The 288358-nt window shown below is 36.9% G+C and overlaps 1 protein-coding gene across 1 annotated transcript; it reads left to right on the plus strand.

The window, feature by feature from the left end:
• The first annotated feature begins 189607 nt into the window (after window positions 1-189607).
• LOC143566163 (putative pectinesterase 68) lies at window positions 189608-196486 on the plus strand. The gene is made up of 5 exons (XM_077052925.1): window positions 189608-190070; window positions 190721-190910; window positions 191295-191501; window positions 194605-194843; window positions 196294-196486. Exons 1-5 carry the CDS (start codon window positions 189844-189846, stop codon window positions 196448-196450), a joined length of 1020 nt encoding a protein of 339 aa, XP_076909040.1. The 5' UTR covers window positions 189608-189843; the 3' UTR covers window positions 196451-196486.
• The last annotated feature ends 91872 nt before the right edge of the window (window positions 196487-288358 follow it).

Genomic DNA, 288358 nt, shown 5'->3' on the forward strand with positions numbered 1-288358 from the left:
TCACATGGTCCACCTTTTAGAGTGTAAATAACGATTCTAGAGAGTCCCCATGGTCTGCAACAGTTTATGCATTTACATCTCTTATAGTCCACCTATTTTAGAGTTAGGAACTGCAATAATCTGAGTAATTATAAAAAATCGTGTAACGTTTCTATAAAAATGGGAAAAGAACTTTTAAAGGCATTCCCAAAGTGTCCTTGCCACTTGCGTTTTCGACCCGCATTTAGCCAGATACGTGATTTCTTATCCGGGTTACAGATTTGACGTTCTTGAGTTTTTGATTTGGTTTTAGGGTTACTATATGTATTTTATCTACCACCATCAATTACTTATCTTATTTATTATTCTTTTTAGTCACATTATACATTTTGTTTTCCAACCAGGCATGATTAGTGTCCTATTAAAAATACATTGTTCACCGTTAAAGAGATTTGGACTTCTTTTAATATACACAATTTATGTACATATATAACGAAACTGTCAACTTCATACTGACTAAATCATACAGAGTTGATGTAGGAGCACAATAATGGATAGAAATAGCGCATTAGGCATACATTTATGCGCCATACAAACTACAATGACTGTTTTTGGATGGATGGCTAAAAAGTTTTAAAACCAGGAATGGGTTGCTTGGTAAAACATAACAAAATTGAATATGATAGGCTGGTATTCCGACATAATGGTTAAGTTTTTATTTAATTGCTACCAAAAGTTGACAATTAGTTAGTTGTTGTAGCAATCACCGCATCTTGTGAATCTAAACCGAATCCTCGTTGCATTACCGCAAACCAAACTCATACTGACCGAATCCCATTATGTCTCCACCGCAACGCGCGGGCTCACCTACTAGTGTGTGTGTATATATATATATATAGGGATGGGTTTAAATAAGAAGTGGAGTGTGTCTAGAAAGTGTAAGAAGTAATCTGGTGCATTAGATATGTTGATCTGATGGTGGATATGGAAAGTGTGTTTATTTTGCGGTGTGTTTTATTAGATATAATGGTGAAAACACACTTTTTACACTTTTTAGGAAAAATTTACTTCTTATTTTAACCTTGCTATATATATATATATGATTATAATTTTTTGTATTCTAAAGAAGTTAATATTTATATACTTAGGATTTGAAGATGAAAATTGTTTCATGTATAAATTAGATGTTATAACCCGGTTTAAAAGTTATATGGGTTTGGTAAAACCCATGACCCGCTTCTTTTTTTAATATAAAATTAATTCTTAATTATAAATCATATCGTTTTTTAAAAAAATATTAATTTTTAGTATATCTCTATTTTATAGAATTTTCATATCAAATATTTGATGAAATTAATTTTTAATTTAATGAGATGTTATAACCCGTTTAAGGACTGTCTGGGTTTGATAAGACTCATACCCGTGAATTCGGGTTAAATGCATGAGAATCCTCCATATAAAAATTAAGCAATCTGGTGGCATCCATAAAAGGGGGATTAGGTTTTTTAAGCTTTCGTTTTTATATATTAAAGATTATAGATTTTTACCCCCCAAAACATATCGGCAACCACATGGTATGCATATTTTCTCCCATATCGGTCTTTAAAACATTTTTTCCGTAATTAATATAAACAAAGTATATAAAGTTAAAGTGAAAATATAAATTACTAGTTTTTATCCCCGTGTTATGGGGGTTGTGTTTTTAAGCTTTCGTTTATATATATTAAAGATTATAGATTTTTAGCCCCCAAAACATATCGCCAACCACATGGTATGCATATTTTCTCCCATATTTGTCTTTAAAACATTTTTTCCGTAATTAATATAAACAAAGTATATAAAGTTAAAGTGAAAATATAAATTACTAGTTTTTATCCCCCGTGTTATGGGGGTTGTGTATTTTTTCGTGTCTAATATTTATATTTTCTTTACTATTATAATTTTATTTATTGTAAGAAAGTTAATAATATACATAAGTTTTGATGATGAAGGAGTTCATAAATAAATGAGATCTTATAACTCGTTTAAAAGCTATGATTTTGATGAGACCATTGACCCGCTTGTATTTTTTTACTATAAAATTGTTTCTTACTATTAATAATAATTTTTTTCTTAAAAAATTGGATATTAATTTTTCGTATATCCCTATTTTATAGGATTTTCATATCAAATATTTGGTGAGATTAATTTTTAATATAATGAGATGTTATAACCCGTTTAAGGTTATCTGGATTTGGTGAGACCTATACCCGTGAATTCGGGTCAAAGGCATGAGAAGTCTTCAAATAAAACAATTTGGTGGCTTGAGAGAATGTAAGAAGCATTTAGTCAGCTTCTAAAGGTTTCGTTTATATATATATTTAAGATTAAGATTCTTAGTTCAATAGTTTTTCTTTTATTTTCCTTTTTTCTCTCTTTTTCATTTTTTTATGCACGCAACATGTATTGTTATTTATTTACATCCTCATATGTTGTTTTAAATTATTCGTTTATAATATTTATATATTTTTATGGAATTTAATTTTATTTATTATAAGTAAGTTAATAATATAGTTAGGGTTTAATGATAACATGGTTTCACAAATAAATGAAATGTTATACCGGTTTAAAAGCTGTGTGGGTTTAGTGAGACTCATGACCCGCTTATTATTATTATTTTATTTTTTACTATAAAAGTGTTTTTAATATAAATAATTTTTTTTTCTCAAAAAAATGGATATTAGTTTATTTACATCCTCATATGTTGTTTTAAATTATTCGTTTATAATATTTATATATTTTTATGGAATTTAATTTTATTTATTATAAGTAAGTTAATAATATAGTTAGGGTTTAATGATAACATGGTTTCACAAATAAATGAAATGTTATACCGGTTTAAAAGCTGTGTGGGTTTAGTGAGACTCATGACCCGCTTATTATTATTATTTTATTTTTTACTATAAAAGTGTTTTTAATATAAATAATTTTTTTTCTCAAAAAAATGGATTTAGTCAGCTTCTAAAGGTTTCGTTTATATATATATTTAAGATTAAGATTCTTAGTTCAATAGTTTTTCTTTTATTTTCCTTTTTTCTCTCTTTTTCATTTTTTTATGCACGCAACATGTATTGTTATTTATTTACATCCTCATATGTTGTTTTAAATTATTCGTTTATAATATTTATATATTTTTATGGAATTTAATTTTATTTATTATAAGTAAGTTAATAATATAGTTAGGGTTTAATGATAACATGGTTTCACAAATAAATGAAATGTTATACCGGTTTAAAAGCTGTGTGGGTTTAGTGAGACTCATGACCCGCTTATTATTATTATTATTATTTTTTACTATAAAAGTGTTTTTAATATAAATAATTTTTTTTTCTCAAAAAAATGGATATTAGTTTTTTATATTCCTATTTTATAGGATTTTCATATTAAAATATTTGATGAGATTAATTTTTAATATAATGAGATGTTATAACCCGTTTAAGGGCTATATGGGTTTTGTGAAACCCATACATGATGCTGTGTGCGTGCTAGTGGTATAAAATATGAAAGGTTGGATAATTTGCCTTAGCACAAGATCGTGTTTTAAATTTATATAAAAGTGATTTCTACAAAGACTAAACACACACAAAATAGGCAAGTGTACCTATCGTATATGTAGAATAGTATTGGTAAGAACCAAGTATCGATCCGTGGACACAAATGTTTCTAATAATGAATCGTTGTTTTACTTTAATCGGAGGTTTTAATCATTTTGGGGTTAATTTTCTTCAAACTTCTTATAAAATATTAATACTTGTATATAATATATAGGTGACCAAGAAAAGAGATTCTAAACGAGTTGTTCAATTATGCGAAGGTTACCATCTAAGATCAAGAATCCACCCCATTTTAGCATTGATAATTAATATTTAAACATGTGGTAAACTTGTCGTAGAAATATATGATAGATAGCTCCTTAAACCTTAAGCGAGCATCTTTGGCACTAAGGAGATAACATGCGCATTTTAAAGTCCACCATTTCCTAATGTCATGCCATCTCAATGATGTCAATTTAAGTTGGCAAGTAGTTTCGTAAAGTAGAAAGATTATGATTGACTTCGATTTCTCAAATACCAATTCTAACAACTTCGGGTGGTTGTAGTTTAGTCACACAACCTCCCCTGGTTGATTTATGTAGGTTATAATTACACATTCCATTAATATATGATTTCTTTAACTAGCATGATATCCTAGGCAATGCCATTTTCGGATTACCAAGACTTAGAGAAATACATCATAACTTATATCTCATCATTTCTAAGTACAATATAAGGATCCGTGTTTCGATAATGTATCAAAGTATTTCTGTCTTTCAAGAACATGAATCGATCATGAACGATTGCCAATATAATTGACAACCACCAACTTTGAATTAGTGATTTAAGATGGTGAAACATTTCTCATCAAAAGATAATTGTAATATAACCATGTACTTTACTAGACTACACCACATATTTTATATAATTATCAAGTAAAACAAAGCTTCTTCATAGATTTTAGATGGTAAAAGGAGTTTAGCTCATAATGAGCATGATGATAAACATTAAGATGAATTATAATAACAAATACATGATTAAACTTGGAACAATCTAACTAAATGTAGATGAATCTTCCTTCTTAATGATGATGATGATGGATGATGATGATGGTTGATGGTGATGACCTCCAAGCCTTCAAACTCTTCACTAAACCTTCTTTGTGAGTGTTAGTGTGTGTTTTTATAAGAGAGAATCGGATAGAAGTCTTTTCAAGGCACACCAAATGAGTGCAACATGAGCCACTATTTATAGGCAATCTAGATAGTGAGGCACGGCCCCGTGCTTGATGAGCACGCCCCCGTGCATTTTTAAGACATGTGCCAGATTTATTTTGTCTTTTCTGTGACGTGGCCACGACCCCGTGGTTGAGAGGCACGGCCCTGTGTTTTTTAGTGACATGTGCTAATTCTTTTTGTCGTTTCTGGAAGGTAAGCACGGCCCCGTGCTTCCTGAGGCACGCCCCCGTGCTTTTTAGTGACATGTGCTAATTTTTTTTGTCGTTTCTGAAAGGTGAGCACGGCCCCGTGCTTCCAAAAGCACGGCCCCGTGTTTCCTGAAAGCGCAGCCCCGTGTTTCCAAAAGCACAACCCCATGTTTTGCTGTTTACTTTGGTTTTTCTTTGGCTTTTCATTCGTTTCTTCGTTTGAGGCTTGGATTCACCTGAAAATACATTTTAACATGATAAGTAGTTATTTTAACTATATTATACAATAGAAGTTGCAGTTTTTAGAGATTATTTGATGCTAAAAAGATGTATATTTTTATATACATCAAACATTCCCACACTTGAACCTTGCTTGTCCTCAAGCAAGCTACTTATAAATATTCTCTAAAAATAGAAAGTTAGGACCACAGCTTAAACATCCACAAAAGAGTTCCAAGATAATGGGAACAAAATAACCGACCTTAAATCATAGGAATATATGTAGTGATATATAAAAAGGTGATTTTGTTTTTATGAGTTTTCGTTTATGCAAAACGTCACGTTCTCACAATGTTCACTCACACTCGGTTTTATATCTGATCATACCTGTGATGTATGTATGTGAACACTCATAGTCAAAATGCAACATGTGAAAAATAAGCTTGTAGCAATTTCAAATCTCCACCTTTGTGAAGGGTTGCATAGATTAGAAGGTAATATGGGTTGGTTTTGAGTAGGGATTTGGTATTTGGTGGTGGTTCAAGGGTTTTAGGTTAATGAGGATGGTAAATACAACTTCTGCTGATTGTCGGGAGTCTTAAGATGTCTTCAACGGTTAGCTCCTTTCTCCCGATTGCTATATATATATATATATATATATATATATTTTAACTAGTGACTCTTTTAAGGTTAGATCGTCAAGACCAGTTTTTTCGAGGATGTGGATCAGTTCTTCCTCAATCCTGCTCTGAACATAACTCCCAACTCTAATGGATCGTTCGGCTTTGAGCCTAATAGCCCCCACCCTCATTAGTTCGGTATATTCATGCTGAGACTGAGTTTGACTTTTTCTACATCTTCCTTTGTGGGACCAGTTGCCGCAACCTAAGCATCGTTCGTATCTTTTCTCTCTCTCTCTCTTCATTGCGTTTTTGGAAATTCCACAAAATGGTGGCCTTTGTTCGTCTTGGCGCCACTTTTTCCTCACCTCATTGCTAAAGAGAAAGATTCTCTCCCTAAGTTATGGAGGCAACCTAGGTTTTGTGAAGTGATGCAGCAAAGGAAATTGAAATCGAAATAATGCATTTCCAGTTCTTTAAGGTCTGCCGGTAAAAGACCAGTGTTGTATTTTACCGGTGAGAGGGATAAAGTGGAAAGGTTTTGGTTTAGGATTTTGGGTTTTGTAATTTGGGGAATGGTTTGAGAGGATTGTGACAATATTACCTTTTTCCTTATACAACGCTTCGTGCGGTCTTGAAATGAATAATTGCGACAAGTTATAAATCACACGAAACATATGACTCACTCAATGCTTCCGAAAAAATATTTATATGGCATGAGGTTTATCTCACAGTAACGGAGGGATTAGGTATAAACGCCATATTTTGCATAAATTTGTTCTCATTATTACAAAACTTCTTTTTACTTTTTCACTTTTTTGGTTATAGTAGATTTGTAGTTAGTTATTTGCAAAATAATTCTCTTGGATTTTCTTTTGGTTTTATCAAAAATAGTCTTTGTTTGTTACAAAAATTTTTGTTATTAGATAACCTTATAATTAGTTGAGCAAGCAATTGGTCAAGTAATTCCCATTCCCACACTTGAATCTCACATTGTACTCAATGTGAAAAGATTCAAAAAAGATTAATAATAAGATTCATATGAAGTATGGAGGGTAAAATGGAAAGGAACTTCCCTACGGGCCAACAAATTTTGACAGAGCGTCCCCTGTTGTTCGTCCGTTTTCCTGTAGTGTACCTATATAAAAACTGCATACGACCAACAAGCATAGTAATACTTAAAATTATTATTATTATTATTATTATTATTATTATTATTACTATTTTATTTATTTATTATATATTTTTAACCTTATTTCAATACCTAGTTTAATCAGGGTCTTGGCCAGACCCTACTTCCAAAATGTTCATTGATCTGGGTGGAGGATTAGTACCTCCGAGACGGTCTCGAATGGTCCATCGATGTATGGTTTTAATCGATGTCCATTAACTTTGAACTTGTCGCCGTCAGAATTTGAAATCTCAACTGCCCCAAAGTCAAAAACCGATTCAACTATGTGTGGACCTGTCCAACGAGATTTCAATTTTCCTGGGAAAAGACGTAAACGTGTGTTATATAACAGTACACGGTCGCCAACTTGAAATTTCTTGTTTCCTTTTAAATGGGCGTCGTGTAAACGTTTAGTCTTTTCTTTGTAAGACCAGGAATTCTCATATGCCAGTGCTCTTAGTTCTTCGAGCTCGTGAATCTGATCTTCTCGGTTTTTACCGGCAAACATTAGATCAAAATTCACTGCTCTCAGAGCCTAATACGCTTTGTGTTCTAGTTCTACGGGTATATGACATGCCTTCCCATAAACAAGTTTTAATGGTGTTGTTCCTATGGGGGTTTTGTAAGCCGTCCTGAGGGCCCACAAAGCGTCATCTAACTTTTCTGCCCAATTTTTGCGATTCATTCATATAGTTCTTTCTAAAATCCTTTTAATTCCTTGATACGAGACCTCTACTTGCCCATTGGTCTGAGGGTGATATGGTGTTGCCAGTCGGTGGTGAACCCCATATCGTGCTAAGACTTTTTCCATCAGAGCGTTACAGAAGTGGGTACCTCTGTCGTTGATTAGGGCTTTCGGAGTACCGAATCGTGAAAATAACTTTTTCAGAAATCGTACAACTACTCGGGTATCGTTAGTGGGAAGAGCTTGTGCTTCTACCCATTTAGACACGTAGTCGACTGCTACGAGGATGTACTTGTTTCCGAATGAGTTAGGAAATGGGCCCATGAAATCTATTCCCTATATATCAAAGACCTCACAAAATTGAATGCCCTTTTGAGCCATCTCATTTTTGGCTGAGATGTTTCCGGCTCTTTGACAAGCATCACATGCTTGGATCAAAGCATGTGTGTCTTTATATATGGTGGGCCAGAAAAATCCTGCATCAATGAAAGGCCCCGAACCTGGTAGCCCTACTTTAGCGTCGGATTTACTCATAAACACAGTTCTTACAAATCAGAGTTCATTAAAACTTTCGCGGAATATAAAAACTTTCATGAAACGTTACAGCAATCCAAAACTTGCCTTAATTAAACATTATTGTCTTTCAAAATAAACGTCAATTACATTAAAACACCTTGAGTCTTCAGATGCCAGTCTCCTATTCGCCCACCATGTGCCCGCTCAAGCTAGTTGTCTCATTCTACTCACCTGCGTGCATACTAAAAGTCAGCTACGCTGAGTGAGTTCTAGTTAATCGGACGCCATACAATACATACACATACATACATATCCGAAGATACATATCCATACCTAACTAGTTACCCTTCTGTTCTACATACATACTTACTACCATACATACATTCATATCTACAATCACTAACCTCAGTCTACCGAGAGTACGTTCATAGTCCGCCGTCTATACCTGTACTCAAGGTCGTGAACACGTAAAAGGTCCGCAGTCCTTACCTATGTTCACCATTCATGGTACGTGCAAGGTCCGCAGTCCTTCCCTATACCATCCTACATCCACAACACGTACAAGGTCCATAGTCCTTCCCTATGTTGCAACCTAATTCATAGCACGTACGAGGTCCGCAGTCCTCCCCTATGCTACCACAATACAAATACATAGCACGTACGAGGTCCGCAGTCCTCCCCTATGCTACCACAATACAAATACATAGCACGTACGAGGTCCGCAGTCCTCCCCTATGCTACCACAATACAAATACAGCACGTATAAGGTCCACAGTCCTTTCCTATGCTGCAACCTAATTCATAGCACGTACGAGGTCCGCAACAGTCCTTTCCTATGCTGCAACCTAATTCATAGCACGTACGAGGTCCGCAGTCCTCCCCTATGCTACCACAATACAAATACATAGCACGTACGAGGTCCGCAGTCCTCCCCTATGCTAATCCCTATCTATAATACGTATAAGGTCCGCAGTCCTTAACTACGCCATCACCAGCCGAGTCTATGTCCGACAGAAGCTAGAGGGATTTGCCATCCTAACTTACTATGTCGAACGTAGAACTCACATACCATTCGTGTACCTGTATACACATACTTCACACATACAATAATTACATTATAGCGTAAGAACACTCTAGGCGTTCTTTACATCATTCATTTAACAACCATACCTCTTGTCGATACGTGCAATATCCGAAGATCGTTCACGCCCCGACAAGCATTCATTTGTAATGTTCATACATCTTTGATATATAATATTCGTACCTTTATTTGCAACCTGATAGTACGCGCAATATCCGAAGATCGTTCGCGTACCGACAAGCAATCATTCATATCCATCACATATATCACATATGGCATACACTTATCACTTAGGATAAATGTATTAACAACACATCGAGTATGCACACAGCCCCGAAAACATAACAAAGAATGGGGCTAGAAACTCACCTGAACTCTGCTTCTTCCTCCGATAGTTGTAAATCCCTTCTTTAACTGAGCTCGGCTGACTGTATAAGTTACACGTATCAATACTCGCCTGATTTAATCTGGTGGCCTAGTATTAGATTACTTTTAGTTATCGTTTTAATTTATTTTCTAATCGAACTTGACTCTAGGCGAAGTTAAACCTTAGGCGAAGTTGTCATCAGGCGAACTTAGCTTTCAGGCGAAGTTGTCATCAGGCGAACTTAGCTTTTAGGCGAAGTTGTCATCAGGCGAACTTAGCTTTGCAGGCGAAGTTCATCAGGCGAACTTAGCTTGCAGGCGAAGTTGTCGGCTGCAGCTACTGTTCGTCCTTAATCATCTTCGTTTCTTAACCAAATAACTCGATTTAGGTATCCAAGGAATCGTCTGACCAGCGCCTACAAACCCCAACCATCAAATCGGCCTAACATAGATGTTTAAGGGGTGCGATTTAGGCATATAGGTTACGGGTTCTTTTATCAATCGATTAACCCATCAAATATTAACCATTTTCAGTAAGTTTAGCTTTGTTGGATTCGTTTTTTTACCATACAAACACCGATCTATCATTTCTATACTAATCCAAACCCTAACGAACATGTCCTCGATATAAACGTACCATAAATGAGTCGAACTACGAACACGAGCTGGTCTTGTTGCTTTGGTTCGTCACGACGATCTAGCACCAACGAGCTCGGGTCCTTGCCTTTGGATCTTGGTTCGGGTTGTGTGTTTTGGGGTGTATAGAGATTAGGATGGATAAATGGATGGAATGGAAAGGATTGGGGTTTAAGGGGGTATTTATACTCCCTTAAGCCCATGGACCGAAGGCCCATATTTCCTTTTGGTCCATATCTAATCCCATCTAATTATCCTACTAAGTCTTCATATTTTGCTATTATTATTATCATTCCACTAACTCGTTTATTTCACCCGACAAAATAATATATTAAATATTACTTTAGAAATTTCGGGATGTTACAATCAAACACTTTTCTGACCGTAGTGGCGGTACCGTGGTGCCCACCATTAGGTCCTTCATGATAGTGTTTGAGAATATCAAAGGCCTCCTTTCCCGCTACACACCTACGAACAACCTGATCGTCCCCTATCCTAAACAAGTATGGATCTTCCCAGAAGTAGAACTTAAGGTTGGAGAAGAATCTCTTGCGTTGTTGATGAGTTAGCCCTTTTCTTAGGATTCTACAAGCCAAATAGTTTGCGAAGTCGGCAAACCAAGGACTTTCATCCTTTTCCTGCATGACTGCTTGGATATGCATGAGAATTTCGTGTGGAAAATTATCATCGATAATTTCTTTGTGAAGTTCCTCTGAATCTGGACATTCTAAGCGTGAGAGATGGTCTGCGGCTACATTCTCTGCTCCTCTCTTGTCCTTGACTTCTATATCGAATTCTTGGAGTAGTAGGATCCATCGGATAAGTCTAGGTTTGGCATCTTGCTTGTTGAAGAGGTAACGTATGGTGGCATGGTCGGTGTAAACTATGGTTTTGGAAAGAACGAGGTATGATCTAAATTTCTCAAAGGCAAAGACTACTGCTAGTAACTCTTTTTCTGTTGTGGTGTAATTTTCTAGTGAATCATTAAGAGTTTTACTAGCATAGTAAATTGGGTGAAAATGTTTTTCTTTGCGTTGCCCGAGTACGGCTCCAACTGCAAAGTCGCTTGCATCGAACATGATTTCGAATGGAATGGTCCAATCGGGTATAGTCATGATTGGTGCATTGACGAGTTTGTCTTTTAATATGTTGAATGATTCAACATATTCTTTGGAGAAGACAAACGGTGCGCCTTTCTCCAGAAGTTTGGTCATAGGTCTAGCAATTTTGGAAAAGTCTTTTATGAAGCGACGGTAAAATCCTGCGTGACCTAGAAAACTTCTAATGGCTCTAACTGAAGTTGGTGGTGGAAGTTTGGATATGGTTTCTATTTTTGCTCTATCAACTTCTAGTCCTGCTTGGGATATCTTATGACCTAGAACGATGCCTTCTTTAACCATAAAGTGGCATTTTTCCCAGTTGAGTACTAAATTCACTTCCTCACACCTAGTCAACATTTTGTCTAGGTTTTTCAGACAATGATCGAAGGAGTCTCCAAAGACTGAGAAGTCGTCCATGAAAACTTCCATAGAGTGCTCGATCATTTCATGAAAGATAGCCACCATGCAACGTTGGAAGGTGGCCGGAGCATTACATAATCCAAATGGCATTCTTCGGTAGGCGAAGGTTCCGTATGGACAAGTGAAAGTGGTTTTCTCCTGATCTTCAGGAGCGGTGGGAATTTGAAAGTATCCTAAGAATCCATCAAGAAAACAGTAGAACATTTTTCCCGATAATCTCTCAAGCATTTGATCGATAAAAGGAAGTGGAAAATGATCTTTTCTTGTGGCATCATTAAGCTTCCGGTAGTCAATGCAAACTCGCCAGCCTGTGATGGTTCTCATCGGTATTAGCTCGTCCTTCTCATTCATTACAACTGTCATTCCTCCCTTCTTGGGTACTACTTGAACAGGACTAACCCAAGGTGAATCCAAGATCGGGTAGATTAATCCAGCATCAAGCAGTTTGATTACTTCCTTCTTCACCACATCTTGCATGTTGGGATTGAGACGTCTTTGATGTTGGACCACGGGTTTGTATTCTTCTTCCATGAGGATTTTGTGATTACAAAAGGAGGGACAGATGCCCTTGATATCCATGATCTTCCATGCGATGGCCTTCTTATGGTTTTTGAGAACCTTAAGAAGTTCGTCTTTTTCTTCTTTGAAAAGGTGAGATGAAATAATTACTGGGAGTTGAGAATCTTTTTCTAGGGAGGCGTATTTGAGATGTTTTGGTAGTTCTTTTAACTCTAAGGCTGGTGGTTCTTCGATTGATGGTTTTGATTTTTCATTGTTCTCGGTGATCTCACATACTATTTCTGATGTTTCTTGATTGTTGTTGATAGCATTGAGATTTTCGTTATCTAAGATAGGTTTGATGATGGTTTCGGTTAAGATTTGTGTTTCCATCCTGCTAGTGATGGAGGAATCTCGCACATAGCAACTCACGATAGAATCGATGATGTCGATACAATATAATGCGTCATCGTGATGTTGCGGATATTGCATAGATTTTCCTCTGTCAAAAGTGATTGCCTCGTCATTGACCCTGAGAGTGAGTTTGCCGGTGCAAACATCAATAATAGCCTTTGCAGTGGCTAAGAAGGGTCTTCCTAAAATCAGAGGTACACTTTTGTCTTCCTCCATGTCTAGAATCACAAAATCTACTGGGAAAACAAACTTGTCAATTTTGACAAGCATGTTTTCAACAATGCCCCGAGGGTATTTAACAGATCGGTCTGCTAACTGAATGCTCATGCGGGTGGGCTTTGGTTCTCCTATCCCTAGTTTTGCAAAAACTGCATAAGGCATTAAGTTAATACTAGCTCCTAGGTCAGCCAAGGTATTGCTAACAGACAAATTTCCTATAAGACAAGGGATAGTAAAGCTCCCTGGATCGGTCATTTTCGGCGGCAGCTTGCTTTGGAGGACAGCTGAGTATTCTTTACTCAAGGTGACGTGCGAGAGCTCCTCCAGCTTCCTTTTGTTGGTCAGCACTTCTTTGAGAAACTTTGCATATGTCGGCATTTGAGCAATGGCTTCGAAGAAAGGGATGTTGATGTGGAGTTGTTTGAAGAGTTCTAAAATACTTCCCGTACTGAGCTTCCAATCTCTCATGTTTCAGCCATCCAGGGTATGGAATAGGTGGAACATAAGTTCGGACTGACTCCTTGGGTTGTACGGTGCCTGTTGGGATCAGTCTTTCCTACGTTTTATCAGGGGATTCCTTTTCCGTAACTGGTTATGAAGTTGGTGAGGCAACAGTGGTTGTGCCACTTCTTAATGTAACAGCGTTGGCTGCTGTATTTGGGTTTGTTATAGTGTTGCTTGGAAGAGCGCCAGGTGGTCTTTCAGACAGTTGTTGGGCAATCTGTCCGATCTGAGTTTCTAAATTCTGCAATGATGCTTGTTGACTTTGCAGGTCAGCTTCATGTTTCAGCAATACTCCGATGATATCAACAGCTCTTGAGTCGGCCTTCTTCTCTGCTTCATTTGTTTTCGTCATGAGTTGGATTAGCATTTCTTCGATTTTCGAGTAGCTTTGGTTTTGATGGCTACTAGAACTTTGATCTTGAAATGGAGTTTAGGCTGGAAGGATTGATTCATCGGTCTTTTTTCAAATCCTGGTAAAGTTTGAGCGTTACCTCCGTCTTTCCAGCTGAAATTCGGGTGGTTTTTCCATCCTGGATTGTAGTTGTTGCTGAAAGCATTGTTCTGACGAGCGATGAAATCGACTTCTTCCATGGCCATAATGACTTGTCTACAGTCACTTGCTTTATGACTTCCTCCACAAGTGTCATAGTTGGGTCTGGTTTTTGTGAGCTCGGCTTGAAGTTGTTCGAATTTTTTAGAAAGGGCTTCAAGCTGTGCTGTGACAAGAGTGTTGGAATCAACGTGGTGTATTCCTTTATGGGTAGGTGTAGATCTTGGTGGGTTGTAAGTGAAACTCTTCTTTTCGGCCTTCTCCAGGACTTCAAATGCTTCGTTAGGTGATTTGGATCTCAGGTCTCCACCAGCGATTTGGTCGATGGCCTGTTTGTTTTGACTGGATTGTGCATCAAAGAAAGTTTGCACTTGTAACCATACGCTCAGTCCATGATGTGGGCATCTTCTCAGAAGACTTTTGTATCTTTCCCATGCTGCATGTAGCGATTCATCATCATCGGTCCGAAATCCGGTAATGTTGGCTCGGTATTTGGCAGTTTTATCGGGCGGAAAATATTTGAGGAGAAACTGTTCAACCATCTGGTCCCAAGTGGTAATGGAACCAGAAGAAATAGATTCTATCCATTCTAGGGCTTGGCCCCTGAGAGAGAAAGGAAAGAGTTTGAGTTTGATTTGATCGTCTGAACAGTTTTTAATTTTAAAAGTTCCGCAGATTCGTAAGAATCGAGATATGTGAGAAAGAGGGTCTTCGTCGAGGAGACCATAAAATTGAACTGAATTTTCTACCATATGAATGGTGCTTGATTTGATTTCGAAATTTTCGGTAATTTCGGGTGGAGCCACTCCATTGCCATAGCCTTCGAGAGATGGCTTGGCATACTGGCTCATGTTCGGCTCATTGTTCTGGGCCGCCATCATTTCTTCGGTTTGATTTTCTCCTGATGAGGTGGCGTCTACTGATTCATCTTTGATTTCTTCTGCGGTTTCTGTAGTCCGTTTACGAGTTCGTCGACAAAAGAGTCATTCCAGTTCAGAAATTGGAGAAACAAGCTCACGCTCAAAAGTAGAGGACATACATGAGGCTAAATCAAAATTACACTAAAGTAAAAGTTAGTTAAAGTTAGTCTAAGTTGAACTATAAGTTAAGCTATTTTAAACTAAACTAATGTCTAGTCAAAATATTTCAAAAGTAAGGTAAATAAAGGTTAAAAATTAGGCTAGCCGTAAAATTATATAGTTTAATATTTAGTAAAAATTAAAGATAAAATAAAATAGAAGTTAAAAATTTGTATAATTATAGACAATGATTAAATTAAAACTTGGATCGTTCTTAGAAACATACCGTGTCCCCGGCAACGGCGCCAAAAACTTTGATTCTGTGTGCGTGCTAGTGGTATAAAATATGAAAGGTTGGATAATTTGCTTTTGCACAAGATCGTGTTTTAAATTTATAAAAGTGATTTCTACAAAGACTAAACACACACAAAATAGGCAAGTGTACCTATCGTATATGTAGATAGTATTGGTAAGAACCAAGTATCGATCCGTGGACACAAATGTTTCTAATAATGAATCGTTGTTTTGCTTTAATCGGAGGTTTTAATCATTTTGGGGTTAATTTTCTTCAAACTTCTTATAAAATATAAATACTTATATATAATATATAGGTGACCAAGAAAAGAGATTCTGAACGAGTTGTTCAATTATGCGAAGGTTACCATATAAGATCAAGAATCCACCCCATTTTAGCATTGATAATTAATATTTAAACATGTGGTAAACTTGTCGTAGCAATATATGATAGATAGCTCCTTAAACCTTAAGCGAGCATCTTTGGCACTAAGGAGATAACATGCGCATTTTAAAGTCCACCATTTCCTAATGTCATGCCATCTCAATGATGTCAATTTAAGTTGGCAAGTAGTTTCGTAAAGTAGAAAGATTAGGATTGACTTCGATTTCTCAAATACCAATTCTAACAACTTCGGGTGGTTGTAGTTTAGTCACACAACCTCCCCTTGTTGATTTATGTAGGTTATAATTACACATTCCATTAACATATGATTTCTTTAACTAGCATGATATCCTAAGCAAAGCCATTTTCGGATTACCAAGACTTAGAGAAATACATCATAACTTATATCTCATCAGTTCTAAGTACAATATAAGGATCCGTGTTTCGATAATGTATCAAAGTATTTCTATCTTTCAAGAACATGAATCGATCATGAACGATTGCCAATATAATTGACAACCACCAACTTTGAATTAGTGATTTAAGATGGTGAAACATTTCTCATCAAAAGATAATTGTAATATAACCATGTACTTTACTAGACTACACCACATATTTTATATAATTATCAAGTAAAACAAAGCTTCTTCATAGATTTTAGATGGTAAAAGGAGTTTAGCTCATAATGAGCATGATAATAAACATTAAGATGAATGATAATAACAAATACATGATTAAACTTGGAACAATCTAACCATATGTAGATGAATCTTCCTTCTTAATGATGATGATGATGGATGATGATGATGGTTGATGGTGATGACCTCCAAGCCTTCAAACTCTTCACTAAACCTTCTATGTGAGTGTTAGTATGTGTTTTTATAAGAGAGAATTGGATAGAAGTCTTTTCAAGGCACACTAAATGAGTGCAACATGAGCCACTATTTATAGGCAATCTGGATAGTGAGGCACGGCCCGTGCTCGATGAGCACGCCCCCTTGCATTTTTTAAGACATGTGCCAGATTTGTTTTGTCTTTTCTGTGACGTGGCCACGGCCCCGTGGTTGAGAGGCACGGCCCCGTGCTTTTTAATGACATGTGCTAATTCTTTTTGTCGTTTCTGAAAGGGTAGCACGGCCCGGTGCTTCCAAAAGCATGGGCCCGTGTTTCCTGAAAGCACAGCCCCGTGTTTCCAAAAGCACAGCTCCATGTTTTGCTGTTTTCTTTGGTTTTTCTTTGGCTTTTCATTCGTTTCTTCGTTTGAGGCTTGGATTCACCTGAAAATACATTTTAACATGATAAGTAGTTATTTTAACTATATTATACGATAGAAGTTGCAGTTTTTAGAGATTATTTGATGCTAAAAAGATGTATATTTTTATATACATCAATACACATGAATTCGGGTCAAATGCATGAGAAGCCTTCATTTAAGAATAAAGCAATCTGGTGGCTTGAGAGAAATTAGAGACGTTTCATTTATATATATTTAAGATAACTAGTAGGTGCCCGCGCGATGCGACGGCGGAGATTTACAACGCAGTTATTCTACCACTTTTTCTATATAAGTACAAGCTGAAAATATGAAAGCACAAGCTTGGCTCAGCTTTGAAACAGAGCTGAAAATTGAGCTTAAGCTCAGGTTCAACTGATACACATTATATAACGAGTTTAACCAAACACAAAATAAGTTTAACGAATACATAACAAGTTCAAATCAAGTTTAAACTAACATATAACATGTAAAACCGAATACATAACAAGTTCAAATCAAGTTTAAACTAACATATAACATGTAAAACCGGTTACAATATAAGTTCGTTGGCATCCAAACTAACTCAACAATGAATGATATCGCCCTGTTAGTGAAAAAAAACACTTGTTAGTACAAGATAGGCATGTATATGAAGTTTAAGATTGCTAGAAGCATGATAAAATCACCAATTCTTGGTTTATTAAGAAGAATGCGAGTTTACTAAACTTGATGTACATAAAAATAAAATATATTGAAGTAATATAATCTGAGCCAACCGGGCCAAGCTCACAAACCAAATCAAACCAGTTTGGCTCGTTAAGAATTGAGCCAAGCCAAGCAAGCATTCTAACCGAGCCGAGCCGACTCAGCTCAGCTTCAAACCGAGCCATATTGTTTAAAATTTATAAATATTCAAAACGAATAACATGTCACCTTGTTTTAGAAGTTCCAACGACCTCCCCGAGTAAGAAAGTCTCTTCCCTTTCCAAACTTTTATCTGCAATGAATATTAAAAAAAAACACTGAAATCAGGTCAACAATTCTGAATCGGGTCAAAGACTGAAATCAGGTCGTAATTTTATATCTGGTAGGTTAAAATTTAGCAGGTCTTAGACATTTTGTATTTAGTATTTTATGAAAAATAAATTAACTCTTTGCTACCTATTATGGGCCAAATTATAGGCCACATAATGTTGTAGTTTACGTGCCTGAATTGTAGGGGATCAGTTGTTGGTTCATTTCAGTACAAGAAAACCTTTAATCAAAGAGCTGAAGATTCGTTTTCTTCTAAGAGGTAGTTTTGGAAACATTTAGTTATAGCGCAAATCAGTTTAAGATTCATTTTTCAAATCATTTATCATACATAATTAAAAACTATTTTATAATTTATATGTATTAAATATTTGGCTATGATTTATATATAAATATAATACAAATTAAGAATTTATGATTTAATTTAAACGAGTCAATGAGCGGCCCAGCTAAATAATCCTAACAAAACAAGACAAATTACCTTTTCTTTAAAACGTGTTGACACAAACCAAACCGATACCTTTTTAAAACGGCTCATTTTGACACGAACCAAACCGGGAAAAAATGAATAATCGAACCAAACCAAGTACTTCCAAGAACATACTAAAACATATACTTACAAACAATGGTTGGAAGTAAAGCCTATTTCATCATCCATCTTCAGATATATATCTATTGTCCTAGAAACCATTTTATCTACCTGCTACATAAACACGAAACAATATTTAGTATATTACAAAATTCCAAAAATATTTAAATATTTAAACATTTAACATTCTTGACACACCAGAGGTTATATCCTAGTGTATTTCTTAATACAACCAAACTTCTCGACTCATTCATTTTACCATCCCTACGACATTTCTTGTGGAATCTAAAAGAAGCCAAAATTTATAACCTTGTTGTATGCACCTTGGTATTCTTCTACCTGCGCACCATAAAAATAAGCATAAAAAAATAAGTTGGTAGAACTCAACTTTATTTAAAGTTAGTAACTGTCATATAGATAAGCCCTGGTATCAATGAAAAAAATAAAATCGATATAGTAGCCATGTTTTGCTAATTACAGGTTGCTCATACAAAACAAGTGTTTAGTTAAACAGCAATGGAAATAATCCCAAGATCTCTATCACATATTCGCCCTGCTTGCGGTGCATGCATACAATGTATATATGGTGAACCCTCGGGTGGGCAAAAGTAAAATTGCACTAATTTTGACGTTATTTTACTAATCTCGTGAAAATAACGTTAAAAGTGGCGGAAGGTTAATCAGGCATCATGTGGTGGCGTTGATAGCCGAAAAATAAGGGTACATGCACCAATCGGCGGTGTCCTGATGATTGAGTGTTATGTGCCTTATGTCCAAGGCTTGATGCAAAACTACTATCGAGCCGGGGGTCTCACCGGAAGCAGCCTCTCTATTCCTAAAGGGTAAAGGTAAGGCTATCTACATCTTACTCTCCTCAGACCCTACCATAGCTTTGCTATTGGTGGGATATACTGAGTATGATGATGATGATGATGATGATGATGATCTCTATCACATATCCTCTTTTAGGTTCACATATGCAAAAACAAACACTATACTTAAAAAAATACAATTTTGACCATTTTCGACGGGTCAAAACTTAATAACGTAAAGAGAGCCGTTGTTGTCAGGCATAATGGCAAATAAGCAAATCGAGTTCTTTTGGTAGGTGGACTATAGTTTTGTCAAGGCATCATGGAACCGAGCTTTTAACACCCTTCCAACCTGATCAAGACGGCCATCGTATGAAATAAGCATATGCTATGTACTAAAGGACTGAAAGACAAAACAAAAATGGAAAGATACTAAGATATGAGTGACCACCACAAACATGACTGACTACAACACTCAATTCGATTCGGTTTTCAATTTCACCCAAATAAAAGTCCAAACCAAATAACCTGAACATAACAAACTACCAACCCGCTAATCTGTGAATTTTCTTTTAATGTGTTGAAAATGCAGGTCATTGACGCTTGTCTATCACTAAGTATTCCCATAACACAACCTCTTGCAGATCCTTCAATGATGGTTCCTACATGTTTCCCTGGTATATTGAACTGGAAAAAAAAGTGGTAAAATAAGTTGAACCAAAATAAAAAAAAAGTAATTATTGAAATCAACTAAAAAGAAACACAACATTGTAAGAAAATATTCTGAAAGTTAGTCTGACCCTTAAAAATTTTGTAAAAACCATGAAGTTAGTATGATGCTTAGATTTTTATCAAATTAAGAAAGTAAACCCAATTCCTCTAATTATTGCTTAAAAACGAATTCTAAAAAAGGTATTAAATGAACTTTCTATAAAAAAGGACTGAAAGGGTATATATGAAATGCCTACCAAATGATCTTCCGACTCAACAAATAAACATATAGCATCATCAGCTGCTCCAGTAGCTATTATTCCTTTCCTGTCACATTCAACGGTGCATGATAATAATATATGCTTGGTATGTTTTCTGTTCTTTTCATGATATACATAATAAAAGAACGTTCTACAATCACAAATGAATGACATGCAAAATTAAAAATGAAAGGTACTTAAAAACTACCTTGTCCAATGAACTGAACTGAACTGAGTAGATGGTCCGATTATGATAACCAGTCATGGTGCAAACAAGAAACCTGTCAAAACAAAGAAACATAACACATCATATAGCATCGAACCGAACATTACCCTGTTATAAATAGATAAAACAAAAGTACTAACCATGATGCATTGATATCACCAGATTTTAACCTTATAATAACTACTCCCCATAAGTTAATCGTCAGATCACTGTAAAATAGTAAAATTAATCCACAATTATTGAGTTGTTAAAATGGTTTACAATAAGAAGCAACTAAACTACCAATGATACATAACATTTAGCTACCATACTTGCAAGTAACCATTTTATCTACAATGGCAATAAAAGATAACGCACCTACAATTGACGCGTGTCCACTGAATTCACAATGATATTATTTATTTGATTCCAACTTGATAAAAACAACTTTAATTATGATATTATTTATTAGATTCCAACTTGATAAAAACAACTTTAAAAGTATTTTTTTTTGTTTTTATAAAATATCACCTTTTAATTTGTTAAAAGTCTGCACACAACACCAATCGACAATATCATCATCATCTGCCCAAATCTTGAAGCACATTATGACAAATATTCTTAAAAAACACTGTTAAATCCAAACCATGACTAAAAAAATTTTATAGAAAGACAAATACTTACAGCTTGTTTTGATTCAAGGAAACCCCGCTAGATATTCATCATCAACACACGTCCTGCACAACTGCATAGAATGCTATATTCACTGAAGATCAAAATCCCTAGAGAATTAAAGAAAAAAAAAAGAAACAACAGAACAACTATATTAGAAGGCCTATGCAATTACAATGCAAATTAAAAAGACAAAGAAACCAAAAATTGGCCTAAAGGGAAAACATCTACATTAAATAGCAAATCCAAAAATTCAATCGTTTTCAACCAGGAAATGACTCACCTTTAGCAGCAAGAGACGGTGGTTCCGACGCGGCAGATGACCTACTTTCTTCAACTACGTGGTGGGCTTCGGTGGTTTCAGGAGAAAACTAAAAGGTGAGAAAGCATCAGGGGTTTTATAGAGAAACCAGAAAAGAGTTCTACTTGAAACAAAGCCCCCCAACGCCGCTGCTGCTTGTGGTGGTCTCGACAAAGTGTTCTGCTTGTCGATCATAGATTGGAAGAGAAAGACAAAGAGATAGAAAGTAAGTGGCGGAGTTCTTAAGAATGAAACGATATTGAATTTTGAATTCCTATCCTTGCGCGGCCACATTTAGGGTTTGTGTATTATGCAATACAGAGTTGTCCCTCAAGCATCACGAGTTGTAAATATCTTAAATTTAAGAGTTTTGTCAAAGTTACATTTCTATCCTTCCTTATCTATTATAAGATAGTATAGATAACAGAAATAAAATGATAAGAATAAAACCTAATAATATGATAATAGCAATCTTGTCTTGAATATATATAAAGGAAACCTCACTACATTCCCTCGAGGCACAAGATTGTTTTATTTGTAAATTGAGACTTCTCATTCATTTGACATGAATGCACATGTATGGGTCTCATCAAACCCAGATAACCTTTAAACGGGTTATAAATTCTTATTATATTAAAGATTAATTTCACAAAATATTTGAATTGAAAATTTTATAAAATAGGGATATACTAAAATATCATATTTTATTATTATTATTATTTAAAAAAGATATTTATATTTAAGAAATAATTCTATAGTAAAAACAAATAAGTGGGTCATGGGTTTCACTAAACTCAAATAGCTTTTGAATCGGGTTATAACATCTCATCATCTGTGAACCTTTTAATCATCAAATCTTAAATATATTATTAACTTACTTACAATACATAAAATTAAAATCCTAAAATATCTATAAAGATTAAAAACGAATAATGTAGAACAACCACGTAATACGTGGGATAAAACGTAATAATAATAATAATAAATAAATAAAACCTGTCATATATGTTTTTATTATTATTATTATTATTATTATTATTATTTTAATAAAATAAGATATATTAGTAATACTTTGAGAAAGTTATATGGGCATGAAACTTCAGTTTACCTATCGATAAATGTTTTCCACGATTCCGACTAGTACAAGCTGTATTTCCGTTGATACCAGTCATTTACGTAGGCTTTTCCTGCCCCACCACATGCTTAACGCCATCAACCCTATTGATTTTGAGAGTTTAAATTAGATTTGTAACCCATGCATAAGATAGTATAATGGTAACGGTTTTGTTTCCCGCGCATTACGGAGTATGGTAATCATGAATGATTACACAATAGTTTTTAATCTATAATATATATAAACGAAAACATAAAAATCTTATGTATCACGATGTGGTCGCTTCCCCTTTTTTTGAAGTCACCAGATTTGCTTAATTTTTAAATGAAGGCTTCTCATATATTTGACCCGAATTCATGGGTATGGGTCTTATCAAACCCAAATATTTCTTAAACTGGTTATAACATCTCATTAAATTAAAAACTAATCTCACCAAATATTTGATATAAAAATCCTATAAAGTAGGGATATACTAAAAATTAATATATGAATTTTTTAAAAAAAGATACATATAATATATAATTAAAAAACCGATTTTATAGTAAAAAAAATAAATGGGTCTTGGGTCTCATCAAACCCATATAGCTTTTAAATCGGGTTATAACATCTCATTTATTTGTGAAACAATTTATCATCAAACCATAAGTATATTATTAACATTCATATAATAAAAAAAATTCAAAAAATAAATAAATATTAAAAACAAATAAAATAAAACAACCCCTGTAATATAGGGGATAAAAACTAGTGTACAATATACATATGTGTTTGAACATAACCGACTCAACCCTTCGTAATAATTTAGACATTTGACCAGTTTTAAGGTAAAGTTTAATTATACATTGTTAGTCTACTCAACACAAATAATGTTGGAAAACCAAATTGGATTTAAAACACTTAATTATGAGTTGTTACTGAAACTTGATCACGGAGTCGGGACCTTCTCGTCATGGGTGGATAGAGTACGGAAAATATATATAGTTGTTGATTGGTAGAATTAGGTTGGGTTTCTTTTGAACTTCAACTCTTTCTTTTCTCTTATTATTATTATGAAAACAAAATCAACAATTTATAACCTAACAATAACAATTTGACTAGAACTAGGAAACTAATAAAGATAAACTTAAACTTTAAATAAGATATTTGAATTTGATCTCCTCCTTATCCTCTCCTTGAGATCCACCTAGTCACCCCTCGGTTTTATATTTTACGAATCGGGATTATAATTATCAAATAAAGAAGCTTTAGTTACAAATTCAAATGTATCGTTAACGGCTTTTGTTATTATATCCGCTAATTGGTCTTCTGATCGGATGAATGGTAGCTGTGTAATCCCTGCTTCAAGTTTTGTTGATACGTCTATTATCATATCATTCGTTGTATTTAGTTTATGATATTTGTAATAGTATAGGGACCATTTTTGTAATGATGTAAAAGATAATTCGCTATGAATGTTAGCGAATGGGAGGATCATGTGTAAGGCCATTCGCTAAGGGAATGTCTAGCGAATGTAATTCATTCTCTATGCATGTATAGCGAATGAGTCGGCCCTATATATAGTTTGTAATTTATTCAAATTATACAATTTGAATATTTTGAGAAGATGGAGGGACGTGACTTTGTCAATTTGTTCTCTCAAAACACACACAAACACACACTAAAACCCTAATCATTCGTTATTGATCATATCGAAGACCAGAGCCAATCGTGCATGAATCATGATGATCACCATGTTTCCTCAAGTGGTATTAGAGCTATCTGGATGTTCTGATTGGTCGATTCATGAACTAGATTAGGTTAATTGATCGTGTTTGAGACAAGATTGATGGTACGAACATTTACAGACTTCATAGGAATCAATTAAAAGAAATTAAAATGAAAATTGATTAAAAGTTGATTCAAGGATTGTTCAGAGTAATCTGAATTAGGTTGTGTTTGAGTGAATTGGACTTAATTAATTATTGTGGATTGATTTGGATTTGAGTGGGAACGTACAGTGGTTTGAACTTTTGTTTTGACCTAATTTGGTCAAAATTGGTATTAGTTTGACTTAATAGTGGTATGGATTTGGTTCTGATTTGTTTCGAAATGTTTGTGATTTGAGTGTAAGTGAATTGGTGTTGATTTGGTATAGATTTGATCTGGTTTGTGAACTGGGTTTGAGTTTGAAGTTTTGAATTCATTCGCTGAATACCGTTCCTCATATTCTCACTCGTTTCATTCACATCCGCTCACTGATCATTCTTTTATTCATTCGTCACTCATTCATTTTTAAATTGTCTCATTTGTTATCCTCATTCGTTACACATTCTCTTTCAAGATTCAAGATTTGTTCATTTTCACCCATATACTTTCACTTTTAATAGATTAAATCCAAAAGTTCAACTAAACGACAAATTACTATGCTCTTTCATCTCAAAATGCGTTAATGCAAACCATGCTCAATTATGACAATGAGATTGGATCATATGAAAAGACTCCTAAGCTGAATAGTCTTGATGATTTCCAAAGATGGAGCCAAAGATTCAGATCTCATTTGGGTGTAATTGATCCAGACTGTATACAAATGTTGGATACCAGGTATGTGAGACCAACTGTAGAAGTTAATGGTGTTGGTGAACTTCCCAAGGCTATTGAAGCAATGTCTGTTATTAAAAAGAAAAAGTATGATCTTGAAGTGAAGATTGTTTCCACTTTGACTATGGCTTTACCCGAAAACATATTTCAATAATTCAACCATATTATAGTCTTCGCATCAATGTATAATGCTTTAAAAGCACTAAGTCTTGGTAATACTCAAGAAAACAAGAAGTCTATGCTGTAATTTCAGTATAAAAACTTCAACATCATGTAAATGAGACTGTAGGAGAAATGTTGACCATATATTGATTGAGCTAAATCAGCTTGAATTGCATAAAGATGAAGCAGATATGATTAATACTGTGAAGGATGCTCTTCCAAATTCTTTCTCAACCTATGTGCTTGTTTTAATAGAAAATGGGCATTTCAAAAATCCATATCTTAAAAGAAAGGACTTTGTTGAGAAATTAGAAAAAGAGGGAGTGTAACTTAAGGTGCCAAAGTTCATCAAAACCTAATAAAGATCCTTCCTTATATGGTGGAGCACCTCCTACTAGTAAGATTACTTCTACTCCAATAACAACTTTCTATACCCGAGCATGTCATGTAACTCTTCCTGTAAGGCCCCGTTACCGGTGCCCTACATTTGGTCGTTGGATTTACTCATTAACATAGTTCTAAATATCAGAGTTAATAAAAACATTCGCGGAATATTAAAAACATTCAAACCATTACATTACATGACCATTAATCCTTATCTTAACGAGTATTCAAATTATTTAAACATAACATTGTCTTATTAAGATAACATAACATTTCTTGAGATGCCAGCTTCTTCAAGATCATGCCATGTGCTTCCCCTCATGCGAGCTGCCTCAGTCTACTCACATGTGTGCATACTAAAAGTCAGTTACGCTGAGTGAGTTCTAGTTAATCATACAATATACAACCTGTTCTCATACTTGCACACGTGCCCGAAGGTGTGTACTTTATTCATACTCTACTTTACATACATATCTATCTATACTATTTAAAGAGCCTTCCGCCCTATAACCTCACATATATTATAAGGGTCTGATCCCCAACATCACAGATATTATTAGGGTATGGTCCCTATCCTCACAGATATTATAAGGGTCTGGTCCCTATCCTCACAAATATTATAAGGGTCTGGTCCCTATCCTCACATATATTATTAGGGTCTGATCCCTTTATTTCATGCAACTGTACCATACATGTCCTTACATACTTTCCTTGACAATACGTGCAATCTCCGAAGAGCGTTCACGTACCATCAACATATCATACACACATTATCAATACATAATATATATATTCATACATAAATCATTCATATATCATACATATCAATCATACCTTTAACTACCACTTGACGGCACATGCAATATCCAAAGATTGTTCACGCACCGTCAAGCAATCATCATACATAAATCATACAAGGCATACACTTACCACCTAAGGTAAGTGTATCAACTATCACATAGAGTATGCACACAACCCCGAAAACATAACAAGGAAGTGGGGCTAGAAACTCACCTCAATGCAGTTGCGTTCATAGTTTACGGTTATTCCCCTCTTTAGCTGTGCACGACTAACTGTATAACAATTACGAGTATTAATTACTATCACTACCCATATCGTATTTCTAGTCCAGTTATAACCCTCAACGAACGGGGGTCCGGGGGAAGCGCCCCTACCAGCGGGGTCTAGGGGCGGCAGCCCCTAGCAGGGTCCAAGGGGCAGATCCCCTGGCTGGGGTCGAATTGGACCTTTTAACGAACCGGTTATTAAACGAATTGGACCTTTTAACGAACCGATCCTTTTGACTAATTAGTCCATATAACGAATCAGTCTGCGTAACGAATTGGATATTCTAATTCGTTATCTCCTTTAACGAACGGTCATGGCGAATCAGAAGCTAGTTCGTTATTTTATCCTCAACGAATCGCTTGACGAAATGCTTCTAATTTGTTAACTCCCCATTAACGGATTACCTCTAATTTGTTAACTTCCCGTTAGCGAATTAGGGTTAGGTCAGGGAATGTCAGAACATTCCCTGACATCTCTTACCTCGTATTACCTTTTCCAACGCCGCCCTTCCGTCGTCGTCGCTGGAAAACCGCGGATTCGCCGGAAGAACGAGTTTTAACTCGTTTTTCACCGTTTTTCATCCTGTTCGATCTAGATCTGAGCTAGGGTGATCCCTAAGCTCATCTTAGGTTCGGTTTATACCTGATTCCATCCGGATCTCGTGACTTAAACGGTTTAACGGTGTCGGCTCGTCGTTTCGTGACCATATCTAACAGGTTTAAGCTCATACAATATCATACTATCATTACCTTGGATCGGGATCGGTTTTTCCTTGGTGATTACGGCTAGAGAGAGAGAGCTTAAGTGTGTGTTTTGGGAGGTGTATGGAATGTGTGTAAAATGAATTAAATGGGTGATTAATGGTTTATATAATTATGGATCATGGGTTTAAGCCCATGGTCTTTTCCTCTTTCCTTCATAACCCAAGTCCATAACCCATATCCATTTAACCCAACACTAGACCGACTCATAATAAATTCTCATTTTATTATCCGAAACTAGAAACGGGACGTTACACTTCCACATGAAGGTTTTGCTGAACTACACGTCATTTCAAGCGAAACTTCTGCAAATTCTAACTCAGTTCCTTCTATCTCACCACCAAATGTCAACATGAAAGAAGCAGAACAACACTTTGCTTTCATGGGATCCTTCATGACCTCTTATGAATAATTGGTGGGCATAAAAGTTGCTACTTGTGACTTGACTGATGAAGATTATGATCAAATTAATCCAGATGATCTAGAACTGATGGATCTAAAATGGAATATAGTTATGATTGTCAGAAGCATTAAGAAATTTATGGAGAGGACTGGTAATGATCTACCAACAATGAGTAAAAGGATTGGGTTTGATAAGCTAAAGGTGAAATGTTATAAGTGTCAAGAGTTTGGACATTTTACTTAAAAATGAAAGAAGCCAAGGCGAGAGTATACTCCTGGTAACAAGGCTCAAGATAGAAATTGATCAAAGGAGTATAACAACAATGAGTCATAGGAGATGCCAAAGAAAGCATTGGAACAACCTAAGCCATGTGAGTCGAAAGCAATGACTGTTCAATATAGGATTGATTACTCAAGAAGGTTGCTGGGAGAATCTTCAATTGAAACAAAACAATTAAATATGGTTGTGATTGTTAATGTTGAGGAAAGTGTGGGTGATGAATTGGATAAGGATGTCATGGGAAGTGATGTTCTAAATCTGGTTAGGAAGTTTCATGTGAAGATCATAAGGAAATAATCGCATGTATGGCCAAGATTGAGGAGGTAAGTTATAAATTTTCTATTTCTTCTTCTTCTTCTGATTCTATTAGTACAAGCTCATCAGAAAGTGATAGTTCAAATGATTCTCATACTATGCGTGTTCTCATTGTGACGAATCAAAATTTTAAACTTTAAAAGATTCTTTACCACATGAAACTTTAGTCATCGATCAAATGAAATTTGTGTGTCTCATTGTGTGTTCTCATAGTTCTAATGAAACTTTAGTCATCGATCTTTCTATAGTTAGAGATAAATATCGGATAATGCTTGAAAGTGAGAATGCTTATAAACAAAAACTTGATGCTTTATCCGAGAGTAATCATGACTTGATAGCTGTGATCTCTAACAAACAAGAAGTGGTTAGACTTTATTTTGAGGAGCTAATGAGAAACAAAACCAAGATTCACGAGCTTGAAAGTGAGATATTGTAGTTGAAACATAAATTGAGTATATTTAAAAACTCATCATTTTTACTTGACCAGAAAATTGAAGTGAATGATAATCATCAAAAGGGGAGTACAATTGGTTTAAAGTTTGTTGAAATTCCTCTTCCATTTTGTCATGATTATACCAAACTATAAAACACTGAGAATTTAAAAGAGGTGGATATTAATAATCCATTGACAGTACATCCTCCTATTTTTGTTTGTAATGTGAAATCAACCAATGAGGAGAAAGTTGAAATAAAGAAAAGTGTTGAGAAAAATAACAAAGTCTTAACTCCAAAATCCCATCTTAAGAGTAATCTTATGTTTACTCAAACTGACGAAGGAGTTATCATTAAAGATGTGTATGAACCATGTGTGATTCACAAAGATAAAAAGATTCCACTTGAAAATCATATTCTTTGTGAACCACAAGTGATTGTAAAATCTAAATCTGGTAATACTACATCTTTTGTTACTTCAATGCTAATCTAAGAAAAAGTGATCTCATACGAAGATTTGAGAAAATTTGTGTATCCAATTAGTAGTGAGAAAGTCTGAAGATGGAGGGTTTAAAACTGAATGGGGTTGATTAGCTTTTTGTTGATAATATAGTCCCTTTGAGTTTGGTGAAACCTAAGTCTGTGGAAAGGAATTTTGATTGGGGGAAACCTTTCTTGAATGAGACTAAGATGTCTTGTGGGGGAAACAGTGAAGCTTAAGACTAAACCTCAAAAGAAATCTCAACCAACTATACTAAAACCTATCTAGTTTGTAAAATTATTTGGATCCGATACGCTCAAAAATTTTTCTGAGTGTTCTAACTTGGACTTTTATAAACAAACATGTGAGGATAAGTTGGTTAGATCGCATGTGAAGGTTGTGGCTTTTCAACTGAAGATTCATATGATAGATTTCATGCACCGCAAATGGTTGTGGAGATAGGAGAACTTGTTTTTCATGTGGTGAACGAGGTCATATAGCAAAGTTCTGTGAATCTAGGTTTAGAAAGATTAAAAAGATTTTAGCCAAGGACAAGGTTCTTGTAGTTAAAAGCATTTTGAAAAGGCAACCTACACACAAGATAAGGTTAACATTAAGAAGAAGAAGGCATATGTCAAACAGGTTAAGCTTGTAGAATCTGTTTGTGTCACACCCCGACTTAGGGCCTAGGTGTAACACTTGCTAGTTGGTATATGATTTCTAAATGTATCAGGTTGCGTGTTTGTTTTAGCGGAAGTCGTTAATATAAAATATTCTTTTATAAAATACCGGGTTAAAAACATGTCTAATGTTTTCAAAGCATGTTTAAGTAAATATGATCTTTTCAACAGAAGTCTTTGAATAAAATATTATTATATTGAAAACTCGGGTTTAAATACCCGTTTGATAATTCAAATACTTGTTTTTAGAAAACATAATTCTTTATAATATTTTGAAATGAAATATCTGAGCCATCAGATAGCATCTAATGACTACATCTCCATTCATCTATTATTTCTTGCTTGTCTGTTCTAACTTTTCTGATTAGCTGTAAAATGTGGGGAAAAATCCGTCAGCACACAGCTGGTGAATGACGCTGACTTTGTTGTAAAATCTTTTCGATAGCTTTGTGAAATTAATAATAATACCTTTGTGACTACTCATTAGGCACCCAACTCAATTAGGATAAAATTACCCTGAATACATGTACAGTTAATCATATACACAATATCATTTCTCTAAACAGTCCCGTAGACTTCCATAGGCATGTTTGATGATATGCATGGCCTCGGGTAACTCCAAGTCACCATGTATGAATGGGTCCATACACATGTATACTTTCAATAAGATTGTCCATTTCTTATTATTGTAACCCAAGGCTTTAAGTATTCGTAGATCCTATGCAAACGTTCTGATTTTTAAAGAGTTTGTAAAAGTTTAGGGCGTATTCACCATTCTGATTATGACCAGTTTATGATACTGATTCCTGTTTCTGATTTCAGCTTCTGATCTGTTACCTTGGACCTATAGTACGAGAATAACCTTTGTATAAATTACTAAATCAATGATCTAGCTTCAGAACTGTAGTCTGTTCTGTATAGCTTTAACCTTACTAAAATCATTTGTTTATATAAAACATTTGGACCTTTAGTCCATTTGTTTATTTACCAATCATATGCTACGTTTCTTCAAAGAAATGTCTATACTGAGTTTCTTTTTCAAGATGAAACATTATTTTAACTATAACCTATTATATGAATATTTATAATTCTTAATCATAAAGAAATACTATTTTGACTATGCCCATTGTATATAAAATCTTACGTTTATTAATCATGAAGAAACATATTTCAACTATAACCTTTTCTTATGAAAAGTTTTATTACTCTTAATTGTAATCAAGGTTCTGGCTATATCCCCGACTATGGTCTAAGCCCTTTATAATAAAATACGGGTATTAGGAGTTAGATATCTAAAACTGATCGAGCAACACTTCTACTCTATATCGTGTATCTGTAAGACCCCGGTCCAGGTGCCCTACTTTGGCGTTGGATTTACTCAAACACAGTTCTATTTATCAGAGTTAATTAAAACTTTCGCGGAATAATAATAAAAGTTAATCATTCATTAAATACATTCATAACTTGTCTTTTAAACGAAACATAAAATATAAAACATCATGACAAATCTTCAGATGCCAGCTTCCTCAGTTCCTGCCACGTGTCTCCCTCAAGCTAGCTGCTTCAATCTATTTACCTGCGTGCATACTAAAAGTCAGCTACGCTGAGTGAGTTCTAGTTAATTAGGCCACATACAATACATTCCCATAATTACTCATTCGTATCCGAAGATACATATTACTTACATGCTTATATTTCTCTCGTACATACATAAGTACATACCTTCTTTATTTTATTCTTTACTTCTCTCATTCTTTTATATTTTAATACTTACTTTACTTACTTACACGTATTAAAGAGCGTTACGCCCTACTTCCTCGAGTATTATTAGGGCCCGGTTCCCTTTTCTGCCGCGGATATTATTAGGGTCTGGTTCCCTTCTTCCTTGAGTATTATTAGGCCCGGTTCCCTTCATCCTCGAGTATTATTAGGTCTCGGTTCCCTTCTTCCTCGAGTATTATTCGGGACCGGTTCCCTTTCTTCCATACAACCATACCATATCTTTCTATATATTCATAATTATAACTTTCATACATCCTCTTGATCTTTTCTATAGCATACATACATCATTCATACATCATATATAACAATCACATCTTCAAACTATCATCTGGTGGTACATGGAATATCCGAAGATCGTTCACGCATCGTCAAACATTCATTCATACATAAATCATATAAGACATACACTTACCACCTAAGGTAAGTGTATCAACTAATCACATCGAGTACGCACACAACCCCGTAAACATAACAAGGAATGGGGCTAGAAACTCACTTGTAAGCGATTCCTTTCTGAATTTACGGTTATGCCCTTCTTGAGCTGTGCACGGCTAACTGTGTATTAATCATAGTATCAATTAACTACTTCTAGCTATGCCATACTTCTAAGTTATTGTAACTCCTAGCTACGGGGGTCCGAGGGCAGCGCCCCTGGCAGCGGGGTTCTAGGGGCAGCAACTCCTAGAGGGGGCCAAGGGACAGAGCCGCTGGCTGGGATTAAACTTAGAAAAATTTTATTTTCATTAATAAGTCTTTACTAAAAACCTCATCAGAAAAATTAAATTTAATTATTTAATCACTTCAAATCTTCGTTTTAAACGTTACCTTTAATTATTAATTAACTACTTATCTTTAGTTTGTAAAATAAGGTGTTTTGGTATGTGAAATGAACATGCTGTCAGTTGCCCTATTTATAGCAACTTTTGAGTTACTTCGCATCGTGCGAAGGAACAAACAGTTGGTCGTTCGCGTCGCGCGAACCGCCTCCAAAACTGATGAGTCATCGCAGGGGTGCCACGTGGCGCTACATGGTCTGGCATGTGATGCCACGTGTCTACACATGTAACAACTCAAGTTTTTTAAGTATATATTAAATACCAATGACCGACTCGTTTTCATTTCCGGGTAATTTTTAACAACAAGACATTTCATTTATCGAGTTAATAGTATTTTATTTCTACTATTTATTAGATTTAATTAATTATCAAATAGAACTTTGAGTTATATTCAATTTATACCCTTAGCATAAGTTTTAACCATTTTTGTATCCACACCAAAAGCACAAGGACTAAATCGCAAAATCTAATTTAAATAATATATTATATTAATCTAAACTCAAACTCACAATCCATACTCGTTTTCGAACCCAATACATAACCCATTAAATTTCTTGCAACTTAATCTTCGTATTGTAATTAACAATTGATTATGGCAAATCATACACATACCATATTCGACCTTCTCCGACACATCAATTAGGTAATAGATCGTGTATTGATGTTATTGCTAAACTTTAAAACCAACCCGGCATAATGAACTGAGATTTGTGAGTTATAGAGATAATCAAAATGCAATTAAACGCTCATGCAGCACCCTCTCAACCCATCGACCATGAACCCTAAGGCAATTACACAATTCATGATGCCTTGTACCTGTTCGTGATTTACGCATGGGTTGCGACTGGGTTTTTCTGGTAATTAAATTGTGTACTTCAATGCACACGTGTTAGCTTCAAATATCAGGTGCATAGGTTAAAACAAAACCGTTAAGCTTTTATAATGGCTTTTCTAATGTCTAACCTCAACCCAGTTTTATGTTTGTAAGACTAATGAAATATATATAGTTATGTATATTCTATCTCTCATCCAATAACGAAACACTGTTAACATATGCTTGCAAGTCACTCGCATTCCGACATACTAATACCCAAATCGTGCCTCAAGTAAGGTGGGTCTTCAAGGTTGTAACAGGGTCTGGTGTAGGGTGCAAATTAGGAAACTTGACTAGCTAAGGTGAGTGAAATCTAGCAGCTTTAAAGCATAAAAACGACCACAAACTATTTATAGAACATTGTGTTCTAATAACTATTTGAACAATTTAACTTATGAAACACATCATTTTTTATTGGGATAAATATGATTTGCCTCCATATGTAATATGGGAAGGCACAGTATGAACCACTAATTATTAAATTGAGCATATTGAACCATTCTAGTTTTCTGACGGGCTCAGATTGCCCCTGCTGTCAGTTGACCTACTGTTGACTTATGACTTACTGAAGTTACCATAACGCCCTTTAATAATAATAATAATAATAATAATAATAATAATAATAATAATAATCATTATCTCCATATATTTATCATCATCCTCATCCATCATCTCTAGATCTTCATCAATAATAATAATAATAATAATAATAATAATAATAATAATAATAATAATAACAACTAGGTAGCAATACCTGCCGCGTTAAGGCGGTGGACACGAATTCGGTTGATATCGTTTAGGTTCGTATTATTACAGACATTAAACCCAAAACACAAATTAGTAACACCCAGAACACCCGTATAGCATATGATATGAAAAAATTAACATATTTAGAACTGTAAGTCCCGAATCTGGATCACTACAGTATGATATCAGCCCAAACACGATGTTAGTGCGGAATCCTAACACCGTGGTGATTCAAGAACGAAAACAGAAGAATAATATGAATATAATAAACACGATAATACTCCAAATGCACACGATTATATTATTAAATCGTCTAGTACATGAGATTACACAAAGCGATATTGCTCTCTTGATGGTGACTATGAAAGTATGAGAGAGATCTAATTCTACTAACCTAATTATCAAATAAAACATGTTTTATATAGCTAGCATTTACCAGAGGCCCAATGACCAAGCCCATCTAAGCCCAAACAGAAATCAACATGATTTCTTTATTGCTAGCCCTTCCCAACCGAAATCCATAGGGATTTCGGTATTGCATTCTCCAAGCCATAAATTCCATCTTGTATAATACTTTGACTCTTCTAGATTATTTCTCTCTTTTCTTGATCATGTCGTGGTCTTTTGATATGCGTCAGTCTAACCAAATTGTGACCCAACAATCTCCCCCCTAAACTGATGCTTTCAAAACTTTCAGAATCTTTACTCAGACATGATCAACAACTTCATGTGTCTGGAACAACCCATTTAATAAACATTTATTTTGTGGTTGTTCCTGCACGCATAGTGATCAGTCGTACATACGAACCCAAGTCATGAATGTCCTAGGATTCCCTTGAGCATCAACACATGTGACCTCTTACCAACTCATGTCTTTACCATTATCTATGAACATATATGGTTTTACAGGTTCAGTTTGTTGAGTCTTAAATTTCCAAATATGTTTTGGTTTAGTAAAACACGAAAGCACAGACTTTGGAGTTGAACTTGTTGAAATAGAACTCTCAACACTCTTAGCACTGTTTGATTTTTCAAAATTGAATTGCCCTTTACCATGTTTAAGATCATTTGAGTGCAAACTTATCGTGTTAACCTTGAAACCTTGAGTGCTCTTCACCTGAACAATCTTCCTTTTCATTGTACGGTATGGACACTCTTTCTCCATATGCCCACCATTCCCACATGCGAAACACACCTTCGTTCTCTGCGCTAAGTTCCAATCACCATCGGAAGTTTTAACTCTGGAATTCCCTTCCGTTGATGTTTTAGGTGAGACCCATTTCATCGGCTTAGACCAAGACCTTCATCTGAACGTAGCCCCTAGATTATTCATATAATAGGGTATGTAAAGCCGATGTACACAATTTCTGGCTATGTGACCCAGAGTGCCACAATGGTAACACGTTTGCCTTTTAACCCCAACAGCACCTGGTGAACTGTCAACCTTTTTAGGTTTCTTAGTCCTTTTTCGACCTTCTTCAACCTTGCAAAACGTTTCACACAGAACATCTTCAAGATCATCATTCTGGCTATCATAGTTCTCAATGTCAACGCATTCAGCACATGAAGTAGAGGCAGCAAGATTGTTAACACATTGAAGACCAGGCTTGATTTCCTCTAGGGATCCTGATCCAACAGTTTCAGATTGAACCTGTTTACCATATCTCATGTTCTCCTCCCTAGCTTATTCCTCTTCAGTTATAGGTGTACTCGTATAGTTATGATTAAACGGAGGAGACACCTTTTCATATCCTAATCCCTCACACTTCTGAGTTTTATACTTTAGTTGACTCTTAATTATGTTCTCAACTACCTCACTTGAAACATCAAACTTCTTGAAGTTGAAATCGGCATTTTCAAATTTAACAGTTAATTCTTCAAGTTCTTTCTTAGATGCATCTAATTCGACAGTTAATTCAACAATACGCTTCTTAGCATCTAAGTGATGACAACTTTCTATAGTAAAATCTGATTGAAGTTTACGTATGTCCTGACGCTGTGCATCTATCTTTTCTTTATACAGTTTCTCGTTTTTCTTAAGAGTGTAGTTTTCACATTTGACCCTTTCCAGCTCCATTAACATATTGGAATATGCTAATGTATTTGAATCTACCTATGTAGGCGAACTCTTCATGATCTGAGATACTACTGGTGAGGCAGCACACTGATTAAGAGTACTTCTCAACATTGAGAAGGTTTGTGGAGAATCCATTGAGTAACTACTCTGATTTTCCCGCCAATTTTTCTTCCAGAAAATATGATCGCCAAAATTCTTAAGAAAGATGTCCCACTCAAAAGAAGTGTCTAGGAAAAATTACGTTCAAGAAATAATTTCTTGATTTTCCCGCCAAAAATATCACCGAAAATCACCAAGAAAATATAATTTTGCAAAAATTTTCAAGAATGAAGTCTCACTTATAAGGAGTATTTAGGAAAAACTTCGTTCAAGAAAAATTTTCCCGCCAAAAAGAATATTTTTTTTTTATCCTAGAACTAAAAAAATGACCGAGAACAATGCTTTGACCGAGAACACTGCAGGCCGACAACTCAGATGACCGAAATCAATTTGTAACCGAAAACAGTTGAATTTTGAGAACTAAGAGTGACCGAAAACTCTTGAAAATGGCCGAAAACCTTCAAATTAACTCGAGAACACTTGTTTATGACCGAAATCTCCTAAATCAAGCCGAGAGCATTCAAGATCACGTTTGACCAGTTAATTTTGGTAACAACTGAATTCCTAAATCAGTGGGATTTTAATTATTTCCAAAGATATGATAATCTTTGACCAAACCAGAATATCTCCTTCTTCTCCGATCAGAACCTCGCCGGAAATACACACAAACACCACAAAAATCTCGAGATCTTGAATCGTTGATATCACAACCGAGCCTAGAATAGGTCAATAGACTCTGATACCAATTGTAAGTCCCGAATCTGGATCACTACAGTAAGATATCAACCCAAACAGAAGAACAATATGAATATAATAAACACGATAATACTCCAAATGCACACAATTATATTATTAAGTCGTCCAGTACATGAGATTACACAAATCGGTATTGCTCTCTTGAAGGTGACTATGAAAGTATGAGAGATATCTAATTCTACCAACCTAATTATCAAATAAAACATGCTTTATATAGTTAGCATTTACAAGAGGTCCAATGACCAAGCCCAACTAAGCCAAAACAGAATTCAACATGATTTCTATATTGCTAGCCCTTCCCAACCGAAATCCTTAGGGATTTCGGTATTGCATGCTCCAAGCCATAAATTCCATCTTGTATAATGCTTCAAATCTTCTAGATTATTTATCTCTTGTCTTGATCATGTCGTGGTCTTTTGATATGCGTTAGTCTAACCAAATCGTGACCCAACAAGAACGTTTATTCATTTGGTAAAACACTATTGTAGTGACGATCCGACACAAATTTTTTCAATAGCGTCTACATTTGTTACGGCTCATAACTAAACCCAAAAAATAGTTTCGTCAAGTTAAGATCATGGGTGTTGCGATGGCGAGTCGACCTTAATACAGTCGGTATCAATTGGGTTCATTACGAGTACAAGGATCAAACCTAAAAAATAATTTCATCAAATTAGCATATCTAACAAAAATAAATATATAAAACATACTTGAAAAAAAAAACTAATAAAAGAACCTAGGACACACTTTGAGGATAAGTGACAAAAATATATATGCTTCCTAAGAGGCTTGAACTTTGGTAGATCATAACACAAGAAGTTAGGTAAGGTACCTTTAGCCATTTAACCAAGTAAGTAGATGATTTAGTCATTGAAAGTAATTGTATAAAAGCCAAAATAATAGCTCTAAAAAAACTTTTGTATCACCAACCATTGCATTTTATCTCTATATATATAATAACAATAATAATAACCAATAATTATAATAACAACAACAATAACAATAAAACGAACAATGGTGTCCAATAGATTATGTAAAGCCCGCGGTAGCAGTGGAACCGGGGAAAGCACACAGAAAAGACAGTTCTTTTATACTATTTATTAATTCATATTAGATTTAGTTAGTGATCCCAGCTTAGTGAGTCCTTTAATCAGTGATGAAGTGTTGTCGGCAGTTCTACCTTTTGTCTCTGTGGACCGAGGAGAAAGGGGGCTTGGCGGGAAGAGGATTGTACCGTGAGAGAAGCAAGGAGGTCAACATCTTTCATATATACAACATGGATTCTGGAAATGCAATGTAGTTGGACTCTCATGTATATTTTTCACCACCACCTACACTTCACTTTTAATCTTCATTACCTACCTCCGTGAGTTTACAACTCCGGCAGCAGGATTTTCATCAAGCTAGCCAACCTCAAACATTCGCCAACCGCCATCAGAAGCAGAATCTTGTACAAATCCGGAAAGAAAATATTTTTTTCGGCAATTTTCAAATAGTCTGCGTTTTGGGTTTGGTTCCACCGGAAAGTACATAAACGTGTTTAGCAAGAGAACGAAGCTGCTCTATGTCACACCCCAACCTATGGCGAAAATGTCGTGGCGTGAGCTGATTGCTCACGGCTCTTAAGGTACTATCATGCAAAATTTAATATTATAATGTCTACTATTCCAATTAAAATTATCCAACAATTTCCAAATTTCAAAGTGCATAATCCATAAATAACATAAATAAAGAAAAAATATAATTCAAGCTCTTGTTATCTTCTCTCTAACATGCAACCCTAAGTTTTCTTCAAATGAACTTGATAATCATATCACATGATGACCTGCATATGCGTTAAAAATACAATAATTTTGTCAACACTAAGTTAAGTGAGCAAAACACCAAATTTTGTCAATATATAATAAAAAAATAAAGAGAAAACTGTTCATGTGAGATAAACAGTTAAGCGATAACACATAACCAAGTCAACCAAACAATAAAGATAGGGCTAAACCAATACCATACAAATGGACATTGGTTACCAAGCTAGGGCTAAACCGTTGTCATAAAAATGGGCATTGGTTACGAAAGATAGTCGTATGATCATACTATAAATGATGGATCTTTCCAAAATGCTTTCAAATAAAGCAAGTAAGCAAATAACAAGTTAGGCACACTGATATACACATAAGGATAAACAGTTGTGGTTGAATACTATATAACATTAAAATATCTTGTTACGCATATGTTCCCAAAAGAAAAAAAAATAAGTAAAAGAGGGGAGTGAGATACTCAACTTAGTAAATAAGCAAGTGGGAATGATTAGATAAGAAAACGGTAAACCACGCTCTTCGAGAACTACCGACAAGAAATCCTAAGTAAAAATAATTGCGGAATAAATGCCAGTGGAATAACGAATCTAAACCTAGATAGAGATTCGAGAATTGATGATCGGGTGTATTATTGCAAAAGTTTAATATTACAAAGATTTATTATTACTTTATTATTTTCAATTAAATAGCATATTTTAAATAATAAAATACTTAAGTAAATATTCTTAAAATTTTGGATAGATTATATAAAGATATTTGGTTTAAATGTTTATTTTAAACTATACATTTAATGTATTTATATATATTTTTAGATTAAAACTATTTTTAAATATTAAAACCTTTATAAATTTTTAATATTAAACATTTTAACAATTTAACACTTAATGTGTGTGTGTATGTATATTTTATGGTTTTAACAAAGGTTTGGAAAAACGACTAGTTAAAATGTCGGTTTTAAACAAAATATAAATTAATTACAAAATTTATAATATATATAATATAATTTACATGACTTAATATATCATTATAACCATTTAAAAGCATTTACCAAATAATAATACCAAAAACATCTCTGGAGGAACCCGCGCCCACCAGCCCAACAAGTCATAACCCACACCAACCAGCCAACTGTACTGAGCGTTCAATTGTTAATAACTCAGAAACGGAAATATATAACCAGACATACGAATGAACCAGTTAAACTAAGAACCCTAACAAGATTAATCGGCCAAATCATTAATCGATAGGCCGATTAACCTTGGGGCTATTGCAGAGGAGATCACAACGATTCTAAACATATAATAAATTATATATTACAATGATAAAACGATGGTTAAATAGAGTGAACTGAATTCGCCCCCAAATCGATCAAGAACAGCTTCGAGTAGTCAAGTTAATCAAATTAGTTATAGGGGTAAGATCAGCGATGGTTATGAGGTTGATTCTGCAAGTTTAATTGCGTTATAAAGCTCGTTAAGATATAGATTCATGAGCAAGAAGTGTCATCTAGTTTAATCTAGAAAACGAATCAATTTTGATTGTTGTAACTTAATTGAGATTGTCAGTAAGCCGAGTTAGGAATGTATAATACGAATTTTGATTCAGTATCCATAATCGTTTCGAGAATTGAGGCCCAAGCCACAAGATTGTGTAAACGGTCAAGGTAATCGGGTATCGGGTTTGGATCAAGGTAACGCGTTTGGTGGGTTATAATATACAATTTGCACTTTAGTCCTTCTAATATGGGAATGGAAACATATTTAGACAAAAGCTTAGTTTTAAGGTTAAACTTGTAATATTTAGAAAGTTATAAATATATTTTATAAAAATAATTAAACAATAATATACTAATAATTAATCTTCTCGATAAATGCGATATTTTTATTTAATAAAATAACTCGAACATCGAAACGGGTCGGGTATTTAATAAAAAATATTAATTCGAAAAACCCGAGTTGTTAAAGTCTCTCCTTGTTTAGGGAATTTCTTCCTGTAATTAAAGAATACTATAACAACACCATTAAATTTTGATAAAAATTTTTAATATGATTTAAAACCTATCATAATACAGAACTTTGACTAGTTGAAGCAACGCTTCAAATGAAAATCTGATAAGGGCACATATATATCGGATGTACCGGCGGCATATCCACCATGTCCTTATCATCTTCACGTTTGTACCATTATCTCAACTACTTACGATTCTATATTATGACACACAATTATTCGAATTATGATTTCCATGCGAGGACTTTGGTAATTACTTGTCGACCCATAATTACTTAGATCGTCGGATGGTCCGCATAACTCATCCCATTTTGTGAATTACAAAACATTTGAAAAAACATGATTTTGGGGAAACTAAAGTTTTTAGGAGTTTTAAATCGTAAAACCAGAAAGTCACCAATGTATAAGACATTTCAAAAGTTGCAGTGGACTTTGATAAAGCAAGGAAATTTCTAAGACATCTTTTAAACGTAAAAGTATAAGTATTTAAAGTTAAAAAGGAGATAACTTATTAGTAGTTGAGGTTATAAAATGAGTTGTGACGAATGATGGTAAGTTAATAGGATATAGGTAGGCTTTAATAAACAATCTATTTAAACAAAAGAAACTTTACTCATAAGGTAAGATATGCAAATGACAAGGTTCAAATTGAAATAATCCAAGGCCATAAAGAGACGTTACACACATAATTAAGAAAAAGACAAGATAAAATTAAGATAGATAAATAAAACGGAAAAGTCTTCGGGGTCCTTGAGTAGCTTAATTGACGTGACTTGAAGAACCATTAGGAGTTGCATTCATAGGAGTTGGAGCAGTCGAGGTAGGTTGACTTAGGATAGCTTGAATGGGTTAAACTTGCATAGAAGGGGCTTGAGTAGAGTATGCTTCGTACACTTGACCTTGCGGATGCGGCTTTTGATAGAGTTGGGTTAAGTAAGATTGACCTTGGTTGATGGGAGAAACTTGAAGGACATGGGGTTGATGGATTTGAACTTGGTGAGCATGTGCTTTGTAACACCACGACTTTAAGTGGATTACGCCCAAGTGCAACGTACAGATCACTCGTAAGCTCGTAACACTATTAAAGTGACAATAATTATATTTATCATGTCTCATAAAATAGCAAGTACACATATATCATATATATAAGAAAAGAATTTCATCGGTATACAAACAAAATTTATTTAATATATCCTAAGGTGGACTAATTTTCTTCATCCTTAACACATCATCGATTCAACCCACACCATGTTTAAAATTATATATTTTTGTCAACACGTATGTTGGTGAGAGTTCATAAAGTTTTGTAAATAATAGGAAAATTAATAAATTCACAAGTCAAGATGTAATGTCTCAGTCATAAAGTAAAAGAAAAGTAAATACATGATATTCCTGTTTGCTTGGCATAAGTCAAATCTACAAAGGAACCCCCATTCGCCGAGCTACTTGGAGTATATAATAATGATAATCATACCTCCACTTATCAAATAAAGTTGAAAATGGGCGATGCGGGCACGTCCCGTCGGACCCTCCCACTTTGCGTTTGTGATTGCGTCTCACAGTCAAGCAGTAAAAAACTAGCATATAATCACATAATTTGCAAGCAATATGATATGAAACAAATACATACAAGACACGGATGTGAATTTTGATTTAAAACATGAAACATGAAATAATAAGGAAAAATTATAATGTGCTACACCCCAAAACGTAAAAATTAAAAAGGGGTTACGAAAACTCACTTGGATAATGAAAGTAAGAATTAAGATTAAGCGAGCGGTTTGGCACAACAAGTTTTCCTAAACAAATATATGTGCACGATTTAATAATAAATCTAAATAAGATGAAATACTTGGCCAATCAGGGTTTGAATAACGAATTGATATCCACAATTCGTAGGATTTTATAAAATAAATTTTTCAAAATGAAAAGAATTAGTTTAAAAACGTTGATTTGTTTAAATAAGTTAAATATTAATAATATGTTAAAGGTAAACATAAGCTCTTTAAAATAGGTTAACGTTTCCGGTTCTTTTGTATAAATAAATTGTTTTAAAATTTATATACATATATATTTAATAGGTATTATATAAAAACACATTGAAAATGAAAGGAAATAATAAAATGGGGTGGCTTCCAACCGGACTAACTTCAGTCATGTTTAAATCTTGGTTCCTACAAATTGATATATATCTGCTCAAATGCAAACCTACCCCAAATCATATAAACCCATGGTTATTCAAATATCTAAACTGAATGATTAAATCCCCGTCAATTAAATTGACGAAGGAATTTTAACTAGAGGATCAAAACGTATAATAGGCATAAATCAATTACCCTTAACGAAGATGATTTGACATTGTTCGGATAGACGGAGTTCCAAATAGTTGGCGGACTTCGATCTTGAGTAGCATAAATGATTGAGAGGAGATTAAGATATTGTGAAAGAGCGAGCGATCATTATAAACGAATGTTGGGTGTGCTTTTATAGCCAATTACAACATGTAGTAGATTTAATTTAATTATAATTGACCATTTATTACGCGTTCTTGATTGGCAATCAGTTATGTTAAATCTAAATCAAATTGACTCGTTATAATAATTAGGGGAGGGTCTTCTCGCGTTATATTAGCAAAATAAGCAAGTCAAAATACCAAATTGATGTTGTAATGAAGTGGTCGGAGCAAGTTGGCGAGATTGACGGGATTGTGACGGAAGAACGAGGTGGGGTGGTGGGTTTGGGATTGAATTTTGTAGAAATTGCATTAGGGGTCTTGTACTTTAAACTATGTTTTAAAAAAAAGAAAAAAAAACTTTATAAACTAAACAAAAGTGGTTTATAGTTTGTTAAATAGACTTTTATTTATCTCATGATAATCTTTAGTAAACTATGACGAACGTAAGCGGGGTTGAGGTACAAGATAACCAAACCAAATAAATAAATGAATAAGTAGATAAAGTTTTAATCGGGTCGGGTTTTCGAAAACGGATTTTAACGAATGTTACAGTATTTACAACTTTTTGAAAAATTCGGCCCGAAATTAGAGTACAAGAAAAGTTATAATAAGAATAAACCAGATACAAAATCCCTTCTGTAATAAAACAAAACACCCCAGATTTTCGAGTGACCTGAAAAACGCTAGAAATAGGTAATATGACAAGTCCATTTATATATAGAAAGTATCAGAGGCGTATCCACCATTGTCTTGTCATATTACATTTCATTTGTACCGTTTTCCTATAGTCCCTTGATTCTGAGTTGTTCGCACACCAACTTACCCACTATGACCTCCATGCAAGGATTTTAGTAATTATGCGTGCACTCATAATTACTTATTTCGTTGCATGGTCTGCATGACTTGTTATGTAGGGTGGGTTTATTATCATACACCACATGTATAAGAAAACATTTTGAAAATCATATTAAAAATTTGAATAAAAATGAAACAAAATTAATGGCCACTGAAACCAAAATAAATAAAACCCTTGAAGTCAAATATCAATATGAATAATGTAGCTTCAAAGTTAACAATCACCTAGGAAACAATTGAATGACGAAATTCTAGAATGAAAGAATATCGAGGAAATAACGTTGAAAGATGAACTGAATTAAAGGAGTATTTATTTTGAAGAAAACCATTGCTATTAAGAATAATATAGTAAATGAAAGTATTCCTCATAATTTAAATACATCAAACATTGGGGTCATGAAAGGATACAATTCATGAAAACCTATGATAACCACAAGAACCTATCAGAGAATCAGGAGAAGTAAGATAATGGTACAAGTATGTTAGCAATAATTCTCGGGGGAGTTGAACCGCCTCGAGGAGGGGTTTAAATTTGAGAAGTTTGCATTGAGATATTGGTAAATTATAAACATAATAAAAATCATTGATATAAAACAAGAACATGAGGCTTCTATTAGATATAAATATGTCTTAGCTAAATACACAGCCCCAGTTTCAAAGTAACTAGTCATAGGCAGCCAAAAGTATGATTATAATTTCTATTAGATAACCATGAACATAACCATGCACGTGGTCTCGGTTTCCACTAACGATTATGTTTGGGGTTAACCGGTCATAGACCGTCAGATTGAATTGATTCAAGAGTAATCAAAATCTTATTCTATAGATAACATATGGAATGCGTGACATGCTTTGTGAGAATTGTAAATTAGATCAATCAAATGCAAACATAAATTCATTAATATAATTGAAAATTTAGAGTACACAGAGACATTATTCAAACAGAAAGTACAAAGGAAAAAAAAAAAAAAAAAAAAAAAATAATAATAATAATAATAATAATAATAAGAAGAAGAAGACTGTTTCCTTCAATATAATTGAAAATTTAGAGTACACAGAGACATTATTCAAACGGAAAGTACAAAGGAAAAGAAAATAATAATAATAATAATAATAATAATAATAATAATAATAATAATAATAATAATAATAATAATAATAATAATAATAATCATAATAAGTGCGAAATGAAAATGTTTCCTGCAACGCTTATCTTCTCGGGGTAGGTTGGTCTTGGGTATAAGGACTAGTGTGAAGTGGTGCCATGATTCCTAAGCTGAAATTCATTGGCGTTGATGTACACGCGTCCTGGCGTACCCTGGTTGGCTTGACTTACCTGAGTTTGATCGACTTGGTTTAGTTGGGTTTGAATAGCTTGTATGGATTGCGCTTGAATTGGTTGAGCTTAGGTGGTTACGATTTGATCGCCTTGAGCTTGAGGCTGGAGGGTTTGGGCTTAATATATTTGGAGTTGGTTGGTTTTGTTTGGGTAGGTATGGATTTGATAAATGAGTTTTGGACATGTGTTGTGAAGATGGTTTGGGCTACCAGAATGATAGCAGGCTCTCATGGTTGAATAGGATTGGGCATGCGGTATGGCATGAGATTGAGTGAAGGCTTGAGAAATGGGTTGTGGGATGAAGGGCTGATGTTTTGTATGTATTGTGTAACATCCCGTTTCCCGCTTCAGTTAATAAAATAATAATATTATTTATTATGAGTTGGGCTTGTGTTGGGTTGAATAAATATGGGTAATGGACTTCGGTTAATAAGGAAGGAAAGAAGGCCATGGGCTTAAGCCCATGACCCATGGTATAAATACAATAATTACCCATTAATTCATTCATTCTCATTCATTCCATACACCACCCAAAACACACACTTAAGCTCTCTCTCATCTTTCTCTCTTTCTCTAGCGATAATAACAAGAAGAAAACCGAACATTAATCCGATGTAATGATAGTACGATATTATATGGAACCTAACCCGCTAGATCTAGTCGCAAAATGACGAGCCGACACCCTTAACCGTTAAATTCACGAGATCCGGATGGAATCGGGTATTAACCATCAAAAGACAAGCTTAGGGGTCACCCTAGCTCGGATCTGGATCGAACGGTACGAAAAACGGTGTAGAATACGGTTTTCCGGCCACCACCCGGGTTTCCAGCACGGTGGCGCAGGAAAGACGGCGCCTGAAAGGCAGCGTACGAGGTTAAGGTAATGTCAGAGAATGTTCTGACATTCGATGACCTAACACTAAGGCGCGTGTAACGAATTTGTTAAGCAATTCGTTACGGAGAATTAACGAATGAGCCCTCATTTGTTAATGCCAATTCGTTAAGAGAGAATAATGAATTAGCCCTCATTCATTATAATCATTCGTTAAGGCCAGTTCGTTATAAAGGTCAGTTCTTTATAAAGGCCAGTTCGTTATAAAGGCCAGTTCGTTATAAAGACCAACTCGTTATGAGGGTCAATTTGTTATAAAGATCCATTTGTTAATAAGTAGCGAATGAACCTCATTCGTTAAAGGGAAGGATAACGAATTAGACTTTGAAAGAATGACAGAAAGGAACCTGGACTTAGAAAATAATGAATTAATTACAAAGAAGCCCTCGAACTTTATGAATTAGCAAAAAAGATAATAAATTAGAATTCTAATGAAAAATGTGTTAAGACAGTTAATGAAAACAAATTTTTCCAAGCTGACCTGGCAGCTCAACCCCAGTCAGGGGCTCTGCCCCTTGGACCCTGCTAGGGGCTGCCACCCCTAGAACCCCGCTGCCAGGGGCGCTCCCCCCGGACCCCCGTTCGTTGAGGGTTACAATTAAACTAGAAACGCGATATGGGTAGTGTTAGTTAATTGGTACGTGTAATTTTTATACAGTTAGTTGTGCACAGCTAAAGAAAGGAATAACCATTAACGGTGAACGTAACAGCACTCATGTGAGTTTCTATCCCCACTTCCTTGTTATGTGTTCGGGGTTGTGTGTATACTCAATGTGAATGTTAACACACTCACTTAAATGGTAAGTGTATGCTATTATGATCTATGTGATATATGTATGAATATATTAATGAAAGCTCGTCGGTGCGTGAATGATCTTTGGATATTGCATGTATCAACGAGGAAAGTAATATTAGTATGCCTTGTATGAAATATGTAAGTATAAAAGTACGTAATGAAATGAGTATGTACGAAAGTATGATTATTTAAAGAAAGGTATGTATAGTTATGGCACGAATAAAAGGTATGGTTTAAGTAGGGAACATACCCTAATAATATATGCGAATGTAGGGAACAAACTCTAGTAATATCTGCGAATGTAGGGGACAGACCCTAATAATATATGCGAATGTAGGTAACGGACCCTAATAATATCCCCAAATGTAGGGAACAAACCCTAATAATATCTGCGAAGGTTGTAGGGCCGAATGCTCTTTAAAACGTATATGTATGAATGAAATTATGTATGTAAGTATGGAAGAAAGAATGAATGTATGAATGTATGTAAGTATGTAAGGAAAGATAAATGTATGTATCTTCGGATACGTATTTACTTAAATATGTGAATGTAATGTATGTTGCCTGATTAACTAGAACTCACTCAGCATAGCTGACTTTTAGTATGCATGCAGGTTAACAGAATGAGACAGCTGGTTTGAGTAGGACACATGGCAGGATTAAAGAGGCTGGCATCTGAAGATATATCATGATGTTTTGAATGCTATAATTTATGTTATATTTTAAAAGACAAGTTATGGATGTTTGTAATGAATGGTTGACTTTTATAATATTCCACGAAAGTTTTAATTCACTATGATATTTAGAACTGTGTTTATAAGTAAATCCAACATTAAAGTAGGGAACCGGGACTGGGGCCTTACATATTGGTGCTAGACATGAGCTGGTGAGGTGACCGAAATGATCACAATTGGACATTTTCGGCACTGAGAGGCAGTGGGGTGGTAGAATTTACATGTGTTACACAAAGGGTGTGTCCCGTGTAGGGATTTTTGATAGGTTGGGTTTGGGTATTTTGGGTTTGTGCTGGTTATGGCATAGTTTTTTTCGTTTATTCCTGTTGTTGTAGGTTGAGTTCGCGGGTTTCGACCTTGACCTCATCAGAAGGTTCGGTCTCGATTTTCTCAACAGTTTTCTTGCTGCCTTTGAGGGTTCCAACCTTGACATGGTAGTCAGACAAGGATGCAGCAAGTACAATGGCTTCACGAAGGGTTTTGGGAGCACTGCTTTGGACTGAGTCTTGAATCTGTCTCGGCAGACCCCGTATTTACTTGCCAATCCCATGAGAAAGAGGAGTGACAAGATGCGGTACCAAGACCCTCACTAAACTCGTTGAAGCGAGCGGTGTAAGAAACATTATCACCATCCTCTTGCTTGAGATTCCAAAATTCCACCTCAAGATTCATGAGTTCATTGGGTGGACAGAACTCGACAATCATGATTTCCTTATGTTCTTCGCACGGCAGGGCCACGGCTTCATCAGCACCACGAGTGGATTTTTCTTACACCCACTGTGACATTTGTCAATTTTTCGTATTTGTAATTGTATTTATTTTTGTTGAACCGACCCGTTTTGTCATTTCAATGTACTCGTTTTTGAAATATACCAATTTATATCATATTCAAGGATTTAAAGTTCGTTTATGTTCACTTTCTATTCGTATTGTTCAATTAACGAATCTTCGAGACTTAAAAGTTATTAAAATAATCAAGCTTCAAACTATTCGAGCATAAAATGTAAACAATCTAAATATATATTAAAGTATATAAAGTTTTATCAAGTTTAGTATACTTTCAAAATTCAAGGTTTATTATGTAAATAAGGTTAAAATCAAATTATTAATATTTATAAAGTTACGGGGCCAAAGTGTAAAGTATTTAAAATAATAATAATAATATAAAATCATCCCAAACCAGCCCAGCCCTGCGTCCCCTTCGGTTTTCCGGTGGGTGTTCCGGCCGCCGGATTCCGGCGCCAGCAAACCCTAATACACTCGTATACACTTCACTTTAATCCGTTAATAATCCCAAACGACGTCTCCACAATTTCTAAACTTGATTAGGTAATTTATTTCGTCATTTATAACTAGATTAACACTAATTAAACTTCACCCGTCGAATTCTAATAGAAATAATAAAAAAATGAATTAAACACGAATTGATCCAATTGAGGCTATAAATAGGACCCAAATCAACATCTAAACTCGCACCAATCTTCAATATCCTCTCTAACACTCTCTATAACTCCGATTTTTTCATCAAAGTTACTTTTCCGGCGAATATTGTTCTCCATCATTTGGGCACCAAATCAAGTAAGTAAGATATCAATTCGTATTAGTTTCAAGCGTATAACAAAACCCCTAACATAGATCGGGAAAACATGGAACGATTTAAGAGAATTGAATCTAGTGTTTGTTAAGGAAGATGATGAACCTGGAGTTAATATACTTATATTTTTTGTTTCTGTTTTATAACACAAATCTTGTCTGGTCTAGTGGGTGTGTATTGTTGCTGTGGTCATGGAGACCCGGGTTCGAACCCGGGTCACTGCACATCCTTTTTATATTTTTAAACTATGTTTATAAATTATAATAAATTATATATATTCATAAATCATTATAAAATAAATAAAATCATTATTAAGTTAAATACAAATTATTTTAGATTATTTTCAATCTTTTACATCCAAAAAAACCAAACTTTTACAAATCCGAACCGCTTGTTAAAACTCGTAATATATATATGTGTGTGTGTGTGTGTGTGTTATCGTCGTGAACTTTATAAATTCTAAAAGACAACAATTATACTAAAACAAAATATACCGGCAACGCTAAGATCCCGTGACATTATTATATACAAATGTAATATAAAACTTATGAATATTATTATAATAATAAATCGTAAAAATCCGTTAAACTTATATATTAATATACTTTAAAAGGGAAAAAGTTTATATGCATTTAATAACGTATGAACTTTAAAACCAACGTTATAGTCCCATAAATTAATTAGTAATTCTCGTATTTCTTGTTTTAGCTCGCGAGATTCAAACGTTCGACTTCATTTAACGCACTTACGGTTTTTCTTTCCATGTCATCTCAAATCTCAAAGGTGAGTTTCTCACACCCCCCTTTTTTACTCTTTTATTGTTTTGGGGGTAGCATATGTATCCTACAAAAAACCCAATTTCTTACGATTTTGCTTACAAACTACAATTCATTACACGGACTTGTGTTCTTACTTGTTACTTGCTCAATATTACTTGCTCATGGATTACTTCAATATAGTATGATCATACGCCCCCCTTTGCACTCAAGACATTGTTGTTATGAGTGGAAAAAGGGTCTCATTAACCGAGTACATTGGTGCACAATACCAATTGGAAAGGACCTTATTTTCTTTCACGAGTTTCATGGAATTGTATGGTTTTTATGTAATATATAAAAATATGTGAACTCACCAACTATTAAGTTAGTTGACATTATTTTATACATATGTAACAGGTATGCTTATTAGAGGATGAAACAACCGAAGACACTAAACATAGGATTATCATTAAATAAAGTGTTTGACTTGTTTATTTCCATGTATTTTTCTTATTTGCAAAAGTACTTTTTATTTGAATCATCAATGAAATAATGATAATATTGTCACTTAATGGTGTCACATGTGTTTTGGGCAATCTGTACGTCACACCCGGGCGTATTCCGCTAAAGCCGGGGTGTTACATATTGGTATCAAAGCCGTGACTATAAGATAGGACATTATACGTAGTATTCTAGTTAGTTATAGTTTATTTGCTTAATTGTTTAGGTTGCATAAATAGAAATTACGTGGGTCTTATGTGATTGTTCAAAGCACTTAGTTGTTACTATTATACTGATGATTCAATTATTTTAATTACATAAGCACATACAAGTCCAAGGCTTATGCCTAAAAACAAATATTTTTCCAACATTTTCAATTATTGATTTTTATTGTGGTGTTCCGATATTTTTCTTCTTAAAGATGGTTCTTTATGGAAGGTATGTAGTAAACTGTAAGGGGGACGTGCCTGTTTTCCGAAACTCTTGACACCAAGGTTATTGAAACCCAAGGATAAGCAATGCGTATAAATCCCAATCAGACGCGGGACCCGGTTGCTTACCTGGAGAGTTAGGAAAGAGCATGAACTCTATTAAGCCAAAGCATACCACTTTCAACGCCATATGAATCACAACTTTAAGTTTTCTAAGGCGACCATGTTCTCTTTGTGAAAGGAATATGGTTGCACTCCTATATGTTTTACAATGTGTTTTAACTGGAAGTCCGTGCATGAGTACCCAGCCTTCGGTTCGATTTGATTTTGAGTTTTTTTTATGTTTGGAAAATAAGAGTCCATGGTGGTTCATGAAAACTCTAAACTTCCACACAATATTTATTAGCATTGTTATGATTTTTATTTATTTATTTATTTATTTATGTTTATTTAATTATTTCTTTCAAAGCGAACTTTAACAAGGATTTTTTTTAACCACACCCCATTCCGAGTCTCACAATTTTCGTCACCATTGTTCGCAGAATGTCTCTCCGTTTCAACAAGAGCCGTTCTTCTAGCCGCAAGTTGACTGCTCAAATTACCAAACAACTAGTCGCGGTCATTCTCGATATGATGACCCAAATCCACCAGAACCTCTCTGCTAGTATCACCTCTGCTTCAAACGAGCTTAAAACATCTCACTGTTCATTTAAGATTTCACCAGTACCAAACCCCCAGAGTTTGATGGGACTAAAGGTGCCACTGCTCTACTACAGTGGTACGAACAGATGGAGAGCAAATTCCTCCACATTAAATGTCCTGATTATAAGCGAACTCATTTTGCTACAAGTGTCTTTGAAAAAGGGGCACTTACCTGGTGGGTAAAGGAAAAGACAACCCGTGGTGCTGAAGCTGCCAAGGCTATGCCATGGAACGAATTGAAAGAACTGATGACCAAGCAGTTTTGCCCTCCAAGTGAGCTTATGAATTTGGAAGCTGAGTTTTGGAATCTCAAACAAGAGAGTGGTGCGCACACAGCTTACACTACTCGTTTCAATCAACTCAGTGTGCTGGTACCTCACCTTGTTACCCTAACTTCGCGTGCCATCGATAAGTACATTCGGGGACTACCAAGACAAATTCAAGATAGTGTCTTGAGTAGTGCTCCCAAGGAACTAGGTGACACGATTAACCTTGCTGCAACCTTAACTGATAATCATGTTAAAGCTGGGACCTTGACATCGAAGTAATCGAAGAAACATGTTGATAAACCCTCTACCAAGTCTAAAGAATCGAAACCCGAATCATCCAAGCCTGCTTTCTCCACACACCACCATGTCAAGAGGCGTAAGAACTATGTGTTAACCCAACAAACCACACCTCAACCCCAACCCAACCTTGCACCACCTCTTAGAAAACCGTACAATGGACCCCATCCATTATGCAACGCCTGCCAACGACACCATCCCGCCTTTTCTGTTTGTCGTCAATGCACTTGTTGCAACCGTTTGGCCACCTTAGTGCCACTTGCAGAGAAACCTCTGTAATTGCTTCTCCAAGATTGGCTCAACCAAACCCCGGTCCTGTATCTTATGGCCAACCATTTAACCAGGTGCGAGCTTGCTACCATCTTGGTGATTCTAACCACTTTCGCAACGCGTGTCCACGACTCGCTTCTGTAAACTCGCTTCAGCTTGCACCAGCTCCGCTATACCAAGTGCAAACTTATCAAACCCAGCAAGCTTATCAACCGCAAGTTCCACTGTTGTTGTCTAACCAAGCTCAAGTACAGCCGCATCAAGCTATTCAAGCTCCTGCACCACAAGGTGGTCAAAACGTTAAAGCTGCTCAAGCTCCTCAAGAAAATCGTGGACGTGCTTTTATGATTAACGCCAATCAAGCTCAGCAAAACAACGATGTGGTGAACGGTACGTTCCTCATAAATAACCACTTTGCAACCATTTTATTTGATACCGGTGCCGATATGAGTTTTGTGTCTTTTGAATTTGAGCCTTTACTTGCTAAACCACGATCTAAGCTTAAGAACTCGTATTCTGTTGAGGTAGCTAATGATAAATCGATAGCAACTGACTCGGTTATTCGAAATTGCAAGTTAAATCTAAATGACCATAAGTTCTCAATCGACCTCATTCCTATGCAATTGGGAAGTTTTGACATCATAGTAGGCATGGACTGGCTATCTGTTCAACGTGCTGAAATTGTTTGCTTTGAGAAGTTCATTCGTATTCCGCTTGCCAATAGTCAAATTCTCCGTGTGTCTGGTGAACAGCCTTCTCCCTTGAGCCTAAATTTTATCACTTGTTTTCAAGCCCAAACGTACTTATACAAGAAGTATGTAGCATTCGTAGCCCATGTGATGGAAAAGAAGGAACGTAAAATTGAGGACATTCTTGTTGTTCGCGAGTATCCTGATGTGTTTCCCGATGATGTTTCTGGTCTTCCTCCTATTCATGATGTTGAATTTCAAATCGATCTTGTGCCTGGTGCAATCCCCGATTGTGAGGGCTCCTTATCGTCTTGCACCCTCCGAGATGCAAGAAATGTCAAACCAGCTCCAAGAACTTTTGGACAAAGGATTCATTCGCCCTAGTTCATCACCATGTGGCGCACCCGTTCTTTTTGTCAAGAAGAAAGATGGATCCTTCCGTATGTGCATTGATTACCGCGAGCTTAACAAGCTCACAATCAAGAATCACTATCCTTTGCCTCGTATTGACGACCTTTTTGATCAACTCCAAGGAGCTTCATGCTTCTCAAAGATTGATCTTCGTTCGGGTTATCATCAACTACGCGTGCATGAAGATGACATAGCAAAACCCGCTTTTCGGACTCGTTATGGGCATTACGAATTTAGGGTTATGCCTTTTGGGCTAACCAATTCACCCGCGGTGTTTATGGACCTCATGAACCGCGTATGCAAACCTTACTTAGCTAAATTCGTAATTGTTTTTATTGACGACATTCTTATTTATTCCAAGTCCAAAGCCGAGCATGAGAAACACCTTCATTCCTTCCTTGATCACCTAAGGAAGGAACAAATTTATGCTAAGTTCTCAAAGTGCGAGTTTTGGTTGAAAGAAATTCCGTTCTTAGGGCATATAGTAAACGAAAAGGGTATCCACGTTGACCCAGCCAAAATCAAAGCCGTTAAGAATTGGAAAACTCCAACCACTCCTACCGAAGTTCGTTCGTTTCTTGGTCTTGCGAGTTATTATCGTCCCTTCATTCTTAATATTTCCAAGATCGCTTTGCCCCTAACCTCTCTAACTCATAAGGATAAACATTATGTATGGGGGGGGGGGGCAAAGCAAGATGAAGCCTTTCATTCTCTTAAGCGCATGCTTTGCGATGCACCGATCCTTGCACTCTCCGAGAGAAATGAGGATTTTGTTGTCTATTGTGATGCTTCCAATCAAGGTCTCGGTTGTGTCCTTATGCAATGAGGTAAAGTTATCGCTTAAGCTTCACGACAACTTAAGGTTAATGAAAAGAATTATACAACGCACGATCTCGAACTCGGTGCCGTTGTATTCGCGTTGAAAATTTGGAGACATTATCTCTATGGCACTAAGTGCATGGTATTCACCGACCATAAGAGGCTTCAACATATTTTCGACCAAAAAGATCTAAACACGCGACAACGACGACGGGCCGAACTACTTAGCCACTATGACTGCGAAATTCGTTATCATTATGGTAAAGCGAATGTTGTAGCTGACGCCCTTAGTCGAAAGACCCATGTGAAATCAATTCTGCTTCATTGTGTGACCATTCAAACCGATCTTCAACTTCTTATCCTTGAAGCCTAACATGTCTCTGTTACAGAGGGTAATATGTACGAAGAAATGTCCTGTGGTACCGAGAATCAACTTGAAACTAAGCGCGAATGTTTGTTGTATTACTTCAATCGTTTATGGGTTCCTAATAGGGACGATCTTCGTACATTCATCATGGACGAACCTCATAAGTCTCGATATTCCATTCATCCCGGTGCGGATAAGATGTATTTTGATCTGCGGACCATGTTTTGGTGGCCCGGTATGAAGAAAGACATCACATTATATGTGGGAAAATGCCTTACTTGCGCTAAAGTTAAGGCTGAGCAATAACAACCATCTGGTTTGCTTGTTCAACCACACATCCCTGTTTGGAAATGGGAAGATACCTCTATGGATTTTGTCTTCAAGCTTCCGACTACTCGAAACCGTCACGATGGTATATGGGCTATAGTTGACCGTTTGACTAAATCTGCTCATTTCATCCGATCAATGAAAAGTATTCGGTTGATCAACTCGCTCATATCTATGTTCAGCGTATCGTTTGTCGTCATGGTCATTTTACTTCTCACTTCTGGTCATCACTCCAAAATGCATTGGGAACTCGATTGGGTCTTAGCACCGCCTATCATCCTCAAACCGATGGAAAATCCGAGCGCATGATTCAAATGCTCGAAAACATGCTTAGGTCATGTTTCATGGATTTCGGTGGAAACTGGGATTCTCATCTTCACTTGATTGAGTTCTTGTATAATAATAGTTTTCATTCGAGAATCGGTATGGCTCCATTCGAAGCTCTCTATGGTCGTAATTGTCTATCACCTATTTGTTGGAGTGAAATTAGTGAAACCCAAATCACCGGTCCGGAACTTGTTCAAGAAACTACTGATCGAATCGCTCAAACCTGACAAAACCTATTAACCGCTCGTAGTTGTCAAAAGAGTTACGCCGATAACCGACGACGACCTCTCGAGTTTGATGTTGGTGACCGTGTCCTTCTCAAGGTATCTCCTTGGAAAGATGTTGTTCATTTTGGCAAGAAAGGCAAACTACCTCCTCGTTTCGTTGGACCTTTCAAAGTTCTTGCTCATGCTGGTAGTGTTGCTTACACACTCGAACTTCCTCAAGAGATTCCTAACGTTCATCCGACGTTTCATGTTTCAAATCTGAAGAAATGTCTTGCTGAGGGAAACCTCCATGTAACACTAGACGAGGTGCGTATCGATGAGACAATGCACTTTGTCGAGAAACCGGTGGAAATCAAGGATCGCAAAGACAAGGAAACTAAATGAAGCCATATACATTTGGTAAAGGTTCGTTGGGAATCCAAGCGTGGTGCTGAATTCACTTGGGAACGAGAAGATCAAATGTGAACAAAGTATCCTCATCTTTTTGTTACGGATTCTTCTACTTAATTTCGGGACGAAGTTTTCAAAAGTAGGGAATGCTGTGACATTTGTCAATTTTCCGTATTTGTATTTATTTTTGTTGAACCGACCAGTTTTGTCATTTCAATGTACTCATTTTTGAAATATACCAATTTATATCATATTCAAGGATTTAAAGTTCGTTTATGTTCACTTTATATTCGTATTGTTCAATTAACGAATCTCCGAGCCTTAAAAGTTATTAAAATAATCAAGCTTCAAACTATTCGAGCATAAAATGTAAACAATCTAAATATATATTAAAGTATATAAAGTTTTATCAAGTTTAGTATACTTTCAAAATTCAAGGTTTATTATGTAAATAAGGGTTAAAATCAAAATCAAATTATTAATATTTATAAAGTTAGGGGGCCAAAGTGTAAAGTATTTAAAATAATAATTGTTAGTGCATGGTTTGTGACTGGTTATTTGCAGTTAAAGTATTCAAGATTAAAGTATTCGATAGCTACGGAAAAGGGGGTGTCTGTTAGTGCACGGTTTTGGTGTCCGTGGCGATCGAATAAGTTATAGATAGTCTAGAATGTATATTTAATGTAAATGGCCCATTCGCTATGGATTATATAGCGAATGAGGCCCATTCGTTAGTTATCTAGACTAGTTCGTTAAGGTATAAGCTCATTTGTTATGTAAGCATAACGAATGAGGGGTAGTTCGTTAAGGTATTACCATTCATTATGGAAGCATAACAAATGGAGTCTAATTCGTTATGAAGGTATAACAAACTAGACGTAACTTAACGAACTAGAGCATACGGCCTATAAATAGGCGTATCCATGCTCATAATTAGGTATGTACATATTTAGAGAAATCTAGATCTAAATTATGCTCACCTTAAGTTATTTCCTTCTACCATAATGCATTCATCACATATATATCAATAAACTATCTATTTAACGTATTTATCGATCTCGTGTTTATTATGTAATTGATGTATCGATGCGGATAGATCCTTGGTAGGTTCACTCAATAATAATAATATAAAATCATCCCAAACCAGCCCAGCCCTGCGTCCCCTTCGGTTTTCCGGTGGGTTTTCCGACCGCCGGATTCCGGCGCCGGCAACCCCTAATACACTCGTATACACTTCATTTTAATCCGTTAATAACCCCAAACGACGTCTCCACAATTTCTAAACTTGATTATGTCATTTATTTCGTCATTTATAACCTGATTATCATTAATTAAACTTCACCCGTCGAACTCTAATCGAAATAATAAAAACCCGAATTAAACACGAATTGATCCAATTGAGGCTATAAACAGTACCCAAATCAACATCTAAACTCGCACCAATCTTCAATATCCTCTCTAACACTCTCTATAACTCCGATTCGTTCATCAAAGTTACTCTTCCGGCTAGTTTTGTTCTCCATCATTCGGGCACCAAATCAAGTAAGTAAGATATCAATTCGTATTAGTTTCAAGCGTATAACAAAACCCCAAACATAGAAAGGGCAAACATGGAACGATTTAAGAGAATTGAATCTAGGGTTTGTTAAGGAAGATGATGAACCTGGAGTTAACATACTTATATTTTTTGTTTCTGTTTTATAACACAAATCTTGTCTGGTCTAGTGGGTGTGTATTGTTGTTGTGGTCATGGAGACCCGGGATCGAACCCGGGTCACTGCACATCCTTTTTATATTTTTCTAAAACTATGTTTATAAATTATAATAAATTATATATATTCATAAATCATTATAAAATAAATAAAATCATCATTAAGTTAAATACAAATTATTTTAGATTATTTTCAATCTTTCACATCCAAAAAAACTATACTTTTACAAACCCGAACAGCTTGTTAAAACTCGTAATATATATATATATATATACATACATAAATACATATATACATATATATATATATATATATGCTATCGTCGTGAACTTTATAAATTCTAAAAGACAACAATTATACTAAAACAAAATATACCGGCAACTCTAGGATCCCGTGACATTATTATATACAAATGTAATACAAAACTTATGAAAATTATTATAATAATAAATCGTAAAAATCTGTTAAACTTAAATATTAATATACTTTAAAAGGGAAAAAGTATATATGCACATAATAATGTATGAACTTTAAAACCAACGTTATAGTCCCATAAATTAGTTAGTAATTCTCGTATTTCTTGTTTTAACTCGTGAGATTCGAACGTTCGACTTCATTTAACGCAATTACGATTTTTCTTTCCAAGTTATCTCAAATCTCAAAGGTGAGTTTCTCACACCCCCCTTTTTACTCTTTTATTGTTTTGGGGGTAGCATATGTTTCCTACAAAAACCCAATTGCTTACAATTTTTCTTACAAACTACAATTCATTACATGGACTTGTGTGTTTACTTGTTACTTGCTAAATATTACTTGCTCATGGATTACTTCAATATAGTATGATCATACGTCCCCTTTGCACTCAAGACCTTGTTGTTATGAGTGGAAAATGGCCTCATTAACCAAGTACATTGGTGCACAATCCCAATTAGAAAGGACCTTATTTGCTTTCACGAGTTTTATGGAATTGTATGGCTTTTATGTATTATATAAAAAATGTGTGAACACACCAACTATTAAGTTAGTTGACATTATTTTATACATATGTTACAAGTATGCTTATTAGAGGATGAAACAAGCGAAGACACTAGACATAGGATTATCAATAAATAAAGTGTTTGACTTGTTTATTTCCTTGTATTTTTCTTATTTTCAAAAGTACTTGTTATTTGAATCATCAATGAAATAATGATAATATTTTCACTTAATGGTGACACATGTGTTTTGGGCAATCTGTACGTCACACCCGGGCGTATTCCGCTAAAGCCGGGGTGTTACACCCACCAAGTTTAGGCTCTTTTGCCAAAGACACTTGAAGCAAAGCGTGTCTTCTTGTCCATGGGGCATTCGATATTGAGAAAAGTGTTCTCCATACTTTGGCACCATGGCAGTAGGGCGGTGGCACCTTCAGAGCCATCGAATCCAGAAGGTTTCGCATCGGTGAAGGTCTTATAGCGACATGATTTGGAGCTCGAACCCGAAGTAGCTGAGCTCGAATTGGAAGCAATGGTTTGGTGCATTCGAGCCACCATTCCCGGGAGCACAGCAACCAGTTGCCTAGTGATCTGGGCTGTCATCTTGCGGTTAGAGTTCCTTGCGGTGCGACGGGGGAAACGAGTAGATATGCTGGAAAGGTATCAGAATAATACGAGTATGAGTGATCGAGTGAAGATTTCTCTAAGTAAAATACTTAAACCATTTGGAGAAAAAAAAGAAAGAAAAAAATATAATATAATATCGTAATACTAAAATCACATGAAAACTATATTAAATTGAAATTATAATATTCATGTATCACCATGATTTTTCTAATATGATTTAATATTCATAAAGAAATCGAATTGAAATATTCAAATGTTCATGCATCACCATGACTTGTTGAAATTTTCAATTAAAACCACTATATAAACAATTGAGACTTAGGATTCATACGTTTCTTGAACCACCATGACTTGTATGCAATTTAAGAGTAGGAGTGCAACCATTCTCTATTTACAAAGGAAAACGGTCACGTTTGACAACTTAAAGTTGTGGTTCGTATGACGTTTAGTGCGGTATGATTTAGCCTAATATGTTTCAGCACCCTTTTCGAACCCTAAGCAACCGGGTCCCGCGTCTGATTCGGATTTATACGCATTGCTTATCCTTATGTTTAAAAACCTTGGTGTCAAGGGTTCGAAAAACAAGTGTGTCACCCTTCCAGTTACAACATACCCGTCACGTAAAACCATTTTAAGGGGGTTGAAAATCGACTTTTTGAAAATCGAAAGAAAAACAAAAATCCAAATAATTATAAAAAAAATGTTTACGCATAAGCCTTGGAGTTTGTCTTTGAATATGTGTACATAAGACGCTAAAAACATAATAAATTCGAGTGTATGAATGAACTTTTAATAAAAGTGTGGGCACGTAGCACATAGGATATACATGCAATTTGGGGCCCTATAATAAACTATAACTATACTAGGCCGATACGTATAACAACATATCTTATAGTTACGTCACTAATACCAATTTGTAACACCCCGACTCTATGCGGAATACGACTGGGTGCAACGTACAAATCAGTCGTAAGCTCGTAATACTACTAAAGTGACAATATATTTATCCCATTTCATAAAATAGCAAGTACACATATTTCATATATATAAGAAAAGAATTTCATCGGAATACAAACAAGATTTATCTAATGTACCCTAAGGTGGACTAATTGTCTTCAATCATAATACATCATCGGTTTAACCCACACCACGTTTAAAATAATATTTTTTTGTCAACACGTATGTTGGTGAGAGTTCATAAAGTTTTGTATATAATAGGAAAAGTAATTAATTCACAAGTCAAGATGTAATGTCTCATTCATAAAGTAAAAGAAAAGTAAATACATGATATTCCCGTTTACTTGACATAAGCCAAATCAACTAAGGAACCCCCGTTCGCCGAGCTACTTGGAGATAGAATAATGATAATGATACCGCCACTTATCAACCAAAGTTGAAAATGGGTGGCGAAGGTACGTCCTGTCGGACCCTCCCACTTTGCATTTGCGATTGTGTCTCACAGTAAAGCAGTAAAAACTAGCATATAATCACATAATTTGCAAGCAATATGATATGGAACAAATACATACAAGACATGAATGTGAATTTTGGTTTACAACATGAAACATGAAATAATAAGGAACATTTATAATGTGCTACACCCCACAAACTTAAAGATTAAAAAGAGGTTATGAAAACCAACTTGGATAATGAAATTAAGAATTAAGATTAGGCTAGCGGTTTGTCACGAGGAGTTTTCCTAAACAAATATATGTGCACGATTTAATAATAAATCTAAATAAGATGAAATACTTGGACAATCAGGGTTTGAATAACGAATTGATAACCACAATTCGTAGGATTTTACAAAATAATTTTTTCAAAATGAAAAGAATTATTTTAAAAACGTTGATTTGTTTAAATAAGTTAAATATTAATAATATGTTAAAAGGTAAACATAAGCTCTTTAAAATAGGTTAACGTTTTCGGTTCGTTTGTATAAATAAATTGTTTTAAAATTTATATACATATATATTTAATAGATATTATATAAACGCACATTGAAATTGAAAGGAAATAATATAATGGGGTGGCTTCCAACCGGACTAACTTCAAGCATATTTAAATATTGGTTCCTACAAATTAATATACATCTGCTCAAATGCAAATCCACCCCAAGTCATATAAACCCATGGTTATTCAAATATCTTAACTGAATGATTAAATACCCGTCAATTAAATTGACGGAGGGATTTTGACTAGAGGATCAAAACGAATAATAGGCATAAATCATTTACCCTTAACGAAGATGATTTGACATTATTCGGATAGACGGAGTTCCAAATAGTTGGCGGACTTCGATCTTGAGTAGCATAAATGATTGAGAGGAGATTAAGATATTGTGAAAGAGTGAGCGATCATTATAAACGAATGTTGGGTGTGCTTTTATAGCCAATTACAACATGTAGTAGATTTAATTTAATTATAATTGACCATCTATTACGCGTTCTTGATTGGCAATCAGTTATGTTAATTCTAAATCAAATTTGACTTGTTATAATAATTAGGGGAGGGTCTTCGCGTTATATTAGCAAAATAAGCAAATCAAAATACCAAATTGATGTTGTAATGAAGTGGTCGGAGAAAGTTGGCAAGATTGATGGGATGGTGACGGAAGAACGAGGTGGGGTGGTGGGTTTGGGATTGAATTTTATAGAAATTTCATTAAGGGTCTTGTAGTTTAAACTATGTTTAAAAAACAGAAAAAAAACTCTATAAACAAAACAAAAGTGGTTTATAGTTTGTTAAATAGACTTTTAATTATATCATGATAATCTTTAGCAAACTCTGACGAACGCAAGCGGGGTTGAGGCACAAGATAACCAAACCAAATAAATAAATGAATAAGTAAATAAAGTTTTAATTGGGTCGGGTTTTCGAAAACGGATTTTGACGAATGTTATATCAAGTAGTAGGGTGCAGTCATAGTTTGGACTTGTTGAGCATGAATAAGTTGAGGACACATATTACGGAGATGATTTAGGTCTCCACACTGATAGCAAGCACGGGTATTAGGAACACCGGGTTGGGCATGTATGGCGGCTTGTGCATTAGGCGTAACACGACAAGTGCTAGCAAAGTGGTTATCGCGATTGCATTGGGTGCATTTTCGGTAAGAGGATTGAGTAGAGTGATGAAGGTTACACTTGACAGATAGGGATACGGTCCAGTATAGGCCTTTTTTCGGAGCATTTTAGCTTTGGTTAGGAGGAGGTTGGTTATTGGGTTGGTTAATGGCATAGTTCTAATGGTTGGCTTTACGTTTGTTGTTGTGGTTGTTGTTACGGTGATTGTTGTTGTTTGAAGCAGGTTAGGGTTCGGCTTTAGCATCAGAGGATGAGTCGGTTTCGGTCTTGTAGGGAATAGGCTTGGAATCCTTGTGGGACAAGGTTCCATCCCTTTCATGACTGTCGGTGAGGGAGGTAGCTAGGTCCATAACCTCACCGATGGTTAAGGGGTCACAACTCGCCACAACATCACGGAAAATGTTTGATATGCCGTTAATGTATTTTTGAATTCCGCGGTTCTCGGGGATTATAAGGTGGGGTACGATTCGGCTAAGGTCACGGAAGCGGTTAGAGTAGGTTGAGTTATACCCACCAACTTGCTTAAGGTCCCAAAACTCGCCTTCAAGCCTTTGCAGCTCATGTTTAGGGCAAAATTCCTTCTTCATTGCCTCTTTGAGGTCTTCCCAAGGCATGGCTACAACCAAATCAAATCCTTGGTCGGCCTTTAAAGCATTCCACCATGTGATAGCTCAGTCCTCGAACATGCTCAAGGAGAACTTAGTCTGTTTGGCATCCGGACATTCACAATGGATGAAAATATTCTCCATTTTTTCAAAAAATTGTAGTAGCTTGGTGGCAATCTCCTCTCCACGAAAGGAAGCAGGTTTTGTAAGCGTGAAGTTACGAAAGTTATAATTGATTAGTGCAGCCGAAGTAGCAGAACCATTGGAGTTGAGGCTTTGGATTTGGGTGATGATTGTGGGCATAACAACAGCAAATTCCTTCGTGATTCTAGCAGCCAAGTGGCGATCATGAGAACTAGAAGAACATTGATGATGACGATGGTTTCTTACTGAAGACATTCTATAAGGACCAAAAATAAAAATTTATAAGGTGAAGGGTAAGTTGAGGAAATCATTTAATAATAGTAGGTTAGTTGTTCTATATAATTTATAGAAACTTCTATGAATGGGGAATATCATGAGAGATAAAAGTAAAAGATTGTAAAGTAAGGGGCACATTGCGCCGATATATATGAGTTGATGTAGTAAAATGATTAATGTGTGATAACTAGATGAGGTCAGTTTAAAAGTTAAGGTTGCTGTTGATTAAGTTAACTTTACAATAAACTAACGAAATATATTTGTGTATGTTGGCCTACCATGAGCTTTTCATGGCAATTTGAATGACCCAACAAAACTAACAAACAAAAGTAACAGAGTTGGACGGCCCATGAGCGTTACATGACATTTTAACTATACCAACTAAATAGCGATTTATAGCAAGTGAGTGGACGACCCATGAGCGTTACATGGAATTTTAAATGTCTCAACTAATTAAAGAATTATCAATACAATGAAGTTGGATGACCCATGAGCGTTCCATGGCATTTTAATTGTACCAACTTAAATAACGAACTGACGAAACAAAATGTGGGTAGTTGGAGCATCCCGTGAACCACCACGGATGATGAACTCCAACAAAAACACAAAACAAATTGAGAAATGGATAGTAGGAGTTCCCATGGGTTCCATGGATTTTTCACCCAACTAACCATTTGAAATAACAAAACACAATAATTGAAAATACCAAATTTAGCCACGAACCACCGTGAATTTGGTTTAAAAACAACGTAAGGTGTCGGTTGGATGAAAGTTGTGTTCTCGCTTTGGCCTATAAGCTCGAGTACTGTGGCCAGGTTATCCTCCAGGTAAGGAATAGTGTCTTACCTTGGATTCTAGGAACCGGTTTGCCAAGGCCCAACTCACGGTACTCTCCCCCTTCCAGTTACTACAGGAACTTGTCATACTACCTAGCCTTGAAGTGAAGAAGTAAAAACAAAAGTAGGAAACTTTTAAGAAAATTCCCAAAAATAAAAGGCAATCTAATTTAAATTATTTAAGAAAAGTTTTCTTTGAAGGTTGAGGCATAGCCTCTGAGTTGTGTGTGTGTGTATGACAATATAATAATAAGCAAAAATAATTTAACTAAGGAAAGCTGTAAACAATTAATTTTAAACACATAAAGGCAAACAGATTAGCACGTTTGGGGCTCCTAAGCATGTTACTATGGAACCACTAAAGACCTATTTTAAATCTGGCTCTGATACCAATCTGTCACACCCCAACCGACAGCGGAAATGTCGTGGCGTGAGCTGATTGCTCACAGCTCTTAAGGTACTATCATGCAAAATTATATATTATAATATCTATTATTTCAATCTAAATAATCCAATAATTTCCAAATTTCAAAGTACATAATCCATAAATAACCTAAATAAAGACAAAATATAATTCAAGCTCTTGTTATCTTCTCTCTAACATGCAACCCTAAGTTTTCTTAAAATGAACTTGATAATCATATCACATGATGACCTGCATATGCGTTAAAAATACAGTAATTTTGTCAGCACTAAGTTGAGTGTGTAAAACACCAGATTTTGTGAATATATAATAATAAATAAAAGAAAAAATTCTTCCTGTGAGATAAATAATTAAGCCATAACACATAACCAAATCAACCAAACAATAAAGATAGGGCTAAACCAATTCCATACAAATGGACATTGGTTACCAAGCTAGGGCTAAACCGTTGCCATAAAAATAGACATTGGTTACCAAAGATAGTCGTATGATCATACTATAAATGATGAACTTTTCCAAAATGCGTTCAAATAAAGCAAGTACGCAAATAGCAAGTTAGGCAAACTGATATACACACAAGGATAAACAGTTACTGTTGAATATAATATAACTGTAAGGCCCTAGTCCCGGTGCCCTACATTGATGCTGGATTTACTCATAAACACATTTCTAGATATCAGAGTTAATTAAAACTTTCGCAGAATATTAAAACTTCAATCATTCATAACAATATATTCATAACATAACTTAAAATATCTTATTAAAACATCATGACAAATCTTCAGATGCCAGCCTATTCAGTTCTTGCCATGTGTCTCCCTCAAGCTAGCTGCTTCAGTCTATTTACATGCGTGCATACTAAATGTCAGCTATGCTGAGTGAGTTCTAGTTACTTAGGCAACATAAAATACATTCACATACTTACATATATACGTATCCGAAGATACATATAACATACTTAGCTTGTTACCTTTCTTACATACTTTCATACTTTCATTCTTTCTCTTATACATACATACATACAAACATACATACATACATACACGCACAATTATATGTTTTAAGAGAATTTCGCCCTATAACCTTCGCAAATATTATTAGATTCTGTTCCCTACATTCGCAGATATTATTATGGTATGTTCCCTTCATTTGCAAATATTGTTAAGGTATGTTCCCTACATTCGCATATATTATTAGGGCATGTTCCCTTCATTCGCAGATATTATTAGAGTCTGTTCCTTACATTCGCATATATTGTTAGGGTATGTTCCATACATTCGCACAACCGTACCTTAATACTATCATTCATACGATCTCATACATACCCTGCTTTATCATTTATACATACTTTATACTCAATTACAAATTGTAACACTTACCTTCCTTGGCAATACGTGCAATATTCGAATATCGTTCACATACCGACAAGCATTCACTCATAACTTCGATAACTATCACACATAAAGTGGTAAGTGTATTAACTATTCATATCGAGTATGCACACATCCCTGAAAACATAACAAGGAAATGGGGCTAGAAACTAACCAGTAAACGATTTCTTTCATAGTTAATGGTAACTCCTTTCCTTAATTGGGCGCGGCTAACTGTATAACAGTTACATGTATCAATTAACTAGCCCTATCCATATCATATTTCTAGGTTATTCCAACCCCTATCTACGGGGGTCCGGGGATAGCGCCCTGGCAGCGGGGTTTTCATTAATAAGTCTTTACTAAAAACCTCATCAGAAAACCGAAGTTCAATTATTTAATCATATTAAATCTTCATTTTAAACGTTACCTTTCATTATTAATTAATTGCTTATATTTAGCTCATATATCGTATAAGTCCATATCTATCGTTTACGTACGTATACGCTGTATATATTTCGTTTATTTAGAAAGTTACTTTAAGTTCTTATAAGTCCACTGGCGTATAAGTTGCTATTGGAGTATAAGTTGTCCAGCGTATAAGTCATCCTTAGGCGTATAAGGTGTTCCAACGTATAAGATGATCTGGCGTATAAGTTGTTCCAACGTATAAGTCATACATATACGGCATATACATACACGACGTATATACATATACGGCATACACGCTTACACGTTACATTCATACTTACACACTGCACACACTCATGCGCTGATTAGACTTATACATTGCATAAACTTATACGTCGTATAAGTCTGTTCAGCTCCATTTTTACACGTTTTTAGGGTTTTCATCAATTCCCGCGCTGTCAGTCGCCGTTTACCACCATGGTTGATCAGGGGTTGATCGTTTATGACCAAGGTAGCTTCAAGGTGTCCAGATCTGAGCTAAGGTGGTCCTTAAGCTTGTTTTTGGTTGATTAAACACCCGAATAAAAGTAGATCTAGATCCAAACGGCTCATACGGCATCACGAGGCTGCGGTGTCGGGTTCTAATATGTTGGGTCAGCTGAGATAAATGATTTCTTACTTTCGGTTAGTCTCGGATCATTGAATATAATAGAGTAGAAAGTATTTGGCTTAAGTGTGTGTTTTTGGTGGTGTAGGCTATGGTGTAGAATTGATGGAAATGGAAAAGATTAGGGTTTAAGGGGTATTTATACTCCTTAAGCCCATGGACCTTAGTCTCATCTTTCCTTTTTAGTCCATAATTAATTAATGCCCATCGTCCCTTTTATCTTATTATTTTATTACTATCTCTACTAACTCAAATTAATTCCTCCAACGAACTTAATATATTAATATTATTCTATGAAATCTCCGGATGTTACAATAATATAAAAATATCTAGTTACGAATATGTCCCCAAAAGATAAAATAAGTAAAATAGGGGAGTGAGATACTCACCTTAGTAAATAGGCAAGCGGGAATGATTAGATAATAAAACGGTAAACCATTCTCTTCGAGAACTACTGAAGAGAAATCTGTTAGTTCACGGTTTTGTCGTCTAGAGTCTTTATAATTATCGTTTGTAATTTATTATTATTTTAATGTTAAAGGGTATTTATGTAATTATAAACCCATTCGTTATGTAAGGCTCATTCGTTAAGGATGTTTAACGAATGAGCCCATTCCCTATTATATACAGTTCATTCGTTAAGGATGTTTAACGAATGAACCATAATCGTTATATGTAATTGTCCTTTCGTTAAAGGTGTTTAACGAATGGACCTCAGTCGTTATGTAATTAATCCATTCGTCATTGAATGTTGACGAATGGGGTATAGCGAATGAGTCATTCGCTATACCATATGTTAACGTATGTAAATGATGACGAATGAAGGCCATTCGTTACGATATGTGTAATGAATGGCATCCCATCGTCTATACAAGTGGTATCCGAGCTCTTGTAGAAACACCGGATCCAATCAATACAGATTCATAGTATATTGATTATACTATAGATCTAGTTATATGATATACTTTAGGTTAGGTAATTAATCAATAATATAATTGAAGTGATTGAGAGAGTAATTGGACAGCGTAACTGTATAATCTTAATCAATACTTAAATTAACAAAGGCTGAACAAGCCTTATATAGACAATGGGATGCCATTCGATACACAACCCGTAACGAATGGCCTCCATTCGTTATCATTTACATACGTTAACATATGGTATAGCGAATGACTCATTATCTATACCCCATTCGTCAACATTCCATGACGAATGGATTAATTACATAACGACTGAGGTCCATTCGTTAAACATCCTTAACAAATGGACAATTACATATAACGATTATGGTTCATTCATTAAACATCCTTAACGAATGAACTGTACATAATAGCGAGTGGGCTCATTCGTTAAACATCCTTAACGAATGAGCCTTACATAACGAATGGGTTTGTTATTACATAAATACCCTTTAACATTAAAATAATAATAAATTACAAATGATAATTACAAAGACTCGAGATGACAAAACCGTGCACTAACAAACTCCCCCTCGTCTTGAGCTCTTTGCCTTTAATTACTTGAATCTCTTCATCATCCAATCACGAAAACTATGAATCCCGAACGCATGACACACACGTACAACACGTTGGAGTTTCATAGCTCGATCATAGTCTTCTTGACATTCAAACAAAATCTTGTTCCCAAATAGCACGTCATTGTTGGTTTTCGAAAATATAACGAGCCATATTGGATCGATAACTCGTATAAAGTTGGTCTTCAATCCCTTTCCCAACACAATGACCTTCTCACCCGTCTAATTATCGTAGTACCATCGATTAAACGATAGGTGAAGACTTTGTGGAAAAGTCTTCACCGGTACACGTTTCATGGTCTTAGGCGGTTTAACTTTAAGTACAAGTTTCATCCAACCCATAAGAGAATCAATTTCATCAATGTACTTACGGGTTAGGACTTGTGGCTTAAAGAACTTAAATCCATGGTTTACCTCGAAGAGCAGATGTTGGTGAAACCATTCTGCTAATCGATATCCACCATGATTTATAAATGGCCGTTTGGTGAGTATACGAACATCCGACCTCGGCAGTGAGAGAACGTCAGTGATGTATTGTAAATACTGAACACCGATCTCCCACTTGATAATACAAACTTTCAAATCAGATTCGTACAACTAAGAGACAATATCACCTTTCACTGTCGGCACGGCTTTAAAAGTAGTCTTCTGATTTTTTTTAGCTCGTGCAACAGCGTTCAGTTGTTGTTATCGATCGACGTACCGGTAAGCTTCGATAATCTTACGGGCACGTTTTCTGCGATGTTCAAACCAGCCCATAATATCAGCCTCAGACGGATCAGAATCTCATTCCGGCATCTTTGCTTTTTTTGTTTGTCATCTTCAATAAATGTGGGAACACCCTGATCAACATTTGAACGTTGATACAGATCAGGGTATTCCTCTACTGTCACATCCTCCATATCTATCTCCTCATCCTCATATATAAACGACGTATTCCCATAGATATCGAATTCTCATACAACAATAGCTATCATTCTAGAATTGATATGGCTCCTTCCCAAGCTCTTTATGGTCGTAAGTGTCGTTCTACGATTTGTTGGAACAAGATTGGTGAAGCCAAAATCACCGGTCCCGAGATGGTTCAAGACACTACCGATCGTATCGATCAAATCCGCAAAAATCTCCTCGCTTCTAGAAGTCGCCAAAAGAGCTATGCCGACAAACGGCGAAAACCTCACGATTTTAATGTTCGCGACTTTGTGATTCTCAAAGTATCCCCTTGGAAGGGGGTAGTCTGTTTTGGAAAGAAAGGAAAACTAGCACCCCGTTTTGTAGGCCCACTCAAAATCCTCGAAAGGATTGGAAAAGTGGCTTATAAGCTCGATTTACCGCAAGTACTTACCGGTGTTCATCCAACCCTTCATGTTTCAAACCTCAAAAAGTGCTTAGCCGAAGGTAATCTCCATATACCTCTCGATAAAGTGCGTATCGATGAAACCTTGCAAATGATCAAAAAACCCGTTGAAATCATGGACCGCAATGAGAAACGAACCAAACGTAGCCGCATCCGTTTAGTTAAAGTCCGTTGGGAATCATGGCGTGGCACTAGATTTACGTTGGAACGAGAAGACGAGATGAAGGAAAAGTACCCGAACTTATTTGTTACGGATTCTTCTTAATTTTGGGACGAAATTTCCTAAAGTAGGGAAGACTGTAACATTCCTCATTTTAGGTTCTTTTTGTATTTGTATTTGTATCAAAACCCGAACCGATTTGTAAAGCGAATCTTTCAATAATATAAAATAAGGGGTTTTTATGTTTCATAATCATCTTTTACTTTTCGGATTTCGAAAACACCTTTTAACGGTCTTTAAAACGCTTAAAACGCCTCGAAAACAACCCGAAACGACTCGCGAAGCAAACCGGACCAGGCCACCCCACCCCTGACCACGCCACGCCGCGTGGCTAAGGGAGGGAGGCCGGTCGCACGGAACCTAGCCCACCAGTTCAGTTATTCCGGATTTTTGTTGTTTGTATTGTTTAACTTGTTTAACCTTTTTAAACACATGCAAGTCTTGATATAAACCATGGAAAATAACTTTGACCACTACCCTATGTATACAAGCTTATCCCTTTCATTTCCTCTTGCTCATTTCATCTTCTTTCTCTCTCAAACAAAGAACACCATTCCTAACCTTCAAGGTTCTTAATAATCAAGCAACAACCTTCTTTAATTTTGTTTTGTTACTTACTAATTGAATCTTGTGGTACAACATATATATAATATGCACCCCTTGTTTGCTTCGGCTTTTATCTTCTCTGGCCATGGTCGGTTGAGGTGATATGCTACAAGGCAAGGCTTCATGTAGGACTAATTATAGTCCTTGATTATACTATTTTCCTTTAATGCTTTACTAGTTTTGTTTATATTGTAAGTAGTTTAATTTCTAATTCATGTTTAAAGAGTTCCATGGTATTGGGTATGAAGTCACTAGCCTCGGTTTTATCCCGAGTTGAGAACCGAACCAAGATCGAACCAAGACCAAACTCTTGTTTACTAGCTTTGTTTTAAATAGTTTTGTTTACTAGTTTTGTTTGAAATAGGTAAATAAACATGTTTATGTAAGATTTGAATATTATAACTTCTAAATCATTTTTATAGTTCTATGGTATTGGGTATGTGGTAACCATCCTCGGTATCATTCCGAGTCAAGGACCTAACCAGGACCGAACTAAAACGAGTTCACTTGCTTAAGACACACAAGTGTGTATTTGGCCACCGAAACTCATCTTTTCTTCAAGAATGTATTTTAAACTAAATTTAAGTTATCTTATCAACATACTTGGTGTGTCGGAATCCAACTTGATCTTATAACAAGTTTGGACCGGTGAAACCAAATACTCGCTTAACGGACGTTAAGGTTCTTCACAATAGAACTATATGCTTGGTTAAGTCTTTTGATTTTTATTGAGTTATCACATAACATTTATAACTTTGGAAAGTTGACTTTGAGTTTAGTTAATTATCTAGACTCAAGTTGACAAATCCGAACACTCGATTAAAACCTTATTTTGGTATTTATATAACCAAGGGTCTTGCAATAGTGCATTATAACCCACATAAGTTACTTAACATAGGTTGAGTAATATTTATGAATGAAATACCAAGACCCAGTTTCGAGTAAACTTACCTTTTAGAACATGTCTTTAATTTCCCAAATATTTACATTTTTAAACCATAAACTTCATTTATTTACTTGTCATATTTTACTTTAAACCCTTCCAATACTACCTACTAACTTAAGACCCGTTTAATATAGGTCTTGCTCATTAACCCGATCTCCGATTATTCATGAATCATTTTTTCAAGTTACTTAGTAAGGTGAGTACATTTCATCCCCCATTTTCACTTTATATTTTAGGGGTAACATGCATACTTATTCAAAACATGAATGATTTATTATACTCATTTATCAAACCACAAACTTTAGGGTGTATGATACTTAGAATACTTGCTCTATTGTGTGTTATACGTCTCATATGCTTTACGTGCATGAGTGTTTCTTTTTATGTTGTTGTTGAGCCTCAATAAGTATGCTCATACGCTCCCCTAACAACTTAGCCTTGTGCTAGTAGAATAGGGTCTCATTATCCAAGTATGTCGGTTGTTACCGATTTGAAAGGATCCTCATTTACATATGCTTTATATGCTACGATTGATGCTTTTATTTATGGTCTCATATACTTTTGTTGATTTCGCTCATATTATATATACTCAAAACTATGAAATTGCTCACCAACATACGTGTTGACAAATATAATTTTTTGCATTGTTACAGGTTTGATTATTACTTGAGTTGGAGTTTGAAGACGTCATTCTATTTTGATACCGCTAGGTTATTAGAAAATGAACAATATTTATTTCTTTTATTTTGGTGTTTATTTGTATGAACAACATACACCTTTGGTGATTGAATGAAATTAATGAGTTGATTAAATATTGTCACTTTAATAGTGTCTTGTGTTCTTGGGCAATCCGTTGTACCCCGACATGTCCCAAAGCCTTTGGTCGGGGTGTGACACTCGCATCCAACAGCACTTCCTCATCATTCACCACCTCTACATCTTTTTCAACCTCCAACGCGTCTAATTCTTCATCGGTCAGCCCTAATAATAATTAAATCTATTTGCCAGTGAGGGCATGACGAATTGTCCTTCTTCGATTTCATCCGCGTTGGCAGTGCTCATCACCACCCCCTTCACAAAATCCATAAATAGGATAGTGTTGGCTTTGATCGACTTGATAGGTTGAACGTTTGTCGAGTCCTGATAGATAACTATCTGCTGATCATTGCCTTCACCTCCACCACCACTAGTACCAGCCTCGAAAGATGTGCCGTGAGCTTGTTTTGGCTCACTTCCTCAAGTACCTGGAGCATCAGGATCATCATCATGATTCTTCAGTTTCTTCAGAGCGTCATCCTTACAAGTCAACTGAAGGATGAGATCTTCCTGCTTCTTAATCATCCCCCTTACAAGTCATTCTTAATCACTTGAAGACTTGAAGGTTTGAAGATGCACTATCATTCGTTATTTCAATCTCATTCATTCGTTACGCGTAGTCTTCATTCATTATCAGTCCTAACTGATTCGTGACACGTGTGAATTTTGTTACAATAGAATAACAAACTCATTCGTCATCCATTCGTTATCAATTCATGTTGATCATTCGTTACTGTAGTTAATTCGTTATTAAGAATTTGTCATTTGTGCTCACTCATTCGCTACTCGTTCGTCAACCATTCGTCCACTGATTCGCTACTCAGTCTTCAACCATTCGTCCACTGATTCGTCACTCATTCGTTAATAATTCACTCACTCATTTGTCACTCATTCATCTAAGACATTTGTTACTTATTTTTTCACTCATTCGTCATCCATACATCACTTCATTCGTTAAGTTACTGTTCTTGATTCGTTATCACACATTTTCACTAATTTGTTATTAAAGTTTCATTTAAACCCTTAAGTTTGAATTTTATTATAGTTTGAACTTGTGTTTACTTAAAATGGCTGGTTATTATGCACCAGCCACCAAGAACGTACTAATGTAGCAAATGTTACATCTTGATGCTGAAATTGGATCCCATTCGAAATGTCCTCGTTTGATGAAATTTATGATTTTGCTAAATGGGAACCACTTTTTCGAGCACGTCTTGGTTCTGTGCATCCTGACTGTTCTCGATGTCTTGATGATGTCTACACAGTTCCAATGATTGGTAGTGAAACTTTGAGTTTTACTCCAAAAGCTTTTTCTTAATACTCACAAAAGGAAAAGAAAGCTTTAGAGATTGAGACTAAAGCATATACTACTTTGACTATGGCATTACCCGATAACATCTTTCATCAAGTAAGGAGTATTAAGATATGTGCATCATTGTTTCAACACATCAAGATGAGAAGTATGGGAAACACATAAGAAAGCAAGAAAATGATGTTGAAGTTTCAATTTCGAAACTTTAATTTATTAAAAGGTGAGACTGTTGAAGAGATGCTCACTCGGTTTAATAATTTGATAGTTGAAATAAACAAGTTGAAGATGGAACCAACTGAATCTGAAAAAATTGATACAATAAAGAATGCTTTACCTGGTTCATATTAAACGTTTCTAATGGTGTTAAAAGAAAACAACTATTTCAAGAATAAAGATCTAACGGCCTCGGAATTTATGCAAAAAGTGGAAGAGCGAGAATATGATCTGAAATGTCAGAAATCTTCAAAAGAAACTCAAGATCCAACTCTCTATGAAGGTTGTATGCCTTTGAGTATCTCTGCAACTGCAATTACTGCATTCCTTACTCAAAGTGCACAAGAGGGATCATCTGCCTATAGTGATCCTAATGTATGCTTTATGGCTTCTGGGTTTAATGACAATTCTAGGGGATCAGCTACTACCAATAGCTTCACTGCACCACCAAATGTTAACATGAAGGAAGCTGAACAGAACTTTTCGTTTCTTTGTGCATTCATGACATCATATGAAAATTTGGTGGGTAGTAAGATTGCTACAAGTGAGTTGAATGATAAAGACTATGACCAAATTGATCCAGATGATTTGGAACTAGTAGATCTCAAATGGAATATGGTTATGGTTGTTCGAAAGGTGAAGGATTTTATGCAACGAACTGGTAAAGACTTACCATCTTTGAACAAACAAGTTGGTTTTGACAAGTTAAATGTCAAATGCTATAATTGTCAAGAATTTGGTCACTTTGACAAAGAATGTGATAAGCCAAAGAAGGAGTATAATGGACCTCGAAACCAAGACATAAATTCTGGAAAGAAAGTTAATAGTTCTCCTGAAAAGTCTTCTGGTGGTAATTTTTCTAAAGCTTCAGGATCACAAGCTCTTCTCTCTGTTGAAGGAGCTGACTGGACTCAAAGACTGCTGTGTAATGATAATCAAGCAAAGGAGGGATAAGCTTATGAAGAAGGAAGCTTATCCCCGCCCCGACTGTCAGCTGCTGGCTCTCTCCATCTCTCCTAAACTTCCCCCGGGTTTCGGCCCGAGCTGTATGAGGCAGAAACTCGTCCCACGTACGGTTCGGGGGCCGAGCCCCCTCCCAGCAGTTCCAATTATGCCTCTGGTTGGATCATTGGCTAAATCGAAATTTTGTAACGCATTGGGGCATCCTATTGGTAAGGCGATTTGGGCCGATTTCTCAGATTCTATTTTTTGCTGGATCAACTGTGCGGGAACTTGAAATGCAATTGACTAGCAAAAAGTGTGGGTTAAGAGCTGCTGTTGAGGCTCTCTGTTGCAAATCCTTTCTATACGTTATTTTTGATCCAATCTCGCACTTGGTCTATTGAAGCGTAACATTTCATTTCCTGTTGCATTTCTTTGGTTTGGAAGTTCCAGAATGTTGTCTGTGGATTTCCAGCCCCCTATATTATATGCCAAAAGATTGATTCAAGTCATTTTCCCAGAATTCATGGCCAGAAAAGTCCTTGGTGGTCTCTATTATGGAACCAGTGGTTTCCTCGGTTGATTCTCTTCTTCTGGAGATTCCTCAGGAATGCTCTTCCTATGGATGACAGAGGCAATGTTCGAGCTGACTGAAAGATTTCAAGATGCTAGTGGGAACGAACTGTCTTCTGACAATGAGACAGAATCAGATTATGATGATTTGTGTCAAATGCAACCAACTTCTTTTGCATGCATGGCTAAGAATGACGAGGTTAGTTCTTCTTCTGTTAAATTATCTGAAAATGTGTCGTGTTCTGTATGTGAAACTGTCAAGCCTAGAGTTGATTCACTAAAAGAGCATAATGACTTACTGGTAAAAGAAATTGCTTTAAAAAAGGATACATGTGGACAATCACTAGAATCACAGGTGAGGAGAAAATAGAAGCTCTGTCTATAAGTAACCATGATTTGAAAGCTGAATTGTCGGTAAAAATGACAATCAATGATCAACAATTTCAAGAGATTCTTAAACATAGAACTAAGATAAATGAACTTGAAAATGAGGTTCTTGATTTGAAAAGAAAATTAGGCAAGTTTCGACATTCTTCGTTTTTGTTAAATGAAATCATGGAGGTGTCTAGTAAACAAAAGGATTCCAAGAAAGGTGTGAGCTTTGTTGAAGTACCACCACCATTTCATAATGATTATACTCCAAATCTGTTTGCGGGAAAGGAGAAAATTATTATTGAACCAGTTATTGTTGAAGAAAAACCGAATTTGGTTAAAAATGACAATGTTGATGTTAAATATTCAACTCAAAAACCTCATATTTAAAGTAATAAGATTTTTGTTGAAAATGTTGATAAGGTAATTATTGAGGATGTATTTGAACTTGAAGTTGTGCACAAAAGCCAGAACATTCCAAGTTCAAATCACATTTTATGTGAACCTCATGAGTTTGAGCAAGCTGTGTATGGTTCAAATCAATGTTGTAAAAGTAGGATTACAAGGCCGAGTACTCTCCGAGTACTTGCTATAAGGTATGTCGCCGAGGCGAGTTTTGTAAATCATCCTAGTTACTAGGAATCGGTCAAAGGTGGTCAACCTCAGCCATAATTACATCTTATATGTGGACTTGGGCCGATTTTGACCAAAAAAATAAAATATAATTCGTATTTCAATAATATTAATGAACAAATATCATTTTTTTAATTAATGATAAGTAATGTCTAGAATATTTTATTATTTAAAAATGTATTTCTTTTATTTACATAGATATTCACATATTTTGTTATAGATATTAGTAAACTTTTGATATTCGACATATATATAATATCCAAAATTAATTTTCTTTATATTTACCACGTCCGAGTACTCTTCGATTACTCTTCGAGTACTCCCCGAGTACTACGAGTACACCCAACTCCTCAGTCGGCCGCCTAGGGTCCGCCTAGCGACTTTTGCAACCTTGGTTCAAATGCATCTAAAGTGAAAAAGGAAAAATCTGTTAAGACTAAGGCTAAGAAATCAGAAAAACCAAAGATTTCTGATGAGGATTTGATTCGTTTCATCAAACTTGTTCCATCTAAGCCAACCACTGGTCGAGTATTTAAATTGAATGGCATCAGCAAAGTGTTCACTGAGAAAGAAATTCCGCTTACTCTTATCAAACCTGAATTGATAGAAAGCGTCTTTCAAAATGAAACTTCCAAGATACGAGATCTTGAACATGAGTTTGTCAATTCCAAAACATTAAATGCAACAGATCCCTTGATAAAAGCCAAACAATTATTAAAATCTGCTAAGAAAGTTCAATTTTTTAAATCAAATGGAACTGACACTTTACAGAGTTTTTTAAATTGTACAAATCTTGATTTCTACATGAAAAAGAAATCTATTACATTTGATGATTTGGACAAAGGTCCTATTCCTGGTGTTTTTCAACCTTACATTGCACAAGTTTCTACCAAACCACAACGTGAGCGTGTTGACATGAGAACATGTTTTGTTTGTGGTGAACAAGGTTATGTTGTCAGAAATTATGGACTGAAGAAATCACAGAATCTTCATCCATTTATCAAGGAACGAACCAAACCCGTTCCTATGATTAAGGAGATTTTGAAAAGACCCATGTTCTATGATGACGAGACCCATATCATGTTTTCAAATGTGAATCCTCGTAAAGTGATTCATGTTAATGAAAATTCGAGTATTTAAAACCCAAATATGTTCCTATGGAACCAATTTACAAGAATGTGAATACGAATGTAGTTCAAGCTGCATATTTGAGACGAAAGTCGAAAAGACCTGTGACTTATCCACTAGCAGCTAAACCGCATTTTGATTCACTTAAGATTAAAAATTCAAGTGAAACTAAAGAGGTGCCCAAGACTGAGGCATGAGTTGCCTTTTTGAATTAATCATTTTCTATCTGTGTGCAGAGTTCATCCAAGACTATATCTGGTGAAAACTAGATTATGGATAGTGGATGCTCTCATCATATTACGGGCAACATTAATCTCTTATCAAATGTCAAGAATATTCAAGGAGGGTATGTAGCTTTTGCGGGTAATTCGGGTGGAATGATTACTAAAGAAGGAGATGTTTCAAATGGGTGTATCACCTTTGAGAAGGTTAATAACTGTGACAAAGTGGATCACAATTTGTTGAGCGTGTCACAAATTTGTGATAAGAAATATACCACCGTATTTAATGATAAGTAGTGTATAATACTTAAACCGGGATATATCTTTCCTGAAGATATGGTTGTTATGCTATCTCCTCGATCAAACGATATTTATGTTCTAAATATGACTTCTAAAGTAACCACTTCTGTTGAAACATGTTTTGTCTCTAAGGCAACTGAGAAAGACTCGATTCTATGGCACAGACGTATGGGTCACATTCATATCAAAAAGATGAACAATCTTATGACGAATAATTTAGTTAATGAGGTTTCTTTGAAGCACTTCAAACTGACCGATCACTGTGTTGCATGAAAAAAGGGCAAACAGAAAAAGAAGTCACACCCTTCTAAGTTAATTAATACCATTGATACTCCGTTGGAACGACTTCATATGGACTTGTTTGGTCCTGTGAATCGTGCGAGTATTTCTGGTGATTGGTATTATCTAGTTGTCACTAATGACTATTCAAGATACTTTGGGTGTTATTTATGAGTCCGAAAGATCAAACACCTATTCTTGTTCCAAATCTAATCACTAAGATCGAATCATTGTATAAACTAAAAGTGAGACGTGTTCGAAGTGATAACGGTACGGAGTTTAAAAACACTGTATTGGATTTCTTTTGCATTCAGAAAGGAATTCATCGAGAATACAGTGCTCCACATGTACCTCAACAGAATGGTGTTGTAGAAAGAAAGAACCGAACAATGATTGAAGCTGCACGTACAATGCTAGAGGATTCTAAGCATCCTGTTTAATTCTGGAACGAGGCTATGAATACTGCTTGTTATACACTTAATCGTGTTCTGACTGTGAAGAAGCTACAAAAGACAAGTCATGAGCTTCTGAACAAAAGAAAGCCAAAGTATATGGAGCCATTTGGGTGCCCTTGTACTATGTTGAAGAAAGATGTTGGAATATTCGAAGAAAAAATAATTGAAGGTTATTTTTTGGGGTATGCATCACCTAAGAAACGAGTATTTAATTTTATTTCGGGTTGTGTTGAGGAGTGGTACCATATCTATTGTTAATGATACACCATACCTCCCGCTGGCAAAGGGCCTGATTAGATGTTTGACTATGAGAGTCTATTTAACTCATTTACTCCAATAGTTGATCAACCTGATGAAGATTTGGTGTGTGCTTACTTAGAAGATCAATTTCTACCTCCAAGGTCTTCTGGTACTAATTTTGATGATGTTCCACAAGATGATCTTTCTGTTACATCTGATGTGATCTTTATCTCGTCAGATGATGATCATTTTTTTGATTCTTCTTCACCTCCATTTCCTAAAAGTCATGATATTGGTGAATCGTCTCATGATGTTGAAGAGAATCTAACTAATTTAGCTGATAATGTTGTTGTGCCTGAGAATCCGACCTTTCGGATTCATACTTATCATCCTCAGGACAACATCATTGGTGATCTTGATGTGGGTGTCAAACACGTCATCAGATTGCTACTTCAAGTGATAGTAATATATTGTGTGTGTATGCCAATATGCACTCATCGGAATCATGAATCTTGCAAAATACAATTGCTTTTTTATCTCAAATGGAACCAACGAGTGTTCGTATGGCGCTTGAAGATCCATCATGTGTAGAAGCAATGCAAGAAGAGTTGCAACAGTTTCATCGACTGGGTGTTTGGGATCTCATTGACAAACTCGTTAGAGTTAAGAAACTAATTCCAACAAAATGGGTATTTAAGTGCAAGAAAGATGATTGTGGGGTTATTGTAAGAAGCAAAGCACGATTGGTTGTTCAATGTTTTCATCAGCAAGAGAGCATAGATTACACGGAAGTATATGCTCCAATTGCTCGATTGGAAGCTATAAGAATATTTTTGGCCTATGCAGCTTTCAAGAATATTAAGGTTTATCAAATGGATGTCCAGAGTGTGTTTCTCAATGGGGAACTACATGAAGAGGTGTTTGTGTTAGAGCCTCCTAGTTTTGAAGATCCATATTATTTGGACCATGTTTACCGATTAAAGAAGGCTCTTTATGGTCTACACCAAGCCCCGAGAGCTTGGTACGGCACACTTGCTGACTATCTTGCCGATAATGGCTTCAAACGAGGAACTGTGGACTGTACTCTCTTTTACAAGAATGATGGTGATGATTTGCTCCTTGTCCAAATATATGTCAATGACATCATATTTGGTTCAAAAAACGGCAAGTTGTGTAAAGAATTTGAGAAGTTGATGCAGGCGATATTTGAAATAAGCTCGATGGGGGAGATGATTTATTCTTAGGGTTGCAGGTTCATCAGTCTGACACGGGATTTTTTATTCATCAGACAAAATATGTGAATGATGTCTTGAGCCGATTCAAGATAACTGCCCAAAAAATCCCTTCAACGCCTGTTCCCGTGGGTCACAATTTGTCACCGGACGAATTGGAGGATACCGTAGATCCAACCCTTTACCGAGCTATGATTGGTTCATTAATGTATTTAACTGCTTCTCGTCCTGATATAACGTTTGCTGTTTGTTTGTGTGATAGGTATCAATCGAGTCACCGAGTGACTCATCTGGCGGTGGTTAAACGTATACTTCACTATCTGAGGGGTAATCCTGACACCGGGTTATGGTATCCCATGGATGATAGCTTTGAACTCACTACGTTTTCCAATTCTGATTATGGAGGAAGCAAGATCAATTTGAAATATACTACAGCAGGTTGTCAATTTCAAGGAAGCCGGCTTGTTTCCTGGTAGTGTAAGAAGCAGACAATGGTCTTCACTTCAACTGCGGAAGCAGAGTATGTGGAAGCCTCGAGTTTCTGTTAACAGGTTCTTTGGATCCAGCAACACTTGCAGGATTACGGTTTGAAGTTTCTTACTACTCCCATTTTTATTGATGACTCTGCTGCTATTAGTATCACCAAAAACCCCATGCACCACTCTAAGACAAAGCACATAGAAATTCGATATTATTTTATCCGTGATTTCACTGAAAAGAAATTGATTGATATTGAGAATGTGCACATGGATTTTCAGAAAGCCGATATGTTCCAAAGCTTTTGACAAAACGCATTTTAATTTTTTGCTTAGTTTAAACGGATTGAAAACTCTTGTTGATATCCTTAGGCAAGGATAATTATCTTTACTTTTTATTTTGTTTATTTTTATTTGCTTATTTTTTGTTTTGGGTTTTGGGGGTGAAATTGAAAAATACAAAAATATTGTGATCTTTGTTTGTATAGAGAAAATTCAAAAACATTAAAATTTTGAAAAGCCAAAAATATTATGATTTTTGTTTGTATAGAAAAATCCAAAAACAATAAAAATTTGAAAAACCAAAAATATTGTGATTTTAATATGTCAAGAGAAAAACCAAAAACATGCAAATAATTTAAAATTGTCAAAAATATTTTTACACTTTTTCGCTTAAAATCATGCCAGCTACTCAGATTTGAAGTACATATGCGTATATTTGTTTGGTCATGATATTTACTTGTAAATATTTGGGATAGCCATATACCTGATAATGGAAAGTACTTGGGGCGATTGTTGTGTGTTTAATTTATTTATATCTCTGAAAATTATGTCGGTTATTTATGTTTGTGGTACATGTTTGCATGTTTGGTCATGTTATCTACTTGTAGATTTATAGGATAGCCATTAATCTATAAACTGAAAGTGACTGAGGAGATTGAATTTATATGTTCTTCAAAAAAGAGCTTTGAAGCAAAAAGAGGAAAATGATAGTACATTGGTCATCTGGTCCATATCCAGAAAGAAATAAGTTTAAAAGCCTGAGTGCTTAATTGCATTGGTGCATTGATAAGTCTTAAACAAGCTGTTAAGATAAATGTAACGATTCGACGAAACCCGGTATACCCTAACCGGTAGACCATCGTTACGTTAAATTTAATGTCGGGTACAAGAATTACCATAGTAATTATACGAGAATACATGACTCACTGTATTGATTGTACGTGAATATATAATTCATCGTATTGAATATGCGATTAATCGATCGATAGTTATTGAAACCCGAACGAATCGAGGGTTCAATTATAGACGATATCTATGATATTTAGTGATGTTTACGAAGCATTAATGCTTCGGGATAAGTAAAGTACGGCACAGAAAAAGAATTTCGATTTAATGGTACGTCGGTACGTTAAACGAAACCTTTAATACCAAACCGAGCAAGAGACAATCGATCAAGCCGAAAAAGATGCGCAATTATTAATAATATGATGTTTTAAGTTAATAAATGTCATGGTTTAAGTTTTTAAAGTTTTTAAATCGGTTTTATATAAATTTCATTTTTAAGCCGAAAAACAACCGTTTTAGCCTCGTTTTAAGCCGAGTTAAACATTTAACCGAAAAACGAACTGAACCAGATTATCCAAAACATTATCCAGATTGCCGAAATCCGAATATGTGGCTAAAAATAGAAGAGGTGGGTCCCACCCCACCCCTCATACTTCCGATCGGACTCCACCATGTCCCCCATTGCTTCATTTCTTTTTTCTAAACACACATTCAACAATCCATCAATTCTCTCAACAATTTCATCCAAAAATCGAGAGTTCTAGCAAGAAAAACAAGGTAATGATCGAGTTATGCACGTGTTCATCTTCGTTTCTTGAGTTGGTTTGCAAGAAAATGAGGTTTCAATGATGAAAACCGATTCTTGCATGATCAAGTGATGTATACGGGTTATACAAAGGATCTTGGTCCAAGAAAGGAGTTAAACGAATCAAAAACGAATTTTTACGGTTAAATCTTTGTTTTTGAATCATAACCGAAACCATGAAAGAAATGGCTTGATCGTGAGTGTAACTTGCTTGGTATTATGGTATGTTGGTTGTAGGTTCTGTATTTAGTGGTATATAAGGCGGAAAGACGAGTTTGTAGCTTGTAGTGGCGGAAAACGAAAGGTATATTCGGTTTATGTTCGGTTTTGGAGATTTGGACAGATTGTTGATGCTTTAGAGTTAGGTCATGAAATTTTACAGAGGTGTTAAACACATGAAAATATGAGTTCTGGGAATTTTTGGTAATTTTTGGATAAAGGATGAATATTTGGTGAATTTAATGCTTGGTTTTGGCTAAAAATGGTGAAAAATAGTTAAATATCATGAAAAATTCTGGAAAATTTCAGATAATCTTTTTATAACATGAATAAGTCACACACAAAATTTTAGGTCCGTTGGAGAAGTCTAAGTAGGCTTTTCGGTTAAACGAGTTCTAGGGTTTTCTAGCTCGGTTTTAGTGAAAATGGCATGTAAAAGAAGATTTTGGTTCTGGAAAAATTACAGGGGACTATGTGGATGGCAGGGGACATCCACGAAAAATTTGGTATTTTTCTAAGGTCGTTTGGTATTTACGACATATTTAGTGTTTAAATGGTGTTTAAAAATAGATAAATAAATTTTAAATATAAAAATTAATTCTGAAAATATTTTTATAAAATTCCCCACTGTCAAAAAGTCTTTTGTGCAAAATTTCAAGATCCGAGATTAAACGGATAATTATTTGTGCAAAAACAAACTTTTAAAGCTTAAAACGAGTGAACCGTTAAAGCTCGCTTAAACGAGCTGACTGGTGTATAAAAACCCTAAAATTGGACTATTTTCATATAAATGAGTTAAACAAGTAAAAATAAATCATCCGAAAATAATTCGGATGATTTGAGTAATTTTTGTCCGATTTAACAGTTTCCGGTACGCTAAAGACGGAAACGGGTCCCGCGGCCAATCGGGGCATCTAAACCGAGCTCAAATTTCACAACTCTAACTAAATTATCAGTCAACAACTATTTTCGGGTCGTGTGTGACCAAACCCATTTTTGAAACATAAAAACGGATAACCGTGCTAGGCACGCAAAACGAGAAAAACGACTAATAGTAATTGTGACCATGGAACTCTAAACGATATCACAATCTGAGTCCGGAGAAGTATTTCGGGTACAGTACTGGGTTAACAGTGTCCCCAGATGTACCGGTTGATACAGTTAAAGATTATATAAACAATAATGGTATAATAACGATCGTAGGGATCATATTACAGATTGGACGTGTTAACTGATAATGATTGTTGTTACCTGCTTGCATGTGCTAAGGTGAGTTTCACGAGCCCCTTTTTCTGAATTGTTTTTAAATAGTTTCTCGGGGCGGAAGCATGTTATTACTGAAATGTTTAAATACATACTGAACGCATGGACTTGCGTGGATTTATATATATTTTATTGTACGGGAATCGTACGGAAATGTACTAAGATGGTAATTGTCTGAGTTGCTAACATTCTAAGGCCCCGGAACACGAGTGATTAACTGAAAGCCGGTAGAGTGTGGATAGTACTATTGGTCTGACAAACCCAACTGGTCCGGCATGGATTTGCTGATGTTTCCCAGCCAGTTGCACATGTCTATTTTGGGTGTTATATATATTTTGCTATGTAATGTTAGACATAGCGGATTGGGGCAGGTTCGTGGGCGGAGTATGCCACGGGGTTGTGTGTGATAGTCAGAGGTTTCACTTGTGGGCTCAGCATAATTACATCGATAATATTATATTTTGATAATGATTTATCATGGTTTACTCGAATTGTGAAAGTCACCAACTATTCGTAGTTGACCCGTTTTCTCACATGCTTTTCAGGTACAACTAAGATGAAGTGATTGCTTACGTGCTAAGTGCTTGATGTGTGTAACAAATGGATGTTAGGATACATTATAATAAATAGAATTATGTATCGTATTGTATGATGTGTGTATCACCTAGACGGTAATGAAATACGAGATAATGTAATTTTGAAGTATATTAATGCATTCAGTTTTCTTTATAAACAATGTGGTTGATATCAGAGGCGTCTGTTGCATCCCGTTTACGTTTCCGCTCCGGTTACGGGGTGTTACAGAAGTTGGTATCAGAGCCATTGGTTATAAAAGAATTAGGATGTCTTTAAAAGATACCTAAAATATAACCAGTAGCTCAAGTATTATAGGATCTGAATATCAACTAATAATTTATACTGACGAGATCTGGATGAGCTTGGACGGACAAGTGAGTTATTATGGTCCGGAACATAATAACAGACTTGTCCGCACGAGGGAATTCAGGGGAATTCACGGGGTACATTAATAGGTAAAAATGGCAACATATGTGTAAAGTATATAATATTATTTATACGTGCTAATGTGTATATATATATATACGTACGTATCTTGTGGGTATATGTATTGAGAAATAGGACCCGGATAAGGAACCGGGGGGATGAAATAATAAAAGTACCGAGGATGCTGAAATTCCTAGAGCATCGGTTGATAATGAGTCTGACTTATTGGGCCATAGTTATGATAGTACCAAGTTAGATTTCCCGTTTGACATTAACCAGAAATATCTATTAACCGTCACTCCCAACCAAAAGTGATAAATCCCTTACCCTACCAACACCGGTACCGTATATCCTAATAACCCCATATGTTCACCCGAACCGCCGACCCTCACGTACGGATGGACCTGTACCTGAACCCATTCTTATTCCATTAAGATAAATAAATAAATAAATAAAATAATAATAATAATAAATTTAATAATAAATGAGCAGATAAAAATAATATAAAGAAATATATATATGTATTTCTCACTCTCAAATATATGAGTCATACCACCTCCGGATCGAGAATTACTGATTTTAGCAACCTAGAACGCCTGAGGACATTGACTGAGCAAGTGATAGAGTTTCCCATAATAGTAATTAATAATATTTGAAGGCAACCCATGTTGCGCGATCACCTTGAACCTTGCAACTCCCTATGTTATCCTTACATCCGTTAGATGCCCATACCCATGTATACTCGAATAGAATGATTACCCATACACAAAGAGGTGTTGGAATCATTATAGCCTAGTTGGTTGTTCGTTCGTAGGTGGTATACCGTGTATGCCGGATATACGAATAGACACGGATATTATAACTCCGTGGTACGTAATCGTTTGGTGCTCATGGTGAGCATGTATCGGTTATGCTGACATGCAGAAGGATATTGAAATCAAGCGTATTAAACATTGATCTTTGTTGAAAAAAATCTATATGTCAGTTGGTGACAAGGGTTATGAAGCATATTTAAAAGTTAACCGACGTCAGGTTAAGTCCAAATGTTATTATACTTGTGGGACATATATACTAGATACTGGTATGTGTAATATGTATGATAATATTTGGTGTGTATGTGTACATGTTGTTATGATTGTGCTGGTAACGAATTATACGGTGAGATTAGTATTGATTACTGCGTACGGGATGAGTACGGCAGAATGACATGAAAAGAGTAACTCCAATGATGGAGATTGATATGATTCAGTTGATTGCTCAAAGATAGCAGATGATGATACCGAATGTTGTATCACAGATCACTGCTAGTGTTGATGCAAATGTGATCGCAGAATTATAGATCGAGCAATCACATGATTACGAATATTTCAATTCTTAGTGTTATTACTAAGAGTGTTAATGTCCCACCGAATACTATTATGACTACAAGTATTAGTTATAAACTAAACATGAATAGTAGTCGTAATGAATTAGATCCGGTATGAAGGATATGTTTATCGGTTGTGTTAAGGGGATTATTAATAGTTTACTGATGGTAAAGGGAGAAATAGATTAGCGAGTGGATAGAAAAGATCGAAATGGTTAAGGATATTGGTAAGAGTCTAGAACATTGTGTAGTGAAAATATGCTACAGATATGTTGGTAGATTATGCTGTATCGTGATGGAACACGATGGTACAAAATTATAGTTAGAAAATTATTACTCAGATGATATGGTCGGAATTTAAAATTCTTATGCTAGAGCACTTTTATTCGAGTAATTAAGTTCAGAGATTGGAAACTGAGCTATGAAAGATAGAAATGTTGGGTGCTGATCACTTAGAACACGCTAATCGTTTGAAGGAATTGTCATGTCTGGTAACATGGCTAATTACTCCTGAAACTAAGCGAAGTAATCGCTATGTTGGGGACTAACTCCATCGATAAGGAGTATAGTCAATCCCGTAAAATATATAACCTTTGGAAGGGTTGTGTCACAAGCCAGCATTGATATATTTGACTTTATGGGAAGCGGAATGGAAGGACGATAGGTGAGACGTCGAGTGTTAAAGAAGAGAAATGATAAAGGTATAGTGCAAAATAGACTTGTGAATAAGTAGGTATGCCCTACAACCCAGAATTATACTAAGACTAGTTCTGGTGTGAAAACATGAACCGCATAAAGGGTCCTCCCCTAAATGTGGAATATATGGTTATCGGCAGGAAGAAGAATGTCGAGTGATAGTAGGCCACGGGTGTGGTAAAGATGGACGTAATGCCCTAATTGTAGAACCAATTGAAGCCATGTGAACCGGCAACCCCAACCCATTCGTGTACAACCACTCCGAACCCAACAACCTCAATAACAATCCATCCAAAGAAATCAAATTATGCCAAACAGTTGTACTTGCTATGAATGTGGCAGTACAGAACGTTTCAAGAGAAATTGCCCAAAGTTGAACCAAGGTGTCGTTGGAAGACGAACCTCAAGACAAGCATCAACCTCGGATCAAGCAAGGAGCCGTGCTTTTATGAGTAATTCGAATAAAGCACGTCATGATCCAAAGGTGGTATTAAGTACGTTGTAGTTTTAAATCAATGGGTTTCAGCGATATTTTTACGGTCGTCGATAGAAGTTAGTTCCTGTTAACCTCCTATCATTTGGAAAGATACCGATTAGTGAAACTACAGAACTCTATACTGTAGAATCGCTAACGGTAAACCCCTAATGGTTAACTAAATTGTTCGGAATTGTCCTATTATTCTGAACGATTAACCTTTCCTTATTGACCTACGACCAGTAAAGTTAAGAAGTTTTGACGTAACAGCTAACATGGATTGGCTAATTCAACATGAAGCTGAAATCAAATATGAAAAGAAGATGATTAGAAGCTCTCCTTCGGACGATGAAGCGATTAGATACAGAGAAAAGTGTACGGTATTATGTTACCACTCTAATCTCATCTTGAGATGTTATAATATTTACGACAAGAAGACGTGGTGTATTTAACAAACGCGATTGCCAAAGTATTTAAAAGAAAACATATAGAAGATATCCCGATGGTACGCGAATTTCCACAAGTTTTCCCAGAAGAACTTCCTGGATTACCGCCAACCCGACAGGTCGAATTCAGAATCGATTTAATGCCTCAAGCTGGCCCTGTTGCTAAAGCATCTTACCGACTTGCACCAACAGAAGTGCAAGAATTATTGGATAAGGTTTTATACGACCTAGTTAGTCACCATGGGGTGCACTAGTGTTAATTGGGAAATGAAGGACGGAAGTGTCAGGATATGTATTGATTAGGGAGAATTGAATAAAGGGGCGATCAAGAATAGGTATTCACTTCTTCGAAGTAAATGATCTGTTTAACCAACTGCAAAGGGCGATTTATTTTTAGAAAATTGGTCTTAGATATAGTTATCACCAAATGAAAAATCCAAGAGGAGGACGTTGCAACAACAGCGTTTCGGATTCACTACGGCCATTATGAATTCTTAGTTATGCCTTTCGGGCTAACAAATGCGCCGGCAGCATTCATGGAACTCACGAACCAAGTCTGTAAACTTTATTTAGACAAATTTGTCATAACATTCATTGATGATATTTTGATATATTCGCAACGTAAAGAAGAGCACGAACGACGGTTAAGGAAAATTGTGGAAGTGTTAAAGCAAGAGGAGCTATACGCGAAGCTTTCGAAATGTGACTTTGAATACAGAAAGCATAATCCCTTGGTCATGTTGTAAAGCAACAAGGATTTCACATAGACCCAAATAAGATAGAAACCATTAAAATTGTGCCAAGCGCCGATTTTAAGTCTCCCCGATGGAGACGATGGTTTTTTCGCGTATTGTGACGCATCGCGTAGAGGGTTAGGATGCGTGTTGACGCAGTATAATAAGGTTATAGCCTATGCTTCCCGACAGTTAAAAGTACACGAGAAAAATTACACTACTCACGACTTAAAACTGGGAGCGGTTATCTTCGCACTTAAAATCTGGAGACATTATCTCTACGGTACGAAGTGCACCATCTTCACCGATCATAAAAGTTTGCAGCACATATTTGATCAGCAAGAACTGAATATGAGGCAACGAAGATGGGTCGAGTTGTTAAGCGATTATGACTGTGACATCCGTTATCACCCCGGCAAGGCAAACGTCGTAGCCGATGCCTTGAGTAGAAAAGATCAGGTTAAGCCATTGCGAGTGCGAGTGCTGGGGATGATAGTCCAGTCGAACCTTTCGGACCTGATTCGAGTCGCTCAACGTGAGGCGTTGAAAGAGGAATAATTGGAAAAGGAGGAACTTTACGGCGATGAGAAGAATTTCGAACAATGCGTGGACGAAATTCTCTACTTCAAAAAAAAATTGGGTTTGAATCCCGACCCTCCATGACCTTCGTGAATTAATCATGGACGAAGCGCATAGATCGAAATATTCCATACATCCGGGATCGGATTAGACTATTGATGATACGAATATCTGAAAGGATGTTGTTAATGACCGAGTGTGGAGAAAGATATGGTTACGTATGTTGGTGAAAATTAAGTTATGCAAGAGATAAGGCTGCATACCGAAAACCCTTGGGAACGCCACAACGACAGAAAATTCGCCAATGATAGTGTGAATAAATTACAATGGGTTTCGGGACGCAAATTCCCAAGATATATCAAAGGCATGAGGTAAATTGGGTAATCGCTGATCGATTAACCAATCCTCGCATTTCATCCCAATCCATGTCGATTACCACAATGAATTCTCGCCCAAATTCATGATGGTGAAATGGTATCTCGTCGTGGAGTACCATTTTCAATTATCTCAGATCGAAATAGTCATCCTACTTCCAATATTGGAAGGCGGGGAAGGAAGCATCGAGAGCTTGAAGCTTTCTATGGGTGAAGTAATTATTACCAATTTGTTAAATTGAAAATGGGCGTCACTCAAGCCATAAGATTTGAATTGATTCGAGAAACAACCAATAGGATTTATAATAATTAAGATATGTTGAAAGCAGCGCGAGATTGGCAAAGGATTTATGCCAACATTCAAAGGAAACCATTGTCGCTGGAAAGAGGTGACAAGGTATTTTTAAGGCATCACCTTAGAGAGGTGATATGAGGTTTGGCAAAACCGAAAATAGCTCCTTAATATATTGGACCTCATGAGACTATCTCCATGATTGGTCATTTAGTTTATCGATTAAAGTACTCCAGGGGCTAAGTACTATACATAATGTTTTGCCATGTATACGGATTGAAAAGTGCCTAAGCGATGAGGCAACGAAAGTACTAGTAATAGAGGTACTCATAGAAGACATGCTTGATATCATAAATAATTCCGTAGAGTTAGTAGACGGAAAAACTAAACAGTTTGGACATACCAAACTTTATTGATTAAGATTAAGCGGAATTCACAGCGAGGACCAGATTATACCTGGTAACGCGAGGGTGAATTCTGAAGGAAAAATCCCCACCTTTCTCTCGGAAAGGGATAGTGGGCGTGTAAAATTTCGAGGACGAAATTTCTTAACGGGGGGAGAATGTAACGATTCCGACGAAACCGGTATACCCTAACCGGTAGACCATCGTTACGTTAAATTTAATGTCGGGTACAAGAATTACCATAGTAATTATACGAGAATACATGACTCACTGTATTGATTGTACGTGAATATATAATTCATCGTATTGAATATGCGATTAATCGATCGATAGTTATTGAAACCCGAACGAATCGAGGGTTCAATTATAGACGATATCTATGTTATTTAGTGATGTTTACGAAGCATTAATGCTTCGGGATAAGTAAAGTACGGCACAGAAAAAGAATTTCGATTTAATGGTACGTCGGTACGTTAAACGAAACCTTTAATACCAAACCGAGCAAGAGACAATCGATCAAGCCGAAAAAGATGCGCAATTATTAATAATATGATGTTTTAAGTTAATAAATGTCATGGTTTAAGTTTTTAAAGTTTTTAAATCGGTTTTATATAAATTTCATTTTTAAGCCGAAAAACAACCGTTTTAGCCTCGTTTTAAGCCGAGTTAAACATTTAACCGAAAAACGAACTGAACCAGATTATCCAAAACATTATCCAGATTGCCGAAATCCGAATATGTGGCTAAAAATAGAAGAGGTGGGTCCCACCCCACCCCTCATACTTCCGATCGGACTCCACCATGTCCCCCATTGCTTCATTTCTTTTTTCTAAACACACATTCAACAATCCATCAATTCTCTCAACAATTTCATCCAAAAACCGAGAGTTCTAGCAAGAAAAACAAGGTAATGATCGAGTTATGCACGTGTTCATCTTCGTTTCTTGAGTTGGTTTGCAAGAAAATGAGGTTTCAATGATGAAAACCGATTCTTGCATGATCAAGTGATGTATACGGGTTATACAAAGGATCTTGGTCCAAGAAAGGAGTTAAACGAATCAAAAACGAATTTTTACGGTTAAATCTTTGTTTTTGAATCATAACCGAAACCATGAAAGAAATGGCTTGATCGTGAGTGTAACTTGCTTGGTATTGTGGTATGTTGGTTGTAGGTTCTGTATTTAGTGGTAGATAAGGCGGAAAGACGAGTTTGTAGCTTGTAGTGGCGGAAAACGAAAGGTATATTCGGTTTATGTTCGGTTTTGGAGATTTGGACAGATTGTTGATGCTTTAGAGTTAGGTCATGAAATTTTACAGAGGTGTTAAACACATGAAAATATAAGTTCTGTGAAGTTTTGGTAATTTTTGGATAAAGGATGAATATTTGGTGAATTTAATGCTTGGTTTTGGCTAAAAATGGTGAAAAATAGTTAAATATAATGAAAAATTCTGGAAAATTTCAGATAATCTTTTTATAACATGTATAAGTCACACACAAAATTTTAGGTCCATTGGAGAAGTCTATGTAGGCTTTTCGGTTAAACGAGTTCTAGGGTTTTCTAGTTCGGTTTTAGTGAAAATGGCATGTAAAAGAAGATTTTGGTTCTGGAAAAATTACAGGGGACTATGTGGATGGCAGGGGACATCCAGGAAAAATTTGGTATTTTTCTAAGGTCGTTTGGTATTTACGACATATTTAGTGTTTAAATGGTGTTTAAAAATAGATAAATAAATTTTAAATATAAAAATTAATTCTGGAAATATTTTTATAAAATTCCCCACTGTCAAAAAGTCTTTTGTGCAAAATTTCAAGATCCGAGATTAAACGGATAATTATTTGTGCAAAAACAAACTTTTAAAGCTTAAAACGAGTGAACCGGTAAAGCTCGCTTAAACGAGCTGACTGGTGTATAAAAACCCTAAAATTGGACAAAACCCTAAAATTGGACTATTTTCATATAAATGAGTTAAACAAGTAAAAATAAATCATCCGAAAATAATTCGGATGATTTGAGTAATTTTTGTCCGATTTAACAGTTTCCGGTACGCTAAAGACGGAAACGGGTCCCGCGGCCAATCGGGGCATCTAAACCGAGCTCAAATTTCACAACTCTAACTAAATTATCAGTCAACAACTATTTTCGGGTCGTGTGTGACCAAACCCATTTTTGAAACATAAAAACGGATAACCGTGCTAGGCACGCAAAACGAGAAAAACGACTAATAGTAATTGTGACTATGGAACTCTAAACGATATCACAATCTGAGTCCGGAGAAGTATTTCGGGTACAGTACTGGGTTAACAGTGTCCCCAGATGTACCGGTTGATACAGTTAAAGATTATATAAACAATAATGGTATAATAACGATCGTAGGGATCATATTACAGATTGGACGTGTTAACTGATAATGATTGTTGTTACCTGCTTGCATGTGCTAAGGTGAGTTTCACGAGCCCCTTTTTCTGAATTGTTTTTAAATAGTTTCTCGGGGCGGAAGCATGTTATTACTGAAATGTTTAAATACATACTGAACGCATGGACTTGCGTGGATTTATATATATTTTATTGTACGGGAATCGTACGGAAATGTACTAAGATGGTAATTGTCTGAGTTGCTAACATTCTAAGGCCCCGGAACACGAGTGATTAACTGAAAGCCGGTAGAGTGTGGATAGTACTATTGGTCTGACAAACCCAACTGGTCCGGCATGGATTTGCTGATGTTTCCCAGCCAGTTGCACATGTCTATTTTGGGTGTTATATATATTTTGCTATGTAATGTTAGACATAGCGGTTTGGGGCAGGTTCGTGGGCGGAGTATGCCACGGGGTTGTGTGTGATAGTCAGAGGTTTCACTTGTGGGCTCAGCATAATTACATCGATAATATTATATTTTGATAATGATTTATCATGGTTTACTCGAATTGTGAAAGTCACCAACTATTCGTAGTTGACCCGTTTTCTCACATGCTTTTCAGGTACAACTAAGATGAAGTGATTGCTTACGTGCTAAGTGCTTGATGTGTGTAACAAATGGATGTTAGGATACATTATAATAAATAGAATTATGTATCGTATTGTATGATGTGTGTATCACCTAGACGGTAATGAAATACGAGATAATGTAATTTTGAAGTATATTAATGCATTCAGTTTTCTTTATAAACAATGTGGTTGATATCAGAGGCGTCTGTTGCATCCCGTTTACGTTTCCGCTCCGGTTACGGGGTGTTACAATAAAGTATGTGATATAAACATAAAGAAATGTCAAATTAAAAGAGGTGTTAGTCTCTTCCCAAATTGTCAGTAATGATGGCAGAAATGTAATAGCCTATCATACTCAAGCCTTATGTTTGTCTGATCACCAAAAACAAAAATTCAAAATAAAATGCATCCGGTTTCTGGACACTGTGAGTCTTTATGCGGCTTAATCATCTGGGTATTCATAAGCATGAATATTTTAAAAGATTTTAGAGAAAACCCGAAGTCATTAAACTCGATCACTGTTGTACATCATACAAACTTAATTACTGACTTGATCAAAATCCGTTGTTAGTCATACATTGTACCTCCCTTGCGCGCGTCTCAATACAAATAAGAAACGGACCCCAGGGGATACAATGTATGTATGCCTACAGATGAACTCGTGCATATTCATTCACAGTAAAGGAAGCTTAGTGCATCACTAAAAAATATCTATAAAAGTCCTAATTTTTGATCGACAACATAATGGTTTAAGTCAAGTTGGGGTGATACGGTAAAAATCAAATTAAGCTTCAAATGAGATTAGAGGCTGATAGTTTTTGATATTCTGTGCTTTAATTGAAAATTAAATCATATCACAAAAATACTTGAAGTTTTGTTATAAGATTTAAGTGGACAACAATATCAATGACCGACTTAACACCAGTCATGATAGCGCTGAAATATAAAACTGCGATGGAAGGGCAATTTGGTCAATATGATTATCTGCTTAAACTCACAAAAATATGTACTGCTTTCGTAGAATAGTTTTCATATTTTTTTCTTTTATTTTCTTTTTAATTGAAAATATTCAAAAATCCAAAAATATTGTGTTTTCTATTTTTGTTTTCTGCTTTGTTTTTTAATATTTGAGTTTTGAGTTTAAGGGCAAATATTTGAAAAGAAAATACCAAAAAGATTTTTTTTATTTAATTCATTTAAATTATTTGTTTTTAAGTTATGTGTTTTTAAACGTAAAACTCGTTAAGGTATTACGTCTTACGTCGATTGGTAAATTTTTAAGATAAATTTCATTGGGACACGGGTTTTGATGCATTATTTAATTCTTATATTCTAAATGAAAAATGCTCTATTTTATTTTATAATTAATGGCTATTCGCTATGAGAATTCATAATGTATAGTGTTCATTCTCTATCAATTTGGAAAAACGAATGGGGGTCATTTGTGTGTTTATTTGGATAACGAATTAGTTCATTCGTTATTATCATTTGCTTCCGCTACACTGATAATGATAAACCCATTCGTCATCATTTTTGTTAACGAATGAAGAACGAATCTGTATTGATTCGTTATTTATTGTTCATGGCGATAACGAATGTGACAACGAATAAGGTTATTCGTTAAATTTGAATTAACGAATGAGCTCATTCATCGTCTGGGAATGTGTGCTAGGTTTGTCGTATATAATGAACAGGGGTGGAACGAAAGGCCTCATTCGTTCATCTTGATATTCTCATTTCCCTACCAAACCTCTTGCTAATTTTCCTTAGAATTTCGAACATCACTAAATCACGTTTTGAACATCATTGCAGAATTGTAAGGTAATAGTGATTACAACGCAATCAGTTTCGTCATGATCCATGGTTGTTTCATGGGTTAATTAATCAGTTATTGCAACGGTTCTAACTTATGAACAAAAACCCTAGTTTTAGTCAGTATTAACCTAAATGGTTATGATAAATCAGTTATCGAGGTCATTGTGAGACGATTCATGCTTAACTTATGATGATACATCGTCTTACATGGCCTAATTGATTCTGCTATTGCATGTTGACTATCTGAGTTCATACCCAATTTTGACTTTGACTTGTTATAGTCAAAGTTGATAATTATTGGTTGTCTTTCGTTACATCTAACTAATGGACATCCATTCGTGTTCAATATCCATTTAGATCTATTGGTTAAGCTTAACATAACGAATAAATTCATTCGTTCGCATTGATAACGAATGAACTCATATTCGTTATGATTGATCTGTTATCAATAATTTGTTATTATAGACATAACGAATAAACCATTCGTTAAAGCGAATACCCTCATTCGTTATAACGAATGAACTAACACTTGAAACATAACGAATGACATTTATTAACTATTTTCAAAAATTAAACTTTTAATTATTAAATAATTTATTCATTAATGTTCGTTTTTACTAATTCTCGGGTTATGTATTTTCAGATATGGCAGATGAAATTTCACATGAGGCTCCGGTAGCTGATCAACAACAGGTTCAGCAACAACAAGAACCTGAGATCCCGCTTTTTCCGTTTGACAAAAAGCACAATATATGTGCTTTTGTTCAGGACAATTTTGCTGATGAGGACATGTTCAGAGATATTTTAGCTTTCCTGCTACGATCTCAGATAAATTATACCATTTCCGCTAACGTCCTGATACACTTCAACATTATACGTCCATTCTGGAATTCGGCACGTTTCGTAGATTCGGAGAACCATATCTTCGCCGAAGTCAACAACAAGCGGATCGTTATATCACCTGGGGTTATCCGAAGGGCATTGAGATTTGTAGATAACATGGATAAACCATGTGAGTTTGACAAGACGTTGATTCATGGATTGTTTAGACGTTTATATTATTCAAGTGACCTTGAACGTTCCCAATACAACAAGGCTTACTTGCGAGCCCCGTACAAGTATCTATTACATGTTCTTATACATTGCCTTGGGGGGGGGGGGGGCGCAAGGGTGGATACGAAGAATGCCGGATTATGCTACAATCGGCATTCGTAGCTCTTGTTTTGAACAAATCGTTAAACTTTTCTGAGCTTATCTTTTATTACCTCAAGGAAAACTGCTTGGTCAAGAATTGACGCAGTAAATTCTTGATGTATCCACGCTTTGTTTAGCTGATTATTCAGGATTTAATTCCTGATTTGGAGATTGATAGGACTTTGAAAGACGATGTGTTGAAGCTGGAACACATGAATCCGAACACGATGAAGAGAATGAAGTCATACAGGAGTAAGGAACCGCAAGATATCCGAAGGTCCAAATATTTAATTGGTCACTTGGTGAATCCGGCATAAGTTTGTCCTTCTAATGATCATTGGATCCACGACGACTCGGAATCCGAACGAGAAGAAGGACCAGGTTGGAACGATTGTGGAGATGATGGTAATGATGGTGGTGATGGTGGCCATAGAGGTGATCAACGATGTGCTAACGTTGAGGCAGCAAGCTCACAGGCTGCTCAACGAAAGCGTAAGGGCAAGGCATTAGCAAAAGATCAACCGCCTAACGTCATATTACACATGGATCTGGTGTGGAGATTGGTCCACGTGTACCGAGGTCGTCCTTTTCTCAAAGTCCGGTAGTGTCGTTTACTACTAGCACTCCGGCACTCACTTTGACGACCACACTCACTTCTGTTCGAGGCTTGGCATAATTCCACAATCTGTTCTATCTTCAATGCCAAGGCCTGCTATTGCTACAATAGTGGTTCCTACGACACCGACTATTATACCTACACAACCTTTAGACATCTAGTTTATGAGAATCACCGTCCTCAGGGTCCTGTGCAGCCTGTACCTCCTACATTCCACACTTTGACCCCTACGCATTAGATGGATATGCTTTTGAGTCTGATTCACTTATACGAGAATCTAATGGCGGCTAATCGTCAGGTTCAAGAACAAATGGTGCTGAACCAACATCGTCTGATGGGGTACGTTTCCTATTGTCAGAAGGACTCGACAAATCTTCAACCTATTGACTCGATCAAAGCCAAATCTATCCTATTTATGGATTTTGTGAAGGGGGTGGTGATGAGCACTGCCAATGCGGACGAAATCGAAGAAGGGAAATTCATTGATCATTCCCTAACTCACGAATAGATTTCATTATTATTAGGGATGAATAATGAAGAGTTAGACGCGTTGGAAGCTGAAGAGGATGTAGAGGTGGTGAATGATGAGTAAGTGCTGCTGGATACGAGTATTCCACATAGGAATACGTCATTTATCTGTGAGGATGAGGAGATATAGATGGAGGATGTGACAGCAGAGGAATACCTTGATATATATCAACGTTCAAATGTTGATCGGGGTGTTCCCACATTTACTGAGGACTACATTAAAGTTTCTGAAGATCATCTGGAAAAAACGACAAAGAATAAAGCAAAGATGTCGGAACGAGATTCTGATCCATCTGAGGCTGATAATCTGGGCTGGTTTGAGCATCGCAAAAAACGTGCTCATAAAATTATTGAAGCTTACCGGTACGTTGATCGAGAACCACAACTGGGCGCTGCTGCACGAGCTAAAGTGAATCGGAAGACTACTTTTAAAGTCGTGCCGACAGTGAAAGGTGATATTGTCTCTTGGTTGTACGAATCTAATTTGAAAGTTTGTATTATCAAGTGGGAGAACGGTGTTCAGTATTTACAACACATCACTGACGTTCTCTCACTGCCGAGGAGGGATGTTCGTACACTCGCCAACCGGTCGCTTATAAATCGTGGTGGAGCTCGATGAGAATAATGGTTTCACAAACATCTGCTCTTCGAGGTAAACCATGGATTTAAGTTCTTTAAGCCACAAGTCCTAACCCGTAAGTACATTGATGAAATTGATTCTCGTACGAGTTGGATGAAACTTGTACTTAAAGTTAAACCGCCTAAGACCATGAAATGTGTACCGGTGAAAACTTTTCCACAAAGTCTTCACATATCATTTAATCAATGGTACTACGATAATCGGACGGGCGAGGCGGTCATTGCGCTGGGAAAGGGATTGAAGACCAGCTTTATACGAGTTATCGATCCAATGTGGCTCGTTAACTTATCGAAAACCGACAATGCCGTGCTATTTGGGAACAAGATTTTGTTTGAACGTCAAGAAGACTACGATCGAGCTTTGCAATTCCAACTTGTTGTATGTTTGTGTCATTCGTTCGGGATTCATAGTTAACTTATCGAAAACCGACAAAGTGCTCAAGACCAGGGGGTGTTTGTTACTGCATGGTTTTGTCGTCTCGATTCTTTGTAATTATCGTTTGTAATTTATTATTATTTTAATGTTAAAGGGTATTTATGTAATTTTAAACCCATTCGTTATGTAAGACTCATTCGTTAAGGATGTTTAACGAATGAGCCCATTCGCTATTATGTACAATTCATTCGTTAAGGATGTTTAATGAATGAACCATAATCGCTATATGTAATTGTCCATTCGTTAAGGAAGTTTTAACCCATGGACCTCAGTCATTATGTAATTAATCTATTCGTCATGGAATGTTGACGAATGGGGTATAGCTAATGAGTCATTCTCTATACATATGTTAACGTATGTAAATGATGACGAATGGCATCCCTTGTTCAACCTTTGTTAATTTAAGTATTGATTAAGTTTATACTGTTACGCTGTCCAATTACTCACTCAATCACTTCAATTATATTATTGATTAATTACATAACCTAAAGTATATCATATAACTAGATCTATAGCCTAATCAATATACTATGAATTTGTATTGATTGGATCCGTTGTTTCTACAAGAGCTCGGATACCACTTGTATAAACGAGGGTATGCCATTCGTTACACATCCCGTAACGAATGGCCTTCATTCGTCATCATTTACATACGTTAACATATGGTATAGCGAATGACTCATTTGCTATACCCCATTCGTCAACATTCAATGACGAATGGATTAATTACATAACGACTGAGGTCCATTCGTTAAACACCCTTAACGAATGGACAATTACATATAACGATCCGGTGTTTCTACAAAATCCTAAGGAACATTAACTGCGGAATATGGAATAACGAATCTAAACCTAGATAGAGATTCAGGACTTGATGATCGGGTGTATTATTACGAAAATTTAATATTACAAAGATTTATTATTACTTTATTACTTTGAATTAAATGGCATGTTTTAATTAATAAAATACTTAAATAAATAATTATAAAATTTTGGACTGATTATATAAAGAGATTTGGGTTAAATGTTTATTTTAGACTAAAAATACGTTTAGTATATTTATATATATTTTTTATTAACAAAGATTTCTTATTAAGTTAGTATTGTAACTAGAAGATAATAAATAGTAAAATTTATATAAAATATAATCTTTTATAAAATAATTATAATTATATTTTAATATGTTAATTAACAAGATTATATTAAATATATATTTTAGAGTAAAACTCTTTTTATATATAAAAACCTATAAAAATTTAAATATTTATACTTTTTACAATTTAACACTTAATATATATATATATATATATATATATATATATATATATATATATATATATATATATATGTATAACTTATGGTTTTAACAAAGGTTTGGAAAAACGACTAGTTAAAAGTCGGTTTTAACCAAAATATAAATTAATTACTAAATTTATAATATATATAATATAATTTGCATGACTTAATATATCATTATAAGCATTTAAAAGCATTTACCAAAAAATAATACCAAAAATTGGTCTAGAGGGGGCTCGAACCCACGCCCTCCAGCCTGACAAGCCATAACCCACACCAACCAGCAGACTGCACTGAGTGTTCAATTGTTAATAACTCAGAAGCGAAAATATATAACAGACATACGAATGAACCAGTTAAACTAAGAACCCTAACAAGATCAATCGGCCAAATCGTTAATCGATTAGCCGACCTTGGGGCTATTGCAGAGGAGATCACGACGATTCTAAACATCTAATAAATTACGTATTACGATGATAAAACGATGGTTAAATAGAGTGAACTGAAGCCGCACCCAAATCGATCAAGAACAACTTCGAGCAGTTCAGTTAATCCAATTGGTTATAGGGGTAAGATCAGTGATGGTTATGAGGTTGATTCTACAAATTTAATTGCGTTATAAAGCTCGTTAGGATATACATTCATGAACAAGAAGTTTCAGCTAGTTTAAACAAGAAAACGAATCAATTTCGATTGTTATAAAGTAATTGAGATTGTCGATAGGCCAAGTTAGGAATGTAGAATACGAATTTTGATTCAATTTCCATAATCGTTACGAGAATTGAGGCCCAAGCCACAAGATTGTGTAAATGGTTAAGGTAATCGGGTATTGGGTTAATGAGTTTGGATCAGGGTAACGGGTTTGGTGGGTTATAATATACAATTTTGCACTTTAGTCCTAATATGGCAATGGAAACATATTTAGACAAAAGCTTAGTTTTTGGGTTAAAATTGCAATGTTTAGAAAGTTATAAATATATTTTATATAAATAATTAAACAATAATATATTAATATTTAATCTTCTCGATAAACGAAATATTTTTATTTAATAAAATATCCTAAACATCAAAACGGGTCGGGTATTTAATGAAAAATATTAATTCAAAATACCCGAGATGTTACACTCTAGAAACTTGTACAACTCTAACCTTCATATTTTTCATTAGAACCCTAGAAATTTTCTCTTCAGAATTTAATATGGACAGTAACAATTAATGTCGAGATGATAGGGCTTTCGTTTAGAATGCAAAATCAAGCAGATTTGTGTTATACATACCTCGAATTGGTGCTCGATTGTTATTGGCGGAGCTTCGTTGGTTAAGGCGGTGGTTGCTAGTGGTTGTGTGAGGCCCCGTTACCGGTGCCTCATATTTGGACGTTGGATTTACTCATCAACAAAGTTCTAATCATCAGAGTTAATAAAAAAATTTGCGGAATATAAAAACTTTCATAGAACATTTCATAACAATCCAAAACTTGTCTTAAATAAACAACTTGTCTTTCAAAAACCAAGTAATTAAACATAACCGTCTTGAGTCTTCCGATGCCAGCCTCTTATTCAATGCCATGTGTTCCCCTCAAGCGAGGTGCCTCATCTTTCTCACCTGTGTGCACACTAAAAGTCAGCTACGCTAAGTGAGTTCTAGTTAATCATACATACTTACATACTTTCATTCATACTTTCATTCTTTTATCTTATTCTTACTTACCTTCATTTCTTACGTTATAAAGAGCATTACGCCCTACTTTCCTCGAGTATTATTAGGGCTCGGTCCCTCTTTCCTTGAGTATTATTAGGGCTCGGTCCCTCATTCCTTGAGTATTATTAGGGCTCGGTCCCTCCTTTCTCGAGTATTATTAGGGCTCAGTCCCTCCTTCCTCGAGTATTATTAGGGCTCGGGCCCTCCTTCCTCGCGTATTATTAGGGCTCGGTCCCTCTTTCCTCGAATATTAGTAGGGTTCGATTCCCTATTCGTTATCATACAACCATATATCATTTACATTCATTCATATATCATAAATATCATATCATCATTTAACATAGCATTACAACTTGACAATACGTACGATTTCCGAAGATCGTTCACGTACTGACAAGCAATCATTCATACTTTTCACATAATCACGTAAGGCATCCGTTTATCACTTAGGATCAATGTATTAACAAACACATCGAGAATGCACACAGCCCCGAGAAATAAAACAAGGAAGTGGGGCTAGAAACTCACCTGGATCATGTTACACTCTCCGTTTATCGTTATCCCCTTCTTTAACTAAGCCTGGCTAACTGTTAAATATATATACATTTGTTAATTAACCGTATAATTAATTTAGTTGGTAATTTAGTCAACCAACGTATTTTCTATGTTGGGTTTGTTTGTCTAATTCGTACATACGGGTCAATCGGGTAGATCAGGCCCACCGTTCATTGTAGCCTCTGGGCCCAACTGACCAGGCCCAAAGTCAAAGGAGAACTATGTCGACCGAGAACCTGTTCTAGCCGAGAACTCTGGTCTGACCGAGTACTCAGGTTTGACCGAGACCTCAGGTTTAACCGAGAACCTCGTTTTGACCAAGAACCCTTGGTCACTGATAACTCTGGTCACCGAGAACTCTCGTCACCGAGAACTTTCGTTGACTGAAAACTCATGTCGACCGAGTTCTCGCATTGGTCGAGAACCCATATGGAGGCTCAGGTCCGAGAACCCTTGTCTGATGCTTTCAGCCCAGATTTCCTATCTTTAAAATCCATTTTAGGTTATACTAACGGTTAATAAGTTTGAAATCACACCTTTAACTTCCTATTTCTCGGTATCCTTAACCGTTTTACATTCGTTAACATTCCATCATCAAGATCTAGTCCGTTTCTAGCATAAAGCTCGAACCTTTAACCATAAAACGTTCTTTACTACATCTAGGGTTTCCTTTATGAACCGTATCTAACCATGAGTCCATTACGTCCACTTATATATAGCAAGTTTGCTACTTTATGGTTCGTTTATACCCGATCTATTCTACGTTCAAGTTTCAAGGCTAATTGTTCATAAAACGTAAACTTTAAAGATCAAGAACGTACCTGTAAACATTTTTAGGTCACGGTCTAGCTTGGTTATTAACTTGTAGCTTGTATATAGCTTGTATACCAAAGATCTATCAACAAAAGGCTTGATTTGATCTCAGATCTTCTTTCTCCTCTCACGTCCGTAAATGGAATGTTTGTGTGTGTGTTTTTAAGGTGTGTAGAGAATAAGATTGATGGAAATGGAAAGAATTAGGGTTTAAAATAATGTTTATACTCCCTTAAGCCCATGGACCTAAGGCCCATCTTTTCTTTTTAGTCCATGATTAATCCCAACTAATTAGCCTACTGCCTTTCCACCTTTAATACTTTATTATTATTTTTTTTATCGACTCAAGTATCTTGTCTATTATTGGAAATAATATATAAAATCTTATTATTGAAATTTCGGGGTGTTACAATTCATCCCTCCTTAAAGAGGTTTCTTCCCCGAAACCTAACTATCATCTAAACAAAGTGGGGTAAAACTTGCGCATCTCTTCCTCGACTTCCAAAGTGGCATCCGATCCCTTGCGGTGCTTCCATATCACCTTTACTAAGGGTATAACCTTATGATGAAGTTTCTTCTCCTTGTGATCAACTATCTCGATCGGTTGCTCAATATAGTTCAACTATTCATCAACCTCAATGTCCATTAATGGCACGTGAGACGTGTCATCGGCTAGATATTTTCTCAGATGAGAAACATGAAGGGTTGAGTGAATTCCTTCTAACTCATCAGGTAAATCCAGCTTATAGGCTACTTCACCCACACGGTCTAAAATCTTAAACGGTCCAATGTACCTTGGACTCAACTTTCCTCTCTTTCTGAATCGAATGATTCCTTTCCAAGGTGAGACCTTGAGCATCACATTCTCACAAACGTTAAAATCAATCGGTCGTTGCCTCTTATCAGCATACGACTTCTGTCTGTCCTGAGCAACTTTCATTCTAGCTTTAATCTGATCGAACTTTGAAGATTTCTCTTGAACAACCTCCAAACTTCCCATCTCTTTCTGACTAATCTCTCCCCAACATACCGTGGTTCTACATCGTCTACCACAAAGCATCTCAAACAGTGGCATACCAATACTTGAATGGTAACTGTTGTTATAGGAGAACTCTGCCAGATGTAGGTGATCATCTCAACTTTCACCAAAATCTAAAACACAAGCATGTAGCATATCCTCAAGGGTTTGGATCGTCCTTTCAGACTGTCCATCCGTTTGAGGATGATACGCCGTACTGATGTTCAATCTCGTTCCCATGGCTTCATGGAACTTCTTCAAAACCTCGAAGTAAACCGAGTATCCCTATCTGACCCGATCGATAATGGTACACCATGCTTAAATACAACCTCTTTTATGAACAAGCTTGCTAACGTTTCTAACGAGATAGCCTCTCGTATAGGCAGAAAGTGAGCACTCTTGGTCAAACGATCCACAATCACCCAGATGGTATCATGATGCTTATCTGTAGAAGGTAGCTTAGTTATGAAATCCATGGTGATGTGTTCCCATTTCCATTCAGGTATTTCAAGCGCTTGCATTTTTTCATAGGGCTTCTGATGTTCGGCTTTGACTTGTAAACAAGTTAAGCACTTACTAACATAATCCACCACATCGTTTTTCATTCCTGGCCACCAATAATCCCTTTTCAAATCTTGATACATCTTTTTAGCTCCCGGATGAATTGAGTATCTTGAATTATGAGCTTCATCTAAGATTCGACCTCTAAGATCTCCATGACGTGGAATCCACATACGGTAAAACCTTGTCTTAACACCATGAGTGTTTTCCATCAACTCATTTTGCTGGCCGTAAATTCTTTCCTTCTTTACTAACCCTTCATCTATTAACACCTCTGACTGCACTTTGATGATTTCTTCGAAAAGACTTGAATTCATAATCAGCTGGTATGAATTCACGGTTGCAATGACTTCCTCATTCTTATGACTTAGCGCGCCGGCGACCACGTAAGCTTTACCGGGGTAGTACTTAATGTCGCAGTCGTAATCCTTTATCAGCTCCAACCATCTCCTCTGTCTCATATTCCATTCCTTCTGCTCGAAGAAATACTTCAAACTCTTATGATCGGTGTAGATGGTACACTTAGTACCATAAAAGTAGTGTCTCCAAATATTAAGAGCATGTACTACTGCTGCTAGTTCCAAATCATGCGTCGGGTAAGTACTCTCATGAAATTTCAACTGTCTAGACGCGTAAGCTATCACCTTCCCTCGCTACATCAACACACAACCTAACCCACGATACGAAGCATCGGTACAAACAACCAAATCCTCGTCACCATCGGGTAGAGCAAGGATTGGAGCTTGCGTGAGTCTCTTCTTTAGTTCTTCAAAAGATTCCTTTTTGGAACTTTCCCCAGCTGAATACTACCGACTTTCGGGTCATACTGGTCAACGGTGCGCCTTCAATGAATCTCCTATAATAGCCAGCTAACCCTAAGAAGCTCCGTATATCAGTCGGATTCTGCAGAGTCTTCTAGTTGGTTATCGCCTCAATCTTAGCTGGGTCCACGGTAATCCCTTCAGGATTTATTACGTGACCTAGAAATTGCGCTTCTCTTAACCAGAACGCGCATTTAGAAAACTTAGCATACAAATTTTCTTCCTTCAAAGTCTCCAATACCTCTCTCAAATGCTCAACATGATCAGTTTCATTCTTTGAATAAATCAATATGTCATCAATAAAGACGATTACCGATTTATCCAACATTGGCCGACACACCATATTCATCATGTCCATAAATGTTGTTGGAGCATTCGTTAGACCGAATGACATTACGAGGAACTCGTAGTGTCCATACCACATCCGAAACGCGGTTATAGGGATGTCTGCCTCTTTCACCTTTAGCTGGTGATAGCCTGACTTGAGATCTATCCGTGAGAACCAACTTGAACCTTGCAGTTGGCCAAACAGGTCATCAATCCTTGGCAAAGGATATCTATTCTTCGTTGTAAGATTGTTCCACTCGCTATTGTCTATGCACATTCTCATGCTCCCATCTTTCTTTTTCACAAGCAACACCGGTGCGCCCCATGGGGAAACACACTGTCTAATAAAATCTTTGCCGATGAGTTCTTGCTGTTGGGAAATCAATTCTTTCATCTCAGACGACGCTAGACGGTAAGGTGCTTTCGCGACAGGCTGGGCTCCTGGTACTAAGTCTATCTGGAATTCTATCTCTCGTTCCGGTGGCAACCTCGAAAGATCCTCAGGGAATACTTCTTGGTATTCGTGCATGAAGACTCACTCAAAAATAAACCGATTACAACTATTAGATAGCGATAAGCGGGTATCGAACACAGGGAGTTTGTGGAAAGTGCGTTACCAAGTAGCTTTATAATTAAACTAAATTAAGCTAAGTGCAAAAGTAAATTCAAAAAGTTGGTTTTTTTGATTAACGAAAAGAACTAAAACAGACAAACGAGTTTTAACCAACATGAGAAAATATGTCCTCCCTCGGTTTCAGGTTTCCATGAATGTTACAGTTGATGTTTAAACAGAGTTCGTGTTTATGTAAACGATTGCGATAATTGAAGATCAAGTACATGGATTATATAACGCAAGGTAATCACTCAAAAACCAATTAGTTTATCCAACCCTAAATCCCTCCCGATAAATCTCGATTACATACAAAACCAAGAACTGATGGTTTAGAACACAAAATCGATAAACTAACAATCTATCAACCAATACATAAACACCATAATAATGAAATCAATAAGATCAAATATTATCTCAGAAATTGTCTAAACATTAAACCAAACAAACATAGGAAACCTTATAATCCGAAGGAAAACAAAAAGGAATTTAGCCGAGCATGATTCGGTTCATCATTCCTTCGATTATAGTTTGCATATGAATCAACAACGAGTCTCTAATGATTACCACACTCAAAATAATGTTCTTGTACTCCAAAATCGCCCTTGGGTCGTCTCTAGATGAAAAGATGTGATAAAGATCCCAAAATCCATCCAAAAATACATGTTATATGGCAGTTACGATTTGCAGCGATATGTCCACCGTAAGCTATGGTGGCTACCGTAGCTTACGGTGGCTTTAAAATTCCAACGGTGGCCACAAACTGCCTTACGGCAGCTATATTTCTTCAGCGCCCACCGTAGCTTTCGGTGGGTACCGTAAGCTACGGTGGTCTTCACCACCAATTTTATTTTCTTGTTTTTGCCATAACTTCCTCGTTCTAAGTCTGTTTTCTTCACCGTTTTCGCCCACGCTCTCGTAATTCCATCTTCTATGTTCTCATACCTGCCATTATACAAGTAAACTTAGTTATCTAATTCAACAAGATAAACCAATTAAACGCATGAATATTAACGGTCTTAACTCACTAAAGGGTTGTCCCATGGACCACCCGTCACATTCCCACACTTACTCGTTGCTTACCCTCAAGCAACACCTCAAACAACAATTTTATATTACATTTAACTTGTATCCACCAATCTTACCACAATTCCGGTTCGGTTAAGGTCCCAAGTCATACCCTATTCACTTATTTTATCGGGTGCACTAGTTCAATTGATGTTCCATTTAAACCAAAGATTTCTAACCAAACCTAACATGCTTTCGGTTTTTACCTATATATAACACACATTTACACATTAACTTTTCCTTGGTGATTGTTAGTGCACGGTTTTACGTCTTGAGTCTTTGTAATTGTCGTAAACGTATTTGTCGTTTTATTAATGTAATAAACAATTATTATATCTTGTAGTTCGTTAAGGTATTAGGCTAGTTCGCTAAGGATGTTTAGCGAACTAGACCTTAAGTTAAGTCTCCCCTGATTCGTTAGGAGATGTTAACGAATCAGGGGGTGTTTCATCTGATTTATGTATGTAACGAAGTAGCGTCTGGTTCGCTAGGGGATGTTAGCGAACCAGACCTATCTTCTGTATATAGTGAACACTTTTCACGTTTAATTTAAGTTTTGAGAGTTAATTAACGAAACCCTATCAAAATCCTCTCTCGATCTCCATCCTTAATATTATACAATTACTGATATACATATACTGACGATACATAAACATACACAACACTTAATCATACGTAATTATGAGCTAGATCTATAGTTAAAGTATTAATCGTTTATACACAGATCTGAGATCTGTTATTGTTACTGGATTGATACACCGCGGGTTCCAACAAGTGGTATCAGAGCTTTCGGGGCTCAAATAACACTTGATTTGGTGGTTATTAACAGTATTGGTTTCTTAGTGTTCTGTTTTGGTTAATTTGGATCAATTTGAGGTGAATTGATTGAATTATGGTAGGTTTGGATTGGATTTGAGTTGATATGAGTATTGATAAGGTATTGTGAATTGGAATTGAGTTTTGGATTGATTTCGGATTGGTTCGGTATTGATTTGGATTATGGCCGAAACAGAGTTCATGTTTTGGGATAATTGAGTTAGTTATCGGATATAATTGGTTACGACGTTTGGTGTATTGGATTTGCGATCGTATTACGAGTGTTTTGGTTGGTTATTTGTGTGATTTGGTTTAGAATCGAGATAGTATTACAGATTTTAGGCTTCTGGGTTTCTAGGTTTGGTGTTCATCATTTCCAGATTTCTGGAAATTCTTGTTGAAGATTTGAAGATTCAAAGATGAACATGATTCGCTACGTTGATTCGCTATCCTGTTCACTTTGATTTGTTCATTAAGTTTGTCAATTCGTTATTCATTTCAAGTGATTCGCTAGCCAATTCGCTATAATAGTTTATTCGTGTTATCTAATTCGTTATTTGGGTTAACTGATTCGTGTTACACGCGTCCACTTTGGGATTTGTGTCATAACAACCTTTGCCACGTGGCATAAGGTGTCAGAGTTTGTTACAAACGGTTGTAACAACCTGATTCATTATAGTTGATTCGCTAATCAACTATAGCTAGTTCGTTATCTATTTCGCTAAGTCGTTCTTAGCGATTCGTTACTGAAAATTTTTAATTCGTTAAGATTTCTTTTATCCATTCGCTTGCAATTTCGTTAGTCAATTCGTTAGTTTGACTTATTATTAATTCTGATTCGTTGACTTTCTAATTCGTTGGATTGATTCGTTATCTGATCACTCTTAGCTTCGTTAAGATTTGATTCGTTAATCTACTGTTCACAGTTCGCTACAACTATTTACAGTTTTTTACATTTAATCTTATTCGCTGGTTGATTCGTTACACCCTTGAAGTTTTTGAAACTTATCACAAAAATGGCTGGTATGTATGCATTAGCTTCTCAATACATGTTGATGCAACAAATGTTGCAACTTGATACCGAGATAGGTTCACATTCGAAATGTCCAAGATTGATGAAGTTTAGTGATTTTACCAAGTGGGAACCTCGGTTTCGTGCTCATTTGGGGTCTGTTCACCCTGATTGCTCATATTGTCTCGATGAAGTTTATATGGCACCAATGATTGGTGATGATTATATTGGGTATACTGCTAAAGCTGTTTCTCAATACTCACAAGAAGAGAAGAAAGCTTTAGAAATCGAGATAAAAGCCTATTCCACTCTTACTATGGCATTGCCAAAAAATATCTTTCATCAAGTGGGTAGTATTAAGAGATGTGCTTCTTTATTTCAAGATCTGCGTATGAGAAGTATGGGGAACACAGTTGAGAGTAAGAAAGTGATGCTCAAGTTTCAGTTTCTAAATTTTAATCTATTGAAGGGAGAAACAATTGAAGAGATGATTACACGGTTTAATCATTTAATTGCTGAAATGGACAAGATGAAATTGGAAATTTCTGAAATTGATAAAATTGACACTATTAAGAATGTGCTTCCAAGTTCTTACTCAACATTTCTAATGGTTTTAAAAGAGAATGACTATTTCTTGAATGAAGACTTGACTGCACTTGAATTTTTACAAAAGATCGAAGCCAGAGAATATGATCTTAAGTGTCAAAAATCCTCCAAGAAAATTCGAGATCCAGCTTTCTATGGTGGAAGTATGCCTCTTAGTTCAACGATCTCTCCAATAAATGCTTTTCTGACTCAAGCTGCAAGTGAAAAAGAATCAACTATGTTTAATGATCCAAAAGTTTGTTTTTACTCTGCTGGTAATTCGGGTTTGTCTGGTGGTTCTGTAAGTTCAACTACTACTAATCCATTTGCTTCACCACCTAGTGTTAATATGAAGGAAGCTGAGCAAAACTTTGCTTTTTTGACAGCATTCATGTCTTCATATGAAAACTTAGTGAGTAGTAAGATTGCCACAAGTGATTTAACTGATGAGGACTATGATCAGATAGATCTAGATGATTTGGAAATCATGGATTTAAAGTGGAACATGGCTATGATCGTCCGTAAAGTTAAAAGATTCATGCATAGAACTGGAAAAGATCTTCCGGCTTTAAACAAGAAATTGGGTTTTGACAAGTTGAAAGTTAAATGCTATAATTGTCAAGAATTTGGGCATTTCGCAAAGGAATGTGACAAATCAAAGAAAGAATACACTGATTCTCGTGGTCAACATCAAAATTCTTCTACACCACGAGGTAGTGATGCTGAAAAGAAACCATCTTCTTCTACAACACAAGCAATGTTAGCAGATGGAAATGACTGGTCACAACGGTTACTATCTAATGATGCTCATGCAAATTTGGCTATGTTTGCGTTACATAAAGATTGTCAAGATGCAAGTGGGAGTGAGATGTCTTCTGATAATGATTTTGGATCTGATTCTGACGACTCTTGCGACAAGCCTCCAACAGTATTTGCTTGCATGGCCAAGATCAATGAGGTTAGTCATTCTATCTCTGCTACTTCATCTATTAAAGTATCCTGTGTTGATTGTGAATCTAACAAACCTAAGTTAGACGCTTTGAAAAATCAAAATGATAATCTTATAAGAGAAATTGCTTCTATGAAGGATACTTATTGACAATCTCTTGAATCTCAAATGAGATCTCGAGAAAAGATTGAAGCATTGTCGACAAGTAACCACGATCTCAAAGTTGAGTTATCTGTAAAAATGACGATTAATGACCAAAAGTTTCAAGAAATTCTGAAACATCATTCAAAGATAACTGAACTTGAGAATGAGGTTCTTGAGTTGAAAAACGAACTGGGAAAATTTAGAAATTCTTCTTTTCTGTTGAATGAAATTATTGAAGTATCTGGTAAACAAAAGGATTCAAAGAAAGGAATTGGTTTTGTTGAAATTCCGCCACCTTTTCACAATGATTACAAAATTAATCCTTTTTATAGAAAAGAAGAGGATTTGATTGAAAAAGAATCTGTGATTTCTAAAAAATCTAAACCAGTTAAAACAGAAATTGTTAAGACCCAAGTTGCTTCTCAAAAACCTCATGTTCAAAGTAAAAAGGTATTTGTTGAGAATGTTGACAAAGTAATTATCGAGGACGTGTTTGAACCTGAGATAATACACAAAAATAAGAACATCCCAAGTTCTAATCATATTCTGTGCGAACCTCAAGAATTTGAGGAAGCTGTGTATGGTTCATTCAAGTCTCACATGAAAAAGGAAGAACCAGTGAAAACTAAATCAGTAAAGGAAAAGAAGTCAGATAAACCAAAGATTTCTGATGAGGACTTAATGCGGTTTGTTAATCCTCCTAGTTCTAAGCCTTCATCTGTTAGAGTTTTTAAGTTAAAAGGGATGGACACGATGTTCACAGAAAAAGATATTCCAATAAGTATCATTAAACTTGAACTTATTGAGAGTGTTTTTATCAATGAAACATCACGGATTCAAGATCTTGAACGTCGATATGCTCAAGAAAAAACATCAGTTCCATCTGATCCATTGACTAAAGCAAAGCAAGTCTTAAAACAAGCTAATAAAATTCAATTTGTGAAATCAACTGGGACAGATACGTTGAAAAGTTTCTCTAACTATTCTAATTTAGATTTCTACTTGAAAAAGAAGTTTGAATTATCTGATGAGTTTGCTATGAGCATGAACAAAAATGTGAGTCATCATCAAACTTCTGCGTCATTCATTCCAACTACTTCTCAACATAATCGTGTAGACATGCGAAGCTGTTTTCTTTGGTCAACATGGTCATGTAGTGAGGAATTGTAGTCAGAAGAACCATCAGAATCTTCATCTTTTTATCAAGGACCACTCTAAGCCAGTTTCTTTGGTAAAAGAGATTCTGAAACGACCTGCGTCGTATGCTGATGACACTCATATTATGTTCTCGAATGTGAATCCTCGAAAGGTTATTCATGAGACACATGGTCAGGTAAAACCAAAGTTTGTCCCGTATGAACCAATTTGTAGGAACACGAATTCAAACATTGTTCAAGCAGCTTACTTAAGACGAAAGTCTAGGAAGCCAGTAACTTATTCACAAGTGGCTGAACAGCAGTTGAATTCTATTAAAGTTAATGATCAAAGAGAAAACCAAAAGGTGTTCAAGACTGAGGCCTGGGCTACCTTTTTGAACTAATTATCTTTATTTTGTGTGTAGGGTACATCCAAAACTGTATCTGGTGAAAACTGGATAATGGATAGTGGATGTTCTCGTCATATCACTGGGAATCTCGACCTATTAACCAACGTGAGAAATATTCAAGGGGGTTATGTGGCATTTGCTGGGAATTCTGGGGGCATGATCACACAAGATGGTGAAGTTTCGAATGGGCACATTACTTTTGAGAAAGTAAATTATTGTGATAAAGTGGATCATAACTTATTAAGTGTATCGCATATTTGTGATAAAAAGTACACAACGATATTTACTGACAAAGAATGTCTTATCTTGAAACCGGGTTATGTTATTCCCGAGGACATGGTTGTCATGCGATCACCATGATCAAATGATATTTATGTCTTAAACATGAGCTCTAAGATATCCACATCGATCGAAACATGTTTTTTCTCGAAAGCAACCGAGAAAGACTCGATTCTATGGCATCGCAGAATGGGTCACATACATGTTAGAAAGATGAATTATTTGATGGCTAATAATTTAGTGGAAGGTGTCTCGTTCAAGAATTTTAAATTATCCGATCACTGCGTTGCATGCAAAAAGGGCAAGCAGAAGAAGAAGACACATCCTTCTAAATTATTGGATTCCATTAATACTCCTCTTGAACGACTTCATATGGATTTATTTGGTCCTGTGAATCGTGCGAGTATTTCTGGGGATTGGTATTGTCTTGTGGTGACTGATGATTATTAAAGATACTCATGGGTATTATTTATGAGTTCGAAAGATCAAACACCGGTTTTGGTATAAAACCTTATCACTAAGATCGAATCACTTTACAAACAAAAGGTGAGGTGAATCCGAAGTGATAATGGTACTGAATTCAAAAACACTGTATTGGATTTCTTTTATGTTAAAAAAGGAATTCATCGAGAATACAGTGCACCTTATGTACCTCAACAGAATGGTGTTGCTGAACGAAAGAATCAAACCTTGATTGAAGCTGCACGTACAATGCTCGCTGATTCTAAGCTTCCCGTCCAATTCTGGAATGAGGCGGTGAATACAGCTCGCTATACTCTTAATCGGGTTCTAACTGTTAGAAGACTCAAAAAGACAAGTAATTGAATAATCGAAAACCTAACTTAAAGTACCTGGAACCTTTTGGGTGTCCGTGTACAATGTTGAAGAAGGATGTGGGTAAATTTGAAGAAAAAGCTATCGAAGGGTATTTCTTGGGATATGCATCTCCAAAGAAAAGGGTATTCAACTTTACATCCGGTTGTGTTGAAGATTGGTACCATGTGGACTGTCAAAAGTACACAACTCCTCCTCAAGGGAAAGGTCCCGATTGGATGTTTGACTACGATAGTTTATTTAATTCATTTACTCCATCAACTGAACACATAGACGAAGACCTGGTTAGAGCATACTTTGAAGATGATTTGACAATTCCAAGATTTTCAAGTTCTAATGATGTTGAAGCTCAACCTAATGTTCCAACTGAGGAAACTCAAGTTGCTTTTCCAGTTGCTATCGATAATGTTTCCACTTCTTCTGATGATGATCAAGCTGAAGATCAAGTTATTGAACTTGACATTGATAATGTTTCATCTCCTGAACTTGGTGAACATTACACTAACTTATTTGATAATGTTGTTGTTCCTGAGAATCCAACTCTTCGGATTCATGGATATCATCCACAGGAAAACATCATTGGAGAACTTGATGTGGGCGTTCGTACACGTCATCAAGTTGCTTCATCAAGTGATAATAACGTATTGTGTGCATATGCTGATTTACATTCATCGGGTATTGTAAATCTTTCAAAATTCACTTTCTTTCTATCTCAAGTTGAGCCAACAACGGCTCGTAAGGCACTTGAAGATCCTTCTTGGGTAGAAGCTATGCAAGAAGAATTACAGTAATTTGCACATTTGGGTGTTTGGGATTTAATAGACAAGCCTGCTAGAGTCAAGAAAGCGATTCCGACTAAGTGGGTATTTAAGTGTAAGAAAGACGATCGAGGAGTGATTGTCAGAAACAAGGCACGTCTAATGGTGCAAGGTTTTCATCAGCAAGAGGGTATTGATTACACAGAAGTATATGCTCCAGTTGCAAGATTAGAGTCGATTCGAATCTTCCTGGCATATGCGGCTTACAAGAATATCAAGGTCTATCAAATGGATGTTAAAAGTGCTTTTCTCAATGGTGAACTACACGAGGAAGTGTTTGTTTTACAGCCTCCTGGTTTTGAAGATCTTGATTATCCGGACCGGGTTTACCGATTAAACAAGGCCCTGTATGGTCTACATCAAGCCCCGAGAGCTTGGTATGGCACGCTTGCCGACCATCTAACTGATAACGGCGTCAAACGAGGGACTGCCGACTGCACTTTATTTCATAAAAATGTTGGTGACGATCTTCTCCTAGTTCAGATTTATGTCGACGACATTATCTTTGGGTCAACAAATGATACATTGTGTAAGGAGTTCGAGAAGTCCATGCAAAAAAAGTTCGAGATGAGTTCAATGAGAGAGATGAATTTCTTTTATAGGGTTGCAGGTTCACCAGTCTGCTAACGGAATCTTTATTCACCAGACTAAGTATGTGAACGACGTCTTGAGCCGATTCAAGATATCTGCCGGAAAAATCTCTTTTACTCCTCTTCCAGTGGGTCACAATTTATCACCGGATGAATTGGAGGATACCGTTGATCCTACCCTCTATTGTGCCATGATCAGTTCTTTAATGTATCTAACGGCTTCTCGCCCTGATAGTATGTTTGCTGTTTGCCTTTGTGCTAGGTACCTAGCTGCGGTCAAGAGAATTCTTCAGTATTTGAGGGGAAATCTAGACATCGGGTTGTGGTACCCCAAGGATGATGCTTTAGATCTTACTTTTTATTCAGACTCGGACTATGGAGGTTGCAAGATCAATTTCAAATCAACCACGGCAGGATGTCAATTTTTAGGAAACCGACTTGTTTCCTGGCAGTGTAAGAAGCAGACAACGGTCTCTACTTCAACCGCCGAAGCTGAATATGTTGCAGCCTCGAGTTGCTGTTCCCACGTTTTGTGGATTCAACAACATCTTCGAGACTACGGTTTGAAGTTTCTTACTACTCCCATTCTGATTGATAATTCTGCTGCAATTTCTATCACAAAGAATCCTGTACAACATTCGAAAACAAAGCATATCGAAATTCGATATCATTTTATACGGGATTGCTTTGAGAAGAAGTTGATTGACCTTGAGAAAGTACATACTGACTTTCAAAAAGCTGATCTGTTTACCAAAGCTTTTGCAAAATGCGTTTTCAATTTTTGCTTGGTTTAAACGGATTGAAGACCATCGTTGATATCCTTAAACAAGGATGACTATCTTTATTTTCTGTCATTTTTCCTTTAAAATTTATTTTGGTTTTAGGGGGTGAAAAACTAGAAAATACAAAAATATTGTAATTTTCATTTGTATAGATAAAATCCAAAAACATTAAAAAATTCCTAAAAATACAAAAAGATTGTTTTCTTTTCTTTAATGTTTTCCTTTTAAAATATTTTGAAAAACCAAAAACATTTTAAAATTTGAAAATCCAAAAAGAATGTATTTTTCAGTTTGTACAGAAAAATCCGAAAATCCAAAAAGACTGTGAAGTTTTTTTTGTTTTTAAGAAAATTGAAAAAGACAAAAATATTGTGTTTTTAAAGTATGTATAGAGAAAAACCAAAAAGATTTTTGCATGCGTTCGCTGAAAATTATGTCAACTATCTACACTTGAAGAGCATGTACGTGTATATGTTTGGTCCTGACATTTACTTGTAAATGTTCAAGTTAGCCATTTACCTAATAATGGAAAATAGTTGGAGCGTTCGTTATGTGTTTTTAGATTATTTTATCGCTGAAAATTATGTAGGTTATTTAAGTTTGTGAAACATGCTTGCATGTCTTGATCCTATTATTCACTTGTTGAATTGATAGAACAATCATTTATTTATAGACCTAAGTTAACTGGGGCGATTAAATTTATCTTTATTTTGTTTTTATGCTCCTCAAAATTTTGAGTTTATGAAGCAAATAGAGAAAATGATAGTACATTGATTATCTTGACCCCAAGTCCAGCAAAAAGTAAGCTTAAAAGACTGTGTGCTTAATCATTGGTGTATTTGTAGGTCATAAAACAAACAGGTAGAGTAAAGTAAGTGATATAAACCTAAAGAAAAGCCAAACTGAAAGAGGTGTTAGTCTCTAGCAAAAGTCTCGGTGAGGATGGCAGAAATGTAATAACCAGTCATACTCAAGCCTTATAGTTGTTGATCTCCAAAAATATAATAAAGAAAATAACAAGCGTTAGGATTCTGGACACTGTGAGTCTTTATGCGGTTTAATTATCTGGGTATTCATAAACATGAATATTTCATTCGCTTTTAGAGCAAACCCAAAGTCATTAAACTTGACCGCTTATGTACTTTGTACAATCTAAATTACTGACTTGATCAAAATCCGCTGTTAGTCATACATTTGTTCCTCCCTTTCGCGCGTCTTAATACCATTAAGAAACGGACCCCAGGGGATACAATGTATGTAAGCCGACAGATGGACTCGTGCATACTCACTCACAGTAAAGGAAACTTGATGCAATGCTCAAAATTTCACAATTGGTATCAAAAATTTTGATCATGGTTTAAGTCAAGTTGGGGTGATTTGGCAAAAATCAAATTAAGCTTGAACCGAGATTAGAGGCTGATAGTTTCTGATATTCTGTGCACTAATTGAACTATTAATCATATCACAAAAATACTTGAAAGTTTATTATTAGATTTAAGTGGACAACAATACCAATGACTGACTTAACACCAGTCATAATATCGCTGAAACATAAAACTGTGATGGAAGGGCATTTTGGTCAATATGATTCTCTGCTCAAACTCAACAAAAATACAAAAATATTTACTTCTTTTGATAAATCATAAAAAAAATAAAATAAAATAAAATTGTCCATTTTTAAATATTCGGATTCTATTTGTAAATACATTCTTTAATTTTTTACAAAAAGTCAAAAATATTGTATTTTTCGTACTTTACATATTATTTAATATTTGTTAAGTTATGTTTCGAAAAAGAGAAACGATTTTAAAGTATTCGTTTATCAGGATAAAAAAGTCCTCGGTAATTCTTTTAAGTTAAAATTTTAAATTATTTATTGATTTTTATTTAATTAATTAATTCTTTATTTAATCAGTTTAATTATTTAAAGTTAAAATTAAATAAATTTTTAATTCGTTAAAAGTTATTTCGTTAAGTATGGATAACGAACTAGGTGATTTCTTAGCGAACTGCGTTGTAGTTCGCTAATCTTATTCGCTTCCGCACTCTGTAACGAATTACTTCTACTTCATTATACATATTTAACGAATCAAGACACGTTTCATGTCTTGTTCGTTACTCTGAAGTAACGAATTGGAATAGCGAATTGTCTAATTCGTTATTTAAAATTCAAACGAATTGCATGATTCGTACAAAGGGTACCTTGGGAGGCGTGTTAGGCTATATAAGACAGTAATACGAACAGTCCTTCACTGTTCATCTTCTTTCTTCAATACAAAGTCACCCTTTTCAAATTTTTTTCTCTGAATTTCGACCTTCAAATTTTGATCTTTCACGAGTATCATTGTGTTGCTAAGGTATTAACGATCACAGCAATGTGATTTTCGTCAAAAATGACGGTGTTTTAATACTCTAATTATGGACTTTTGTATTCTAAGGGTTTTCCGAGTTCAAAAACCCTGATTTATTTATGATATATTGTGTTTTTGTAGTTGATATATACTCATTTGTGGTCGGAATACGATTCCGAGATCCTTGGTAGACTCTAATCAGAGCATGATCCTTGGTAAACTGAATACATTAATATACTTCAAATTACATTATCTCATGTTTCATTACCGTCTAGGTGATACACACATCATACAATACGGTACATAATTCTATTTAATATAATATATCATAACATCCCGCACACAAATCTTACACACATCAAGCACTTAGAAAGTAAGCAATCACTTCATTTTAATCGTACTTGAAAAGCATGTGAGAAAACGGGTCAACTACGAATAGTTGGTGAGTTTCACAATTTGAGTAAACCATGATAAATCAATATCATAATATAATATTATCGAAGTAATTATGCTGAGCCCACAGGTGAAACCTCTGACTATCCACACACAACCCCGTGGCATACTCCGCCCACGGACCTGCCCCAAACCGCTATGTCTAACATTACATAGCAAAATAAATAACAACAAAATTGACATGTGCAACTGGCTGGGAAACATCAGCAAATCCATGCCGGACCAGTTGGGTTTGTCAGACCAATAGTACTATTCACACTCTACCGTGTTGCGAAGCCTTACAATGTTAGCAACTCAGACAATTGCCATCTTAGTACATTTCCGTACGATTCCCGTACAATAAAATATATATAAATCCGCGCAAATCCATGCGTTCAGTATGTACTTAAACATTTCAATAGTAACATGCTTTCCGCCCCGGGAAAATATTTAAAAACAATTCAGAAAAAGGGGCTCGTGAAACTCACCTTATCACATGCAAGCAGGTAACAACAGTCATTATCAGTTAACACGTCCAATCATGTAATATGATCCCTACGATCGTTACTATACAATCATTATTAATATAACTTTAACCGTGTTAACCGGTACATCTGGGGACACTGTTAACCCAGTACTGTACCCGTTCCGGAGGCAATGTTAACCCAGAACTGTACCCGTTCCGGGGGCAATATTAACCCAGAACACTTCTCCGGACTCAGATTGTGATATCGTTTACTTCATCTTAATCGTACTTGAAAAGCATGTGAGAAAACGGGTCAACTACGAATAGTTGGTGAGTTTCACAATTTGAGTAAACCATGATAAATCAATATCATAATATAATATTATCGATGTAATTATGCTGAGCCCACAGGTGAAACCTCTGACTATCCACACACAACCCCGTGGCATACTCCGCCCACGGACCTGCCCCAAACCGCTATGTCTAACATTACATAGCAAAATAAATAACAACAAAATAGACATGTGCAACTGGCTGGGAAACATCAGCAAATCCATGCCGGACCAGTTGGGTTTGTCAGACCAATAGTACTATTCACACTCTACCGTGTTGCGAAGCCTTACAATGTTAGCAACTCAGACAATTACCATCTTAGTACATTTCCGTACGATTCCCGTACAATAAAATATATATAAATCCGCGCAAATCAATGCGTTCAGTACGTACTTAAACATTTCAATAGTAACATGCTTTCCGCCCCGGGAAAATATTTAAAAACAATTCAGAAAAAGGGGCTCGTGAAACTCACCTTATCACATGCAAGCAGGTAACAACAGTCATTATCAGTTAACACGTCCAATCTGTAATATGATCCCTACGATCGTTACTATACAATCATTATTAATATAACTTTAACCGTGTTAACCGGTACATCTGGGGACACTGTTAACCCAGTACTGTACCCGTTCCGGAGGCAATGTTAACCGAGAACTGTACCCGTTCCGGGGGCAATGTTAACCCAGAACACTTCTCCGGACTCAGATTGTGATATCGTTTAGAGTTCAACAGTCAAAATTACTATTAGTTTGTTTTCCCCGTTTTGCGTGCCTAGCACGGTTATCCGTTTTTTTTACGTTCCAAAATTGAGTTTGGTCACACACGACCCGAAAATAGTGGTTGACTGATAATTTAATTAAAGTTGTGAAATTAGAGCTCGATTTAGACGCCCCGATTGGCCGCGGGACCCGTTTCCGTCTTTAGTGCACCGGAAACTGTTAAATCGGATAAAATTACTCAAATCATCCGAATTATTTTCGGATGATTCATTTTTACTTGTTTAACTCAGTTATATGAAAATAGTTCATTTTTAGGGTTTTTATACACCAATCAGCTCGTTTAGGCGAACTTTACCGGTTTACGCGTTTTAAACTTTAAAAGTGTGTTTTGCACAAATAATTATCCGTTTAATCTCGGATCTTGAAATTTTGAACAAACCACTTTTTGACAGTGGGGAATTTTATAAAAATATTTCCAGAATTAATTTTTATATTTAAAATTTATTTATCTATTTTTAAACACCATTTAAACACTAAATATGTCGTAATTACCAAACGACCTTAGAAAAATCCCAAATTTTTCCTGGATGACCCCTGCCATCTCCATAGTCCCCTGTAATTTTTCCAGAACCAAAATCTCTTATTACATGCCATTTTCACTAAAACCGAGCTAGAAAACCTAGAACTCGTTTAACCGAAAAGCCTACTTAGACTTCTCCAACGGACCTAAAATTTTGTGTGTGACTTTTACATGTTATAAAAAGCTTATCTGGAATTTTCCAGAATTTTTCATGATATTTAACTATTTTTCACCATTTTTAGCCAAAACCGAGCATTAAATTCACCAAATATTCATCCTTTGTCCAAAAATTACCAAAATTTCACAGATTTCATATTTCCATGTGTAGAACATCTTTGTGAAATTTCGTAGCCTAACTCTAAATATACCACAATCTGTCCAAAAACTCATACTTATATAAAAACCGAATATACCTTTCGATCTCCGCCACTAAAAGCTACAAACTCGTTTTTCCGCCTTATCTACCACTAATTACAGAACCTACAACCAACATACCACAATACCAAGCAAGTTACACTCACAATCAAGCCTCTTACACTATAGTTTCGGTTATTGTTTCAAAACTAAAGTTTAAACCGTAAAAATTCGTTTTTGGTTCGTTTAACTCCTTTCTTGGACCAAGATCCCTTGTATAACCCGTATACATCACTTGATCATGCAAGAATCGGTTTTCGTCTTTGAAACCTCATTTTCTTGCAAATAAACTCAAGAAACGAAGATGAACACGTAAATAACACGATTTTTACCTCGGTTTTCTTGCTAAAATTCTGGATTTTTGGATCTTAAAGTTGAGAGGAGATGAAGATCTTGGAATGTTTGTGTAAAAAAAAATAACAAAGGAAGGGTATAAACCCTTATGGTCCGATCGGGATTAAAGGGGAGGTGGGGTGGGACCCACCTTTCCATTTCTAGCCACTCATTTGGATTTCGGAAATCCGGATAATGTTTTGGATAATCTGGTTCAGTTCGTTTTTCGGTTAAAGGTCTAATTCAGCATAAAACGAGGCTAAAACGGTCGTTTTCGGCTTAAAAATGAAATTTATATAAAACCGATTTAAAAACTTTAAAAACTTAAACCATGACATTTATTAACTTAAAACATCATATTATTAATAATTGCGCAAATTTTTTGGCTTGATCGATCGTCTCTTGCTCAGTTTGGTATTTAAGGTTTCGTTTAATGTACCGACGTACCATTAAATCGAAAATTCTTTTTCTGTGCTTTAATTCACTTATCCCGAAGCTTTAATACTTCGTAAACATCACTAAATATTATATATCTCGTCTATAATGTAACCCTCGATTCGATCGGGTTTCAATAACTATCGATCGATTAATCGCATGTTCAATACGATAAGTTATATATTTACGTACAATCAATACAGTGAACCATGTATTCTCGTATAATTATTATGGTAATTCGTGTACCCGACATTAAATATAACGTAACTATTGTCTACCGGTTAGGGTATACCTGGTTTCGTCAGAATCGTTACACTAAAATACCAAGGCCTCCTGATACATCTTCTACTGTTCCCCCTACACCAACCATGAGGCCTACTCTTCCACCTCCTCCACCTCCTCCGCCTAGTGATGTCTCTTTTATGAGAATTACTCGGCCTCAAGGACCGGTCCAACCAGTTCATCCATCCCTATACAACTTGCCACTGGGCTGTCAGACTGAGATGTTTACGAAAACCAAATGGCAGCTGACCGTCAGAATCAGGAATGCCTTATGGAGAATCACAGACGAATGATGGGTTATATTTCTTTTTGCCAAAAAGAGACTAAAGCATTACGTGAGATTGTTGAGTCTCAGGGGGTGAAAATGAAGGAACAAGAGGAGTTAATCTTGCAACTGACTTGCAAAGAAGATGCCCTAAAGAAACTCAAAAATGATGATCAAGACCCTGACGTGTCTGGTGCAGGAGGTGAGCCTAAACAATCGCATGGCTCATCTTCCGGTGCAGGTACAAGTGGCGGTGAGGACTCGGGCAAGCAGATTGTTGTGTATCACGATTCAACAGCTGCTAAACTAGTTGAGATGATTGCAGCCAACACTGCAATATTTATGGATGGATCCGGGGTGGATAGAAGTGTGGTGAACAGGGATGAGATTGAGGTGGGTGAGTTTGTTGATAAGTCTCTGACACGAGAGCAGATTTCCATACTGCTTGGGTTGAATGACGAACAATTGACTGTGTTAGAGACTGAACCTGATGTCGAAGTGGTGAATGAGGAAGGTATATTGGATGATCCGTCTATTCAAATGAATACGGACTTTATTTATGAAGAAGAGGAGGTTGAGATGGAAGATGTTACTGCTGAGGAGTACCCTGATTTGTATCAACACACAAATGTTGATCAAAGTGCTCCAGTGTTGATCAAAGAAGCAGAAGACCATCTTGAAAAGAAGTCCAAAGGAAAGGGTTTTTATTATGGTTCGCCTTTTGATCCATCTGTTGAGGAGATTCTGAGTTAGTTCAGATTTAAAGCTGTGGGTAAGATTATTCAGGCACATCGTTATTTAGATCAGGAACGAAAATACACAGCTGCAGCTTGGGTCAAAGCAAACCAAGTGACCTCTTTCAAGACTGTTTCCAAGGTACATGGTGATATTGTCTCATGGCTTTATGATTCTGAGCTTAAGTATGTATAGCTAAATGGGAAAAGGGAGTTCAATACTACGAGAAGATAATGGGCGTTCTTACATTACCGCGTTGGGATGTTCGTACTCTCGCGAGACGTCCTTTTATCAATCGTGGTGGTGATCGGACAGCTAAATGGTTTCATCAACACTTACTGTTTGAGGTAAATCATGGGTTCAAGTTCTTCAAGCCCCAGGTTCCTAGACGTAAACGTATTGACGAGATCGATCCAAGGACTGGGTGGAAGAAACTTATTCTTAAAGTTAAGCCAACGAAGACGATGAAGCAAGTGCCGGTGAAGACGATGCCACAACAAATGCATCTCTCGTTCAACCTCTGGTACTATGACAATCGTACTGGCGAGGCCGTCATTGTTCTTGGTAGTGGACTGAAGACTGAACTTATCAAGATAATCGACCCGATGTGGTTGGTTAATTTATTTGAAACAGACAATGACGTGCTACACAGGAAGCAGATTCTGTTTGAGCGCCATGAAGACTACGACCTGGCTATGCAATTCCAACGCGTTGTGCGTGTTTGTCATGAAAATGGAATTCATAGTTGCAGAGACTGGCAGTCCAAGCGCTTCAAGTAATTTAAAGACAAAGAGCTCAAGACGAGGGGGTGTCTGTTTTGCGTCTTGAGTCTTTGTAATTGTCGTTAACGTATTTGTCGTTTGATTAATGTAATAAACAATTATTATATCTTGTAGTTCGTTATGGTATTAGGCTAGTTCGCTAAGGATGTTTAGCGAACTATACCTTAAGTTAAGTCTCCCCTGATTCGTTAGGGGATGTTAACGAATCAGGGGGTGTTTCGTCTGATTTATGTATGTAACGAAATAGCGTCTGGTTCGCTAGGGGATGTTAGCGAACCAGACCTATCTTCTATATATAGTGAGCACTGTTCACGTTTAATTTAAGTTTTGAGAGTTAATTAACGAAACCCTGTCAAATCCTCTCTCGATCTTCATCCTTAATATTATACAATTACTGATATACATATACTGATAATACATAAACATACACAACACTTAATCATACGTAATTATGAGCTAGATCTATAGTTAAAGTATTAATCGATTATATACATATCTGAGATCTGTTATTGTTACTGGATCGATACACCGCGGGTTCCAACAGTGATCATCCATACAATTAACATTTAATCAATTCTCCTCGCATACGCTTGTACAATCATCAAATCTCCACCTATGTAAATGCATTTGACATGAATACAAATCAAGATAGTCTTACAACGGGTTGTAATGGGGCCAAGTGTAAGGGTATGTAAGGGAATATTGAAAGTAGCTCAAGCGACCCGATCCGACTTATTACAAACAAACTAAGAAAACAATGAAATAAACAACTATAAACATCACTAACTTCTATTTTCTTTTTCTCTTTTTTTTCTTTTTTCTTCTTTTTTTTTCTTTTTTTCACTCAATAAATAATACTTTGAACTATGCATACATAATCATTGCAACTCTAATACAAGCTTTTTTTTTTATGAACTAATATAATACTTGAACATTACATACCAGCATGATAAACATAATGTTTCACATATCTAACTGATAAATACTAAAACAATTACATAGAAACCTATTAAGTCGGATCATTTTGCAATATAACACCGGGGTTGATCAAATAAAAGAATAGGCCCAATAAGGTTTTCTAAAGGAACCCAACCCCCACCCCTCACATAACCATCCTCATATGTATAATGTATGAGGCCTCAACCCCCCAAAACCCATACTCTCACTCATCCAGACGAGGCTTAACCTAAGTGCCTCTATCACTTTTGCACTCATGCCACGCTAAGATCTCGAAATGCACTAATTGTACAAGTTTCAGAGAATATCAACCATGTCACCAATCCTTGCTTTCTCAATTTTTCAAGTGTAAACGAACGTTTTATGCAAGTTATTACACCGAAAGCATGCTAACCTTGATTAGAAAACTACATAATCTCCTTTTAAAAACAACTAAGCACATGTTATTTAGGGAATTGTGACCATGAAAAGGGACCAAAACTTCACCCCGCCATCTTACACTTTTCGGTTTCATTAAACCTTTTTTTATTTTTTTCTGATTTTTTAATTTTTTTCTGTGATTTTTTTAACAAAATTTTTCAAAACAAACGAAAATTTCCTCATCCCCACACTTGGGATACATTGTCCCCAATGTACGGTTTTGAGAAAAATAAAACAAACTACTAAAAAAAACTCTTTTCAACACAACCCATAATACTTAATCAAAAGTATTTTGTCCACCACCCATCCACCCAAAATAAATAAAAACACAAAAGATAACTTATACAATAATATACAAAATGATGTTCACCTGGTAACACGAGATTCCATCAGAAGTAGGGCGGTCGGGCCGGCCCGAAAATGGACGTCATCACATCGTTGAACTCACCAAATCCAAATGCATCTTGATCAACACCACCTTGCTCACCTCTTTGTTTTCGCGAGGTGCTTTGACTTGAACCTTGATTGGGATCCACCCACATGGAATGATGCAATGTTGGTGTAGGGTATGACACACTACCATCATACGGTGGCAAAGTGGTGTAATCCACATATGGCGGGTCGGCCACAACCGGCGGTCCCGCATGCCACGCATCATGCATCCTTCGCTGACGATCATCACAGTATCGGTTGTTCATGTCATTCTAAAAGGCATATGCATGGGCGCGGTTCCACTACTCTTGTCGATCATAAATCTGCTTTAGTGCCCTTTCCATGCTCGCACCCATGAAGGTTTGTTGATGAAAGATGGTTTGGGAAGATTCGGGACAATTCCCAAACGTAGGCGGTCTTTGTCTTTCTACCACCTCTTGCATCGTTCCTTGATAAGCCCAATTCGATTCATACGGCCTTTGTGCATAGTCAAATCCCACATAACCTGATTTCATACCCGCTTGCCTTCCATCACAACTCGGTCCCGCTTGACCCGTTTCCATGTGAACTACATTTGGATTATCTTGATACGCCTCATCATCACTTATCTCATCTTCACTTTCCGGGTCATCCACTTCACCCGTATTCAATGGTCTTGGATCTTCCTTCAAAACTCTTCATCTTCTCCCATCACTCTTCAATTTATGGTACCGTTCGGATTGGGAATATACCCAACCCGACCCCAAATGTGTGATGTCGAAAGGTTTGAACTTTTTGTAAGACCCCCTATCACCCACTTGAATTAGCACCATATTTCATTAACAATGCTGTTATTAATCGACAATGCGGTATGATCTTCCGGTCCACACTGTTTCGGCTTATCCATACGTTACTCATTACCAAAAATCGGTATGAAATAAGCGGTGAGCCATGTATCAACGTGTATAATATTGGAACTTCGGGATATCGTACCTCGACCCTGTCACCCCGACGCGGGATAACGTTATTGATGCTTATTGTTAACATCAATTTTGCTTCCATCTTCAAATTTTTTCGGTACAATTTCCCGGCGTATGTCTCGGGCAAAAACAGATCATCTAGCATAGTGTTCCACATCGGGTGCTTCTCGGGGAACAAATACAAATCATCCAAATCCGGGCACTTATACTGATTTTGCGGTTTACTATCAAACTTTGCTACCCGTCTCAAACTATCAAACGACATTTCCACTTGAACCCCATTCACAGTACTAATCAACCTGTCCTTTGATGGATGGTTACCTGAAACCCTTCGTAAGTAGGCATCCATTCTTGAATCTCTACATCAAATAAGTTAGTTGACTCGTTGTCCCAACACTTTAAGGCTGCTTCCCATCCCAATGCTCTGAATTTATCGGTAACCCCAAATGGCCCAAAATCCTCTTCTCTAACTTCTTTTTCGCAAATAAACGCATCAGTTCGCTGCCTCAGCGCGTTCATTTGATCATGAAAGAGCTCCGCTTGCCATTCTTGAGGTTGATCTGCTAAAGACCCTGACTTCCAAATTGGCTTTTCTCTTATTTGATCTTCTTCCTTTTCTTCCATCTCTGCTTGAAGTACCAGTCTTCTTCTCTTTGGTTGTTCAGCCGGATTGCTTGACTAGCCAGCCGGTTCTTTCCCTTTTCTACCCATTCTGAATACACAAACAACAAAAGAGCAAGTTATTCACTTTTCAACTTTAAACATCCCCACACTTGCTTAACAATATGATTGAAGATGCTACTTAGACACATATTCACTTTTTCAAACAATTTTTTCAAAAAAAATAGCATTATGTCCCCTATGTAGCTAATAATTTGCCCATAATTATGTTCCAACTCATACTAATCATCTTCAACCATAACCCATTCAAACTTATTATTCACAAATTCAACAATTCAAGCAAGTGTGGTTATAGAAATAATTATGAACAACTTACAATTTCATTGCAATACACCATCAAGAATGACAATAGATTACATACCTTGGTGTTGTAGAAGATAATGATGAACAAAGCTTCAAAATATACCAAAACCCAAAAATTTTTGGATTTGGTTGTCCAAAGTCGACCACCAAAACGAGAGATTTTCACAAATACAATGGTATAATTGAAACCCTTGTGAAATTCTAGCCAATTTAGACCCAAAAATCAATTGATTTGGTTAGGAAATAAGAAAGTTATGAAAGTATGATGTAGGAAGTTAGGGTTTTAAGGTTTGGGGAAGATGAGGAAGATGTTGGTGAATTATGTGGTGAAAGAGATAGAATCTCGTTTATGTGGTGTGGAATAATTGTAAAAATTGTTTTTGTTTTTTTTTATATATAAAACCGGTTTCCATCGCCCAGCTCCAGGGTCCACCGTAAGCTACGGTGTACGGTGGCCTTGGTTCAAAAATACCTACCGTGCGACAGTTTGTAGCTAGCGTAACATTTTTCTCCCCACCGTAGCTTACGGTAGGTACCGTAGGCTACGGTGGCCCCTGTAGGTTTTCAATTTTTTTTAAATTCAAAAGGAACCAAAAAAACCAAAATAATTAAAACTTATTTACCAAATTAAAATAAAAATAAAATTAAAATTACCCTACCCCCCATGAAAAACCCGAGTTGTCCCCAACACGGTAAAGAAAATCATAAAAACTTCCCCACACTTGACTTGGACAACTCCAAAACGAGGAACGTAATTTTTAAAACCAATTTTAAATAAAAACTAAATTAACCTGTACGAAAATATACAACATACCGTGGCCTCTTAATTCGTTTCCTCATCCGGTGAGCGTAACAATTAACTCACTCGGTCCACATCGAGCATATTGATGTCCTTTCCTTCCAAGTAAAGTTTAAGCCTTTGACCGTTCACCACTTGTTTCGTTTGTTCTTGGACATCTTCTATCTCCACATCACCAAATTGACCCACTCTTGTGATGATATATGGACCCATCCACTTACTCTTTAGTTTACCCGGAAACAACTTCAATCTTGAATTATACAACCACACCTTTTGACCCACTTCAAAAGTCCTATTTCTCAACTTTGCATCATGGACTTTCTTTAGTTTGTCTTTGTACGCGGAATCACATTCATACGCTTCATCCCAAATTTCTTTAATCTCATTCAACTTCAACTTTCTCAATTCACCGCTTCCTTATAATCCGCGTTAACATTCTTGATTGCCCAAAACGCCCTATGTGCCAACTCCATTGGTAAATGACACCTTTTACCATAAACTAACCGATAAGGAGTTGTGCAAGTAGGAGTTTTGTAGGCGGTCCGATATGCCCACAACGCATCATTTAACTTAGAAGACCAATCCTTCCTATCGACCCGCACCGTCTTCATCAAGATTTCTTTAATTTGGCGATTGGACACTTCAACTTGTCCACTCGTTTGCAGATGATAAGGAGTAGCAATTCAGTGATTCACATTGTACCTTTTTAAAAGCTTTCCAAAGTTGAAATTCTTGAAATGTGACCCACCATCACTAATAATAACCCACGGGATACCAAACCGAGCAAAGATATTTGATTGAACGAATTTGCAAACTACCGAATGGTCATTGGTTCTTGTTGCTACCGCTTCTACCCACTTGGACAGATAATTGTCACACCCGGCCCTGAACGGCGGAAACAGCCGGGCGCGCGCGAGTGGGGATTGATACTTAAGCACGGGCCATTGCAAACATTCAAGATAAGATTTTCATTGCGCATGAAATGTTTAATACAAATACATTACATTGTTTAAAAATTACATAAAATCATCCAAGTATAAAAACTTTTGAAGATTTCCACGCCATATCCCCTTTGCGCGGCGAGAACAACCACGCGCATCGAAGGGATAGAACTAAAATCTTCCAAAAAGCTAGTTTTAGATGTTCAGCGTGAGGTGCTCTAAGTGTGACTCCATGCGCTACCTAATTATCTCCTGAAAGACACGTAAAAACATTTGAATCAGTATAAACTGAGTGAGTTCACAAGTTTTAGTAACTTGATAAATCGTATTGCATCATAATCTTGATAAAAATCATTCTGAAACATAATTCTGATAGCATCATTATATCACATGCTTGGTAAAACATGGTTCTATCAACATATTCTGATAAAATCGTTCCGCGGGTTACGCGCGAACATTTCTGGGAACTGTGCTCGTCTGTGTAAGTGGCGCTGCCACTACGAGCGAAACAAGTAATACCGTCCCGCGGGTTACGCGCGGACATATCTGAAAAAACCGTGCTCGTCTGTGTAAGTGGCGCTGCCACTACGAGCGAATAATACCGTCCCGCGGGTTACGCGCGGACGTTGTGCCGGAAAACAAGGCGCTCGTCTGCGTAAGAGGAGCGACCTCTACGAGCGGGCTCAAACCCATAGTACTGCCCCATGACCATACTAGGCACTCGTCTGTGTAAGAGGTGCGACCCCTACGAGTGGGCGGATCAAACCAGCAGTCCCTACCCTTAGAGTTCCAATGGTAAAGTGATCACTTACTCGAATCTGGTGCACTAACATCGAAAAACCATAGATAACCGTTCGCATTGCTCATCATGAAACATAACTTAAACACATAATCGCTTGCATAGATTGTAAGTATACCTTGATAAAACATTATTTAAGTACGTGTCCCTCGCCCCGAAAACAGTTTAAAAATAGTGAAAACAGTGAAAATAGGGGCTGTGAGACTCACATGTGGTTCTTATTAAGGGATTAATCGAGATTCGGGTTTTCTTGGTGTTGGCCTCGGAATCGAAGGTCTAGAATACGATTAAATAACAAGTATATATATTAAGATCAAGAAATAGGAGAATATAAGGGTCGGAAAGTGGATCTCAAGGTTATATTCTCGGCTTACCTGGTAACAGGATCGGAAATGAAAACAACGGATGCTTGGGAGAGGATTAGTGCAAGTTTGCAGTTCTTTGAGGTGTGTTTTGGGTGATAATTTAGGTTACATATTTATAGGCAAACTCAAGGGAACACAGTCCCTTGCTTTAGGGGATTGTAATCTTTTCATATCTAGGGTAATGATGATAAAGTATGGAAATTATTATTATTTATTTAAAAGGTGGAGGAGTGGATAAAAGATCTTGATTTGATTTGGACAGGACATGCAGGTCTGGGGTTGGTGAGAATAGGGTGGCTGACAGTTGACTTTTCATGTTACAGTGTGCTTTTTCAGGTACTTTTGTCAGTGTACAGTAAAAAGTGGAAAATCTCTGAAACACGCTACTGTTTCCTTTTGGGCGGGAGTAATCTCCTTACGTCTGGAGAATAGACTAAGTGTTCTGTGCGCATCACTTTGTGCGCATAGCTTTCTGCGTGAAGGACATTTCTTTGCTGCGGGTAGGCACGTAACCTTCTCGCAGTTAGGGACATTGAGTTTCATTTGTAGATTCTCCAGGTGGTCTTGGTATTTCAACATAGTGATCAGTTATGTTGAAGTCAATTCCATCCTGGAGCTTCAGACAAACTAACTCTCAATGTTCCCGCCATGCGGGGAGGTTAGTTCCCTTCCGCACGCGCATAAACGATTTAGGATGCACCCGCCTTAGCATCATGCGGGATGGTCAACCCATTAGACAACATAACGTTAAGGTACATGAAAACATAAAGCCAAAACATTCGCGCATGGCGCATATAACATATGTCCACGCTGGTTCTTAACATGGTGCGCTCGCGCAGGTTGCACATAACAAATGCTCGCGCTGACTAACATGGCGCGCTCGCGCAGGGCGCACATAACAAATGCACGCGCTGATTCTAATATGGCGCGCTCGCGCAAGGCGCATATAACAAATGCACGCGCTGACTAATATGGCGCGCTCGCGCAAGGCGCATATAACAAATGCACGCGCTGACTAATATGGCGCGCTCGCGCAAGGTGCATATAACAAAATTACCTAATATTTAGGTTGCTTACTTGGTTTAAGGGATTGGGAATTTACCGGGTGTCACATTCTCCCCCTGTTAAGCGAATTTCGTCCCGAAATTTAGGAGACGTTGCTGGCAGAAGCCATGTTCTGAAAGAGGTGTGGGTATTTCATACGCATCTGGTCTTCTCTTTCCCAAGTGAATTCAGGCCCACGCCTCGAGTTCCATTGAACCTTTACTAACTTGATTCTGCTTCTGCGCAACTTTTGCTCTTTCCAATCGGTTACTGCTATAGGTTCTTCTACGAAGTGCAGTTGTTTGTCGATGTGAACCTCTTCCAATGGTAAAATCAACGTTTCATCAGATAAACACTTTTTGAGGTTGGACACATGAAATGTATCATGGACTCCACTGAGTTCGGCGGGTAAACGGAGTTTATAAGCAACCGGACCGATCCTTTCCAGGATCTCAAATGGTCCAATGTAGCGCGGATTCAACTTTCCTCGCTTGCCGAAACGGGGGACTCCTTTCCATGGAGAGACTTTCAAAAGTACTTTATCCCCTACTTGAAATTCCAATGATTTCCTTCGCACATCTGCGTAGCTCTTCTGTCTATCGCGCGCTGTCTTAAGGCGATCCCTTATCTGAAAAATCTTGTCTGTTGTTTCTTGGATCAATTCTGGACCAGTCATTTGCTTGTCACCCACTTCAGCCCAGCACAGTGGGGATCTACACTTGCGCCCATACAAAGCTTCAAACGGCGCAGCCTTGAGGCTTGTGTGATAACTGTTGTTGTAAGAAAATTCAACCAATGGGAGATGAGTATCCCAGCGTCCTCCGAAATCGATCGCGCACGCGCGCAGCATATCTTCCAATGTCTGGATTGTTCGCTCGCTTTGCCCATCCGTTTGAGGATGATAAGCTGTACTCATATCAAGGCGAGTACCTAGAGCTCCTTGTAACGATCTCCAAAACCTTGATGTGAACCGACTATCTCTATCAGAAATGATGGACACTGGGACTCCATGTTTTGAAACTACTTCTCGAATATACAATCGGGCTAACTTTTCCATCTTATCGGTTTCCTTGATCGGCAGGAAGTGCGCTGACTTAGTTAGCCGATCCACAATAACCCAGATCGTGTCGTAACCCCCAGGTGTCCTTGGCAGTTTGGTGATGAAGTCCATAGAGATTTGTTCCCACTTCCACATGGGAATTTCTGGCTGTTGAAGCAACCCTGATGGTTTCTGGTATTCAGCCTTCACCTTCGAACACGTCAGGCATTTACTGACATACGTCGCGATGGCGCCTTTAAGATTGGGCCACCAATACAGCGTTTTAACATCTTGGTACATCTTGTCTGCGCCAGGATGTACGGAATACCGCGTCTTGTGAGCTTCGTTTAGTACTTGCTCGCGCAATCCTCCCTTGAGAGGGACCCATATGCGGTTAGCAAAATACCGAGTGTCGTTCTCTTTGAGCTCCAAATCCTTAATCATACCCCCAAGGGATTCGTTTTTAACAAACTCTGGTTTCAAGGCTTCTTGCTGAGCATCTCGGATGCGGGTAGAGAGATCTGTGTGAATGGTCAACCTTAGAGCCTTGACTCGTAGCGTTTTTATTCGCTCCTTCCTACTTAGCGCGTCTGCTACCACATTCGCCTTTCCAGGGTGGTACTTAATTTCACAATCATAATCATTCAACAACTCCACCCATCTTCGTTGCCTCATGTTTAAATCCTTTTGATCAAATATATGTTGAAGGCTCTTGTGATCCGTAAAGATTATACACTTTGTACCATAGAGGTAATGGCGCCAAATCTTTAGCGCGAAGACAACCGCTCCAAGTTCCAGATCATGCGTTGTGTAGTTCTTTTCATTGGTCTTGAGTTGGCGCGAGGCATACGCTATGACTTTGTCTCGCTGCATAAGGACACATCCGAGTCCCTGATGTGAAGCGTCGCAGTAAACGACGATGTCATCCGTCCCCTCGGGCAGAGACAGAATTGGCGCACTACATAACTTATGTTTCAATATTTGAAACGCTGCTTCCTGACTTTCGCCCCAAACAAACTTCTTGTCTTTCTGAGTTAGCGCGGTCAGAGGTAGAGCTATCTTGGAGAAGTTCTCAATGAAGCGTCGATAGTAGCCAGCTAGTCCTAGGAATTGCCTCACCTCAGTTGGGGTTTTTGGCGCTTCCCAGTTTTCGATGGCCTTGACTTTGGAAGGATCAACGTGTATTCCTTTCTCGTTTACAACGTGACCGAGAAAGTGAACTTCTCTAAGCCAAAACTCGCACTTGGAAAACTTCGCATACAACTTTTCTTTCCTCAACAATTCCAAAATCAATCTCAGGTGTTGCTCATGCTCGGCCTTGGTCCGAGAGTAAATCAGAATATCATCTATAAACACAATCACAAACTTGTCCAAGTATGGTTTGCACACGCGGTTCATCAGATCCATGAATACAGCCGGCGCATTAGTTAGCCCGAAAGGCATCACTAAGAACTCATAATGGCCGTATCTAGTTCGGAAGGCTGTTTTCGGCACATCTTCCTCATGGACCCTAAGTTGGTGGTATCCTGACCGTAGATCTATCTTCGAATAATAACTGGATCCCTGCAACTGGTCAAATAAGTCATCAATCCTCGGTAAGGGGTACCGATTCTTGACTGTCAGCTTGTTCAGCTCCCTATAGTCAATACACATTCTGAACGAACCATCCTTCTTCTTAACAAACAGTACTGGAGCTCCCCAAGGTGAAAAGCTTGGGCGTATGAAACCCTTATCCAATAGTTCCTGTAACTGATTGGATAGCTCTTGCATCTCAGATGGAGCTAATCGATAAGGCGCTCGAGCTACTGGCGCAGCTCCTGGGACTAAATCAATACGAAACTCTACTTGTCGCGGCGGCGGTAATCCGGGCAAATCTTCAGGAAAAACTTCTGGAAATTCGCGCACTACTGGTAAGTCTTCAATTCTTCGCTCATCTCCTTTCTTCTCTACTACATGCGCCAGGAAGGCGTAGCACCCTTTCCTTAGGCACTTGCGCGCCTTTAGGCACGAAATCAGTTTTGTCGCAACTCCCCTTCTTTCCCCTTGAATTACCAAGGTTTCTCCGTTCAACAGTGGGATCCGAACCTGCTTCTCATGGCAAATAACTTCCGCGCGGTTCTCGACTAACCAATCCATACCTACCACAATGTCAAAACTTCCCAAGTCTATTGGCAACAAGTTAATATTGAACCCGTGACCTCCCATGACTATTACACATTGTTCAGTTCTTTCGTTCGCGCATAACTGCCTACCATTGGCTAGTTCTATAGTATAAGGCGTGTCTAGCCTACTGGTTGCTAAGCCTAGGGAGTTTTTAAACTCAGCAGATATAAAACTCAGGTCAGCGCCAGTATCAAATAAGACAGATGCAAAATGGCCGTTAAGCAAAAACGTACCGGTTACCACATTCGGCTCTTCTTTAGCTTCACCCGCGCCGATCACAAAAGCTCTCCCGCGAGCTTGGTTTCCCCTTTGCGGGCAATCCCGACTGAAATGCCCTGGCTTTCCGCATGCGTAGCAGTTGTCATTGGCTCCAGCTTCTTTAGCACGGCAATTCACCGTCTTGTGTCCTGGCCTGTTACATTTGGCGCACGTGACGCTCGCGCATTCACCCTCATGGTGAAACTTGCATTTGTTGCACCATGGGTAAGGGCCACTGTATCCTTTCCTTGATGGCTCCGCGGCTTGGATCGCGTAAACCTTTGCGCTTTCCTGCTTCTTGAACGGTGGCTGCTTGGAGTCGGACCCTCGGTGGTGAGAGTTCCATTTCCTCTTGGAGTCAGAGGTTCGCTGCTCGCTTCCGCGCGTAGTCAACATACCCGCACGGACCGTATCCCTTGTAAGGGTGATGGCCCGCGCTACCCGCCTCATCAAAGGTTGGAGGCGCTGCGGCGTTAAGCGGAACCCTAACAACAGGAGGTAACCCAAAAATATACCTCTCGATCTTCTTTTCCTCCGTGTTTGCCATGTCTGGCACCAACTGGCAAAGCTCGTTGAACCGGTTGTTGTAGGCGTCGATATCCGTTCCTACCATGGTGTGGTTCCAGAATTCCTGCTGCAGACTCTGGATTTCTGCGCGAGAGCAGAACTTTCTCATCATCATTTCCTTCAGCTCCTCCCAGGTCTTGTGAAGAGCAACTTCTCGCCCCAAAGTCTTCACTTGAAGCTTCCACCAAGATGAAGCTGCTTCTTGGAACATGCAGGTCGCGTAAAGGACCTTCTGGTTCTCACTACATCCGCTAATGGAGAGAACTGTCTCCATCTTGTCAATCCAGTTGTAGAGCCCAATGGCCCCTTCAGTACCCTTGAATGGCCAAGGCCTACAGGCCATGAATGTCTTGTAGGAGCATCCTTTGTCCAAGGCTCCTGAATCGGGTTCTGGGGTCTCGTTCTGACGACCCTGACTTGATTCGGCCTTGCTGGCCTCATGTGTCGCAATCGCCTGCGCGATTATTTCCGCGAGTTCCTCAGGTGTCATGGTAATTCCCTTGGCTTTAGTTGGAGGCATTCTCACTTTAAAAGAGAATGAAAATATATCAAACTTAGCGCATGTACTCTGAGCACATAATGTTCTTTATCTTTATTCACTAGACACTGTGTGACCCGTGTTCCTAAGTGTGTGTATAGTTTCTTTTGAAAATATTCTTTGAAAAATATTTCATGCGATTCCCCAACGGTTATAGTCTAGGTTAAAACTTCTTTTCCTAGTTCGCTATAACCTGGCTCTGATACCAATCTGTCACACCCGGCCCTGAACGGCGGAAACAGCCGGGCGCGCGCGAGTGGGGATTGATACTTAAGCACGGGCCATTGCAAACATTCAAGATAAGATTTTCATTGCGCATGAAATGTTTAATACAAATACATTACATTGTTTAAAAATTACATAAAATCATCCAAGTATAAAAACTGTTGAAGATTTCCACGCCATATCCCCTTTGCGCGGCGAGAACAACCACGCGCATCGAAGGGATAGAACTAAAATCTTCCAAAAAGCTAGTTTTAGATGTTCAGCGTGAGGTGCTCTAAGTGTGACTCCATGCGCTACCTAATTATCTCCTGAAAGACACGTAAAAACATTTGAATCAGTATAAACTGAGTGAGTTCACAAGTTTTAGTAACTTGATAAATCGTATTGCATCATAATCTTGATAAAAATCATTCTGAAACATAATTCTGATAGCATCATTATATCACATGCTTGGTAAAACATGGTTCTATCAACATATTCTGATAAAATCGTTCCGCGGGTTACGCGCGAACATTTCTGGGAACTGTGCTCGTCTGTGTAAGTGGCGCTGCCACTACGAGCGAAACAAGTAATACCGTCCCGCGGGTTACGCGCGGACATATCTGAAAAAACCGTGCTCGTCTGTGTAAGTGGCGCTGCCACTACGAGCGAATAATACCGTCCCGCGGGTTACGCGCGGACGTTGTGCCGGAAAACAAGGCGCTCGTCTGCGTAAGAGGAGCGACCTCTACGAGCGGGCTCAAACCCATAGTACTGCCCCATGACCATACTAGGCACTCGTCTGTGTAAGAGGTGCGACCCCTACGAGTGGGCGGATCAAACCAGCAGTCCCTACCCTTAGAGTTCCAATGGTAAAGTGATCACTTACTCGAATCTGGTGCACTAACATCGAAAAACCATAGATAACCGTTCGCATTGCTCATCATGAAACATAACTTAAACACATAATCGCTTGCATAGCTTGTAAGTATACCATGATAAAACATTATTTAAGTACGTGTCCCTCGCCCCGAAAACAGTTTAAAAATAGTGAAAACAGTGAAAATAGGGGCTGTGAGACTCACCTGTGGTTCTTGTTAAGGGATTAATCGAGATTCGGGTTTTCTTGGTGTTGGCCTCGGAATCGAAGGTCTAGAATACGATTAAATAACAAGTATATATATTAAGATCAAGAAATAGGAGAATATAAGGGTCGGAAAGTGGATCTCAAGGTTATATTCTCGGCTTACCTGGTAACAGGATCGGAAATGAAAACAACGGATGCTTGGGAGAGGATTAGTGCAAGTTTGCAGTTCTTTGAGGTGTGTTTTGGGTGATAATTTAGGTTACATATTTATAGGCAAACTCAAGGGAACACAATCCCTTGCTTTAGGGGATTGTAATCTTTTCATATCTAGGGGTAATGATGATAAAGTATGGAAATTATTATTATTTATTTAAAAGGTGGAGGAGTGGATAAAAGATCTTGATTTGATTTGGACAGGACATGCAGGTCTGGGGTTGGTGAGAATAGGGTGGCTGACAGTTGACTTTTCATGTTACAGTGTGCTTTTTCAGGTACTTTTGTCAGTGTACAGTAAAAAGTGGAAAATCTCTGAAACACGCTACTGTTTCCTTTTGGGCGGGAGTAATCTCCTTACGTCTGGAGAATAGACTAAGTGTTCTGTGCGCATCACTTTGTGCGCATAGCTTTCTGCGTGAAGGACATTTCTTTGCTGCGGGTAGGCACGTAACCTTCTCGCAGTTAGGGACATTGAGTTTCATTTGTAGATTCTCCAGGTGGTCTTGGTATTTCAACATAGTGATCAGTTATGTTGAAGTCAATTCCATCCTGGAGCTTCAGACAAACTAACTCTCAATGTTCCCGCCATGCGGGGAGGTTAGTTCCCTTTCGCACGCGCATAAACGATTTAGGATGCACCCGCCTTAGCATCATGCGGGATGGTCAACCCATTAGACAACATAACGTTAAGGTACATGAAAACATAAAGCCAAAACATTCGCGCATGGCGCATATAACATATGTCCACGCTGGTTCTTAACATGGTGCGCTCGCGCAGGTTGCACATAACAAATGCTCGCGCTGACTAACATGGCGCGCTCGCGCAGGGCGCACATAACAAATGCACGCGCTGATTCTAATATGGCGCGCTCGCGCAAGGCGCATATAAAAAATGCACGCGCTGACTAATATGGCGCGCTCGCGCAAGGCGCATATAACAAATGCACGCGCTGACTAATATGGCGCGCTCGCGCAAGGTTTATATAACAAAATTACCTAATATTTAGGTTGCTTACTTGGTTTAAGGGATTGGGAATTTACCGGGTGTCACAATAATCGACCGTAACCAAGATATATAAATATCCATTTGAGTTTGGAAACGGGCCCATAAAGTCAATTCCCCATACATCAAAAATCTCTAACACCAAAATTGGTTGCAATGGCATTTCATGCCGTTTTGAGATACTACCCAACTTTTGGCAATTCAAACAATGTTTGGCATACTCACTTGCATCTTTAAAAATTGTGGGCCAATAAAACCCACATTGAAGCACCCGGTAACCCGTCTTATGACCGCTAAAATGACCTCCACACGCCGATGCATGTGCATGAGTAAAAACCTCCCACACCTCGGAATCGGGAATGCATCTCCTTATCACTTGATCCGAACCAATCTTGAGCAAATATGGTTCATCCCAAATATATTGTTTCACTTGGGACATGAACCGTTGTCGTCTTTTCTTCACCCAATGACTTGGAATATACCCCGTTGCTAAATAGTTCTCAGAATGGGCATACCACGGTGTTGTTGACACGGCTAACAATTGTTCATCGGGAATCCGTTCGTTTATTTCCATCGGGTCATCGACACCTTCCAATGGAATTCGGGATTGGTGATCCGCCACGACATTTTCACACCCTTTTTATCCCGAACTTCTAAATCGAACTCCTGCAAAAGCAATACCCATCGAATTAAACGTGCTTTTGCATCCTTCTTCTCCATCAAATATCGAACCACGCTATGGTCCGAATAAAATATCACCTTACTCCCCCAAATATACGAGCGAAACTTATCCAAAGCATACATCACCGCAAGCAATTCTTTTTCGATGGTTGTATAATTAAGTTGCGCTTTGGATAAAGTTTTACTCGCATAATAAATTACCACCGGCTTTTTATCAACTCGTTGATCCAACACCGCTCCGATAGTAGTATCACTAGCATCACACATGACCTCAAACGGCATTGACCAATCCGGTGGTTGTAGAATGGGAGCTTTCACCAACTGTTCCTTCAAAACATCAAATGCTTGCAAACACTCAAGAAAAATCAAATGGAGCATCTTTTAATAATAAATTATATAAAGGCTTTGTGATCACACTAAAGCCTTTAATAAATCTTCTATAAAAACCCGCATGCCCCAAAAATGACCTTACCCCTTTAATGTTTTTAGGTGGAGGTAAAGATGATATTACCCGGACCTTAGCCTTATCCACTTCCATTCCCCTTTCCGAAATCACGTGACCCAACACGATACCCTCTTGCACCATGAAGTGACTTTTCTCCCAACTTAGAATTAAATTTGTCTCAACACATCTTTTTAAAACTTTTTCTAATTCATTGAGACAAGTTTCATAAGTTGGACCAAAAATTGAAAAGTCATCCATAAATACCTCAAGTGACTCCCCGACCATATCAAAAAAAATACTCATCATACAACGTTGGAATGTGGCCGGGCATTACACAATCCGAATGGCATTCGTCGAAAAGCAAAAGTGTCATACGGACAAGTGAAGGTGGTCTTGTGTTGGTCATCCGGGTGGATAGCAATTTGATTATAACCCGAGTACCCATCAAAAAAACAGTAATACTTTTGACCCGATAATTTTTCAATAATTTGGTCAATAAAAGGTAATGGAAAATGATCTTTAGATGTAGCGACATTTAATTTACGATAATCAATGCAAACTAGGTCGGGTGGCTATTTGTTCACCGCTTTCATCTTTAATTACCTGTATACCCGTTTTATTTCGATACCACCTGTGTAGGACTTACCCATGCGCTATCCGAGATGGGATAGATGATTCCCGCATCCAACCACTTTATTACCTCTTTCTTCACAACTTCTCTCAAATTGGGATTCAACCTTCTTTAAGTCTCTCGGGTTGGTTTTGCCTCCTCATTGGTGATGATTTTGTGCATAACTATAGATGGACTAATTCCTTTTAAATCGGCAATTGTCCAACCTATGGCGGCTTTATTCGTCTTCAACACCTTCAACAATTCTTGTTCTTGGGTCTCTTCCAAATTAGATGCAATAATAACCGGTAATGTGTCATTATCCCCCAAAAACGCATACTTCAAGTGACTTGGCAATTCCTTCAATTCCAATTTCGGTGAGCTTTCCAATGATGGTTTTGTACCCGAATCGATCACGACCGATAGACTTTAAATTTTATGAGTCCATGGTGGTCGTCCTTCTTTTACCGCTAACATGTCTTGATTTTTCTCTTCCATCCTCAATGCACAAAGATGTACGTGTTCAGAAAAATCACAAACACATGCTTCCAAAGCATCTTCCTCATAATCATGTGGTTCACACATGTCAACAATATCTGCCATGAAACACTCGTCACCACATAAGGCATTAGATCCGTTAGTGAACACATTTAATCTCATTTTCCTATTTCCAAATGCCATATCAACTGTGCCCGATCGACAGTCAATAATAGCATGAGCGGTGTTTGAAAACGCTTGACCCAATATAACATTTTATTGTTGGGTCGAATCAAATGATGAGTAGTCTAACACCAAAAAGTCCACATGATAGTAAAATCCTCCACTTTCACAATAACATCCCGCACGATTCCACGGGGAAGTTTATGAGACAAATCCACCAATACAACCGTGGTCTCAACACGTTTTAAAGGACCAAAGTCATATTGGTCATATAGACCCCCCGGAGAATGCTTACTCCGGCCCCAAGATCTAGTAACGACCTATACAATTGAAAATACCCTACTTGAATATTAATTAAGGGCGTTCCTGGATCTTGAAGCTTTGGAGGAATATCTCCTTTTAAAGACGCACTTACCCGCTCAGTTAAATCCACTCGTTTAGGCACTTTTTGTTGCCTCTTTTGAGTGCATAGATCTTTTAAAAACATAGCATACGCGGGCACTTGTTTTATTGCGTCAAGTAACGTAAATTTACCTTTACTTACTTAAAAACTTCCCACATCTCTTCTTTTTGAGGACCCCTTCTAGAAATGATGTTTTTCTTACTCGGGTCGAGTAAAGCCGAGGGAAATGGACGTGGGTTATGGATTTGGATTAATAGAGATGGGTCAAATGAGAATGGGCCTTAGGTCCATGGGATTTCAGGGATATAAATATCCCCTAAACCCCAAAATATCTTTCATATTTCACCAAACTCCCTAACACACACATACCCACTAACTTCGCCGGAACCGGCTGAGCCAAGGGAAGAATCGGGCAGGTCCGAGAGAGAGCGATTAGTTGTGTTAACAAGTTAAACAAGATCCAAACAAGCTCAAAAAGGTATGATTCTTGACCTTTAAGGTTTAAATATCCAAGCTTTTTAGTGTATAAGCGACCGAAGATGGTCGGGAAGCGTAGTGGGTGATATTGAACCATAGCAAGGGTGTTAAAAACGCTCAAAATGCTGGAAAGAAACCGAACAGCGGCTGTCTGGGTAACTTCGCCTGCATCTGGGCAACTTCGCCTTCAACGCGATGAACTTCGCCTGCAAGCTAAGTTCGCCTGATGAACTTCGCCTGCAAGCTAAGTTCGCCTAATGGCAACTTCGCTGTAAAGTTAAGTTCGCCTAACTGGTAACTTCGCCTGAGGCCAAGTTCGCCTGATGACAACTTCGCCTGAAGCCAAGTTCGCCTGATGGAAACTTCGCTGTAAAGCTAAGTTCGCCTAGCTGGTAACTTCGCCTACAGCTAAGTTCGCCTAAGGTTAACTTCGCCTAGAGATAAGTTTGATTAGAAAATAAATTAAAAAGCGATAAGTTAAGTAAGCCACTACTAGGCCACCAGATTAGATCAGGCGAGTATTGATACGTGTAACTTGTACAGTCAGCCGAGCTCAGATAGAGAAGGGATTTACAGCTATCAGAAAAAGAAGCAGAATTCAGGTGAGTTTCTAGCCCCATTTATGTGTTACGTTTTCGGGGCTGTGTGCATACTCAATATGTTTGTTAATACACTTATCCTAAGAGATAAGTGTATGTCTTATATGGATAATGTGAAATATATGAATGATTGCTTGATGGTACGTGAACGATCTTCGGATATTGCACGTACTGTCAGGTTGCAGCGCTAAGAATAAGGTAAGTATGTTATGTATGTTTATGTGTATGAACATGATAGAGATAATAGAAGAAAGAAATGATAACGTATGGTTGTATGGTTACGAAGAGGGTACCGAGCCCTAGTAATACTCGAGGAATGTAGGGCGTAATGCTCTTTATAACGTAAGATATGAAAGTAAGATAATACAAAAGAAAGTAAGAAAGTATGAACGAAAGGATATAATTTTATGTGTATGCCGTGTATGGTATATGTGATCGATACGATTGATTGCTTGACGGTACGTGAACGATCTTCGGATATTGCACGTATCGTCAAGGGAAGTGACTAGCTCCTTACATGGATATTAAATAATAAAGTATAGTGTTCCTTTTATAGAAGGTATAGTGTTCCTTTTATGGAAGGTATAGTGTTCCTTTTATGGAAAGTATAGTGTTCCTTTTATGGAAGGTATAGTGTTCCTTTTATGGAAGGTATAGTGTTCCTTTTATGGATAGTAAAGTGTTCCTTCTATGGATAGTATAGTGTTACTCCTATGGAAATTATATATGGTAGGGTAATGGTAATGGTTCTTTTAATAGATATTACGTGACGATCCTCCTATGGATATTTATACAAGGTTAAGGTAGTAATATGTGTCTTCGGATACGGGAAGTAATATATGGGAATAGATTGTATGTTGCCTGATTAACTAGAACTCACTCAGCGTAGCTGACTTTTAGTATGCACGCAGGTGAGCCGATTACAGAGCTAGCAAGAGGATGACGCATGGCATGGATTGAACGGCTGGCATCTGAAGAAAGAAGTAAAGATGTTTTAAATATAAAGTTTTGTGTTATGGTATCAAAGAAAAGATTTAATGTTTTGTAACAAATGATTGATGTTTTATATTCCGCGAAAAGTTTTAATAAACTCTGAATTGAAGGACTGTGTTTATGAGTAAATCCGACGCTAAAGTAGGGCTACCGGGTTCGGGGCCTTACAAGTTGGTATCAGAGCATAAGTTCGAGAGATTTAAGCATCCTACATGCTTAGACTCGAACAGAGAATGGGATTTAAGTAAGAAAAGAAAGAAGATGCCAGTTCAAGAATGCCATGTGTCGCTCAAGCAAAAATCAGTAAAGGTAAGGTGTATGATTAAATGATATATGTTAATGAGAAAGAAAAGATACGTGAACGATAAGGATAGAAGTAATTGATTGTTTGATTTGACTTACTGCTTAAGTAGAACCAGCACAAATAGACTCATAAAGGGAAGCGAATAGGACATGGAAAGCAACGTGATCAGCTAGTCACAGCTGGCCACTGTTATTACCTGTTAGCCTTGCTATCCTTGTACTAAATAGTTCCTTGAGTGATGATGTTTGTGTTGTCCCTTTAAGAATACTGATGGCTGGAGCTGGAGAAGTTGTGGGAACTAGGGGTCGCACTGGACGTCGTGGCAGGCCTCGTCTTGTCCGGCAACCCTCGGTAGAAGAAGCTTCCCACACCGAAGATGAAGGGAGCGCCGTTGGAGGAGACCAGGAACAACAACGAAGAAGTTCAACTTAGCCCTGCAGTTCAAGCAGCCATTGTTCAAGCTGTAGTTGTTGCTGTGAAGAACCTGAATCCCGAAGGATCTGCTGGAAGCCGTGAACGAACCGTTGAAGGGGCAGGTGGTAATAATAGAAAGGATGACGAGAGGGAAAGGGGTGACTCGAGTGAGGTAAAGTCTGTGAAAGATGATGATAGGAAGAGGGGCCGAGGCGGTTGCAACTATAAGTCCTTCAAAGGTTGTGACCCGCCTAAGCTGACTGGTTTAGGAGACGCAATCGCTACTCTTCAGTGGATAACCGCCATGGATAAGGTTATCCGCATTAGCAAGTGCCGTCCTGACCAAGCTGTCGGTTATGCCACTCAATCTTTTGAAGATGAGGCTATGTATTGGTGGGAGAGTGTGGAGCAGAGGAAGACCCGTGAAGAGATCAAGGCGATGAGTTGGAATGACCTAAAGGACATGGTGATGAAGAGGTTCTGCGCTGATACAGAAGTTGAAAGAGTGGAGATGAAGTTTCTGAATTTGAAAGCGGGAGGGATGACACAACGGGAGTATACTACTGAATTCAACCGCATGTCTAGGTTGGTACCTGACATGGTGAACACCGAAGCTAAAAGGATCAAGTGTTACGTAAGGGGACTTCCACGGAATGTTCGCACTTTGGTTAAGTCTAGTAAGCCCACAACATTTGACTCGGCCGTGGAATTGGCCGAGATGATTTATGAGGACCTTGCCAACTGTGAAGGGAGAAGATGGAACCGAAGAAAAAGAACCCAACCCCAGAACCAGAGGAAGCCAATGAGGTGGATCCACGCAAAAAGAAGGCAAGGCAAGAGGGGTTCACTGCTTGTGAAAAATGTGGGAAGAGACACCCCGGAGAGTGCAGAAAGGGATTAGGTGTTTGCTACAGGTGTGGAAGAGCAGGACATTCCTCTTGGGAATGTAATGATTACCATAGGTGTCACAACTGTGGAGGGCGTGGGCACCTAGCAAGGGATTGTAAGAAGCCAAAGGGAGGACATGAAGGAGAGAAAAGTGCTTGAGGTTTAACAGATTCCTCCGTATGCTTAGAGAAGCCATTCAAGAAGGCTAGATGCTAGCCATAAGTATTAAATCTATGTGTAACTTATTGATGACTCGATGCGTGTTGATTTATGTTGAAATTTAGACTGGTGTTTATTAATTATGGTACGAATTGTCTGAATGCATGTTAGTCATGATAAATTGACGTGTTGTGATAGAGTGTCGACTTAGGCTTTAGCATTAATATGATATAAGACAAAGCCTCTTAAAGATCGAAACGAGACTTGGTACATTGAGGGCCTCATGGACAAGCTACCTTAAATAGCTAATACACGTGACCACCATTCGATGACTGCAAAGTCAGAAGTAAGAAGGGTAACTCAGAAAACGAAGGTGATTCAATAAAGCGTGCAAATATAAGAAGTTTTCTTTTTATAGGGAATAAGTTAGGTTTCGGGGACGAAACCTCTTTAAGGAGGGAAGACTTGTAACATCCCGAAATTTCAAGATAATATTAATTATATTACTTAATAATAGAGGGAAAGTTTACTCGGGTTATCTGGAAATAGATAATAGAATAGGAGTTGGTATGGGTCGGGCTAGCGTTGGGTATTGGACGTGGGTTATGGATTTGGATTAATAGAGATGGGTCAAATGAGAATGGGCCTTAGGTCCATGGGATTTCAGGGATATAAATATCCCCTAAACCCCAAAATATCTTTCATATTTCACCAAACTCCCTAACACACACATACCCACTAACTTCACCGGAACCGGCTGAGCCAAGGGAAGAATCGGGCAGGTCCAAGAGAGAGCGATTAGTTGTGTTAACAAGTTAAACAAGATCCAAACAAGCTCAAAAAGGTATGATTCTTGACCTTTAAGGTTTAAAGATCCAAGCTTTTTAGTGTATAAGCGACCGAAGATGGTCGGGAAGCGTAGTGGGTGATATTGAACCATAGAAAGGGTGTTAAAAACGCTCAAAATGCTGGAAAGAAACCGAACAGCGGCTGTCTGGGTAACTTCGCCTGCATCTGGGCAACTTCGCCTTCAACGCGATGAACTTCGCCTGCAAGCTAAGTTCGCCTGATGAACTTCGCCTGCAAGCTAAGTTCGCCTAATGGCAACTTCGCTGTAAAGTTAAGTTCGCCTAACTGGTAACTACGCCTGAGGCCAAGTTCGCCTGATGACAACTTCGCCTGAAGCCAAGTTCGCCTGATGGCAACTTCGCTGTAAAGCTAAGTTCGCCTAGCTGGTAACTTCGCCTACAGCTAAGTTCGCCTAAGGTTAACTTCGCCTAGAGCTAAGTTTGATTAGAAAATAAATTAAAAAGCGATAAGTTAAGTAAGCCACTACTAGGCCACCAGATTAGATCAGGCGAGTATTGATACGTGTAACTTGTACAGTCAGCCGAGCTCAGATAGAGAAGGGATTTACAGCTATCAGAAAAAGAAGCAGAATTCAGGTGAGTTTCTAGCCCCATTTATGTGTTACGTTTTCGGGGCTGTGTGCATACTCAATATGTTTGTTAATACACTTATCCTAAGAGATAAGTGTATGCCTTATATGGATAATGTGAAATATATGAATGATTGCTTGATGGTACGTGAACGATCTTCGGATATTGCACGTACTGTCAGGTTGCAGCGCTAAGAATAAGGTAAGTATGTTATGTATGTTTATGTGTATGAACATGATAGAGATAATAGAAGAAAGAAATGATAACGTATGGTTGTATGGTTACGAAGAGGGTACCGAGCCCTAGTAATACTCGAGGAATGTAGGGCGTAATGCTCTTTATAACCTAAGATATGAAAGTAAGATAATACAAAAGAAAGTAAGAAAGTATGAACGAAAGGATATAATTTTATGTGTATGCCGTGTATGGTATATGTGATCGATACGATTGATTGCATGACGGTACGTGAACGATCTTCGGATATTGCACGTATCGTCAAGGGAAGTGACTAGCTCCTTACATGGATATTAAATAATAAAGTATAGTGTTCCTTTTATGGAAGGTATAGTGTTCCTTTTATGGAAGGTATAGTGTTCCTTTTATGGAAGGTATAGTGTTCCTTTTATGGAAGGTATAGTGTTCCTTTTATGGAAGGTATAATGTTCCTTTTATGGAAGTTAAAGTGTTCCTTCTATGGATAGTATAGTGTTCCTCCTATGGAAATTATATATGGTAGGGTAATGGTAATGGTTCTTTTAATAGATATTACGTGACGATCCTCCTATGGATATTTATACAAGGTTAAGGTAGTAATATGTGTCTTCGGATACGAGAAGTAATATATGGGAATAGATTGTATGTTGCCTGATTAACTAGAACTCACTCAGCGTAGCTGACTTTTAGTATGCACGCAGGTGAGCCGATTACAGAGCTAGCAAGAGGATGACGCATGGCATGGATTGAACGGCTGGCATCTGAAGAAAGAAGTAAAGATGTTTTAAATATAAAGTTTTGTGTTATGGTATCAAAGAAAAGATTTAATGTTTTGTAACAAATGATTGATGTTTTATATTCCGCGAAAAGTTTTAACAAACTCTGAATTGAAGGACTGTGTTTATGAGTAAATCCGACGCTAAAGTAGGGCTACAGGGTTCGGGGCCTTACAGACCTACCCCACATACCTCCAAAGCGTGACCCAACTCGTTACAATTTGTATAAACATTGATTACTTGATTTGTGGCTTGTACATTTCCTTCTTCCACGGCTTGCACTTGCGGTCTACCAACCGCCGGTCTTGCTCTTCGTCCAGTTTGGGCCTTCCTCTTTGATGTGACAGCCATTTGTTCCAAACATGCCCAATCGTCTTGTTCATAGTTTGTACCAAATGACCCATTTGTAATCGACATCAGATTTTGTTCATCTTCTGTACTCAACCCCTCATGAAACGCATTCAATAACTCCCAAAGAGCAATACCATGATGCGGACAATTCTTGATCATCATATTAAACCGCTCAAACGCATCGTGAAACATCTCACCCGATTGTTGTTGGAAAGATCTTAGACTCCTTCTTGCATCGTTAGTTTTTTGAGCCGTGTAAAATTCTTCCAAAAATCATTGTTGCATCTCGGCCCAAGTATAAATGGATGCGGAAGGTAATGTGTAAAACCATCTCTTTGCCTTATCTTCCAACGAAAATTGAAATAGAACCAACTTGACTTCATCTGAGGTAAAACCTTGACCCCCAATTGTGTTGCAAATGGAGTCATATACCTCCAAGTGGAAGTACGGTTCTTCCGATGCTAGACCCTAATACTTCGGAAGACTTTGAAGGGAATTGGTTCTTACTTCAAATGTCCTCCCTTGTTGATTGTGAGGGATAACCACCGGAGATGGATTATTAGTAATTATGGGTCAGAAATGGGTATCAATCCCCCTTACCATGTCTCTTTCATGCCTTCTTGGTACCCCCATTGGTACTCTCGGTTGACCCATTTGCTTATAAACGAGCCTTGGCTGCACAAATTGTTGTTGAAATTGTTGGTCTTGAGGTTGCCCTTGTGGTTGTTGAAAAATCGATGGCGGTTGAACTTATTGATGAACAAAAACCGGTCGTTGTTGTTGAGCTTGTTGTTGAATCGGTGGTGGTTGCACGTTTTGTTGGACAACCGGCGGTTGTTGTTGAACAACCGGTGGTTGTTGTCTATTAAACCCTTGCACCGATTCCGGTTGTTGCCATTGACCATAGGCCAAATTTCCCGGATTTACCCTTTGACTTCCATCACATCCCGTGTAGTAACCTTCCACTTCATACCCATCGAATTCACTGTCAAACCGATATCCGTACCCGTCACCTTGTGATCTTGAATGTTGCATGAAAGGTTGATATTGGTAGCTTGATTGTGATTGTTGAAAGGTTGGTGATTGATTTTGTTTAGATGATGATGCACCAAATGTAGGGAAAAGGTTGGAAATAGATGGCAATGTGGATGATGTTGCGTAGGTGTATTGAGCAGGAATGGGTTCGGTTGTGTGAGGTGGCAATTCACTTGATGTTGTAGGTATATTAGTGGTGATTGGTGGAGGTGGATTTGGTGGAGGTGTAGTCGGGACTGGTTGACCCGAAGTGGGAACTGGTGAATCCATGTTGCTGTTTGATATAGTTGGAGAACCAAGAAGCTTGTTCTCCTTGAGTAAGACTCGGTTTCTTCGAAGCGTTCTGTCAATCTAAGGATCAATAACTAGCGGTGATGACCTGTTAGATCTTCTAGTATGCATACACCTGTAGGTACCTGCACACTAACACAACCAGCGTAAACCCAAAAATAACAGACAAAAACAACTAAAGCTAACACACGTTGCGCACTACTCCCCGGCAACGGCGCCAAAATTTGACGTGAGGTCGAAGACTCACTCAAAAATAAACTGATTACAACTATTAGATAGCGATAAGCGGGTATCGAACGCAGGGAGTTTGTGGAAAGTGCGTTACCAGGTAGCTTTATAATTAAACTAAATTAAGCTAAGTGCAAAATTAAATTCAAAAAGTTGGTTGATTAACAAAAAGAACTGAAATAGACAAACGAGTTTTAAGCAATATGATAAAATATGTCCTCCCTCGGTTTCAGGTATCCATGAATGTTACAGTTGATGTTTAAACTGAGTTCGTGTTTATGTAAACGATTGCGATAATTGAAGATCAAGTACTTGGATTATATAACGCAAGGTAATCACTCAAAAACCAATTAGAATATCCAACCCTAAATCCCTCCCGATAAATCTCGATTACATACAAAACCAAGAACTGACGGTTTAGAACACAAAATCGATAAACTAACAATCTATCAACCAATACATAAACACCATAATAATGAAATCAATAAGATTAAATATTATCTCAGAAATTGTCTAAACATTCAACCAAACAAACATAGGAAACCTTACAATCCGAGGGAAAACACAAAGGAATTTAGCCGAGCATGATTCGGTTCATCATTCCTTCGATTATAGTTTGCATATGAATCAACAACGAGTCTCTAATGATTACCACACTCAAAATAATGTTCTTGTACTCCAAAATCGCCCTTGGGTCGTCTCTAGATGGAAAGATGTGATAAAGATCCCAAAAGTCGTCCAAAAATACATGTTATATGGCAGTTACGATTTGCAGCGATATGTTCACCGTAAGCTACGGTGGCTACCGTAGCTTACGGTGGCTTTAAAAATCCTACGGTGGCCACAAACTGCCTTACGGCAGCAATATTTCTCCAGCCCCCACCGTAGCTTACGGTGGGTACCGTAAGCTACGGTGGTCTTCACCACCAATTTCATTTTCTTGTTTTTGCCATAACTTCCTCGTTCTAAGTCCGTTTTCTTCACCGTTTTCGACCACGCTCTCGTAATTCCATCTTCTATCTTCTCATACCTACCATTATACGAGTAAACCTAGTTATCTAATTCAAAAAGATAAACCAATTAAACGCATGAATATTAACGGTCTTAACTCACTAAAGGGTTGTCCCATGGACCACCCGTCAGCGACCCACTTCTTATCATTCTTCTGTTCCCCCACAACAACATCATCCACAGCCAGGTCCACATAAACCATCTCTGCGAGTTCGACAGCAGAATTAAAAGTAGCAGGTTTATTTGCCCTGACTAGTACGCGAACTCTTTGTGGCAATCCCCTCACATAGCACTTAATTCTCTTAGCTTCAGTGTTGACCATATCGGGTACCAACCTAGACATTCGGTTGAACTCGGTTGTGTACTCACGATGTGTCATCGTCCCAGCTTTCAAGTTCAGGAACTTCATCTCCGCCCTCTCAGCCTCGCCGTCAGCATAGAATTTCTTCATAACCAGTTCTTTCAGATCCTCCCACTTCATAGCCTTGATTTCCTCTTGACTCTTCCTCAGCTCAATCGATTCCCACCAGTACATCGCCTCATCAACAAACGATTGGGTGGCATAACCGACAGCTTGATCGGGATGGCACTCGCTAATGCGGATAACCTTGTCCATAGTGGTTATCCATTGGAGAGTAGCGATAGCGTCTCCCAGACCATTCAGCTTCGGCGGGTCGCATCCCTTGAAGGACTTATAGTTGCACCCACCTCAGCCTCTTTTCCTGTCATCAGCGTTCACAGACTTAACCCCACTCGAGGCTTTCCTCTCTCCTTGTAACGATTCCGACGAAACCAGGTATACCCTAACCGGTAGACTGTAGTTACGTCATATTTAATGTCGGGTACATGAATTACCATAGTAATCATACGAGAATACATGGTTCATTGTATTGATTGTACGTGAATATATAATTCACCGTATTGAATATGCGATCAATCGATCGATAGTTATTGAAACCCGAATGAATCGAGGGTTCAATTATAGACGAGATATATGATATTTAGTGATGTTACGAAGTATTAAAGCTTCGGGATAAGTGGATTAAAGCACAGAAAAAGGATTTCGATTTAATAGTACGTCGGTACGTTAAACGAAACCTTTAATACCAAACCGAGCAAGAGACGATCGATCAAGCCGAAAAAGATGCGTAATAATTAGTAATATGACGTTTTAAGTTAATAAATGTCATGATTTAAGTTTTTAAAGTTTTAAATCGGTTTTATATAAATTTCATTTTTAAGCCGAAAAACGACCGTTTTAACCCCGTTTTAAGCCGAATTAAACGTTTAACCGAAAAACGAACTGAACCAGATTATCCAAAACATTATCCGGATTACGAGAATCCAAATGAGTGGCCAAGAATGAAGAGGTGGGTCCCACCCCACCCCCACATAATTCCGATCGGCCTCAATGGGGCTAACCCCATTTCATTTTTCTTTTTTTCATCCAATAATCCAACAATCCTTCAAACCTCTCAACCTCATGACCAAAAACCCGAGCTTTTGGAGCAAGAAAACAAGGTAAAGAATCGAGTTAATCACGTTTCCATCTTCGTTTCTTGAGTTTAATTGCAAGAAAATGAGGTTTCAAAGATGAAAACCGATTCTTGCATGATCAAGTGATGTATACGGATTATACAAGGGATCTTGGTCCAAGAAAGGAGTTAAACGAATCAAAAACGAATTTTTACGGTTAAATCTTTGTTTTTGGAATCATAACCGAAACCATGAAATAAATGGCTTGATCGTGAGTGTAACTTGCTTGGTATTGTGGTATGTTGTTTGTAGGCTCTGTATTTAGTGGTAGATAAGGCGGAAAGACGAGTTTGTAGCTTGTAGTGGCGGAAAACGAAAGGTATATTCGGTTATGTTCGGTTTTGGGAAATTTGGACAGATTATTGATGCTTTAGAGTTAGGTCATGAAAATTTACAGAGTTGTTAAACACATGAAAATATGAGTTCTGTGAATTTTTGGTAATTTTTGGATAAAGGATGAATATTTGGTGAATTTAATGCTCGGTTTTGGCCAAAAATGGTGAAAAATAGTTAAAAATTATGAAAAATTCTGGAAAATTTCAGATAAGCTTTTTATATCATGTATATGTCACACACAAAATTTGAGGTCAGTTGGAGAAATCTAAGTAGGCTTTTCAGATAAACGAGTTCTAGGGTGTTCTAGCTCGGTTTTAGTAAAATGACATGTAAAAGAAGATTTTGGTTCTGGAAAAATTACAGGGGACTATGTGGATGGGAGGGGACATTCAGGAAAAATTTGGGATTTTTCTAAGATCGTTTGGTATTTACGACATGTTTAGTGTTTAAATGGTGTTTAAAAATAGATAAAAAATTTTAAATATAAGAATTAATTCTGGAAATATTTTTAAAAAATTCCCCACTGTTAAAAAGTGATTTGTGCAAAATTTCAAGATCCGAGAGTAAACGGATAAGTATTTGTGCTAATTATCAAACTTTTAAGGTTAAAACGCGTAAACCGGTGAAGTTCGCTTAAGCGAACTGACTGGTGTATAAAAACCCTAAAAATGAACGATTTTCATATAAATGAGTTAAACAAGTAAAAATAAATCATCCGAAAGTAATTCGGATTATTTGAGTCATTTTAACCTATTTTAACAGTTTCCGGTACGCCAAAGACGGAAACGGGACGTCTAAACCAAGCTATAATTTCACCACTTTAATTAAGTTATCAGTCAACAACTATTTTCGGGTCGTGTGCGACCAAACTCATTTTGAAACATAAAATTGGATAGCCGTGCTGGGCACGCAAAACGGGGAAAACGAATTAATAGAAAATTTGACTGTTGAACTCTAAACGACATCACAATCTGAGTCCGGAGAAGTATAAGTGTATAATAACGATCTTAGGGATCATATTACAGATTGGACGCGTTAATTGATAATGATTGTTGTTACCTGCTTGCATGTGCTAAGGTGAGTTTCACGAGCCCCTTTTTCTGAATTTTTTCAAATATCTTCCCGGGGCGGAAAGCATGTTACTATTGAAATGTTTAAATACATTCTGAACGCATGGATTTGCGTGTATTTATAAATATTTGATTGTACGGGAATCGTACGGAATGGGTACAGGACTGGGTTAACAGTGTCCCCACATGTCTTTAGAAGTGTTTCCGGGTTAACATTGCCCCCGGAGTGAGTACAGTACTGGGTTAACAGTGTCCCCAGGGGTTCCTAGAAGTGTTTCCGAGTTAACATTGCCCCCGGAGTGAGTATAGTACTGGGTTAACAGTGTCCCCAGGGGTTCCTAGAAGTGTTTCTGGGTTAACATTGTCCCCAGAGTGAGTACAGTACTGGGTTAACAGTGTCCCCAGATAATATTATATTATGATATGGATTTATCATGGTTTACTAAAATTGTGAAACTCACCAACTATTCGTAGTTGACCCGTTTTCTCACATGCTTTTCAGGTACCTTTTAAGATGAAGTGATTGCTTACGTGCTAAGTGCTTAATGTGTGTAAGATTTGCGTGCAGGATGTTAGGATACATTATAACAAATAGAATTGTGTACCGTATTGTATGATGCGTGTATCACCTAGACGGTAATGAAATACAAGATAATGTAATTTGAAGTATATTAATGCATTCAGTTTTCTTTATAAACAATGTGGTTGATATCAGAGGTGTCTGTCGCATTCCGTTTACGTTTCCGCTGCGGTTACGGGGTGTTACAGAACTTGGTATCAGAGCCATTGGTTATAAAAGAATTAGGATGTCTTTAAAAGATACCTAAAATATAACCAGTAGCTCAAGTATTATAGGATCTGAATATCAACTAATAATTTATAGTGACGAGAGCTGGATGAACTTGGATGGACAAGTGGGTTATTATGGTCCGGAACATAATAACAGATTTGTCCGCACGAAGGAATTCAGGGGAAGTCACGGGGTACGTTAATAGGTAAAAATGGCAACATATGTGTAAAGTATATAATATTATTTATACGTGCTAATGTGTATATATATATGTACGTATCTTGTGGGTACATGTATTGAGAAAAAGGACCCGGATAAGGAACCGGGGGATGAAATAATAAAAGTACCGAGGATGCTGAAATTTCTAGAGCATCGGTGGATAATGAGTCTGACTTATCGGGCCATAGTTATGATAGTACCAAGTTAGATTTCCCGTTTGACATTAACCAGAAATATCTAGTAACCGTCACTCCCGACCAAAATTGATGAATCCCTTACCATACCAACACCGGTACCGTATATCCTAATAACCCCAGATGTTCACCCAAACCGTCGACCCTCACGTACGGACGGATCCGTACCTGAATCCATTCTTATTCCATTAAGGTAAAAAAATAAATAAAATAATAATAATAATAAATTTGATAATAAATCAGCAGATAAAAATAATATATAGAAATATATATATATGTATTTCTCACTCTCAAACATATGAGTCATACCACCTCCAGATCGAGAATTACCGATTTCAACGAACCTAGAACGCCTGAGGACATTGACTGAGCAAGTGATAGAGTTTCCCATAATAGTAATTAATAATATTTGAAGGCAACCCATGTTGCGCGATTACCTTGAACCTTGCAACTCCCTATGTTATCCTTACATCCGTTAGATGCTTATACCCATGTATACTTTTATAGAATGATTACCTATACACAAAGAGGTGTTGGAATCATTATAGCATTGTTGGATATTCGTTCGTAGGTGGTATTCCGTGTATGCCGGATATACGAATAGACACGGATATTATAACTCCGTGGTACGTAATCGTTTGGTGCTCATGGTGAGCATGTATCGGTTATGCTGACATGCAGAAGGATATTGAAATCCAGTATATTAAACATTAATCTTTGTTGAGAAAGATCTATGTGTCAGTTGATGACAAGGGTTATGAAACATTTTTAAAACGTTAATCGACGTCAGGATAAGTCCATATGTTATTATATTTGTGAGACATATATACTAGATACTGGTATGTGTAATATATATGATAATATTTGGTGTGTATGTGTACCTGCTGTTATGATTGAGCTGGTAACGAGTTATACGGTGAGATTAGTATTGATTACTGCGTACGGGATGAGTACGGCAGAATGACATAAAAAGAGTAACTCCAATGATGGAGATTGATATGATTCAGTTGATTGCTCAAAGATAGCAGATGATGATACCGAATGTTGTATCACAGATCACTGCTAGTGTTGATGCAAATGTGAACGCAGAATTATAGTTCGAGCAATCACATGATTATGAATATTTCAATTCTTAGTGGTATTACTAAGAGTGATAATGTCCCACCGAATACTATTATGACTACAAGTATTAGTTATAAACTAAACATGAATAGTAGTCGTAATGAATTAGATCCGGTATGAAGGATACGTTCTTCAGTTGTGTTAAGGGGATTATCAATAGTTTACTGATGGTAAAGGGAGGAATAGATTAGCGAGTGCATAGAAAAGATTGAAATGGTGAAGGATATTGGTAAGAGTCTAGAACATTGTGTAGTGAAATATGTTACAGATATGTTGGTAGATTATGTTGTATCGTGATGGAACACGATGGTACAAAATTATAGTTAGAAAATTTTTACCCAGAGGACATGGTCGGAATTTAAAATTCTTGTGCTAGAGCACTTTTATTCGAGTAATTAAGTTCAGGGATTGGGAACTGAACTATGAAAGATAGAATTGTTGTGTGCTGATCACTTAGAAAACGCTAATCGTTTGAGGGAATTGTCATGTCTGGTAACATGGCTAATTACTCCTGAAACTAAGCGAAGTGAGCGCTATATTGGGGACTAACTCCACCGATAAGGAGTATAGTCAATCCTGTAAAATATACAACCTTTGGAAGGGTTGTGTCACAAGCTAGCATTGATATATTTGACTCTATGAGAAGCGGACTGGAAGGACGTTAGGTGAGACGACGAGTGTTATGGAAGAGGAATGATAAAGGTATAGTGCAAGATAGGCCGTTGAATAAGTAGGTATGTCCTACAACCCAGAATTATACTGAGACTAGTTCTGGTGTGAAACATGAACCGCATGAAGGGTCCTTCCCTAAATGTGGAAAATATGGTTATCGGCAGGAAGAAGAATGTCGAGTGATAGTAGGCCACAGGTGTGGTAAAGATGGACGTAATGCCCTAATTGTAGAACCAATTAAAGCCAGGTGAACCGACAACCCCAACCCATTCGTGTACAACCACTCCGAACCCAACAACTTCAATAACAATCCATCCAAAGAAATCAAATTATGCCAAACAGTTGTACTTGTTATGAATGTGGCAGTACAGCACATTTCAAGAGGAATTGCCCAAAGTTGAACCGAGTTGTCATTGGAAGACGAACCTCAAGACAAACATCAACCTCGGATCAAGCAAGGAGCCGTGCTTTTGCGAGTAATTCGAATAAAGCACGTCATGATCCAAAGGTGGTATTAAGTACATTGTAGTTTTAAATCAATAGACCTCAGTGATATTTTTACGGTCGTCGATAGAAGTTAGTTCCTGTTAACCTCCTATCATTTGGAAAGATACCGATTAGTGAAACTATAGGACCCTATACTGTAGAATCGCTAACGGTAAACCCCTAATGGTTAACTAAATCATTCGGAATTGTCCTAATATTCTGAACGATTAACCTTTCCTTATTGACCTACGACCAGTAAAGTTAAGAAGTTGTGACGTGATAGTTAACATGGATTGGCTAACTCAACATGAAGCTGAAATCAAATATGAAAAGAAGATGATTAGAAACTCTCCTTCGGACGATGAAGCGATTAGATACAGAGAAAAGTGTATGGTATTATGTTACCACTCTAATCTCATTTTGAGATGTTATAATATTTACGACAAGAAGGCGTGGTGTATTTAACAAACGCGATTGCCAAAGTATTTAAAAGAAAACATATAGAAGTTATCCCGATGGTACGCGAATTTCCACAAGATTTCCCAGAAGAACTTCCTGGGTTACCGCCAACCCGACAGGTCGAATTCAGAATCGATTTAATACCTCAAGTTGGCCTTGTTGCTAAAGCATCTTACCGACTTGCGCCAACTAAAATGCAAGAATTATTGGATAAAGGTTTTATACGACCTAGTTAGTCACCATGGGGTGCACCAGTTTTAATTGGGAAATGAAGGACGGAAGTGTTAGGATATGTACTGATTAGGGAGAATTGAATAAAGTGACGATCAAGAATAGGTATTCACTTCTTCGAAGTAAATGATCTATTTAACCAACTGCAAGGGGCGATTTATTTTCAGAAAATTGATCTTAGATATAGTTATCACCAAATGAAAAATCCAAGACGAGGACGTTGCAATAACAGCGTTTCGGACTCGCTACGGCCATCATGAATTTTTAGTTATGCCTTTCGGGATAACAAATGCGCCGGCAGCATTCATGAAACTCATGAACCGAGTCGGTAAACTTTATTTTGACAAATTTGTCATAGCATTCATTGATAATATTTTGATATATTTGCAACGTAAGGAAGAGCACGAACGACGGTTAAGGAAAATTGTGGAAGTGTTAAAGCAAGATGAGCTATACGCGAAGTTTTCGAAATGTGATTTTGAATAAAGAAGGCATAATCCCTTGGTCATGTTGTAAAGCAACAAGGATTACGCAAAGATCCAAATAAGATAGAAACCAATAAAATTGTGCCAAGCGCCGATTTTAAGTCTCCCCGATGGAGACGATGGTTTTGTCGCGTATTGTGACACATCGCGTAGAGAGTTAGGATGCGTGTTGATGCAGAATAATAAGGTTGTAGCCTATGCTCCCCGACAGTTAAAAGTACACAAGAAAAATTACACTACTCATGACTTAGAACTGGGAGCGGTTATCTTCGCACTTGAAATCTGGAGACATTATCTCTACGGTACGAAGTGCACCATCTTCACCGATCATAAAAGTTTGCAGCAAATATTTGATCAGAAAGAACTGAATATGAGGCAACGAAGATGGGTCAAGTTGTTAAGCGATTATGACTGTGACATCCGTTATCACCCCGGCAAGGCTAACGTGGTAGCCGATGCCTTGAGTAGGAAAGGTCGGGTTAAGCCATTGCGAGTGCGAGCACTGGGGATGATAGTCCAGTCGAACCTTTTGAACCTGATACGAGTCGCTCAACGTGAGGCGTTGAAAGAGGAACAATTGGAAAAGGAGGGACTTTACGGCAACGAGAAGAATTTCGAACAGCGCATGGACGAAATTCTCTATTTCAAAAAAAATGGGTTTGGATCCCGACCCCCCATGACCTTCGTGAGTTAATCATGGACGAAGTGCATAGATCGAAATATTCCATACATCCGGGATCGGAATAGACTATTGATGATACGAATATCTGAAAGGATTTTATTAATGGCCGAGCTTGGATAAAGATATATTTACGTATGTTGGTGAACATTTAAGTTATGCAAGAGATAAGGCTGCATACCGAAAACCCGAGGGGACGCCACAACGACAGAAAATTCGCCAATGATTGTGGGAATAAATTACAATGGATTTCGGGACGCAAATTCCCAAGATATATCAAAGGCATGAAGTAAATTGGGTAATCGCGGATCGATTAACCAATCCTTGCATTTCATCCCAATCTATGATGATAACCACAATGAATTCTCGCCCAGATTCATGATGGTGAAATGGTATCTCATCGTGGAATACCATTTTCAATTATCTCAGATCGAAATGGGCAACCTACTTCCATTATTGGAAGGTGGGGAAGGAAGCATCGAGAGCTTGAAGCTTTCTATGGGTGAAGTAATTATCACCAATTTGTTAAATTGAAAATGGGCGTCAATCAAGCCATAAGATTTGAATTGATTCGGGAAATAACCAATCGGATTTATAATATTTAAGATGAGTTGAAAGCAGCGTGAGATTGGCAAAGGATTTATGCCAACATTCAAAGGAAACCATTGTCACCGGAAAGAGGAGACATGGCACTTTTAAGGCATCACCTTAGAGAAGTGATATGAGGTTTGGCAAAACCGAAAATAGCTCCTTAATATATTGAACCTCATGAGACTATCTCCATGAGTGGTCATTTAGTTTATCGATTAAAGTACTCCAGGGGCTAAGTACTATACATGATGTTTTGCCATGTATACGGATTAAAAAGTACCTAAGCGATGAGACAACGAAAGTACTAGTAATGGAGGTACGCGTAGAAGTCATACTTGATATCATAAACAATTTCGTAGAGATAGTAGACGGGAAAACTAAACAGTTTGGACACACCAAGCTTTATTGATTAAGATTAAGTGGAATTCACAGCGAGGACCAGATTATACCTGGTAACGCGAGGGTGAATTCTGAAGGAAAAACCCCCCACCTTTCTCTCGAAAGGGGATAGTGGGCGTGTAAAATTTCGAGGACGAAATTTCTTAACGAGGGGAGAATGTAACGATTCCGACGAAACCAGGTATACCCTAACCGGTAGACTGTAGTTACGTCATATTTAATGTCGGGTACATGAATTACCATAGTAATCATACGAGAATACATGGTTCATTGTATTGATTGTACGTGAATATATAATTCACCGTATTGAATATGCGATCAATCGATCGATAGTTATTGAAACCCGAATGAATCGATGGTTCAATTAAAGACGAGATATATGATATTTAGTGATGTTACGAAGTATTAAAGCTTCGGGATAAGTGGATTAAAGCACAAAAAAAGGATTTCGATTTAATAGTACGTCGGTACGTTAAACGAAACCTTTAATACCAAACCGAGCAAGAGACGATCGATCAAGCCGAAAAAGATGCGTAATAATTAGTAATATGACGTTTTAAGTTAATAAATGTCATGATTTAAGTTTTTAAATTTTTAAATCGATTTTATATAAATTTCATTTTTAAGCCGAAAAACGACCGTTTTAACCCCGTTTTAAGCCGAATTAAACGTTTAACCGAAAAACGAACTGAACCAGATTATCCAAAACACTATCCGGATTACGAGAATCCAAATGAGTGGCCAAGAATGAAGAGGTGGGTCCCACCCCACCCCCACATAATTCCGATCGGCCTCAATGGGGCTAACCCCATTTCATTTTTCTTTTTTTCATCCAACAATCCAACAATCCTTCAAACCTCTCAACCTCATGATCAAAAACCCGAGCTTTTGGAGCAAGAAAACAAGGTAAAGAATCGAGTTAATCACGTTTCCATTTTGGTTTCTTGAGTTTAATTGCAAGAAAATGAGGTTTCAAAGATGAAAACCGATTCTTGCATGATCAAGTGATGTATACGGGTTATACAAGGGATCTTGGTCCAAGAAAGGAGTTAAACGAATCAAAAACAAATTTTTACGGTTAAATCTTTGTTTTTGAAATCATAACCGAAACCATGAAATAAATGGCTTGATCGTGAGTGTAACTTGCTTGGTATTGTGGTATGTTGTTTGTAGGCTCTGTATTTAGTGGTAGATAAGGCGGAAAGACGAGTTTGTAGCTTGTAGTGGCGGAAAACGAAAGGTATATTCGGTTATGTTCGGTTTTGGGAAATTTGGACAGATTGTTTATGCTTTAGAGTTAGGTCATGAAAATTTACAGAGGTGTTAAACACATGAAAATATGAGTTCTGTGAATTTTTGGTAATTTTTGGATAAAGGATGAATATTTGGTGAATTTAATGCTCGGTTTTAGCCAAAAATGGTGAAAAATAGTTAAATATTATGAAAAATTCTGGAAAATTTCAGATAAGCTTTTTATATCATGTATATGTTACACACAAAATTTGAGGTCAGTTGGAGAAGTCTAAGTAGGCTTTTCGGTTAAACGAGTTCTAGGGTGTTCTAGCTCGGTTTTAGTAAAATGACATGTAAAAGAAGATTTTGGTTCTGGAAAAATTACAGGGGACTATGTGGATGGCAGGGGACATTCAGGAAAAATTTGGGATTTTTCTAAGAACGTTTGGTATTTAAGACATGTTTAGTGTTTAAACGGTGTTTAAAAATAGATAAATAAATTTCAAATATAAGAATTAATTCTGGAAATATTTTTATAAAATTCCCCACTGTTAAAAAGTGATTTGTGCAAAATTTCAAGATCCGAGAGTAAACGGATAAGTATTTGTGCTAATTATCAAACTTTTAAAGTTAAAACGCGTAAACCGGTGAAGTTCGCTTAAGCGAGCTGACTGGTGTATAAAAACCCTAAAAATGAACGATTTTCATATAAATGAGTTAAACAAGTAAAAATAAATCATCCGAAAGTAATTCGGATGATTTGAGTCATTTTAACCTATTTTAACAGTTTCCGGTACGACAAAGACGGAAACGGGTCCCGCGGCCAAACGGGACGTCTAAACCAAGCTATAATTTCACCACTTTAATTAAGTTATCAGTCAACAACTATTTTCGGGTCGTGTGCGACCAAACTCATTTTGAAACATAAAATTGGATAGCCGTGCTGGGCACGCAAAACGGGGAAAACGAATTAATAGAAAATTTGACTGTTGAACTCTAAACGACATCACAATCTGAGTCCGGAGAAGTATAAGTGTATAATAACGATATTAGGGATCATATTACAGATTGGACGCGTTAATTGATAATGATTGTTGTTACCTGCTTGCATGTGCTAAGGTGAGTTTCACGAGCCCCTTTTTCTGAATTTTTTCAAATATCTTCCCGGGGTGGAAAGCATGTTACTATTGAAATGTTTTAATACATACTGAACGCATGGATTTGCGTGTATTATAAATATTTGATTGTACGGGAATCGTACGGAATGGGTACAGGACTGGGTTAACAGTGTCCCCAGATGTCTTTAGAAGTGTTTCCGGGTTAACATTGCCCCCGGAGTGAGTACAGTACTGGGTTAACAGTGTCCCCAGGGGTTCCTAGAAGTGTTTCTGGGTTAACATTGCCCCCGGAGTGAGAACAGTACTGGGTTAACAGTGTCCCCAGGGGTTCCTAGAAGTGTTTCTGGGTTAACATTGTCCCCAGAGTGAGTACAGTACTGGGTTAACAGTGTCCCCAGATAATATTATATTATGATATGGATTTATCATGGTTTACTAAAATTGTGAAACTCACCAACTATTCGTAGTTGACCCGTTTTCTCACATGCTTTTCAGGTACAATTAAGATGAAGTGATTGCTTACGTGCTAAGTGCTTGATGTGTGTAAGATTTGCGTGCAGGATGTTAGGATACATTATAACAAATAGAATTGTGTACCGTATTGTATGATGCGTGTATCACCTATACCGTAATGAAATACAAGATAATGTAATTTGAAGTATATTAATGCATTCAGTTTTCTTTATAAACAATGTGGTTGATATCAGAGGTGTCTGTCGCATTCCGTTTACGTTTTCGCTGCGGTTACGGGGTGTTACACTCCTTCCTCATCTCTCCTACCATCACCACCCGCCCCTTCAGCAATTCTTTTAGGGCTTCCAGCAGACCCTCCAGGAGTCTTCACAGTAGTAGCTACAGCTTGAACAATAGCTGCTTGAATTGTGGGATCCAGTTGAACCCCTCCGTTGTTGTTCGGGTTTCTTCTAGTTGCGCTTCCTTCGTCTCCGGTGTTAGAAGCTGTTTCGACCGAAGGTTGTTGGACACGACGAGGCCTGCCACGACGTCCAGTGAGACCTCCAGCACTCACAATTCCTCCATCTCCCAAATTTCCTCCCGTTCCAGCCATCGTATTCTAAAAGGCAAAACACAAACGTCATCACTCAAGGAACTATTTAGTACAAAGATAGTAAGGCTAACAGTTAATAACAATGGCCAGCTGTGATTTGCTGATCACGTTACTTTCCGTATCCTATACACTTCCCTTAATGATTCAATTTGTTCTGGTTCTACTTTCAAATAGTAATCAAATCAAGTAATCAATTAATCATATCCCTATTATTCACATATCCTTTCTTTAGCAATTAAGCTAACATCAACATTTACTATTCAATCATATACTTTACCTTCACTGAGCTTGCTTGAGTGACACGTGGCATTCTTGAACTAGCATCTTCTTTCTTTTCTTACTTAAAATCTCATTCTCTGTTCGTGTCTAAGCATGTAGGATGTTTAAATCTCTTGAACTTTGCTCTGATACCAACTTGTGAGGCCCCGTTACCGGTGCCTCACATTTGGACGTTGGATTTATTCATCAACATAGTTCTAGTCATCAGAGTTAATAAAAACATTTTCCGAACATAAAAACTGTCATATAACATTTCATAACAATCCAAAATTTGTCTTAAACAAACAACTTGTCTTTCAAAAACCAAGTAATTAAACACAACCGTCTTCAGTCTTTCGATGTCAGCCTCTTATTCAATGCCACGTGTTCCCCTCAAGCGAGCTACCTCATCATACTCACCTGTGCGCATACTCAAAGTCAACTACGCTGAGTGAGTTCTAGTTAATCATACATCATACAATACTTACATAAATTCATTCATACTTTCATTATTTTATTTTATTCTTACTTACCTTCATTTCATGCGTTATAAAGAGCATTACGCCCTACTTACCTCGAGTATTATTAGGGCTCGGTCCCTCGTTCCTCGAGTATTATTAGTGCTCGGTCTCTCGTTCCTCGAGTATTATTAGGGCTCGATCCCTCCTTCCTCGAGTGTTATTAGGGCTCGGTTCCTCCTTCCTCGAGTATTATTAGGGCTCGGTCCCTCTTTCCTCGAATATTAGTAGGGTTCGATTCCCTCTTCATTACCATAGAACCATACATCATTTACATTCATTCTTATATCATACATATTATATCATCATTTAACATAACATTACAACTTGACAATACGTGCAATATCCGAAGATCGTTCACGTACTGACAAGCAATCATTCATACTTTTCACATAATCACGTAAGGCATACGTTTATCACTTATGATAAATGTATTAACAAACACATCGAGTATGCACACAGCCCCGAGAAACATAACAAGGAAGTGGGGCTAGAAACTCACCTGGATCCTGTTACGCTCTCCGTTTATCGTTATCCCCTTCTTTAACTGAGCCCGGCTAACTGTTAAATATATATATATATATATGTATATTTGTTAATTAACTGTATAATTAATTTAATTGGTACATACAAGTCAATTAGGTAGATCAGGCCCACCGTTCATTGTAGCCTCTGGGCCCAACTGACCAGGCTCAAAGTCAACAGAGAACTATGTCGACCGAGAACCTATTCTGGCCGAGAACTCTGGTCTGACCGAGTACTCGGGTTTGACCAAGACCTCAGGTTTGACCGAGAACCTCGTTTTGACCGAGAACCCTTGGTCACCGATAACTCTGGTCACCGAGAACTCTCGTCACCGAGAACTCTCGTTGACTGAAAACTCATGTGGACCGAGTTCTCGCATTGGCCGAAAACCCATATGGAGGCTCAGGTCCGAGAACCCTTGTCTGATGCTTTCAGCCCAGATTTCCTATCTTTAAAATCCATTTTAGGCTATACCAACGGTTAATCAGTTTGAAATTACACCTTTGACTTCCTATTTCTCAGTCTCCTTAACCGTTTTACATTCGTTAACATTCCATCATCAAGATCTAGTCCGTTTCTAGCATAAAGCTCGAATCTTTAACCATAAAATGTTCTTTACTAGATCTAGGGTTTCCTTTACGAACCGTATCTAACCATGAGTCCATTACGTCCACTTTAAGCATCAAGTTTGCTACTTTATGGTTCGTTTATACCCGATCTATTCTACGTTCAAGTTTCAAGGATAATCATTCATAAAACGTAAACTTTAATGATCAAGAACGTACCTTTAAACGTTTTTAGGTCACAGTCTAGCTTGGTTATTAACTTGTAGCTTGTATATATCTTGTCTACAAAAGATCTATCAATAAAAGGCTTGATTTGATCTCGGATCTTCTTTCTCCTATCACGACCAGCTTTAAACGAGTTATCGATCCAATGTGGCTCGTTAACTTATCGAAAACCGACAATGCCGTGCTATTTGGGAACAAGATTTTGTTTGAACGTCAAGAAGACTACGATCGAGCTATGCAATTCCAACTTGTTGTACGTGTGTGTCATTCGTTCGGGATTCATAGTTGTCGTGATTGGAACACGAGGAGATTCAAGTGATTAAAAACAAAGTGCTCAAGACCAGGGGTGTTTGTTACTGCATGGTTTTGTCGTCTCGATTATTTGTAATTATCGTTTGTAATTTATTATTATATTAATGTTAAAGGATATTTATGTAATTATAAACCCATTCGTTATGTAAGACTCATTCCTTAAGGATGTTTAACGAATGAGCCCATTCGCTATTATGTACAGTTCATTCGTTAAGGATGTTTAATGAATGAACCATAATCGTTATATGTAATTGTCCATTCGTTAAGGATGTTTAACAAATGGACCTCAGTCATTATGTAATTAATCTATTCGTCATGGAATGTTGACGAATGGGGTATAGCTAATAAGTCATTCGCTATACCATATGTTAACGTATGTAAATGATGACGAATGGCATCCCTTGTTCAGCCTTTGTTAATTTAAGTATTGATTAAGTTTATACTGTTACGCTGTCCAATTACTCTCCCAATAACTTCAATTATATTATTGATTAATTACATAACCTAAAGTATATCATATAACTAGATCTATAGTCGAATCAATATACTATGAATTTGTATTTATTGGATCCTTTGTTTCTACAAGAGCTCGGATACCACTTGTATAGACGAGGGGGATGCCATTCGTTACACATCCCGTAACGAATGGCCTTCATTCGTCATCATTTACATACGTTAAACATATGGTATAGCGAATGACTCATTCGCTATACCCCATTCATCAACATTCAATTACGAATGGATTAATTACATAACGACTGAGGTCCATTCGTTAAACACCCTTAACGAATGGACAATTACATATAATGATCCGGTGTTTCTACAAAATCCTAAGGAACATAAACTGCGAAATATGGAATAACGAATCTAAACCTAGATAGAGATTCAGGACTTGATGATCGGATGTATTATTACGAAAATTTAATATTACAAAGATTTATTATTACTTTATTACTTTGATTTAAATGGCATGTTTTAATTAATAAAATACTTAAATAAATTTCTATAAAATTTTGGATTGATTATATAAAGAGATTTGGGTTAAATGTTTATTTTAGACTAAAAATACGTTTAGTGTATTTATATATATTTTTTATTAACAAAGATTTCTTATTAAGTTAGTAATGTAACTAGAAGATAATAAATAGTAAAATTTATATAAAATATAATCTTTTATAAAATAATTATAATTATATTTTAATATGTTAATTAACAAGATTATATTAAATATATATTTTAGAGTAAAACTCTTTTTAAATGTAAAAACCTTTATAAATTTTTAATATTTATACTTTTTACAATTTAACACTTAATATATATATATATATATATATAAGTATAACTTATGGTTTTAACAAAGGTTTGGAAAAATGACTAGTTAAAAGGTCGGTTTTAACCAAAATATAAATTAATTACTAAATTTATAATATATATAATATAATTTGCATGACTTAATATATCATTATAAGAATTTAAAAGCATTTACCAAATAATAATACCAAAAACTGGTCTAGAGGGGGCTCGAACCCACGCCCTCCAGCCTGACAAGCCATTACCCACACCAACCAGCCGACTGCACTGAGTGTTCAATTGTTAATAACTCAGAAACGAAAATATATAACAGACATACGAATGAACCAGTTAAACTAAGAACCCTAAAAGGATCAATCGGCCAAATCGTTAATCGATTAGCCGACCTTGGGGCTATTGCAGAGGAGATCACGACGATTCTAAACATCTAATAAATTACGTATTACGATGATAAACCGATGGTTAAATAGAGTGAACTGAAGCCGCCCCTAAATCGATCAAAAACAGCTTCGAGCAGTCAAGTTAATCCAATTGATTATAGGGGTAAGATCAGTGATGGTTATGAGGTTGATTCTGCAAATTTAATTGCGTTATAAAGCTCGTTAGGATATACATTCATGAACAAGAAGTTTCAGCTAGTTTAAATAAGAAAACGAATCAATTTCGATTGTTATAACGTAATTAAGATTGTCGATAGGCCGAGTAAGGAATGTACAATACAAATTTTGATTCAATTTCCATAATCGTTACGAGAATTGAGGCCTAAGCCACAAGATTGTGTAAATGGTTAAGGTAATTGGGTATTGGGTTAACGAGTTTGGATCAGGGTAACGGGTTTGGTGGGTTATAATATACAATTTTGCACTTTAGTCCTAATATGGCAATGAAAACATATTTAGACAAAAGCTTAGTTTTAGGGTTAAAATTGTAATGTTTAGAAAGTTATAAATATATTTTATATAAATAATTAAACAATAATATATTAATAATTAATCTTCTCGATAAACGCAATATTTTTATTTAATAAAATAACCCGAACATCGAAACGGGTCGGGTATTTAATGAAAAATATTAATTCGAAATACCCGAGATGTTACACTCTAGAAACTTGTACAACTCTAACCTTCATCTTTTTCATTAGAACCCTAGAAATTTTCTCTTCAGAATTTAATATGGACAGTAACAATTAATGTCGAGATGATAGGGCTTTCGTTTAGAATGCAAAATCAAGCAGATTTGTGTTATACATACCTCGAATTGGTGCTCGATTGTTACTGGCGGAGCTTCGCTGGTTGAGGCGGTGGTTGCTAGTGGTTGAGTGAGGCCCCGTTACCGGTGCCTCATATTTGGACGTTGGATTTACTCAAAAACATAGTTCTAATCATCAGAGTTAATAAAAACATTTTCGGAATATAAAAACTTTCATAGAACATTTCATAACAATCCAAAACTTGTCTTAAACAAACAACTTGTCTTTCAAAAATCAAGTAATTAAACATAACCGTTTTGAGTCTTCCGATGCCAGCCTCTTATTCAATGCCACGTGTTCCCCTCAAGCGAGGTGCCTCATCCTACTCACATGTGTGCATACTAAAATTAAGCTACGCTAAGTGAGTTCTAGTTAATCATACATACTTACATACTTTCATTCATACTTTCATTATTTTATCTTATTCTTACTTATCTTCATTTTTTACGTTATAAAGAGCATTACGCCCTACTTTCCTCGAGTATTATTAGGGCTCGGTCCCTCCTTCCTCGAGTATTATTAGGGCTCGGTTCCTCCTTTCTCGAGTATTATTAGAGCTCGGTCCCTCTTTCCTCGATTATTAGTAGGGTTCGATTCCCTCTTCGTTACCATACAACCATACATCATTTACATTCATTCATATAACATACATATCATATCATCATTTAACATAACATTACAACTTGACAATACGTGCAATATCCGAAGATCGTTCACGTACTGTCAAGCAATCATTCATACTTTTCACATAATCGTGTAAGGCATACGTTTATCACTTAGGATCAATGTATTAACAAACACATCGAGTATGCACACAGCCCCGAGAAATATAACAAGGAAGTGGGGCTAGAAACTTACCTGGATCATGTTACACTCTCCTTTTATCGTTATCCCCTTCTTTAACTGAGCCCGGCTAACTGTTAAATATATATACATTTGTTAATTAATCGTATATTTAATTTAGTTGGTAATTTAGTCAACCAACGTATTTTCTATGTTGGGTTTGTTTGTCTAATTCGTACATACGGGTCAATCAGGTAGATCAGGCCCACCGTTCATTGTAGCCTCTGGGCCCAACTGACCAGGCCTAAAGTCAAAAGAGAACTATGTCGACCGAGAACCTGTTATGACCGAGAACTTTGGTCTGACCGAGTACTCGGGTTTGACCGAGACCTCAGGTTCGACCGAGAACCTCGTTTTGACCGAGAACCCTTGGTCACCGATAACTCTGGTCACCGAGAACTCTCGTCATCGAGAACTTTCGTTGACTGAAAACTCATGTCGACCGAGTTCTCGCGTTGGCTGAGAACCCATATGGAGGCTCAGGTCCGAGAACCCTTGTCTGATGCTTTCAGCCCAGATTTCCTATCTTTAAAATCCATTTTAGGATATACTAACGGTTAATAAGTTTGAAATCACACCTTTAACTTCCTATTTCTCAGTATCCTTAACCGTTTTACATGCGTTAACATTCCATCATCAAGATCTAGTCCGTTTCTAGCATAAAGCTCGAACCTTTAACCATAAAACGTTCTTTACTAGATCTAGGGTTTCCTTTACGAACCGTATCTAACCATGAGTCCATTACGTCCACTTTAAGCATCAAGTTTGCTACTTTATGGTTCGTTTATACCCGATCTATTCTACGTTCAAGTTTCAAGGCTAATCATTCATAAAACGTAAACTTTAAATATCAAGAACGTACCTTTAAACGTTTTTAGGTCACGGTCTAGCTTGGTTATTAACTTGTAGCTTGTATATATCTTGTATATAAAAGATCTATAAATAAAAGGCTTTATTTGATCTCGGATCTTCTTTCTCCTGTACCGGCCGTAAATGGAATGTTTGTGTGTGTGTTTTTAAGGTGTGTCGAGAATAAGATGTATGGAAATGGAAAGAATTAGGGTTTAAAATAATACTTATACTCCCTTAATCCCATGGACCTAAGGTCCATCTTTTCTTTTTAGTCCATGATTAATCCCATCTAATTAGCCTACTGCCTTTCCACGTTTAATACTTTATTATTATTTTTTTTATCGACTCAAGTATCTTGTCTATTATTGGAAATAATATATAAAATCTTATTATTGAAATTTCGGGGTGTTACAACTGTTCCCTCCTTAAAGAGGTTTCTTCCCCGAAACCTAACTATCATCTAAACAAAGTGGGGTAAAACTTGTGCATCTCTTCCTCGACTTCCAAAGTGGCATCCGATCCCTTGCGGTGCTTCCATATCACCTTTACTAAGGGTATAACCTTATGACGAACTTGCTTCTCCTTGTGATCAACTATCTCGATCGGTTGCTCAATATAGTTCAACTGTTCATCAACCTCAATGTCCATTAATGGCACGTGAGACGTGTCATCGGCTAGATATTTTCTCAGATGAGAAACATGAAGGGTTGAGTGAATTCCTTCTAACTCATCAGGTAAATCCAGCTTATAGGCTACTTCACCCACACGGTCTAAAATCTTAAACGGTCCAATGTACCTTGGACTCAACTTTCCTCTCTTTCTGAATCGAATGATTCTTTTCCAAGGCGAGACCTTGAGCATCACATTCTCACCAACGTTAAAATCAATCAGTCGTCGCCGCTTATCAGCATACGACTTCTGTCTGTCCTGAGCAACTTTCATTCTAACTTTAATCTGATCGAACTTTGAAGATGTCTCTTGAACAACCTCCAAACTTCCCATCTCTTTCTGACCAATCTCTCCCCAACATACCGGGGTTCTACATTGTCTACCACAAAGCATCTCAAACGGTGGCATACCAATACTTGAATGGTAACTGTTGTTATAGGAGAACTCTGCCAGATGCAGGTGATCATCCCAACTTTCACCAAAATCTAAAACACAAGCACGTAGCATATCCTCAAGGGTTTGGATCGTCCTTTCAGACTGTCCATCTGTTTGAGGATGATATGCCGTATTGATGTTCAATCTCGTTCCCATGGCTTCATGGAACTTCTACAAAACCTCGAAGTAAACCGAGTATCCCTATCCAACCCGATCGATAATGGTACACCATGCTTAGATACAACCTCTTTTATGAACAAGCTTGCTAACGTTTCTGACGAGATAGCCTCTCGTATAGGCAGAAAGTGAGCACTCTTGGTCAAACGGTCCACAATCACCCAGATGGTATCATGATGCTTAGCTGTATGAGGTAGCTTAGTTATGAAATCCATGGTGATGTGTTCCCATTTCCATTCAGGTATCTCAAGCGCTTGCATGTTTCCATAGGGCTTTTAATGTTCGGCTTTGACTTGTAAACAAGTTAAGCACTTACTAACATAATCCACCACATCGTTTTTCATTCATGGCCACCAATAATCCCTTTTCAAATCCTGATACATCTTTGTAGCTCCCGGATGAATTGAGTATCTCGAATTATGAGCTTCATCTAAGATTCGACCTCTAAGATCTCCATGACGTGGAATCCACATACGGTCAAACCTTGTCTTAACACCATGAGTGTTTTCCATCAACTCATTTTGCTGGCCGTAAATTCTTTCCTTCTTTACTAACCCTTCATCTACTAACACCTCTGACTGCACTTTGATGATTTCTTTGAAAATTCTTGAATTCATAATCAGCTGGTATGAATTCATGGTTGCAATGACTTCCTCATTTATACGACTTAGCGTGTCGGCGACCACGTTAGATTTACCAGGGTAGTACTTAATGTCGCAGTCATAATCCTTTATCAGCTCCAACCATCTCCTCTGTCTCATATTCAGTTCCTTCTGCTCGAAGAAATTCTTCAAACGCTTATGATCGGTGTAGATGGTACACTTAGTACCATACAAGTAGTGTCTCCAAATCTTAAGAGCATGTACTACTGCTGCTAGCTCCAAATCATGTGTCGGGTAAGTACTCTCATGAACTTTCAACTGTCTAGACGCGTAAGCTATCACCTTCCCTCGCTACATCAACACGCAACCTAACCCACGTACGAAGCATCGGTACAAACAACCAAATCCTCTTCACCATCGGGTAGAGCAAGGATTGGAGCTTGCGTGAATCTCTTCTTTAGTTCATCAAAAGATTCCTTTTGAAACTTTCCCCAGCTGAATACTACCGACTTTCGGGTCATACTGGTCAACGGTGCGCCTTCGATGAATCTCCTATAGTAGCCAGCTAACCCTAAGAAGCTCCGTATATCAGTCGGATTCTGCGGAGTCTTTCAGTTCTTTACTGCCTCAATCTTAGCTGGGTCCACGGTAATCCCTTCAGGATTTATTACGTGACCAAGAAATTGCACTTCTCTTAACCAGAACGTGCATTTCGAAAACTTAGCATACAACTTTTCTTCCTTCAGAGTCTCCAATACCTCTCTCAAATGCACAACATGATCAGTTTCGTTCTTTGAATAAATCAATGTGTCATCAATAAAGAAAGTTACCGATTTATCCAACATTTGCCAACACACCATATTCATCATGTCCATAAATGTTACTGGAGCATTCTTTAGACCGAATGACATTACGAGGAACTCGTAGTGTCCATAACACGTCCGAAACGCCGTTTTAGGGATGTCTGCCTCTTTCACATTTAGCTGGTGATAGCCTGACCTGAGATCTATCCGTGAGAACCAACTTGAACTTTGCAGTTGGTCAAACAGGTCATCAATCCTTGGCAAAGAATATCTATTCTTCGCTGTAAGCTTGTGCCACTCGCGATAGTCTATGCACATTCTTATGCTCCCATCTTTCTTTTTCACAAGCAACACCGGTGCGCCCCATGGGGAAACACTTTGTCTAATAAAACCTTTGTCGATGAGTTCCTGCAGTTGGGACATCAATTCTTTCATCTCAGACGGCGCTAGACGGTAAGGTGCTTTTGCGACGGGCTGGGCTCCTGGTACTAAGTCTATCTGGAAATCTATCTCTCGTTCCGGTGGCAACCCCGGAAGATCCTCAGGGAATACTTCTTGGTAGTCGCGCACAAAGACTCACTCAAAAATAAACCGATTACAACTATTAGATAGCGATAAGCGGGTATCGAACGCAGGGAGTTTGTGGAAAGTGCATTACCAAGTAGCTTTATAATTAAACTAAATTAAGCTAAGTGCAAAAGTAAATTCAAAAAGTTGGTTGATTAACGAAAAGAACTGAAACAGACAAATAAGTTTTAAGCAATATGAGAAAATATGTCCTCCCTCGGTTTCAGGTTTCCATGAATGTTATAGTTGATGTTTAAACTGAGTTGGTGCTTATGTAAACGATTGCGATAATTGAAGATCAAGTACTTGGATTATATAACGCAAGATAATCACTCAAAAACCAATTAGTTTATCCAACCCTAAATCCCTCCCAATAAATCTCGATTACATACAAAACCAAGAACTGGCGGTTTAGAACACAAAATCGATAAACTAACAATCTATCAACCAATACATAAACACCATAATAATGAATCAATAAGATCAAATATATCTCAGAAATTGTCTAAACATTCAACCAAACAAACATAGGAAACCTTACAATCCGAAGGAAAACACAAAGGAATTTAGCGAGCATGATTCGGTTCATCATTCCTTCGATTATAGTTTGCATATGAATCAACAACGAGTCTCTAATGATTACCACACTCAAAATAATGTTCTTGTACTCCAAATCGCCCTTGGGTCTTCTCTAGATGAAAAGATGTGATAAAGATCCCAAAAGTCGTCCAAAAATACATGTTATATGGCAGTTACGATTTGCAGCGATCAGTCCACCGTAAGCTATGGTGGCTACCATAGCTTACGTTGGCTTTAAAAATCCTACAGTGACCACAAACTGCCTTACGGCAGCAATATTTCACCAGCCCCCACCATAGCTTACGGTGGGTATCGTAAGCTACAGTAGTCTTCACCACCAATTTCATATTCTTGTTTTTGCCATAACTTCCTCGTTCTAAGTCCGTTTTCTTCACCGTTTTCGACCACGCTCTCGTAATTCCATCTTCTGTATTCTCATACCTGCCATTTTACGAGTAAACGTAGTTGTCTAATTCAACAAGATAAACCAATTAAACGCATGAATATTAAAGGTCTTAACTCACTAAAGGGTTGTCCCATGGACCACCCGTCACATTCCCACACTTACTCGTTACCTACCCTCAAGCAACACCTCAAACAACAATTTTCTATTACATTCAACTTGTATCCACCAATCTTACCACAATTCCGGTTCGGTTAAGGTCCCAAGTCATAGCCTATTCACTTATTTTATCGGGTGCACTAGTTCACTTGATGTTCCATTTAAACCGAAGATTTTTAACCAAACCTAACATGCTTTCGGTTTTTACCTATATATAACACACATTTACACATTAACTTTTCCTTGTTGATCATCTATACAATTAACATTTAATCAATCCTCCTCGCATACGCTTGTACAATCATCAAATATCCACCTATGTAAATGCATTTGACATGAATACAAATCAAGATAGTCTTACAACGGGTTGTAATGGGGCCAAGTGTAAGGGTATGAAAGGGAATATTGAAAGTAGCTCAAGCGACCAGATCCGACTTATTACAAACAAACTAAGAAAACAATGAAATAAACAACTATAAACATCACTAACTTCTATTTTCTTTTTCTCTTTTTTTTTTCTTTTTTCTTCTTTTTTTTTCTTTTTTTTCACTCAATAAATAATACTTTGAACTATGCATACATAATCGCTGCCTCAGCGCGTTCATTTGATCATGGAAGAGCTCCGCTTGCCATTCTTGAGGTTGATCTGCTAAAGACCCTGACTTCCAAATTGGCTTTTCCCTTATTTGATCTTCTTCCTCTTCTTCTATCTCTGCTTGAAGTACCAGTCTTCTTCTCTTTGGTTGTTCAGCCGGATTGCTTGATGAGCCAACCGGTTCTTTCCCTTTTCTACCCATTCTGAATACACAAACAACAACAAAAGAGCAAATTATTCACTTTTCAACTTTAAACATCCCCACACTTGCTTAACATTATGATTGAAGATGCTACTTAGACACATATTCACTTTTTCAAACAATTTTTTCAAAAAAATAATAATTAGCATTATGTCCCCTATGTAGCTAATAATTTGCCCATAATTATGTTCCAACTCATACTAATCATCTTCAACCATAACCCATTCAAACTCATTATTCACAAATTCAACAATTCAAGCAAGTGTGGTTATAGAAACAATTATGAACAACTTACAATTTCATTGCAATACACCATCAAGAATGACAATAGATTACATACCTTGGTATTGTATAAGATGAAGATGAACAAAGCTTTAAAATATACCAAAACGCAAAAATTTTCGGATTTGATTGTCCAAAATAGACCACCAAAACGAGAGATTTTCACAAATACAATGGTATAATTGAAACCCTTGTGAAATTCTAGCCAATTTACCCAAAAATCAATTGATTTGGTTAGGAAATAAGAAAGTTATGAAAGTATGATGTAGGAAGTTAGGGTTTTAAGGTTTGGGGAAGATGAGGAAGATGTTGGGGAATTATGTGGTGTGGAAATTGTAAAAATTGTTTTTGGTTTTTTTTTATATATAAACACGGTTTCCATCACCCAGCTCCAGGGTCCATCGTAAGCTACGGTGGACACCGTAGCTTACGGTGGCCTTGGTTCAAAAATACCTACCGTACGACAGTTTGTACCCAGCGTAACATTTTTCTCCCCACCGTAGCATACGGTAGGTACCGTAGGATACGGTGGCCCCTGTAGGTTTTCAATTTTTATTTTTTTTTAAATTCAAAAGGAACCAAAAAAACCAAAATAATTAAAACTTATTTACCAAATTAAAATAAAAATTAAAATTACCCTACCCCCCCCCCCCCCATGAAAAACACGAGTTGTCCCAAACACGGTAAAGAAAATCATAAAACTTCCCCACACTTGACTTGGACAACTCCAAAACGAGGAAGGTAATTTTTAAACCCAATTTTAAATAAAAACTAAATTAACCTGTACGAAAATATACAACATACCTTGGCCTCTTAATTCGTTTCCTCATCCGGTGAGCGTAACAAGTAACTCACTCGGTCCACATCGAGCATATTGATGTCCTTTCCTTCCAAGTAAGGTTTAAGCCTTTGACGGTTCACCACTTGTTTCGTTTGTTCTTGGACATCTTCTATCTCCACATCACCAAATTGACCCACTCTTGTGATGATATATGGACCCATCCACTTACTCTTTAGTTTACCCGGAAACAACTTCAACATTGAATTGTACAACCACACCTTTTGACCCACTTCAAAAGTCTTTTTTCTCAACTTTGCATCATGGACTTTCTTTAGTTTGTCTTTGTACGCGGAAGCACATTCATACGCTTCATCCCAAATTTCCTCAATCTCATTCAACTTCAACTTTCTCAATTCACCGCTTCCTTGTAATCCGGGTTAACATTCTTTATTGCCCAAAACGCCCTATGTGCCAACTCGATTGGTAAATGACACCCTTTACCATAAACTAACCGATAAGGAGTTGTGCCAATAGGAGTTTTGCAGGCGGTCCGATATGCCCACAACGCATCATTTAACTTAGAAGACCAATCCTTCCTATCAACCCGCACCGTCTTCATCAAGATTTCTTTAATTTGGCGATTGGACACTTCAACTTGTCCACTCGTTTGCAGATGATAAGGAGTAGCAATTCAGTGATTCACATTGTACCTTTTTAAAAGCTTCCCAAAGTTGAAATTCTTGAAATGTGACCCACCATCACTAATAATAACCCGCGGGATACCAAACCGAGCAAAGATATTTGATTGAACGTATTTGCAAACTACCGAATGGTCATTGGTTCTTGTTGCTACCGCTTCTACCCACTTGGACACATAATCGACCGCAACCAAGATATATAAATATCCATTTGAGTTCGGAAACGGGCCCATAAAGTCAATTCCCCATACATCAAAATCTCTAACACCAAAATTGGTTGCAATGGCATTTCATCCTGTTTTGAGATACTACCCAATTTTGGCAATTCAAACAATGTTTGGCATACTCCCTTGCATCTTTAAAAATTGTGGGCCAATAAAACCCACATTGAAGCACCCGCTAACCCGTCTTTTGACCGCTAAAATGACCTCCACACGCCGATGCATGTGCATGAGTCAAAACCTCCCACACCTCGGAATCGGGAATGCATCTCCTTATCACTTGATCCGAACCAATCTTGAACAAATCTGGTTCATCCCAAATATATTGTTTCACTTGGGCCATGAACCGTTGTCTTCTTTTCTTCACCCAATGACTTGGAATAGACCCCGTTGCTAAATAGTTCACAAAGTGGGCATACCACGGTGTTGTTGACACGGCTAACAATTGTTCGTTCGTTTATTTCCATCGGGTCATCGACACTTTCCAATGGAATTCAGGATAGGTGATCCGCAACGAAATTTTCACACCCCTTTTTATACCAACTGTTCCTTCAAAACATCAAATGCTTTCAAACACTCATTAGTAATATCAAATGGAGCATCTTTTAATAATAAATTACATAAAGGCTTTGTGATCACACTAAAGCCTTTAATAAATCTTCTATAAAAACCCGCATGCCCCAAAAATGACCTTACCCCTTTAATGTTTTTAGGTGGAGGTAAAGATAATATTACTCGGACCTTAGCCTTATCCACTTCCATTCCCCTTTCTGAAATCACATGACCCAACACGATACCCTCTTGCACCATGAAGTGACCTTTATCCCAACTTAGAACAAAATTTGTCTTAACACATCTTTTTAAAACTTTTTCTAATTCATTGAGACAAGTTTCATAAGTTGGACCAAAAATTGAAAAGTCATCCATAAATACCTCAAGTGACTCCCCAACCATATCCGAAAAAATACTCATCATACAACGTTGGAATGTGGCCGGGGCATTACACAATCCGAATGGCATTCGCCGAAAAGCAAAAGTGTCATACGGACAAGTGAAGGTGGTCTTGTGTTGGTCAACCGGGTGGATAGAAATTTGATTATGACCCGAGTACCCATCCAAAAAACAGTAATACTTTTGACCCGATAATTTTTCAATAATTTGGTCAATAAAAGGTAATGGATAATGATCTTTAGATGTAGCGGCATTTAATTTACGATAATCGATGCAAACTCACCACCCGGTGACCGATCGGGTGGCGATTTGTTCACCGCTTTCATCTTTAATTACTTGTATACCTGCTTTTTTTGGTACCACCTGTGTAGGACTTACCCATGCGCTATGCGAGATGGGATAGATGATTCCCGCATCCAACCACTTTATTACCTCTTTCTTCACAACTTCTCTCAAATTGGGATTCAACCTTCTTTGAGTCTCTCGGGTTGGTTTTGCCTACTCATTGGTGATGATTTTGTGCATAACTATAGATGGACTAATGCCTTTTAAATCGGCAATTGTCCAACCTATAGCGGCTTTATTCGTCTTCAACACCTTCAACAATTCTTGTTCTTGGGTCTCTTCCAAATTAGATGCAATAATAACCGGTAATGTGTCATTATCCCCCAAAAACGCATACTTCAAGTGACTTGGCAATTCCTTCAATTCCAATTTCGGTGAGCTTTCCAATGATGGTTTTGTACCCGAATCGATCACGGCCAGTAGACTTTCAATTTGATGAGTCCATGGTGGTCGTCCTTTTACCGCTAACACGTCTTGATTTTTCTCTTCCATCCTCAATGCACAAAGATGTACCTGTTCAGAAAAATCACAAACACATGCTTCCAAAGCATCTTCCTCATAATCATGCGATTCACACATGTCAACAATATCTGCCATGAAACACTCATCACCACATAAAGCATTAGATCCGTTAGTGAACACATTTAATCTCATTTTCCTATTTCCAAAAGCCATATCAACTGTGCCCGATCGACAGTCAATAATAGCATGAGCGGTGTTTAAAAACGGTCGACCCAATATAACATTTTGTTGTTGGGTCGAATCAACCGATGAGTAGTCTAACACCAAAAAGTCCACATGATAGTAAAAATCCTCCACTTTCACAATAACATCCCGCACGATTCCACGGGGAAGTTTATGAGACAAATCCGCCAATACAACCGTGGTCTCAACACGTTTTAAAGGACCAAAGTCATATTGGTCATATAGACCCCCCGGGAGAATGCTTACTCCGGCCCCAAGATCTAGTAACGCCCAAGACATTAGAAAATCGCCTACTTGGATATTAATTAAGGGCATTCCCGGATCTTGAAGCTTAGGAGGAAGATCTCCTTTTAAAACCACGCTTACCCGCTCAGTTAAATCCACTCGTTTAGGCACTTTTTGTTGCCTCATTTGAATGCATAGATCTTTTAAAAACTTAGCATACGCGGGCACTTGTTTCATTGCCTCAAGTAAACGTAAATTTACCTTTACTTGCTTAAAAACTTCCCACATCTCTTCTTTTTGAGGACCCCTTCTAGAAATGATGTTTTTCTTACTCGGGTCGAGTAAAGCCGAGGGAAATGGGACCGCAATTGGTTCCACTTCCTTATTTTTATCATTTAAATTTGAAGTTTGACCCGGATTTTATAACGGTTTTTAAAAAGTGACATGTTTAGTGGGTTTATTTGTTACAATTTCATCATCACTTTCATTACCCGTAATATACTCAACTTCCCCATCAATCACACCCGGTGATAAATCTTTTTTGTATTCTTTACCACTTCTTAAAACACTAACGTGGTTAATAGGAACATTACGAGAAGAGTTATGAGAAGGATTTACCTTTGTGTCGCTTGGCAATTGACCTTTATTCTTCTTCAAGTCCGACACTTCAGTTGCGAGTTGACCCATTTGTGTAGTCAAAGATTGGATGGCCTTGTCTCTAACTTCATCCTTTTGCATTCTAACCTCATCAAGTTGATTTCTTCGTTGCATATCTTGTTGCATCAACTTCAACATGTCCATAACCTCATTTCCACTCGATGAACTTTGACCCGTTGACCCGCTTTGACATTGAACTTGAAACCCTTGATTGTTCCCACCAAGAAAATTACCTTGGTTATTGTATTGTTGGCGAGGAACATAATTGCCTTGATTTCCTAGAAAATTCGGGTTAGATTGAGTGGTCGGGTTTCCATATCGAAAATTCGGGTGATTTCTCAACCTAGGGTGGTAGGTGTTGGAGTTCATGTTATAATTCCTACCACCTCCCACTTGAAGTGCATTCACCTCTTCCACCGGTGCTTGACCTACCCCACATACCTCCGAAGCGTGACCTAACTCGTTACAATTTGTACAAACATTGATTACTTGATTAGTGGCTTGTACATTTCCTTCTTCCACGGCTTGCACTTGCAGTCTACCAACCGCTGGTCTTGCTCTTCGTCCAGTTTGGGCCTTCCTCTTTGATGTGACCACCATTTTTTCCAAATATGCCCAATCATCTTGTTCATAGCCAAACGACCCATTTGTAATCGACATCAGATTTTGTTCATCTTCTGTACTCAACCCCTCATGAAACGCATTCAATAACTCCCAAAGAGCAATACCATGATGCGGACAATTCTTGATCATCATATTAAACCGCTCAAATGCATCGTGAAACATCTCACCCGATTGTTGTTGGAAAGATCTTAGACTCCTTCTTGCATCGTTAGTCTTTTGAGCCGTGTAAAATTCGTCCAAAAATCGTTGTTGCATCTCGGCCCAAGTATAAATGGATGCGGAAGGTAATGTGTAAAACCATATCTTTGCCTTATCTTTCAACAAAAATTTAAATAGAACCAACTTGACTTCATCCGATGTAAAACCTTGACCCCCAATTGTGTTGCAAATGGAGTCATATACCTCCAAGTGGAAGTACGGTTCCTCCGTTGCTAGACCCTTATACTTCGGAAGACTTTGAAGGGAATTGGTTCTTACTTCAAATGTCCTCCCTTGTTGATTGTGAGGGATAACCACCAGAGACGGATTATTAGTAATTATGGTTCGGAAATGGGCTTCAATCCCCCTTACCATCTCTCTTGTATGCCTTCTTGGTACCCCCATTGGTACTCTCGGTTGACCCATTTGCTTATAAACGAGCCTTGGCTACACAAATTATTGTTGAAATTGTTGGTCTTGAGGTTGCCCTTGTGGTTGTTGAAAAATCGGTAGCGGTTGAACTTGTTGATGAAAAACAACCGGTCGTTGTTGTTGAGCTTGTTGTTGAATCTGTGGTGGTTGCACGTTTTCTTGGACAACCGGCGATTGTTGTTGAACAACCGGTGGTTGTTGTCTATTAAACCCTTGAACCGATTCCGATTGTTGCCATTGACCATAGGCCAAATTTCCCGGATTTACCCTTTGACTTCCATCACCTCCCGTGTAGTAACCTTCCACTTCATACCCATCGAATTCACTGTCAAACCCATATCCGTACCCGTCACCTTGTGATCTTGAATGTTGCATGAAAGGTTGATATTGGTAGCTTGATTGTGATTGTTGAAAGGTTGGTGGTTGATTTTGTTGAGATGATGATGCACCAAATGTAAGGAAAAGGTTGGAAATAGATGGCAATGTGGATGATGTTGCGTAGGTGTATTGAGCAGGAATGGGTTCGGTTGTGTGAGGTGGCAATTCACTTGATGTTGTAGGTATATTAGTGGTGATTGGTGGAGGTGGATTTGGTGGAGGTGTAGTCGGGACTGGTTGACCCGAAGTGGGAACTGGTGAATCCATGTTGCTGTTTGATATAGTTGGAGAACCAAGAAGCTTGTTCTCCCTGAGTAAGACTCGGTTTCTTCGAAGCGTTCTGTCAATCTCAGGATCAATAACTAGCGGTGATGACCTGTTAGATCTTCTAATATGCATACACCTGTAGGTACCTGCACACTAACACAACCAACGTAAACCCGAAAATTACAGACAAAAACTACTAAAGCTAACACACCTTACGCACTACTCCCTGGCAACGGCGCCAAAATTTGACGTGAGGTCGAAGACTCACTCAAAAATAAACCGATTACAACTATTAGATAGCGATAAGCGGGTATCGAACACAGGGAGTTTGTGGAAAGTGCGTTACCAAGTAGCTTTATAATTAAACTAAATTAAGCTAAGTGCAAAAGTAAATTCAAAAAGTTGGTTGATTAACGAAAAGAACTGAAACAGACAAACGAGTTTTAAGCAATATGAGAAAATATGTCCTCCCTCGGTTTCAGGTTTCCATTAATGTTACAGTTGATGTTTAAACTAAGTTCGTGTTTATGTAAACGATTGCGATAATTGAAGATCAAGTACTTGGATTATATAACGCAAGGTAATCACTCAAAAACCAATTAGTTTATCCAACCCTAAATCCCTCCCGATAAATCTCGATTACATACAAAACCAAGAACTGACGGTTTAGAACACAAAATAGATAAACTAACAATCTATCAACCAATACATAAACACCATAATAATGAAATCAATAAGATCAAATATTATCTCAGAAATTGTCTAAACATTCAACCAAACAAACATAGGAAACCTTACAATCCGAGGGAAAACAAAAAGGAATTTAGCCGAGCATGATTCGGTTCATCATTCCTTCAATTATAGTTTGCATATGAATCAACAACGAGTCTCTAATGATTACCACACTCAAAATAATGTTCTTGTACTCCAAAATCGCCGTTGGGTCGTCTCTAGATTGAAAAGATGTGATAAATATCCCAAAAGCCGTCCAAAAATACATGTTATATGGCAGTTACGATTTGCAGCGATGTGTCCACCGTAAGCTACGGTGGCTACCGTAGCTTACGGTGGCTTTAAAAATCCTACGGTGGCAACAAACTGCCTTACGGTGGGTACCATAAGCTACGGTGATCTTCACTACCAATTTCATTTTCTTGTTTTTGCCATAACTTCCTCGTTCTAAGTCCGTTTTCTTCACCGTTTTCGCCCACGCTCTCGTAATTCCATCTTCTATCTTCTCATACCTGCCATTATATGAGTAAACGTAGTTATCTAATTCAACAAGATAAACCAATTAAACGCATGAATATTAACGGTCTTAACTCACTAAAGGGTTGTCCCATGGACCACCCGTCAGCGACCCACTTCTTATCCTTCTTCTCTTCCCCCACAACAACATTATACGCAGCAATGTCCACATAAACCATCTCTGCGAGTTCGACAACAGAGTTAAATGTAGCAGGTTTATTTGTCCTGACTAGTACGCGAACTCTTTGTGGAAATCCCCTCACATAGCACTTAATTCTCTTAGCTTCAGTGTTGACCATATCGGGCACCAACCTAGACATTCGGTTGAACTCGGTGGTGTACTCACGATGTGTCATCGTCCCAGCTTTCAAGTTCAGGAACTTCATCTCCGCCCTCTCAGCCTCGCCGTTAGCACAGAATTTCTTCATAACCAGTTCTTTCAGATCCTCCCACTTCATAGCCTTGATTTCCTCTTGACTCTTCCTCAGCTCAATCGATTCCCACCAGTACATCGCCTCATCACCAAACGATTGGGTGGCATAACCGACAGCTTGATCGGGATGGCACTCGCTAATGCGGATAACCTTGTCCATAGTGGTTATCCATTGGAGAGTAGCGATAGCGTCTCCCAGACCATTCAGCTTCGGCGGGTCGCATCCCTGGAAGGACTTATAGTTGCACCCACCTCAGCCTCTTTTCCTGTCATCGGCGTTCACAGACTTAACCCCACTAGGCTTCCCTCTCTCCTTCCTCATCTCTCCTACCATCACCACCCGCCCCTTCAGCAATTCTTTTAGGGCTTCCAGCAGACCCTCCAGGAGTCTTCACAGCAGTAGCTACAGCTTGAACAATAGCTGCTTGAATTGTGGGATCCAGTTGAACCCCTCCGTTGTTGTTCGGGTTTCTTCTAGTTGAGCTTCCTTCATCTCCGGTGTTAGAAGCTGTTTCGACCGAAGGTTGTTGGACACGACGAGGCCTGCCACGACATCCAGTGAGAGCTCCAACACTCACAATTCCTCCAGCTCCCACATTTCCTCCCGTTCCATCCATCGTATTCTAAAAGGGAAAAAACAAACGTCGTCACACAAGGAACTATTTAGTACAAGGATAATAAGGCTAACAGGTAATAACAATGGCCAGCTGTGATTAGCTGATCACGTTACTTTCCGTATCCTATACACTTCCCTTAATGAGTCTTTTTGTTCTGGTTCTACTTTCAAATAGTCAATCAAATCAAGTAATCAATTAATCATATCCCTATTATTCACATATCCTTTCTTTAGCAATTAAGCTAACATCAACATTTACTATTCAATCATATACTTTACCTTCACTGAGCTTGCTTGAGTGACACATGGCATTCTTGAACTAGCATCTTCTTTCTTTTCTTACTTAAATCCCATTCTCTGTTCGAGTCTAAGCATGTAGGATGTTTAAATCTCTCGAACTTTGCTCTGATACCAACTTGTGAGGCCCCGTTACCGGTGCCTCACATTTGGACGTTGGATTTATTCATCAACATAGTTCTAGTCATCAGAGTTAATAAAAACATTTGCGGAACATAAAAACTGTCATAGAATTCATAACAATCCAAAACTTGTCTTAAACAAACAACTTGTCTTTCAAAAACCAAGTAATTAAACACAATCGTTTCAGTCTTCCGATGCCAGCCTCTTATTCAATGCCACGTGTTCCCCTAAAGCAAGCTGCCTCATCCTACTCACCTGTGTGCATACTAAAAGTCAGCTACGCTGAGTGAGTTCTAGTTAATCATACATCATACAATACTTACATACTTTCATTCAGACTTTCATTCTTTTATTTTATTCTTACTTACCTTCATTTCTTACGTTATAAAGAGCATTACGCCCTACTTTCCTCGAGTATTTTTAGAGCTCGGTCCCTCCTTCCTCGAGTATTATTAGGGCTCGGTCCCTCCTTCCTCGAGTATTATTAGGGCTCGGTTCCTCCTTTCTCTAGTATTATTAGGGCTCGGTCCCTCTTTCCTCGATTATTAGTAGGGTTCGATTCCGTCTTCGTTACCATAGAACCATACATCATTTACATTCATTCATATATCATACATATCATATCATCATTTAACATAACATTACAACTTGACAATACGTGCAATATCCGAAGATCGTTCACGTACTGACAAGCAATCATTCATACTTTTCACATAATCACGTAAGGCATACGTTTATCACTTAGGATAAATGTATTAACAAACACATCGAGTATGCACACAGCCCCGAGAAAAATAACAAGGAAGTTAGGCTAGAAACTCACCTGGATCCTGTTACGCTCTCCGTTTATCGTTATCCCCTTCTTTAACTGAGCCCGGCTAACTGTTAAATATATATATATATATATATATATATATATATATATATATATATATATATATATATATATATATATATTTGTTAATTAACCGTATAATTAATTTAGTTGGTAATTTAGTCAACCAACGTATTTTCTATGTTGGGTTTGTTTGTCTAATTCGTACATACGGGTCAATTAGGTAGATCAGGCCCACCGTTAATTGTAGCCTCTGGGCCCAACTGACCAGGCTCAAAGTCAACAGAGAACTATGTCGACCGAGAACCTGTTCTAGCCGAGAACTCTGGTCTGACCGAGTACTCGGGTTTGACCAAGACCTCAGGTTTGACCGAGAACCTCGTTTTGACCGAGAACCCTTGGTCACCGATAACTCTGGTCACCGAGAACTCTCGTCACGGAGAACTCTCGTTGACTGAAAACTCATGTGGACCGAGTTCTCGCGTTGGCCGAAAACCCATATGGAGGCTCAGGTCCGAGAACCCTTGTCTGATGCTTTCAGCCCAGATTTCCTATCTTTAAAATCCATTTTAGGATATACTAACGGTTAATCAGTTTGAAATCACACCTTTAACTTCCTATTTCTCAGTCTCCTTAACCGTTTTACATTCGTTAACATTCCATCATCAAGATCTAGTCCGTTTCTAGCATAAAGCTCGAACCTTTAACCATAAAAAGTTCTTTACTAGATCTAGGGTTTCCTTTATGAAACGTATCTAACCATTAGTCCATTACGTCCACTTTAAGCATCAAGTTTGCTACTTTATGGTTCGTTTATACCCGATCTATTCTACGTTCAAGTTTCAAGGTTAATCGTTCATAAAACGTAAACTTTATGGATCAAGAACGTACCTTTAAACGTTTTTAGGTCACGGTCTAGCTTGGTTATGAACTTGTAGCTTGTATATAGCTTGTATACCAAAGATCTATCAATAAAAGGCTTGATTTGATCTCGGGTCTTCTTTCTCCTCTCACGACCGTAAATGGAATGTTTGTGTCTGTGTTTTTAAGGTGTGTCGAGAATAAGATGGATAAGATGGATGGAAATGGAAAGGATTAGGGTTTAAGGGGGTATTTATACTCCCTTAAGCCCATGAACCTAAGGCTCATCTTTTCTTTTTAGTCCATGATTAATCCCATCTAATTAGCCTACTACCTTTCCACCTTTAATACTTTATTATTTTTTTTTATCGACTTTATGTATCTTTTCTATTATTGGAAATAATATATAAAATCTTATTATTGAAATTTCGGGTTGTTACAGGTTGGTTGAGGTAGTGGTTGTTGTTGGTGACTAGTGGGGCTTTGGTTATAGGGTTTGGGTTTTCTGGGTTTAGTGGTAGTGGAGGGGGTACGGTGGTGGTGGTGATTTGGAGTGGGTTGCCGCCAGTGACTGTTGTTGGTGTTCAACAAATACAATAATAATAATCATCATTATTTGGAGAAGATTTGGAACTCTAAGATTTGGAGAAGATTTGGAACTGTTAGTTTATGATTTGTTATCTGCAGCTGGTCGAATAAGTTGTGGGTATTTTAGTTTTTATTGTTAATGCAATAAATTTGATACAGACAAGAAGAACTATAATAATAATAATGAATTGTTGCTTTTGATTTTGTGGGTTTTGGAAAGGAAGAATAGGCTATTATTATTATTATTATTATTATTATTATTATTATTATTAAAGTATCATTGAAACTAAACGGTCAATCAATGGTCAACTAACGGCAGTGGCTCATATCAGCATTCTGGAAAACACATAGGTTTAATACGCCCAGTTTAAGAATCAGTGGCTTATACTGATACTTATTCATATTAATCTCTTTTTTATTTTACTTTATAATATGTAGTAATAATAGTAACTTTTCTCAGTGAACAGAAAGAGCATAATACAAACTTTTATTTTGCTATACTTCATCATGCGGGTTATATGTCGAGGCTAAATGGCTTGTGGCTTGTAATGTAGGTGTCCAAATGAAATATTATATAGATTAATAACCAATTTATGCGTCACAATTTAACCAATATACACATTAAAAAAAGAAGGGAATTGTTTGGTAAGTTATTAAACTGGCAGCCTAAACCACCAAGCTGGTTAGCCAACCACCCACTCCACGAGCCTACGCCGCGTTAAGTTTGGTAAGGTGACACTGTTTTAAAATTATGGTACCAAATTTAGGTTTTTATGGTCAAAGTAAGTTATTTCTCAACTTATTAAAACAACAATTTTCTTTTGACCATTCCTCGTATGGATTTGAAAAACCAGAATAAATTAGAAGTATTTGTGAATGTTTTTAAAACAATACTTTTAAAGTTTTGTGTTCAAAGATTATTCTAAAAGACACCTAATGCTGATGTATGATCATAACGAGCAAAAGTGAATTTTTTTTTTACAACGTATTTCACCTTCCGAACACTTCTTAATTGTGTGTTTATAATGTACTAAAATTCAGTAGCATATTTCACACTCTAAACCTCTTTAATTGCATATATACTCAATCCAAAAGAAAATTCAATCACACATTTTTTCATCCTTAATTAAAAGATTTGAAAATTTACCCACTTTGTTTAATTTTATTATAAGATAGTTTATACGGTGACTATGTTACTACTACTTTTACTAAAACTAAAAATACTATATATATTACCCATTTAAACTAGTTTTTTCTTTTAACTCGTTTCTTGCGTTATTCTAAGATATATATTTCTTTTTGTTTCACTAATTATGCGTTATTCTAAGATATATATTTCTTTTTTTTTTTTCACTAATTAGTGTATTTACTTTGGTTAACTTACAATTCCAATATCAAATAGTATATATATAACCAAACCGGTGTTTTGCATAAACTATCATGGATCATTATTAACAGTCATATATATAATTTATTTAATAACCTAGTTGGTAAGAACCTATAGATCACAAGTGCTAAATAAAAAGTATAAATAGTTCGTAATAGACGAGAAAAATACATAAGATATAGTTGAGTTTATTGTTGTAATTGTTCTGTCAAGCGTCAAACCTATAAACCATCAAAACCGCATGTGGATCAAATCGTTAATATGCCAAACAAGCTAAACTGACCTATTTGATTTGGTTTGGATGTTGCCGGTCTTAATGAACGCGAGCGTACAAACTACAAAACACCCTCAATATCTGAGAATAGATTTGTCAACTTCAAAACTACAAGGTGGCATAGTCCTAAATTTGATAGTATAAGGGTTTGCATAGGCTTTCTATGTTTTAATCAAATTCCAGCCGAACCGTCAAACTAACCTAAATAGACAACCTTCGCTACTCAATTACTCATTGACTATTATTTGGTATTCTCCCACTCTAAGGTCAACCTAACTTTTTATATATATCGTCACATACTACCACCACTTTGACAAACTCATGATTCTGCTGCTTTCATATGGCATCCTATATTTTGTACTTCTTTATCTTCTTTTTCTGCACTTCAGCGACATCAAACTCCACCTCTAAACATAGGCACAAGTGGGTGGGACCCATCGGACACCGTAATATCACCGTTGACGTCAAAGGTTACGGTGACTACACTACGGTTCAAGCAGCCGTGGACTCGGTTTCAACAAATAACCGGAAGAAGATCCTCCTTCATATCTCCGCGGGTGTTTACGTGTATGTATAAGATAACCAACCAATAAACCCATAAATGATACATACTAATCGAGTTTACCATCTATGATATTCATTATTATTTATTACTATTACTATTTGATTTATCATTTACCTTTTAAATTGTTTGTTAGTTATTACTCTATTTCTTATTTTAAATTTCAACATATTTACGACGGTTTATCATTATTATCGTATCATTTTTTTTGTGTGTGATCTTCTCATAATTTCTGAACTGAAAATTTATTTACTTGTTCACAAGACACAACGACGAACCCCAAGACTTTTATGCTCTAAACAAAAGAATTCCAAGAATGTAATCTTTATATATCTCTTATGTAAAAAAGGTTTTTAGCCCTTATTTAATAAACTAAAAATATTATTTATCAATATAAATTTTAATCCGTTTTACTTCTTTTCTGAAAAGCCAATCAAATGTCTTATTGTCACTGAAATTTGTCTAACCAGATTTTGATTGTAAACCTCTAAAAATTTGAGTTAGCTAGTCTCAGTAAAAAGAATAAATTACTCGAGAACATTTTCATGGAAAAAAGTCTAATAATAACGTCATATATATATATATATATATATATATATATATATATATATATATATGTCTGTATGATGCATGACCGTACGTGGTGGTGGAACAGGGAAAAGGTGGTGGTTCCGGTAAGTAAACCTTATATAACATTTCAAGGAGAGGGAAAGGATACAACGGTGATAGAATGGCATGATCAGGCTAGTGACCGAGGGCCGGACGGGCTGCTGCTTCGTACTTATAGGACGGCTTCAGTCACCGTCTACGCTAGCTATTTCTCTGCCCGGAATATTAGTTTTAAGGTACAACTCGATCGTTTGATAATCAAAATGTCCATGCCACTTTCCTAAAATAATTTCCTTGGAAGCCAAAATATAATCATGTCGGACACCAAAATATAATCTCGTTGGAAGCCAAAGTTTAATTTCGTCAAACGCCGAACTAATCTCGTTAGACGCTAAGATAATATCGTTTAACCAACAATTGACAGTATCTGGTTGGTCAAAGATCCCGTCGAGTTAATAATTAAAAGTCATCGGATCGACATGATTTATATATCCTATACATTTTTGGAAGTGTGTGTTAAATGAAACATTGTCATTATTCTAAGAGATACATGGACATTTCGGTTATTGTTCCATAATTTAAACTTGTTAAGTAATTAAGCTCTTAAAACCGTTGTGCAGAATACAACGCCGGCGCCATTACCCGGAATGCATGGGTGGCAAGCGGTGGCGTTTAGGATATCCGGTGACAAAGCGTATTTCTCCGGGTGTGGATTTTATGGGGCGCAGGATACTCTATGCGACGATGCAGGTCGTCACTATTTCAAGGAATGTTATATTGAGGGTTCGATTGACTTCATTTTTGGCAATGGCCGTTCCATGTACAAAGTAAGCATGTTTCTAAAATCATTCATATTTTTTTCACTTCAAGTTACTATTTTTATTATCTTTTTACTTATTAAAGTTACTTCGTAAGTTAACTATATAGCTATACTTAGTTATATCTATTTATGCTAAAAAGTGATCTAGTGGCAAAGATGTATATCTTATAATCAAATGGTTTTAGATTTAAGTGTCACTTAAAATAATGGGTGAAATAAGTGAAAAAATCTGTTAAAAAAAACAAATATAAAAACTATCAGTTATATTTACTCATACTAAAAATACAAAAAAATTGTACAACTAGCCTTCGGATTCATCGTAACCAATCAGTTTGTCTCTATCCGGTTTACAACTAGCCTCCAAGTCTTTCTCCACAACATGAAAAGAACAATATGATTAATGGTTTTCACTTGGGACAGGCAAATTGTGCATAAAATGGAAGGGATATCAAACCCTAATCCACTAATTAGGTTATCAAACCCTATACATAGGTTAAAAACCAAAAGAAACATATCAAGCATGAAATAGCGGATTCTTTGTTTTTTTTTTTTTTTATCTTTTCTCTAAGTTAAAGTTCATAACGTTTTTCTTCTTTAGAAAGTGTGTGATCATTTTTATTTTATTTATTCTTGCTTAAAAAGATAACAGTTTGAAAAGATAGAGGGGTGTGAATGAATATATGTGAGTTCAAAATGCCGCTCTTATTTTTCTGTTTTTGGAGCATGTCTTGACTATGGTAGTTGTGGGAATGGTTTGGTATTAGAGCACCCCATATGACCTAGTGATCAGAGTGCGGTTTTGCCTACCAGGTCAGTTTTGGGTTGCTGGATTTGTCATGGGTTGGGCTTTTTATCTTATTTTATTCTTGTTTTAATTTTTTTATTAGTTACAAAATATATTATTTCAATAATTTATGACTACTTTTTAAGGAATTAATTTATGAATTTTAAATTATATGAAATAATTCAAATCTTAATATATATATATATATATATATATATATATATATATATATATATATATATATATATACACGAAGACATAAAAATCCTATGTGTCGTGATGTGATCGCTCCCCCTTTTTTTGAAGTCACCAGATTTGTTTGATTTTTAAATGGAGACTTCTCGTGCATTTGACCTGAATTCACTGGTATGGGTTTTACCAAACCCATATATTCCTTAGACGAGTTATAACATCTCATTAAATTAAATATTATTCTCATCAAATTATTGATGTAAAAATCCTACAAAATAGGATATATTAAAAATTATTATATGATTTTTTAAAAGATATTATTTATAATTAATAACCAATTTTATAGTAAAAAAAATAAGCGGGTCTTGGGTCTCACTAAACTCAGATAACTTTTAAACCGGGTTATAACATCTTAGTTATTTGTGAAACCCTTTTATAAAACTCTAAGTATAATATAAATTTTCTTACAATAAATAAAATTAAACTCCAAAAAAATATATAAATATTAAAAACGAGTAATATAAAACAACCCCTGTAATACGGGGGATAAAAACTAGTATATATATATATATGATAAGGATCCTAAGAGAACCCTTTGCAAATTGAGAAAATTGAGAACCATTTTGGACCACTAAAAACATCTATAAAAAAAATATTTAAAAAAATCATAAAACAACAAATGATAAAAATTTTAAAAAAGTAAAAATACCAAAATTCTTATATTTCAATCCGGTTTCATTAAAAAAAATAAATAAAAACAAAAAACGTCGTATTATACACATATGTATAATTTTATTTAATATTTAATTACGTAATATATACATATGTATAGTATCATTTATCTTAAATTATACACATGTGTACCAAAAAAACATGAAAATGTACATATATGTATATATTATACATATGTGTATATATTTTAGCTAAACCGAGTTTTTTTTTATGAAACCGGGATGATAAAATAAGAATTTTGGTTTTTTTACTTTTTTGATTTTTGTGTTTGTTTTTATATGATTTTTTTTGTTTTTGGGTTTTTTTTGGTCCAAAATGGTTTTCATAGTTCTCAATTTCAAAAAGATTCTCTCATGATCATAATCCTATATGTATATATATATAGGATATATCATTACAGAACCTTTAAATTATTTAAAAACTTGAGTTCTTAAATGATACCAACCATATATATATATATATATATATATATATATATATATATATATATATATATATAGAGAGAGAGAGAGAGAGAGAGAGAGAGAAAGGTTCAAATAAAAATAAAGATTTTCTAAGAATGGTAAGAACCAATAGATTTTTGAAATTTGACATTACAACCTATGGTTAAATAATAATTCTATGAAACTATGTTGGTTATAGTGGTGAAAGAGTATTTCTAGGAAACAATCTCGGTTTTTGGTAATTTTAAATCTCAACCATTGATTAACATGATCCATTGCTTATGATTTATAGGGTTGGTATCATTTAAGAACTCTAAAAAAGTTAAGAACGCTTAGGAACTCATAACAACAAAACGTTTTTTAATTTTTTTTTATATATTAACATTATTTAAGAGTAGTTTTATCATCTTTTATATATAAATTTTTGGTTACATATATTAATCACAAGTTTACATATGTGTAAAATTTATGTACTAACATATTTACATATGTGTAAACAAAAACATAGGCATGTATAAAAACTAATTTTCAAGATTCTAATCATAAATATAGATATAAAAAATGATAATACTACGCTCAAATAACACTATCATACAAAAAATGTATATAAAACATTAGTTTTTAAGGGTTCTTTCAAGTTTTTAAATAACTTAAAGGTTCTGTAATGATACTCATCCTATATATATATATATATATATATATATATATATATATATATATATATATATATATATATATAAAATAAATGGTTTTGTTATTAAAAATAAACCAAAAATGTGATAATAATGTATCGTTATAGATTTAGCTTATTTATGTAATTTTTAGAAACACCAAAAGGTAGCTTACAAATAAGAATTTTATATTTGCAATGTTTAAAGGGTAATTGATAATATAACATATTACAGAATTTACATATTTAGTCATTAATCATATGAATTTTCTATCATTCGTGAATACAGGATTGCGAGCTACACTCCATAGCGAAGAGGTTTGGAGCAATAGCGGCACAAGATAGACGAACTCCTGATGATAAGAGTGGGTTCGCTTTCGTGGGATGTAGGGTGACTGGTTCTGGACCATTGTATGTGGGTCGAGCCATGGGTCAGTACTCGCGTATAGTCTACTCAAACACCTATTTTGATAACATTGTTGCCCATGGTGGGTGGGATGACTGGGACCATACAAGCAACAAAAGCAAGTAAGCTTCGATTAGCCTACTAAAACCTAAAATCATTTAAAAAAAATTGAATTAAAGTCAATGTCTTAAGATAATATAAAAACATAATATATACTTGTATTCGAGTTATTATTAATAAAAACTATCATAATACATCTAACCATTAAAAACTTAATATAATCATGCATTTTTCTATGCTTAGCTAAGGATGTAAACTAGCCGAACTCGAGTTCATATCTTTTAATTTATTAGAGCTTAAGCATAAACTCGTCTCGTTTGACCTCCATTTCTAAACCATAAACTTCACTTGTTTATAATTAGTTTATACACTTAGTTTATTAGTATATATATAAATAAAACTTTTATGTATAATATAGTAGAATATAATATATACTATTTAGATATTTTAACTCTAATGTCATTTCCAATGTGGTGTGGTGGTAGAAATCATAAGTTTCTCAATGGAGACTCAAGTTCAAACCCTACTTACAACACTTTAGGGGGACATTGGTAGCTCAATGAAGGAAGACTGGGATCTTTGTGATCTCCAATTCGATCCTGAGGGCGACCGGGTTTTACCACTAGTGGCCTTCAGGCAAGTAGATTTTCCCTGGAACTGGAGATAACTTGGAGGCGCTTAAAGGCTCCGTATGGCTAGGTTGGGCCAGCTGGCAGTGGCATGTTGCCATTGGTCACCCCGTACGAAGTATCTATATATTTTATATTTGTTGGTCGTTAAAAAAAAGATATTTTAACTCTAATTTCATACGGAGTATATAATAAATATTATTAAAAAAGTATATTTAATATATTAAAAAACATAAATAATTGGGATTATCTTGCAACATAGTTACCTAGTCAGAAGCGTCTCAATCAATCACCGGTTACAAATTTGTTTTGATCATAGGTTTTTTACTTAAATAGTAGGTTATTTAGCTATCTTCTTTTTTTCACATACTTAAAAGCTTTTCGTTGACGTTGGAGCAATTAGTGCTTTCTATCATTAAAAAATATTGAATATCACGTAAGTATATTTGCTAATTTTATAATAATTTTGGTAGTTTTTTACAAGTTAGTTTTTTTTTCTTTTATAATAATTCATTTCCATTTTTAATATTTATTTTTTGAAATTTAAAAAAAATGTGCAATTTTTTGGAAATATTTTGCATTGTCAAAAATACTAAAAAAAACTTGAATAAAAGGCCATATAGAATGGATTACTTGTTCATATTAGATATCTAGAATTGACGCATTAAAGAAAACTTCAATGACCTGACGACTGAAGCAAATTTGTTTTGAAAGATGTGATTGAAATAATTCAAAAACTTTGTTACTATTTTACAAAGTTAGCCTTAAATAATTAATAGTTTTATGTGGCTATATGCAACTTAACGTTTACATCTTTAAACCAAACAAAATTACCTTTTTAGCTTAACTCTTTAACACATATCATTTTCTCTTTTATTGACAGGACTGTGTTTTTCGGAGTGTACAGATGTTGGGGTCCGGGGGCAGCAAGACTTCGTGGAGTCTCGTGGGCACGGGAGCTGAATTATGATTCTGCCCATAAATTTCTTGCAAAGAGCTTCGTCAATGGAAGACATTGGATTGCCCCTTTGGATGCTTAATTAGTTTTATTTATAATTTTTTTATGAAATTAGTTATTCTTTTAATTAGTTTTGGAATGTATATAAATTTATTTAATAAAAACAATAATCTAAAAAAACATACTATTTTTTTTTTGCTATTTGTGTATGTAACACTGAAATTTTGTTTAATTTATCAAACATTTTTTAGGTTTGCAGCAATTGTATTTTTATTTGTTATTACATATTCGACTTCAAGAAATAGATAAAATTCTTCACAATTCGAAAAGAGAAGTAAAGAAATAATGTCTTTTATTGTTGCGGTTTAAAGTTTCGTAAGCCATTCCTTGTTTAAACATCGTCTTTCATTTAATGCTATGTCATGCAACGTTCAAGAATTATAAATCATAGATTCGATCCCCCGAATCGGGAAAATTGAATGTTATCATATACATACTGATTTTTAAGTCCCGGGGCTTTGAACAACTCAACCATCTCTCCAAAAGACAATTTTATTTTATTCTTTCAAATAGAACATGATCATATGAGTGGATACTGCCACAATCAAAGATCTCAGGTGTGATGGTCAACATATCTTGCTTCGTGGATGGGATTTCACGTGACTGTCTATGGTTCCATTGTGTGTTCTCGGTATAGAAGTTTTGTATAAATGTATCATCGTACTGTTTCCTTTTCGGCTGGTTATGGGTGAGGAGGGATTCGATCCACCGACACAATAATACTTCTACTATTATAAAAATTACATCAACTATCTACTAGTATTTATATAATGTTTAAGAAAAATCGATGATTGTCATATTAAAATTTGTGTTTAAATATTAATTTTTGAAACACTTATTGAACCATGATTTGGTATACTGAAACATAAATTTAATAATACAATGATGGCATCTTTTATTGATTGAAATATTCAAATTATATAAGTTATAAGAAAAAAACCTACTCCAAGCATTCTCAAGTTGAAGTAAGCATCATGGATTTACATTTGGAACTTTCCAGCAACCCTGCAACATTTATCTTAACATACAAAATAGTAACAAAACTAACTAGCATTTAGACTCCTGCGTTGCGGGGGTGGCGTAAGAATTTCATAATTAAACTGTAAACTCGAGCCTCAACCTTGTCATGGCTGCAAGGTTTAGAAACGACTCCTCCTCTTTATTCCCCACAGTGATTAACGAAAACATATTGCATATAAATAACGGGTCAGCCAGACAAATCCACTTGATCACCTTCCAACAAATTCCAAATTAAGATTGGCAACCAGAAAGCAAAAGTGAAGTCAAAAGCATTTGTGTGAGCTGTTCTGTTTTTAATAAATTGCTATAAAGTTCATATATACAACCATGACTATAATGCTAGCCTAGTTGGCACATAAAATCAAAGCACCATCTGCCTAGAAAAAAGTTGACATATGGAACATTACAAAGATGCTGACACAGAAAACATTGTAAGGTTTTTGTAGTTTCTTTTAAGCTCAATTGAAGGCTTCGATTTCTCATCCGACTGAATTCGTAACACTTGAAGCTCATGTTCCATATCCATAACCTGCATATATAACATTTAACTTAATTATATCAACACACCATATAACTTTTAATCTTTTATTAACATTAAAACTCTCACAAAATGTTATAAGATTGATTCATGACTATACCTTGCTCATTGTTTGCTAGTGGAGTTTCCCCTCAAACCATAAAATTCAACTAAAGAAGCCACGAAAACCAAATCAGTCTCAAAACTACCAACTAACAGGCCTACACAATTGGATACAAATGTAATGAAAATAGAAGGCAATATAACAGCCGCACGATCAGATATACATGTAATCAAAATAAAAGCTTTAACTTTCCTTTACGATCACACCTCTTTCCCCTCTTCTTCCCAGTTTTAGGGTCTATATACCTAAGACTTTTATATGTATAACCTAAAATCAATTTCAATTGCAGTGTGTGTTTAAAAAGGAATATGAGTTCGCTAGCGTTTAATCTCAAGTGGAGAAGAATAAGAGATGGTGCAAGGTATGAATAACATCACTTAATTAGATGTATTTTTTCTTACTTATTTGCTCACTCAGTTCATTCTACTTTACAATATTAGTTGTGTATGTTTTGATGTCTTATGTTCAGGTAACATTAAGCAGAACATGAGTTTCTTTCAGGGTTTAAGGTAACCAACAAACATTTATGTGTGTACAATCGACCATAATCTGACATAATTGTGTTTTTGGATCTTTACAGAGGTATGATCAGCAAAGAATAGTATAGTATATCGGTTTCGTTATGACAGGTACAAAGTAGATATTTGACTAAATAAAGTCAACAATGAACTTCGATTGAAAAAGAGAATACCAACGACCATTGAAAGCTATGTTCCCTCAAGCTGAGCTTTAGAATTACATATGAAAACAAATGTCAAACCAACAATAAAAAAAGAACATTTTAAGGGATGAAGATCATACTGAAACGGCCACTACCGACAACATAAATCACAAAGTTGAAACGGTCACCACCAACAACATAAATCGCAAATTCGAAAACCAGTCATCAACACAAACCGCCATCAGTCTCTCAAAATTGAAACCAAAAAGAAAACACAGCTTAATACCAAAAAAAATCAAAACACATAAACCCAAAAATTCTTCAAAAATACAATAAACGAATTAGGTTGAAGAGACAATCACATGTGCTATGAAAATTACCGCTTGAAAGAGTGAATCCGAGCCTGGTCCAGCTGCATGCAAAAATTACCGTTATTTGTGAATCGGTTATTTTTGTTGAAAGTATTGGCGGTGATCGGCAGCTGCATGCAAAGGTACGCAACATTGCTTCCAAGGTTCGTGATTTGCATGCATTTAGGACCAATTTACAACACTTTGAATTTTATGGTTTTGCCCTTTTGTTTGCATGCATGCATGTAGATTGATGGAAGATTAGGGCTACAACGATGTTGCTTACCGTCGGAGCCGTCAATCACCACCACTGGCCACTTTCATCGGCAACAACCACCCATCAGAGCAACTTCCTCTAATCGTTACTTTGGAGTCGGGGGTTAGGGCTTGGTAGGTAGATGGAAAGCAACAAAGGATGACATAAGGAATAGACCAAAGCAGAACACGTATGTAGTTCTCAAGACACGCGTAAAGCATATGAAGCCCAACAAAATAAGTACGTGGAAATTGGGTTACACCACATCATCGCACAATAAAAAATTATGTGATACCAACAACACAGCTTAGTGTACGATCAGTGAAGCATGAATTGCAAGCAGAGGCGGATCCAGAAATTTTCGCTAGGGTAGGCATAAAAAGGATTAAGAAAAAATAGATCGGGTCAAAAAGAACTTGGACGGCCAACAATTCTAGAGGCCCAGAGCAGAATGAACTTTTGAGTATCAATTTACTGCACCTTCTTAGAACATTCTCAGCTCGTCCATCATCTCTATCTCAATAACTACACTAAAAATCTATATATTTCTTTTTTTTTTGTTCAATTTAATAATATTTTCTTAACCTTTATCATTACAGTTTTCACCCTTCTCTACTCACAACCAATTCAACAAATATTTAAAAATAAATGTGAGCAAACACAGTTTTCCCTAATTTATAAAAAAATCACTAACGTTTCTTTTTCATCTACTCACAACTACTCAAACCCTTATCCTATAATCTATAAAACTCTCTCACAAAATTTTAGAGGATAAGTTGAGGTTGTTTTTATAATTCAAATTGTGTGGAACATATTAGTATTACTTTTAGTGCTATTCACCTATTTCATGAAAATTATATATGATAACATCATAAATAATAAAACAATAAACTTTGATTATATAACCAATAAAAAACCTTATATAAAAACTTAGCAAACAAACCCAACTTAACCGTAAAGATGTGGCTTAATGGTAGAGCACTCACTTTACAAGTGAGAGGTAAGGGGTTCAAATCTCACTATCACCAATTTATATGGGAGATATGAGGGATGACCCTGGCTTGCCAGAGTTCGAGTCCTGATCTCACCCGGTTTTACCGGCTCCTCGCTGTCGTGCCATTTGGCGGGCGTGGGGGTCGAGTTTTATCCGGTGAAACCCTCAATAGGTGGACCTCTAGGGGCTCTGTCCATCCAAACTAGTGGCCGGCTCGGGTTACCTTTAGCCAATTGAGGCCGCGTACGGAGTACCCGACGTTACTTAGTTGGTCATTCAAAAAAAACTAAAAATATAGATTCGTTAAAACAAAATGAAAAAAGAAATAACTAAATAATAAAAATCACAATAATAATATAAATTGCTTGGTTTGACTTGGAAGTTGGACCCTAGATTGTACAAATAAAAGCTGTCAATTAAATAAAATATAACAACTACCCCTATAATGACTATATCATCTTCTTCTTCCTCGCACAAAACTAATCATGATACATCGGAAAAACCAGAAAAAGAAAATGCATGCTTCCCTCTCTTCACTTATTTTCTTTTATGTACTCTCTTATTCTCTCTCTAGTTCAGCCATCTATGATGGCTGACGGTGGACACCGACTGATTTTCAACTCATTTTATACTGGACATACTGTAAATACGACACTCTGGCAGGCGCAGACGGTGGGCAACGACCCACCGTAGTTAACCCTTGAATCCGCCCCTGATTGCAAGGAACAATAAACATGTGAGACCAAGAAAACTTGAAAATTAATACCCACACACACTAGCTTTTAGCCCGCCGTGGGTTACTTTTAGTTTTTTTTAATTATTTTTTATGTATATTTTTCATGTAGCATGTGTTTAGGTATTAAACTTAAAGGTTACATAAAATTATAAAAATATGTTATATTTATTAGTTGTAGTAAAAGTATAGTTTGTTTTGTTTTTTGTTTATATCTCAAATGGGTCTCATTGGTCTAATAGTTAACATGACCCAACATGTTGTTATTTAAGATGCAAATTTCCATCTTAATATACATGAATGAATAAAAAAATTTAGAGTTAAGTGTTATTTTAGTACCTGTGGTTTGTGTAATTACGCAATTGTAGTACCGAATTTGATTTTTTTTTTTGCAAATGGCTACTTCACATTTCTAAAACTTGTTATTTTAGTACTTTTTTCTAACTCCGTCTATTTTGTGCGTTAAATCAGGGGTAAATTGGTAATTTTCTATATTTTATATGTTTTATCTTTTACTTTAACCAAAATACCTTATAATCTAAAAAACAAAACAAATTAGAATACTAAAATAATAAAAGTTCAAAACCCATCGACAATCATATATGTCTCTTCACCATACAACCACCGTCTCTCTCTCTCTCTCTCTCTCTCTCTCTCTCTCTCTCTCTCTCCGCTCAACTCCCCCATTGTAATTACAGTTCATCTTCTACCGCCATCGGAATTGTTCCTCCGCCTTCTTCCCAACATTTTGACCACGACTCCGTCGTTCCATCTATCACAGCACCACCGACATTCAAGAAACACCACAATCTTTGTCCTGATGTAAATCTGATTTGAGATAGAGGCGGAGAGACGGGATACACCATCTTCGTCTTCGATATTAAATCTGACCCCGATTTGGTTATTTTGAAGCTATACGAAGACGTTTAGAGATGATTCTCGTTGGAGATGATTCTCGTTGTTCGGTAAGTTGAGAATATTCAGATGACGGGATTGAGTTAACGGAGGTATCAACGAGAACGTTTGGTTAGGTCGTTAAGTAACTGGAAGCTAGATTGTCAATACGACCGCCGACAGTGGTGTTCGTCGGAGATCCACCGTTGATTGAGTATTTACCTGGTGGAACAAATTTAGAAATGGAAGGTTGGAGGATAATAAAAGGGTGAGTGATTTAATTGGGGTTTTGAAATTGAGATTGAGATTTGTGAAACAATTCGGATTTTAAAATTTTTATTTTATTAACCGTTACCCGACCCACTTTATGTTTGGGTTATTTTATTAAATGAAAATATCGTATTTATCAAGTAAAATAATTATTACATTATTTCTTAATTAAATATAGATTCATACCTTTCGAAATATGACAATTCAAGCCCTAAACTAAGTTTTTACCCTAATATGTTTCCACCTTCAAACTTCAAGGACCAACTTGCAAATATGTGAAAATATTATTATATCTTCTTTAATCAGATCCGTTAACCCGTGACCAGACCCGAACCCGTGACCCATTGGTGTGACTTGCACCTTAATTCTCGCCTATAATCAAAAATTGATTTTATAGAATCGTTTACACACGTATTACGTATTATACCAACGAACTAATTTGGAAAATAAGATCCGTAAGATACGGAATTACACATAAACGACTCGTTCTTGTTCTTGACGGCAATAAACCCTATAATGATCATTATATTCCAATTAATCACCACCGCATCATCCTCAAACCATCGCCGTTCAAAACCCCATGGTTAATTTGATTGCCGAGGCCGTTTCGTTCCCTAACAAGCTCGCGCTCAGGCCGTCAACTGTTATCGTCGTTAATCGTCCAGACAACGCCGTTTATGGTAATTGTTATGTGTTTCCAAGTCGTTTTTAATCATTTAGCCAAAGCCCCAAGCTAATTTTATTAAACGTAAAACGAGTTGATCGATTTTGGTTTCTAGGGTTTATGTAAATTGGGTGAAGAACCCGTCTTTTGTACTTGAATATTAAATTGCTTATGGAAACCATCTGTGGTCACAGATCAGTTGGTTGTGTTGTTGTTATTAGCTGTGCTGGCCACCTGCCCAGGTTCGAATCCGGCAGTGGCCGGACTTGGGCATTTTTAGTTTATATTTTTTTTATTGTTTATTGTTTTTTTTCAATTGTTAAATGATTTTAAATATAAAACGAACATTATTTTGTTAAACCAACGTTACTAAGTTACGTTTTCCCTCGTTAAGTTCTAGTATATATATGTACATATGTATTTATATATATATATATGTATATATATATAAATATATATATATATGTAAGTATTATATATTTAATAATAAACTTTAACTTATTTAAACCCGACATCATCTTTGATGTTTCTTGTCGTTGGACGTCTTTTATAAACTTATATTTATTATATAAATACTAAACATATTAAACATATTTTTCTTTAAAAGTTTAAACAAAATATTTATAACTTGCTACATATTATACCTAAATAATTACCCATTAGTATTATGATTATTTATTAACTTTATAAATTCGTATTTTATTTAGTCGGGTAAGTGTAAGTGTATTTTATATTAGATTTAGGTATTTAAATTATTAGTTTATAATTTGATTATATAATTTTCATATAAAGTAAACAAGGGGGTAATTCTATAAATATTAAGAACAATGATTTTAATAAATAAATGTGAAACAATTAATATTAATCTTTGCAATAATAATTATTATAGAGTTCAATCAATAATCCATAATCTCAACCCTAACTCAAATCACAACGAATATCTTAATTCATTAAACCATGCTATATCTCTAATAATTGATTTATATTATATTTACTAGGAATCCTTGTCGGTGTATCTCGAAGGGTTCAACATTCTCACATCATCATTTTTATTTCGTTTATCCGATCAGGTGAGTAATCACTCCCCTATTTTACTTGTTTTCAAATGTTTTGGGGACACTTGCGTATCATTTATAAAATTATTTATCTATCATCTATTATTCAAAACCGCAACTGTTTAATCCTTGTGTGTATATCAGTTTATGCCTAACTTGCTATTTGCTTACTTGCTTACTTGAATCGTATTCGGAGAGGTCCAACATATTCTCAGTCTAGTATGATCATACGACCGTCGTAGTGGCCGACGTCCGACACATTGACAGTGGTTTCACTGACACCTCATTTTTGGTAATCAATGCCCATTCGCATGGCAACGGTTTAACCCTTTCTTTATATTTGATTGTTTGTGTATGTGCTACGGTGTAACTGTTTATCTCACAGGAACAGTTTGCATCTTTCTTTATATATTATATATACTATTACTGTTGTGTCTGAAACTGGTGTTTTACTCACTCAACATGTGTTGTTGACAAAAATATGTTTTATACGCATTTGCAGATTATCAGCTTGGTTGTTTAGCAAGATGGAGATCACGTAGAGATGCCTTTTAGGATACAAATAATTAATCTTTGTTGTAGTTTCTTTATATTTGATGTACTTAACTGTAATTGTTTCATTTAAATAAATTAAATAGACATTGTCATTTATTAATCTTGATTGATAGTAACCTTTGAAAAGCTGTGAGCAATCCGCCCCGGCATTTTCTCCGTAGGTTGGGGTGTGACAATTTGATCCCCGAAACCCATCATCAAGATTAAAAATTGAGATGGAGATTTGGTTTGGTGGAATGTGAATTGTAGATCTATGGGTTGAGTGGGATTGGGTGTTTGATGTTTTGGTGGGATTGGGTGTTTGATGTTTTGATTTAAATGGGTATTTTGATTTAAGGAAAATAGAAAATAGAAAAATCAAATGAAATTACTAATTTACCCCTTATTCAACGAACAAAATCGACGGAGTTAGAAAAAGAGTACTAGATTAGCAAGTTTTGGAAACGTGAAATAGCCATTTGCTAAAAATTCAAATTCGGTACTAAAGTTGCGTAATTGCACAAACCACAGGTACTAAAATAACACTTAACTCTGAAATTTATATGGTTTGTGTTATTTTCGTTTGTATTGAGTTGTTACGGTTCGTTGGTGATGTAGAACGTATAAGTTGTTTAATGGATAACCAAAAATGGGCTCTCATGTGACTGTCAACTAATATATCCCAACATTTTGTTTTTTGTTGTTTAAAATATGTATGTTGTGCTTGATATTGAATTGAGCTTTTAATAAATTGATGTATTTGAATTTCTATAGGCCAATTCTAGTTCCACGTCTATGTGAAATGGGTACGTCCTGTGTTATCATTTTATTTTTGGGTGAATTATTAATTTACTATATTTTTTCTAGTATGATGTTTAGTTTGTGATTTTCTTATTATTTTGTATGTATTTGTTGTATTTATAGATTTTTTTTAGTTTAGTTATTGTTATGTATTAAAAGAACATTTAATTTGTTAATTAGTTTTTATTCTTATAAAATATAATAGAAGTTATATTAGCTTATAAATTATATTAACGAAAATTTTATGATCATATATAAAAACTAAGTTTTTAAAAATTTATTTTTTTATTAATAATGTATAAGTTTTTAATATTTTATACATAAGGTATCTAAATTATATGTGAGTTTAATTGAACGAATGTGTTATCTGTAGTTTTGCACATAAATAAAGAAGTAATATAATTTCGCATATTACAAATGGAGAATTTTTCTTGCAACTTGAGTTGCATGCTATTTTTATGAAGTAGCAATCTTATAAGAGTGTTTTGGTATGTAGGGGTGTGCACAAAACCGAAAAAACCGAATCAAAACCGATAAACCCAAAAAAACTTAACCGAAAAAACCAAACCGAATTAAAAACCAATGGTTCGGTTTTGAACTTTAGCAAAAACCGAAATATTGGTTTTGGTTCGGTTTTGTATTTTGTTAAGAACCGAAAAAACCGAACCAAACCGAAATAACCAAAACTTTGAAATAACCATAATATCTTAACCATAACCATTAAACAAAATCTACCGACTAACATTTGTTTAGTGTTAGCATATGGTTATTAAAAAATATATAATACTAGTACTTTTAGTTTTTAGTTTTAATTTTGATTAAAAATGTATGTTTTTTAGCTTGTAATATTTGAAGCCCAAATATTCAATATTCTATTAATCATTAGTTTAAAGAAAAAATATCATGCCCAATTTCAGTATCTTGGGTCAGGTACTATTTTTTGCCCATAATGTTTTGTCTCGATTAGCAAAACCGAAAAAACAGCATCCAAAACCGAACCGAACCAAAACCAAAAACCGAAAAAATCGAAACCGAACGGTTATAAAATAATCCCAAATGTTGACGCATTTGACATAATTAAAAAATCTTATTTCAAGAAAATTGATGATGTTGTTTTGGGTAGCGAGTAGCAACTTACTAATATTTTATCATCAGATATCAAGCATGTTGAAAACAATGTCAATTCTGGAATAAATATCTTCATGAATCAATACAACAAGTTCAGAAAGTTAAAGTTTAAGGTGTTGGTTTTTCCCAATTGATGCAGGTCATAAATCATAAACGTTCCAGTGTTAAAAAGAAGCGTATTTGATTGAGATTCGGTCATAATGGAGGTTACATAGTTTGTTTACATTTAGACTAAAATATTTAGCATCGTCTATCAGAAAATGGAAAACACTAAGACGTTGACATAATGGGAAAAACTAGGCCGTTGGTATTCCAATGTACCTTATCATTACTTTGTTCATGTTCGTTCGTAATAAATAAGGGCATATGCATGTGCCTTCATGTTCATTCATTAAAAATCTAAATGAACAGTTTGCAATGGGAATGAACAAGTCTAATACATCACAATTTATCCAGAAAACAAATCTATATCAGTGGCTTAAATTTACCTCATTCATTTTAAAGAGCCATTTTTATTTTCATATATATATATATATATATATATATATATATATATATATATATATATATATATATATAGTTTAAAACCTTTTTTAACATTAATCTTTTAATAATTGTAGTGTCAAAATTGTGTTTTATCTTCAACGAAGTTCGTCAAAAATGAGCAAAGAATACATTTTTGTAAGACAAGACATGTCTTATGATACGGGAATAAAGTGTCTATAATTAGGTAAAAAGAAAAGACATGCAAATTTGTTTTACATTTGATAATTATTTTTGTTACAACAATATATGATCACTACCATAATCTGTTTATTAAAAAAACTAAAAATAAAATAATCACTTTTAGGTAATATCAACTCTCTATTGCAAAATAATCCCAAATGTTGACGCATTTGACATGATTAAAAAATCTAATTTCAAGAACATTGCTGATGTTGTTTTGGGTAGCGAGTAGCAACTTACTAAAATTTTATCATCAGATATCAAGCATGTTGAAAACAATGTCAATTCTGAAATAAATATCTTCATGCATCAATACAACAAGTTCAGAAAGTTAAAGTTTAAGGTGTTGGTTTTTCCCAATTGATGCAGGTCATAAATCATAAACGATCCAGTGTTAAAAAGAAGCGTATTTGATTGAGATTCGGTCATAATGGAGGTTACATAGTTTGTTTACATTTAGACCAAAATATTTAGCTTCGTCTATCAGAAAATGGAAAACACTAGGCCGTTGACATAATGGGAAACACTAGGCCGTTGGTATTCCAAGGTACCTTATCATTACTTTGTTCATGTTCGTTCATAATAAATAAGGGCATATTCATGTGCCTTCATGTTCATTCATTAAAAATCTAAATGAACAGTTTGCAATGGAAATGAACAAGTTTAATACATCACAATTTATCCAGAAAACAAATCTATATCAGTGGCTTAAATTTACCTCATTCATTTTAAAGAGCCATTTTTATTTTCATATATATATATATATATATATATATATATATATATGTAGTTTAAAACCTTTTTTAACATTAATCTTTTAATAATTGTAGTGTCAAAAGTGTGTTTTATCTTCAACGAAGTTCGTAAAAAATGAGCAAAGAATACATTTTTGTAAGACAAGACATGTCTTATGATACGGGAATAAAGTGTCTATAATTAGGTAAAAAGAAAAGACATGCAAATTTGTTTTACATTTGATAATTATTTTTGTTACAACAATATATGATCACTACCATAATCTGTTTATTAAAAAAACTAAAAATAAAATAATCACTTGTAGGTAATACCAACTCTCTATTGCAAAATAATCCCAAATGTTGACGCATTTGACATGATTAAAAAATCTTATTTCAAGAACATTGCTGATGTTGTTTTGGGTAGCGAGTAGCAACTTACTAAAATTTTATCATTAGATATCAAGCATGTTGAAAACAATGTCAATTCTGAAATAAATATCTTCATGCATCAATACAACAAGTTCAGAAAGTTAAAGTTTAAGGTGTTGGTTTTTCCCAATTGATGCAGGTCATAAATCATAAACGATCCAGTGTTAAAAAGAAGCGTATTTGATTGAGATTCGGTCATAATGGAGGTTACATAGTTTGTTTACATTTAGACCAAAATATTTAGCTTCGTCTATCAGCAAATGGAAAACACTAGGCCGTTGACATAATGGGAAACACTAGGCCGTTGGTATTCCAAGGTACCTTATCATTACTTTGTTCATGTTCGTTCATAATAAATAAGGGCATATTCATGTGCCTTCATGTTCATTCATTAAAAATCTAAATGAACAGTTTGCAATGGAAATGAACAAGTCTAATACATCACAATTTATCCAGAAAGCAAATCTATATCAGTGGCTTAAACTTACCTCATTCGTTTTAAAGAGCCATTTTTATTTTCATATATATATATATATATATATATATATATATAGTTTAAAACCTTTTTTAACATTAATCTTTTAATAATTGTAGTGTCAAAAGTGTGTTTTATCTTCAACGAAGTTCGTAAAAAATGAGCAAAGAATACATTTTTGTAAGACAAGACATGTCTTATGATACGGGAATAAAGTGTCTATAATTAGGTAAAAAGAAAAGACATGCAAATTTGTTTTACATTTGATAATTATTTTTGTTACAACAATATATGATCACTACCATAATCTGTTTATTAAAAAAACTAAAAATAAAATAATCACTTGTAGGTAATACCAACTCTCTATTGCAAAATAATCCCAAATGTTGACGCATTTGACATGATTAAAAAATCTTATTTCAAGAACATTGCTGATGTTGTTTTGGGTAGCGAGTAGCAACTTACTAAAATTTTATCATCAGATATCAAGCATGTTGAAAACAATGTCAATTCTGAAATAAATATCTTCATGCATCAATACAACAAGTTCAGAAAGTTAAAGTTTAAGGTGTTGGTTTTTCCCAATTGATGCAGGTCATAAATCATAAACGATCCAGTGTTAAAAAGAAGAGTATTTGATTGAGATTCGGTCATAGTGGAGGTTACATAGTTTGTTTACATTTAGACCAAAATATTTAGCTTCGTCTATCAGAAAATGGAAAACACTAGGACGTTGGTATTCCAAGGTACCTTATCATTACTTTGTTCATGTTCGTTCATAATAAATAAGGGCATATTCATGTGCCTTCATGTTCATTCATTAAAAATCTAAATAAACAGTTTGCAATGAAAATGAACAAGTCTAATACATCACAATTTATCCAGAAAACAAATCTATATCAGTGGCTTAAATTTACCTCATTCATTTTAAAGAGCCATTTTTATTTTCATATATATATATATATATATATATATATATATATATATATATATATGTAGTTTAAAACCTTTTTTAACATTAATCTTTTCATAATTGTAGTGTCAAAAGTGTGTTTTATCGTCAACGAAGTTCGTAAAAAATGAGCAAAGAATACATTTTTGTAAGACAAGACATGTCTTATGATACGGGAATAAAGTGTCTATAATTAGGTAAAAAGAAACGACATGCAAATTTGTTTTACATTTGATAATTATTTTTGTTACAACAATATATGATCACTACCATAATCTGTTTATTAAAAAAACTAAAAATTTAATAATCACTTGTAGGTAATACCAACTCTCTATTGCAAAATAATCCCAAATGTTGACGCATTTGACTTGATTAAAAAATCTTATTTCAAGAACATTGCTGATGTTGTTTTGGGTAGCGAGTAGCAACTTACTAAAATTTTATCATCAGATATCAAGCATGTTGAAAACAATGTCAATTCTGAAATAAATATCTTCATGCATCAATACAACAAGTTCAGAAAGTTAAAGTTTAAGGTGTTGGTTTTTCCCAATTGATGCAGGTCATAAATCATAAACGATCCAGTGTTAAAAAGAAGCGTATTTGATTGAGATTCGGTCATAGTGGAGGTTACATAGTTGGTTTACATTTAGACCAAAATATTTAGCTTCGTTTATCAGACAATGGAAAACACTAGGCCGTTGACATAATGGGAAACACTAGGCCGTTGGTATTCCAAGGTACCTTATCATTACTTTGTTCATGTTCGTTCATAATAAATAAGGGCATATTCATGTGCCTTCATGTTCATTCATTAAAAATCTAAATGAACAGTTTGCAATGGAAATGAACAAGTCTAATACATCACAATTTATCCAGAAAACAAATCTATATCAGTGGCTTAAATTTACCTCATTCATTTTAAAGAGCCATTTTTATTTTCATATATATATATATATACATGTAGTTTAAAACCTTTTTTAACATTAATCTTTTCATAATTGTAGTGTCAAAAGTGTGTTTTATCGTCAACGAAGTTCGTCAAAAATGAGCAAAGAATACATTTTTGTAAGACAAGACATGTCTTATGATACGGGAATAAAGTGTCTATAATTAGGTAAAAAGAAAAGACATGCAAATTTGTTTTACATTTGATAATTATTTTTGTTACAACAATATATGATCACTACCATAATCTGTTTATTAAAAAAACTAAAAATAAAATAATCACTTGTAGGTAATACCAACTCTCTATTGCAAAATAATCCCAAATGTTGACGCATTTGACATGATTAAAAAATCTTATTTCAAGAACATTGCTGATGTTGTTTTGGGTAGCGAGTAGCAACTTACTAAAATTTTATCATCAGATATCAAGCATGTTGAAAACAATGTCAATTCTGAAATAAATATCTTCATGCATCAATACAAAAAGTTCAGAAAGTTAAAGTTTAAGGTGTTGGTTTTTCCCAATTGATGCAGGTCATAAATCATAAACGATCCAGTGTTAAAAAGAAGCGTCTTTGATTGAGATTCGGTCATAATGGAGGTTACATAGTTTGTTTACATTTAGACCAAAATATTTAGCTTCGTCTATCAGCAAATGGAAAACACTAGGCCGTTGACATAATGGGAAACACTAGGCCGTTGGTATTCCAAGGTACCTTATCATTACTTTGTTCATGTTCGTTCATAATAAATAAGGGCATATTCATGTGCCTTCATGTTCATTCATTAAAAATCTAAATGAACAGTTTGCAATGGAAATGAACAAGTCTAATACATCACAATTTATCCAGAAAGCAAATCTATATCAGTGGCTTAAACTTACCTCATTCGTTTTAAAGAGCCATTTTTATTTTCATATATATATATATATATATATATATATATATATATAGTTTAAAACCTTTTTTAACATTAATCTTTTAATAATTGTAGTGTCAAAAGTGTGTTTTATCGTCAACGAAGTTCGTCAAAAATGAGCAAAGAATACATTTTTGTAAGACAAGACATGTCTTATGATACGGGAATAAAGTGTCTATAATCAGGTAAAAAGAAAAGACATGCAAATTTGTTTTACATTTAATAATTATTTTTGTTACAACAATATATGATCACTACCATAATCTGTTTATTAAAGAAACTAAAAATAAAATAATCACATGTAGGTAATACCAACTCTCTATTGCAAAATAATCCCAAATGTTGACGCATTTGACATGATTAAAAAATCTTATTTCATGAACATTGCTGATGTTGTTTTGGGTAGCGAGTAGCAACTTACTAAAATTTTATCATCAGATATCAAGCATGTTGAAAACAATGTCAATTCTGAAATAAATATCTTCATGCATCAATACAACAAGTTCAGAAAGTTAAAGTTTAAGGTGTTGGTTTTTCCCAATTGATGCAGGTCATAAATCATAAACGATCCAGTGTTAAAAAGAAGCGTATTTGATTGAGATTCGGTCATAATGGAGGTTACATAGTTTGTTTACATTTAGACCAATATAGTTAGCTTCGTCTATCAGCAAATGGAAAACACTAGGCCGTTGACATAATGGGAAACACTAGGTCGTTGGTATTCCAAGGTACCTTATCATTACTTTGTTCATGTTCGTTCATAATAAATAAGGGCATATTCATGTGCCTTCATGTTCATTCATTAAAAATCTAAATGAACAGTTTGCAATGGAAATGAACAAGTCTAATACATCACAATTTATCTAGAAAACAAATCTATATCAGTGGCTTAAACTTACCTCATTCATTTTAAAGAGCCATTTTTATTTTCATATATATATATATATATATATATATATATATATATATATATGTAGTTTAAAACCTTTTTTAACATTAATCTTTTAATAATTGTAGTGTCAAAAGTGTGTTTTATCTTCAACGAAGTTCGTCAAAAATGAGCAAAAAATACATTTTTGTAAGACAAGACATGTCTTATGATACGGGAATAAAGTGTCTATAATTAGGTAAAAAGAAAAGACATGCAAATTTGTTTTACATTTGATAATTATTTTTGTTACAACAATATATGATCACTACCATAATCTGTTTATTAAAAAAACTAAAAATAAAATAATCACTTGTAGGTAATACCAACTCTCTATTGCAAAATAATCCCAAATGTTGACGCATTTGACATGATTAAAAAATCTTATTTCAAGAACATTGCTGATGTTGTTTTGGGTAGCGAGTAGCAACTAACTAAAATTTTATCATCAGATATCAAGCATGTTGAAAACAATGTCAATTCTGAAGTAAATATCTTCATGCATCAATACAACAAGTTCAAAAAGTTAAAGTTTAAGATGTTGGTTTTTCCCAATTGATGCAAGTCATAAATCATAAACGATCCAGTGTTAAAAAGAAGCGTATTTGATTGAGATTCGGTCATAATGGAGGTTACATAGTTTGTTTACATTTAGACCAAAATATTTAGCTTCGTCTATCCGAAAATGGAAAACACTAGGCCGTTGACAAAATGGGAAACACTAGGCCGTTGGTATTCCAAGGTACCTTATCATTACTGTAACACCCCGACCAAAGGCGGATTATACATCGGGGCGCCACATATTGTTTCATTACTCGTGACACTATTGGGTGTCAATATTTAATAAATACATTCATTCGCGCACTGTTGGTACATGTGTGTCAGTAGTTCATAGTCTAGCATTTGTAATCGAGTCTGTAATGTAATTATGTTTTGTTTATGTTTGTTTTGTAATGTGCGAAGTTGTCAACAAGTTCGCTATGGCGAACTTGTTGAATCAGCGAAGTTATTGACAACTTCGCCTATGGCGAAGTTGTCGTGTATATAAACTGTTTCAGACGAAACAGTTTGAGTTGTTCGTTTAGGGTTTTCGTTTCAGTTTTCAGTAACCAAGTTACGTGTCATAGTCTGTAACAGTGACCTCGGGTCACGTGTTTGTTATCAATATAACGTGGTTGGTTTATTGCTTGTGTGTTCGATCTCTACATACTCTACACTCGTAACTACCTGCGCAGGGATTCCGCACCTGCGTTGTTAGCGATATCCCGTGTACGATCCATCCAGGAACCTACAATTGGTATCAGAGCCAATCGGCTCGATTGTGAGGTTCGGGATTTCACGCGGGTGTAGAAAACGTCTCGTTTGACCTATTCGCGGGACGTGTTTTTGTTGGGATTGAGTTTTGCTAGTGCTTGACAGTCATTTTCAAGCCTTTGCATTGATCGGGAGCTGCTGGATTGACGAAAACAGATCTGAACAAACTTCCCTGTTCATCGGGTAAGTTACCGTTCATCGGGCGAAGTTACCATTCTTCAGGCGAAGATGCCGTCGCTGGAATTAGGGTTTTTGGCGAAGATATAAGGATTAGCGAAGTTAACTACAACTTCGCTCACTTCATAAGTTCGCCTTAGCGAAGTTATCCGCAACTTCGCTTCAAACCCAAGTTCGCTCAACTCATAAGTTCGCCTGAGCTAAGCGAAGTTATTCTTAACTTCGCCCAAATCAAGCGAATTTAAGATCTCAGCGAAGTTCTTTTTCAGCGAAGTTAACCTTCAAGCGAAGTTATTCTTAACTTCGCCAACTGAACTGTTTTAATATTTTTTTGTTTTTCCAGGTTTTTTTTCAGGTTTTTGCAAGGATGTCGTCGATCAATATCTCCGATTTGGTCAAGATGGAGGTAGAAGCGGGGTCTGCCACTAAGGCCCCGAGGCTTATGAAAGGAACTGACTTCGTGGCATGGAAGGATAGATTCATCCAATACATCAAATACCAGGATGCCAAAATGTGGGTGTGCATCCAGGATGGATATATCCCTCCTACTATGCAATACGAAGGCCGTGACGTAGTTAAGAAGTACAGCAAAATGGAGGACGAAGAAAAGAAAATGTACGAGGCCGAAAGCAAGGCCCATGCTGCGATAACAATGGCACTTCCTCAAGAAGTTCTCCATACGTTCCGAAAATACACTTCTGCAAGAGAGCTTTGGGATGCACTTGAAAATAGATTCGAGGGGAATGTGGGTATCCGTGCATCGAAGGTAAAACTTTTGAAGACCCAGTTCTCCGTCTTCAAATTTTTGAAGAACGAATCGCTGGATGATATTATCACCAGATACTATCATCTAATGACAGAGCTTAGCAATTATTCGATTGCTTACCGAGAAGAAGAGATCGTTGAAAAACTTCTCGATGCTCTCCCACCGAAGTGGGAAATGTACACCGTTCTTATGAGGGAAGACAGAGACTTTCCTAATTATGATCTTGAAACGGCAGTGAACAAGCTCAGAACTTATGAGCTTAATATGGTTCGAAAAGAAACACCTACAGATCAGATACAAGACCCTGGTATGTATGGTGCAAAGGTTAACTCAGGCTCAAGTTCAAGGCCTGAATCTGCTGCTTATTACTCTAAAGGGGAGTCAGGCTCTGACTCGTCTCATGAAGGAAACGTTTCTGTAAACACGAATGGTGATGTATGTTTCGTTGCTGGAGGATCTAGTACTTCAAAGCCTCAAGCATCCACAAGTAGTTTTTCTGCAAATGCATCAAGCAATAGTTATTCTAAGATGCCTATGAGTGTAAAATCTGCTGAAGAGCAGTTTGCAGTCTATGCATCATTTATTGCTTCCTATGAAAACTACATCCAGGGGAAGATTGTGGACCCTGCTGTTCTGGATGAGGATTATGACCAGATCGATGCTGATGATCTGGAGGAGATGGATTTGCAATGGCAAATGGCCATGATAGTGAGGCGAGTCAAGCGTTTCATGAATAAGACGGGGAGAAAGTTTGTTGGTGGTCGGCCCGGGTTCGACAAGTCCAAAGTAAGGTGCTATAATTGTCAACAGTACGGGCACTTTGCCAAGGAATGCAGAAATGAGAGGGTTGAACGAGGACAAGGTCGACCTACACAACACTCAGGAGTTAACAGAGAGATAAATGCCATGTTGACCAGAGAGGCAGGTGAGTACAACTGGAATCAACGCTCAAGTGGTTCTGGTGAGCAAGCAAACATGGCTGAGTCTGAAGCTGAAGAATGTGAGAAGGTTGAAGAAATTGAGAAAGCAAATGAAGAAGAAACCGCTTTCATGGCAAATGACAAAGATAATCGCTCCGAGGTAAGTCCTAAAACTATTTGTACTAGTTGTGAGAATTTGTCTGAGCAACTTAAAACAATAACTGATCAGTATGTCCATTTAGATGCTGACTTTAAAACTATTAAAGAAGATCACCATTTTACGAAAGCAAGAGAAACGAGTTATAAAATTAAAATAAAAGCATGTGAAAAAGACGTTCAAAGCTTAAAAATTAAACTTGCTGAGAAAATTGAAATAATTGATCTCAGTTATGAAGTTTTGGAGGAAAAAACTAAAGTGATTGCTGATCGGGATAAACAGATTGCTGACCACCAGGTAAAGGTGGTGGAACTGAACCGCAAACTTGAGCAGTTCAGGAATTCCTCGGCCATCCTTGATCACCTCGTGAGTGATCCAGGTACCTCTGCAAAGAGGGGAGGAATCGGATATAATGAAGTTCCACCACCCTTTAACCACAACTATACTTATAATCCGAGTGTTCAGAAATCTGTTGATTTCGAAGTTCCTCAGACAACTCCAATCAAGATTACAAGTGTAAAACCAAGTGTTAGCTGTGGAGAAACAAGTTCGAAAGTTTCTAATGTGAATATTTCTGTTTTGAGTCCAGTCTCATCGGATTCGGATAAGTTGTCCGAATCTGATCAGACAAAAGAGAAGGTAGGGTTACCCACCGATGGAGATAAAAATAAAGGTTCTAAAAAGAGTTCTCCACTCAATCCGTACGTCCCACCTTATGTGAGACGAACGGCTGGTAACACTACCTCTACATCCAAACCAACATTTGACAAGAAATTGGAGAGTCGGTGTTGCTTTAGATGTAACAAATTAGGGCATTTAGTTGCAGATTGCCCTCTGGAGCCGAGATTAAGAGGTATGAAGCCAAATAAAACTGAGTATAAGCGTCATTTTGTTACTGCTAAAAATGAAAACTTTAAAAAATGCCAAAATGTAACGAATTTAAGTTTTCATAAAAACCAACCTCAGTTTTACAACCAAACCTCAAGATATAGCACCTTCAATTCTCAAAGGTTTGGAAGGCATTACACACAATCTGCAGGGAGATACCCTAACAGGACTTACAGAAATTATCGAGTCTCTAACTTGAGAAAGCCAGGGTACGGGACGTATCGATCCAAGACCAATTGGTCTTGGGTCCCAAGATTCTAACTCTTTGTTTTATTGTGCAGGAACAGTTGAACAGGGCTGCAAACAATCTTTGGATTGTAGATAGCGGCTGTTCCAGGCACATGACAGGCAACAAACACTTGTTGCAAGACTTAAAACCTGTTCAGGGAGCTAGAGTTAGTTTTGCTGGTGAAAGCGGAGGAAGGATTACCGGTAGAGGAACTGTGTCGAATGGGAGAATGACACTTGAAAATGTGAACTTTGTGGAGGAATTAAAGCACAATCTGCTGAGTGTGTCGCAGATCTGTGATAAAGAATACACTGTCCATTTCACTAAAAATGAAGCGATTGTATTGAAGCCTGGTTTTCATATACCAGAAGAATGGATAGTAATGAAAGCTCCACGTGAAACGAATACATATGTGATGGACATGAGGTCTACTGAAATGGCCACTGGAGAATCTTGTTTAATGACAAAAGCAAGCGAATCAGAATCAGAATTGTGGCACAGGAGAATGGGACATATTCATCTTCGTAAGATGAACTTCATTGTCAAAAATGGGCTTGTGATGGGCGTTCCCTTAAAGAGTTTTAACTTTGAAGATAAATGCATAGCGTGCAAGAAGGGAAAACAACACAAGAAAAGCCATCTCACCAAGACGATCAACTCAATTGCTGGTACTCTAGAACTACTTCATATGGATCTCTTCGGTCCGGTGAATGTACAAAGTCTAGGTGGTACTTCTTACTGCTTGGTGATAACTGATGATTACTCGCGATACTCGTGGGTATATTTTCTGAAAACGAAAGACGAGACGACTCAGATGGTGAAGAATCTAATTACAAAAGTCGAGAACGTCATGAGTAAATCAGTTAAATTCATCAGAAGCGACAATGGGACAGAGTTCAAGAACTTTGAGATGGAAATCTTTTGTCTTCAGAAGGGTATTGAGCATCAATACAGCGCTCCGTATACTCCACAACAGAACGGAGTAGCTGAAAGGAAGAACCGAACGTTGATTGAAGGAGCCAGAACTATGCTGGCAGACTCAAAGCTTCCTGTGATGTTCTGGGCTGAAGCAGTTGCTACAGCCTGCTATGTTCTGAATCGGGTGTTAACCGTTAAGAGACTTGGAAAAACCTGTTATGAGCTTATGCACGGAAGGAAGCCCAACTTGTGCGGTCTTGAACCTTTTGGGTCTCCTTGTTCGATTTTGAAGACTAATTCGAAATTTGGTGAAGTAGCTGATGAGGGAATCCTAGTCGGTTATGTTGTTAGGACTCCCAACAGACGGGTCTTCAATACGACAACTTGCAAGGTGGAGGTGGTTTGTAACACCGACATTACTTGTTACCAACCGCCAAAACCAAGCAATGGACCTGCTGAGCTGTTTGACTATGTTAAACTTTTTAAGTCGTTTAACGTACCTACTTTGGAAATTTCTGAAGAAGACGAAAGAGCAGTGACGAAGATGATTTTTGATGACGAAGAGGAGGTAGTGCAACATCAGATGACAGAAAAATCTCAGCCTTCCACATCAAACCCTATCGATACCCCTGCGGCCTCAACTGAAGATGAGTTTATTAATCCTTTTCACTCTCAGCCTGAAACTACCATAGATGAGATCTCTTCAAACTTGGAAGACAATTTGCATGTCGGTGCTGTTCCGACCACGAGAATTCACAAAGATCACCCATTGGAGAATGTTATAGGTGACGTGTCCTCTAGTGTACAAACCAGAAGTAGCTTGAATGAGCACACCTGTGTTTATACAAGCATTAAAGATACAGGTATCATGAACGAATGTTTGTACTCTTGCTTCATAAGCCAAGTCGAACCGAAGAATTATCAAATGGCTTTAAAGGACAGCTCGTGGGTCGAAGCCATGCAAGAAGAGTTGGCTCAGTTCGAAAAAATGGAAGTTTGGACTTTGGTTGAAAAACCAAAGAATGTGCATGCTATAGGCACGAAATGGGTGTTCAAGTGCAAGAGAGATGAAAAGGGGATTATCGTGAGAAATAAGGCGAGGCTGGTTGTTAAAGGTTTTAATCAACAAGAGGGTATTGACTACAATGAGGTTTTCGCTCCTGTTGCCCGGTTAGAAGCGATTAGATTGTTTTTGGCGTTTGCTGCATCTAAAAAGATGAAGGTGTTTCAGTTAGATGTGAAGAGCGCGTTTCTTAACGGGAAAGTTGATGAGGTTGTGTTTGTTGAGCAACCTCCGGGTTTTCCTGACCCAGACTTTCCGGATCACGTATACAGGTTGAGCAAGGCGTTATATGGGTTACATCAGGCACCTCGTGCATGGTATTCAACGTTATCGGACTACTTGCTGGAAAATGGTTTTGAAAGAGGATTGATTGACAGTACGCTGTTTGTGAAGAGAGAAGGATATGACTTCTTACTGGTTCAAGTCTACGTGGATGATATCATTTTTGCTGCATCAAGAGTATCCATGTGTCAGGATTTTGAGGCTGTCATGAAGAAACGATTCGAGATGAGTGCTATGGGTGAACTAACCTTCTTTCTAGGATTGCAGGTTGATCAGAAGAAGGATGGGATGTTCATTCATCAAACAAAGTATGTTCATGATGTGCTGAAGAGATTCAAGATGGAGGACAGTTCTCCATATGACACCCCAATCTGCGTCAATCACAAGTTGGGCGCTGAATCAGATGGTGACGCAGATGTGGACCCTACTCTGTATCGGGCGATAATAGGTTCATTAATGTATTTAACTGCTTCTAGGCCCGATATAATGTTTTCTGTTTGTCTTTGTGCTCGTTTTCAGGCAAACCCAAAGGAATCTCACATGAAAGGTGTGAAGAGGATTTTGCGGTATCTTAAGGGCAAGCCGAAACTAGGGTTGTGGTACCCAAAGGGAGGAGACGTTGAACTGGTGGCGTATACAGATTCTGATTATGGTGGCTGTAATCAGAGTCGGAAGTCAACAACAGGAGGCTGTCAGTTTCTTGGAGGAAGATTAGTTTCCTGGCAGTGCAAGAAACAGACATCAGTTGCAATTTCAACATGCGAAGCTGAATACATGGCAGCATCCAACTGCTGCTCTCAGGTTTTGTGGATTCAGCAACAATTGCGCGACTATGGTCTGAATTTCTTACTTACTCCTATTTTAATTGATAACACTGCCGCCATCTCAGTAATTAACAATCCCGTGAAGCACAGTAAAACTAAGCATATTGACATTCGTCATCACTTCATACGGGATTGTGCTGAGAAGAAACTGATAAAGATCGAAAAAGTTGATACACTTGAAAATTTTGCTGACTTGTTTACAAAAGCGTTTGATAAATCCAGATTTCAAAACCTAATTGAGCTAAACGGGATGATCAATCCCGAGTAACCATGTCTTTGATTTAAAAAAAAAAAAAAAAAAAAAAAAAAAAAAAAAAAAAAAACATGGGTCATTTTTGCTTAAAATTAGTCGGTTACCTCAGTTTGATGGACATATCCTAGGATATGTTTTGGTCCTCGTTTCAACGTAGAGAATGAGGATAGCCATTAACTGGAAGACTGAAAGTGACCGGGGCAGCTATGACGTGTGTTCTTTCAGTTGCTGAAAATTAGTCGGTCATACTTAGTAAGAAGGACACATACTTGTATGTGGTCGGTCCAGTTGATCCATTGGATCTTCAGGATAGCCGTTTACCTGACGACTTTGACGTGATTGAGGCGATTGAATTTAAAGTTTTTTTTTGTGGGAAATGAAATTAATGTTCAAGTCTGTTACTTCGTATGAAGTTCTATGCTGTGTTTAACAGAAAATTGATCCAACCTTGGAAAATGATATATATATTGATTGTGTGTGCTTAACTAGTGAAGTTATTAGGCTTAAAAGGCTTTAGAACAGTCATTGTATGTCATGGTAATTTTTATGGTGCGTAAAAGTGTATGTGATACTCACTTAAATTTACTCGAATTTACGTGGAAACTCCTTAAGAGTTTTGTATGTCTTCATACATATCTTTTCGAAGGATAGGCAGAAAAGCGACTACCCAGTCATACACGAGCCTGTGAGTGTTCTGATTCCCGTGAAGAAAGCATTTCAAGATACTGCAGTGATCCAGATTCGGGACTTGCAGTGATTTAGTACTCCGAAGTCGATAAAAATGTTTAATTTAAAAAAAAAAAAAAAAATATATATATATATATATATATATATATATATATATATATATATATACGTGTATATAAATTTCTCAAGTCTGGAGTTAGAAGAAAACGGGAGGCAGACATAGTGTATCTACAAGATAATCAGACATTATGGGTCGAAGTCAATTCGGGGTGACTTGGGTATAGCCAAATACGCTTTGAGAATAGATAGAAGACATCATTATCTCTGAGATGTTGCCAACTTAAATTTTTGAGCTTAACTGAACCTTAATCCGTATCACAGAAACGATGAAAACCATTTACGTTATTTACATGCTTACAACCTGTGTCTCTATGTCATAATACAGCTAAACACGGATCTAAGTGACAGTCACATCGTTAGTATGATTCCTGTTAGGATCTTTTCTAAAACGCAGTGGTCCCTGACTAGACTGAAATTTGATCCCTTATTTCGTTAAAATTTTTCTAAGTTTTTTTGTTGTTTTTTGTAGTTATATTATTGTATTGTTGGTTACTGGGTCTTGATCATATTTGTTTAACTCTTTTTGGTAACTTATAAGGTTAAATTCAAGATTATTCAAACTTAAAGGGCTGATTTTGAAAATTACGGGCGAAGTTGTTGAATTCGGCGAAGTTGTGCTTAACTTCGCCTTGGCGAAGTTAAGCGTAACTTCGCCTGAACCAACTCTGCCCTATATAAGGGATTTTAAACAGTAACAGTATCACTTATTTTCGAAATTCCGGCGAACTTGTTACAATAACCATTATATCCGGATCTTGTTATTCACTTTCGATTTCGATCTTGTGTTCCTAGTTTCTACTATACTCGTGGTATGTGTAGTCAATATCATTCTATCTTTCTCGTTATAGTTTTACCCGGTTCGAGACCTCGGGTCGTCGAACCTTAGAAACCAAGTTTTCCGACCTCACGTTACGTGTTCATGGACGACCTTTTCATCCTAACACCATTGAAATATGTTGGACTTCATTGTTAGATCGTTAAATCGGTCCGAAACATCGGATAAACCTTGTTTGAATCTGAACAGTCGCCGTTTCAGATTCAGGCGAAGTTAAGGTTTACGCGAAGTTATTCTCAACTTCGCCAGTGGCTTAAGTTCGCCTTCAGCGAAGTTATCCACAACTTCGCTTGAAGCTTAATTTCGCCTATGGCGAAGTTATCCATAACTTCGCCTTGAACACAACTTCGCCTATTTCAAATTTTTTATAAGTTTTTAGACGAACTTACAGATGAAGCGAAGTTGTTCCCAACTTCGCCTCACCTTTAATTTCGCCTGTACATCACAACTTCGCACATGGTACTCAGCGAACTTGTGAGATGGTTATATGGTCTCTCACTTGAATTGTTTTGTGCAGATATGGCTGCTGTTGGAGGTGCTGGAGGTGATGATGGTGATGAGCAACGACAATTCTTCCCAGCCCATAACCAATACATCACTTTGGATCCAGACGCACGAGGCGTTGAAGACTATAGGGAGATTATCACATTTCTCCAACGATCACGAGTTTTTCACGCGATCACTAATACACTACCCATATCTCTGCCCAACATTCAAGATTTCTGGCAGACGGTGTATTATGATTGCAGACCTGAGCCTCCAGTGATGCGAGCAACTGTCAATGGTCAAGATATACAGTTTTCCTCGGAAGACATACGGTTGGCTCTGCAGTTCGGTGATGAAACAAGAGACGACCCAACGGAATTCGTAGCTCCTTTCCGTGACGGAGCTTACTTAAGGATGGGTTATTCGGGTCCACTGGGGGACTCGCAGAGGAGGAAAGGCTTTCTGCTGGATCAATGGCGCTTTTTGATGCATGTGTTAATAGTATGCATGTCCGGCAGAAAGGCAGGAACAGACGGGATGGGTGCGACGATGCAATCGGCTATGATTGCGCTGACTTACAACCGCAGATATTCTTTTAGTCAGCTAATCTTTTACGAGATTGATCGTCAGAGACGGGCGACGGCGCGCGAGCGTTTTATTATGTATCCTCGGTTTCTACAAATGATTATTAATCATGTCGCTCCGTCTATACCGCAAAGACGCCCTATCAGATACGTTGAGTGCGTAACAAAACGTATCTTTGCTCAGTGCAGAACGTCGAGCACTCGTAGCAACCCTGAGCGGCGTCCCAGGCATACTCCACTTTTCGGGTATCTCATTAACCCGGAGTATGTTCCTGCAGGAGGGGACGAGTTCAGGGATCCGCAACCACATCAGGCGGCAGCACCTCATGCTGTATCGGCTGCGCCTGTTGTATCTTCTGCTGCTGTGCCAGCTACTATATCTCAGGCTGTGTCCACTGCTGAAAACGTTGATCTAGATGCTGCTTTTAGTGGACATGGTTTGTTTGATATGGATGTCTCGGGTCCTCAGTTTATGGATGTTACCAGAGCAGCTACTTCGGTAGCTGACTCTGATCTAGACGAGACGTTTGCTGAGGCAAGAAGACTTATGGTGTCTCGTGAACGGACTACGGGAAAGAGGCCGAGAACTGTGGAGGAGGATGAGAATGAAGTGGATGAAGAGGAGGCAGTACAGATTGTGCTAAGACGCTCAAGAAGAGAACAGAGAGGGATAGGTTCGGGAGCTGGAGAATCTTCAAGACTAGTACGTTTTGCTCCACCTGCCTTATCTGGTATGTCTCTTATTCCTACTACTGCACAGGTTACGGCGATCGAGACGTCGGCACCAACAATTGTGTCCCTACCACCTCAACAGCTTAATCCACCGGTGGTAGTTGCACGGTTTGTGGAGTCGACAATAACTTCTACTGCAGGGTTACCAAGTGTACCACCTGCGGTCACTTCTGCTGATGTTCCACCAACTCCATTGCCTACTTCAGATACCGAGAGGATTCTTTCGCTAGAGCGGATTGTTGCTGAACAGTCAAAGACTATTGACCGCCTAGTGGAATCCAATCGACTACAAGCTGCCCTCCTGGTTGAACATGGACGAATAATAGATGCCTTCAAGGATTACTTGGCATCTCAGGGGGAGAAGACGTGTAGGGGCGATGAGTTGAGAACGAAAAGACGAGAAGATCATGACGATGATCCCAATGCACCTTCAGGTGCAGGTGATGAGCTGCCAAGAACCTCTCAGGCTCTTGGAGCCTCCACAACTGAGGGGGAGTCTACAAATGCAGCTGGTGATGATGTTGTAGTTGTGGATGACGACGCTGATGTTGAAGACGTTATTGATGCGTTGAAGGAGTTGGATGAGGAGGAGGACGATGAGTTGATGGATGATGATGACGTGTTGCCTATGGATGAGATTGAGAGGATTGGAGAACAGATTAATGTGGAAGATGTATTAGAAGAAGGTGAGATTGTAGATGATTCAGTGGAACATGAGATTCCAGCTGTTGAGAGATCAGAATTGGGGGATGAGAGCATGATAGAAGATACAGTATGGGAGGAGCAGCCGAACTGGAAAGAAGGCTGTGCTCAGTGGTTTGTTAAAACCAAGAAGCCTGCAGTGCCAACGATGTTCAGAAAGTCTTATAATATAAAGGGCTATGCAGAGTCAAAGAAAGGAATCATATGCTGGTTGTACGACAAAGAGCTGAAACTATTTGTGATCAAACGGTACGACGGCATTCAGTACTTTAAGAGATTGTTGAGATCTCTGAATTCCTTACCAGAATGTGAGGTGAGAGATTTAGCGAGATTAGGGCTGATCAATAGAAGTAATGATGATATGGCAAGAATCATTGGGAAGATCGTCTGGAAAGAAGCCATTAAAGACAAAAAGTTTGAACTGCTAAAGCCTCAAAAAGGAAAGTTGATAGAAGACAAAGATCGTGGAATGAGGGCTGACGGCAAACCTTGGATGGTAATGAAGTATAAACCAGTCCGTCATTTGAAGGAAGTACCGATGAAAGTTATGCCCAAGAACGTCCTAAAAGATTTAAAATGGTGGTACGTGGATTGTGAGACAGCTGAGGCGGTAATGGAAGATGAGGATGAACAAGAAGTACTTCGGGTGTACGACCCGATGCATCTTGTTAATCTATCGAAGGCTGATTTGAAAGTGCTCAACGAGAAGAAGATCTTCTACATTCCTGCTTGGAAGGATCAAGCTAGGAAATATCAAAGGGTAGTGTCGGTATGTGTAAGAGAAGGGGCGCACGCGTAGAGGTGAAGATTACAAGACTCAAGATTTGAAGATCAAGATATGAAGCTACTGCCAAGGGGGAGTCTGTTGGTACATGTGTGTCAGTAGTTCATAGTCTAGCATTTGTAATCGAGTCTGTAATGTAATTATGTTTTGTTTATGTTTGTTTTGTAATGTGCGAAGTTGTCAACAAGTTCGCTATGGCGAACTTGTTGAATCAGCGAAGTTATTGACAACTTCGCCTATGGCGAAGTTGTCGTGTATATAAACTGTTTCAGACGAAACAGTTTGAGTTGTTCGTTTAGGGTTTTCGTTTCAGTTTTCAGTAACCAAGTTACGTGTCATAGTCTGTAACAGTGACCTCGGGTCACGTGTTTGTTATCAATATAACGTGGTTGGTTTATTGCTTGTGTGTTCGATCTCTACATACTCTACACTCGTAACTACCTGCGCAGGGATTCCGCACCTGCGTTGTTAGCGATATCCCGTGTACGATCCATCCAGGAACCTACACGCACGCGCAAAGTAAACAAGATAACGTAAATCATCATAAATCAATATATTATAAATCATAATATTCGAACAGCAAAGACTTGTCTTGATACATTTTAATCTAGGTCCAAAATTAAGAAAACTTCCTACGTGTCCACAAGCTCCAAAACAGCTACTGCAAACCTGAACATGTGTTAAAATAAACGTCAAACACTTGCGTGTTGGTGAGAAATCAAGTTTAATACAATACATAGATAACAATAATTCTGCGCGCAACACGTGTATGTCTGGTGTTTAACAAGGGTGCAATCAGATTGTGATCAAGCCTAAATAGATCATAGCTCATAGTTCAATCCGTGCTCCCAATTGAGCACAAAAACGAGAAAACATCTGTGCAAGTGTAAACAAAGAAAACCGTAAACGATAGGTCTCCCGTGTTCATCTAATGGATCCATGAAAACTGCGGAATAGGCCGAACAAAGCGGTTAATGATACACACATACAAATAACAGCCAAGTAAACGTCCTCAACACATGGGATACTGCGCGACTAAAGTTCATAAACAAGTTTAAGACTCTAAGTTTGTACGAACACATGAACATCCCAAAACAGTAAAAATAAAAAGGGATTAGGTACGAGATTACTCACTTGATAACGATGCGGTGTAAGATAAAGCAAGAACCAACTTTTAAACAAGCACAAGTTAACCTATAAACAAGATTATTGTTTTAATGATTTGTTTTAAGTCTTGATTACAAGTTAGCATAATTAATAAGTAAATTATTATATATAATATATATATTACCGGAAAAGCAGGACAGAACAGGGAGGAAGACGGAGGCAGAGAGGGAGGCGGCAGAGAATCAACGGCAGAGAGCAAGGAAGAACAGGAGAGATTAAGTGTTTTGTGTGTGTAGTGTTAAAAATAACATTATTATTTATAGAGAAACCCTAGGGAACACAATCCCTAGAAAAGGGAAAAAGATCTCCAAAAAGTAAAAGATTCCAAAAGCAAAAGATATCAAAAGATATGGCAGCAGGGAAAAAGAGAAAAAGGCTGACAGGGAACAGTAAAAAGGATGGGCGGATCAGAAAAAGGTACTGGTCAAAGCATGGAAAAAGCAGATCTCCAAAGATAATGTCAGTCACTTTTTCTGCCAACCAATGGGGTTGGTGCGCATGCTGCGCCGAAAGTAACTTATCAGACATAAAGCAGATTAGGTCAACAGCTCAAAAGATAAGACATCACAAAAGCAAACGGCTAGATTCAACAGAAGAGAACTCAAAGGGTTTAGCGCGAGAAGGCTTGAGCGCGAAGGCAGACACAGAAGGTCAAGAGAGCGCGAGCGCGAAGGCAGACAGAACTAACCTTAACGCGTCGCGGAAAGAACTACATTTCTAAGCGCGCCGCGGGAAGAATCACATTTCTTAGCGCGCCGCGGGAGGAACTAAAATTCCTAGCGCGCCGCGGGAAGAACTATAATTCTTCGCGCGTCGAGGGATGAACTACGATTCTTAGCGCGCTGCGAGAAGAACTACAAATCCTTAACGCGTCGCGGGAAGAACTACCGTTCTTAGCGCGCTGCGAGAAGAATTACAATTCTTAGCGCGCTGCGAGAAGAGTTCGTCTCGCGTATCGCTGAACAGGTGGTCTTTACGCAGGATTCCTTGTAAGGGGTCTGGCGCGTGGAGCTGCGCAGACAACCTTAGGCGGGAAGGAACAAAGGACAGGCAAAGAGTTAGAAGAAAAAGAGGGAAACAAGGCGTAAGGGCGGGACGGCGACAAGAGGGAAAAGAAGGCGGAAAGAGAGAAAGAAGAGGGACGGGACGGCGGAAAGAAGGAGAGAGAAATAGGCGGGAAGGAAAATATATATTATTATTAAAAGTAAAATATAAGTATAATTAAATATTAAATCATAAAAGAAAGAGATCGGGTCAGAGAAACGGGTACCTGGGTCGGGTCGGATCAGGGCAGATGTCACAGTCTCCCCTACTTTAAGAAATTTCGTCCCGAAATTTATCTCGAAGTAGGTTGCGCAGAGAACAGGTGCGGGTACTTGATCTTCATTTGATCTTCCCTTTCCCATGTAAACTCGGCTCCGCGCTTGGACTCCCAGCGAACTTTCACGATGGGGATGCGACTGCGCTTGGTTTGCTTAACCTCGCGATCCATAATCTCAACAGGCTTCTCAACGAAATGCATAGATTCATCAACTTGAACTTCATCAAGTGGAATATGAAGGTTCTCGTCAGCTAAACACTTCTTGAGATTGGATACATGGAACGTTGGATGCACATTACTGAGCGCGGGCGGCAGGTCAAGTCTGTAGGCAACTTTTCCTACACGCGCGAGAATCTTAAATGGTCCAACATATCGAGGAGCAAGCTTACCTTTCTTCCCAAAGCGGACAACACCCTTCCAGGGCGACACTTTGAGGAGAACAAGATCACCAACTTGAAATTCGAGAGGCTTCCGCCTACGATCTGCGTAACTCTTCTGTCGGCTTCTGGCAGTCAGCAGATGATCACGGATCTTGGCGATTTTATCGGTTGTCTCTTGAACAAGTTCGGGTCCTGTGATTTGAGTTTCACCCACTTCGCTCCAACAAATCGGGGAGCGGCATTTACGACCGTAAAGTGCTTCAAATGGGGCCATACCAATACTAGAATGATAGCTGTTATTATAAGAGAACTCGATCAAAGGCAGGTGTGAATCCCAATTACCTCCAAAATCAAGAACACAAGATCGGAGCATATCCTCAAGAGTTTGAATAGTTCGCTCAGACTGACCGTCAGTCTGGGGATGATATGCCGTACTCATGTCCAAGCGAGTTCCTAGCGCAGATTGGAGAGATTTCCAAAAGCGAGATATAAAACGGCCATCGCGATCGGATATGATGCTCAAAGGAGTACCATGGCGGCAGACAATCTCCTTGACATAAAGCTGCGCGAGTTGCTCAACACGGTAGTTTTCACGAATGGGCAGAAAGTGAGCAGACTTAGTCAAACGATCCACTATTACCCAAATGCTATCATGTTTGCTTGCTGTCAAAGGTAACTTGGTAATAAAGTCTATCGCTACACATTCCCATTTCCACGTAGGAATCTCTGGTTGTTCGAGCAAACCAGATGGGCGTTGGTGTTCAGCTTTTACCTTAGAACAAGTCAGGCATTTAGCTACGAACACAGCAATATCCTTTTTCATACCGGGCCACCAATAAGTAAAGCGCAAATCCTTGTACATCTTATCAGCGCCGGGATGAACGGAATACCGAGATTTGTGCGCTTCACTCAGGATATCAGCGCGAAGATTCTCATCATAGGGAATCCAGATGCGATTAAGATAGCAGAGAATTCCATTCAGATTAGGGACAAAGTGCGCTTCCGCGCCACACGCTAACTCGGCGCGAAGGTTACCATTACTGATGGATGCGCGCTGCGCGTCACGGATACGCGATTCAAGGTTGCTTTGGATCGGCGCGAAGTGAAGCTGCGTGCGCGGCAAAATACAGTTAAGCTGGCAGGGTTTTCGGCTGAGCGCATCGGCTACCACATTAGCCTTACCAGGATGATACCGGATCTCACAATCGTAATCGCTGATGAGTTCGTTCCATCGGCGTTGTCTCATGTTAAGTTCCTTCTGATCGAAGATATGCTGAAGGCTTTTATGGTCAGTGTAGAGGATACACTTAGTACCATAAAGGTAGTGTCTCCAGATCTTCAAGGCAAAAACAACTGCGCCTAGTTCGAGGTCGTGAGTTGTATAATTCTTCTCGTGAACCTTGAGTTGCCTTGATGCGTAAGCGATAACCTTGCCTCGTTGCATAAGAACACAACCGAGACCTTGGTTGGATGCATCGCAATACACGACAAAATCATCATTACCCTCAGGTAGCGCAAGAACAGGAGCTTCACACAACAAACGCTTGAGTGTAAGAAAGGCTTCTTCTTGCTTCGAGCCCCAAATATACGGTTTACCTTTGTGCGTTAGAGCTGTTAAAGGCAAAGCGATTTTCGAGAAGTTCGAAATGAAGCGCCGGTAATAACCAGCTAAGCCCAGAAAGGAACGGATCTCAGAAGGAGCGGTCGGCGTAATCCAGTTCTTGATTGCTTCAATCTTGGATGGGTCGACATGAATACCCATCTTGTTCACAACATGGCCAAGAAACTGTACTTCATCAGACCAGAATTCACACTTGGAGAGCTTGGCAAAGAGCTGCTCGGTTCTAAGCTTTTGCAACACCAACCGAAGATGTTGCTCATGCTCGGCCTTGGTCTTAGAATAAATCAGAACGTCATCGATAAACACAATCATGAATTTATCCAAGAAAGGCCTACACACCCGATTCATTAGATCCATGAAAATGGCGGGTGCGTTGGTTAAACCGAAGGACATGACCAAGAATTCAAAATGGCCATAACGAGTTCGAAAAGCAGTCTTCGGAACATCTTCATCGCGAATGCGCAACTGGTGATAGCCAGAGCGGAGATCAATCTTCGAGAAACAAGAGGCACCTTGGAGTTGATCAAAGAGGTCGTCAATACGCGGTAAGGGATACCGGTTTTTAATGGTGAGTTTGTTCAACTCGCGGTAATCAATACACATGCGAAACGATCCATCTTTCTTTTTAACGAACAACACCGGAGCACCCCAGGGCGAAGAGCTAGGGCGAATGAATCCTTTAGCAGTCAACTCTTGAAGTTGGCTTGCCAATTCTTGCATTTCAGCGGGTGCAAGACGATAAGGGGATTTAGCTACGGGGGAAGCACCAGGGACAAGATCAATACGAAACTCGACTTCACGAGCGGGAGGGATACCAGGAAGATCATCAGGAAAAACTTCAGGAAAATCGCGCACAACAGGGATATCGCGAAGCTTCTTTTCTTCAGCAGGTTTAACCACATGGGCTAGAAATGCAATACACTTCTTCCGCATGAGTCTTTGGGCTTCGGCGCAAGACATAAGTTTAAGACCGCGGGAGGGTTTCTCGCCGTAGATATGAAGATCACCATTTTCTCGAGGTATGCGAATCATCTTCTTGGCGCAAATAACTTCGGCGCGATTATGCGTAAGCCAGTCCATACCAATAATAACATCAAAGCTTCCAAGAGGCATGGGGATGAGGTCGATCAGAAAATCGTTTTCGTTAAGGTTCAGTGTGCAATCTTTAATCACAGAGTTAATTAAAACAGTTTCGCCATTAGCCAATTCAACTGAAAAATCTTCTTTTAAGTTATCGCGCGGTCGCGCAAGCTTCTGCTCAAAGGCGCGAGAGATAAAACTTCGATCGGCGCCAGTATCAAAAAGTACAGAAGCATAAAATCCGTTAAGCAAAAATGTACCATTAACTACGTCATTATTTGCTTGCGCTTGGTGCGCGGTTATGTTAAAAGCTCGTCCGCGTGTCACTTGGTTCGAAATCTGGTTCACCGGATTCGCTTGCGTAATCTGAACTTGTAGCCTTGGGCACGCGTTCCGGAAATGACTGGGATCACCGCAGTTATAGCACGACCTGGGTCGTGGGTTTTGGTAGGTTGGTTGTGGGTTCTGCGGGTAGACTGGCGGTGTTTGCGCAATTGGGTTGGCGGGAGGGACTCTACAGTATTTGGCAGAGTGACCAACGCGGCCACATCGGTTGCATTGTCGACACGGGGTTTGGGTTGGGTGGTGAAGTCTACAGGTTGGGCAAAAGGGTTGATTTCCTGTGTAAGGTTTCTTAAGTGGCGGGGCAGGGAGTGCGGGATTGGTTAAGGCATAGTTATGGACTACAGGAGGTGTTGGGTAGGCTGACAGAGGGTTAGGCGCGTAAACTGGAGGTTGGTAGATGGGTTGCTGGACAATGGGCGGGTTGGTAAGCGCATAGGCTTTGCGCCTGCGCTTGAGGTTGTTACGGTTTGAGGGTTCTGATTTGGTTTCTGTTGGTTCAGGAACAGTCTTGGTGAGTTTGGTCTTTTCTGTTCCCCGCAGGAACAGGGTTCCTGCTCTGACATGGTTGTCGCTGAGCACAGCGGCCAACTCGATGGCGTCAGAGAGGGTAACTGGGTTTCTGGCCCATACAGAATCTTGAATTTCCATGGGGAGACCCCCAAGGAATTTCTCTATGGCTCGGCGGGAAGGGGTAACAAGGTTAGGGACAAGCAGGCTTAGTTCATGGAAACTCGTCGCGTACTCGCGCGCTTCATCGCTGTATTGCTTAAGATTCCAAAATTCTTCCTCCAAGCGCTTAACTTCGTTGGGAGGGCAGAATTCTCGCGTCAGAATTTCCTTAAATTCCTCCCAGAGCATGCTGGAAGCAGCTTCTGCGCCACGCGCATGAGCTACTCCATTCCACCATGTAAGCGCTCTAGATTCCAGGACACTGGAAGCATATAGGGTTCGTCTGTCTGAGGGGCATTGTGTGTGGAGGAAAGTGTTTTCTATTTTCTCAAGCCACTGGAGCATCACGGTGGCTCCTTCAAGACCTGTGAACTTTGGAGGGTTACCCGCGTTAAAGGACTTAATGTTGTAACCAGAGGTGTTGGTATTGTTTTGGCTCAAAGCTTGGGCTATTGCGGCGGCCATTTCCTGGGAACGTTGCTGCGAACGTCTGCGCGCGGCTTCTTTCTTCCTAAGATGGCGAGCTGATAGTGGAGGCATTCTATAAAAGTTTTAATTTTAGTTAATATCTTGGTTTTATCGCAAAGTATAACCTCAAAAAAAAAAAAAAAAAAAAAAAAACTTGGATTTACGGAGTCAGTTACTGTCAAAAGTTAAAGTAAAATAAATGACCCTAAATGCAGACTTAATAAAGGTAACAAATTCGAATCAAGAATCGACAATTCATGTATCACCATGACTTTCCGAATTCCCAATTTAAAATATACGAGCAAACGAGTATTGGAGATTGACGATTCATGTATCACCATGACTTTTCAACCTTCAATATAAAACATACAAGAAAATGAGTATTGGAGGTTGACAATTCATGTATCACCATGACTTTTCAAGTCTCCAACCTCAGAACATAATCGTAAATGGAAATTGAAAATCAACTATTCATGTATCCCCATGACTTTTCGGATTTTCAAATCCAACAAACGAGTATGTAAGTAAAATCAATAAAAATCGAAATTCAACAAAAATCGAAATATCGCGGAATAAAACATAAAATCATATACTGCGCAAGCGCGAGCATATTCATAAATAACGAGTAATTAACAATAAGCGCGCAAACATGAGATTTCTCTCATGCGCGAGAAGGGACTCTTAGGTATTCTAGGCCGTTACGTCTAACCACCTATCCTAAAGTCAACAAGCTCTGATACCAATCTGTAACACCCCGACCAAAGGCGGATTATACATCGGGGCGCCACATATTGTTTCATTACTCGTGACACTATTGGGTGTCAATATTTAATAAATACATTCATTCGCGCACGCGCAAAGTAAACAAGATAACGTAAATCATCATAAATCAATATATTATAAATCATAATATTCGAACAGCAAAGACTTGTCTTGATACATTTTAATCTAGGTCCAAAATAAAGAAAACTTCCTACGTGTCCACAAGCTCCAAAACAGCTACTGCAAACCTGAACATGTGTTAAAATAAACGTCAAACACTTGCGTGTTGGTGAGAAATCAAGTTTAATACAATACATAGATAACAATAATTCTGCGCGCAACACGTTTATGTCTGGTGTTTAACAAGGGTGCAATCAGATTGTGATCAAGCCTAAATAGATCATAGCTCATAGTTCAATCCGTGCTCCCAATTGAGCACAAAAACGAGAAAACATCTGTGCAAGTGTAAACAAAGAAAACCGTAAACGATAGGTCTCCCGTGTTCATCTAATGGATCCATGAAAACTGCGGAATAGGCCGAACAAAGCGGTTAATGATACACACATACAAATAACAGCCAAGTAAACGTCCTCAACACATGGGATACTGCGCGACTAAAGTTCATAAACAAGTTTAAGACTCTAAGTTTGTACGAACACATGAACATCCCAAAACAGTAAAAATAAAAAGGGATTAGGTACGAGATTACTCACTTGATAACGATGCGGTGTAAGATAAAGCAAGAACCAACTTTTAAACAAGCACAAGTTAACCTATAAACAAGATTATTGTTTTAATGATTTGTTTTAAGTCTTGATTACAAGTTAGCATAATTAATAAGTAAATTATTATATATAATATATATATTACCGGAAAAGCAGGACAGAACAGGGAGGAAAACGGAGGCAGAGAGGGAGGCGGCAGAGAATCAACGGCAGAGAGCAAGGAAGAACAGGAGAGATTAAGTGTTTTGTCTGTGTAGTGTTAAAAATAACATTATTATTTATAGAGAAACCCTAGGGAACACAATCCCTAGAAAAGGGAAAAAGATCTCCAAAAAGTAAAAGATTCCAAAAGCAAAAGATATCAAAAGATATGGCAGCAGGGAAAAAGAGAAAAAGGCTGACAGGGAACAGTAAAAAGCATGGGCGGATCAGAAAAAGGTACTGGTCAAAGCATGGAAAAAGCAGATCTCCAAAGATAATGTCAGTCACTTTTTCTGCCAACCAATGGGGTTGGTGCGCATGCTGCGCCGAAAGTAACTTATCAGACATAAAGCAGATTAGGTCAACAGCTCAAAAGATAAGACATCACAAAAGCAAACGGCTAGATTCAACAGAAGAGAACTCAAAGGGTTTAGCGCGAGAAGGCTTGAGCGCGAAGGCAGACACAGAAGGTCAAGAGAGCGCGAGCGCGAAGGCAGACAGAACTAACCTTAACGCGTCGCGGAAAGAACTACATTTCTAAGCGCGCCGCGGGAAGAATCACATTTCTTAGCGCGCTGCGGGAGGAACTAAAATTCCTAGCGCGCCGCGGGAAGAACTATAATTCTTCGCGCGTCGAGGGATGAACTACGATTCTTAGCGCGCTGCGAGAAGAACTACAAATCCTTAACGCGTCGCGGGAAGAACTACCGTTCTTAGCGCGCTGCGAGAAGAATTACAATTCTTAGCGCGCTGCGAGAAGAGTTCGTCTCGCGTATCGCTGAACAGGTGGTCTTTACGCAGGATTCCTTGTAAGGGGTCTGGCGCGTGGAGCTGCGCAGACAACCTTAGGCGGGAAGGAACAAAGGACAGGCAAAGAGTTAGAAGAAAAAGAGGGAAACAAGGCGTAAGGGCGGGACGGCGACAAGAGGGAAAAGAAGGCGGAAAGAGAGAAAGAAGAGGGACGGGACGGCGGAAAGAAGGAGAGAGAAATAAGCGGGAAGGAAAATATATATTATTATTAAAAGTAAAATATAAGTATAATTAAATATTAAATCATAAAAGAAAGAGATCGGGTCAGAGAAACGGGTACCTGGGTCGGGTCGGATCAGGGCAGATGTCACAATTACTTTGTCCATGTTCGTTCATAATAAATAAGGGAATATTCATGTGCCTTCATGTTCATTCATTAAAAATCTAAATAAACATTTTGCAATGGAAATGAACAAGTCTAATACATCACAATTTATCCAGAAAACAAATTTATATCAGTGGCTTAAACTTACCTCATTCATTTTAAAGAGCGATTTTTATTTTCATATATATATATATACACACTTAGATGTTTATAAAACATAAACGAACGAAAATACATTAACGTATATAAACATGTAGTAATATTGAGTTGAAAGTGAAGTTTCAAACACCCACAATATTGTTATCTAAAAAATATGTTATTAAACAAAATCTTATAAATCCAAAAGTTAAACAAACAGATGTGAAAAAAAAACGTTGCAAATTAAATAAGTATATAATTAAAGTGAGTTCTGATATTTAAATAAATCAGGAGATAAAACAATTTACAAATCCTTAAAATAAGTTATATCCAATCCGCGTAAATAAAATTATTTGACCATGAAACCCAAAGTTTACTAGAATACCCCACTGAAGTACTTAAGTAAATTAAAACCAATCAGCATGAAATTAAATTTTAAAAATAACTGTTTGATCATTAAAGTCAGCTCCACCAGGATACCCTACTGAGGTGTTTAGCTCAAAACATTAAAGCTACAATATTCAATAATCTAAAACTTTAACTTTGAAAGTACACAAAACATAATTCACTTAAGCTTGAAGTCTCTGATTAAAATTAAACATAAATTTGTAGATCACAATTTTGAAGTTTATCAGTAAAGCATCTAACATAAAATCAAGACGAATCTGGATGTGGTCAAACCTATAGAAACAAAGATTAATATTTGTTAAACATAGTACTTGTAGCAATCAGATCTTTTAACATTGATGAATAGCAGCGATGGCTTTCTTCGAGATCAATTAGAGTTCCATTGTAACAAACCGCTCCAGTCATATAATAATAATAATAATAATAATAATAATAATAATAATAATAATAATAATAATAATAATAAATGTACATGATTTAGAAGGGTGTAAAGTTACAACAACTTATCCATTCATGATTTTGTTATCGGGATCATAAACCTCAAATGAACTTTAATAACTAACAAAGGCATAACGAAAAATAACCATAATCAGAACACTAACGGAAATAACCTTTTGAAATTGAATACAATAATAATAATATATATCATATAACCTTAAAAAAAATTAACGAAAAAACCTAATTAATAAAGAACCATGAATCTTTAATAGTTAACAAAGGCCGATCTTAAATATAAAACAAAAGCCAATCAATTTTAGGTATACATACAGATTAGGGGCAATAATACAATTTACTTATTGAATTCGATTTGAAATTAGAATAATAAGAAAAAGACGTCTACAAAAAAAAAGATTCAAATTAGTGCGCAATTAATGTGTTGTTGAAGCGATGAAATCGCACCATTGAATCATTGATTGAAGGTTAAGGTTTTGCAATTGTGAAGATACAGAAAGACCTTCAATCCATCATGACATTCGCTTAGTCTTCTCCCTATTTCAATCCACAAGGTCTCGCAGGCATAGGAAAGAGGAAAATGTTAAGATGAGTTGTTATGACCCGTGGTCTATTCGGGTTTCATTAGAATTCCCATACCCGTCAAAGTGGTTCGAACGCATAAAAAGCCTCGGAAGGGGGAGGAGGAGAAGTGAAAGGTGATTGGTGGACTGATTTATTGTGTTTAATTATCTTTCAGTTATCTTTCAATCAAGAAATGAGAAGAGAATTACCATGAGTATCCATAGAGAAAGGAGTGTCCATGGAGAAGAGGATGGAGAAGGTGGGAGGCGGCTTAAACCTGAAGAAGAGAATTACAAACTTTTTTTTATTTGAACTAAATATATGTTACACTTTTTATCATTAAATTTGTAACTTTTAAAAACTTTACCCAAAACTTTATGATTGTATTCAATGTAATTTATTTCTTTGTTTTATTTAATGAAATGTTATTATAATGAGGTAATGATCGGAAACGGTTCCATCCACGACACCCATTTTAGCCATTAAATTCGATGATGATGTGACGTCACATAACACATAACGTCTCCATAAAAACTTCATCCACTATACACGGTCTTAACGGTCATGTGTCGAACAAAAAGAATCTCTAATTTAAAAACAGAGACATGGACGCCTCACCGCACCATTCAGCTGTCAAATTTGCGTAGTTCAATTCTTTTCTTTATATGGACCGTTTCCATGTTTAGTAACAAGGTCCCATAAGGAATGAAAAAAATAAATAATAAAAAAATATAAAGAGATATATCTATGTCAACTCTCCAGCCTGTGTTAACAAGTGGTATTGAATCTTATTCAAAGATCAAATCCTCACCCTCTCCATCAATACTCACGGAAAGAAAGAAAGAGATGGGAGGTTGCTGCTGCTTTAAGGACAAAGAGACCGATTACACGGGAATTATTATAGCCATTACAGTCATCGCCCTAGTGCTAATAGCCGTATGCCTTCCTCAACCGCGCCATCGAGCCTATTATGTGTATCGTTGCTAGTGTGTGCTGTTTTTCAGGTACAGCTTTCTGAAACATCCTTACTCCATCAAGATTCGAGCTCTGTACAAGAACTGATAGGATATTGATGTACTAGGACTTTGGATTTTCTTGTTCTCTAATCTTTGTTCATATTATTCAAGAAAAAATAAATGCATTCTATATTGATCCCTTTTTTAAAGTGCATCTGTAATATTTATGATCATAGTTTGGTTAATGTTTATGGTTTTTATGTAGCTATTAACCTTATTAGTCTTGTATCATTTAAAGTTCAGATGTTGATCTCATAACATAGTGTTTGTATAAGTGCAATTTGGTCACTAAATACCAAAAACTATTATACGGTTTTTAATTTTAAAACGATAAAGAAAATCTCACTTGAAAACGAGGTATCACTTTGGTATTGCTCAGCGAACTATAAAAATCTCATTTAGCAAATTCTCTTTGGTATTGCTTAGCGAGTAATGGGTTTAGAAGTTGTGTGATTTCGTTGTTCTACCAAGTAACAAGTATAATTATTATTATTATTAATTGTTGATTTACAAAAAAAAATCTAAGTTACAACTACAAACAATTTTGTTTAATAAGCATTGATTTTGAATTTTACATTATGATTCTTTAAAAAGTTACCACAAGACTCACCCCAGTTTGCTCAAACTTACCATTTAAACTAAACCTTTTTCAAATAATTCGATTAATTTTATTTAACCAATCGGAATTTGACAAATGTTTCGCTCATAAATTCCTTTTTGTTTATAGCATTTGAAATATCTAATTTTATCATACTCTATATATACCGTTGTAACACGTGCGTCATTTTAATCTACTTTCAATGTGAGTTTCATATAATATCGATGTGAGTGTAATAATGTATAAGTCGCATAAACACCTACATACATCCTCTTAAAGTTTTACACATATATGACGTCAATTTATATAAGGTTCAACGCCTTCACGATAACACTAGGAGTGGTTTACGTAAAGATTTTGATGATTTTTTATTCTAAAAACTTACGACGAAGTCAATTTTTTCACAATTTTCCGGCCCGTAACCTGTGCAAGGGTTAAACTTGTTGATACAAATTAATAACTAGTTAGAGGCCCGTGTATCACATGAACAGAAATTAGTAAAATTTCTAGGTAAAGGTCAACTAACATATATGATTGTTTATTTGAATAAATATAAAATTATGCATTTATGTGTAAAGATGATTTTAAGTATATATATATATATATATATTGTAATTAGAATAAATTAGATGAATATAAAGTTATGAGAACTACATATTCACTATTAACAATTTAACGTATTTGCTAGTAAATATTTTATTATGTGTATTAAATTAGAATATCACATAATCAATAGACGCAAAAATTAGCATGAGCAATTAAAATAAAAATATAATATTAACAAAAATTAAGTTACATAAAGAGGTTACATCCATGTCATTAGTTGGCTAATTATGGATGAAATGACCGATAAAGAAACATATTAGAACATACTTAATTTTAATTCTAATTCTAATTACTTAATTCAATAATTATTAATATTGGTAAGAGTCTATATGGCATTCTATATGGACAGGCTAATCATGTGTCAACATTGTTTTGTTTTAATAGCTACTAGGTTAGGAACCCGTGTATTACACTGGTTGAACAATAAAAACGGTATAATCGATAAATCTTTTTAAATACGTTATATGATTAAACTTACGTATTACATATAATAATGAAAAATGAAAAGTTCATAAATCATTAAAATTACAAATAAGTTGCAAGTTTTATATATACAAATAAATTTCTATAGTTTTATTGAAACATTAACAAACCATATGTTGTAAGCAACAAAACATATACAATTATTTTTATTTGAACTAATTGCTAGTTTTCTTAACCATTGATTAGTCCATCTGATGCCCAATTATTACTTCTAGTAGTACCTGCAATTCACAAAAAAAAACCAAACTAACCATGATTTAATACCCAACATTTGTCTCATTCATTCAGTTCGATTTTTACATTCATAATCAGCCAAATAGATCGAAAGAGAGAAAAAAAAAAGGAAAGAAAGATTGGCTAAATTCATTTCAGCTCGATTTCAAAATAATAAGGCTTTTGTATTCATATGTGAAACCCATATTGCTAATCAAAATACTGGACAAGGAGTGTTCAAGTTACAACTGGTTCATACAAAATTAGTCACTTTGACCATCTACCCAACCCGCTTATGTTTTTGATATTGTAAAGAAGGTTTTAATGTCAAAATAACCTAGTTAGAATAATCTGATCAATTGGTTTCTACCCAACTCGCTAATGTTTCTGATCATGTTTTTATCATGGTACATCAAAATTTGTTATTGACAAAGGGGATCTATTGCACGAAACTTGGAACAAATTATAAACTAAGAGTCAATATACTTCAGGTTTGTGAGAAAAGTAAATAAGTCATTTGGGCAATCATAATCAATAAAAGGGGTGGTGCAGTGAACATGACTTTATAATATGAATCAAACTCCCTTAGTTGTAATCCACGATAAGGCTAGATAAGGAATGGATGGGATAATGATAAAACTATATAAAGAATGTTTTAAATCTTAATTAAATTTTAGTTTTAAATTCATAAATTTAATTAGAAGTTATAGGTTAATACATGAGAGTACCACTTGGCAAACTATTAGGCCAATTAAGTGGTTTGTGGTTCAATCAACATTTTTGTTTATTATAATAGTAGATTATAGTAAGATGTATAAAAGTTATTCTATAAGAGCATTCTCAACCCGTCCCTCATCCTTATCTCTATTACACTACAAAACACTATATTTCTTTCTCATGTTCAATTAAATAATATTTTTTATACCTTTATCATTACAATTTCTCTCTACTCTGCTTACAACCAATTCAACAAATATTAAAAAATAAATATGGACAAACAAAGTTTCCGCAAATTTAAAAAAAACCATTACCTTTTCTCTCTCAACCTTATAATTTACACTCATAGCCACTTAAAACAACACCCTATAATTTACATACTCTCCTCACATAAATTTTGGGGATGAGTTGGGAATGCTCTAAGAGCATTCTCAATCCAAACTCCATCTCTATAATTACACTAAAACATCATCTTTTCTCTCCTTTTTTTATTTTAAAATAATAATTTTTATACTTTTATTATTACATTTTCTCTTTCCTTCACTCACAATCACTTTCAAATTTAACCATTAATAGTAACATTTTTTCCTTTTTCCTCTTATAACCACTTTTAACCCTCTATAAAACAAAGAACACCCTTGTAAATTTGGAAGAATGAATTGGGGATGCTCTAAATAAATGGTTTTTAACTTTCAGAATTAGGTGACACACTTTTTCTCCATCCTTCCCACTTTTACATTAGGCTATATGTAGTGGAGAGGCTACAAATTGGGGCGAATTGCGACACGTGACGCCCAATCAGCAAGGGGTGAGAATTTGTTTTTGGGGTGTAATGATGTAGGGGCTACAAAATGGGGCTAAAGTATCTTCTTTATTATATTTTCTTTTTATAATTAAACTAAACAAATAAAAACCAATTTATTTAAATAATTAAATAAAAATGCATTCAAATTTAAAAGAAATACAAAAAAATACATAACTAAAAAAATACATAACTAAAAATTAAAAAAATACATAACTTAAAAAATACATAACTAAAAATAAAAAAAAATACATAACTAAAAAAACATAACTAAAAAAAAGAAACTAATATCCGTAACATTCACGCATTTTTTCACGTCGTCGTTGAAACAATAATGCGACTTCCTCGTGAAACCCCTCCGATTTGAGGGATTCGTAGTCTTCTTTCATTTGACGCAATTCCAACGTCTGGTTCAACTTTTCTTGTTGTTTGTTGGATGCTTGAAGGTCGTTTCTTATTTCTGTGGCATTTGTTTCCAAAAGACCGATCAATTCGTTTAATTGTCAGATGTCTTCACCGGGCGCCGTATTGAATCGTGTTGATGACGAACCTTCCCTCTTATTTTTTCTCGATCTCCCGCGTGGTCGAGGCAACTCTTTTACTTCTTCGTCGTCGGCTATATTAACATCGTCGGCTAAATTAACCGTGTCTTCCAGGAAGAAGTTACGAGCATCGGAGGGTATGTTTGGTGTGCTCGGATTTGTCGACGAAGATGTCTTCGACTTTTTTGAAGGTCGGGATGAGCCGGCTCGTTGGGCGACCGGAACGATTGGTGCCCCGCTCCATTTCACGCAACCGCGTAGTTTTTTCTAACAATTCAAATACTTGAACGGTTTCCCGGGCTGCTCAAAAGTTTGGCCTTGAGCTCGAAAGTCGCTCAAGGCTTGAGCTATAATGTCGCCTTCGTTATGCCCGCTATGCCAGCCGGGCCTCTGCAACCAGTTAATTATCCCGGCAAGTTTTTGACAATCGACGTTAAGCCCCTTCCAGTGGGCTTGAACCGCTTCTTTTCTCCGGTAGTCTTCGAGTTTATCGGTTATCGCGAGCCAAGCTTCAAATACTTTCTTCCAAAACACCCTGGTGGCTTGAAAGTTAGCTACAAATTAAAATCATTTGTCACAATTAGTATACATTTTAAGAAACACTAAATACATTTTTAATAAATACTTAATATTAACAAACTTACCGACGTCGGGTCCTCCGAAATGACGACCCAAGCCCTTGCGAGGGCCACCTCATCCTCGCTCCAATGCTTGTATGGATCACGTTGCGCCATCGGCTCCCCCGGTTGTTTCTTTTTGTGTTTACGGGTCGTCTTTTGGCTTGAACCGGAGGCCCGCGCCATTTGCGTCTCCGGCACCGGCACCGGCTCCGACTCCGGTGGTGTAGACCCGAACGTCGGCATTAAGTTTTGGGGCATGAGATAGTTGGCGTACATGTTTACGTCCGGGTCAGGAAATTGAAACGGATAGCTCGGTTGGTTTATCGGGTTCATCGGGACCATTGTAAGTTCACGTTCGGTTGGTTTTGCGAACCATGGAGTTGACCGAAAGCAAGGAATGGGTGGTTCGGTTGGTTCGGGTTGTTTCTAGGATTCATTTTGCTAATTTTTTGTAAGAATTTGGGTATGAATTGTGTATAAAATGGAGAAGAAGGTGTATGTTTATATATATATATATATATATATATATATATATATATATATATATATATATATATATATATATTGTTTTCATTAATTAATTATTTTTTTTACTTTTGACCGTTGCAAACGGTAAAATTATTATAATATTATTATTATTTAAACAAAGCCGGCGACAAAAGAACCCCGCCCCACCCCTTTTCGCCCACGTATCGCCGGGGTGGGGTGGGGTACTCCCCCTCCTTCTCGCCCTTTCTCTCCCATTTCGTCGCCCCACTACATGTAGTCTTATGTGGAGGTGGTGCCGACTATGTACGTCAATGTCCTCATTAATTAAGAATGAAACAAATTTTTTATTTGACTTTTTAATTTACACATGTATACATGTCACCTGGTTCGTTTTAAGTCTAAGAATTAGCCTCTTAATTGTCAACTAGGTTATTGACCCGTGGACGTCACGGGTGGAAAATTATAAATCATGTAACGTCCACACGTTACTAGCATCAACTAATATATAAATCATGTAAAACATAACATTCAACAAAAATAACATTCATTTTACAATTATAAATTAATAAATAGTTCCTTATAAACCACATTTGTAGTTTTATTTGTAATTTTACCTTCCTTGTCTAATATAAGCATTTTAGCGCCGTCTCTACTCTTCACTGGTGATAAAGCCACATATAGTTGACCATGTGTAGACACGGGTTCTCGCAGGTATATGCCAACTCTTGCTAGTGATTGGCCTTGACTTTTATTAATGGTCATTGCAATACAATCCGCAACAGGAAACTGTCTTCGTTTCAATATGAATGACAACTTCTTATCTGAAGGAGTTTGACCACTACGAGTTATATAAGTGCGAAAGTCAATGTTAGCACCTGAAATAACATTTACTTCGATAAAACGCCTCCCCAAGTTAATTACTTGTACGTTGCATAAACCGTTCTTTTGATCAATATTCCTTAGTAACATTATTGGCACATCAACTTTTAGAACCAATCTATGATTAGGCATCCCATGCATCTTTAAACCATTTAGAAAATCCGGTGATTGTAACGCTGGATCGAAACCAGGACCAACACTATCAGACTTGTCTATACTATCAGAATTGAGATATTTAACTTCTTCTCCGAGAAACAAAGACAAAAACTTGTCATTAATATCTTGGACAACCTCATTTAAAGGTGCAAGTATGGCCCTTTCTTGAAAATATGAAATATCATTAAAAATTTTCAATAATGCTGGATATACAAAATCAATTAGATCAGAAATAGGATCAGATGAATCACCAATCAAAAGATCATATGATATATCTATAATGACGTTGTTATATTTATAATAATGAAATTTATTAATAAATGATAATTTTATATGAATTATAAGACATCATAAATTATTTGAATCAAATACAAAAACATACAAAGATTAACAAAGATAAATGAAAAATTAAAATATTTTATAACTTATATCATGAGTACAATAATAAGCAAACAAACAAATTAGTCTCTAAATCAACAAAACAATTTTACAATTTTGATTCAACAAAATTCTATCTCAATGTTGATTCAAAAGATGAACTTTATCTAAGACATTTGTTACATATCAATAACCGTAATGTTTATTACTCTAAGATAGTACACGTGTTTATTTGCACATTAATTTAAATATTTGTTGTACATCAATGTTAAAAGATGAACAATATCTAAGACATTTCTTTTTATAAGTATATTTTAAATTTTTATTACAAAACAAATTGTTATGACAATCTAAAATCTAAATTTAGTCATTCATAATACTATAATTAATTTATCGTCAAAATAAAGTCTTAATCAATATTCAATAGTGTAGGTTCCCAGCCGGATCTACACGGAATATCCCGTTCTACGTAGGTGCGGAATCCCTACGTAAGACGTTACGAGCGTAGAAGACGATACGAGTTAACACGATCGAACACACGTTACAATAAGCAAAGACACTTTGTATTGCAACCGGAAACACGTGATATCAATCACTGATTACAGAACTCGTAAACTAAACTTGTTACAAAATAAGCCGTAACCTAATGAATATATATCACGACAACTTCGCTTGGAATGTTCAGGCGAAGTTGTCACTAACTTCGCTTATCTAACAAGTTCGCCTATATCAGCGAACTTGTTAGCTAACTTCGCTTACATACAAACACAAATCCAAATGACTTGATTACAGACACTATATACTGAACTACTGACATCATGCACCAACAGACTCCCCATTGGCAGTAGCTTCATATCTTTATCTTCAAACACGTGTCTTGTAATCTTCAAAAATCTTGAATCTTCATCTTTAAGCATGAACTCCTTCACGTACACAAACTGATACAATTCTTTGATATTTCTTCGCTTCGTCTTTCCAAACAGGAATGTAAAATATCTTCTTCTCATTCAGCACCTGCAGATCAGCTTGCGACAAGTTCACTAGATGCATCGGATCATAGACTCTCAGCAGCTCTTGTTCATCTTCGTCCTCCATTACTGCTTCAGCTGTCTCACAATCTACATACCACCACTTCAGATCTTTCAGCACATCCTTGGGCATTTGTTTCATCGGCACCTCTTTTAGACACCGGATCGGTTTATACTTCATAATCATCCAAGGCTTGCCATCTGCTCTCATCCCTCTATCTTTGTCTTCGATGAGTTTTCCCTTTTGTGGTTTCAACAGCTAGAACTTCTTCTCTTTTATACTTTCCTTCCAAACAATCTTCCCAATGACTCTAGCCAAGTTATCATCACTTCTGTTTATTAACCCCAATCTGGCAAAGTCTCTCACTTCACATTCTGGCAATGTTTTCAATGATCTCAACAGCCTTTTGAAGTACTGAACACCATCATACCTTTTAATCACAAAGAGCCTCAACTGCTCATCATATATCCAGCAAATGATCCCCTTTCTCGATTCAGCATAGCCTCTAATGTTGTAACTCTTCTTAAACATAGTAGGGACAGCCGGTTTCTTCGTTTTTACAAACCATTGAGCATAGCCTTCTTTCCATCTAGGCTGCTCTTCCCATTCCGTCTCATCATTTCCAATCTCTTTACCCATATCTGGCTTATCAACTTTTGGTATCTCATGCTCCACATTCTCTTCTACAATCTCTCCCTCTTCAATATCATTATCAATCACTATCTCTGCACCAATCTTCTCTATCTCATCCACCGGTAATACATCATCATCACCTACAAATTCATCATCCATCTCCTCAACGTCCACTACCACCACATCATCACCACCAGCTGCACTTGTTGACTCCCCCTGAGTTGTGGAAGTCCCAAGAGCTTGTTCAGTTCTTGGCAACTCTCCACCTGCACCTTTCGATGCATTGGGATCATCGTCTCTATCATTTCGCTTCTTAGTCCTCAGCTCATTGCCTTTACAGCTCGTATCCCCCTGAGATGCCAAGAACTCCTTCAAAGCATCTATGATTTTGCCATGTTCTACCAACAGGGACGACTGTATCTGATTCTCTGCAACGAGGCGTTGAATAGCATGGGTCTGGATAAGATTCACCCTTGATTATCCTGCCACGACCCGTTCAAGTGCTGCTATTAGTTCAGAGTCTGATAAGGTTGCATCGAAATCAAACCTCATATGTGATATATCTTGAGTGTACTGAGGAGGGATTTCCGATGTAACCGGGACCTCAGAAGTAGGCATAGACGTAACCGCAGGTGGTATCGTCACCGATAACCCTGCAGTGGCTACAACCGTCGACTCAATAAATCATGCCACGACCTCCGTTGGAGTAAGAGTTGGAGGTGGCAACGATACAATCTCCGGAGCCAATAGTTGGAATGTAGTGGATGGGAGGCCAAATGCAGATGAGGTAGCCACCACGGGAACGTCCGTGGCGCTTGGCCTTGTAACTTATAATGATGAGGGAACGATAGTCATACCGGACAGTGCGGGTGGGGTGAAACGTACCACCCTTAAGCTCTTACCGGCTCCCGAACCTGCACCTGCCCGTTCCCTTCTTGATCTACGAATCAACTGTTGTACTTCTTCTTCATAGTCTGACTCGCTGTCATCATCAGTTCTCTTTCTTTTCCCTTGAACCCGTTCTTGGTTAACTAGAATTCGTCTCGCTTCAGCCAACTCATCATCAGAATCAGAATCAGCCACCGTTGTAGCTGTCCTAGTCACATTCACACTTGAAACTTGTACATTTTCCTCTGGATCCATCCGATCCATATCAAAGAAGCCTTGACCACCAAATGCAGCATCAAGGTCTACGTTCTCCTCCGGTGACACAACAGGAGCAGCAGGTATAACTTGAGGTGCTCCTGCCTGTTGTGGTGCCGGGTCCCGAAACTCGTCCCCACGAGCTGGCACATACTCCGGGTTGATCAAGTACCCAAAAAGTGGAGTATGTCGAGGACGGAGCTCAGGTTTGCTCCTCGCACTGGAAGATCTGCATTGGGCGAAGATCCGTTTGCTCACACTTTCCACGTATCTAATTGGGCGGCGCTAAGGTAGCGTTGGAGCAACATGATTCAAGATCATTTGGATGAATCTTGGATACATGATAAATCTCTCACGCGCTACCGCTCTTCTCTGTCGATCGATCTCGTAGAAGACCATCTGACTAAAGCTGTAACGCTTATTATAAGTCAGAGCAGTCATCGCCGACTGCATGGTCACGCCCATGCCATCAGTGCCCGCCTTTCTCTCTGACATGCATACAATCATGACATGCATGAGAAAGCGCCACTGGTCAAGTAAAAACCCCTTCCTTCTCTGAGTATCTCCCAGGGGATGGTCATGTATCCCATCCTCAGAAACGCTCCATCTCGGAAAGGAGCTACAAAGTCTGTCGGGTCATCCCTCGTCTCATCTCCAAACCGTAAAGCCGCCCGGATTTGTTCAGATGAGAACTGAACAATCTGATTGTTGACCGTTGCTCGCATCACCGGGGGCTCGACGCGACAGTCATATTCCACGGTCTGCCAAAAATCCTCAGTGTTTGGCAAGGATATCGGCAGAGTTGTGGTAATCGCGTGGAATATACGCGAGCGTAAAAGAAACGTGATGATTTCGCGGAAATCATCAACTCCGCTCGCCTCCGGGTCTAATGTTATGTACATGTTATGACCCGGGAAGAACTGTCTTTGGTTGTCTCCTCCATCATCACCGCCTGCACCGCCTGCTCCAGCTACAACAGCCATATCTGCAACAAACAGGCTAAGTTAGATAAACGTCAAGGCAAATCACAAGTTCGCCTGTTACCATGAGCGAAGTTGTGATTTATTCTGTATAGGCGAAGTTAGAGGTGGGGCGAAGTTGGGAACAACTTCGCCTCAACTTGAACTTCGCCGGATAACAGTTAAGTAAAAAGGTCCAGGCAAAGTTAATGTTAACTTCGCCTAACCACAACATCGCCTCATATACTGTAACCTAATTAATTATCAGGCGAAGTTGAACCTCATGCGAAGTTACGGATAACTTCGCCTAAACTGCAACTTCGCCGAATATGAAACGGCATCAGTTAAGGTTTTCAATCGACGTGAATCGGGTCAATTTGGAGATTACGGACTCCGTAAAACTTGATTTTATGATGAACTAGACGTTTAAGTTGATTACGACTTCGTGAAAACACGTTTGAAAAACGGGTGTTTAAGGTTCCGAAGGTCAGAGGTCACGATACGGGGTCAAAACAACAGATGATTAACATTAATGACAATGATTATATGAATCGACTACCCTACACACCTTTAATCAAGGATTAGAACTGAGAAAATGATAACACAGATGATAATCGATAACTTCGCTTAGGGTTACGAAAGTATAAGTTCGCTGGTTTGTGAAATAATGAACAGTCTGACCTTTAAAACTTCTTTATATAGGGTCAACGTCATATAGGCGAAGTTATGGATAACTTCGCCTTGCAGGCGAAGTTATAGATAACTTCGCCGGTGTTAAAATTTTCAAAACAAACCCTATAATTTGAACAATTTGCAATTAAGTTTTAAAACAACCTTTAAAGTGTTAAATGATACGATTAAGACCAAGTAACCAGGTATAAAATCATACAACTACATAAGTAGAAAAATTTTAAAAATAAAGTACACGGGATCAAATTTCAGTCTCGATAGGGACTACCATGTTTTAGAAAAGATCCGAACAGGAATCATACTAATTACGTGACTGTCACACAGATTCGTGTTCAGCTGTATTATGACATAAAGAAACAGGTTGTAAGCAGGTAAATGACTTAGAATGGTTTTCATCGTTTCTGTGATACAGGTTAGGTTCAATTAAGCTCAAAACTTAGGTGGGCTACAACTCAGAGATTATGATGCCTCCTATCTATTCTCAAAGCGTATTTGACTTTCCCCAAGTCACCCCGAGTTGACCTCGACCCGTAGTGTCTGATTAAATAATAATTACTCTTCGATCTTCAGACTCTTCTTCCCGTTCTGTATTTTGCATCTTGATTGAGAATTCTTATCATTATGAACTCTAGAATGTCTCAATAACTCACAATTTTTTTTTAAGCATTTACACAAACTTCAGAGTAGTAAACAACTGCAAATCCCGAATCTGGATCACTGCAGTTTCTTGACACGCTATCTTCACGGGAATCAGAACACTCACGGGCTCGTGTATGACTGGGTAATCGCTTTTCTGCCTATCATTCGGAAAGATATATATGGAGACATGCACAACTGTTAAGGAGTTTCCACGTAAAATCGAGTAGATTTAGTTAGTATCACTTATACTTTTACGCACCATAAAAAGCTACCATGACATACAATGACTGTTCTAAAGTCTTTTAGGCCTTATAACTTCACTAGTTAAGCACACAGAATCAGTATATCTATCACTTTCCAAGGTTGGATCAATTTTCTGTTAAACATAGTAAAGGAACTTCTTACGAAGTAGTAGACTTGAAAAATAATTTCATATACCGAAAAATTTTAACTTCTATCGCCCCGATCAAGTCAAAGTCTTCAGGTAAACGGCTATCCTGAAGATCCAATGGATCAGCTGGACCGACCACATACGAGTATGTGTCCTTCTAACTAAGTTTGAACGACTAATTTTCAGCGACAGAATAAAAACACATCATAAATCGCCCCGGTCACTTTCAGTCATCTGGTTAATGGCTATCCTCATATTCTACAAGTAGAAATGAGGACCAAACATATCCGAAGATATGTCCTTCAAGCTGAGGCAACCGACATAATTCTAAGCGATAGTGACGTTTTTTTTTTTTTTTTTTTTTAAGTAAAGACAAAAACACGGTTACTCGGGATTGATCATCCCATTCAGCTCAACAAGGTTTTGAAAACGATTTTTGTCAAACGCTTTAGTGAACAAATCAGCGAAATTATCTAACGTATCAACCTTTTCGAGCACAATCGGTTTCTTCTCAGCACAATCCCGTATAAAATGATGACGGATGTCAATATGTTTAGTTTGACTGTGTTTTACGGGATTGTTAGTTACTGAGATAGCAGCAGTGTTATCAATGCAAATAGGAGTATGAGTGAAATTCAGACCATAATCGCGCAATTGCTGTTGAATCCAAAGAACCTGGGAGCAGCAGTTGGATGCTGCCATGTATTCTGCTTCACAGGTTGAAATGGCGACTGAGGTCTGCTTCTTGCATTGCCATGACACTAATCTGCCTCCAAGAAATTGACATCCACCCGTTGTTGACTTCCGACTCTGATTGCACCCTCCATAATCAGAATCTGTGCAGGCGACCAACTCCAAGTCTCCTCCTCTCGTGTACCACAACCCCAGCTTAGGTTTGCCTTTGAGATAGCGCAATATTCTCTTCGCACCCTTCAAGTGAGATTCCTTTGGGTTTGCCTGAAAGCGTGCACAAAGACAAACTGCAAACATAATATCAGGTCTAGAAGCAGTTAAGTACATTAAAGAACCTATTATTGCCCGATATTGGGTTGGGTCCACGTCTGCATCGTTGTCTGAATCAGCACCCAATTTATGGTTGACGCAGACTGGAGTATCAAATGGAGTGCTGTCCTCCATCTTGAAGCGTTTGAGAACATCATGGACATACTTAATCTGATGAATGAACATCCCATCTTTCTTTTGATCAACCTGCAGTCCTAAAAAGAAAGTTAGTTCACCCATAGCACTCATTTCAAATCTCTTCTTCATGACGGCCTCAAACTCCTGACACATGGCGAGTTTTGATGCAGCAAAGATGATGTCGTCCACGTAGACTTGCACCAGTAGAAAGTCGCTCCCTTTTCTCTTGAAGAACAATGTGCTATCGATCTTTCCTCTTTCAAACTCATTCTCAAGCAAGTAGTCAGATAGTGTTGAGTACCAGGCACGAGGGGCCTGATGTAGTCCATACAGTGCTTTACTTATCTTGTATACGTGATCAGGAAAGTCTGGGTCAGGAAAACCCGGAGGTTGCTCAACGTACACAACCTCATCGACTTTACCGTTAAGGAACGCACTCTTCACGTCTAACTGAAATACCTTCATCTCCTTATGTGCAGCAAATGCCAAAAACAATCGAATGGCTTCCAATCTTGCCACAGGAGCAAACACCTCATTGTAATCGATCCCCTCTTGCTGATTAAAACCTTTTGCAACCAGCCTCGCCTTGTTCCTGATAATAATCCCTTTCTCATCTCTCTTGCATTTGAAAACCCATTTTGTGCCAATCGCATGCACATTCTTCGGTTTTGCAACCAAGTTCCATACCTCCATCTTCTTAAACTGGGCTAATTCTTCTTGCTTGGCTTCGACCCACGAGCTGTCCTTGAGAGCCATTTGATAGTTCTTTGGTTCAATCTGGCTGATGAAGCAGGTGTACAAGCATTCGTTGATTATGCTCGTATCTTTAATGCTTGTGTAAACACAGGTGTGCTCATTCAAGCTTTGTCTTGTTTGTACACCGTCGGACAAATCACCTATCACATTTTCCAATGGGTGATTTTTGTGAACTCTCGTAGTCGGAACCGAACTGACATCCAGATTGTCTTCCAGGTTCGAAGGTAGCTCATCAATGGGTGTTTGTTGTTAAGAGTGAAAAGGATTGAAGAATTCCTCTTCTGTAGAGGCAGCAGGGGTATCGACAGCATTTGACGAGGAAGGCTGACATTCATCGTACAGCGGTCTTTGCACAACATTGTCTTCCTCATCGTAAAGCATCTTCGAAGCTATTCTTTCATCTACTTCTGCACAATCCAAGTAAAGCATGTTAAAAGATTTAAAAAGTCTATCATAGTCGAAAACCCCAGCGGGTCCCATGCTTGGTTTTGGTGATTTGTAACTTGTGATATCAGTGTTACAGACCACCTCAACCTTGCTGGTCGATGTATTAAAGACTCGTCTGTTGGGAGTCCCAACAACGTATCCGACCAAAATTCCTTCGTCGGCTACTTCACCAAATTTAGAATTTGTCTTTAATATCGAACACGGGGACCTGAATGGTTCAAGACCACTCAAGTTGGGCTTTCTCCCATGCATAAGTTCATAACATGTTTTATTCAGTCTTTTAACAGTTAACACTCTATTAAGGATATAACAGGCTGTTGCAACAGCTTCAGCCCAGAACACCACAAGAAGTTTCGAATCAGCCAGCATGGTTCTGGCTCCTTCAATTAACGTTCTGTTCTTCCTCTCAGCCACTCCATTTTGTTGTGGAGTATACGGAGCGCTGTACTGGTGTTCTATTCCTTTATGTAAGCAGAAGAGCTCCATCTGATAGTTCTTGAACTCAGTCTCATTGTCACTCCTGATGTATTTAACTCTTTTTCCCATAATATTCTCAACCTTGGTAATCAAATTTATTACCATCTGAACAGTTTCATCCTTTGACTTCAGGAAATATACCCAAGAGTATCGAGAGAAATCATCAGTGATAACCAAGCAGTAAGATGTTCCACCTAGGCTTTTTGCATTCACGGGACCAAAGAGATCCATGTGAAGTAAGTCTAGGGTACTGACTATTGAATTAACCTTCTTGGTGTGAAGGGATTTCTTGTGTTGCTTTCCCTTTTTGCACGATAAGCATTGGTCTTCAAAGTTGAAATTCTTCAAGGGAACACCCAGCACAAGCCCATTCTTGACAATGTAGTTCATTTTCCGAAGATGAATATGCCCCATTTTCCTATGCCATAATTCGGACTCCGATTCAGTTGCTTTTGACAGAAGACAAGATTCTTCTGTTGCCATCTCAGTCGACCTCATGTCCATAATATACGTATTCTTTTCTCTTGGAGTCTTCATAACAATCCAATCCTCTGGTATCTTGAAACCAGGATATAGCACGATCGCTTCATTCTTGGTAAAGTGCACGGTGTAATCTTTGACACAGATCTGCGATACACTCAGCAGATTATGCTTCAGTTCTTCAACGAAATTTACTTTCTCTAACGTCATCTTTCCGTTAGTCACCGTCCCAATTCCTGTGATCCTTCTACCACTCTCTCCAGCGAAACTCACTCTTCCTTCCTGAACAGTTTTCCATTCGTGTAACAAACTCTTGTTACCCGTCATGTGCCGGGAACAGCCGCTAACCACAACCCATAGATTGTTTGCAGCCCTGTTCAACTGTTCCTGCACGATTAAAGCAGATGATTAAAATCTGGGGACCCAAGACCTATTGGTCTTGAGTCGATATATCCCGTACTTTGGCTGTCCAAAGTTAGTATCGGAATAATTTTTGTAAGTCCTAAAAGGATACCTTCTTGTAGATTGACTATGAGGCCATCCAAACCTTCTTGAATTAAATGAATTATTACTCATTCTTTGGTTGTTAACAGGGAAAAACTGAGATTGATTTCTTTGAAAACCAGGATTAGTCCAATTTCTGAACTTTGATGAGTTTTCATTTTTACCATTATAGTGATTACGGTTAGTTCTGTTCTCAGTTTTCGAAGGCCTCACACCTCTGAATCTCTGCTTCAGAGGGCAATCAGCAATTAGGTGTCCTAATTGATTACATCTGAAACAACTTCTGTGTTCAACTTTCTTTTCAATAGTTGATTTAGATGTTGAGGCTGCATTACTGCCCGTTTGTCTCACATATGGTGGGACATACGGGTTTAGTGGAGATTTCTTTTCAGTTGTTTTATGTTTCTCTCCACCTTTTGGTAACACTGCTTCTTCTTTTGTCTCTCTCGACTCGGATGACTTGTCCGAGTTTGATGAGACAGGACTAGAAGCAGAAATCTTAACACTCGAAACAGGCTTACTTGTTTCGCCTTTACTAACTTCTGGTTCTTTAATAGTAACCTTAACCGGAACTGTCTGACCAAAATCAACATCAACAGATTTCTGATTACTAGGATCATAAGTGTAATTATGATTGTACGGTGGTGGAACTTCATGATATCCAATTCCTCCCCTTTTAACTGGGGAACCTTGATCACTAACGAGGTGATCAAGTATAGCGGAGGAATTTTTGAATTGCTCAAGTTTCCTGTTTAGTTCAACCACTTTCACCTGGTGATCAGCTATCTGTTTATCCCTTTCAGCTATTAGTTTGGTTTTCTCTTCTAATACTTCATAGCTAAGATCAATTACTTTAATTTTTTCAGCTAGATTTGCTTTAAGACTCCTAATATCTTTTTCACTAGCTTTTATTTTCACTTTATAACTGTTTTCTATAGCTTTAGTGAAATGATGATCTTCTTTTAATGTTTTAAATTGAGCATCCAAACTAACAAACTGATCAGTTATGGCTGTCAATTGTTCAGACAGATTATCACACTTAGTACAAGGGAGTTTAGTACTTACCTCGGTGAGCTGGTCTGTCACTTCTGCCATGAAAGCTTCATTTTCGCCAGTCACTTTCTCACTATCTGCAGCTTCGATGTTCGCCAAATTGGCCTCTGCGAAAACTTCCTCAACATGCAGATTCCAGTTGTACTCCCCGTTCTGTCTGGAAATCATGGCTCTATTCTCACTACCACCCCCATTCTGTTGTGTAGACCTGTTTTGACTGCGTTCTACACGTTCATTTGTGCACTCCTTCGCAAAGTGGCCATTCTGCTGACAGTTATAACATCCTACCTTTGACTTGTCAAAACCCGGTCTCTCACCAATAAACTTTCTACCTGTCTTCTTCATAAACCTCTTAACCCTTCTCACAATCATCGCCATCTGCCACTGCAGATCCATCTCTTCCAGATCATCAGCATCGATCTGATCATAGTCTTCATCCAATGTTGCAGGATCAACAATCTTACCCTGAATGTAATTTTCATACGAAGCAATGAAAGATGCATAGAGAGCAAACTGCTGTTCAGCAGATTTAACACTCATGGGCATCTTTGAGTAGTTGTTGTTCGAAACACTTGGGGAAAAACTGCTCTTGGTTGCTTGAGGTTTAGAAGCGTTTGATCCACCAACTACAAAACACACATCACCATTCATGTTGAGAGATACATGACCTTCATGTGTTGAGTTAGCGCCCGAGACTCCCTTAGATTAGTAAGCAGACGATTCAGACTTCGAACTTGAACTTGAGTTAACTTTTGCACCATACAATCCTGGATCCTGAATCTGATCAGTTGGTGTCTCTTTTCGAACCATGTTAAGTTCAAAAGTTCTTAGTTTGTTGACTGCTGTTTCCGAGTCATAGTCGGCAAACTCTTTGTCTTCTCTCATCAACACAGTGTACATCTCCCATTTCGGCGGGAGAGCATCAAGAAGCTTTTCAACGATCTCATCTTCTTTGTAAGTAATGGAATAGTTGCTGAGTTCGGTCATCAGATGATAATATCTAGTGATGATATCATCAAGTGATTCATTCTTCAAGTACTTGAACACCGAGAATTGGGTTTTAAGTAGTTTAATCTCTGATGCACGAATCTCCACATTACCCTCAAATCGGTTTTCAAGTGCTTCCCAAAGCTCTCTAGCAGTTTTATACTTTCTGAAGGTGTGTAGAATCTCTTGTGGAAGAGCCATTGTTATCGCTGCATGAGCTTTGCTTTCAGCCTCATACATTTTCTTTTCTTCTTCTTCCATCTCTTTGTATTTCTTAATCTGATCACGACCCTCATACTCAGCAGTTGGTGGAATGTAACCATCTTGTATGCACACCCACATTTTAGCATCTTGGTACTTGACATATTGCTCAAACCGATCTTTCCACGCTACAAAATCGGTTCCTTTAAGCATCTTCGGTGCCTTTGTAGCTGAACCCGCTTCCACTTCCATCTTCACCAGTTCCGTAATGTTTATTGAAGACATCTTTCACGAAACACAAAGAAACCCGAAAAATAAAAATTTTATTTTTAACAGTACCGTGGCGAAGTTGTGGATAACTTCGCTTAAGTCTAAACTTCGCTGATTCTGAACTTCGCTCTCCTTGTTAAATTCGCCTGATTCGGCGAAGTTGTGTATAACTTCGCTTAAGGTAAGCGAACTTGTGAGGTAGGCGAAGTTGTGGGTAACTTCGCTTGAGATAAGCGAACTTGAGAAGGTAGGCGAAGTTGTGGATAACTTCGCTTAACCTTATATCTTCGCCGAAACCCTACGAACAGTGACGGCAACTTCGCCTGATGAACACGATGGTTTTGCAGGTTTGATTTCTGGATTTTACGAGGTTTGTGAAGGTGTAATTGGTTGTTTATGATGGTGGGAGGTGAGTAGGACACAAAAACTCGGTAAACTCGTCCCGCGAATAGTCGAACGGAACGATTTCTACACCCGCGTGATAATCCCGAACCACACAATCACGAGCAAATGCTCTGATACCAATTGAAGGTTCCCAGCCGGATCTACACGGAATATCCCGTTCTACGTAGGTGCGGAATCCCTACGTAAGACGTTACGAGCGTAGAAGACGATACGAGTTAACACGATCGAACACACGTTACAATAAGCAAAGACACTTTGTATTGCAACCGGAAACACGTGATATCAATCACTGATTACAGAACTCGTAAACACGTAAACTAAACTTGTTACAAAATAAGCCGTAACCTAATGAATATATATCACGACAACTTCGCCTGGCATGTTCAGGCGAAGTTGTCACTAACTTCGCTTATCTAACAAGTTCGCCTATATCAGCGAACTTGTTAGATAACTTCGCTTACATACAAACACAAATCCAAATGACTCGATTACAGACACTATATACTGAACTACTGACATCATGCACCAACAAATAGCATATTAATTTTCATTCAAGTATCGTTTGCATATAGTTGATACCTAATATATATCATTTAGGAAATTTGGCAAAGCTTTCTCATCCATTTTTTTATAACTCCTTTGTGGATAAATTATGTTAAATAGTTATTGAATACATATAATAATAATAATAATAATAATAATAATAATCATAATCTAATATTTTTTTAATAGACTGTGCTCTGTAGCTGTATTGTTTTACTCATTTAAACAAATTGCATCTACTCGGGAGACTAAACTTTTCGCCATATCTCACACATGCTAATTTGGTGGTGATGAAAATAGTAATTTAATTTTGTTAAAACTTAAACATATGGTCAACTATATGTTGCTTTATCATGAGTGAAGAGTAGACACAATGTTAAAATTCTTATATTAGACAAGGAAGGAAAAATTACAAATAAAACTACAAATGTTGTTTATAACGAACTATTTTGTAATTTATGAAATTCTCATTTTTAATCTATCCAATGATTGTAAAATGCATGTTATTTTCGTTTGAAAGTTATGTTTAATAAATTTTTTATTTTGTTACCGACATTATTAACATTGTATATCAACTTCTCGTCTCTACATGTATGTATGAAATTATGTTTTCCACTTTCATATTACCGGTGGATGTTACATGATTTATATGTTTCCACCTGTGGCGCCCAAAGGTCAATAACCTAATAGATAATATACATCTTTGATTCTTTAAATGCATAATCTATGAATCTTGCAAGTTATAAAGAAATGGTATATTCACTTTAAAAAATGTTGTAGGTAACAATATGGCAATCAAAAATCTAAATTTAGTCTTTCATAATACTATAATTAATTAATTAATCTTTAAAATAAAGTATTAATCAATATTCAATAACATATTAATTCTTATTCTAGTGTAGTTGACATATAGTTGATTTCTAATATATATCATTCAGGAAATTAGCCAAACCTTTCGCATCTAGTTTTTTACAACTCTTTTGTGGATAAATTACGTTAAATAATTATTAAATACATATAATAATAATAATAATATAATATTGTTTTAATAGATTGTGGTCTTTAGCTTTTATGTTTCTTTTAATGTGTATCTATTTAACCCGTTTATTTGTAGCTATAGTTTTTTTTACCCATTTAGACAATTATATCTACTCAGGAGATTATACTTTTCGTCATATTCTGTACATGCTAATTTAGTAGTGATGAAAATAGAAATTTAAATAAAGAATTAAATAATACCAGTCAGTTTAAAAGTGTAACATAATTTAAGTAATTTTATTTAATATAACGATAATTTTGGTAATACAATTATTAATGATATAAAACGAACAAATGAAAGTTTAGTATATTTAAGGGAATAATTATTATTGATATAATCGTTAGTATTGATATATATATTAGAGCCCGTGTTACACACGGTTGAAAATATAAAAAATAATAACATAAGAACTTGTAAAAAATATACTTAATTATTTGAAACCGGGTCATAGTTCCAGATCCATAATAATCTAGCTAGTATTTGAACTAACAATATACCAAAACATGTTTATAATCTTGTAAGGCCCCGTTTCTGGTGCCCTACTTTGGACGTTGGATTTACTCATAATCACTGTTCTTGAAATCAGAGTTAACTAAAACTTTCGCGGAATAACATAAAACATCAACCATTCGTTACAAGTATCCATAATTTGTTTTTCAAAACATAACATAAATTATAACATTCAGAACATCATGAAAATCTTCGGATGTCAGCCTCTTCAATCCTGCCATGTGTCCATCTCAAACCAGCTGCCTCAGTCTGTTAACCTGCGTGCATACTAAAAGTCAGCTACGCTGAGTGAGTTCTAGTTAATCACATAACTTACTTTACATACATATATACGTGCCCGAAGGTACGCATTACATACATAACCTGTACTTCGTTCATCCATACACATTTATAACTAACCTTACATTATAAAGGGCATTTCACCCTACATACCTCGGATATTATTAGGGTCCGGTACCCTCCATCCTCGGATATTATTAGGGTCCGGTCTCCCTTCATCCTCGGATATTATTAGGGTCCGGTCTCCCTTCATCCTCGGATATTATTAGGGTCCGGTCTCCCTTCATCCTCGGATATTATTAGGGTCTGATCACCCTTTCTTCCATACCTGTTCTTATTTACTTTCCTTGACAATACGTGCAATCTCCGAAGAGCGTTCACGTACCATCAACAAATCATACGTACATTATTCATACATCATATATATTCATACATACCTCATTCATATATCATACATATCAATCATATCATTCACTACCACCTGACGATACATGCAATATCCGAAGATCGTTCACGCACCGTCAAGCAATCATCAATCATAAATCATACAAGGCATACACTTACCACTTAAGGTAAGTGTATTAACTATAACGTCTGATGTGTTGAATAACACACTTATATTTCCTTACAATTTTATAATGTTTTTATGATTTAATATCAAATTTATGTAAGTTTAGGGGGTTAAGTGCAAAGTTTTACAAAGCTGAAATGTTTTGTGTAGGTTATGGAAAGATGTGGAAAAAAAGGCAAGAAAAAGAGAACTTGGAGGGTTTAAGTGTCAATGTTTCAAAGTTTAATCAAGGCCCGACCCAAGCCCACATCTTAAAAGCCTTATATTATATTATATTATGATAATAACACAAGAAATCTGCCATTATTCTCAAGATAATCCCGAAATAAAAACCAAAACCCTAAAAAACCCTAAGTCCAATCGCAGCTACAGTGCAGCCGGAAAAAGAAAGAAAAAAAAAAGAGAAAAAGAGGCGGCTATAGGGGCTGTTGGCGGCAAGAGGAAGAAGAGGGATCTTGGGGCAGCAGCTAGGGGCTTCAAACAATCATAAATATCAGCCATACTTGATAGTAATTCATCCTTAAACTTTAATTATTGTTCAAGAACCCTAACTTTATTAATTTGGTCTTTTGATTTGAATTGTTTTGCAATTGATTGATAGTTTGACTTATAATTGATTGTGTTTGGATCTTGAATGAGTTTTATAATGTTTATGATGATGTTTATGGTGTTTTTCTTAAGTATGCATGGCTGTCCAAAATCTATGTTAGGCTAAACTTGCTTGTTCTACCTAGGATAGATGATTGTTATATAGTTTTAACTTGTTTAATGGATTGTTAATGTTTAAGACTTAAATTATTGATGTAAAGTTTAACTAAACCATGAATTAGATTGTGTGTGATGGCTGTGTTTTATTTGTTATTACTTATAATCCTCTTGCATTAGTTAATTGAATCGGTTTTGATTAATTGATTGCTTGTTAAGCTCTTTACTTGGTGTTTTGGGTTTATTTGCGGGAAGTACAACCGTAGGGATAAGTGGGTAATATATCATCTAAAATCAGTTAAAATACACCTTCTTTGAGACCGAGAGGTGATAAGAAGTAATATTGTCTCATTGTTTTTACTTGTTAGAATTAAGACCGCGCGAGAGCGGGTTTTTGTCTTGTCAAGTTTGAGTGTTTATGTGTAATTAGTTGGTTTAATTTGGGTTAAGTTAAATTGTTCCTCTATCCTTGGTTGTGTATTATTCGTCTCCATTAGGATAGTGTGTCGAGGAGACCGAGAGGAGAGTCGATATTTGAACACGTTAATAATTGTTTTTCCGGTTTGTTCTTTAAAAATCAACTAAAATAAGTTAAAGTTTGTTAGAGAGACTGAGAGGTGATTTGACTTTCTTAAACAAGTTTTGGTTGTGTCATCTTTTATAACCGGTGTCTTGAATATTTTCAATCCGTTGTCTTGTGATTTATGTCAACATGATTCATTCCTAGGTAGAAGTTTTTACATATTGAATTTAAATCAAAGTTTTCTAAAAGTGTTTTGTCAAACGTTTTCGTTTAGTTAAATTAATTTAAGTAGTTAAATAAAATCTTAAAAATTAAATAAATATTATTTTGGTAAGTCTTGGTTAGAGTTTTCTTAATCATAAACATTTTCACGCGTCTTTGAGTTCGACATCCGGACTTCCTTGATGCTATACTATTTATGATCGGTACACTTGCCGGTTTTGTGTGGTTTCTATAGGATTTTCGTTTTTATAAATTAAAAGCTTAATTGTGATTCGTTCTTTATTTATATTATACATTTTCACACATCAACGTCGAGTATGCACACAGCCCCGAAAACATAACAAGGAATTGGGGCTAGAAACTCACCTGAACTCGGTTACGTTCACCGTTAATCGTTATTCCCTTCTTGAGCTGTGCATGACTAACTGTATAATAATTATACGTATCAATAACTATCACTACACATATCGTCTTTCTAGTTTAATTATAAACCTCAACGAACAGGGGTCCGGGGGCAGCCCCTGGCAGCGGGGATCTAGGGGCGGCAGCCCCTAGCAGGGTCCAAGGGGCAGAGCCCCTGGTTGGGGTCGAGCTGCCAGGTCAGCTTGGAAAAATTTTATTTCTATTAACTGTCTTATCATATTTTCCATTAACATTTTGAATCGTTAATTAACTTTCTACTTAAAAGTTCAAGGGCTTCTTTGTAATCAAATCATTCTTCTTTAAGTCCAGGGACCATTCTGTAATTCTATTAAACTTCTAGTTCGTTACTTATCCTTAACGAATTGACTTGTCATGACAAACTGGTTCTTGTAACGAACTGAACCCTTTAACGAACTAAACCCTTAACGAATCAGTCCATAGCGAACCAGTCTATGTAACGAATTGGACCTTCCAATTCGTTATCTTTTAACTATAGCGAATCAAGGGTAATTCGCTATCTTTTCCCTTAACGAACTGAAGCTAGTTCGTTATATTCCATTAGACGAATCAGCTAGCGAATTACTTCTAATTCGTTAATTACCCCTTAGCGAACTAGGGTTAGGTCAGGGAATGTCAGAACATTCCCTGAAATCCTTACCTCGTATTCCCTTTTTACCGCGCCGCCGCCGTAAAACCGCGGATTCGCCGGAAAGACGAGTTTTAACTCGTTTTTCACCGTTTTTCGTCCCGTTTGATCTAGATCTGAGCTAGGGTGACCCCTAGGCTCATTTTAGGTTCGGTTTATACTCGATTCCACCAGGATCTCGTGACATAAACTGTTTAACGGTGTCGGCTCATCGTTTCGTGACTATATCTAACGGGTTTAAGCTCATACAATATCATACCATCATTACCTTGGATCGGGATCGGTTTTCCTTGGTGATTTCGGCTAGAGAGAGAGAGATTTGAGAGAGAGAGCTTAAGTGTGTGTTTTGGGAGGTGTATGGAGTATGTGTGAAATGAAATTAAATGGGTATTAATGACTTATATAATTTTAGATCATGGGCTTACGCCCATGGTCTTTTCCTCTTTCCTTTATAACCCAAGTCCATAACCCAACACTAGCCCGACTCATAATAACTCATACTTTCGTTTATTAACCGAAACCAGAAAACGGGATGTTACAAGTCTTCCCTCCTTAAAGGGGTTTCGTCCCCGAAACCTAACTATTACATAAACAAATCTGGATAAAACTTGCGCATCTCTTCTTCAACTTCCCAAATAGCATCTGATCCTTTGCGGTGCTTCCATATCACTTTCACTAGTGGGATAACTTTATGACGAAGCTGCTTTTCCTTGCGATCAACTATCTTGATTGGTTGCTCAATGTAGTTCAGCTGTTCATCAACCTCAATGTCCATTAATGGAATGTGTGATGTGTCATCAGCCAGACATTTTCTCAGGTGAGAAACATGGAAGGTTGAGACTCAACTTTCCCCTCTTACTAAAGCGAATAATTCCTTTCCAAGGCGAGACCTTGAGCATCACATTGTCACCAACGTTAAACTCAATCGGTCGTCGCCGCTTGTCAGCATACGACTTCTGTCTGTCTTGAGCAGCTTTCATTCTTGCTTTGATCTGATCGAACTTTGAAGCGGTTTCTTGCACGACCTCTAGGCTTCCCATCTCCTTCTGACCAATTTCTCCCCAGCATATTGGAGTTCTACAACGTCTTCCATACAACATCTCGAACAGTGGCATACCAATACTTGAATGGTAGTTGTTGTTATAAGAGAACTCTGCCAGATGCATATGATCGTCCCAACTTCCTCCAAAGTCTAAAACACAAGAACATAGCATATCCTCAAGGGGTTGGATCGTCCTTTCATATTGTCCATCTGTTTGAGGATGATACACCGTACTGATGTTTAATCTTGTTCCCATGGCTTCATGGAACTTCTTCCAAAACCTCGAAGTAAAATGAGTATCTCTATCAGACACAATCGATAACGGTACTCCATGCTTAGAGACAAACTCTTTAATGAACAAGCTTACGTTTCTGACGAGATAGCCTCTCGTATAGGCAGAAAGTGAGCACTCTTGGTCAAACGGTCCACAATCACCCAGATGGTATCATGATGCTTAGCTGTACGAGGTGGCTTAGTTATGAAATCCATGGTGATGTGTTCCCATTTCCACTCTGGTATCTCTAGCGGTTGCATCTTTCCATAAGGCTTTTGATGTTCGGCTTTGACTTGTAAACAAGTTAAGCACTTACTAACATAATCCAATACATCGTTCGTTCTTCATTCCTAGCCACCAGTAGTCTCTCTTCAAATCCTGGTACATCTTTGTAGCTCCTGGATGAATGGAATATCTTGACTTATGAGCTTCATCTAAGATTCGACCTCTGAGATCTCCATGGCGTGGAATCCACATACGGTCAAACCTAATCTTTACCCAATGCGTGTTTTCCATCAACTCGTCTTGCTGTCAGAAAATTCTTTCTTTCTTCACTAGCCCTTCATCTACCAGCACTTCTGCTTGCACTTTGAAGATTTCCTCAAAAGACTTGAATTCATAATCAACTGGTATGACTTTACTGTTGCAATGACTTCCTCATTCTTACGACCACATTAGTTTTACCAGGATAGTACTTAATGTCGCAGTAGTAATCCTTTATCAATTCTAGCCATCTTCTCTGCCTCATGTTCAATTCCTTCTGCTCGAAGAAGTACTTTAAACTCTTATGATCTGTGTAGATGGTACACTTAGTACCATAGAGATAGTGTCTCCATATCTTGAGAGCATGCAGTACTGCTTCTAGCTCCAAATCATGTGTCGGATAAGTACTCTCATGGAATTTCAACTGTCTAGACGCGTAAGCTATCACTTTCCCTCGTTGTATCAACACACAACCTAACCCACGATGCGAAGCATCAGTACAAACAACCAAATCCTCGTCACCATTGGGTAAAGCAAGGATTTGAGCTTGTGTGGGTCTCTTCTTTAACTCCTGGAAAGCCTCTTCTTGAAACTTACCCCAAATGAATACTATCGACTTTCGGGTCATACTGGTCAACGGTGCAGCTATCTTGGAGAAACCTTCGATGAATCTCCTATAGTAGCCAGCTAACCCTAGGAAACTTCGTATATCAGTCGGATTCTGTGGAGTCTTCCAATTCGTTATCGCTTCAATCTTAGTTGGGTCCACGGTAATCCCTTCAGGATTGATCACGTGACCTAGAAATTGCACTTCTCCAGAACGCGCATTTTGAAAACTTTGCATACAACTTCTCTTCCTTCAGATTTTCCAATACCTCTCTCAGATGCCCGGCATGATCATACTCACTCTTTGAATAAATAAATATATCGTTGATGAAAACAATAATTGACTTATCCAACATTGGCCGACACACCCTATTCATCATGTCCATAAATGCTGCGGGAGCATTCGTTAGACCGAATGACAATACGAGGAACTCGTAGTGTCCATACCCCGTCCGAAACGCTGTTTTAGGGATGTCTGCCTCTTTCACCTTCAGCTGATGATAGCCTGATCTGAGATCTATTTGTGAGAACCAACTTGATCCTTTCAGTTGGTCAAACAGATCATCAATCCTTGGCAAATGATATCTATTCTTTACCGTAAGCTTGTTCAACTCGCGATAGTATATGCACATCCTCATACTTCCATCTTTCTTCTTCACGAACAACACTGGCGCCCCCCAAGGGGAAACACTTGGTCTTATGAAACCTTTATCGAGGAGTTCTTGCAGTTGGGACATCAATTCTTTCATCTCGGACGGCGCTAGACGGTAAGGTGCTTTCGCAACAGGCTGGGCTCCTGGTACTAATTCTATCTGGAATTCTATCTCACACTCCGGTGGCAACCCCGGAAGATCCTCAGGGAATACCTCTGGGTAGTCGCACACGATAGGAACATCTTTCATATCTTTTGTCTCAGCCATAGAGTTGACAACATACGCCAGGTAGGCACCGCACCCTCGCCTTAATAATCCTTCGGATTTTATCATCGAAATGATGTTAAACCCTGAACTTTCTTTATCACCATAAACCGTCAACGCACTACCGTCCAATGACTTTAGCTTTATTATCCTACTCTTACATACTATCTGAGCTTCGTATTCAGACAACCAATCCATCCCCAAAACTACATCGAACCCTCCTAAGGTCATAACATACAAGGTTACAGGGAACTCATATCCCTCTAATTCTATCTTACAATTATTAACCATTTTCATTATTTTAACCGAAGTGTCACTAGCGGTTTCTACTATAAAGGTTTCAGACACTTGGCAACATTTCATTTTAGCTATTTCACTAAATGTTGCAGCTACAAAACTTCTATTCGCACCCGAATCAAATAATACTGAAGCAGAAACACCGTTTACTAAGAACGTACCAGTCACGACATCAGGAATCTGCCTAGCTTGTTCCTGGGTCAGCTTTTAGGCTCTAGTCCTCGGCCTCGCTTGATCAGCATCTTTCTTTCCACTACTTCCAGCTCCATCATCAGTGCACTCCCTTGCCATATGACCCGTCTTACCACATTTGTAGCATGCGGGTTTTGCATCACATTCGTTAGCATAGTGCCCCACCTTCCCACACTTATAACAGGCATTTGTTCCAAGCCTACACTCTCCAGCATGAGCCTTTCCACATTTGTGACAAACATCTGAACCAGTACCCCACTTGCACTCGCCACCGTGCACCTTTCCACATGTCTTGCATGTCCTTCTCTCCCACACCTTCTGCTTCTTGTCCTTAGGGTTCCATAACTGAGTACCTGGTCGTTTGACAGGAGCAACCCATTTCTTATCCTTCCTCTCTTCCGCCACCAATTCGTCTGTCGCCAAGTCATTGTAAACCATTTATGTGAGTCCCACAGCAGAATCAAAGGTAGCAGGTCTACTAGCCTTGACCAAGAGGCGAACATTTTGTGGCAGTCCCCTAAGGTAACACTTGATCCGCTTGGCTTCAGTGTTTACCATGTCTGGCACCAGCCTAGATAGACGATTGAATTAAGTGAGGTATTCGCGGTGTGTCATTTTACCCGCCTTCAGACTCAAGAACTTCATCTCAACCTTCTCTACCTCTGCATCAACACAGGATCGTTTCATCACTAGCTCCTTCAGATCGTCCCACTGCATAGTTTTGATCTCCTCTCGGGTCTTCCTCTGTTCAACAGTTTCCCACCAGTACATGGCTTCATCAAGAAATGATTGGGTGGCAAAACCCACAGCTTGGTCGGGACGGCACTTGCTAATGCGGATAACCTTATCCATAATAGTTATCCATTTGAGAGTAGCGATTGCGTCTCCCAAGCCAGTCAGCTTCGGCGGGTCACAACCTTTAAAGGACTTGTATTTGCACCCACCTCGACCTCTTTTCCTGTCATCGACCTTCACCGACTTAACCACACTTGATCCCTCCTTATCCTCCTCATCATCCTTCTTACGCCTTTCCCCCGACTTCTCAGCAGACTTTTCTCCAGTTCTTCGCAGCAGCTTCTACCGCCTGGGCAATGGCAGCTTGAACAGCAGGGTCAAGTTGATACCCTTCATTGTTACTCGGATTTCCACCTGCTACACTTCCTTCTCCCTCAGCGTTAGTAGCTAATCCTACTGACGGTTCTTGGACAACACGTGGCCTACCACGACGTCCTGTACGCCCTCCTTTCCAGCAGCTTTCTTGGCTCCAGCCATTCGTATTCTATAAGGAAACACAAACGTCATCGCTTAAGGAACCATTTAGTACAAGGATATTAAGGCTAACAGGTAATAACAGTGGCTAGCTGTGATTAGCTGCTCATGTTACTTTCCGTGTCCTATACACTTCCTCTTATTAGTCTATTTGTGCTAATTCTACTTCTAACAGTTAGACAATCAAACAGTTCATATCATCACATACTCCTATCCCTAGCCATTAAGCTAGCATTCAGACATTATTTATTTAACAATTACGCAAACATCCATTCATCATTCTACTTTTCATGTGAAATTAGTCACATACTTTACCTTTACTTAGCTTGCTTGAGTGACACATGGCATTCTAGTACTGGCATCTTCTTTCTTTTCATACTTTTATCCCATTCTCTGTTCGAGTCTAAGCATGTAGGATGCTTAAATCTCTCGAACTTTGCTCTGATACGAACTTGTAAGGCCCCATTTCCGGTGCCCTACTTTGGACGTTGAATTTTCTCATAAACACTATTCTTGAAATCAGAGTTAACTAAAACTTTCGCGGAATAGCATAAAACATCAACCATTCGTTACAAGTATCCATAATTTGTTTTTCAAAGCATTACATAAATTATAACATTCAGAACATCATGACAATCTTCGGATGCCAGCCTCTTCAATCCTGCCATGTGTCCATCTCAAACCAGCAGCCTCAGTCTGTTAACCTGCGTGCATACTAAAAGTCAGCTACGCTGAGTGAGTTCTAGTTAATCACATAACTTACTTTACATACACATATACGTGCCCGAAGGTACGCATTACATACATAACCTGTACTTCGTTCATCCATACACATTTATAACTAACCTTACATTATAAAGGGCATTTCACCCTACATACCTCGGATGTTATTAGGGTCCGGTCTCCCTTCATCCTCGGATATTATTAGGGTCCGGTCTCCCTTCATCCTCGGATATTATTAGGGTCCGGTCACCCTTTCTTCCATACCTGTTCTTATTTACTTTCCTTGACAATACGTACAATCTCCGAAGAGCGTTCACGTACCATCAACATATCATACGTACATTATTCATACATCATATATATTCATACATACCTCGTTCATATATCATACATATCAATCATATCATTCATTACCACCTGACGATACATGCAATATCCGAAGATCGTTCACGCACCGTCAAGCAATCATCAATCATAAATCATACAAGGCATACACTTACCACTTAAGGTAAGTGTATTAACTATCACGTCAAGTATGCACACAACCCCGAAAACATAACAAGGAAGTGGGCACTCACCTGAACTCGGTTACGTTCACCGTTAATCGTTATTCCCTTCTTGAGCTGCGCACGACTAACTGTATAATAATTATACGTATCAATAACTATCACTACACATATCGTCTTTCTAGTTTAATTATAAATCTCAACGAATAGGGGTCCGGGGGCAGCGCCCCTGGCAGCGGGGCTCTAGGGGCGGCAGCCCCTAGCATGGTCCAAGGGGCAGAGCCCTTGGTTGAGGTCGAGCTGCCAGGTCAGCTTGGAAAAATTTTATTTCTATTAACTGTCGTATCACATTTTCCATTAACATTTTGAATCGTTAATTAACTTGCTACTTAAAAGTTCAAGGGCTTCTTTGTAATTAAATCATTCTTCTTTAAGTCCAGGGACCATTCTGTAATTCTATTAGACTTCTAGTTCGTTACTTATCGTTAACGAATTGACTTGTCATGACAAACTGGTTCTTGTAACGAACTGAACCCTTTAACGAATTGAACCCTTAACGAATCAGTCCATAGCGAACGAGTCTATGTAACGAATTGGACCTTCCAATTCGTTATCTTTTAACTATAGCGAATCAAGGGTAATTCGCTATCTTTTCCCTTAACGAACTGAAGCTAGTTCGTTATATTCCATTAGACGAATCAGCTAGCGAATTACTTCTAATTCGTTAATTACCCCTTAGCGAACTAGGGCTAGGTCAGGGAATGTCAGAACATTCCCTGACATCCTTACCTCGTATTCCCTTTTTACCGCGCCGCCGCCGTAAAACCGCGGATTCGCCGGAAGTTTTAACTCGTTTTTCACCGTTTTAACTCGTTTTTCACCGTTTTTCGTCCCGTTTGATCCAGATCTGAGCTAGGGTGACCCCTAGGCTCATCTTAGGTTCGGTTTATACCTGATTCCAACCGGATCTCGTGACTTAAACGGTTTTAACGGTGTCGGCTCGTCGTTTCGTGACTATATCTAACAGGTTTACGCTCATACGATATCATACTATCATTACCTTGGATCGGGATCGGTTTTCCTTGGTGATTTCGGCTAGAGAGAGAGAGAGAGATTTGAGAGAGAGCTTAAGTGTGTGTTTTGGGAGGTGTGTGGAGTATGTGTGAAATGAAATTAAATGGGTATTAATGACTTATATAATTTTAGATCATGGGCTTAAGCCCATGGTCTTTTCCTCTTTCCTTCATAACCCAAGTCCATAACCCAACAGTAGCCCGACTCATAATAACTCATACTTTTGTTTATTAACCGAAACCAGAAAACGAGATGTTACAAATCTAATAATACAAAAGAACAATATGGTACCAAACTACCAATTAAAAATAAACTATAACCCATAACATTCATCTCCTTCAAACAATATGAAATTTCAAATGAATGATCAGCTTTGTATTGTGAATCTCTTGGACTTGCTTGGCTGCTACAAATTTTAACATCCCGATATTTCTGGAATATTATTAATCATATTAGTTAATATTGATGAGAAGGTTACTCGGGTTAGCGGGGAAATAATAAATAAAGTAGGGGTTAGTATGGGTCGGGCTAGTGTTGGGTAATGGATGTGGGTTATGGACTTGGGTTAATAAGGAAGGAAGATGGACCATGGGCTCAAGCCCATGATCTATAATATATAAACCTTAAACTTCCAAATTCCATTCATTTCACACATATTTCATACACCACCAAAACACACACTTAGCTCTCTCTCATCTTACTTCCTCTCTCTAGCCGATTTAGCAAGAAGAACCGATCCCGACCCGAGGTAATGATAGTATGATATTGTTGAGATCCAAACCCGTTAGATCTAGTCGCGAAATGACGAGCCAACACCTTAAACCGTTAAAGTCACGAGATCCGGGTGGAATCGGGTATGAACCGATCAAAAGATGAGCTTAGGGGTCACCCTAGCTCAGATCTGGATCAAACGGGACGAAAAACGGTGTTAAATGGGGTAAAACACGCTATTTCGGCCACCGCCCGATTTTCCGGCATGGCGGCGCCGGAAAGGCGGCGTACGAGGTAAGGATGACAGAGAGCATTCTCTGACATTCTGACCTAACCCTAGGCGCGTGTGTAACGAATTCGTTAAGCAATTCGTTAAGGAAGGGTTAATTCGTTACAGGATTTAACGAATGAGCTCTCATTCGTTAGGCTGATTCGTCATGTCCATTCATTAAAGAAGAGGTGACGAATTAGAATCAGTTCGTTAAGTAATTCGTTAACGGGAATGAACTCCAATTCGTTAAGATGACCGGTTCGTTATAAGGCCCAATTTGTTATGAGGACTGGTTCGTTACAAGGTCCAATTCGTCATGTTAAGATAACGAATCAGGTGATTCGTTACTCACCATTCGCTATGTTAGGATAACGAACTAGGATAACAAATCAGGTAACGAATTAGGCGATGAATCAGATAACGAATTAGGCTTAATTTGTTATAGCAAGCAAGTGGGCGAAGTAGGAAATAATTTAAAATACTAATGGAAAATGTGATAAGACAATTAATAGAAATAAAAATTTTCCAAGCTTAACCCCAGCCAGGGGCTCTGCCCGTTGAACCCTGCTAGGGGCTGCCGCTCCTAGAACCCCGCTGCCAGGGGCGCTGCCCCCCAGACCCCCGTTCGTGGAGGGTTATAATTAGACTAAAGGTACGATATGGAAAATGATAATTGATTGATACGCGTAATCGTTATACAGCTAGCCGTGCCAGCTAAAGAAAGGATTAACTACTATCGATGAACGTAACAGAATTCAGGTGAGTTTCTAGCCCCACTTCCTTGTTATGTTTTCGGGGCTGTGTGCATACTCAATGTGATAGTTAATACACTTACCTTAAGTGTTAAGTGCATGCTTAGTATGATTTATGTATGATGACTGCTTGACGGTGCGTGAACGATCTTCGGATATTGCATGTACCGCCAGGTGGTAGTTAAAGATATAATTGCTATATATAATGTAGGAATGATATATGTATGATATGTACATGAACGATCTTCGGATATTGCATGTACTGTTGGGTTCTGATTACAGATATGTATGGTATAATGTATGGATGATACGTGTATGATATGAGTAAATATAAGGGGTAGCTAGGTGCAGGTAGAAAGGGACTGAGCCCTAATAATACTCAAGGCAGAAAGGGACTGAGCCCTAATAATACTCAAGGCAGAAAGGGACTGAGCCCTAATAATACTCAAGGTAGAAAGGGACTGAGCCCTAATAATATTCAAGGTAGAAAAGGGACTGAGCCCTAATAATACTCAAGGTAGAAAGGGACCGGACACTAATAATATTCGAGGCAGAAAAGGGACCGAGCCCTAATAATACTCAAGACAGTAGGGCGTAATGCTCTTTAAAACATAGAAGTATGTAAAGTAAGATTTAATATAAAAGTACGTAAGTACGTATGGAGGTAAGATAAGCGGATTAAGAATATAGTATGTATCTTCAGAGGCATATGTATATGAAAAGAAATGCATGTATTGTATTATGTTTGATTAACTAGAACTCACTCAGCGTAACTGACTTTTAGTATGCACGCAGGTAAATATGCTTAATGAGTTAGCATGAGGAGGGCACATGGCATGGATTGAATGGCTGACATGCGAAGATGGAAGAAATGATGTTTTAAATATGATGTTTTATGTTATGATTTAAAGAAAAGTTTGTAATGCTTTTTATATGATGATCGAAGTTTTATATTCCGCGAAAGTTTTAATTAACTCTGATTTGTAAAACTGTGTTTATGAGTAAATCCGACGCTAAAGTAGGACTACCGGGAACGGGGTCTTACAAAATTCGAATTATAAGGTATCACGCCATGAATATTAGTTAAACGGTAATTGCATCATTTGAAATTAAAAGTTCAACTCTAATATAATTAATATGTTATAAACAAAATGGATTCATATTTTATAAACAATTACAAAAGTTTAAATGAACATATATGTTATAAAATAACATATAAAGTGATTCATAAGATTATCCCAACATCACCTATAACATCTTTTGTCATAGAATTAGTAACTAATTTTGAAACTGCACCGTCAACACTGTCATAAATATCCCCGATGTTTCTCTTTTGATTTGTTAATAAACAATTTTCATATGAGTAGCACTATTCTTACTAAAGGATATCATCTCTTTCATAACAAAAGAGAAGTTTAAATACAAAAGTAACAGTCCCATATCATAGATATTAAACATACAAATTAAAAATTTCCAATATTGCATTGAAGGTGTCTTAGGATTGGATATCACCATTGTTAATCTGGTTTAATTAGGATATTTCAACCATTCAAGTAACAAAAAATAAGCAAGTATTTTAATCTATAAAATAAATAATATGATAACATTTATAATATTACTAATACCACTTCGTTGTTAAACCTCTATTCCAAACACTCCAGAAACAATATATCATTAGCAAACTTATCAATATTAAAACACGTTGCTCTTTCAAAATCATTGTCGACCAAGAGGAGTAAGTATTCTTTTTAAAACATAGCATTCCCAAACTGATGTAATTTCATATAGTTTAAAAACCGTGTGAGTTATTACTGAAAAAATTATTATGTAACATTAATAAAGGAATCTAATTTGTGAATTATGGAAATGTCGGAAGTCATTTATTTAAAAATCTCTTACATAAAATTAAATTTAAGAAAATGTTTAATTATGGATTATGTATTAAGTTAATATATAATAAATAATTAACTTGTTTAATATATTTAAATTTATATCGTTATATAGTTTTACAAAAATAATACACATTTATTTTAAAATTTAAAGTGTCATTAATTTGGATGCATAGTTTGATAAATATTACTAATTCACATTTAATAGTATTAAATGTGGGTGATGTGTATTATAGAAAGTTTTTGAATATATCATTATGTATTTTGGAAAACTGTATTCTATATTTATAGAAATTATAGACACTTGGTCAACATATTAAAGTTTGAAAAACAGTCTATATTAATATTAAATAAAAACTTAAACGAATAATAATGCAAAGCAATCTATATTAATATTGAATAATAATAATGTTGTGAACAATATATGTAAAGTAAATAATATGAATGCAAAAAAAAAAACATTGTAATGTTTTTCATTATAAATATTCCATTAAAATGGATTTAGTTTGAATTTAAGCTATTTAAGTTATTCAAATTCAGTATTTTTAACAAATAAGGAAAGTCAAACTATATAATTGTAATAATGAGATTCTTAGACTAAGATAAATATGTATATTTTAAATTGTACATTTTCAGACTAAGATATAATAATAAATTTTTGTAAACTAAGTATAGATGAACAATAATCGGTTTCTATAATACCATATTAAATGTGTATAAATCTAAAAATGTAAATTAGAAAAGATGAGAATATTTTCATCCTGATTTTAAGCAAAGAATTATACTTATGAGATCTTTTTCTTCTTTTCTCATCCAAAAAATTCCTAAAACTAAAAAAACAAATCAAAACTATGAATGTGTAGATTTGACATATAAAGACAACCTAAATCATGTTGATCATCCGTATAAAAATATAAAAAAACGTAATAAAATTAAATGTATAATATTAATCAAGGGGAATGTAACACCCCGGCTAAAGTGTAATATGCCCGAGTGTGACGTACAGACTGCTCAAAACACATGCAACACTATTAAGTGACAATAATATCATTAATTAATTTAAACATCAAGTACACAAGTTTGTAACAAGAAATATAAGGAAAAATATAATAACTATTAACAACTTATTCATTTATTAATATAACCCAAGTTCTAGTGTCCTCGTCACGGCAACATTCTCTAAATAAGGTACCTGTAGCATATATATAAAATAATATCAACTAAATAAATAGTTAGTGAGTTCACACAAGTTTGGATATAAGCACATAAAAATCTACAATTCCATGAACAAGTGTAAATAAGCAAGTAAAGTCCTTTCCAGTTGGGATTGTGCACCAACGCACTCGAATAATAGCGCAAGTAAGTGTCTTTTTCGTTGGTAACAACCAACGTACTCAGATCGGGGGTCCCTATTCCACTCATAACATCGAGGTCCTGAGTACATAGGGGGGAGTATGATCATACTTAATGAGGAAACCATGAGCACGTAATCTTTGAGCAAGTAAGCAAATAAACACACAAGTCCATGTAACGAATTGTAGTTTGTAAATAATGAATAAACGAAATTTTAATTTGGATAGGATATATATGCTACCCCCAAAAGTAAAAGCGTAAAAAGGGGTGTGAGAAACTCACCTTGAAGTTGAAGAGAAACTTGAAATAAAACTGAAAGCGCGTAAATGAAACCGAAGCAATTGAACTTCACAAACTAAAATTAAAAGTACAAAATAAATATTAAGTAACGAATTATAACAAGTAGATAAATCGGGTTGTCGGGATTTAGGAATGTTGAGTGTACATATTATTATGGAGTTGAATATTATAGTATTATTTTGTACATTAACGATTTTTAACAAATTAATATTTTAATATTAAATTACGAGATTAATATCGAGTTGGATATTATAATGTTTATGGGATTTTGATGTCAACGACATATATTATTTTGACAATGAATATGTTAACAAAGTTTAAATTTACGAACAAAAGTATATTTAAATAAAATATGTTTTACGAGTTTTAACGAGCGGTTTGGGTTTGTAAAAGTTGATTCTTAAACGAAAATTGTTAACGAAAATAAAAATGGTTATTTAAAAGAAATAAAAATGGTGTTCGAACCCGGGTCTCCATGTCCACACCAAACATGACCAACCACTGGACCAAACCATTATTGTTGAAAACTGATGGAAACAATTAGATATAAACAGAAGCTCATATTCATCATCTTCTTCACATAAAACCCTAGATTCAATTCTCCATAATCATTCTATGTTTGTTAGATTCAAGTTAGGGGTTTTGTTTGTCGGATCAAAACACTAGAAATTAACCTATCAATTACCTCGTATGATGCCGGGATAAGGTTGAATGACGAGTTGGCCGGAAAAACAAACTTTGATAAGCAACTGGTATTTTAGAGAGTGTTAGAGAGGAGATTTGAAGTTGGTGTGAGTTTAGATGTTGGTTTGGCTTATTTATAGTACCAACTGGAGCGTCTAGATGTTAAAGAGCGTTAATTGGATTTTACTATTATTCCGACGGCTACCCGGATTAATCGGCCGTTATATAGTTGTTGTTATGAATTTTTAATTGAAGATAATCATTTGTCGATACGATTTGATGATTCTACACGATTTAAACGGGTCAAACGATGGGAAAATAGGGGCGTTTAGGTTCGCCGGAAGTTCCCGTCGCCGGACTCCGGTCGTCGGAAAATCGCGGAAGGGAAGGGGCTGGGGGCTGGGTAGGGTTTATGATAATATTATATTAAAATTTAAATTTAAATTTACACTATAAGCCCCTCAACTTTGAATCATTTTATATATTATTTTTAAACTTATAAATCTTTACCCTTTAACTTTATAATTATACATAATTGATTAAAATTTAATATCTTTAGATTGTTTATATTTTATACCCGATAGTTTGGAGATTGATTATTTTATAAACTTTTAAGGCTCGGAGATTCGTTAATTGAACAATAAGAATATAGAGTAAACGGATATGAACTATAAATCATTGAACATGGTATAAATTGAATACTTTCAAAAACAAATACATTGAACTGACAAAACGGGTCGGTTAAACGAATTCAATATAAAAATACATAAACGAATTTGAAATATATATATATAGAACAAAAACCGAAAATTTAATCTTAGGTTATCTGGCTGGACTTTGGACAAGTTGAAGGAAAGACAGAATATTGAAATGGCTGGGGGTGGGTTTGGGTTATGTACAATGAAGTTGGTTGGTGTAGCAGGTTGCAAGAGGAGTGGTAAAGCCTAAGATAAGAGGAAGGCCAGCAAGTCAGTCAATAAATCTCATTTGAAGGTATTTAAGTAAACACGGTATATAGTTACTAATTATCGTATTAACAGATATATGTATGACTGAATTTATGAAACTTCCTGTTGATATTTATGTAGGATAAATTGAAACGTATGGGAGGCGTGTTAGACATGATTTACCAATGCAAGGATGAGTTTGAGAAAATAGCGACAGTCGCGTATGCTGAGTATCTAGGAAATGCAGATTTACTTGTACTTGTCGACAAGTACAAGGAAACAGTTATAACACAATCGGGGTGTCTAACTGATGTCGGTACATGTGGAGATAAAAAAAAGGTTGCAATCTGATGGAGGTGCGGGTAGAAACTGATCATCACATGGAAGTTTTCAATCAAGAGGGGAGTCATGGTAAGAGCGACGATAATAACCTAGAGAAGGGGGTTGAGTAATAAGGCAGAAGGAAACGGAGAAAATTATTCAAGAGAAGTTGTTAGTGTATGTGCGGTTGAACCTATTAGCTCACAGTTTTGGAGAGATCCACAAGTAGTTAAAGAAATCTGTGATACTGTGGACAAGGTAAGTATTGGTGGGAGTGGAGGCGGGAGTGGTGGTGTTGGTGGATCAGTTGGTGGGAGTGGTAATGGTGGGTCGATGTTGAATATGATTCCGAGAAATGATGAGAATTTGGATGAGACGACCTTTTAGTTTGGGGCTAACTCAAGTTGCTGAAGGGAATTTGCTGAGGACACCAACCACAACAACAATGTCCGTTGATAAAAGTTTGGTGGATGATGAGTTGAGGACACGGGAGAATGAAGATAAACAAGAGATGGACAGTGATACTGAGCACGTACCCTTAGGTGTGTTGTCAAGAATGCTTGCACAAAAAGGTAAAGGTATCGCATGGGAGAAAAGAGAAACACGTCAGAGCTACCGGATGAGATCACCGTATATGAAAAGGCCGGTGGACATCAAGAGTAAAAAAGACAAATCTGAAACACTGGTGTGGAGATACATACATGTGACTGGTGGTCCGGAAACGTAAGTTTTTATGTTGCAATTCATATTTTGTTAATATGTATGCGTGAATGGTTGTAACCAAGTTGTGTTTCTGTGCAGAGAATCAATTTTTGTTACAGATGAAGGCGTGGCAGGGTATAGAGGTGCGTTTGAGTCAATGAAGCCCAACATGGCGATAAGTAGCAACGTCATCACATGTTTCTCCATGGTAATGAATGAGGGGGAGGCGAATAGGAGCGACTCGTAACTGTATCGGTTGTTCCTTGGACCCATCGAGCTTGTAAGTAGTGATAGTGTTATCTAATCATAAAGGCTGAATTAATTTTTTACTAGTAATTTTTGGTTTGTTGGTGTACAATGTTAGTGGACAGTGCAAGTGTTAGATAGATGGGAAGCGATTAGGGACATAGTTGTGATGGGCATGTTAGATAAAGACACATAGGTTCTGGTCAAAAATGTTGTCAAGGTAGATAGGTGTGTCTAGTATGTAGTTAGAGTTGGTGAAGTGTAAATACAGTCTAGGTGTGAGCTATGTTTATCGATATTGTGTGGCATGCGTTAGTAGTATAACCGTGTTAGTAACTGGTAATGTTTTAATTATAGAAGGGTAGCATGATTGGATTTGAAAATGTCACGTTCACAGCAAGTGTTGGGATGATCTGGGAGAGTATTAGGCGAGCAGTGAAAAACGATGCGAATAAATTAAAAATAAGACCTTATGAGATGTTTGTTATACCTGTTGTGTCCGGTGACCACAACTATTTGATGTGCTTTGATGTGAAAAATTTAGCTATTGATGTGTTAGATAGTGTTGACAAGTCAGCAAACAAACGCCGGTCGAAAGCAGAGAAGAAGTTGGATGAAGAGTATGTTGGTGTGTGCACGCGTACGGTCATGAAACTTGTTAGTATGTTTTGATTTGTATACTAGTTTTGATTATTTTTTTATTGTTTGAGGGTAAAGTTCCAAGTTGTAAGTTAAATGACTGGTGTTGGATGCAGAAGGAGTTTTTTGTGAGCTATTTGACAATTGTCGATCATCCAAAAGCAATTCCAATGGAGGGGGTAGAACCAAGATGGTTGAAGTTAAAGTGTACGATAAAGGGTTACGAGGAGTCCGGGTTGTTTATGATGAGGCATATGGAGACGTTCATGGGTGGAGTGAGCTACAGTTGTGGGCTAGGTGATGGTTCGTTGAGGTCTAAAAAGGTTTTACTTGGCTTAAGGGTGAAGTACACAGCCAAATCCTGCTAGGTGCCATAAACAAGCATAAAGGGATTATCGATGAAGCGGTGATGGACGACGAAAGTTTGACAACCTAAAGGCTACTACCCTAGTTTAATGGTTTTATGTTTTATGTCTTTGGTTCTTTTTGGTTAAAAAGTTGAACTATGTTTTGTTTGGGCTACGTAAACGGATGTGATCTGATGTGTAGTCGTTTGTGATGTTTCAGCCAGTTACCAAGGCTGGATTTTGTGTTTGGGTAATGTAATCGGTTTTAAGTAACCTTATGAACTTGTTATGTTAGCAAGAATTTTATGTTATATCAAATGTAGTTGTTAAGTGGTGAAAATTATTTGCGCGTATGGATTGTATTGCCAGCCATAGATTATTGAGTTAGGATATTGTTAATGTCTTTGGCATTTGAAGGATGTGTGACAAAAGCTAGTGGATATAACGGTCGAATGGGTAATGAATTTGATGTGGATAGTCGTAAAATGGTTAAATCTGGATCATGTGTTGTGTGTGAAAACAAAGTTGAATGTGTATAACATGTGGAGGATCGGTGTTATAAAATAAGTTGGCGTGAAGGTGTAGGAACCGAGGCTACATAATCAGATACGTTTAAGACATCCAATTAATCCATAGTCAGGTTTAGTGACAACACACCAACTGACAAATCTCAGATAACAAGTTGTGTGAAATAATTCGTACTAGTATAACTGAGTTTACTAGTGTGTGAACTTGGTTGTGTGTTTATGTTTAAAAAGCGGTGCATGTGCGTGTTTTATCATATAAAACCTACACAGACACCACCCAAACATATGTGCCAACATATCAAGCCTCGTGGTCACGTATTAGTGGATCCCTGCTACCCAACGTTAGCGGCGACACCAGTACATGTAAACCGTGACAGATACATGGCATACGCGAGTAGGTAACAAATGTGTGTTGGTTTGCGTGGTTATCTGGTCGGATCATATGCATAGAGACACATGTGTGGAATCAAGTAGTTTCGACAGTCCATTGAGATGGGCTAAAACACAAGGACGTGAACCGTACGCACAAATATATAAGTGTACGTTGGTAGATGCTGGTGTATATGCGTACGGACGTGAACGTTATTATATGGACGTACACACCCACGCATGTAAGTGCAATCGTCTGGGTGTAGATACGTACAATGTGAATGCGAATGCGCGTACGCATAAGTATTAACGCGCGTGGCCAAAAGTATGTATGCAGATATTTGCTGTTTTTGTTCGCTGTTGTTTCTAGCTGGTATTTTGCTGTGCCTTTTTACTGCATTTTAATATACCTTTGCTACAATTTTAGTATGTCTTTTAGTACCTTTGCATTAAATGAAAATGAGTTATTATTTTGAATTCGAAAGTGCAACCTGTCATTTATTTATACATTTATGTTTATCAATTGTCAAAAGTAACCATAATCCACAAGTGACCATATTAACTCATGTATTGACCAATAAATAAGACCTTAAGTACTAATAAAATTGTTAGAAGTGACTATTTATACTATAGAGTGCATTTTCTACTACTTTGAACAATTTTGATTCATTGTGATTTAATATGTAATATGTTAATTTTTTTTCCTTTCGTTCAATTATGTATACAAACATATTTGGGGTTATATGTTTAAGGTTTTAATATTAGTTTTATTTTTTGTCAATATTTAAGATTGGGTTTCTCTGATATTCTTGCTATAGGTGGATTAAAGCTAGAAGTGAATTGATCTAATGGACGGGCTAAAGCGGAAACTACCACCCAATTATGGATGGGCGACGACTAGAAATCTTAAAGAGAGCGGTCGACTCGTCTGCTCTATAATTGATGTGCGGGCCGTGGTAAAAGTTGAGCTCTGTATTTGAGTTGGAGTGAGTCTGACGACTTATTCAGTCACTTTCTTGTTTTTGAGCGATGTCTAGGTTTTGGGTCGTACCGCATTGACCAGTAAAGTCAAATTGTATGGCCTAAGTGACTTTATGGTCATATAAGTGACTTTTAAATTTTGATTAGATGCTGATTGGAAATAATTAATTCTTAGGCATGTTTGAAATTATATAATTTCATTTATGTGCGTGTCACATCCACTTCCTCTCTTTCCTGTTGTATTTGGCTACATGTCGAGTTGAGTGCTCTTCTAATGATTGCCTGCTAAGTCAAAGAAAGACCACGCAATTGAGTTGCACAAGATATGAAATTACATGTTGTAGCATTTAATCTGAATGCTCAATGGTGTTTATGAACAAACTATTAATTTAAGTTCCACGTATACAACACATACCCATGCATGTCTGCACGAAATAAAATAACTGTTAATTAAGCATAACAATTTGAGGTTAGAGGTGGACAACAAAACCGGTTCCTGAAACCGGTTCGACGGAACCGAACCGGAACCGAACCGGTTCCTACCCGTTTTTCGTAGGAACCGGTTCGGTTCCGTTTCAACCCGACGATCCGGAACCGGTTTGACATGTTTGGAGGTGGACCGGGTAGGAACCGGAACCGAACCGGAACCGGTTCTGGAACCGGTTCGACCGGAACCGGTTCGGAACCGGTTATAGCCGTTGGAGTGGTTCTAGCCGTTGGGAAACGGTTTTATGGCCGTTTTTTGACCGTTGGGGTCAAAAATGGCCGTTTTTTGGCTCCCCAAACACCCCACTACTAATATAAATAGGTATTTGGTGTAATGGGTTCATCACAACACTCAAAACGCAAACCCGAACGCAAAAAAATACAAAAAAACGCTATTACAACGTTCTGAGTTCTCTAATCTCTTGTTTTCTCTTCTTCTATATTCATATTTGTTGTTATGGCTGCCTCACAATCATCGGTTGGTCAAGGTTCCACCGCCGGACCAAGTTTCGTTCGTATTGTACCTCATAATCGTAATCAAGAGATTTGGTGCAATTGGGATTTGGTTGAATTGAGTGACCATTCATTGAAGGCTCGGTGCAAGTTTTGTGGGATTTATTTAAACCCACTTTCGAATTCAAATTTGAAGAAACACATCGAAAGACCGTATTGCAGGGCGTTGAAACAGAACGTCGAGTCGCAACAAACGCAAATGGATAGTGAAGGCGGAATATTTACATACCAAATTGATCGAGTTCAAGATCGTATGGCGAAGTTTGTGATTCAAGAAGCTTTGCCGTTTAGCCACTTCGACAACCCTCGCTTAACCGCCATGATTCGAGATACGCTTCAACCACAATACACTCACGTAAGTCGTCATACTCTTAAACGTTATTGTTTAAAATTGTGGAAGAAGGCCAAAGAGGTACTAATTGCATATTTTGAAAATATAAATACGGGAATAAACTTAACTACTGATGTTTGGTCGGCTCCACATGGTCTACCCGAATCTTATCTTTGTGTCACCGCTCATTGGGTAGACCCGTCATCGTGGGAAATGATGAAACGCACCATTGCTTTCGAACTCTTTGAGTATCCACATAAGGGAGATAATTTGTTTGAAATTTTAGATTATGTTATAAAAACTTATAAACTAGAAAATAAAATATTTTCAATTGCATTTGATAACGCGTCGAATAATACATCGGCGGTTGATAAATTAAAATTAAAATATACGCCGATTTGCAATGGTGTATTTTTTCACTCAAGGTGTGTTGCACATATCATTAATTTAATCGTGCAAGACGGACTTGCTTCGGATGAGGTTACATCGGTTATAAACGATTTTAGAGTAATGCTACATGAAGTTTTTAAGAAAAGTAAAAAAAGACAAATGGATTATAGAAAATTTTGTAAAGATACGGGAAGAAAAGCTTTGGGAGCTAATTGGGATGTACCTCATCGATGGAATTCCACTTGCATAATGTTTCAAAGTGCTTTGAAACAAAGAGACACTTTACAAATGTTTCATTCTAGTCTTGCCGAGAATGATTTGGCAATCCCCTTTTCAAATGAGAAATGGGAAATTATCAATGACTTATCGACTTTTCTTGAAGTTTTTAAAACATCAACTACGAAACTATCGGGAACGTATTATCCGACAAGTCCCTTGGTTCTTTCGGAGTTATTTTTAATCGTTAACAATCTTAAAGAATTTGAAAATAAAAGTCCAATGTTTTCAAACATCATATTACCAATGAAGTTTAAATTAAAAAAATACTTTCTTGAATTGCCACCGATTTTTACTTGCGCCGCCGCTTTAAACCCAATGTTAAATGTTACGGGGGTTGAATGTGTGATAGACGAAATTTTTTCAGCCTTAGATATGCATAAAGTTGACCCAAACTTTCCAACAGAGGCACAAAATGATTTTAACTTGAATTTTAAATTTATGTATGACTTTTATATAAATAAATATGGGTCAAACATACACATGCCTACGCCGGGGGGGTCTTCATCAAGTTCAAGTGCTCCTAGAGTACGAGACCCCATGATTAGCCTTATGAACACCGTTCGCAACGTAACGGCTAAAAAACAAAGGGGTAACACCCCTTCAAGCGAACTAGGAAGGTATAGTGCATATGATTTCTCTACCGGTTTATCCGAAGAGGAATATGGCACTTTTGATGTTTTGGCTTGGTGGAAGGTAAAGGAAACCGAGTTTCCGATTCTTGCCACCATGGCCCGTGATTTACTAACCGCCCAAGCTTCTACGGTAGCTTCGGAATCTGCTTTTTCTCTTAGTGGCAGGGTAATATCGGTGAGAAGAACAAGACTGAATTCGGAGTCGGTGGAGATGTGCATTTGCTTGAAGGATCACTTGGACTCAATCGATCGTGTTCAACACGTAACCACTCTGGAAGACGAAACACCACTTGATGTTCGAGTGCACGACGAACAAGAAGGCGTTTCTACAAGTAATTCTGATGAATAAGTCGCCACTCAATAATTACGACGAACAAGAAGGCTTTTATAGAAATAATATGTCACAACTTTATATTTATAAGTTTAATGTTTTGTTAGTTTGTTTTTGAATATTTTAAAACATGTAACCTTTTTTTTTTGAACTTCTTAAAGTAAATAAAATGAATTTTATGTTAATTGTTTTTTTTATTTAACATGTTATACAAATACGAGCAGCGGAAACGAAAAACGAAAAAAAAAATTATTTTTTACACTGTAACCGGTTGGAACCGGTTACAGTGTAAGAACCGGTTTAGGAACCGGTCAGAACCGGTTCCACCGGTTCCGGGTCCGAGGGTTGGGGAACCGGTTCGGTTCCCTAACCGGTTCGAACATGGAACCGGTTTAAACAATGATGTTGACTAATGGAACCGGTTCTGAACCGGTTCCGGTTTCTTTGACCAACCCGATTTGATCACCTATATTTGAGGTTATACTAAAATTGAATCTCTTTGAAATTGAGAAATCCAAACCAAATTCTTATTTGGTTCAATTTTAATCATCTACAAATAAGTTAAACAAACAACCTTACAAGTTTTTAAGATAGTAATCCAAGTTTTTGATATGATACGGAAGCTTGCATTGTTGTAGCTATGCGTGGATCTTTTTTCTAAGACTACATATATGAAAGAATCAAACTGATACCGGCGAATATAAAACGAGTACTACATTGTTATCTGTCACCGTCACCACATCGCGCGGGTACCTACTAGTATATATATATATATACTATATATATGAGGGAGAGATGAGGGAGAGATGAGCAAATTAAGACGTTTGTTTTTAAGTGAAATACAAAATGTAATACATAACTTACAACTCAACAAAGCATGTTGAAAAGGACAATATAGTCTTTTAAAGGATAAATATCACGAGCAATTTCAAATCATTAAAAATAGTTACAATTTTGATCCTTAGACTTTAATCACCTTTTGTACATTTAAACATTAATTACAACCATGACCCCTAATCTTTTACCTATATACTCTTTTTATAAACGAAAAAACACAATCACCAAAATTTAAGACTTTAGGTGTGTAATAAGTAACAAACTAATAGCTATTATATACCAAAAATGACCTTCCCAAAATCAACTAACTGCATATGAATACCAAATGCAGCTAGAAAAAACCACTTTCTGTGCATTCCAGTGAAAACGAAATTTATTGCAATCTACATTGCAAAACTATATATATTATTATTATCATATATGAAGTTATTTAAAAAATAACCTTTATTTTACTTTTCTTCCATTAGAGCATGAATTTTATTAAGGAGTAGCTTTGTAAAGTCCCGTCAATTTTAACCCCCGACAATTCAAAGCTGCTCATCTTTTTTTTTTTTTGAACATCATTCTGCTTCATTTTTTTTAGTATCATGTCACTTACAAATATATTAAAATAAACAAATAAATGTAAAGCTAAAAGAGTGTCAAACCATGTAGAGTAAGACTTGTTTAACCAATGGCTACTTTTTTCAAATTCCAAAAAGAGGTCTCCGAGGCTCCCATCTATCGTCTTTAAAGTCAAACTTTAAAACAGAATTGGTCTTGTTAACCTGTACATTTTCATGTATGATTTTTTAGATTTTTGGTTTCGACTTTTTCAGCTTGCTTGATTTTTTTGGTTTTTGGTTTCATTTTGGCTTCGTTTCTGTTTAGTTTCAGCTTAATCAGTTTTTGGATTCTGCTCGGTTATTTTTATTTATTGTCTCGCTTCGTTTTTAGTTTTTTTCAGTTTTTAATTATGGTTTTGTTTCGGTTAGATTTTTTTGGTTGTTGGCTTCACTGCAGTTCAACACTTTCGTTTTAGTTTATTCGGTTTTCGGTTTTAGCAGTTTAGCTTCATATAGTTCGCTTTCAGGTTATTCAATATATGGTTTCGGTTCGGTTTCATTATTTTGTTATGTATCGGTTTTCCTTTTTTATAGTTTTCTTTTTCTGGTTTTTTGGTTTCTGGTTTCAATTTGTTTCGATCCGATTCAATTTTTTTGGTTGTTGGTTTCGTTGAAGTTCCATTTCAGCTATTTTAAACATCTTACAGGTCTAACCCAAAATTACAAAAATCGTTACAGTAGTACATGAAATTCCAATGACTTTACATTCCTCCGGGTGGGAAGTTTGTTTATATTCGTTTATTTAATAAAAAAACGAACATGAACAAAACTTTTTGTTTATTTAAATAAACGAATGAACTTTAACACATGTTTTGTTCGTTCATTATTCGCGAGCATTCGTTTATGTATGCCTATATATGAACGTTTATTTACGTTAGTTTATGTTTATCCATTTATGTTTGTTTAATTAACTTAACTATGAACTTTTATAATTTTTGAAAATATATTTTGCACCTAAATCGGTACTCGTTTTGCACCTACAATAAGTTGAGGTCAACCGGATTAAAGAAAGTACTTTCAGAATTCAAAATAACAAAAGAACAAATGTATTTTGACTTTAAAGGTCAAAGTGTGTCATTCCCTAAAATTCTAGTTAGGCTCGTATAAATGTAAAATACAAAATTCTGACAGGCCGAGCTCGAGCTCAATATTTCGGCTCGTTAAGATAAAGAAGCTGAGCTGACTCAAGCTCAAGCTTTTGACGACTGAGATCGAGCTCAAGCTATAACGAGCTGGCACGGCTCGTCTAAAGACGGTCTCGGGCACATAATGCGGGTTGGGTACTTAACTTTACCCGAAACAACAATCCATATTAATATGACTACACAATACATACAACCACTTAAAAACACAGGGTTCTGTATAGAGATGAGGGGGTGTTTGGGATTGCTTATTTTCACCAACTTATAACTTATAAACTTATTGAAAAATAATATGGTGTTTGAAATTACTTATATTGTGAGAGGAAAAGTTCTATAAGTTACAATGTTGTAACTTATTAACTTAATAAAAAGTTATAAGGAGGCAAAACAAGGAATCCCAAACACCCCCTATATACCTAAATACAAAACTGGCAACTATTTTTACAAAAATACAAATAATCAAAATAATAAAAGAAAGCTATTTTCTTTTAATTTCAAATATATTGACGTATATAAAAGGAAAAACGTAACTATAAAACAATAAAAATTTATTTATATAGACTAAAATTTAAATTATACTCTAGGGTTATAAATTATATATTAAAATTTGGGCTTTAATTTAAAAGAACCAAATATTCTAATCTGTGTCATAGATACTACAAATGCCAAAAGTTTTAATTATTATTTATGAGAAAAGTCAAAAATCCTTATCAATTTTAGACCAAGGAAGCCGTAAGTTTGACCTCGAAAGTAAAACTGTACCTCGTTTATGTAGATTAGATAAGGAGTTCAGGGACCTTGACAACATTGAGAACATTCTTCCCTATACGCCCCATAACTGTAATTCCAGCTTCAACGATGTGTTTTACAGCCGAAGTTCTTGACGGCGCACCATCTTCCAACTTGATTACATCCATTCCATCTTCTATCACTCTGACGGTTATATCAACAACCTGCATATACAAAAAACTGCAATATTAATCATTCTTCTTACAAACGAAGGACTCTAATGTTCACAACAATTGCAACTAATATATTTTAAGAACAGTAACTCTAAATTTGCATATACTATTAAAGTATGCTAGATTTTCTTTATCAATGTTAAAAAACCCAAATAATTTTAGTTATTTGGGTCAAATGGGTCATCTCAGAACCCGTCGGGTTGGCACAAAACTGACCCAAACCTGTTTAAACTAACCCAAACCCCGCAAATTTCATGTTAGGCTCGACTCGAGGCTTGCTCTTCAGCTGGTTCACATGTTGGCTAGTTTAAATTAAAGTGTGTGTGCGCGCACACACACACACATTTAAAGTCGTATAACATCTTCTAATGAAAATAAATTGAAAACTCCCTTAATATAGCTGGGCTCAATCTCAATATTTCCACTCGTTAAAATAAACGAGCATAGCCGGCTCAGTTCAGTTAAAAAAAAAGCCGAGCTCGTGCCCACCGTGGCTGATACACAGACATTTTGTTATAAGAATACAAATTAACAATGGCAAAGTAGTTTTAAATCCTTGTTAAAAAGACTTAAAACCTTTGTCACAAAGGCTTGCCTAAACAATCTGAGGCATGGAAGAATTAGTTAATCAAACAAAACTGTCTAGCTTAAAAGGAATTTATGCAAAACAGTGGACATTTTGGAGCATAATCTACCATGTTTTTTTTACCAATATTTCACCATAAGGTATTCCACATGCATGACATTGCTACTCGGTTTCATCATAACTACTAATAATTATATTCCATCTTGTTTACCAATGTTAATAGATTACAAGTAGATTACATATGAACATCAACTGAAAACATTAACATAAATACCATCATATAACACAAATTAACTACAAAATTAATCAAAACTCACGCCCAAAAACCATATCTGATTTAAGACTCAAGTTCGGGGAAACACCTGGCCATTACGTGAACCTTCAAGTACTCGGACCTCATTGTTCGGTAAAAATCGGTTATTGACGGTGCTAGTACTCGTGGCCGATAATCCCACACCATTTCTCGCACTAATTGACGTCAATAAGCCAACACAATTATATAGGGTTAGGAAACCCCAATTGAAAGACTAATTAGGTCTAACAGTATAAAGAAAAGAAGGTGAAATAGATAATTAAACGAACCCGTGGACAACGGTAAAAGAAAGTTTGGTATCGAAGCGGAGACGGTGGACTGAGTATCAACAGCAGTGGTTTGCAATTCCCCATATGTGATGAACAAACACTGGTTGCCGCTATCAAGCAATTTGTTTGATTTGTATGTATTTTGGTTGGACTTTTGAAAGAAATCAGAAAAAGCAGGAATTCAAAATATTTGAAATTGTAAAAAGCATACAGGGATTCAAATTTCAAATTGTGTAAGGATCTTGGTGAAATCAATAGGATGATTCAAGACTTCTACCTTATGCTTAAAATATGTAAAACTCTTAATTTTAAGAGTTTTTGGTGAAAGACTAAATTGTCCTTTCTATATACATTTTAAGATAGTATATATATATATATGTGTGTGTACTAGTAGGT

Source organism: Bidens hawaiensis, unplaced genomic scaffold (assembly GCF_021521415.1).
Source record: "Bidens hawaiensis isolate Kalapana, Puna unplaced genomic scaffold, B.hawaiensis_p1.1 tig00022707_1, whole genome shotgun sequence".
NCBI classification, from domain to species: Eukaryota; Viridiplantae; Streptophyta; class Magnoliopsida; order Asterales; family Asteraceae; genus Bidens; species Bidens hawaiensis.

Excerpts from the sequence above, each read along its gene's own strand:
- LOC143566163 (XM_077052925.1), top strand. The coding sequence starts at position 189,844 with ATGGCATCCTATATTTTGTACTTCTTTATCTTCTTTTTCTGCACTTCA. Across the intron at positions 190,911-191,294 it reads CCCGGAATATTAGTTTTAAG|AATACAACGCCGGCGCCATT; the intron begins GTACAACTCGAT and ends ACCGTTGTGCAG. Across the intron at positions 194,844-196,293 it reads CATACAAGCAACAAAAGCAA|GACTGTGTTTTTCGGAGTGT; the intron begins GTAAGCTTCGAT and ends TTTTATTGACAG.